A 229,327-nucleotide genomic window follows, 5' to 3' on the forward strand; every position below is an offset into this window, starting at 1 on the left:
GCGGTGTAGGGGATGGCAGAGTGGGGTGTGTGAGGGTTCGGGTGCTATGGTGTAGTCCGGGGGGTGGTACAGGGGTGCAGGAGATGAGGCATAGGAGGGTAGGGTAAGGAAGGGGGAGTGTGGGGGGGTTCGGGGTGCAGGGGGATGTCATGTAGGGGTGTAAGGGGTGGGGGATGTACGGGCGTTCGAGGGGCTATGGTACAGTCCGGGCGGTGGCACAGACTTGCTGGGAGTGTGTCGGGGGGCAAAGGAATCATCGTTTCTGCTCGGAGGGTGTTCCCGAGGGTCCCGGGCTGTACGGCCCGGCGGGCGGGCGGGCGGGCGGGCGGGCAGCAGGACAGGCCACACCCCCGTGAGGCAAAGCCCCTCCCCTTATCGCACAAGCTCCGCCCCTTGTGCACAAGCCCCGCCCCCGACGCGCACAGCCCGTTCCGTGAGGTGCCCAAGCCCCCGCCCACAGCGAGCAACCCCCCGCCCCTCATGTCCAAGCCCCGCCCCCAGCGCGCACAAGCCCGTCCGAGGGATGCTCAAGCCCCGCCCCCGGGGTGCCCAAGCCCCGCCCAAAGCAGCACAAACCCCGCCCCCGGCGGCTCGCGCGGCGCGGCTCGGCAACGTCAGCGCCTCGCGCGCGTCGCGCTCGTGTCGTCAGCGGCCCTGAGGGCGGCGGGAGGGGCCGGGCGGGACCGGGACCGGACCGGGACGAGGGCCGGTACAAGGGCCAGGAACGGACCGCGCCGGGGCGGCCCCGCGGGCACCGGCAGCGATGGCGCCGCGGCTGCAGCTGGAGAAGGCGGCGTGGCGCTGGACCGAGACGGTGCCGCCCGAGGCGGTGGCGCAGGAGCACATCGAGGCGGCCTATCGCGTCCGGCTGGAGCCCTGCCAGCGCGGAGCCTGCCGGTACCGCCGCACGGCCCCCTCCGCACCGCCCTCGGGGGGCTGGGGCATCCCGCGGGCACCCGGCACCCGCCTCCGACCGATCCCGGGGTTTGGGGGCTCCCCAGGGCTGCGGGACCCTCCTCTGCCCATCTTCAGGGTTTGGGGCTCCCTCAGGCACCGAAAATCCCCTCTGCTCATCCTCGGGGTTTGGGGGCTCCCCCTGGCACCGAACCTCCCCCCCCGCCCGCCACTAGGGTTTGGGGGCTCTCCAGGACTGTGGGACCGCCTCCTGTGCCCATCATCAGAGTTTGGGGCTCCCCTGGGCACCGAACACCCCCCTCTGCCCACCCCTGGGGTTTGGGGGCTCCCCCGGGCACTAAGTCCCTCCTCTGCATGTCTTCGGGGTTTGGGGCTCTCCTACTCCCCCAGGCTGGAGGCCCCCCTTGCTCCCTCCCCCCCGAGATGGGAGGGGCTCCCCGCCCTTTAGGGGTCCCTCGGGGTTGGTGGAGACCCCCCGTGTTTACTTGGGGGGAGGGACACCCCGTTCCCAGGGCCTGGGGGGCCCTCAGCCCTCCCTGTGCAGCTCCACGGATTTAGGGGATCCCTTGGATTGGGGGGAACCCCTTGTCCCTGCCTGGATATGGGGCCCTCACCCTTGAGTTGTGGGGAACCCTTTTGTTCCCTAGCTCCCCAGATACAGGGAATCGTCCTGGGGTTGTGAGGGACCCCTCTAACTGTTTGGCTGGTCAGATGTGGGGGACCCCTGTCCCTGCCTGGCTCCTCAAATTCAGGGCACCACCCTGGCATTGGGGGGGACCCCTCATTGCTCGGCCCTTCAGATAGAGGGGAACCCCCCTGATGGGGTTGCAGGGGACCCCTCTCCTTCCTTGTTCCCCTCCAGGTATAGGGGAACCCTGGGGATGTGGGGAACTCTGTAGGGTTGCCTGGCTGCTCATATATAGGGGACCCCCATGGGTTGTAGGGAACCCCTGTCCTTGCCCAGCTCCTGAGGTGGGCAATCCCTCCAATTGGGATTATGGGGAACCCCTCTCCCTGCCTGGCTCCCCAGAAATAGGGACACACCCCTGGATTGTGGGGACCCCTCTCCTTGCTTGTCCCTCCCCATACACAGGGGACCCCCATGGGTTGTAGGGAACCCCTCTCCTGGGTCCTCAGATATTGGGGGTCCCTCTCCCTCCTGACTCTCCAGATAGAGGGGACCTTCCTCCTGGGCTGGGGGGGACCCCTCTGGTTGCCTGGCTCCCTAGATGTAGGGGACACCCCCAAGGAGTTGTTGGGGACCCCTCTCCTACCCTGGCTCCTCAGATACTGGGGACCTCTCTCCCTGCCTGGCTTCTCAGATCTTGGGGATCCCTCTTGTTGCCTGACTCCCCCAATATAGGGGACCCACCCCCACATCCCATACTCTTCCTGGGTTCCCCCTTCCCCTCCCTCTGACCTTCTCCATCCCCTTTTTTTGTCCCTGACCACCATTTTTGGGGGGTGAGGTGGGTGTGACCCATATCCCACCACATTCCCTCCGTTCATCCTTATGGGGTCCCCCCTTGCCCTGTCACCTCCCCCCGCCCCCAGGGGACACGGGGGTGACACTTGGGGTCCGTTCTCCCAGGAGGAACTGCCGGGGGAACCCCAACTGCCTGGTGGGCATCGGGGAGCACGTGTGGCTGGGCGAGATCGACGAGAACAGCTTCCACAACATCGACGACCCCAACTGCGAGCGCCGCAAGAAGGTACCCCCCAGACCCCCCAAAAACTCACCCCCTGCCTTCCCCAGTGCCAGAGGACAAGGGGAGGCGACCCCTGACCCTTTGTATCCCCCCCCAGAACGCCTTTGTGGGCCTGACCAACCTGGGGGCCACGTGCTACGTGAACACCTTCCTGCAGATGTGGTTTCTGAACCTGGAGCTGCGCCAGGCGCTGTACCTGTGTCCCAGCGCCTGCAGCGACGGCGTCCCCAAGGACACAGGTGGGTGACACATTCTCCTGGGAGAGGGGCAGTCCCTCCTTTCCTCCCAAAACTGGGTGTTGGCTCTGAGATAAATTCATCAGGAGGATCTGTGGGTGAAGCATCAGATGATCATCCTGTCACCACAGCGTTGGTTTGGAGCCGTCACCTGGGTTTTGGGAGCACAGTGACCTTGATCCAACAGATTTCATGGATCAGGGGGGTCTGAGCTGGTTGAAAAGGCTGATTTGGGTTTGTTTTTTGCCTGGCTGGTTCCCAAAGCCCAGTGGTGGTGCAGGGGGTGGAACACATGGATTGGGGCTGATCTGGGCTCTCACAGAGCTGCACTTATCCCATAGGAGGGCAGAAATGGAGATTCCAGGTAGGATTAAGGCTCCCAACTGCTCCCAGTCCGTGTGGGTGCTGTCCCTGTGGGTCCTCTGGGTCAGTGCAGCCACCTCAGCTCTGTTCCTGTTCTGTGATGTTTCACCATTTTGGGTCAATCAGAAGCATATGCTGCTTAAACCCTCCACTCCCAGCTCGTGCTGGGCACTGTAGGATAGAATCATGGAATCACTGAGGTTGGAAAAGCCCTCTGAGATCATCAAGCCCAGCCATTCCCCCAGCACTGCCCTGTTCATCCCTAAACCATATCCCCAGATGCCACATCCACATGTTTTTGGAACACCTCCAGGGATGGGGACTCTACCACCTGCATGGGCAGCCTCTTCCAGTGCTTGACCACCCTTTCCATGAAGGAATTTTCCCTAATACCCAACCTAAACCTCCCCTGGTGTGGCTGTTTCCTCTCATCCTGTCCCTTGTTCCCTGGGAGCGGAGCCCAGCTCCCCCCCAGCTCCACCCTCCTGTCAGGGAGTTGCAGAGAGCAAATATTTACAGTTGGACTCCATGATCCCAAGGGTGTTTTCCAACCTAAATCATTCTCTGTTTTGCCTGTGCTGGGGTTTGCCCTCATCACCAACACGAACCCTTTCGGTTCTCTCGACAACTAAAACCAGCTTCTAAACCCCCCATTTCTAGTCATAAACTCACCCTGACGAAGCCAGACGGGGCAAAATCCCTGGATCAGTCCCTTCCTGCCCTGAATTCCTGGCTGTGCCTTGTGTTTCCCCCAGACTACGAGCCCCAGAGCATCTGTGAGCACCTGCAGTACCTGTTTGCGCTGCTGCAGAACAGCAAACGGCGCTACATCGACCCCTCGGGCTTCGTCAAGGCCCTGGGGCTGGACACGGCCCAGCAGCAGGTGCGTGGGGGCCTGGGCATTCCAGGGACCTGGAATTGCCCTGGGATGTTGGTTTGGCCCTTCCCAGCTGGGTCTTGCTGCCAGGGGCAAACACGAAGGGAGGAGTGTGGCTCTGGGCCCTTCTGGAGTGCAGCGGGGTCGAGAGGGGGCCAGGGAGTGATGGGATGAGCCAGGGAGTGAGGGATGGGGCCAGGGAGTGAGGGATGGGGCCAGGGAGTGAGGGATGGGGCCAGGGAGTGATGGGATGGAACCAGGGAGTGATGGGATAGGACCAGGGAGTGATGGGATGGGGACAGGGAGTGATAGGATGGGGACAGGGAGTGAGGGATGGGGACAGGGAGTGAGGGATGGGGACAGGGAGTGAGGGATGGGGCCAGGGAGTGATGGGATGGGGACAGGGAGTGATGGGATGAGCCAGGGAGTGAGGGATGGGACCAGGGAGTGATGGGATGGGACCAGGGAGTGATGGGATGGGGCCAGGGAGTGAGGGATGGGGCCAGGGAGTGAGGGATGGGGCCAGGGAGTGAGGGATGGGGCCAGGGAGTGATGGGATGGGGACAGGGAGTGATGGGATGAGCCAGGGAGTGAGGGATGGGGACAGGGAGTGATGGGATGGGGACAGGGAGTGATGGGATGGGGACAGGGAGTGATGGGATGGGGACAGGGAGTGATGGGATGGGGACAGGGAGTGATGGGATGGGGACAGGGAGTGATCGGATGGGGACAGGGAGTGATGGGATGAGCCAGGGAGTGAGGGATGGGGACAGGGAGTGATGGGATGGGACCAGGGAGTGATGGGATGAGCCAGGGAGTGAGGGAGGGGACCAGGGAGTGATGGGATGAGCCCAGGAGGAGCCCTGGGAGCAGTGGGCTGGGGACAGGGAATAATGGGATGGGGACAGGGAATAATGGGATGGGGACGGAGAGATCAGGAGGAGCCCAGGGAACAATGGTATGAGGAGAGGGAGCAATGGGATGAAGACAGGGAGATCAAGAGGAGGGCAGGGAGCAATGGGATGAGGACAAGGGAGATCAGGAGGAGCCTGGAGAGCAACGGGGTGGGAACAGGAAGTGATGGGATGAGGACAAGGACTAACGGGATGAGGAAAAGAGAGATTAGGATCAGGCCAGGGAGTGATGGGATCAGGACAGAGAGTGTTGGGATGAGGCATGGGAGATAGGAGGAGTGCAAAGAGTGATGGGATGAGGATAAGGAGCAGTGGGATGAGGACAGGAGAGGAGGAGCCAGGGAGTGATGGGATGGAGACAGGGAATGTTGTAGTGCCCGATGGCCCTGGCAGTGAGCCGGGGGGGGCAAAGCTGCTGTGAGGGTCCTCTTGCAGGTGTCCCACAGGCTGTTCCACCCCAGTGGGTGGTTGGGGAGGTTTTAGGGCCCTCTCAGGGTGAGGAGATCCTAATGGCATCACTGGGAGCCAGCCAGGGTGAGTGCTGTAGGATCCTGTGGGGCTGCAGCTGGAGAGAGCTTGGGAGAGGGGCTTGGGAATCCACTTGGAGAGGTAACGGAGGTGGTTGGAGGAAGGGCCTGAGCACCAGCAGGGAATTCCTTGGGAGGACTAAGAGGGGAAGGAAACAGTCCCTGCCAGCCAGGGACACTGAAAGGGCAGCTGGGAGAGGCCAAAACCTGTTTGTTTTTGGAAGAGCAGAGCCAGGGTGGGAGAGGAAAATCCTGAGCTGGGCGTGGGGAAGCTCGAGAGCCTGGCAGGGATCAACCTCAGGGCAGCCTCTTGTTTTTGGGGTGTTTTTATTGCCCTGCTCACCTCTGCTCGCAGCAGGGACAGCTGGCTCTGCGAGCCCAGCTTGGAAAATCAACACTCAAGGGGCCAGAAAGCTCCACAGGAGGGTTTTTATTCCTTCCAGAGCCCTGGGAAGAGCAGGGCAGGAGTCAAAGCCCCGGCAGGGCTGGCTGGGGGCCAGGGGAGCTCAGCCCTGCTCCCACACCGAGGGCCTCACGCTCCTTTTAGCCAAATTCCTCTTTTTTTCTTTAGTTCTCCCAACTAGTCTTCATTTTCCATTCAGTGCACAGAGCCTGGGTACAGCCTGTGCGTGGGGCTCGGGGTAATTAGCACTAAATTAGTGCCAGGGTTGTGACTGTGCTGTGGTGGGCTTGTTAATGAACTCGGGTTTCTCTCTTTTCAGGATGCCCAGGAGTTTTCCAAGCTGTTCATGTCCCTGCTGGAAGATACTTTATCCAAACAGAAGAACCCAGATGTCAGGAACATCGTGCAAAAGCAGTTCTGTGGAGAGTATGCCTATGTCACTGTGTGAGTATTGGCTTTGGGAAGAACCTCCTAGTAAATATTTGAGTTTTTAGAAGGATTTGAGAGGGGAAGATCCCTCCTACAATGGGACCAGGCAGGTGAGGTGCTGCAGAAACCTTTTCTGAGGGATTTTTAAGCTTGTAATGTCCTGTTTCTGTGCTTGTGTTGTTGCTGTCTCACTTCTCCAGCTGCTTTTAGTCCTTTAATGAAAATTCACCAGTTAAACCTGTGAGTGAGTTGATGGAATGGCAAATCCTGCAGCCAGGAAACAGCATCCTGGGCGTTGTGTTTTCATTTCTGCGTTCTCGGAGCTGTGGATTTCACCTTAAAAATGAGATAAAATGATGCAGATTTCACTTTAAAAATGACAAAATGATGGAGATTTCACCTTAAAAATGACACAAAATGATGCAGATTTCACCTTAAAAATGATACAGAATGATGCACGTGAGCTGTAACAGGTCTGGTAGCTGCTGTTGTGCTGGTTGCACCTTCTCGTGGAGTTTTTGTGGTGTGGATTTGTGAGCATCCTCAACTCTGACTCCACTTTTTTCTCCTGGTTTTATCCAAGGAATATCTTGCTTGTGGCTGGGACACAGGAACCATGACCTGTCTTCATATATTTTTATCTTCTTTTCAATCCCAGCTGCAACCAGTGTGGCAGAGAATCCAAACTGGTGTCCAAATTTTACGAGCTGGAGTTAAACATCCAAGGACACAAGCAGCTGACAGACTGTATAACAGAATTCCTCAAGGTAGGAGCTCGTTGGAATGCTGCTATTTTTAGCCAGGAGTTTAAATTCCTTCCTCTAATTCACAGCCTTTGAGGTCGGTGTTGGAGCAAGTTGGCTCAGTGAGATGCATCCAAGTGAAAATGTTTCTTTCTGTGGGACACAAAAAATGAGGATTGAGGCAGAGCCACTCCTTGCTCTTGTTATGGCTTTAAAAAGCACTCGGAAGTTGCATTTTTAGTTAAAATACTTTACCAGGAAAGTTGGGAATAAGTCCCTGCATGCTTTGTTGTGGATAGCACGGGGAAAAGGGGCTGGGGGTCGTGTTCTCTGTGTCAGTGCTCATCTGCACAGCAACAGGAGACATTCCCTGCTGGAAAATGTGCTCTCAGAAATGCTGGGGAGCGCCGGGAATAGCTTTGGGAACAGCTGCAAGTGCTCCTATTCAGCTTGAAAATTTGCCTGGATCCGAAGTTCAGCTCGGGCACGTTGAGGTGTGGATTCCACTCAGACTCTTTAGGACAGAACTGAGCTGAAGCCCCGGCCCTGAGCTCCCTGCCTGCTGCTGCTGTGCTCAGCAAACCGGTTGCTCTGCCTGTGGAAGGTCTGCTATGAAAAAAAACTGGTTTGGGTGCACAAATTAAACTCCTAAATTGGTGAACTTGATGTTTGTCTGCTCCTCCTTCACCCAAAACCACCCAATGACCTTGGCTGGGGGGGGTTGGAATTCTCCTCTGGACTAATCCTGCACTTGGGCCTACTTAGGCTCCCACAGTGACTCTTGCAGGGTGATTTTGGGTGGCTGAGCAGAGGGTTGGAGTTTCCAGGCTGAAATGTGGCTTTGCATTAACTTGGGCCACGTGAACTCATAAAAAGGGTGATTTAATTATTTTCTTTGATCTAAACCAACTCAGTGAAGCAAGGAGCAAACCTGCCAGTCTTGTGAGAGACCTGACAACTTGGAATGGGTCTAAAATTGGCCTTAAAGTGAGAGCAGCCTGCTCTGGCCACGCTGGAATGTGCAGTTTTAAAAGTGTGTCTTTTAACTGAGAGATTAATTAGGGAAGAGCAACCGGAAAGAGACTTAAACAGTTCAAATCACTTTGGTGCTTTCAGTCTCCTGCTCTCCAGTGGCTTGGTTGACTTTTCAGTGCTGAGCTGTTCTCCACACCTTTCCCTCTCCCTCTCTCCACACTCAGGAAGAAAAATTAGAAGGGGACAATCGTTATTTCTGTGAGACTTGTCAGAGCAAGCAGAATGCCACGAGGAAGATCCGCCTGCTCAGCCTGCCCTGCACCCTCAACCTGCAGCTCATGCGCTTTGTGTTCGACAGGTCAGTGGGAACACCCTGCGAGCTCTTTGGGAAGCACCTGCTTGGCTCTTCCTGCTTTAATTGAGGGGTCAGGGGGTGTCTGAGCTTGTCTGAGGGGTCAAGGGGTGTTATTTTGTGGGGGTGAGCTGTTATTGCTGTGCCCTGAGCCGAAGCTTTGCCCCTGCACAGGCAAACTGGTCACAAGAAGAAGCTGAACACCTACATCGGCTTCTCGGAGCTGCTGGACATGGAGCCTTTCATGGAGCAGAAAAGTGAGTTTGGGGAGGTTTTTTGTTGTCTTTACCCATGGTCTGTCAGCAGATGAGAGGTCTCTGGGATTCTGTTTAAGAAGAAATCCTTCCCTTGCAGCCAGGAATTTCCTTCTTTATCCATCCTGGGGAAATCTGTACACACCAGTCTGTCTGCAGTGCCAGTGACCTGTGTGGGGCTTGGAGTGCCTGTAGCTCAGGGGGTCAGGGTTAGATGGGATATTGGGAAGGAATTCCTGGCTGTGAGGGTGGTGGGGCCCTGGCACAGGTTGCCCAGAGCAGCTGTGGCTGCCCCTGAATCCCTGGAAGTGTCCAAGGCCGGGTCAGACAGGGCTGGTGGAAGGTGTCCCTGCCCATAGAACAAGATAGGCTTTAAAGTCTCTTCCAACTCAAGTCATTCCATGATTCCTCTGAATCCTCTTTCTGACGGGAAATGATGCCAAGAGCCGTTTGAAGCCTGTGTTTCAAACAACATCCTCGTTAAGTGGGTCGTGGAAGCCACAACCTACTCAGCGAGGTCCCGGGAAGCTCCGCGTTCGAGCGCAGCGTTTGCTGCCGGGTGCAGACCCGGAGCTTTGGGAGGGCAGGGGTTTGTGCTGCTGGCTCTGGAGCCGTGTGTGAGCGCTGCTGTGCCCCCACAGACGGGGTGTACGTGTACGAGCTGAGCGCTGTCCTCATCCACCGCGGCGTCAGCGCCTACTCCGGCCACTACATCGCCCACGTCAAGGACCCGCAGACGGGCGAGTGGTACAAGTTCAACGACGAGGACATCGAGAAGATGGAGGGCAAGAAGCTGCAGCTGGGCATCGAGGAAGATCTAGGTAAAACCTTTCAGTTGTCAATGCCCTTTTCAAGCAGCTCCTTTCCCCACAGCCACGGATCCTGCTGCTCCCTGTCGCGGCTCCGAGGAACGTGTGAAACGGCAATCCTGGGGATTGCAGCCAGATTCGCTTGGTTTCAGCCCTGCATGAGTGTTTACACCTCGTGATCAGCTCCTCTAGTATTTGTCTAGCTGCCACATGGCAGATAAGATGCTGATAACTCGAACAGCAGCTCCTATCAGGGTGCAACAGGCAAGTGCTGCTTCCTTGGCCGGTGTTGGAACAGATAACGGGAATACTTTCGGTTCCCTTAACTCGTTATGGTCCTATTTCCACTGAGCTGTTTGACTTAAGAGTCCATAAAAAAAAAATCTTGATCCAAATAACAAGTTGGAAGCTAAAACTGCCCTTTCACTCTGGTGGGTCCCTTTGGATCTCTGCAGAGGGGGTAAATCCTATAAATCACACACCTTATTCCCCCCAATAACAGCCCCAAACCTTTTCCAGCCCCACCCCCCAGCTCTAAAACACACTCTCCAAGCCACAAAACTTCAAGAATTAGCACTAATTCCTGCCTGGATCTGCATTTTCAGCCTGTTTCCTGAGCTATCTTGCTCTCCCTTTCCTCCTACCCCTGTGCCCAAAACAATAACTCGACAACAACCTCCTGTTGACTTCTCCTTGCTGCTTTTCTGTTTTACCATTACTGGCTCGTCCTGTGCTGCTCAAATCACCATGTTCCTGCACTGGATTTCCTGGGGATTTCTTGGAGAGCTTGGGCTGAGGCTGGACCTGCTGGTTTCTCACTCTGCAGCCAATAAATTAGTGTTTAGTTGGCATTTTGAGGGCTGGGCTGGGCAGTGGCTCAGTGTTCCATAGTGCAGGTGCTTCTTCGTGGTGGGGGAAATGAATGAGAAATTCCACTTGCAGTGCAAGGAATCCATTCCCAGGAGTGCTGGCTCACCAGGATGCTTTGCTTTGGTTGGAATTTATGGAATGTGGCCTTTCTTAAAAGCATCCCTAAGGGAAAGGTTTAAGTTTGGTGTAACCATGAACCTCCCTCTCCCATTTCCTTGCCCTCACCTGCACGAATGTGCCCAGAGATGGGCAATAGAGCTGGGGAAGGGTCTGGAGTACAAGGAAAAGGGTCTGGAGAACCTCTGGAAAGCAACTCAGGGAGCTGAGGGGGCTCAGCCTGGAGAAAAGGAGGCTCAGGGGGGACCTTCTGGCTCTGCAACTCCCTGACAGGAGGGGGGAGCCGGGAAGGGTTGGACTCTGCTCCCAGGGAACAAGGGACAGGAGGAGAGGGGAAAAAATTGTGCCAGGGGAGGTTTAGGTTGGATACTGGGGACAATTCCTTCATGGAAAGGATGGTCAGGCATTGGAAGGGGCTGCCCAGGGCAGTGATGGAGTCCCCATCCCTGGGAAGAGTTCCAGAGGTGTGTGGATGTGGCACCTGGGGACAGTGCTGGGTTAATGGTTGGACTGGGTGATCTTGAAGGGCTTTTCCAGCCCGAGTGATTCCGTGGTTCTGCCTGCCCCCAGCAGCTCTGTCCCGTTAATGTTTGACTCTCCCAGGCCAGGATGGAGCTGCCCAGACCTCTAGTGGTGTGAGGGAAAATTAAACCCTGAAAGGTTTGAGCAAAAGAGCTGCTCAGCCTTTGTTTTTAACCTCCCAAAATAAGTGGAGAGTGGCAAAATAAGATGCAAATAAACCACTGTGGTCTTGATTTTTATAAAGTTTTATGCTTAACCACAAGTCAGTATTCTTATTTCTTGTATTTCAATACAAGGCTGTTTGGAGAGTAGAATTAAAGGGTGTTTAGGAGCCTCTCTAGGGCTGGGAGCCCAATATTTTTATCAAGTTTTGATGTTATTTGTCTGTTCCGAGCAAAACTGAGGCTTTTCTTTGTTCCAAATCCATGTAACAGCAGGAGAAGGTCAGTAACATACAGTGAAGGTCTGTGGTGGGGGGAGAGCCCTGGCCACAGATGGGAACAATTTAGAAAATCCTTGGAGAAAATGCAAGTAAATAGAGTCTAGGAAGTCCTCTGGATGGTGGGAGGAGAGGCACATGAATTCTTCCACAATTTGGGAAGAACAGACACTTGCTCTTAATATTTCAGTGGTCCATTTAGACTTTGACCTATGGAACATTGTTCCTTTAATTTTTTTTCTTCATTAAAAATGGTCTGAGTTTTGAGGCTGCAGCTGTAGAGGAGTGTTTTCCTTGCCTGAGAATCCATCTGGAAACAGCAGCTCTTGCAACACAGCTTTACATCCCCCACTAGCTGCTCCAAAACAGCCCTTCCCGTGGCTGTTGGCTCCCTAAAAACTTTGCTGTGTGTGTTTTTTTCCCCTCCACGGTCACCTGTAAATACGAATTTCTTCCCTGAGGATTTGACTCTTTTCCTTTGGAGTCAGGACACCAGAACAGGAGGCGAGAAGAGAGAAAGGATGTTTTTCCAAGAGTTGCTGTTGGCTCAGAGAGGTTCCACTGGGGAGAGAAGAAAGGCTCTTGGAGAAGGGAGGTTCAGAACAGGCTCCTAAATTTAGTGCCTTTGATTTACCCAGAGAGGCTGGAGGGATTTGGGGCTTTCTTTGGGATGCAATTTTGAGCCATGCCAAGCCCAGTGCTTGGCACAGAGGCCTGGCAGAGGGAAGCTGGCTAGGGGGCAAACTCATCCCATGGAAGGAGGCTCAGGCTGCTGTGTTGCTGAGGTTTTTCCCTTCTGTCCCACAGCGGAGCCGTCGAAATCCCAGACTCGGAAGCCCAAGTGTGGGAAGGGCACCCACTGCTCCCGGAATGCCTACATGCTGGTGTACAGGCTGCAGGCCAGGGAGAAATCCCTCACTGTCGAGGTGCCAGGTGAGTGATTTGGGAATCTGTGCCAGCCTGGGATGCTCCAGGGGGGCCCCAACGTCAGGATTTTGCTCCAAGCGCCATTTTGGGGGCTGGAGCCCCTCTGCTCTGGAGCCAGGCTGGGAGAGCTGGGGGGGTTCACCTGGAGAAGAGAAGGTCCAGGGAGGCCTGAGAGCCCCTTCCAGGGCCTAAAGGGGCTCCAGGAGAGCTGGAGAGGGACTTGGGACAAGGGCCTGGAGAGACAGGACAAGGGGGAATGGTTTTAAACTAAAAGAGGGGAAATTTAGGTGGGATACTGGGGATAAATTCTTCCCTGTGAGGGTGGTGGGGCCCTGGCACAGGTTGCCCAGAGAAACTGTGGCTGCCCCTGGATCCCTGGAAGTATCCAAGGCCAGGTTGGACAGGGCTTGGAGCAACCTGGGCTGGTGGAAGGTGTCCCTGCCCCTGGCAGGGGGTGGGACTGGATTATCTTCAAGGTCCTTCCAACCCAAACCGTTCCATGATTCCATGATTTTTACCCACTCTCCATGTGCCATGTGGCCCCTCAGTGTCATGACCAGTGTTCCCCCTGGGCTTTCCCAGCACTTAATGAATATTAACCTGCCCATCCCTCCCCTGTGCCTGCTCAGACCTCTCTGCCTTAACCAGCTGGTCTGGATGGGAAGGGGTCAGGAGGAAATCATCCCGCTGGCATTTGCTGCAGGGATCCCACCGGGATTCCAGAGGCGAGGGAGAAGAGCGTGGTTAAATGTCAGGAGCAGTGCACACTGCGTGCTGGAGGTGAATAATCCTGACAGATGTCAGCTTCCCTCTGCAACTGCTTCATCTTTGCCACATCACGAATAAACGAGGTGAAAACAAGAGGCTCCGAGCCCTGAGCAGGAATTTGGGCCTTGCTTTGGGACTGTGGGGGTGGCAGAGCTCCCTGGGGGCTTGGCCTGGGGATTTAATGATGCTTGATTAGAAATATTCATTAGGCCCCTGGTGCTGAGGTGTGTTCCCCCTTCCTTTTCTGCAGAGGTGGTGGGTCCCTTTGGATCTCTGCAGAGGGGGTAAATCCTATAAATCACACACCTTATTCCCCCCAATAACAGCCCCAAACCTTTTCCAGCCCCACCCCCCAGCCCTAAAATCTGCCCCCCAAGCCACAAAACTTCAGGAATTAGCACTACTGATTCCTGCCTGGATCTGCATTTTCAGCCTGTTTCCTGAGCTGTCTTGCTCTCCCTTTCCTCCTACCCTGTGCCCAAAACAATAACTCGACAAGAGCCTCCCCACCCAGCTCCAAATTCCTGCGTTGCCTTTGTTTCCCGTGGAATCCCGCCAGGGAACAGGGAGCGAAGGGCAGCACTCTGAGCTCTGTGGTTGTGGGGAGGTTTCATGCAACTGTAAATTTGAGGCATTTTGCTTTGATGCTGTTAAAAAGCGGCTTTTCCAGCACAGTGGAGAGGCACAACTTGGCTCTGACCTCAAGGAGGTCAGGCTGGTTGGTTTTTAATGCTGGGTATTCTCCCAAGGAGGATATTTTTCGCTCAAGAATTAACCTTTCTGCAGATATTTTAGCTCTTCAAAATAATTCTAAATAGGAAAAGGCCTCAGATAAGCAGAGCTTCCCCCCCCCTCCTCACACCAGCCTTGGGATGGAAGTGGTTTATCTTCTTTTTTTTTTCCCTGCTGAGGTTTGGGTTTTGGGGTTTTTTTCCACCCATGACAGCAAAAATTCCCACTTCCCTCACGTTTCTGTTGGAGTGCTTATCTCCCATCTCCTGGGGGCTCTTTGCCCTTGGGTTTGCAGTGTGCTGGATCCCAGGGCGGGACAGGCCTCAGGTGTATCCAGCTCTTGTTCCCACCCTGGGAACAATGGATCCTTGGCAGGACAGAGGAGCTGCCCTTAACACAGCAACCAACGCCCAGTAAATTATTTTCTTGGGTGCAAAACGTTGCTTTTAATCATCTACAACCACCTATATTGGGCGAGAGCAATGTCCACACGCCTGGGAATGGAACGTGAGGGAACTTTGAGGTTTGTTATCCCCAGATAACCCACCATAATTAACATAGCTGGCATTTTCTCCTCACATTCCTGGCTTTTTTTTTTTTTTTTCCCTTTTTCTCTCCCACCAGCTTTCCTGCAGGAGCTGGTGGAGAGGGATAACTGCAAGTTTGAGGAGTGGTGCAACGAGATGGCCGAGATGCGCAAGCAGAGCGTGGCCAGGGGGAAGATCAAACACGAGGAGGTGAAGGAGCTCTACCAAAGGTTACCCGCCGAAGCTGGTCTGTAAGACATTGTGGAGGATTTCTCTAGTAGAGCTGTTAAGATTGGTGATGATTTGTGACTAACCTTGCCCTCCCTGGAAGGCATTCCCGCAGCCCTCTGGAAGAGGGAAGCTCCATGCATGCTCAGATTTGTTTTCCCTCGCTGCTTTTCCTGCCTTAACCTATTTTTTCTCCTTTTTTTTTTTTTTTTGGCCTCTGGCGTCGCTAATTCCCTCTTGCTCCTTCCCCATCAGTCAGCCTCATGCTTTGTGACTCTTTTCTTCTGCCTGCTGAGCAGCTCGTTAGGAGCAGCCAGGCAGAAGAACTGCCTGCTCCTGACTTGCCAGCTCAGGGCAGGTTTGGGAGCTGGTGATCCTGATTCAGCAGCAGGTAACTGGGAGAATGCCTGACCTCCAGCAGAAAATTAGTGGATCCATCCCTGCCAGTGCCTCAAAGCTCCATGGCTCAGCTTTGTAGTGACTGGGGTTAGTCCTTTCCTCCTGCTCCTTGTGTCTTGTCACCTCAGCACAAGGGGTTTTATTCCCCACCTTGTTTTTCCGTCCCATCTCCCTCAAAAGCATAGGGACACTTGCTCTGTCTGTCCAGCATGTGGAATTTCACTACGTGCATCTCCTAAAAACTCCAGGAAAATTATAACTGAAGACTTAAAAGTGGGTTTAATTGTGTGGCCTGCTGGAGAATTTGATGTTTTAGCTTTTATTGCCAGACACTCAGAGCCAGCACTGAGATTGAAGTAGCCCAAAGGAAACTCCTGCTCCTGTAAATCTGCCTCTCCAATTCAGGAATGCAGGTGTTTAACTCTGGAGCAGGAGCATGTCACAGCTCATCCTGAGTCCCCAGGAGCCTGAGCAGTGTTCAGATGTCACTGTGAGATCAGAGCTGTGCTGGAGGGATCAACCTGCCCTGACTCACCTGCCAAAAGGAGCAGCAGCACAATCCCACTGTGCCTTCCCTCAGCAGGAACAGAATAGTTTGCTCTCGGCATTTCTAACGTGACAGAGGAACAAATCTCCAGAAAGATGTTTTTTGCAAGTGCAGGTAAAGCTGTTGTGCCTCAATTTGGAGCTGCCAGGCCCCAAAGCAGTGCCCTGGGGCACCCACTGGGCACAGCCCGGGCACAGCACTCCCAGCACAGCTGGAGGCAGCGTCATTCCAGCGCCGCGCTGGGGCCTGGCCCTTGGAACTGGGGGCTGCCTCTGCAGCTGTGCAGACACGTTCCCTGCCAGCTTTGTGGAGTCTGCCCCAGAAAAACGTCCTTTCTGGGGGAGGCAGCTTTCATCCCAAACTAGCAAACCCGTTCTGACAGCGCCGGAATTCTCCGGAGGTCACGGCTGCGGAGGGCGTTGCGTAAGATGAAAACACCATGGGCTGAGGCTGTGGAGGAAAAGAGGCTTCACAGAGCTCCAGTGCAAGCTGGAGACACAGTGTTTTCCTGTCTTCTGTGTTTTCCTGTCGCTTCTCTGTTGCTCCTTCCCAGGAAACATCAAGGATTTGTGTTCAGTTGATAAATGTGACTCACAGCTGCCTTTCCCCGTGGTTTCAGAGCTGCCTTCGAGGCAGCAGAGAATGGGTTTAAAATTCTTGATTTCCTCCTAATTTCCCACTCATCCCCCAGAAGAGTTGTGGATCAATAGTGTGTCTCAGTATTGAGATACAGGGCTGTCACCCAAAACCATTTCCCTGCTCATACAGGCACTGACCTGCTCCTGAACCTTGGCTTTGTGCAGGTGCTTCTCCTTCAGCAAACAAGGGCGAACCCGCTGCTCTGCTTCAGCAAGAAATCTGAGCAAGTTTCCATTTGCACTGTAAATTTTAAAATATGGGACTGTTTCTCACCCAGAATTGTAAGAAAAACACTAGAATTTCAAGTGCTGAAAGGGTGGGGTGAACACCGACCTCGATTCTTTTGTGGTGTTGCTTTTAATTTTCAAATTAGCCCGATGAACTAGCTCTCTGTTGTAGAAAAAGCCTTTAATGTATGATCATAATTTAAATATTATATCAGTCCCTCGATGGATGATGGGAAAACCTTCCCCTTTCCTCGACTGCTCTCCAGTAATCCCCCAAAGGTTTGAAAGCACTCCCATTCCTCCTTGGAGCTGTTCCATATTGATTGCTGAATCCGAAATGACCTGAACATCTTAATATCTCATGTCTTCTAAATCTGTGACACCGAGATGAGAATGGGGGGGGAGAAGCTGGATCAGAAAACCTGTACCTCAGAGATGTAACCAACAGTGATTTCCTGTTAATTTTTAAGAGGAATTCTAAAGTACCACCTGGTGTTGGAGCTGACGCGTCCGGGCTTGTTCCTCTTTGTGGTTTCTCCCCTCCCAGGTTCCCCCTACGACTTCATCTCTCTGGAATGGCTGCAGAAATGGCTGGATGAGTCCACTCCTCCCAAACCCATCGACAACACGGCCTGCCTGTGCTCCCATGGCAAACTCCATCCCGATAAGATATCCCTGATGAAGAGGATTTCGGAATACGTGGCCGACTTCTTCTACCGGCGCTACGGGGGAGGGCCCCGGCTCAACGGTACCGTCCCCTGGGGTGTGCTGGGCGTGTCTTAGAGCCTTCTGCTGGTCCCAGCCCCATTTGGACTCCTCCTTGATCATCACAACTTCATTTCAGTATTTCAGTGCTGTGCTATTTCTGGGGATTTTTTTAATATCACCTAATTCTGTTAACATTCCCCAAACCCACTGAGTGGGATTGCAGGGCCTGCTGTGTCCAGGAAGGGCTGTGCCTGCAGGAAGGTTTGAAGGCAATTCTAGAAAATAAGACTTGCACAAGGAACCCCCCAAACTCTTGACAGCTCTTTGCTGTGCCTGCAGCACCCGCAGCTCCTACGTGGGCAGAGTCTCAGGGAGCATTCAGGCCAAAAAAATCCCTTCCTGTCTGTCACCTCATCCAAGGAAGCACAGACCTGTTGGCCTGCATTCTCCTGCTGAAGCATCCACCACACATCCAGCTTTTTGGGGTCAGCCCAGCCCCTCCAGGCTTTGGCCACCCCTTCCTCGAGCCCCAGGCTTCATTCCTTTGAGGAAGGAGCTCAGTAACTCCCACTGAGACCAAATTAGCTCAGCTCCTACCAGGAGCTTGTAGGGAAGGATTGCTGGTGACGCAGGCAGCCTTTGTGGGGAAAAACAGGGCAAGGTTTATTAGTCAAGTGGAAGATTTCCTGAAGGGTTGTGGGCTGAGTGTGGCTGGGAGGGAGGGATAAAAGGATGGATGGACACGCTGCTTCCCATCCCCTCTTGCTCCCAGATGAAAATACACACAATACATGCCCAGCTGTAGAATTTCCACTCCTTTGGTCCAGTGCAGCTTTGCAGGAGGGTGTTTTTTCTGGGTTTAACTGGTAAAATGCCATGATACAGGTGTTTTCCTGGCATATGCCTTTGCCTGTGTGCTGGGCTGACCTGGCTCTGAGTGCAAGTGGTGGATACCAGGACTCTGATAGAGCTGTGGAGGGAGTGAAGCAGATTTCACCTCATTTGCAGCATTTTGTGCTCCTTTAAGCTTCAAATGTGGCCTGCTAACCCCCAGGATCTCCTCATTTACACATGAAATCTCCCATCCTGAGGCCAGGATAGTTGGCACACTCCAGTCTGAGGGTGGTCGAACAGACAATAAGACACCTGTGCAAGAAATTGTGCAAGAAATAGTGTAATAAATTGTGGTTTTTCCCCCCCACCCCAGTCAAAGCACTTTGCAAGGACTGTGTGGTGGAAAGGTGTCGAATCCTGCGGCTCAAAAACCAGCTGAATGAAGACTACAAAGCTGTGACCAACCTGCTGAAGGTCACAGTCAAGGGGTATGTCAGTCCCAAGTGCTTTTTAGAAGTGCCTATATAGCTTTTTCCTAAAGATTTTACCGGTTGGGCTCTGAAGGAGAAGGGGGCTGTGATTTTGTGGTGATTTGCCTTGTTCTCTCCCTGCAGCAACGACGGGTTTTGGGTTGGAAAAGCATCTTTGAGGAGCTGGCGTCAGCTGGCTCTGGAGCAGCTGAATGAGCAAGATGAAGATGCAGAGCACAGTAATGGAAAAATGAATGGAAACGCACAAAACAAAGGTATTCCCTCCTGATTTCCTCCTAATTTCTGCTGTACTGACCCACCAGCTCTGCCTGGTCCCTCCTACAAAAGACACATCGGGTGTTTCTGTAGCTGTTTTGTTTCCCTTGTACGAGTAGGGAAGAGAGGATAATAAATCAAATAAACTCCCTTTTAAGGAGCTTTTTCTTTGCTAGGCTTGGAAACTGCGGGGTGATCTTCGTACCTGGAGAGGGAGATGAGGGGATAAGTGGTTTTACAAAGCTGTGTGAAATTACTCCCCCAGCCACACAATGTTTTCAACTGCTTTTCTCTGAGTGAGGGAACACAGGGGAGGAAGAAACATGAAAATTACCTTGGGGAAAGGGATGATGATGATGATGTTTGTTGTGAAGGCTGAGGGATGAAACAGCACAGGTGATGCAGCAGCGCTGGGAAAACAGCCTAGGAACAAAAATCATTAGTTGGACCCAATTCTGTGCCCATATCATGAGACTAACTGGGGGGTTATTTGCCTTCTGCTCTTTAAATCTTTGGAAGTTACGTGTCGTTGACCTTTTTTGAACTGAGAGCGAGAAGCTGGTTGGAATGAAAGTGGGGATGATGGCTCATGGCATTGATCTTGGGCTTGGAGGCTTGAGAACACCCCACCACCCCGAAAATGTCTGTGAGGTGGAGCACTCAGTGAGAAAAGGGCATTTCTGAGCTACCACTCACGTTTCCTCGGGGCTGCCTCTGATTTACAACAGGTTGCAACTCCCAGTAGTACAATTGAATTACTCACAAGCCAAGTTGCTCGTTAAGCAGCTCGTTAGAGGCTCTTACTGACACCTCATTGTCTTCCCGATGCTCCACTCAGCGGCCGAAGCTTCTGTGTGTGGAGTTATGGATTTTAACTGGAATTCAGACGTTGATTTGGGGCCTGTCAACCCCCTGCCGGCTTCCCTCTCGGTTTGTCAGGCAGCATCTGGTTTAGATCAGGAATTTTTGCCAGGAATTCTGCTGCCTTTGCTCTTACCTAGGCTTGTTTAGGTTAAACTCGGGAGATCCTTGGGAGCAGTGAACCCCCGCGGTGTTCCAGCCCTAACAAATGCATCCTTTGTAATCTCACAAAGGCTTGGCTTGTGCTCCACGCACTTCAAAGCCCTCCTACGTGGCCTGGAGGCTGTAATCCCGCCTGCCCAGAGGCCAAGACATCAGAGAACAACAAATTTCCTTCCAGATTTTCCCTTGGGTTGAGGGTTTTGCTGGAATTTGAAAGGCGGCCGAGTTCCTTTCCCCCCCACCCCGCCACAAGATTTTTCCTTGGGAAGAGGAACTCTGTGCAATCCTCTTGTCTTACTAATTTTTTTTTTCAATTAGATGAATCAAACGAAGAGAAGAGGGAGGAGGAAGAGGAGTTAAATTTTAATGAAGACATCGTTTGCCCACACGGTGAGTGTCTCCGGGGGCTGGAGCTGAATGTCTCCCTTGTGTCCCACTGCTCCACACATGAACCTCGTAGCCTTTGCTCCAACTGCAGCCAGCGTGAGGAGCCACTGCAGAAATGTGCTTAACTCTCATTTTCCTGGTGGTTCTTGCACTCAGAAGTTTTACTTGCAGGCAGATCCTGTAAGGGCTCAGCCAAGCTGAGCTTCTCCCCCTCTCACGGCATCCTGGGCAGCACCAAAGCTCTGCAGCCACTTGAAAGCTCTGAAAGCATTAAGAGAGAAAGAGGCGGTGTAAATCACTCCAGGTGGGAGCTCAGAGCGTCCATTTCATCCTGGTTTACATTAGAACAGGAGCACTCAGCCAACACCTGGGCTGGGACCTCCGGATATTGATCTCCCAACCTGCTGAGCTTTGGTGTCTGTTTACAGAAGGTTTTGACCCCGTGTGGGTTGTTTTCCAAGTGATGCCTCATTAGCTGCATCCTTGGCTACCCTGTTGTTTAAATCTCACTTTTTAAAGCTCCTATTCCCAGACATAACTCTGTTTTACTTAAGCTCCTCTTCGTAGGCACTGATTTCCCTACTGGGGAGGCTCCATCTTATCCCTAATAAGAAAGAAAAATGCCATAAATTAGCCACACTCCTCCTGTCATCAGGGCTAATCAAGAACCTGGAGTAAGGCTGGAGAAAGCTCATTTTCAAGGCGGGTGTTTAAGCACTTTGTCACGATTTTATCTGTTACTCAGAGCCTTGAACGCCGCGTTTCCCGTTGCCTCGAGGCTGCTGCTGTTCAATAAAAGCAGGGAGTGTGGGGATAGAACATTTATGTAGCCAGACACGATAAAAAATAGGCCAATAGGCCTTTGGAAAATATTATGGTGTTAAATTGCTGGTTGATCTGTGACTTTGGGTCAGAGCAGAATAAATAATACTGACTAAGGGGCTGCTGGCAGGGCAGGTTTTGTTGTCTTGAGCTAACCTTTGATTATTCGTGGAAAACAACCTTTCCACCTTGAAAAATTCTCTCTGGAGTGGATCAGCAAATCTGTAGTCTTGTTCCTACAGCCTCAATTTTGTGGTGGAGGAGGTTCCTGCCTCCGTGGGAGGCTCTGGAAAAGCCAGGGCTGGCTCTGTGAGGGCTGGCTGGCCTCCAGGAATGCCACCCGGGCGTTCCCTTCTCGACTCCCTGTGCATCCTTGCTGCAATTCCTCGCTCTCCAGTAGCTGCCTGATCCCAGTGAATAATTTTTTCCAGATACCAAGTTAAGCCTTCCTTTGATGTCCGTGCCCAAAACATGTCCCTGGATGGTGGGAGTGGGAAACAGGGTCAGCAGCGGTTGGGATCATCTTCCAGATGGCAAAACACTTGTTCCTGCACACCCTGAGCTGATTTTTCCTCCTCTTTTCCTCACCATATTAATCTGTTTTAATTAATCATGTGGTGTCAAGGCACTTATTTGTACAAGCTCCTCTTCTTCCCCATCGTTGGCTCTGGACAACATCCTGGTCCAACCTCCGGAGCCACTTGGCCGTGCTGGATGAGGCCCAAGTGGCCAAGTGCTGCATCGAGGCCTGACCTTTGTTTATTAGAAGAAAAGCAGGAGGGGATGGTTGCTATTTTTTCCTCTCCAGGGCTGGCTAAATTCCAGGCTGGGCTGGAGCAAATCCTGAGCCCGAGGAGCTGCTTGTCATGTTAAAGAGCTACCAGAGGGTGGGGAGGAAGGAGTTTCTCTCCCTCTCCTCTCTCTGCAGCTCTCCAGGCTATAGAAAAGCAGATAATAAGGTATTGTGCCCTTTGGACATGCAGTTGCTGTTTTCCTTCCCTCTTGCTGGTGCAATCCCACCGAGGCAGGAATATTCCCAAATCCGGTTTGCATCCCGGTGTCGCAACGGCTGCTCCTTGTGTTTCTCCCGGTGCCTGCTCATAGCACAGTGACTTCCAGCTGCTGTCTCAGAGGGGGATGTGCTTGTGTTTTCCCCTTGGATATCATCACCCCTGCAAGGGGCAGCTGCTCAGATCCTGGAGCCTTCTCCAGTTTTCCCAAGCCTTGTTTATCCGGACTGTGTGTTGTCATGTGTGCACGTGGTGTCCAAGAGCCTGGGTGTGTCTCCTGCTTCCATCTCTGAGATGGCAGGCACAAATGGCTCCTGATAAACCCTTCCTGGGCTTTTTGAGCTGCCTGAGCACCGGGATAAATAATCCTGAGAGCAGGATAAATAATCCTGATGGATAAATAAGTTGTCTGGGGGACAGCTGGTAAATCTTGCCCGGTGTCTTCACACCGAGGTGGTTCTCCAGAGCAGATTTAGGGTGCCAAATCTGCCCTTGCCACATTTTGAGGTGCTTGGATAGGGCATGTGAAGCCATCTGAGATTCTGCAGGGGGAATTTGGGGTTTCAAGGATGTGGAGAGTACCTGGCTTCTGTTCCGTGGGACACAGGGTTAGTCTGGGGCTTGGTGCATGGAGGCACCATGGGGATGTAGCTGTGGAGGAGGAACCAGTAGCCCTGTGCCCTCTTTGGCTTTTTCCCAGCATCCCTGCTTGTGTTTGATCAGCTTGGAAATCCAAAGGACATTTTTATGAATTAAAATTATTCTTATTATTATTACTGCTATTATTATTTTTCCCTGTCTAAGGGAAGCAAGGCAGGAGTTGAAGGTGACTTTGTCGGCCGGGCTGGTTTTTGCTGACGTGGTTTTGGCTGCTAAACGTGTGGATCTCTTCCCCCACCTTTATTCCCTGTAATCTCTTCAATCAAGGGCTGCAAAACATCCCTGAGCATGTTGTGATCAAAGCCCTTGCCTTGATTCTCTCCCTGCAGGTGACCTGTGCATCTCCGAGAACGAGCGCAGGGTGGTTTCCAGGGAAGCCTGGGAGAAACTCAAGCAATATTTCCCAAAAGCCCCCGAATTCCCAAATAACAAAGAGTGCTGTTCCCAGTGCAAGGTATTTGCCAAATATTCCCCTTTTTGTTGACTGTAAATACTGGTTGTGTTTCTGGTTTCCCTTTTGGAAGAGAATAATGTCACCTTTTAGTGCAGCTGGGATGGAATTCACTGTTTCCTGCAGATTTTGGAGCGTGAAGGAGAGGAAAATGAAGCTCTCCATAAGATGATGGCCAGTGAGCAGAAGACTTCTCTCCAGAACCTGTTCCATGATAAATGCAGGCCTTGCCTGGGCAGTTGGCCTCAGGTAGGGAAGGGGGGGAACCAGGGAACGCAGCTGGGCTTGGGGCAGGTTTTATTGGCTTTTATCCCTCCTTCCAAAGAAACTGTGGCTACCCCATCCCTGGAAGTGTTCCAGGCCAGGTTGGACAGGGCTTGGAGCAACCTGGGCTAGTGGAAGGTGTCCCTGCCCATGGCAGGGGAGTGGTATGAGATCCTTAGGGTCCCTTCCAACCCAACCCACTCCATAACTGTTCTCTCGGTCCATGCCAGCAGAGCTCACACGTGTGCTGTGCTGAGGTGTGATTTCCCTGGATTAGCTGTGCTGGCACAGAGCCCTAAAGAGCCACAGGAATGGCTCCTGTGCCAAGGGAGCTGTGGCTGGCCCGGAATCAGGCAGATAGCAGGGGCAGTATTGCTGCTGGGGTTGTATCCCTCCCTGGAAGGATGGAAACACCGCGGCCGCGCCGGTGGAAGTGACTTTTCTACCTCCTTCCATCAGCCTTCCCAGGTTGGAGAATGCTGGAACACACCTGAGTTCTGCCCACCACCAGCTTTGGCTGCTCCAGGTGTACTCCAGCATCCTCCTGCATCCCAGGAGCTCAGGAGGAGCTCCCCAAAATGCTGACACCCTGTAAAGAGCTGCGACGGCCATGCAAACCCTCTCCTGGCGGCTGCTCCGGGACTCTTTGGGGATTTAGGGTGGCCCAAAAGGAGTGGAACAAGCTCTTGGTTCAGTCCTTGGCTCCTGGGAGTCTCATGGTGCTGATTAATGGTTGGCTGTCCAATCCTGCCAAGGTGCTTTGGCAGGTCTCTGCCTCAGTCCCTCGCTGCTCCAGCTGGGAATAAATACTGAGCCAATATGGATCCATGGCTTGGAACCAAGGAAATCCAGAAGGGTTTAGAGGGAGTTTCCCTGAGCTGGAGAGCTCCAGGTTCTGCCAGGGGTGTTAAAGGCTTGTATCTGGCAGGATTTGCCTTTGGAGCTGGAGGAGGTGATGGAAAGCTGGAGCCTATCGCTGTTGGTCAGAAACAGGAGCCTCTGCACCACTGGGGCTGCATCCTCCTTTCCCTTTGGATTCTCCTTTCCCTTGGAATTTCCCAGGGGAGCCTGATAAAAGAGAGCTAAGGATTTTTCCCTCAAGCTTTTGGAGTTTTCCTGATCCAAAACAGTTGAGGGGTTTGGGGAGGGAAAACAAGCAGAGTGGTTTAATCTAGAGATTAAGGGAGATTATATATATATATACATATATATATATATATATATATATATATATATATATATATATATATATATATATTCCTCAGGTGTGCTGAGTCTTCCTGCAGAAAGATGGAGCAAGCCCTTAAATGCATGGTAGGGAAGATGGTGAGGATATAGATGATCATGGAAGTGATTTTGTCACCCAGCTCTTGGGATCTAGTTGGTTTTTTGTTCAGGAGCAAACAATTTAATGGTAAATTGGGACAAGAAGACAGGATTTATCCCAAAAACACTGCCTTGTTGGGTGCACAGCTGGGGTTTTTTGTTCCTGCTGCTGCCAGAAGGAAAAACCCGTGGATTTTGATATTGGAAGCAAGTGAGGGAGGTTGGGGTGGTCTCTGACCACGAGTACCCAGCGAGAGAAAACAGCGCTTGGCTGCTCCAGGGAAATGCCCCTTTCCCGCTGGGAATTAAAGGTAATTGGATTGAAAGCTTTACTAACTTTGTAATAAACATGAGATTAGTAAAGTCAGTGCTTAGTACTTGATCCCAAATTATTTTCCTTGCCTTTCCCAGCGTGCTTGGATGGAGTTGTCATGGTAAAACCGTGCCGAGGTCTGGGAGGGAGCGAGCGCTGCCGACAAACCTATTGCTGGGTTCATTAAAAAGATCCCTTTCCTTCTCTTTTCCCCCCAGGAGACAGATGAGCTGTATATTGTTTCGCAGTTCTTTGTAGAAGAATGGAGGAAATTTGTCAGGTAATTTTGGCTGGAGGGGTTTGGTGCTTTTTATCCCCACGTTTTGGGGGCTGTAGGTAACATTTTGCTTCCGAATGCCGGCACAGCGGGTTCATGGAAACAAGGAAGCCGATTTTTGCAGGACTTGTCTTGGTTGTACAACACTGAGTTTCCTTGTTTACCATGTGTTAACCAGATGGTCGGATTAGCTGGTAACCTGATTAGTTTTTTCATCTGTCTGGAGCTGTAGCCCAGAGGTCACCTCTCAGTCCTGTTTGCACAGGCTGGAGATGGAAATCTCCCCTGGACAGAATCATTTTGCAGCACAGAGGAACGTGGATCTGATTTCCTCATCACTTGTAGTTAATATTCCATGTTGGAATGCCTTCTGTAAATAATTCACCTGTGATTTCTTCTTGGCTGCCTGCAGGACTGGGGGGGTTTTGGTGGGATAAGCTGGTCCAGCTTTCCAAACCACCTTCCCTTTTGCAGGAGGCCGACACGCTGCAGCCCCGTGTCCTCCATAGCCAACAGTGTCCTGCTCTGCCCCCACGGGGGGCTCATGTTCACCTTCGCTTCCATGACCAAAGAAGACTCCAAACAGTGAGTTTTTTCCCTTCCCACGTTTTCCTTTCCCCAGGAGAACAGTCCAAAAGGAACGTTCTTGCTGCCGAGCCGCAGCGAGACGAGGAGCGAATCCTTTCCCTCAAACTAAATCAACACCTCGGCTTTCTCAGAGCCACCTCAGCCTTCCTGCAAGGCAAGACCTAAATTGTCCAAGGATGCTGGGTCAGGAAAAAAGAGCTTCCTTCAGCTTGGTTAGTTCCTGACAATAACCACCCTGGATCTGACCGGGGCACAGGAACATCCTTCTTCCTTACAATTTGCTCTCCGTGCGCGTTCCCCCCCGGAGCGCTGCACTTCGTGCTCCGTGGCGTTGTTTCTGCAGTGATGCAGCACTGAAAGTAGAAAATCTTCCCCTCCTTCCCTCCTCCATCTCTCCCTCCGGCACGGCAGGAGCACAGCAGCGTCACTAATCACAGCCTGCCGCCGTCGGGGTGTGCAGGCCCTCCCCTGCAGCTGATCTGGGGGGGATTTTGGTGCTTTTCTTTTGTTAAAATGCTGAAGAAGGAGGAGGGTTTTTTGGGGGGGAGCTTGGCTTTTCCATGTCATAAAGCACCTGCCTGTTCCTTTGCACAGTATAGCTCTGATATGGCCCAGCGAGTGGGAGAGGATCCAAAAGCTCTTCGTGGTGGATCACGTCATCAAGATCACCCGGGCACAGGGCCCCGAGGGCACTCGCTACACCTCGGAGCCCCGTGAGTCACTCTGCTCCCTGGGCTCTGGGAATGGCTCTGGTAGGATAAGAAATGAAGTCTGAGGTGGTAAATGTGGAGCTTGGCAGGTTCCCCACCTGGAGCACTGTGTCCAGCTGGGGGGTCCCCAGCACAGGAAGGACGTGGAGCTGCCGGAGCGAGTCCAGAGGAGACCACGGAGATGCTCCAGGGCTGGAGCCCCTCTCCTCTGGAGCCAGGCTGGGAGAGCTGGGGGGGTTCACCTGGAGAAGGGAAGGCTCCAGGGAGAGCTGAGAGCCCCTTCCAAGGCCTAAAGGGGCTCCAGGAGAGCTGGAGAGGGACTGGGGACGAGGGGTGGAGGGACAGGACAGGGGGGAATGGTTTTAAACTAAAAGAAGGGAAATTTAGATGGGATATTGAGATGGAAGTCTTCCCTGTGAGGGTGGTTTGACCCTGGCACAGGTTGCCCAGAGAAGCTGTGGCTGCCCCTGGATCCCTGGAAGTGTCCAAGGCCAGGTTGGACAGGGCTTGGAGCAAGTGGAAGGTGACCCTGCCCATGGCAGGGATGAGGTTTAAGGTCCTTCCCAACCCAAACCATTCAGGAATTCAATTGATCCACTCCAGGTTGGCAGTGAGAGGCACTGGGATGGAGTCTCCGAAGAGCTGAAGCAATTAAATATGTTTTTTTTTTCCTTGGAAATATGTTTATTTAACACATTAACACATTAACTATGTTTATTAACATATTCAATCTGCTTTTTCCCCAGAGCTGTGCCCGGAGTGCCGGGAAGGGCTCCTGTGCCAGCAGCAGCGGGACCTGCGCGAGTACACCCAGGCCACGGTGTACGTGCACAAGGTGGTGGATAACAAAAAGGTACCGACAGGCTCCCCCTCCACCCTGCTCAGGGAGCACCAGGAATGCCCTCAGGGGGGTCTCACAGCCCCCAGGGGCTGGGACCTGCTGCTGGGGTTCCTGGTGGTGGGGAGGGCAGAAATCCCCCGGCTCTGTGGCTCCAGCACATGGGAACGTCCTGGCTCTGAAAATTCAGTCTCCTTTTGCCAAACGGAATCCTTTGTGTTTTCAGGGATGCTCCCAGCTGTTTCTTCTGTCTCAGCTGTGTTCCCAGGCTCTACCTGCTCTCCTCCCCCTCCAATATTTGTCATTTCCTTTCTACTTGCTCAAGTGACATTTATCCCTGGATAGAAATAAGCTCTTCCCCTTGGTGCTGCTGAGAGGCTGAACTCCGAGATGGTTTTCAGGATCCCTGAAAGCTGCAAATTATGTTTTTGCTGATCTTAAGTGTCAGGATCAACTCCAGAATTGCTTTTCCAGGGACCCAAATCTGGCTCTGGTGGAACTTAGGGCTTTTTAGGAGGCAGCCAAGGCTGGTGGGCACTGGGATCAAGACATTCCCTGCACTTTTGCAGGGTGGGAGTGGGTTTGTTTTGGCCTTCCATTGATTTCCACCTCCCTGCCAATCCCAAGGAGGCGCTGGAGAACCACAGGGAGCCGGGGGCTGGATGGGTTCCTGCCTGGCTTGTGAGACGTGGAGCAGCAGCACGTCTGGAGCCATCAGCCTGAGTCCCGAGGCTGGATCCGCCTCGGCTCCGCCGCGGGAGAGCCTTGGGGGTTGTGTTTTTCTGGCACTGGCCAGGACTGTGCTCACACGTGGGGCTGGCAAAAAAACAGGGAGCTATTCTTTGTGGAGCAGCTGGAGCTGGAGAGAGGGGGCGAGAGAGTGCCCACGAGATTCCCTCAGTAACAGGGCAGGGATGGGAAGCAGCAGGAATGCCAGCCAGGATCACTGGGAGCCACTGTGTCCTTCCTGCTGGGCTTTGCACAGTCAGGGAGTGTTTCCCAGCCCCTCACCCCTTCTCCTCCCCCTGCTACCTCCTTGGGGTGCAAGAGGGAAGTCCCATTTGGATAAAATCGTTGTAGGATGGCACTGCTGGAATCCTGAGAGCTCTGGGGAACGTTTGGGAGCTGGGATTGCATCGATGATTTTAAATATATTGATGGAATTGTGAGCTCTCGGGCATCCAGGTCTCCTGAGCTCCTGCAACCCCAGCTCCAGCTCCATAGATGGGAATTCACATCCAGGCAGATCCGTGTCTCCTGGAGTGACTTCCACAGACCTGAACATCCCTTTTATTTATGTATTTGTGTAAATTGTTTAGGTTTCATTTACTTACACCCTGCAGCCCCATAAATAATGGTTCTGAGTCCCTCTGCAGGGAGGGACAAGTGTCTTAATTTACAGATAATATTCCTTTCTCCATGGTGAGGCTTTTGTAATGCAGTTGGATCAACCAGCTCCTGGGAAAGGAATCAGTCCAGGCCCCGGGAGACTTTCCCTTTGCCTGGAGAGAAGGGCAGGAAGCACCTGCAGCTCCATAGAGGGGGATTCCTGAGCCGAATCCCCCTGAGGTCCCACACAGCTGGGGAGGGTGGAGGAGCCTTTTCAGACCTCCTGGAGCAGCTCCCGGGGTTATTCCCAGGCTCTGTGGGTGGAGGTGGCACCAGGAAGGTGTCCAGGAGCTGATTCCGTGGTGGGACAGTCCGGGTGGGTGCTGTTGGTCACAGCAGAGTGGTTTTTGTGACTCCAGGTGATGAAGGACGCGGCTCCGGAGCTGAACGTGAGCAGCTCGGAGGCTGAAGAGGAAAGGGAGGAAAACAAGCCAGAGGGGGAGCAGGACCCTGATTTTAACCAGGTAGAGATGAAAAATCCCAGGAGGTTCCTTGATTTCCACATCATCCTCCAGAGTCAGCACGATGAGGTCACCTCCCTCCTCCTCTGGGTCCGACTGGTGGGGGACACGTGTCTCAAAGTGTCACTGGAATGGTCAGACCACCCCAGTGCTGGTTTTTGGAGAGGTTAAACCTGGACAAGGACTCGTCTGCCCGTGGAAATCTGCCCCACGCTGGCATTAGGACCAGGAACTGAGGCAAATCCTTTGGTCTTCTCCACACTTGCACGCTTCAGTTGGCTTTCCAAGGGATTTTCCATCGCTTCCCGCCTTCCCTCGCATGACCAACCCGCCCCAAACACCCTCTGGGATACGGGGAACTTGTGTTTATTCCCAAATAACTTGATCTCCATGGGGTTTGCCTCCTCTCCAGGCCAACGGCGGCGCAAAACGCCAGAAGCTCTCCCAGCAGAGCTACATCACCTACCAAAAACAGGGAATCAGGAGGAGCACCCGGCACAGGAAGGTCCGGGGGGAGAAGGCCCTGCTGGTGTCGGCCAACCAGACCCTGAAAGAGCTGAAAATACAGGTGGGGGGAGGAATGCCAGGAATGAGGGAAAACCATCCAACCAGGGCGTGGGGAGGGAGGGGAAGGGTCTGAAATCCCACATGGGGTCAGACTGGGGTGGGAATTAGGGGGGGGGTATGTTGGGTTGGGAATTAGGATGTGTTGGGGGGGTTGTGTTGGGGTGGGAATTGGGGGGTTGTGTTGGGGGGGGCTGTGTTGGGGGGGCTGTGTTGGGGTGAAAATCAGGGTGGGGTTGTGTTGGGGTGGAATTGGGGGTTGTGTTACGGTGGGAATTGGGGTGGGAAATTGGGCTGTGGGAGTTGGAGAGGGAGGGTTGTGTTGGGCTTGGTTGTGTTTGGGGTGGGAATTAGAGGAGGTTATGTCGGGGTTGGAATTGGGGTGAGTTGTCTTGGGGTGGGAATCGGGGTGGGTTGTGTTTAGGATGGGTTGTGTTGGGGTGGGAATTGGGATGGATTATGTTGGGGTGTGGGAGAGTTGTATTGGGGTGGGTTGTTTGGGGTGGGAATTAGAGGAGGTTGTGTTGATGATGGAATTGGGATGGGAATCAGGGTGGGTTGTGTTGTGTGGGAATTGGGATGTGTTGGGGGGGTTGTGTTGGGGTGGAATTGGGAGCTGTGTTAGGATGGGAATCGGGGTGGGTTGTGTTGGGTGGGAATCGGGGTGGGGTGGAGTAGGTTGGGAATTTGAGTGGGTTGTGTCAGGGTGGGAATGGGGGTGGGATCTGGGGGATCTGCAGTGCCCCATCCCTGCTCCAAGAAGCCGTGTCCCTGTCCCAGATCATGCACGCCTTCTCCGTGGCCCCCTTCGACCAGAACCTGTCCATCGACGGCAAGATCCTGAACGACGACACGGCCACGCTGGGCAGCCTGGGGGTCATCCCTGAGTCCGTCATCCTGCTCAAGGTATCGGGGGGATCCCACCCAAATCCATGGGGATCCCACCCAAATCCACGGGGATCCCACCCAAATCCACCGGGATCCCACCCAAATCCACAGGGATCCCACCCAAATCCACAGGGATCCCGCCCAAATCCACGGGGATCCCACCCAAATCCACGGGGATCCCACCCAAATCCACGGGGATCCCACCCAAATCCACGGGGATCCCACCCAAAGTCCACCGGGATCCCACCCAAAGTCCACCGGGATCCCACCCAAAATCCATGGGATCCCACCCAAAATCCATGGGATCCCACCCAAAATCCACAGGGATCCCACCCAAAATCCACAGGGATCCCACCCAAAATCCACAGGGATCCCACCCAAAATCCACAGGGATCCCGCCCAAATCCGCAGGGATCCCGCCTGAAATCCATAGGGATCCCACCCAAAATACATGGGGATCCTGCCCACAATCCAGGGGGACCCAGCCCAAACTCCACAGGGATCCAGCCCAAACTCCACAGAGATCCAGCCCAAACTCCACAGGGATCCAGCCCAAACTCCACAGGGATCCAGCCCAAACTCCAGGGGGATCTCACCCAAAATCCAGGGGGATCTCACCCAAAATCCAGCTGGGTTCGTGCAGTCAGAGGGAAAGGTGTCGTGGGGCCTGTGAAAATTGGGAAAAATTCAATGAGTTCCTCACGGAGCCCCTTCTTGGAGGAGGAAAATCCTGTTTGGTTTTGGTTTGGAGGAGGAAAATCCTTGTTTTCTTCTGTTTTGGAGGAGGAAAATCCTTATTTTTATTGGTTTTGGTTTGGAGGAAGATCTCTTTTTGCTTTTTTTTTTTTTTTGAGGAAGAAAAAACTTGTTTTTGAGGAGGAAAATCCTCAGGTTTTTGTTTTGGAAGAGAAAGATCCACATTTTTTTGTTTTGGAGGAGGAAAATCCTTATGGTTTTCTTTTGGAGGGGGAAAATCCTTATTTTTTTTCTTTTGGAGGGGGAAAATCCTTATTTTTTTCATTCTGGAGGAGGAATATCCGTTTTTTTGTTGTTTTGGAGGAGGCAAATCCTCATTTTTTTTATTTTGGAGGAAGAAAATCCTTATTGGTTTTGTTTCAGAGGAGGAATTCCTTTTTTTTTCATTTTGGAGGAGAAAAATCCTTATTTTTTTGCTTCGGAGGAGGACAATCCTTATTTTTTCTTCCCAAGGGCCTTTACTGGCTGGTTTTGCTGCTGAGCAGGGTGGGTACCAGCCCAAAATCCAGCTAAATTAGGGAATGAATCCTCCTGTCACGTTCCCAGGGTTTGGGCAGGAGCCCCATTCCCTGCTCCCCTCCGGAGGTGGCTCCAGGAGCTCCTCATCCCGGTATTCCCGTCTTTTTTCCAGGCTGATGAGCCCATCGCGGATTACGCAGCGATGGACGACGTTATGCAAGGTCAGAGGGGAGGGGGGAGGTTTGGGAGGGACAAGAATTTGGGTGGGAAAGGTGGAAAAAGGGAATTGTGACACTTCCTTGTCATCCTTGGGATCTCGATCCATCGGAACAACTTCTAACGCCTTCCTTTCCCTCCCATCCCAGTTTGTATGCCTGAGGAGGGATTTAAAGGTGAGTTTGGGGTGATTTCCCCCCCCTTTTGCCCAAATTCCACCCCCATCCCACCTCCCTCCTCACCTCCTGGTGATGTTTTATCCCCCCCAGGGACTGGTTTACTCGGCCACTGATGGTTTTCCAAGAGGAGCGACCCGAAGGGAAGAGGATTTGGAACGTGGTAGGGCATTAAAAGCATCCAAAAAAAAAGGTGGATATGGGACTCTGTGACTCTTCCAGAAGGCAGGAAAACCCCCGAGCGAGGCGTGTGCTCCCCAAAGCAAACCAAACCAATGCCTTATGTCAAAGCAGATTGCACTGAGGGACAGTCCTGCTCCAGGAGAACGTCCCGGGTTGGTTGAATAAAGAACAGGAAGGTTGGGAAGTTGAGCAGCAGTTGGTGTGTTCGGGGCGAGGGGGTGTCCCCGTGATCCCATAGATCCCAACCATCCTGCTCCATCCTCCTCTTTAGGACAACCCTGTCTTTGATCCACTGTCAGGCCAGCTTGGAAGTGCAGGAATTGGGACTGGGTGAGGAATGTCTGACAGACAAGGAATCTTTATTGATTTGACCCCAAATGGGAGCTGGGATCTGCTTCCCAAACGTCCCCCAGGGCCGCATCCCTCTCCACATCCCTCTGCCACTTCCACACCTTGGATGATCCAAGAACCACCTGGGCTCTGGGAACTGGGTTGGGGGTTTTTTTAGAAATTTGGGGTATTTTAGTGACTCTGGAGAACATTTTCTTCCAGGAGTGTTGGGACAGCCGGAGCCAGCGGGGGGTGCAGGTGGGAGGCGTTTCCCATGGGAAGAGGGGGTTTTTCCCCCTTTATCCTCGTTTTTCAGCAATGCACTAATTATGATTATTTTTAACATCTCCCAGCAAGGATTTCTCCCCATTAATATTTAGCAGGAACTATCCCACTTCCAGCCTGATCCACACCAGGCACTGCTGAGGGATCTCTGTCCTGAAATTCCAGGTTTCCTCTTCCTTTCCAGCCTTTTCCCTTGTTTCCCTGGAAAAACACGATGTGGAGATCACATCAGTTTCATTTTGTCAAGGTTTGCAGAAATTTGGGATTCAAGAAGAGGGGGGAGGGGCAGAAATCCCATCCCCCAAAACTCCACTAGATTTGATTTCCAAGGTTTGATTTCCAAGGTTTTATCCGAAGAATTCCAGCTGTTCTTTGCCAAACCCCCTCCTCCCTGTCCCTGCTGCGTTTGGGGGTGAAGCAGCAGCATTTGAGGGGCTCTAAAGCTCCTAAAAAGTGGGGGTTTTGGGGCATTTGGACCCAAGGATTCTTTCCCAAGGTACAGACATGAGGAATTCCATGTGCTGAAGCCACAAGAGGTTTTTTCTTCCCAGCCTGAAGCACTCGCTTGTGTACATATTCCTTGGAAATTCCATCTTTTCAAGTTGCTGTTCATTTTTTTTAATGTTATATATATATATATATATAAAAAAAAAACCAAAACACAAAAATCTCTTCCTTGAGCTTATCCTGTTGTTGTGGGAAGCGATCCGGGGGGCCCTGGGGGTGTTCCGGGGCCGCGGCGGTTCCGGCAGCGCCGGATCCTCCGGGGGACACAAGTCCCAGGTGTGATCCAGGGCCCCGTTCCTGTTTTGTCTGTTATTTGCAAATATTATCGGATTAAAGTTGTCATTGGAGCCATGGCAGCCTCGTTGCAGTGCAGACACGTGGGATGAGGGTGGTGGAGCAAAGGGGGGGGTATCCCATAAATCCCACTCTGAGCTGTCCCAAAAAGGGCTGCGGGGTGGGATGGGAGCGAGTGGGATCCTGCTGGAGTGGGAATCCCCCCACCCTTGGCACAGGGTTTATGGAGCCCTGGCCCTGACACATCCCAGCTGCTGTGTCCTCAGGGGGTTCCATGTCCCCCTGGCGTGCCAGCCCCCCTCTCCTTCTCCCCTGGAGCCGATGCCAGCCCCTCCTTGGGGGTCCCCGAGCTGGGGGGTCACTCATGGCCTGGGTGCTGGTGGGGGGGAGAGAGGGGCCTTGGGGGAATGGGGGAAATTAGGGTTGGGGGGGGTCAGGAATGGGGGGTTATGGGTGGATGGGGTGCCCTAAGTGCCAGGGAGGGAGGGATGGAGGGGGTGCCCTGGGTGCTGGGGGGAATTGGTTGAGGGGGGTCCCTGAGTGCCAGGGAGGGATGGAAAGGGTGCCCTGGGTACCAGGGGGTTATGGATGAGGGGGCTACCTGGGTTAGCAGGGATGGAGAGACTGGGGGTGGGAGAGGGCCTTGAGTACCAGGGATGGAAATGGGAGTTCCCTGAGTACCAGGAATGGGGGGAACAAAGGGTGGGGAGGTATGAGGGGGGGCTGCTCTGGGTCCCAGGGAGGGATGTGGGGGGAACCCCGCGAGCCAAACTGGGAGGGGGGTGTGGGTGATGGGCAGAGCGGTGCCCGGATACCAACCGCGGGCAGGGGGATGGAGACACTTCCCGGGGGACAGGGAAGGGTTGGGGACCTGTGCGCTGGGGAGGGAGGGGACACCCAGGGGGTGACATCAGGGATGGAGGAGGATCCCCGGTTCTGGATCCCGGTGCTCGGTTCCGGCGCCGTTTTGCCGGTGCCGGTGTCCGGCGGTGTGTCCGCGGTGCCGGTTCCCGGTGCGGTGCCTGGTTCATGGTGCCAGTGCCGGTTCCCGGTGCCGGTTCCCGGTGCCGGTTCCCGGTCCCGCCGCCCCCGGAGGGGCCGCCCCGCCCCGCCGCACGTGACGCTGCGCGGTGGCAGCGAGCGCCGGGGCCCCGCTCGGCTCCGCTCGGTACCGGCCCCGCTCCGGGACCGCCCCGGCCCCGCCGCCCCCGGTAAGTGCCGCCCCGAGGGGACCGGGCACGGGGGTCCCCGCAGAGAACCCCCCCCGGGGTGTCCCCCCAGCCCCGACGCGGCACCGGGGGGTCCGTCCGCCGGTGACCTTCAGTGCCGCCGGTACCGGGGGAGGGGATGGCGGGGGGATGCTCCGGGCCTGGGGGAGAAGGACGCGGGTTGGGGAGGGGGCGGGAGGGACGAGTCCCCCATTTACCCCCGTCCGTCCCCACAATATCTCCCCCACAGTTACACCCTGCATCCTGCCCCCCTCAAACCTACACCCCCCCCGGATACCCCAAAATCCACCTCCCCCCGTTCCTGCCCCACATCGTTTTCTCTCCCTACCCCAGTCTCCCCACTCTGTCTCCCATGTTCCCTCCCCTAAACCCAGCCTGTGCCCCCCAGCCTGGCGCCACATTTAGGGCACCCCCCCCCCCAGTGCTACCCCCCACCCTCCCCGGGACTGCCCCCCAGTTTGGGTGCTGGGAGGGGGGGTGAGCGATAACGGAGCCCCCCAAGGACCCGCCATCCCCGCGGGGTCACGCTGCGGCCCAGGGGTGCCACGGGTCGCGTTTGCAGAGGGTCGCGCTGGCGCGGGGACGGGTGGCGGTGTCGCATTGGCACCAGGGTCGCCTTGGCACGGGGACAGCGGGGTCGTGCCGGCTCGGGGCCGGGTCACGCGTGCCCCGGGGCTGTGCCGGGCTGCGGCTGTGTTTGCACAGGGCTGGGTCGCACCCGCACCGCGCCGGGTTTGCACCACGGCCGTGTTTGCTCAGGGACGGGGCTCGGCTGCACCTCCTTGGTGCGGGCACGGGGACAGCGGCGCGAGGGTCCCTTTGGCACCGGGGGCGTCATTGTGTTTGCACGGGACCGGGGCACGTTTGCACCAGGGCTGTGCTTGCACCAGTGTCGCGTTTGCACGGGGACGGTGGCGTTGGCACAGGGATGATCACACCAGCACGAGGAGGGTGGCATTTGCACGGGGACGGTGACATTTCCACAGGGCTGGTGACACTTGCATGGTGGCCCTGGGCCTGTCACATCCCGGCCCTGTCCCCACCCTGGCGTGTCCCCGGGGAGGTCCCTGCCAACCCCCCCCTCCACCGTGCCAGCCCTCCCTCCTCCCTGCCTGGAGCTTGTGCCCGTGGCACGGGGATGGCGGCACTTTGACTGCGTCGGTGACACTGGCATGGGGTTGGTGACACTGGCACGGGTATGGTCACATTGACACGGGGTCAGTGACACTTGCACGGGGATGGTGACGCTCGCACGGGGATGGTGACACTGGCATCAGGTCGATGACAGTGGCACGGGGATGGTCAAATTGGCGCGGGGTCGGTGACACTTTCGCGGGGTCGGTGACTCTCCCGGGGTCGGTGACAGTGGCCCGGGGCGGGTCCCGGTGCCCGGCGCTGTCCGTGGTGCTGCCCCCGCGCCGCCGCCTCCCGCCGGCAGAGGGAGCCCCTCGGGTTGGGGGGGTGGGTGCGATGAGTTGGGGGGGTCTCAGCGGCCGGACCCCCCCATGCAGTGACCCCGCACCCCCCGCTCCCGCCCCCCCCGGCCCGCAGCCGGGCGGCCCTGGCAGGGTGGCCCTTGCCCCGCTGCCATCCCTCAGTTCCAGGGGTGGCACCGCTGCCCGGGCGTCCCGGCGAGGGGTTGTGGGGGAGTTCTCCTCTCCCCCAGGAAGCGCCATGGGCCCCCCCGGACCCCTTCACACCACCTAGACGTGTCTCCAGCCAGCACCACCACCCCACCCCCAGGTAAGCCCCCATGGGGTGCTCCCCACCCAAGGGTGTCAGTCCCAGGGGGGTGACGGGCACCCACAGTCCCCGTCTCCCCAGGGCAGCAGGATGGCCCAGCAGCGCCACGCCGTCCCTCCGCCACTCAAGGTAGGTGTCACTGGGGTGGGGGGCACCCAACCAGCACCCAGAGGAGCCAGCATGGCCATCACCCGCTCCAGTAGCCACAGGTACCCCCATGGCCATCACTCGCCCCTTGTCTTGCAGACGGAGGAGGATTACATCCCCTACCCCAGCGTGCATGAGGTAGAGCACCCACCCCCTCCAGAGAGGGGTGCCAGGGCCGCTGGGTGGGTGTGGGGGGGGTGGGTGGGTGCCCAGAGCACCCACCATGGCACTGGGTGCAGGTGCTGGGTCGGGAGGGGCCGTTCCCCCTCATCCTCCTGCCACAATTTGGGGGTTACTGGATCGAGGGCACCAACCACCAGCTGAGCGGGACCCCCGACTCACCCCCCACCCCGGCCCCCGGCCCCCGGGCAAAGCTGGAGGGCAACCACACGGCCAAGATCTACCGCAAGCACTTCCTGGGCAAGGTGAGGCCTGAGGGGCTGCAGGCGTGGGGGCTGGGGGTGGGAGGATCACCCCATGGATGTGGGTGGGCATGGGTATGGTCACAGAGACCTCATGCACATGGGTGCTCGTGCATAGGGGTGCTCATGGCCATAGATGTGGGGACCCCATGGAACTGGGTGCTCATGGACATGGTACCCTAATCCATGGGTGCTCATGGGTGTGGGTGTGTGCTCCTATGGGTGCAGAAGCCCCGTGGGAATGGGTGCTCATGGGCCTGAGTGCTCATGGAGGTGGATGTCAGGTATCCATGGGCATGGGAGCCCCACGATATGGGTGTTCATGTACATGGGTGCCCCACGACAAGGGTGCTTGGGTGGGTGGGTTCCCCATGGGTATGGATGGGTATGGGCATGGAGACCTCATAAGCATGGATGCTCTTGCATGTGAGTGCTCCTGGACATGGGTGCCCCATGGATATAGGAGCCCTGTGGAACTGGGTGCTCATGGAGGTGGGTATTGGGTATCCATGGGCATGGGAGCCCCATGGGTGTGGGTGCTCAGGGACATGGGTGTTCATGGGTGTGTGTATTTATGGGCACGGGTGACCAATGGCCTGGGTGTCCCATGGACATGTGTGATTATGCATGTGGGTGCTCCAAGGGGATGGGTGCTCCAAGGGGATGGGTGCTCATGGATGTGGATGCTCAGGGACCTTGGTGCTCCATGGGTGGGTGAGTGTGGCTGTGGATGTCCATGGGCATAGGGAACCTACAAGTGTCCATAGGATGGGTGTCCCATGGACATGGGTGCTCATGGATGACAGTGCTTGAGGACATGGGTACCCCATGGGATGGGTGCTCATGGACACGGGTGCCCCGTGGGTGCCCCATGAGTGTGCACAGGCATGGGGTCTCCATAAGCATGGGTGCTCATGGGTGCTCATGGGTGCTCATGGGTGCTCATGGACACGAGCACCCTGTGGGGACAGATGCTCATGGACACGGGTGCCCCATGGATAAGGTGGCCCATGGGGATGGGCCCTCATGGATGATGGCGTCCATGGGTATGGGTGCTTGTGGATGATGGTGCTCATGGATACGGGTGCTCATGGACACAGGTGTCTCATGGACATGGGTGCTCATGCACGATGGTGCTCATGGATGTGGGTGCCCCATGGATGATTGTGCTCAAGGATATGGGTGCCCCATGGACATGGGTGCCCCATGGATGATTGTGCTCATGGACATGGGTGCCACATGGATATATATGGGTGCTCATGGATGACGATGCCCATGGATATGGGTGCCCCATGGACATGGGTGCTCATGGATGATGGTGCTCACGGACTGGGGTGTCCCCCATCCCGGGTGCCCCCCATGAGCCCCCGCTGGCCCGGCCACGGTACTTGGCCCCTCCCCACAGGAGCACTTCAACTACTACTCCCTGGACCCGGCCCTGGGCCACCTCGTCTTCTCCCTCAAGTACGACGAGCAGGAGCACCTCCACCTGCTGCTGCGGTGAGTGGGGTGCGGGGGCACCCACGGGCGCTGCCTGGGGGCGGGGGTGCCCCCTGACCCCCTCCTCGCCCCACAGCACCCGTGCCCGCACCCTGCACGACGTGGTGCCCATCTCCTGCCTGGCCGAGTTCCCCAATGTGGTGCAGATGGCCAAGGTGGGTGAGGCCCCCCATACCAACACCATGGGTGCCCCCCAAATGCCCTTGGCAGCACCCATGGGTGCCCCCCGACCCCCTTATGGCATCACCCCCCTTCCCACAGCTGGTGTGTGAGGACGTCAACGTGGATCGGTTCTACCCTGTGCTCTACCCCAAGGTAATGGGGTGTGGGGAGGGGGGCACATGGGCACCCATGGGTGCCCTCCACCCCCAACCTCTGCCTCCGCCCCACCCCGCAGGCCTCCCGCCTCATCCTCGCCTTCGACGAGCACGTGCTCAGCAACCACTTCAAATTTGGGGTCATCTACCAAAAACTGGGGCAGGTACAGGGTGGGGTGGAGTGGGGGGGGTCAGGGGGGTGTCCTGGGTGGGTGCTGCCACCCACCCCACTCCCCACAGACCTCAGAGGAGGAGCTTTTTGGCACCACGGAGGAGAGCCCAGCCTTCGCCGAGTTCCTCGACGTCCTGGGCCAGCGGGTGCAGCTGCGGGACTTCAAGGGGTGCGTGGGGGGTGCTGGGGGGGAGGGGGGCACCCGTGGGTGTTCAGGGTGCCTGTCTCACCCACCCACCCAGGTTCCGGGGGGGGCTGGACGTGACCCACGGGCAGACGGGCAGCGAGTCCGTCTACTGCCACTTCCGCGACAAGGAGATCATGTTCCACGTGTCCACCAAACTGCCCTACACCGAGGGGGACGCCCAGCAGGTGGGCACCCAGGGGTGCTGGGGGGGTCTGTGGGGGGCCACGGGGTCCTGGGACACCCAGGGGTGCTGAGGGGTAAACGGGGAGCAAGGGTTGGGGGAACACATGGGTGCTTGAGAGAGATGGGGGTGTAGGTGGTCCTGGGGCACCCCCATGGGTGGGAGGGCTGGTGGGGCATCAGTGGGTGCTGGGGGGGTATCTGCGGGATGCAGGAGACTCCTGGGGCCCCCATGGGTGCTGGGGGATTGTCTGTGGACTACAAAAGCTCTAGGAACACCCATGGGTGCTGAGGGACATCTATGGGATGCAGAGGGCTGGTAAGGCATCCATGAGTACCAGGGGAAAAATATGGGGTGCAAGGGGCTGGTGGAGCACCCATGGGTGCTGGGGGGTGTCTGTGGGATTCTGGGGTCTTCCATTCCCTTTGGCCCCATGGTGTGACCACCCTCTGTCCCTCATACCTTGCTGTGCCCCCCCTCCTCCCCACCCCCTGTTCCCCATGTCCCTCCGTGGCTCCCCGTCCCCACAGCTGCAGCGGAAGCGCCACATCGGGAACGACATCGTGGCCATCGTCTTCCAGGACGAGAACACGCCGTTCGTGCCCGACATGATCGCCTCCAACTTCCTCCACGCCTTCGTGGTGGTGCAGCTGGAGCAGGGGGGCACCCAGGGCACCCTCTACAAGGTACCCCCTGTGCCTCAGCGTCCCCATCCCCATGGGGGGCCCTTGGGGTGTCCCGTCACCCCTCCGCCTGCCGCAGGTCTCGGTCACCGCCCGTGACGACGTGCCCTTCTTCGGCCCTCCGCTGCCCGACCCCGCCGTCTTCAGGAAGGTGAGCGCCCGTGGGTGCCACTGGGGGGGCCCCGCTGGCACCCCCACCCACGCACCCACCCAGGGCCCCCTCGCCCCGCAGGGCCCTGAGTTCCAGGAGTTCCTGCTGACGAAGCTCATCAACGCTGAGTACGCCTGTTACCGGGCCGAGAAGTTTGCCAAGCTGGAGGTGCGGGCATGGGGTGGGGCTGGGGGGGCACCGGGGGGGTAGGGGGGCACCCGGGGGCAGTCTGGCTGGGAGGGGGCTGGGAGGGCCGTGGGGCACAACGTGGGGCACAACGTGGGGCTGTGGAAGCTGGACATGCCGTGGGGGTGCTCGTGGGTGGGCAGGGGGCAGGTGCAGTGCAGGGGTGGGCAGGGAGCGGGTGTTGTGGGTCCCCATGTGGGTGGGTGAGTGCGTGGACAGGGGTATTGTGGGTGGTCTCGTGGGTGCAGTGGTGTGGGGGGGCGGTGGGTGCCCAGGGTGGTCTCGCGTGGGCGGCAGCAGCGCAGTGCGGGGGGGGTGCAGAGTGCGGGGGAGGGGGGTGGTCCTGCGTGGGTGACAGATGTGGGGTGCGTGGGTGGGTGTCTCACGTAGGCGCAGCCGTGCGGGGGTGGGTGGGGGGTTGGTCCCGCGCGGGCTCAGCGGTGCGGGGGGTGGGTGCGGGGGGTGGGTGGTCCCGCCGGGCTCAGCCCCGCGGGGTCGGGGCAGGAGCGGACGCGGGCGGCGCTGCTGGAGACGCTGCACGAGGAGCTGCAGGCGCGCAGCCAGGCCATGCTGGGGCTCGGCCCCGATGACGAGCGCCCCGACAACGGCGCGGCCGCCCCGGGCTTCTTCGAGTCCTTCAAGGTGGGGGCGCGGGGGGGTCACGCACTCCCCGGACCCCCGCACCCAGCACTGTGGGGGCCGTGCCCCTCCCTGGAGGCCGGAGCCGGGACCCCCCATGTACCCCCTCACCCCCCGGACACCCCGATGTGTCCTCCCCCCGCCAGACCCCCCCGGGGTCGCCTGAGAAAGCCCCGCCTCGGACACGCCCCCTACGCTCTGGCCACGCCCACCGCCGATTTGTGAGTGCGGTTGAGGCCACGCCCTCGTCCTGAGACCACGCCCCCTCCTTAGGATGTCACGCCCGTTTATCATAAGCCACGCCCCCGAGGCGGCCCCGTGCCTTGCTCATCACCATAAACCACGCCCCGTTCTAAGCCACGCCCGTTCCATTGGCCCCGCCCATCTCCTGCCCCGCCCCCTCCCCGCAGCCCCGTTCATTACGCGGCCACGCCCCTCCCGCTGGCCCCGCCCCCGGTGTCCCCCCCACTGTCCATTGCCCCCCCGGTGCCCACTGTCCCCCTCGGTGTCCCCCCGGTGCCCACTGCCCCCCCGGTGCCCCCCGGTGCCCGCTGCCCCCCACGGTGTCCCCCCGGTGCCCACTGCCCCCCCGGTGTCCCCCCGGTGCCCATTGTCCCCCCGGTGTCCCCCCGGTGCCCACTGCCCCCCCGGTGCCCCCCGGTGTCCATTGCCCCCCCGGTGCCCCCCGGTGTCCATTGTCCCCCCGGTGTCCCCCCGGTGCCCACTGCCCTCCCACGGTGTCCCCCCGGTGCCCATTGTCCCCACGGTGTCCCCCCGGTGCCCACTGCCCCCCCGGTGCCCATTGCCCCCCCCCCGGTGTCCCCCCGGTGCCCACTGCCCCCCCGGTGCCCCCCGGTCGGTCGGTGACGCGGTGCCTCCCGCAGTCGCTGCTGGTTCCCGGGAGCCGCCGGGGTCGCCGCGGCAGCGCCATCGGGCTGGGCTCGGTGGAAGAGGTGGGTCCCCGCGGTGCGTGCCCCCTCCATTCCCTCCCCCCGTCCCCGGTGTCCCCCCGTTAACGGCGCCCCGCAGGCGCTGCTGGTGCCCGGGAAGAGCCCGTCCCGGCGGCGGCCCGGCCCGCTCGGCTCCCGCCGCTCCAGCGCCATCGGCATCGAGAGCATCCAGGAGGCGCCGGCCGGCAGGTGAGCGGTGTCCCCTCCCCGTGCCCCCTCGCGGGGTCCCCTCCCGCCGTCACCTCACTGCCACCGCCCCCCGCAGGGACGGCCCCGCCGCCCCCGAGGGCTCCGGCTCCACTCACAGCTCCCCCGAGAGCCGCCGGCACCACGACAGGTCCCCACCGGGACACGGGGGGCCCGGGGACGGGAGGGGCGGCACCGCGGGGGGAAGACACGGGGGCTGGAGGGCACTGGGGTGATGTGGCAAGGGGATGGGGTGGCACCGGGATGCGTGGCACCGAGGCGGGGTGAGATGGGGACGGGGCGATAACAGGGTGACACGGGGGCTGGAGGGCACTGGGATGGGGCAGCACAAGAACAGGGTGACACTGGGACATGGTGGCACTGGGGATGGCGTGGCACCGGGATGGGCTGACACAGGGACACGGGGATTGGCAGTGCACCCCTTGGAGGACACTGGGATGGGCAGTGCAAGGACAAGGGGCACTGGGATGGGGTGACATCAAGGTGACATGAGCACTGAAGGGCGCTGAGATGGTGCAGCTCAAGGACAGGGTGGCACTGGGATCGGATGGTACCAGGATGACACGGGCACTGGGATGGGGCAGCCCAAGGATGAGGTGGCACTGGGATGGGGTGACATCGGGGTGACACAGGGACAGGGTGACATGGGGACTGGAGAGCACTGGGAAGGGATAGCACAAGAGACACTGAGACATGGTGGCACTGGGGATGGCATGGCACTGGCATGGGGTGACATAGGGGCACAGGGATTGGCAGTGCACCCCCTGGAGGACACTGGGATGGGCAGTGCAAGGACAAGGGGCACTGGGATGGGATGACATGGGATGGAGTGGTACCAGGGTGACATGGGGACTGGAGGGTGCTGGGATGGTGCAGCACAGGAATGCGGTGGGCCAGGGTGACCTTGGGGTAGAGTGACACTGGGATGAGGTGGCACAGAGACAGGGTGACATGGGGACTGGAGGGCACTGGGATGGGGCACGTGGGATGGGATGGGATGGCACTGGGACAAGGTGGCACAGGATGGCACAGGAACCATGGGGACAGGACACCAGAGGGATGGGGTGTCACAGGGACAGGGTCACTCAGGAGCCGAGTGGCACAGGGCCTGTATGGCACAGGGACAAGGTGGCAGGGGGCTGTGGGATTCAGGTGGCACTTGGGTGTCTTGAGCGCAGGGTGGTACAGAGGGGTGGCACAGGGACACATGGCATGGGGACAGGTTGGTGTGATGACAAGGGATATAGGGGCAGGATTGCATGGGGCTGGGACATCCGAGGGATGGGATGGTGTGGGGACAGGGTGTCACAGGGATGGGACATCCCAGGCATGGGATGGCACAGGAATGCAGTGTCCTGGGATGGGGTGGCATGGGGACGGGGTGGCACGGGGACGGGACATGCCAGGGGTGGGATGGCATGGGAATGCAGTGTCCCAGGATGGGGTGCCACAGGGACGGGGTGTCCTGGGGCCAGCGCCGCATCACGGCGGGCCATGGCAGTGGCCACGGGGCGCGGTGCCAGCCTGTCCTGGCCTTGAGGACTGTCCCTGGCCACGGGCACTGTCCCTGGCAGGGCCGAGAAGCCGGAGCCGCCGGATTTCTCCCGCTCCTCCTCCAGCGCCAGCAGCTTCGGCAGCGCCGCTGAGGAGCCCGAGCCGGGCCGGGTATGGGGTGCCCAGGGGACAGGGGGGTGCTGGGGGGGCCGAGGGGGGGACAGCACCCCTGTGACCCCCCTGCCCCCTTAGGAGAGCCGCTCACCCTCGGGGACCCACCGCAACGCCTTCCCCGACACCCCCTGGCCGGATGACCCCCCTGGGACCCCCACAGGTACCCCCCGGGAGCCCCTGAACCCCCGGAGCCCCCCCAGTAGCCCCTCACCGGGGCGTCAGGGCCCCACGGGCTGGGGGTCCCCCCGGGGTGCTCATGGCCCCCCCTTTCCCCCAGGCCGCCGCCCCCCCGACTCCCCCTGCCCCGAGATCAAAATCCAGCTGGAGCAGCCCCCCCACAATCCGGTGAGGCTGTGCCCCCCCCAGCAGTGCACCCCAGTACGGGGGTGCCCACACTGGGGTGCCCCCACTGATGTCCCTCCCACAGGGCTCATAGTCACCCCCCCACCCGCGGGGGGGTCACCGCTTCGCCCCCCCATTCCCCCCGTGTGCCACCCCCATGCCAGGAGCTGAAGCCATCGTCCCCGGTGCAGGATTTGGGGGGACCCCCAAAAAATGGGAGTGTCCCCCCCCTCCAGACAATCTCTGTCACCCCAAATACCCCTCGGGGGAGGGGGGGTGATGCACCACAAAGGGCCCCCCCTCTGCCGTGACCCCAAAATGAGGAGCGGGTCCAACCCCAGCATCACCCCCTTCCTACAAAAGAAATGGGGGTCTCAAATCCAGGGTAACCCCAAAGTGGGGCTCCCCCTCCCCACCTTTATTTTAAGGGAGAAAAGCTCCGGAATGGGTCGGAGGCTGGAATTGGGGGGAGGGGAGGATTATTTTTTCACACCTCCCCAACTCGTGTTTGTGTTTCCCGTGAGTCCTGTATAAAATAAAGGTTTATTTATCGCTACAGCGGGTGGGCCCCAATATCTGGGTTGAGGGGGGTGTCCCCAAAACCCCAAACATCAGCGCGGGCTATAAAAACATCCCCAAATTCACCCATTCTGGGGGCCATTTAAGCCAAATTTTGAGATTTCCCAGCAGCCAGGCCAAGCAAAGCCTTTCTTTGATGCTCCCTATTTTTGGGAGGGGGCTGTGGGTACCCCAAAATACGGCAGGCAATGGCTTCACTGCCCCCCCAAACCCAGCCTCTGCTTGGCTCCCGTGGTCAGCCCGGCGTCGGGAGCGGCGTTTGGCCGCGGCCCCGGTGGCCGCCGGCGTCCTGCCAACCCCCCGGCCAAGAGAACGTGGTTCCCCCCCCCGAACCCCCAAAAACCACGCGGCACCCCGGGAGTGGTTAAACATAGCCCGGGGCTGCCGGAGTTCTGGGAAGTGCCGGCGGTGGGGCTGTGGTTGGGATCCGGCGACGCCGGCAATGCCGGGGGGGGAGCAAAGGGTGCCGGGCAAAGGGGGGTGTCAGAGCCCCCCCAAACCCAACCGACTCCCCCCCCCCATGAAGGGCCCTGGTTAATGAGGAACCACGTTTTTAATTATGAAATTGGTGAATGAATAAAAAAATAGGGGTGGGGTTTATTTAGGGGAGGGCTGGAGGGTCCGAGAGGGGTTCGGAGGTGCTCGGGGGGTTGTTGGCAGTGCCCAGCTCAGCTGGGGCGTGCAAGGGCTGCTTGTGGGGGGAATTGGCACGGGAACGTGGTGTTGGCTCAGCCAGGGCAGGGCTTGCAGGAGCACAGGGACCTCCCGTGCATCCCGTGGGGGGTCACACGGGCACGGGGAAATCTGCACGTGCAAGGAGTGTTTGGCACGAGCACAGTGACATTTCCACGTGCCGGGCACTGCACACACGTGGTGGCTTTCGCAGGTGCCCAGTGGCATTCCACACGTGCAGTGACACCTCTGTGGGCACCGGGGCGTGTCACACGGGCACCGGGACTCTCGCACGGGGACATCTGCACACACAAAACACCTCATGCACGGGCACAGCGACCTTTGCACGTGCACAGGGGGGTCTCAGACGTGCACGGTGACATTTGTGTGTGCAGGGAGCCATCTGCTCCTTGCAAGGAGCAAGGTCCTTCCTTGTGCAAGGTCCTTCAGGTCAGCGCACAGTGACCTTTGCACGTTGCACTGTGGCATTTTGCACGTGCAAGGAACCCTTTGCACAAGCACAGTGCTGTTGGCACGTGCGTGGTGAGTTCTGCATCTTCCCCGTGGCACTTTTGCACGTGCACAGTGACTTTTGCACAATCCCAGAACCACTTGCACGAGCCCAGCGACGTTCCCACGTGCCAGGCACCGCACACACGTGCAGAGTGGCTCTTGCACGTGTACCCGTGGCATTTTGCACGGCACCTGCTTGTGCAAGGAACCATTTCTAGTGCACAGGAACCCTTTGCACAAGCACAGTGACATTTCCACGTGCAGGGCACTGCGAGCCAGTGCACGGTGACCTTCACACGTCGCACTGTGGCATTTTGCACGTGCGAGGAACCCTCTGCACAAGCACAGTGCCACTGGCACGTGTGTGGAGAGTTCTGCATCTTCCCCGTGGCACTTTTTGCACGTGCAGAGCAACTTTTGCAGGAGCACGGTGGCATTTGCACATTGAAGGAATCCATTGTACGTGCACAGCGGTGTTTGCCTCTGCACAAGAACCCTTTGCACAAGCGCAGTGACACTTTCACGTGCCAGGCACTGCAAGCCAGCACATGGTGGCTTTCACAGGTGCCCAGTGGCATTTTTTTACGTGCACAGGGACATCTGCCCTTGCACAGGGACATTTGCACGTCCAAGGAGCGCTTTGCACAAGCACAGTGGCATCTGCACACGCACAGTGCTGCACGTACGTGCACGGTGACTTCTGCATGTGCACGGTGACATTTGCACAGTGACATCTGCACAAGCACAGTGACATTTGCACATGCAAGGCACCACTTGCACCTGGACAGTGGCTTTTGCACGTGCAAGGCACCCTTCACACAAGCACAGTAACAGTGTCACACGTACACAATGACTTCTGCACGTGTGTGGTGGCACTTGCACAAGCACAGTGACATCTGCACGTGCCAGGCACTGTGCCCAGTGGCATTTCACAAGTGCCCAGTGGCATTTGCACACCCCAGGCACCTCATGCTCAGCTCTGGCAGTGCTGGCACGTGCACAGTGGCGTCTGCACAGTGACATCTGCACGAGCACTGTGACATTTCAGTGACGTTCGCACACTCCCAGCAGCATTTGCACACCCAGTGCCCCTCTCCCAGTTCAATCCTCGCTCCCCCAGCACCCTGTGAGCTGCACAAGACCCCTCCCCTCGTGACCCCATCTCCTAATTGCCCCCTAATTACCTCGACCTAATGGAGGGGGCGTGTCCCAGCGTGTCCCACCCACTTTGCTGCCCTCGCCTTCCCCCCTCCCAACCTCCCCAAGATCCCTCCCGGGGCAGCAGATTGCCTCAACCCAAAGGATTTTTAAAGCAAAATAAATCACTGAGGACACAACAAAAACTAAGTTTAGGGACAAATTAACCTGTTGAGTTAATTTTTTTTCCCCATCTTGGCGTGGTTTCTGGCTCCCCACACATGTGACGAGCTGGGCAGCGGGGTCAGTCCTCAGCCAAGGGACATTTGGGAGGCATTTTGGGACCCAGCCCCATCGCGTTCCGCTCAAAGAGGGGGTTTTATCCACCGAGGCTCCAGCTGCCATCCCAAATCCCACAGTGGGTTTGGGACAGGGCAGGGAACGCTGCTAATTATAGGGAAGGAACCGTGTATTTACAGAGGCAGCTCCCAGCACCAAACCGCCGGCGGCTGCTTTTGCTCCGCTGAGTCTCTCTGTTCTCCTTCTCTCCTCTTTCCCGGGCGCTGCTCTCCACAAAAAAAACATAAAAAGGGGGGATGAATTAAAAATAAATCCCCCTCCAGGCGATCTGCAAGAGGCACTTTAGCAGAGGAGGACGAGGAGGGCGAGGAAGGGCAGGAGCAGGGGGGCGGCGAGGCGGGCGCCAGCGTTGCAGTGGCCGCGGTTGGAGCCGATGCAGGCGGCGTAGGCCATGGCGTGGGGGATGTAGTTCTGCTCGTGGACCCCGTGGAGCAGGTGGGCCATGGGGCCCTGGGCGAACACGGCCACGTCCTCGCCGCCGTGGGTCTCCTGCCGCAGCGGCACGGCCGACTGCGCCTGGTAGTCAGCGTGTGCTGGGGGAAGAGTTAGGATAATTAAACCAAAAATTAGAACGATTTAAAACAACAACAAAAAAAGAACAATATAGGCAAGCTGGGACAATTTTAAGGGGTTTTGGCCCAAGGCAGACTCACCAAAATCCACAGCGGAGACGTTTTCTCGCTCGCCCGCCACGATTTTGTAGCCGGGGCCGTTGCCGTAGAGGATGGAGGTGAAGGGCTTGCGGTCCACGTCGCTCTGCATAGGGGCCAGACCTGGCGGTGGGGGCACAGTCAGCGGGGTGGGACGTCCCCACGGTGTCCCCACGGTGTCCCCACGGTGTCCCCAGGTCCCGAGGTGCCCCCCCCAGGTGCCCCGGCCCCGTGCTCACCGAAGATGGGGTTCCCGCGGGGGGTGTAGCCGCCGAAGGTGAAGACGTGCGAGTGGTCGGCGGTGACGACGCTCAGGGTGTCCTGTGCCGACGTGAGGCGCGTGGCCAGGCCGATGGCCCGGTCCAGCTCCACGGCCTCGTGCAGCGCCTGCTTCGCCTTCCCCTCGTGGTGCCCGTGGTCGATGCGGCCGCCTGAGGGACCCGGCGCCGCTCGGCATCACCCCGGAGTTCCAGCCCCCGGAGTGTCCAGCCCCCGGCACGCTCCTCCTCCCAGCTCTGCACCCCCCTCACACCCGCTCTTGCACCCCCCAGTGCGTGTTTATTGCCCTTTGCACCCCAATCACCCCCTTTATCCTCCCCTTTTTACATTCCCCATCCTCCCCTTTTGCACCCCCATTCCCATTTCTCCTCCTTTTTTCATCCCCATTATCCCCTCGCTTTGCATTCCACGTCACCCCCATATCCCCCTTCCTACATTTCCCCATATCCCCTTTATCCCACCTTCATGCATCCCCCATCAACCCTTTATCCTCCATCCCTGTTCTCCCTCTTTGTTGCACCTCCATCTCCCCATTATCTCCACTTTTGGTACCCCATCACCTCCTTTGCCATCCTGTTGCCTTTTCTATTCCTCACTTTTTACACCTCCTCTTTACTCAATCCTCCTCTTTTGGCACCTCCCCTTTTGCACCCCATCACCCCCTTTATTCCCCCTCTTTGTACCTCTACCACCCCATTTACCCATCCCCCTCTTTTTGCATATCCCCTTTTGCACCCCCCATTATCCCCTTTAATCCCCCTTTTTGCACCCCCATCACCCCCTTATCCTCCTTTTGCACCCCCTTTTGTCCAGTCCTTCCCTATTTGCACCCCTCTTTTTGTGCCCCCCATAACCCCCTTTTACCCCCCGTTTTCTCACCCTCCATCATTCCCTTTTATCCCCCATTTTTGCACCCCCATCACCCCCCACCTTCAACCAGGAGGAAGAAGCCGCGGGGGTTTTTCTGGAGCATCCTGATGGCCACGGCCACCATCTCGCTGAGGGAAGGATCCGTCTCGTTGTTCCTGTCCAGCTCGTACACCATGTCCCCGGGCTCGAAGAGGCCTGGGGGCAGGGACAGTGCTGGGGACATCCTTCCCCCACCAAAACAAAAAGGGAGGCCAAATCCTGCTCCTCGTGCTGACTCAAGCATTTCACAGGCCACCGTGGGAGATTAGATAGGAACTGTGGGATAGCCCTGGCCCTTCCTTCCTCCGGCCCGGATGGATCCCACATCCCGGCCGGGCTGGGAGTTGCACCACTGGCAAAAAGCCTGCATTCCTAGGAGGCAGATGCATCCCAGGGTGGGGGTAGCAGCCTCCTTGGGGGTGTTACAGCATCTCTTTGGGGCACCAGCATCTTTGGGAGGAATACTGGAATCCCTAGGAAGGGGAGTAGCAGCATCCTCAGGGGTATAACACCATCCCTTTGGGGTCCCAGCATCCCCAGGGTGGGGAGCAGGATCCTGGGGGAGTACCAGCATCCCTAGGGTGGGGTCCAGCATCTTTGGGGAGGGGTACCAGGATTCCTGGGAGGTAGAAGTATCCCTAGGAGGGGGAGTAGCAGCATCCTTGGGGGCTTAACACCATCCCTTTGGGGCACCAGCATTCCTAGAGTGGGTATCAGTATCCTTGGGAGGGGGTGCAGCATCTTTAGGGGGTACCAACCAGCATTCCCAGGATGCAGAAGCATCCCTGGGGAGGGGGGAAGTAGCAGCATCCTTGAGGGCATAACAGCATCCCTTTGGGGCACCAGCATCCCCAGGAGGGGGAGTACCAGCATCCCCAGGGAAGTAGCAGCATCTTTAGGGGGATACCAGCATCCCTTGGAGGTACCAGCATCGCTGGGTGTGAGGTCCCAGTATCCCCAGGGTGGGATACCAGCATCCCTTGGAGCCAGCACCACCCTTGGGGGGATAACTGGCCACTCCAGCCACCCCAGCACAGCCCAGGGGTCCCCCCCAAAGCACCCAGTTGAGGTTGGAGCATCCCTGGGTGCTGGGACTCACCCAGGAGGAAGTCGACACGGCTGAGGTTGAGCGCCAGCAGCTCCCGCCGGTTCCACACGTACTTGGCAACCTGGGGACAGGCACTGTCACCTCCCCATCACCTCAGCCACCCCCAGGGCTGCTCCCTGGAGCACTCCAGCCCCCAGGAATGGCTCTGTAGGGTCACAGTGTCACCTTGCCAGGGGGTTTGGCCTCCTGCCACGCCTGGACGAGGTTCCTGCGGTCCAGGCGGGTGCCCCGGTGCTTCTCCTCGCGGGGATACTCCACGTCACTGGCGTTTTTGGGGAACATGTATTTCCTCCCTCCGCCCATGATCACCTGCAAAAGTGGGGAGAAAATGTATTTTAAAAATAATTTTTAACTATTTTCAATTTTTGAGGGGTTTAATGGGGGGGAAGACCCTGAGGAGGCGGAGCGGGATGTCCAGGAAAACCCCAGCGTTGAGGATGAAAACACCCGAGGAATTTCACCTCGCTCAAAATAACCCTGAATCTCTTCCTATTAATTAAAACCCAGGACAAAAATAACCATTTCCAGCAGGGAGTTTGGCTTTTTGGCTATTTTTTTTTCCCCCTTCTGCGGGAAGGATGCTCCACATCGGGATCCCCACATGAACCCGCCGGGATGGAGCCCCATCCCGTGGCTCTCCCTGTTTGCTTTGGAGCCTGATTTATTTGGTCTCTGTTATTTATAACCCAGCAGAGATTTTATGTTTTTTTTGTATTTCCCCCCCTTTCTCGGTGTGGAAGGTGAATTATAAAGCTGCAAAACACCAATGCCAAAATTATTAAGGCGAAAAAAAAAAGGGAAAAAAAATCTTTTCCCCACTATATAATTATTTCCAGCCTGGGACAGAGTTAAAATTATTTTAAAGGGAAAAAAAATAGCAAAAGAGGCTATTAAAGAGCTAAATAACAGGCTGGGATGTTTTGCTTTGGGGCTATTTTGAAGGACAGAAGAGGATTTATTTACGGGGCTGAATTTCTGCATAAATCCACAGCGAGGGGCAGATCTGGGGGGGGAAAGGGAGAGTTTTGGTCCTGGGAAGTATGGGAAGGGCAGGGGCTGCTGTGGAGGAGGGGGTCTGGGGCTCTGATTCTGTATGGGCTTGTGGTCCAAGACCTGTGTCTGATGGGGTTCCTGGTCTCATGTGCACACAACAGTCCTGGTACCCCACCCATGGGTGGTCTTGGTCCCACAGCTGCTGGGGGTTCTGGATGTGTCCCCATGGGTGGTCCTGGTCCAGTATCCACTGGGGATTCTGACTCTGCACCCATGGGTGGTCCTGGTCCCACAGCTGCTGGGGGTTCCCAACTCTGCACCCATGGGTGGTCCTGGTCCCACATCTGCTGGAAGTTCTGGATCTGCACCCATGGGTGGTCCTGGTCCCACAGATGCTGGGGATCCTGGCTTTGCACCCATGGGTGGTTCCAGTTCAGCATCTTATGTGGATCCCAACTCTGCACCCATTGGTGGTCCTGGCCCTGTATCTACCCACAGTCCTGGCCCTGCACCCATGGGTGGTCTCAGCCTCACATCTGCAGGGGTGGTCCATGCCCTGTACCCACTCACAGCCCTGGCCCTGCATCCCTTGGTGGTTCCAGCCCAACATCTCCTGGGAGTTCCAGCTCTTCAACCACTGGTGGTTCCAGCCCAACATCTCCAGGGGGTTCCAGCCCTTCAACCACTGGTGGTTCCAGCCCAACATCTCCTGGGAGTCCCAGCCCTTCAACCAGTGGTAGTCTTGGTCCCACAACTCCCCATGGCCCCGTTCCCATCCCCGGATGGTTCCAACCCCCACCCCAGGTGGTCCTGGTCCCGTCCCTGCTGGCTCCAGCCCACACTCCCGGTGGCCCCATCCCTACCTCGATGTCGGGAATGTTCTCCACCAGCTGCCGGGCGATGTCCTTGCAGCCGCCCTCCAGGGCGTCCGGGGGCATCTCCCCGTCCGAGTACCAGTCGCGGTTGGCAGAGTGGGCGTAGGCGGCGCTGGGCGTCGCGTGGGTCACGCGCGTGGTGGTGACGATGCCCACGGCCTTCCCTGCACCCCGAGCCCAGGGGACAGCAGTGAGAACAGCCCCAAAGCTGCCGCTTCACCCGCCCCCCCGAGCGCCCCCGGCCCCTCACCTGCGTCCTTGGCCCAGCGGAGGATGGAGGTCACCTCCTGGCCCTTGGTGGTGTTGCAGCGGTCGCGGGTGACGCCGGCGCTGACCCCCAGGGTGCCCTCGTTGGCTTTGACCCCGCACAGGTAGGCAGTGGCCGTGCCAGCGCTGTCGGGCACCTGGGCATTGGTGTTGTAGGTCTGGAGGGGTGGGAGGTGGAAAAACCACAACTGTTATCACCACCATCGTTATCACCATCGTTATCACCAATCCTTATCACCAGCGTTATCACCACCATCATCCCCACCCATCATCATTATCCCCACCCTGGAGCTCCCCTCCCTGGGCTGTTTTGCCTGCATGGGCCCCCATCCCACCTGTGCTCCCCATCTTTTGCCCCTAAGCCCCTGTTTTGCCCCTCAGCATGGTGGCACAGCCCCCCCCCCCCGCATTTTGCTACTTTTGGCCTTCTTTCAGCCCGTTTTTTGGCAGGGAGAGCGAAGCCCCTGCCACAGGCACCCTCAGGGGGCGAACAGGGATGGCCACGACTTCCAATTTAGTTATAAAACCCAGTGTTTTGTTCAGCAAAACGACCCCAGGCGAAGCGGGGGGGGGTCCCGTGGTGTCCCGCAGCCGCCGGGCTCCTTCTGCCCCCCCTCTCTGTTCCCATGGCCAGCCCTGGCACAGCCAGTGGGCACCGGACCAGCTCCCTGCGCCTGCCCCTGACCTAATTTCGGCTCGGTCGATGCCGCCCGCCCGTGACCTTGCGGTGGGTGCCGGGTCCCCGCGGGCGCCCCGGGGGGCTCACCTTGGCCAGGGCCACGTAGGGGAACTTCTCCATCTCCAGCAGGCTCTCCTCACCCTGCCCGTGCTGCAGCTGCCCCTTGAGGATGCGGGCGGCCGTGACCGTGGAGACGCCCATGCCTGGGGGACACGGGGCAGGGACAGCTGAGCACGGGCAGCACCAGACCCGTTCACACCAACCCCGTCTGTCCCAGCCCACTGCAAATCCATCTTACTGCAAGCCCAGTTTACCCCAGCACTCACTTTCCTGCCAGCCCAGTTTATTGCAGCACCCAGTTTATCCCAGCACCCAGCTTCTTGCAAATCCAGTTTATTGCAGCACTCGGTTTTCTGCAAGCCCAGTTTATTGTGCACCCAGTTTGCCACAGAACCCAGTTTATTGAAGCACCTAGTTTTCTGCAAACCCAGTTTATTGCAGCACCCAATGGTTTGCAAGCCCAGTTTATCGTGCACCCAGTTTACACCAGCCCCCAGTTTTCTGCAAGCACAATTTATTGAGCCTCAATTTTATCCTAGCACCCAGTTTTCTGCAAGCCCAGCTTACCGTGCACCCAGTTTATCCCAGTGCACAGTTTATTGAAGCACCCAATTTTCTGCAAGCCCAGTTTATTGTGCATCCAGTTTATCCCAGCACCCAGTTTATCCCAGCACCCAGTTTCACTGCAAACCCAGTTTATTGCAGAACTCAACTTATTGCAGCACCCAACTTTTTGCAAATCCAATTCATCCCAGCACAGTTTATCCCAGAACCCAGTTTCTCCCAGCACTCAATTTTTTGCAACCCTCATCTATTCCAGCACACAGTTTATTGCAATCCCAGTTTACCCCAGCACTCAATTTTTTGCAGTCCCAGTTTATCCCAGTACCCAGTCCATTGCAGTACCGAAATTCCTGCAAATCCAGTTTATCCAGCACCCAGTTTTTTTGCAAACCCATTAATCCCAGCACCCAGTTTATCACAATCCTAGTTCATTGCAGCACCCAGTTTATCCCAGGATCCAACTTATTGCAACCCAGTTTATCCCAGGATCCAACTTATTGCAACCCAGTTTACCCCAGCACCCAATTTCACTGCAAACCCAATTTATTGCAGCACCCAACTTACTGTAAATCCAGTTCATCCCAGCACCCAATTTAGCGCAAACCAAATTTACTGCAGCACCCAGATTTTGGTTTGCAAATCCAGTTTACCCCAGCACCCAGTTTATTGCAAATCCAAGTTACCATAGCACCCATTTTTTTGCAAGTCCAGTTCATTCCAGCACCCAGTTTATCCCAGCCTCCAGCTTCTTGCAAACTCAATTTATTGCAGCACCCAACTTCTTGCAAACTCAGTTCTATCCCAGCACATACCTTACTGCAAACCCAGTTTTATCCCAGCACCCAACTTCTTGCAAACCCAGTTTTATCCCAGCACCCACCTGCTTACAAACCCAGTTTACCTCAGCACACACACCTTACTGCAAACCCAGTTTACCCCAGCACATACCTTACTGCAAACCCAGTTTACCCCAGCACATACCTTACTGCAAACCCAGTTTACCCCAGCACATACCTTACTGCAAACCCAGTTACCCTAGCAAAACCTTACTGCAAACCCAATTTATCCCAGCACCCACCTGCTTACAAACCCAGTTTATCCCAGCACCCACCTGCTTACAAACCCAGTTTACCCCAGCACCCAACTTCTTACAAACCCACTTTACCCCAGCAAAACCTTACTGCAAACCCAGTTTACCCCAGCACCCACCTCACCTCAGCACCCCCTTTTCCACGACACCCAACATATCCCACTCCCAGTTCACCACAGCCCCCACTTTACTGCACCCAGTTCATGGCACCCCTGTCCCCCCCAGCGCCGCTCCCCCAGCCCAGGGTGGGTGCCCCCATCTCACCATCCCCCAGGAAGAGGATGAGGTTCTTGGCCACGTTCTGGTTGAGGCGCTGCAGCCTCAGCGCGTTCCGCAGGGTCTCCTGCGCCTGCCGCCGCCAGTACTCGGGGTCCTTTTCCCTCTCTGTGGGGAACCAGGGTCCATAGCACCCAACAGCACCCGCTGCCGGGGTGCCGCCCCCCAAACGTCACCTACCGGGGACCAGCGATGCCGAGCAGAGCTGGGCGAGGAGGAGGAGAAGAGCCTTCATCGTGCGGTGCTGAGCGGGTGCTGCACAGAGAGAGCCGCGGGTGGCACCCGCTCGTGCCTCAGTTTCCCCACCGAGACCTTCGCCCCGGGTCAGCCAAGCGGGGACAGAAGGAAACGCCCCTTCCCTGCGCAGTCACCGATGTGACCCCCTGGGGACACGCCGGCTTCATGGGACCTCACCTCACTGTCACCGACCCGGGCTGGGGGACGGTGGCGCGGCCCCCATGGCACAGCGGGGTCCCCGCTACGTGGCCAATGTCCCCACCATGGCTGAGTCCCCATTGCATGTTGGGGTCCCCACCACATGGCCATGTCCCCATCCCATATGTGTCCCCATCCCATGTCCGTGTCACTGCTGCACGTCTGCATCCCCATGGTACACCCCTGTCCCCACGGCGTGTCCCGTCCCCTGTGTGTGCCCGTGTCCCCAGTGCACCTCCATGTTCCCTTCACACACCCCTGTCCCCGTCCCCGGCCTGTGCCCCCATCGCATCCCCATCTCCGTTGCACACTTGTGTTCCTGTTGCACACCCATGTCCCATCACACACCCATGTCCTTGCTGCATGTCCGTGTCCCCATCTCGTGTCCGTGTCCCCACCAAATGCCCGTGGCCCCATCGCACACCCACGTCCCTGTGGCACCCCCGTGTCCCCATCCTGTCCATGTCCCCATCAGAGCCCCACGGCACCCCCGTGTCCCTGTTGCACATCCACGTCCCCATCACCCCCCGTGTCCCCATGGCACCTCCGCCTCCCATCACCCCCCGCATCCCCATCGCACCTCCCCTCCGCTGCTCCCCCCGCTCCCCGGCACCCCCCGCTCCCCCGGGGTGGCAGCGGTGGCCCGGAGGGTCCTTACCGGAGAGGGGAGGGGGTCGCACACGTACCCGCACAAACTTGGGTCCCGACACCCACGTCCCTCTGGGCGCCGTGAGGAGGCCGGGCCGGGGGGACCGCGGGCCCTTAAATCCCCCCGCACCCGGCCTTCGCCTCCTCCTCCTCCTCCCCTTCCTCCACCCTCCCCCCGCTGCCAGCAAGGGGCGGGCGGGGGGGTGACAAAAGGCCACAAACTGGGCTTACTGGTGCCCTCTGCCGGGTTATACTGGGAGGACTGGGAGGACTGGGGAGCAGCAAGCCTGGCTGTGGGAGTTGGGCAACCCTCCCCCGCCACCCCGGGAAACTGGGGTGAATTGTGGTGCCCCCCTGGGGGGTAGATGTGTGTTTTGCCGGATTTTGCATTATTTTCACCCAAGCCGTGCCAGCGACACCAGCGAGGGGCTGTGCTGGAGGTGATGGTCCCCCTGCCTCAGTTTCCCCACGCGGGCTCCTGCTGAGGTCCACAAATAATCCCTGCTGCGACCCCGCGGCGTTACTGTAGGTCCTACAGTAAACACGTGGTGACAATGGCGGGGGAGGTGGTATTGACCTCCTCCCCTGGCTCAGTTTCCCCATCGCGGGGGTCCGGGGGGCCCCGTGCCCCGCGGGGCCGTGGGTGGCCTCCCAGAAGGTGGCGGTCTCGGCCCAAAAATCCGCTCCCCGAGAGTGTCAGGGTGCGACCAAGAGCGCCCCAACGCCGCCCCGGCGCCACGGGATGGGCACATCCCCCTGCGGACCCCCCACATCCCTCCGGAACCCCTAAATCCCTCCAGCACCCCCTTCTTCCACCCCTCATCCTCCCTTCACCCCTTTCAAGCCCCCCCAAGCGCTTCCCCAGCCCAGCAAAGCCATTTGGGTGTGATGAGCGTGTCAGTGCTCAGTTTGTCGGTGCGGTGCGAGCGGGGGCGGGGGTTGTGGTGGCACCGCGTGTCCCCGTGCCTGTCCCGCTCCTGTCACCGCTCCTGTCACAGCCGTGGGTTGCGTGAGGGTGCGGAAAAGCTCCCTCTTGCACACTTAACACGCGTGCACAACTACGCTCCCGCACGCTTACAACGTGCTCGTGTGCTCCCACCCAGCGCAGGGCGCGGGCAGCACCCCCTGCGCCCTGGCACACTCATCACACCTCCACCAGTGCTCGGCTGCACGCGTGCCCGTGTGCTCCCACCCAGCGCAGGGTGCTGCCCTGGCACACTCGCACCCCCACCAGTGCTCGGCTGCACGCGTGCCCCTCGCACACGCGGTTCGCGACACCGTTTGTTTGCACACCCGCACACTCGTGTCCGTGCACGACCGGCGCTTGCACGAGCACACCGTGCTCGCAGGACCGGGCTCTCACCCCACAGCCCCACGTGCTTTCCCCCTGCACACGCGCGCACCGACGGGATCGCGCCTTGCGCTCCCCCCGCGGCCGGGAGAGCCGGGGGGCTCTCGGGGGGACGCTCCGGGGGAACACGCGGGGCTCCCCCCAAACGGGGTTCGGGCCCCCTCCCGAAAGAGTTAAGGGAGGCGCGCGGGAAGCCCGTCCCTCCGCGGCCCCATTGGTTTCCCATCCCAGGTACATCCCCTGCTCGCTCGTCCCCCCCGCCACCCTCGCTAGGCCGCGGCGGCAGCTCGGGCTGGGCCGGGCTCAGCGCCCCAGCGGGGCCGGGCCGGCGGAGCGGGGGCACAGCCATGGTGAGTGGGGGGCCCGGCGACACCCCCAGCGCCGAGGGGGGGCTGGCTGGGGGGTCCTTGGCCGGAGCGGGGCGCGGGGCGAGGCTTCTCCCGTGGGATGCTCGTTGTAACCTCGTGGGGCTCAACACCCCCCCCCCCCCAATTGCATCCCAATGGACGCCCCGGCACCCCCATGGGACCGCCTTTGCACCCCCGAGGGGCCCCCCCGAGGGACCCCTATTGCTGCCCTGAGGGATCGCTCATTGCACACTAAGGGACCCCCACTGCATCCCGAGGAACCCCCACTGCACCCCCGGGTGCCCCCCCAGACCCCCCCAGCCGCCTTTGCTTTGTAGCCAGTGGGTTCCCTGGCGTGGCGATCCCAAACCAGATGACCCCCTTAACCCCCCCGGGCCCCCCAAACCCACCCCTTGACCCAATCCCGCAGGGATTTGCACCACGTTTCCCTCTGCAAAGGGGGGTGTATGGGAGGACAGCCCCCCCCCGCCAGCAGCACCCACTTTTGAGGGGGGCTGTTTGCGAACCCCCCCAAACTGGGCTGTCTCCCCCCCTTATTTTTTTTTAAACTTTAACCCTTTTATTGCTTCTTTTTAAGCTTTTTTTTATTATTATTATTTATTAATTTATCTGCAGCCAGGGCTCCCTGCAAAACCGGGGAGCCCCCCAGCCCCCTCCCCAGCCCCCCTAATTACCGCCGGCACCCCTGATTACCGCCAGGGGTTGCTAATTACCGCCGGGCATCCTAATGAACAGGCTGAGCCTCGGTGGGCGCTGCGGAGGTGCGAGGGGTACCCAGGGATGCTGGGCGGGGGGGTTTAGGGGTGCGGGAGTGATTTGGGGGGCCGGGGGTGGGACTGGGGGGGTCGGAGGGGCCGGGGGGAGGTGAAGGACTCGCGGTCGCGGCGGCGGCGGCGGCTCCGAAATGGCGGCGGGCGGGGGTGGGGAGCGGGCGGCGGAGCTCGGGGTGCCCCCGAGGGGGTTGAGGGGCTCCCCGGGGCCGGGGCGACCTGGGGGCCCCCCCAAACCTCCCTCGGTGCCTGCGGGCTCGGAGCACGTGGGGCTTATTGTTTATAAGGCGAAGGAGGGGTTTGGGGGAAAACCAGGCGATTTAAGGTAATGCCGAGACTTTTATGAGTTGTAAAGAGAGTGGAAATGGCTCGGGTGGGGGGTTTAAAGTGTGGGTGCCTCCTCCCCGCCCTGTTGGAGCCGGGGAAATGCGTTTTTATTCGGATTGAAGCAAACAACAGAGCTGGGGGAGGGGGGGATGTCACAAAAATACATCCGAAACCACCGCTTTTTGTCCCTGCTTCAGGAGCAGGGCGGGGGGGGAGCACCCATGGGTGCTGCTATCCCCCCAAAATGTGGGGTGCGGGTGCTAAAACTACCTCCCGGACCCAATCTCCCCCAAATTAAGGATGCTGGGTGTTGATCCCGATGCCCCCCGGGGTGTTTCGGGGCTGGGGGGTTCAGCCTCAGATTCTCTGGTGGCTGACAGAGGGTTGAGCCACCACATCCCTTGCAAGAGGAAAAAAAAAAGAGGGTTTTTTTGTCTTTTTCCTGCTGTTTTGTGGCTGGGGTAGGCGGGGGGGGGTGTCGTTGAAAAAAAAAAAAAATCGCGTTTCCTCAGGAAATGGAGTGAAAGCTGGGATTCCAGGAATTTGGTGTTGCCGAGCCATAGGGGCTTCATGGATCCCCCCAGTGCGAGCGGGGATTTGTGCCCGGAGCTGCCAATTTCAGCCATGTGCGAAGTGCAAAAACAGGTGGAAAAAAGTGAAAGGGGACTGAAAAAAAAATAGGCTCTAAACGCAGATTTGCCCCGCGATAAAATCTTGCAGTTGAGGCTGTTTCCCCGCGCGGTTCACAGGCTCCAGGCGGGCGCCCAGGGGAGATTTTGGGGCTGGAAACGGAGATTTTGGGACTACCAAGGAGGGAAAACGCTTTGCTCTTTTAACCATTTTTCTTCCCCAGGTGGGTAGTGTGGTTAATTAAGCTGAGGCTGGGATTTGGGATCTGGGGAGGGAATGGGATCCAAGGAGAGGATGGAATTCGTGGTTAACTCTGCAAGGGGAGGTTTGGGAATGCTGCTGTTGGAAACGGGGCTGAGAACCGGCACTTTCATTGCATCTCCTTCTGCAGGGGAGCCCGAGGCACGGCTGTGCCGGGTTGGGATCATCTCATCCTTTGGGATTGATGGCAGCGGGATGGGGACATCCAGAGGGGTGCAAACCCCCACCCTGCACTGCTCGGGGGTGAAGGGACATGACTGGCACCGCTTGGCCCATCAGTGGTGGGGTCACGGTGGATTTTGGGGTGCCCAGCCCCTTGTGGCAGGGCCAGGGTGGATTTTGGGGTGCCCAGCCCCTCAGTAGTGGGCGGAGGGTTGTTTTCTCCATCGGGAGGCAGTCCAGCTGGGTGGCAGGGCTGTGCCAGGGGGAAGGAAACGGCGGCAGCACGATAAGGGCCGGCTGCCAACCCTCGAGGTTTTCCTTGTTTTTCTGCTGGGGGATGAGATAAGAGCCGGGCACTGGCACAAGGTAATGCCCGGGGGCACGGCGCCGGGAGGGAGCCCGTCTGCAGCTGAAATCCAGGGAGGTGTCGCTTTCGGGTGCTCGCTGGGACCTGGCCGGGTGTTCCACGGAGCACAGGGTTCACAGACAGGGTGTGGAGCAGGAGCGAGCTGGTAGTTTCGGGGTGAAAAGCCATTTTCCCTGCTCCCGGCCTTCCCCAGGTCCCCAGCACACCGGGGTTTCCTGGCAGGGCGCTGGGGGAGATCCCTCTGCCTGTTGAGGGGTGGAGGTGAATCCAGCTTTACTCCAGGCTGAAGAGGAGGTTGCACAACCCAGCCCCGGGGGAGAGCAAGGCGGGTTCGGGCTTTGCTCAGCTTTTGGCTCCAGCCCTCTTTGCTTTCCATAACCTTCCTCTGGCGGCTGTGTAGTGCTTTACTGCCCCGGAGCCATTCGGGATTTAGCTCCCCGGAGGAGGAGGTGGCTCTAGAGGGTGTGTAAACCTTCCTCATCCTCCTCTTCTTCCCTGACCCCGAGTCTCAGAGTGCTCCGTTTGCCAATCTCCCTGTGCAGATGTCGACCTACAAGCGGGCGACGCTGGACGACGAAGACCCCCTGGACTCCCTTGGTGACGGCGATGGATACCCCAACGGCTTCCAGGTAGGGCTTTGTGTGTCTTTTAGGGTGGGAAAAAAGTGGGATTTTAGGTCCTGGCAAGCGGCAGAAGGGGTGCAGAAGGGTTTTCCACCTAGGACCTGTCTCCACGGGGTAAAGTCTGGTGTGGGCAGAGTCCTCTTGGCTCCTGCTGCCGCTGCCCTTTGCTCCTGGCACGGGGAGCCAGCAGGGCCATATCCCAGTTTTCCAACTCCTAGTTTTTCAACTCCCAGTTTTTCTGCCGGCCAAGCCCCTTCTCAGAGTGTGGCTGGGGTGAGCAATTATCGTGGCACTGGCAGTTTTGTCCCGGCACAAAAGGGGATTAGTTTAATTCCTCCCCAGGCAGCAGGAAAGCGGCTTAAAGAGGGCCAAGGGTGGCAAGAAAACCCCCCCAGCTGCCAATGTGGGAAGGTTCGGGTCCAGAGTGATGTTCTCGGTGCTGGCCCCGCTCCCAGCCCCAGCACTTTCTAGAATGGTGGTTTCTGCCCCAAATGTGTTTTTACTTTTCCCGGCGGGGCTGTCTCCGCTCGCCAGCGTGTTGGGATGTTTCCTGGCGATGTTTTTCGGCTGAGTGGGAGTATCCTGTCAAGGCACTTCCCGACGCAGCCCCCACCCCGTCCCAGTGCCGGCAGTGGGGACAGGGACACCCGGGGGGTTACGCCGTGCTCGAGGAGGGGTTCGGGGTGGCACAGGGCAGCAGGTGAACCCGCCGAAGCGCTCGTCCCGCTCCCTTTCCTGCCATTGTGCCGCCCTTCCTGCCCGGTTTCTGGAAGGCAGCTGCTGCCTTTCCCAGCCCGATCCCTCGCCGGGGGCCGAATGAGTGCCGTGGGGTTGCAGGAAGCACCATGGGGGCTGTGTCGGTGGGTTTCTGCGCCGGCGGGGAGACGACGCTGCTGTTCCCGCAGGTGAACTTCCGCGGCTCGCGGGGCAGCCGCGGCTGCTGGGCCGAGCGGACACGCGCCGAGAGGCAGCTGCTGGTGCTGGTGGGGGTGCTGGCAGTGGTGCTGGTGGCATGTCTGCTGGGACTCATCTTCCAGTACAGAGCCAGTAAGTCCTCATGCTGCGCGGGGATCCTGCCCCTGTCGGCAGGGCGGGTTGCTGGGGGCGTTCCCAGGATGGGATCTTTGGAGCAGGGTGGGATGGTCACCTGCGTGCCAAGACCCCGGTCTTGGGAACCAGGCAGGATGTTCAGGTGTGGGGTGGGATCCTTGGGCTCATTACTGAATGGTCACCTGCATCCCTTGCCCCAGAGGAGATGCTCAGATGCAGGATAGGGTGCTCCCTTTATCCTGGATCTTGATGCTTGAGTGCAGGATGGAATATTTGCCCTCGTCCTTCACCCCAGGGTGGATGCTTGGGCACTGGGTGGGATCTTTGGGCATAGGATGAGATGCTTGCCCACATCCCTTGCCCTGGAATGGGATTATCAGGTAGGGTGCTCGGGCATGGACTGGGATGCTGGTCTATATTGCTTGGCCTGGAGCGGGATGTTAAGGTAGAAGGCGGGATGCTCGGGTACCAGGTGGGATATGTGCCCACATCCTTCAGCATGGGGCAGGATGCTCCGTGGGGCAGCTCATGGCGCTGTGGTGGAGGAGCTGAACCCCTCCCTGCCGCCCCCAGGGCCACCCGCCGTGTGCCTGTCGGAGTCCTGCATCTCCGTCACCAGCTCCATCCTCAGCTCGCTGGACCGGGCGGTGAATCCCTGCGAGGACTTTTTCAGCTACGCCTGCGGGGGCTGGATCAAGGCCAACCCCCTCCCCGATGGCCACTCGCGCTGGGGCACCTTCAACAACCTCTGGGAGCACAACCAGGCCATCATGAAGCACCTGCTGGGTGAGTGCAGGGGAGCAGTGGGACCCTGTTAGGTCCCGGGGAGGCCAAAAACATGTCCGTGGGGATATGGGGTTGGAATTGAACTCCAGCGTCAAACCAATCCGTGACACGCGTGTTGCGAGGACGTTGGGGAAAAGGCTGTGTTTGCTCTCCTGGATGCTCCTGGGATTTTTGACTGTGGTGTTGCTGCTCTTTGGTGCCGAGTAGGGAAAAGGTTCCTGGCCTCTGCTCTGCAGGCCTCACAGCAGCGTTCCCAGGAGCTCTGAAATTCAGGATTTGCACTCCAGAGCCTGCAATATCACCCAAAGGATATGGGGTTTTCCTGCTCCTATACCTTCCAGCCTTTGTGAGCAGCCTTTTTGGAGGTCTGGCTGCCAATACAGCCATTTTTTGGGGGGCCAAAGCTCCCCCAGCAAAGGGAGGATCCTGTGTTCAGCCTCTGCGTGCGAACAGCGAAGCGGAGCCGCTTATCCGAGCAACCGGCAGGGACGGTTTGTTCAGGCTTTGAGCAAACAACTGGCTCCTTATCAGCACTTTCCACTGCGCCAGGGCTGATTATCTGGAAAGAGAAGGTTTGGGAAGAGTGTTGTCTTTTGGGAGAAGGGGGGTGGCGCGGGAACGGCTTCGTCCCTGGCTCTTCCTGCAGAAATCTGGCGCTGGTTTTACCAGGAGAAGGGACTGGGCCTCCAGCCAAGTGGTCGCGTTCGGCATTTCCTTGAATTCCTTGGAGCTGAGGGACCTTTAGTTAATAAAACCACACAGCTGGGAAGCCAAAGGTGCAAGCTGTGTCATCAGGAAAATAAATAAAAAACCCAAAAAAAACTCTCAGGGGAGGCAGAATTTTAGCAGAGGGGGAGATAAAAGGTTGGTTTTGGAGGCAGAGAAGAATAATGGGTTTATTGTTCCTTTTTACAGGAGTAAATAATAAAGGGCTGGGGGGCAGCAGCACAGAGGCAAGGGCAGCACAGGGGGCTGGATGATGCTGGGAATATCAGAGCTGCTGGAAAAATGCTTTTTTGTTTTTTCTTTCTTTATCTTTCGTTCCCAAAGAGCTGGAGCAGTCTCTGCGGGTGGGAAAGGAGAGGGGGGCAGGAGGCCAGGAAGGGCTGGGGCCATGGGATGCTCTCAGGGGCACAGAGGGGCCTATTGGGGCAATCCTTGGCGCCGGTTTGGAGCCTGGCTTTGCTCAAAATGGGGCTGAATATTCCCATGGTGCAAGGGAGGGGGTGCTCCAGTGTAATCAGCAGCCCCCATGTGTGTGGGATGCCCATCCCTGGGGACCTCCTGTGATTCCCCCTGGGGACCGTCCACAGAAAACACCACGGCCAACGTGTCGAGCGAGGCGGAGCGCAAGGCCCAGCGCTATTACCAGGCCTGCATGAACGAGAGCAAGATTGAGGAGCTGCGTGCCACCCCGCTCGTGGAGCTCATCCAAAAGGTCCGTCCTGCTCCTCGTGGAAAAGCCATCTTCTGTCTGCAGAATGGGGGGAGAAGATCAAATAAGGGCAATTCCAGCACCCTCCAGACTCCATTCCCAGTGCTTCCTGGGGAACAGCAACCCCCAGGGCAGGCAGGCCAAGAGAGATTTATTAGGGATTTATAATCTTATAATTTATCAGATTTATAATCCTATAATGGGGCTTTTTAGCTCCCTCGCAAGATGTTTCCCCCCAGGATGGGTATTGGGGATATCGAAGGAATTCCAGGTGGGTGTTCCTTACCCAAAAGCTGGTTGCTGTCTGTCCCCAGCTGGGTGGCTGGAACATCACAGGAACCTGGGCCGGTGGCAACTTCAACGAGACGCTGCGGGAGGTGACGGCGCATTACCGCACCTCGCCCTTCTTCTCCGTCTACGTCAGCGCCGACTCCAAGAACTCCAACAGCAACGTCATCCAGGTGGATCAGTCGGGGCTGGGCCTGCCGTCGCGGGATTACTACCTGAACAAGACAGAGAATGAGAAGGTGGAGGTGTCGGGGGGATGTGGGTTGGCTGGGGAGGTGCTGTGGGTGGGTGGGTGGGTGGGTGGGTGGCACCTGCCCCGCTGATCCCACCCGATGCTGATCCCACCTGGCGCTGATCCCACCCAGGTGCTCGCCGGGTACCTGAACTACATGGTGCAGCTGGGGATGTTCCTGGGAGGCACCGATGAGGAGTCGACACGCCAGCAGATGCAGCAGATCCTGGACTTTGAGACAGCATTGGCCAACATCACCATCCCCCAGGAGAAGCACCGGGACGAGGAGCTCATCTACCATAAAATGACAGCTGGAGACCTAAAGGTAGAGATGGAGCTGGCAAGGCTCTCCGTTCTGCCATGGTTTGGGAAGCGGGATGCATGGGTGGAGGTGACACAGCTCCTCTGGGAAGCCTGACGCCAGGCAGCACCGCCTGGGAGGCTCTTGTGCAACAGCTTGGCCCATGTCCTCCTTGGGGAAATCCCACCCAGCCTCTGGACCACCCCCGGGGCCGGCGGCCGTCCCGCTGCGGCGCTTACGCCCGGCCGGCCCTGCTGCGCCTGGACGTCAGCCCGGTCACCTCCCCGCGGCCCCACAGGGGTTGTGTCAACAGTTCTGACACCCGCCCCACTTTCTTTTCCTTTGTGGGAGGAAATTGTTTACTACCCTCCGACCTTTCGAGGATGCTGCTGGCATGGGAACTGGCCTCTGCAAAATCAGCTGGGTCCATCAAATGGGGACTGATGCAGCCGATTCCAGCTTGGGAAGGAGCTGCCACCCCGCTCGATGGTGTTTGGGTCTGTAGCAGCAGTGTGGCTTTTGCAGGAGCTGGCACCGGCCGTGGACTGGATGCCTTTCCTCTCCACGGTCTTTTACCCCGTGGAGCTCAATGAGTCGGAGCCCGTCGTGGTCTATGCCAAGGAGTACCTGGAGCAGGTGTCTGACCTCATCCTGGCCACAGATAAGTGGTGAGAGCCCCCCGCCCGCACAGAGGGTGCCCAGGGTGGGCAGGCACGTCTCGCTGCACACTCACCACTTCTCGCCACAGTCTCCTCAACAACTATATGATCTGGAACCTGGTGCGGAAAACCAGCCCCTTCCTTGACCAGCGCTTCCAAGATGCCGAGGAAAAATTCATGGAAGTGATGTATGGGACGAAAAAGGTGAGGGTGGAGCCCCTAACAGCCCTGATTCACCATTAAAATGGTGATAGGTTTTTATGTCAAGCCCCCTTTCGTGTGGCACCCAGACAATAGAGATGTGGGGTGGGTTTTGGGTGGCAGGGGATGGGTGGAGACCTCCTTTCCTGGTGGGGTACGAGGGTGGGAAGGAGCGGGGCTTCGGCTCCTGAGTGACTGACCACCTCTTGTCCCACGCAGACCTGCCTCCCACGCTGGAAGTTTTGCATCAGTGACACGGACAACAACCTGGGCTTCGCCCTGGGGGCCATGTTCGTCAAGGCCACCTTTGCCGAGGACAGCAAGCAGGTGGTACGTCCCCAGTGCCGGGGAAGCCACCGCAGTGGTGGAGCCGTCCAGGCAGCCCATGTTTGTCTCCATGTGCCGGGTTTTTCACTGGCCCAAATGCTGTGTTGGCGGCCCAGCCTCTTCCTGCCCACTCGTGTGGAGGTCCTTGACCTCTCCGGAGTGGGAAGCTGGCTCTCCGGCCCAACGCTGTGCTGCCTTGTTTTGTCTAGGCAGAGGAAATGATTGCAGAGATTAAAACCGCCTTCGAGGAAAGCCTGGAGACCCTGCAGTGGATGGACGAGGAGACGAGGAAATCGGCCAAAGAGAAGGTGAGGTGCTGGCAGCAGCGCTGGGTGGGGGTGAGGATGGAGGGAGGTGGAGCTGGGTGAGCCTGTCCCTCCACCCTCGGCACTAAAAGCACTCTGGTCCTTGTCACCCCCCAGGCAGATGCCATCTACAACATGATTGGCTACCCCAAGTTCATCATGGACCCCAAGGAGCTGGATAAAGTCTTTAATGACGTGAGTTGGTTGGGTATGTCCCCTGGGTCTTCTGTAGGATGTACAGGACATGCTCATCACCGTGGCCTCTGGGCAGCCTTGAACCCCAGGTTTCCTCCAGAAGGGTCTCACTGATGTCCTTGGCCCTTCTCTGGGGACTTCCCAGAGAGCTGTGGGCCGGTCCTGGGGTGGGCTGGGACTCTCAGGATCCCTGCCTAGGAAAAGGAGGGGTCATTTTCCGTAACAGTGATTCATTGCCCTCCAGAGACTTTGCAGATGTTGGAGAGGAGGAGAACCAAGAGCAGCCGTAACTCAGGCGGCTCCGGAGGCTCAGACGTGACCGTGGAGGGAGGAGCGGGGCTGGGCAATCCCCACACACCACTCACGCCTTGTTCTTTTGCAGTACGAGGCCGTGTCTGACCTCTACTTCGAGAACGTCATGCAGTTTTACAACTTCTCGGCCAGGGTCACGGCCGACCAGCTCCGGAAGCCACCGAACCGGGACCAGTAAGTCCTCTGCTCCACTTCCCTGATGTGCTCAGCGGGGAATATCGGGATATCTGGAGCCACTGGGGTTTGGTGTCCACCAGCTGGTTTTGGGCAGTGAGACTTGGGGCAATGCAGCGTGGTGAGTGGGTGTTGTTGGAGCCGTGTTGGTGTCCCTGCAGGTGGAGCATGACACCTCCGACAGTCAATGCGTACTACTCTCCCACCAAGAACGAGATCGTCTTCCCCGCCGGCATCCTCCAGGCCCCCTTTTACACCCGTGCATCCCCCAAGTAAGAGCCCAGGGAAAACACAGAGGGCAGGATTCACAAATTTCCTCCTGTACCCAGATTTCATGGCTGTGGAGAGCAGTGGCTGCTCTCTAAGTCTCTACCCTTCTGCAGGTCCCTGAATTTTGGTGGAATCGGTGTGGTGGTGGGCCATGAGCTGACACATGCCTTTGATGACCAAGGTATGGCCAGGGCCAGGTGGGTGGGCAGCTGGAGGAGTGGCCAGTGTGGTGATGAAGGATCCTGCTGTGTTTTCGGCAGGCCGGGAGTACGACAAGGACGGCAACCTGCGTCCCTGGTGGAAGAACTCCTCGGTGGAGGCCTTCAAGCGTCAGACAGCGTGCATGGTGGAGCAGTACAGCAACTACACCGTCAACGGCGAGGCCGTCAACGGCAAGCACACCCTCGGGGAGAACATAGCCGACAACGGGGGCCTCAAGGCCGCCTACCGGGTAGGGCTGCAGGACTGGGGACGTGTGGTGGGGGACATGGCGTGGTGGGACCGATGTCCCCTGAGCCCGCTGTTCTCCCTGGCCTACAGGCATATCAAAACTGGCTGAGAAAGAACGGGGATGAGGAAACCCTCCCAACCCTCGGCCTCACCAACCACCAGCTCTTCTTTGTTGGCTTCGCGCAGGTGGGTCACGTGACGGGTGGGGAGGGTGGGCACACAGATTTTTGGGGGTGGTGTGTGCCCAGATGGGGGTGGGAAGGTGTGGTGGCAAAATTGAGGCCTCTGGAGATGTAGTGGATGGTGAACCAGATCGGGGCGGTGCTGGTTACAGAGCGAGACGAAGCTGGCGCTTGAGCCATGTTGGTGCCCGTCATGCGGGTGGGGAGGACACATTCGGGCCCCGTGGCGGTTGGGGGGTGTCAGCACTCAGGCCCCTCACCCTCGTTCACAGGTGTGGTGTTCAGTTCGCACGCCAGAGAGCTCTCACGAGGGGCTCATCACCGACCCCCACAGCCCCTCGCGCTTCCGCGTCATCGGCACCGTCTCCAACTCACGGGAGTTCGCGGAGCACTTCGGCTGCCCCGTGGGCTCCCCCATGAACCCCCCCAAGAAGTGCGAGGTCTGGTGAAGGGCGAGCGCCCCAGCGGGAGCCAGCGGCCGGTTGTTCCATCCTCTGCTGGATCTCCCCTGTCCTGTGAGGGTCAAACCACTTCTCTGCACCAGGGAGAGCCCGGCTCAGCCAGAGCTGCCCCGGTATTGTCCGAGGTTCGGTCCACTGTGAAAACTCCTCATCCCCTCGCTCGTTGGTGAAATGCTTTGGTTTGGGGGGGGTCTCTTCTTTCCCACCACGTCCATGGGCACTACCCTGAACCACCACCCCAGCAAAATCCCTCTTTTTTTGGAGGGTATAAAGGGAACCCCCGGCACGGGCAGGTTTGTCTGCGTGTCTTAGTACAGCCAACGTACCTTCCTCTCTCCAAAGATGCGCACACAAGGATGGGAAATATTTTAAGATGTATTTTTTGGGGGGAGGGGAAATATATATATTTTTTTCATGCATCGTGGAATACACTGGAAGATTTCAGGGAAAATGCATTTAAAAGCCGCCTTTTTAGTAAAAGATTAGTATATTTATTAATTTTTTTTACTTAGTGCAGCTGTAGATGCAGCACCCTGTGGTGACAGTCCCTTGGCCAGGGAAGCTGGGTGGGGCTGTGGATCTAACTTTCCAGCCTTGGATCCTGCTTCTCCAGGAAGGACTGTCCTCAGAGGATGCTTATGGGAAAATTGGGGACAGCAGGCCCAGGGACAGGGCTGGAGGATGCTGCAAGTCACAGAGGCTGTGCCGGGATGCTCCTGGGATTAGCTTTAATTTGGGAGTGCAAAGGGAAAAGTTGACATGCCAAAGATGTCACCAAGGTGGTGACGGTGTGGATGAAGCATCCGGTTCTCCCTCCTGTCCCCTCTGAAGCGAGGCCAGCCAGGATTTCCTGGCCCAAAAGCTTCCCCAGACAAGTGCAGGCAGTTCCTGCCGCTGCTCCGCTCGCCGCCGTGCCTGCACCCTCTGTGCCCGGGAATCTGCAAGCCCCCAAATCACCACAAACCCCAAAACTCCGTCCCTCCAGAGCTGGTTTGGCATCTGCATGAGATCCAACCGGGATGGGGGTGAGGGGCTGTTCAAGGGATGTTTTTAATACTCATTTTGAGAGGAAAGCACTGACAGGAGCTCAGGTGCTGCGTGTTGTCACCTTCTTGCTCTGGACAGAAAGCACAGAGGGATTTTTAATATTTATATGTAAAGGGAGGGATGGGAGGGGCTGTTTTTTGTAATTATTTTTTCACCCTATGCGTGGGGCTTATTGTAATTGAAATAATAAATACTTTTTACTGGATCTGGAGCTGCTCACAACTTGTTTTTCTGATACCAGGAGTGTTTGCATCCCTTTATCTGCGCTTTTCTCCCTGTCCACACCTCCAAGACTGTCCTGTGCTGACAAAACTGAGCCAAGGAGGCTTTTCCCAGCCTACTGCCTCTCTCGGAGGCTAAATCCAGGCCTTTGTGCCCAAAAACCCCACTCTCACTGCGTGTGGCTGTTTGCTTTCCCCTTCTATGGCCTGGCCCCACGCAGCTCCCCAGCAGGGAGGTCTTTCCTGGATGCTTTTCCTTCCTCCCAGGCGAGTTTTTGGCCGGCCGGGCTGTGCTGGGATCCAGTGGCACAGGTTGCTCTCCAAGCTCCCTTATTTATAGCTCGGTGATGCTGTGGGATGCTGCCAGCTCCAGAACCCAGGCCAGCATTCCTCCTGAGCGGATGCTCCACGGCTTTGCCAGGCTTGCCCAGAAAATGCAGGGCAGGACCTGGACCGCAGGGTCCCCACAAGCCTCAGCCCGGCACCTGGGAGGGCTGGTGGCCATAAAACAAGCCAAGTGCTGGGTGTTCCTTTGCTGCTGAGCCCTGGGATTCTTATCTGGGGCAAAACCAGGGGGCTACAGCCCATTGGCAGCAAACATTTGGGAATAAAGAGTGTATATGCTGCTGGGATGAGCAGGGCTGAGCCAGCAGCAGGCCAGGGACACGGGTGTTGTGTAAGTAAGATATTAAAATATCCTCCTGACTGTTTTTACCATGTTTCCTCACCCAGATAGAGTGGAAATGTAGCAATAGTGGTGACTCTCTGCTCCCAGGACTCGGTGTGAGGCCCTCGGTTTCCTGCAGAGCTGGAGCCCGGCCGTGGCTGTTGTTTTCCCTGGGATCTGCCTGGAAATGGCGCAAACCCGCAGAGGGCGGTGGAGCCGAGAAAATCGCTGCCTGCACGTTCCAGTGCTGGGCTGGCAGGAGTCAGCAAGGCTGCCATGTGGTCTGGATGTGGCCCCAGGTGTTTCAAATGTGGTGGAATACCTGCATTCCTAGGGAAAGAGAGGAGCAGCGTGGGTGTACAGCAAAGAGGAATGAAGTGAGGAGAGCGGGGCTGGGGTGAGAGGGTGTTTTCCCAGCTGCCAGCAGCAGGGAAGGGAGCACAGCCCATCGTGGGATGCTGTTAGAAGTGGTTTAACCACCCCAAAGGGAAATATTTTTGGCTCTCTGGGGCTTACTCACGGGGAGGGACCAAGTGGGTCATGTGTTGGGGACAGCCCCAGGATCAAGGCTCCCTGGGAGCCGGCAGTGGGATTTTGCCTCCCTGTGAGGCTGCCGGGTGTAGAGAGAGAGAGAGGGGGCAGGAGGTGAATCATCCCGTTCACGTGCAAGGGCCTGGCATGGGCTTGCCTGGTCCTGGTGGTATTTGATCTATTTTGTGTTCAGCCGTACACTGGAGGGCCAAGACTTTTGCTGAGGGCTGAGCCCGGGCAGGAGGAGGGATGGGGAGAGCTCCAAGCTGAGCCCGGGCAGGAGGAGGGATGGGGAGAGCTCCAAGCTGAGCCCGGGCAGGAGGAGGGATGGGGAGAGCTCCAAGCAGGACTCCTTTTTTTTTTTTTTTAATCTTGTCAGGAGGGTGTTGGAAGGAAATCAGTGGGGGAAAAGCAGGAGAAGCCCAAAGAGGAAGGCTCTGCTGCACCATGCTGGGTGAAAGCAGGAGCCTGGAGTGGGATGGAGGCCCCAGAATGAGCTGGAAATGGCAGCTCTCCATAGGTTTGGTGGGGCTGAGACAGCCTGCAAGGTTGTGTTCAGCCTCTCACAACCACCTGAACTGCTCTTTCCATTCCCAGTTTGTCCCCTCCAGGTTAGGATCTAACCCCTGACACACCACAACAGTGCTGAGGTCACCCACTGGGACCACGAGATTTTAGGGCCAAAAGCTCCCCTGAACAAGCCACACATTCCTGGAGGGAGGAGGACAGGGAGCGGGAGGTAGGGAGCAGGTTTCTAAATCCCAGTTTGGAGCTGCTCACGCCCATCCCTGGGGTGGTTTTCACTCAGAGCCAAGCAGGGACAAGGCTGTGTGTCCTCACTCACTCTCAGGACCACAGTTTTGTGCTTTTATGTTTTCCTCTTCACAAGGATTCCTGCAGGAAAACAGCCATTTTCCAGTGATACCCCAATCCTGTATTGTCCTAAGTTCACCAACAGCTCCAGTGTTCCTACTACACTTTGTGCTGCGAGGTTGTGTCTCTGCTGTGGCAGGTACATGAGGGACTGGTGGCACTGGGAAAGGGACTGGTGGGACTGGGAAAAGGACTGGTGGTGCTCCAAAACAGGAGCTCAGCACTGCAGACTCCAGCTGCCCACGGTGACACACCAGTTCCCAGGTGCTGATAAAGCTAGCAGGAAAAAGAGAAGGAAAAATGAAATGGAGAGGCAGGAGGAAGGGTGTGAATCCAGCTGGCACTCACTCCGGCTCACCAAATCTGCAGGGTTTGTTGGCCAAGTCGTCCTATGTGGGGTAGAAGAGAGACATGTCTGCCTTTTCTGCTCAGGGAAAAATTAAAAAGAAGGGAAAAATATGGTTGTGGAGAGACACTGACTGTGGAAGAGCTTTAAGGCAGAGCTGGGAGCCTGGCTCCTTCACGTGACCAGCAGGTTTTTGGAGCTTCAGCTTCAATTTTCCCCCTTCTAAGCAGGCAAAAAGTGTTCCATCCAAAGATCCTGGAGCTGAGGCTCTTTCACAGCTGTGTTTACAGGCAGCTATTTCTGCAGAACAGAGGGAGCCGGAGATGCCAATTTGCTTTTGGGATGAATTTCCTTCCGCATGAAGAGCTGTATCCAGAAAGGGGAGGTGGTCGAGGGAACAGAACCGGCCCCCCCAGACCACACAGATTTCACAGAATATTCTGGGTTGTGAGGGACCCACAGAGATCATTGGGTCCAGCTTTCAAGCAAATAGCTCATACAGGGACACACAGCTCTACTTGCACCCTCAAAATAATCACAGTCTTTAAGAGCTGTGGATGGAGAATTGTCCTCCCAGCAGCAGAGGTGGAGATCTACCAGCCCTTGGGCAAATCCTATACAATGAGAGAAGTTCCTCCTTTGTTATCTCAATTTTTGGGAGTGGAGGAGTACTTGGCCTTTCTTTGAAGTCATTCCTCTGTTCTCCAGTTTTCCTGCTGGGGAATCAGCTGAACTGGCTGAAGGCTGCAGAGAAAAACTGGCTCAGGAAAAAACACCCAGAGCCCCCTCTAAATATCTGTTCCTGGGTTCAGGTGGAAATATTCCTCATTTAGGACTTGTTTACAGGCTGGCAGGGCTTCGATGGGCTTTTTCCCCTCAAAGCAAGCTCATTGTTTCCTATTTTCTCCTATTTCCCACAGGCAGTGTGAGGTAGGTGTGAGCTCACCTCCTGTCAGGTATTTCCCTTACCCCAGATGGGAGAACAAAGAGTGGAACAAAGAGCCTAGAAAGGGACACTAAGCAGCACATTAGTCACCTTCCCCTGCCCCACTAATCCCCACTGGCATTTCACTGAGTGGCTGTACCCTGCAGGTTGCACCTGAGTCAGTAAGAAACTATTCCAGTCCCAGGGCTGATTTTACTGGAGACCAGCCTGGCAGCTCCCAGCTTTCCTTCTTCAATCACACCTTGTAAGACAGGAAAGCCTCTGGATACACAGCAACCCTCGTGTGTCCTAAATCTGACCTGCACAACCCAATAACTCAGAGTTATTGAACTCAGAGTCTGACTCCAAAGGGAAAAGGTATTCAAGACCCTCCTACTACTTTTTGCCCGTTGTGCTGAGTTTTGCTCTAGTGAACAACACCCAGTCCAGATTCTCCACTTTGGGATTTGTATTTAAAACTCAAATTTACTTTCCTGCTTACAACAGGACCCTTGTATAGACAGGGATAGATGTGTCTCCTTGGGTGGGTTTTCTTTAGTGCACAAGGCCTTTGTCTCTATTCTCCCAGCTTGCAGATGCAGCACTCTCCAAGTGCCTGAATACACCCCCACGGGAGCTGTTCACTTCAATAAAAGAAGCTTTTCACATTTAAGAGTTTATTTGTGATTGCTCTAAAATATTATCTTCCTCCTAAACTTGCAGCTGCCCAGAAAAGGCAGCCAACAGAATGCAAATAAACTCTGGAAAGCTTTCCTGGAGCAGCACCCCGGGTTGGGTGACTGGGACAGCAACGCCTGCGGGCACAGCAAAGGTGCTGGAAGTGCTTCTCCGGGACGTGCAGTGTGGCAGGAATGGTGGAAGGTGCCAGCGGGCTGGAATGAGCCCTCGGGAGCCAGCGGCAAGGCAGGACAAGTCAGGACAATCTGCTGGAATCTGCTCTGAGGTGCTTTTCCTCTCCCTGAGATGGCACAAACCACCTTGGCTGCCACCGGGCTCACGGGTGGCCGTGAGGAGGGTGCTGCAGCCCGGGTGTGAGATGGTGAAGGCAGTGGTGCTGTGGCAGCCCTCGGTGGGGTGATGGCTCGGTGTGACCACGGGGCGAGCCGGACACCTGTCCCCACAAGGGCGGGTCCGGAGGGTCCCCACTGACACAGGTGGGCTCCCTCAGGGGTCCCTCACAGCCACAGTCACCCTCAGGGCTGCTTGCCCTCGTCAGGGGCCGTGGTTCTGCCCCAGGAGCCGGGGCTTGGGGCTTCAGGGCTGGGAACGGAGCTGGGGGTGATGTTTTTGGGGTCGTCCCTTGTTAGGGCCCGCGGTGCGGTGGGTGCTGGAGGTCCCCCCACAGCCAAGATCCTGAACTTCCAAGTCACCCTCACGACGCCTCACGTGGGGCTGCGGTGCTGCCCCTTCCAGCCACCCCAGGAGCCGGGAACTGCGGCTGGGGGGTGAGGTTTTGGACAGGGGAAGCCCCTTCCCAGACCCTGTAGTGGGACGGGTGCTGCGGGACTCCCCGGCCTCCTTCCGACCCCGGGCCGGCCCCTCACAGCCGAACGCTGCCGAAGTGTCTCCGGGCCGAGCCGAGAGACTCCGAAGATCCCCGAGAAGCTCCGAAGAGCCCCGAGCGGGGCGGAGATCTTCCCTCCGAGCGCGCCCGAAGCTTCCCGAACCGCGCTACGCCCCCGCCCTCCGGAAACAGCCGAAGTTCGCCGAGCGCAGGGGTCACGGGAGGTGCCGGGGCTGATCGGAGGGGGGAGGGGAGGGGGAGCTCAGGGCGCGTGCGCCCGCGAAGCCCTTCCGGAAGGAGCCGAAGCTCTCCGAGCGCCGGCGGGGCCGAGCGGCTCCGGAAAGAGCCGAAGCTCTCCGAGCGCCGGCGGGGCCGAGCGGCTCCGGAAAGAGCCGAAGGTCGCCGATCGGCGCTGGGCCGAGCGGCTCCGGAGCGGCCCGAAGGCGCCCGAGCGCCCGCCCGGCCGGACAGCTGGAGGCGGCCGCAGCGCCATGTTTGATGCTCCGCTACTCCAGTGAGGAAAATCCGCCGGCATCGCCCCCGAGCCGCCGCCGCGAACGGCTCCGCTGCCCCCGGCGAGGGCGACCGCGACCCCCCGCCGCCGCCGGCTCATGAGCAGCGCGGCCTGAGCCGCCCCCCCTTCCCTTCCCTCCCTCCCCTCCCTCCCTCCCTCCCCGCCGGCCCCTCTCCCGAGCCCTCCGGGAGGCGCGTTGTCACGGAGACCGGCGCCGGTGCCGGCCCGCCGCGCTGCCCCGGCTCTCCCCCGGCCCGCTCCGCGGCTCCCCCCGGCCCCGCTCCCCGCCGCGGGGTGGTGGCTGCGCTTGGCCATGAGTTTACCGCAGAAGGCGGCTTTGAAACCCGGCGCGGCGGCGGCGGCGGCGGGGACCGGCCCCGGGAGCGGGGCGGCGGCGGGGCCGCCTCCCCCCCCGGCTCCCCCTCACCCGGCGCCGGCGCCTCACCCCAACATCAGGGCCTTGCCGCCCCAGCCGCCCCAACAGTATCCTTTGCCCCGGGGGGGCTCGGGGGTGACACCCCCTCCCCACGGCGAGCGGGGCCGGGGGGGGCGAGGGCTGCGGGGACCCCCCGGGCCTGCGGGGTGGGGGGTGAGGGGGCGCGGGGACCCCCGGAGCGGGGGGAGTTGAGGGCGCCGGGGCCCCCCCAGAGCCGGAGGTGGGTGAGGAGGGGGTTTTTGAGGGTTTCCCGGCTCCTTTTTGTGTGTCTGTTTGTGGGGGCCCCCCTGCAAAGGGGGGGCTGCACCTGCTGGGGTGGTGCGGGGAGAGGGGGGTGTCCCCCCCCCGCTCTGCTAATGGGCTGTTTGGGGGCTCAGCCTTTCCAGGGGGACCCCCTTCCCCCCCTTCCCCGAAGCAGCGATGACCCCAAGGGTAAACTTTTAATTATAAACCGCTCCTCAGTTTTTCCTCCGGTCCTGCCCAGGTAAGTGCTTTGGTTTTGTTGTTTTTTTCAGGCGAATTTAAACCCAGTTTGTTCTTTTTTTTTTTTTTTTTTTTTTTTTTTTTTCCCTCCTCTAGCCGGGGCCGATTTTCGTGTGATTTATTTTATTTTATTTAATTTTTCTTACTCGGCTGGTGGGGATAAATCTCAGGTGGAATGTCTTCAGCGAGCAGCTTTCCCTGCCAGGCCACGCGTGGTGGGGAGGAGGAGGAGGAGGCTCCCACTCCCCAAAATCCCCCCGCCAAAGCTGCTACAAAGAGAGGCCGGCGGGGGCTGCGAGTGTTTTTTAAAGGTCTTCGGTTCTGTGCTGCCAGTAGGCCCCGAGTCAGGAGGGAAATACTGCAGGGATCAGCAGGAAAGTGCTGCCGGCCTGAGGTTTTGTTTCCAGCGTCCGACAGCATCCCGTGGCAAAGTGGCTTTTCTCTTCCCCCCCTCCCTGGAGTTCTGGGGGAGCATGAAGTGAAAACCACACTTAGCGAGATAGCTCCGTGCCGGGTTACCCGGGAGTGGTGCAGGGACGGCCGGCAGTGTGTTTTCCTATAAATGTTGGCGGCGAATTGGATTTTAAGGTGGCAGTGCCAGGGTGGGTTTCCTGCCGAGGGCTGTTGGAGCTGTGCGGTGCTGCCTGTGCTCTCCTAACTGTGTTCCCTGAGTGTGAGCATTTTCTTGCTCTCACTTTCATTTTGGAGGTGAGAAAACCGAGCGCTTTTATAACCAGTTTAGGTCCATTGTTTTCTCGAGCTTCCGGCCGGAGTCACCCCTGCCATGACAACAAATTCATTGCTTAAATCATGGGACCGTTGACGTTACGGATTTGTTTGGGTCGAATGAAAACCCCTGAACGTTCTCTGTGCTGGGTGATTTGTGGCTGGTCTGTGCTATTCCATAATTCCAGCGGCTACTTTTGGCATAAAAGAAGTGGGAAGGTGCTGTCAGTACAGAGTCAGCGGGGTGGTGGTGAGTAAAACTGTTGCTCGGGGAAAATTTGCTCAGTTTTGAGGGGTGTGCCAAGTGTCGGAGTGGGAACACTGTGCCCAGTTTGATCTTTCCAGCAAGGTGCTGGTTTGCCTGGGAAGGGGCTTTTTTATCGGGGAATGTGACGCTTGGGTGCCTTGACAGTTGAAGGGCTGCAGTTTGCGTGGCTCTGGGGTTGTGCTGGGCTTTCCAAAGCACTTTATTGTCAAGTAATACTTGAAAGCACCGTGGAGGGACTGGAACAGGTCTCCGGTGTCGCTGAGTGGTGGTTCCAAGAGTGGCTGTGCCTTTGGAGCTGGGACAGGAGCACGCTGTTGCTTTTGGTGAGTGTTATCATCAAACACACGGAGGATGAAGTTTGGCTTTACCTCTGAGCACAGCCCTAAAAACAGCAGGGCTTGGAAAGACTGGAGAAGCTCCTGAAGGAGCTGGGGGTGGTGTGTCAGCCTGTCCCATGCAGGAACCCAACTGGACACCCAGAGCAGGAAGGACAGAGGGTGGGTATGACAAGTTGGTGTTACAAAAGTGAGTGATTTAAAATGACACAGTTCAATTTTTATTTCTAGCCACGTCTGTTTTGAAAACATTGTGTTTGACCCATATCACTCTAAACTCCTGATCTGTGCTTGGAATTTATACAAACACTTGATACCTTTTGTGTGAAGCTTATTCAGGTGTCCTGGCTGGTTTTATCCTCCACCAAAACCTGCTTCCAGGTATAAAGAAAAGCTGTCCCCTGCTCTCAGGCTGCTGCAGGAGTGAGGCTCGGGGAGCAGAGTTCATCCGTGATTTACTGGAGTGCAGGGGGTCATCTGAGTTCAGCCTTATTTTTAGCTCTTTGGTTTCTTTTTTTTCTCTCTGTTTTGATACAACTGTTGAGCCAGTGTTACCTCACAGCACATAAAATAGAGCTACAGGTTTCTCTGACTTGGGCTTTTTAAACCAAAACAGTTTCCGTGTGGTGAACTCTGTGTCTTTGGAAATACGTGTGGTTTTAGACTTAGCATATGATGAAATTAAACAATATCTGTGTTACTGGAAAAAAAAAAGAATTGCATGTGAGAGAAGTGTTCAACATGTGCAGGTAGAAAGGCATTAGGGAGGGAAAAGAAAAATACAGTGGGAAGAAGGGATTTTTTTTTTTTTTAAATAGTATTTTTTTTAAGAAAAGCGAAGCTGGAGGGTGATGGACATGAGAACAGAAATGTTTGGATGGAAGATTCATTCTGTTTCCTGCTGAATAGGAAGTTATTGAAGTTGCTGTAAGGACAAGACAGAGTTTTGAGGAGTTTCCTTCACATAGTGTCTTCAGGAAGTTAAGTTTTCTGTGTAAAAGTAAGTAGAGATAATTTGTGACTGTGGTAGTGGTGAGTATTCAGCCAAACCTGGTTTCAGGCATAAATTGTTCTCAAAATTGTCAGTATGGATAAATCCTTCATGTAGATTCTGACCCTTATTTGGGAAGGATGGACAGGGGAGGGTGAAATGACACACAGAGGGATATTACAAAAAATAAACCCCAATCTGCCCTCCTCAGCTTTGGCTTCCAGACTGTCTCTGAGGGAGGGGTTCAGATGAAGTCTGGAGTGAGACTTTGTCTGTAAAAATGTCCAATAATGAAGGTACCTCTGGGCTGCAGGTGCACTGTGGGCCTTTGTGGTGTTACCTGGATGGTGCTTCTGCCACCAGTTAAACTGCACCGTGTTCTTTACTCTGCACTTCGGTGTAATTTCTGTGTGTGTGTCACATTAAGCTGCTCCTTGAAAGCCCCCTGTACTGTGAATAAATCCTGTGGATCAATATAATCAGGTCACCAGTTTCTTCCCAGCAAACACTGCCCTGGAAAGGACAGGGAGGTGGGTTGATGGGACCTCAGGTGAGGGCTGCTGGCGTGGCAGGTTAATGTGACACTGCTCAGTGTGAGCCAAATCAGAGCATCCTCAGCTCTGGGCTGGGGTCAGTAGGGTTTTGGTTTAGGGTTTTGTTTTCTTTTCCCAACCTCCTCACATTTGGAGGCAGTTCAGCTTCCTGGTTGTTGCTGGTCTCTGTGCAGGTACCATAAGCTTGACCTCACTCTGTCCCCGTGGCTGTTTCCATGTGGGATGGGGCATCTCTGAAACACTGGGTGTTTCCCAGGTTATTGTGGGTCATGGCAGGCTCAGAGTGGCTTTCAATAGACCATTATTAATTTTTTTTCTCTTCTTCCCCCTTGTTAATTCTGTTTCTGAGAAGCAGAGAGGAAGGGTCAGTGTGTGAGGGGAATTCTGTGTGAATTCCATCATTGCTGTGCATGGAAACGTGTTTTTTGTTAACTAAAGTTTTAGTTTTTCCTGCATTACTCCATCTAACTGTGCTGTAGTCCCTTTCAGAAAGTGGTGTGCTGCTTGCTGCCCTGTTGGACAGCAGCTTCTGAATGTGAGTGGCTTCCCAAAAGCCCAGGAGAACAGCAAGAAATCCAGGATGGTGTTCAGGAATGTGTGAGGCTGTGTGAGAAGTCAGGGTGAGTTCCTGGCAACACTTCCCTGGTGTTGGGGGTGGAGGCTGGGCTGGAGTCAGCCTGTGCTGGAGATGTGGTTAAATCAAGTCTGTTCAGGAGGATTTGGGTGTGTGGGGTTCTCTGTCCTCTCAGAGTTGAGCTGGAGGGGAAAGTGCCCATGAATTTCTCAAGGAAATTCTCTCCTTTCAAGGAGAGCATCTGCAGGGTCAGGGTCTCTGGGTTGCTGTGATCCTCTCTGGAAGTCTGGAGCTAACACCATCCTCCCTCCCTGCTCACTTCCATTCCAGGTGGTGTTTTCCCAGTCCATGTGCTCCCAGGGGTTTATCTGTTGATGACTTTGAAGATGGGGACGAGGGATTCGGGAGTTGCTTGGGCACAAGAGTCAGCTTGAAGAGCGTGATTGTGGCTCCAGACTCCCAGGCAGCTTTGACATTGGACTGGAGCACAGTTGGAAGTCCTCTTCCAGATTCCAGTGGCAGCTGGATGTGAGGAAGGTGTCGGGAGCATTAAGATCCTGAAAGGGAAGGAGGGGAAGGAGCGGGCTGAGATCAGAGGTGTCCCTTGCTCTGCGGGTGTTTGAGTTCAGGAGGGAGCGTTCTGAGCTCTCGGCCGGATGAAGGGGAAGAAGGGGCAGAGGTGTTGCCTGGGAAGTGTTTCCATTTAGGAGTGCTGGAGCTGTGGAGATCAAACACCTTGGGACAGTCAGAGCAGCAGGAGAGGAGCTTGGAAAAGAGACTTTCCCTGCTGCTCTGTGGTAGTGGCTCATCTGCAGGTGAAGAACAGGCGCGGGATTGGGACTGTATTGCCAAAAAATTAAGTGCTTTTAGCCCTCCCTGCCACCTCCCCTGTTGATGTTCCCCAGCCTTGGCAGATCTGAGAGTTCTTTCAAGCAGAAATAGCTTTAATTTATTTAATGACAAAAGCTAATCATGTTAGAGCGCAGATATGTCACTTTACCAGCTTTGTAAGATTTTTGTGGTGAAATCTCTTGGAGAAAACCATTCCAAAAATGTGATTTCAAATGGCTTATTTTCTCCTCACATCCAGGGACATGACTGTGTATATTCTCTGGCAGAAGTCTGTGTGAGAAGGTTTGGCCATTTAAATGTGTGTGTATTTAATGTTCGGCTCTGATTTGGGAACAGAGTTTGTGTCTTTATCTGTGGTAAGAAGTTGGTGAGAGAGTAACAGGAGACTCGGATCAAATAACTTCCCTTTTAGATGTTGGGATGTAGAAGGATTTTCATCTGTGTGCGTATGGATTTTGTCCATCATTTTTAGGCTGAAAGGCTTTTCTGTGTCATTAGCAAACTTTGGGATGTGTGGAGTTGATGTATTTGCTCTGTCTTTGTTTGGTAGTAGGAGTTAGCAGGGAAGATCTCCCTTTAGAAGTCAGAGGTAACCTATATTTTCTTTTTCTCCCTAATCCAGCAATTTCAGGGCTAGTCAACTGTCAAGTTTAGTTGTGTGTAAATCCTCTAATATGATTAGAGTTGCTGGAATTTTTACTCTGGGGAATTATAGCTGGGTAATATCACTGTTCTACAGGCATTGCTTTGGTAGGAAACTTTATCTGTGACTTGAATGTGGCTGCTGGCAATTGCAAAAGCTTTTCTGGAATGAATGGGGAAGAGAAAACGAGTGTTTGTTCCGAGGCATGAACGTGTGGGGGGAGGAGTCGTGCACCCCATGCTCTGGAGGAACCAGGGGAACTGATCTTTCTTCTTGTTTTTGGAAGGGAATAGAGCTGCTGTGACTCTCAGAGTGCTGTGTTTTACACTTGCTGTGATTTCAAGCACTTCTCCCCTGTACAACTTTCCTCCCCAAACCGTGGACTTTGTTTAAATAGGAGCTGGTGATGTGGAACAGCTGGAAGAAGGGAATAGAATGGGTTCTTAAAAAAAGGAAAGGACCAAAGGGGGCAGAGCAAAATAAGCTTTTAGGCTACTGGAATTTTCTGATGCACGTTATTCCTGTGGTTTATTCCATAGGTCTGGAAGGTGTCCCAGAGTGCTCCCTCTTTTTGGAGTAGGTGATGGCACACTGTTGCCGGGACTTGAGTCAAATTGCTGCTGGGCATGTAACTGGGTTAATGAGACAGCAGGATTATTTTTTTCTCTCCTGAAAGGAAAATTACACACTCTGTATTCCAGTGGTACCCAAGGAGTTGTTTTTACTGTTGTTTGCTGAAGCTGAGGTGGAGAGAAAAGGACAAGTTTCCCCACATCGAGATTGTATCGGGTTTAAATCAGTTCTGCCACCAAAAATAACACGTTTCCGTTGTTGGTTATAACACCTTTGTGTTTCCTTTATCTGGACAAGGGTTAAAATATTTATAGAACTTTAGATACGCTTGAAAAAAAGACAGAGTGGCTTCTAAAATGTGTGTCTTGAAAGAAAAAACGTATCCCGGCCTCGACCATCCCGGGAACGCTCTCCGAATCCGCCGGAGAAGGGTTGAAATGGGTCAGGACTTGTCGAGTCGCAGTGAGCAGCTGCTCCTTTCCAAGTGCTTGAGTTCAGCAGGAAAGAGACTCCCATGCTCCAGAGTAAGAGTATCTGCACGGGAATAGCTGTAAAAGTTGGAAGCACAAAGACCATCCCTGCTTTTAGCAGGGGAGGGGCCTGCACGTGGTGGGAGAAGAAATCTCCCTGCCAGCCTCGGAGATTGCTCTTGGTGCTGTAAAAACACCGAGCAAGGAGGAGTTAATGCAGTTAAAGGTCTTAAATAACGCAGAGTTTGGAAAGTTTTCCCGAGTTTGGAAAGCTTTTGGGAGGTGAAAACTAATAAACATTGCAGGGCTGCTCTGTTTGGGGTTGCCAGATGATGCTGGTGTGTTTGGGTTTGGGTTTGATTTACACGTGAGGGTGACTGTGTGAGTTACTCAGTTACTCAGAGCAGTCAGAGAAGTCTGATTACAGTCTGTGGCACTGGTGGTGGTTGGAAATCCATCTGAGCCCATGCTGTGGCCGTGCTAATGGTGGTCTGAAAACAGATTTCCTTCTTTTATGTGTTATTAATAAGTTGTAGACGTTACTGTGCCTTGAAACCGTCATTTTTCTGGGCTTATTTTGTTCTCTTGCCTAAAAGCAAAAACGAGAGAAGTCTTTGGTCTTTCAGGCTTAGCAGGAGACTCTTCCTATGCACATCAAAGGGAAAGATTTTTTAGTGATACTACCTCCAGCTTTGGTTTTTTAGTCAGCTGCTGTTTTGGGAAGGTTCTTAAGCATCCCTGGAAAGGACCTGTCTGGAAAAAAAAGGTGCATTTCCACTGAGTGGTGAGACCAGCCCTGCTGTCCTGGGGCTGCCACGAGATCTCCCACAGAACCACCAGGTCTGACTGGGAATTGAGGCTGAAATCTGGCCTGAAAACTTCCTGTAAGTCTTGAATTCCTGTCTGTGGTGATGTACAGGCTTGACACTGGACCCTCTGCAGCTGGTTCGTTGGGCTGACTCAACAGATCGTATTGGAAAGGGAACTCAGCAGGGAGGTGCAGCTGAGGGTGGGTGACCTATGGCACTTATTTGGGAGGCAAGTCAAGAACTGAAACCAAAATATATTTAAAGCCTGTTTGTTGTGACTTTAATGTGATATTCGTGGTGCACCTCAAACGTTGGGGTGTGCTGGGAAGGGGATTTCAGCAGCTGGTCGTTCGTGCCCAGCTTTAGCACAGCAAGGCTCATGTGGATGTGCTATTTCTTGAGCTGCTGAGGCGTCTTCTGACTTCCACTCTCTGCAGAATATAAAACCAGCTTCAGTTTGTGTCACACTTTCTCACCAGTGCTCAGTACTTGTCACTGGGTGGTCTCTCTTCAATTGCTTTACTTTTCTGGGCTCTACGTTTCCTATTCTAGATTTGTGAGTGCAAATAATTCAGCTGTCAACCTGTTCAGCTTGAGTTTTATGTTTTCCTTCAGAATTGTGTTTTAAAGTTGATTTCAAAGTGCCTTTATGTCTGTCTCTTCACAAGGAAAAGAAGACCCAATTTTTGTTGATATGCAAATATCACAGAGTATAAGTTTCAATGAGTTTAAGCTGTTCAGCTTAATTGTACTGATTGAATTCCCAAAATGCTTTCTTAATTAAAAAAAAACAAGTTCACCTGCACAAATAAAGGAGTTTATGCTGAAGTATTTGGTTGTGAGGTTGCACACCAAGTTTAGCTTGAATGGATTCCCATTTCCCCCAAAACTTCACGTTCCGTTGCAGCGGCACCTGGAGTCGCCGGCGTTCACCGCAACAATTGGAATTGGCACAGCCCCACCACTGCTTGCTGCAGCCAAAGCACACTTTATCCACTCAGGCTGACATTAAGATCATTAAATAAATGAATGAATTGTACTGTCACCAAATTCCCATCCTGGCAGCAGAAGAACATGAGAATTTTATAGCCAGACCTCTCTCCGGAATGTCGCACTGAGTGGCCGGGGTGGCAGGAGGGGAACACTCAGCACAAAGCTTTCGAGTGAAATGCCTGAGCCTTGCTGAGAGTTACGGCGTGGGGCTGTGTGAAAGCCTCAATTACCAGACATCTGATCATCCAGGAGGAGTATTAATCAACCTGGGAAGGGCATGGAGAAAGGAGCTGGAGCACAGCAATAAAACAAGGGAGCGGGAGAGAGCCGGGGAGGGGGAGAGCAGCTTCTCCGTTGGCAGCACAAGTCTGTGTTGCTGTTTGAAAGCAGTTTTGGGGGGAAGAATGCAGCCAAGCTGGGAAGTGCTTAAAGCACTCCCTGTCGTGGAGTTTGATGTCTCGCTGGTTGAGCTAAAACCCTAGAAGGTCATTGATGGTTTGAAAGGTCTCAGAGAATTCTACTGAACTTCCCCCTCCGGGAGGAGAGGGTTGAAAATGCTCCCTGGAAGGAGAGTTCAATCTTCAGGCTTGGGTTGCTTTTTCTTGTGGTCTAGCTCCGTCCTTGTTTTTATTATGTTGTGTTTAAAATGGTGTTCTTGCTTAGAAATGGGAGACATAAAACTATGTATCTGCTACAGGAAACGTCTCTGGATTGTGGGAAAAAGGAAAAAGATGAAGTTTGTTTCAGTCAGACAGTTTGGTGAACCAAATTGCACTGCAGCTCCTGATAATGTCAGAGATAACCAGAAATGTTTCATCCAGTCCATTCCTGTTCTGAAGTGTCGCAAAACATCAGCATTTAAGGGAAGAACACTTTTCTTATTCTTCCCTTCCTCCCCTCTGCAGTGTTTGTCTTGATTATGGGTAATTTGATAAAAGGCTGCTAAAACAGCACTGGTCATCAGCACACTCCTTGGAGAATCCCTGGTCATGCTTTAGGTGGTGGTGATGAAATCCAGGTGGCAGGATAATGTTTGTAGGTGTCAAGTTCACAGTTTTAAAAGACCTGCTGTGAATGCAATGATATTGCAGCCTGAAATCAGCAGAATTGGGGTTTATGCTCATCAGAAGAGGAGCGCTGCTCCTGCTCGGTGCTCGGGGTGTCCTGTCAGTGCAGATAGTCCTGAGCAACCAGAAAGCAGGCACAGGTTCTGAAATTCCCATTTCTTTCCAGTCTGGGTTAGCACATCAGGTACATCTTCACTGACTCCTACCTGTGTGTTGGTTCAGCCCTGTGGCATCACTTCAGAGGCCACTTGGCAGCAGTTGCAGCCTTCCCTCCGTGTTTTAGCCCTGTGTCGGTGGCCTGAATTCATAGAATCATGGAATGGTTTGGATTGGGAGGGACCTTAAAGCTCAGCCAGTTCCACCCCCTGCCACGGGCAGCAACACCTTCCACTAGACAAAGTTGCTCCAAGCCCTGTCCAACCTGGCCTTGGATTCAACAGGCAGAGCTAATGGAAGTAAATCAGCATTTCTTTAAGTGGGAAACTTAATTTACTGCCCATCTTCAGACCCAGCCAGGATAAATATATCATTGGTGTTACTGTTTCTTGGATCCCCCTGCAGAGCTGTGTGTGAAATGTGCACCTGAGAGTCCTTGGGAGGGAAAATTAGAGGTGCAGAGGATTGAACTGAGGAGACCCAGAGCTCCCATCCAACCTGCATCCCCCTGTGAACTCTGTTTTTGTGCAGCAGTGTAAGATGTGTTGCACTGCCCTCCCTGGATGCCTGCTTTCCCAGGATTTCATTTTGTATAACATGGGATTTTAACTCAGGAGAAGTCATAAGCTCTGCATGTGGCAAGAAGGTACTTAGGATTTCCTTTCATTTTGATAAACTGCTGAAATAAAGATTATGGGGGGGGAAATCATGAGGCGTTACAGAACTGGGAGTGGAACTGAGCATTAACACTCTGGAGAGTCATCCTTCAGGAATTCCTTGCTCAGCTGACAGAAGGGCCATCACTCTGGGTGACAGCACTGCTGTCACCACGATGCTTCTGCCACAGTGACCAGCAGAGCATTGCACTTCCCCAAGAAGTCACAGCATGAAGGATCAGAGACACGGCAGGAAACGCAGCTGAGTGAATGAGACGGTAAAATACCAGGCTATTTGATATTCCTGCTTGTCCTACAGATGGAAAGCCTGGCTTGGAAATAGCTGGAAGGTGCTGCAGGGTCCTGAGCCCCCGGGGGACACAGGGAGCAGCGGTGCCTGTGGAGCAGAGGCGTGTGTGGGGTGTAGCCTGGTGAGCTGGAGTGGGTTATTTGTGATTTTAGGGCACAGTCTGAGGTGAGTGGGCCGGGCAGTTCTGTGGTAATGGCATGCACAAGGAGGGAAAACTGAGTACATTTTAGTCCATTACAGGAATTCAGACTCCTGGGTGAGAACTGCCCTGAAGGAGCTCTGTGGTGCTCGTGTTGTACTGGGAACGTTCTTTTCCAGCCAGGTAACACCGTGCCCCCAGCTGCAGTAACTGCTGGTGCTGAAGGGAATCCAGAGGCGTGAGGTTTTCCTTTGGGAATTCAGCACAAGTGAAGGTAGGCTGTGATGCCCACACAGAAGTTTATTCCAGGCTTTAAAGCTGAAATAAGGGCCTGGGCAAAAGCTTGGGAACATTTCTCTGTGACAAGAGGGGTTTCCTCTTGCTCTGCCTTCCTCTGGGTGCCTTTTTAGTTGTGTCATCTGGCCCTGTGTGCTTTGTGTTTGGGTGTTAATGCTCTGAACTGGTTCTGTGTGTGCGGGGCCAATGTAGAAATAACTCCCTGCTCTGAAGGAAACAAGCCCCAGACAATCCCAGTTCTCTCCTGCTGGTGAGGCTGGTGGGACTGGAGGACTGGCCCTGCCAGCCCAGCGTGTTGCTCAGTATAAGTTGTCCCTCCCCAGCACTTCCCAACCCAGACCCCAGGACATGTTTATCAGGTTACCTTGAGGTAGCACAGGGACGGGGGCTGAGCAGGTCAGAGCCTTTCCAGGCCAGAAATTGCTGTTTGAGCTGCTCATTAAGGGATAGATACACTGAACTTGGGGATCTTTGTTTCCTTTGAAGTGTGATTCAGTTTGTGTGAGATCCTGTGTAGTTTGGCTGTTGTGGTGTGAAGTGTTTTAAGCTCAATGATTGAAATACAGGAGTATTTGACAGTGACTGTTGGACCAGCAGTTGCATTATGGAATGGAAAAGGTGGAAGGTGGATGTGGCTTTAGTTCTGCTGGCTGGTCTGTGGCATTTTATTAAAAATATTCTGTTTTTCTGCTAAACTAGATGTGTGCAGGCCTCTGATGCAACCAAAGGTGCTGAGGACAGATGTATCTGTACCTCTGGAACAGACCAAAAGCCAAAGGAACTCCAACAAGGAGTGGGCTGTGTGTCACTGGCCACACAGGAGATAAAGCCTTGTTCTCCCTGGCTGTCTCCTCCCAGTCACTCCTGGTCCCTCCATCAGGTCAGTTTGCTCACAGCCTTTGGAAAGTTTTACAGCATTTACCAGGAGGTTTGCTCAGTCTTAGCCTTGTGTAGCTGCTGTTCAGTGTGAGACACTATTGTTAGGGTTCTTCCCCCCCTTCAAAATGTGATAAAGGAAATTACAGCCATCGTCACGAGTTCGGCTCTGACGTTGCCTTGTGTCAGATTTGCCTCTGTTCCCCCAGCTCTGCCTTGGCCACTGCTCAGGACATTTGTGGGTGCGAGATTTCTCTTGAAACACTTATCTCCTATTACAGATTCCTGTTTTCTCCCCTTTCCTTGAACCATGTAGTTCCTTCACTCTGAAGACTCCTCCTCGTTCACTGGGAGCGACGCTTCCGACACCTCGGAGCTGCCGCCCGTCTGGGATGAGCACCTTCCATCTTCACAGTCACAGAATGTTCTTCCCCAGGGATGGTTACAGTCACTTTGCTTGGTGGCTTTACTTTATGAAGTGACCCAGGAATTTCTCCCAGCACATCTCTTCTCCCAGCCCTTCTGCAATGGCCAGAGAAGCTGTGGCTGCCCCATCCCTGGAAGTGTCCAAGGCCAGGTTGGATGGGGCTTGGAGCAAACTGGGACAGTGGAAGGTGTCCCTGCCCATGGCACGGTGGTGGAATGGGATGAGCTTTAAGGTCCCTTCCTTAAAGGGAACATTCTGCAATTCTGTGATTCTATTCCCTTCCATATTTAACTGTTTCAAACAAGGATTATTTTACTGGCTCAGGAATTGGGTGGTTTGGAGCTGCCAGGCCCGGGGTGTGGTTGGCTTTGTTTATCAGCTGGGGCAGAAACGTCCTCAGCAAGCAGCAGCTGGAGCTGTTTTTGGCAGCCCCTTGGCATTCACCCTCTCTGGAGGGAGGTTTGCAGTGTGCGGAGGCTCCTCCATGTGCTCGGGGGGTCTGGGAGCTGCCATCCCGTTTCCCTGCTGAACTGTTCCATACAGAAATATGGTTTTTAACACTTACCAAATGCTGGGGAGCCAGAGGCTGCTCTAGCAGAACTTTGTGATGGAAAGCAGTGTTAAGATACCTCTCTCTTTCAGGTAATGGATTTATTTTCCCTTCTGTTGGAGTTAATCACAAAAATAAATGTGGTTAACAGTATCCAAAGGACTCTTTCTTTTTTTTTTTTTTTTTTGCTGCACCGTGCTGTGAGGTGCCTTCTTCAAGATGCTTTCTTCTCTCTGAGCTTGGATCATTTTTAGATGCTGAAGGGCATTTTTGAGACTTTGTTTTAACTCCGTTTTACATCGTGTTTATATGAAACAGACCAAAAAAAAAACCCAAAAACCACCCACCCCAGTGCTTTGCCAAATATTTTTGGAAAGAACATGCTTTGTGGATAATCATTTTCATGTTCTACCTGCTCCTTGGTGTGTTCGGGCTGTGGAAGAATCTTCTCTCCCCTGAAAAAAGGCTTTGAGAGATTAGACTGAAGGTAGTCACTTGAGGCAGGTTGATTAAGAAATAAACTGAACGTTAGATTTAATCAAGGTTTGAATAATGGAGTTAAAATTGACTGTCGCTCCTGGAATGCGGTTATTTTTAGGTGGGGATTGGGATGTGCCACTGCCCAAGCTGTCTGTACCATAGCTCTGAAGGAACACTGATCCAAATGCCATTGGACAGAGCGGATCTTCTGCAGTTTGGTACTTGCTGCTACATCCCATAGTGAACATGCTGTGCCAAAACTTAGCAATTAAGAGCAAAGGAATTCCTGTGCAGCTGGAACTGGGGGTTCCTGCCCAAAATACAGCTCAGATGGAGCAGTCAAAACATTGAGCTGGTGTTGGTGGAGGGACTTTAGCTCTTTTTGTGTTCAGATTCCTCCTGAGGGGCACCTCCAACCTCTGCTCTGGTGACAGTGACAGAACCTGAGGGAATGGCTGGAGCTGTATCAGGGAGGGTCAGGCTGGATCTCAGGACAAGGTCCTTCCCCCAGAGGCTGGTTGGGCACTGACCAGGCTTCCCAGGGCAGTGGGCACAGCACCAAGGCTGCCAGAGCTCCAGGAGGGTTTGGACAGTGCTCTGAGGGACAGGGTGGGGTTGTTGGGGTGTCTGTGCAGGGCCAGCAGTTGAACTGGATGATCCCTGTGGGTCCCCTCCATCTCAGGACGTTCCATGATTCTAAGGAACGTTTGGTGAGGCACTGAAGGTTTGAACACTTCCCAGCTGGGGCACTGCCCTTGTTGCCACCGGTGTCGTAGTGTGAGGTCCTGAGCTCTTTACCTGTGCTGGTTTCAGAGGGTGCCTTGAGGGCAACAGGGATTGTCCAAATCGAGACCTTGGCACTCCCCACAGAGCCCTGCAGAACCATCCTTTGCTGTCTTGCAGGGGACTTGTGTCACAGCTGAGGTTTGACTGGGTGTTTTCTCTTGCCTAAAGGTGAGAATAAAGCTGTTTCTTGACTGTAGGTTTCTATCTTCAGATCAGGAAATTAGGAAGTTTTATCTGGATTAAAGCCTGAGAGACAGCAAATGGGCCAGGAGTGGTTTGTGGAAGCAGAGCCCTGGTGGTGACACCTCTGCCCGTGGATGTCAAGGTGGTCTTTAAGGTCCCTCCCAACCCAAACCAGTCTGTGGTTCTGTGAAACAGCCGAGGCTGTTCCCTATTCCTTGCTGTTCCAGACAATCCAGGTTGCAAATGGATGAGTGGAATAAAGTGGGGTCACTAGTTTGGGAGGTGAATGAACCAGGATTATTTTAAAGGAGCTTCCTTACTTTGTTGACATGCCCTGGCTGCAGAGAGAATCAGAGCACCAGACTTGCTAAATTCCTATTTAAAACCAGCAGAATTGCAACAAAACAGTCTTTCCAGGGACTGAGAAGTAACGACCAGCAGCATGTGGCCTGGCAAGTGCTGCATGATACTGTCATTTTGGTTGTGTCTAGTAATAATATCGACTTCCCTTCCCAACCTTTGGTGTCAGCGTGGGCAGAAAAGGCCAGAGCTCGGCTGGGTCATCATGTGGTGCCCTTGAGCAGAGTTGTTCATCTGTCAGCTGGGATTGTGACTTCTCTGTGCAGTATTGCCAGGCAGGGCTTGTGTTTGCTGTGCCCAGGCTGTCCAGTCGTGGCTTTGGTTTCTGGGCAGCTGTGTCAGGGTGACCACAGGGTCACTGGTGGGCAGTGACCCACGAGAGCAGCCCACACCAGAGGCCTCACGGGCTGCACGCTGTGGGCTGGAGGAGCAGGTAGGATCAGAGGGCAGGCTCTCATTTCCATGGGAAAAACACAGTTTCTGGGGTCGCTTTGTGTGGTGCCAGGGGACAGGACAATATTTTAGGATGATCCCAGTCTCAGAGCTGACTTGGGCAGCTGCAAAATGGGATTGAAGTGAAAGGAGTGAACTGACCACAGTCTCTATACCCAAAATATGTGTTGTCCCCTTTGCAGTTTACAACTCTGTAAAAGCAAAGAACATGAACCCAGGAAACCTTTACTGACAGAACTTCCAAGTAACTAATTTTGGTTGTGTTGCTTGTCCCTTAAAGCCTGTTTGCATGTGGAATAACAAGGCCACAGTGAAACTGTGGCTTCCATACTGAAAGCAGCCAAGAGCCCAACGTGGGACTTAAACCTACCTGCTCTGTGGCAGCTGCACTTGGAGCTCTTTTGCTGGCCTTAATTACCTTAATGAGGTTTTTGTCTGGCTTTTCTTAGGCCTTAATTTTGTTCCACATGGATATTCAGGTATAAGCAGCATCTCACAACTCTCCTGTACCATGCAATAACATATGTGAGAACTGCCTTTTTTTTCCCCCTTAATTGTTTTATTGAGAAAATTTTATCAGGTTGATTTTAAATGCTGGCATTTCATAATTGCCTCTCAAAATGTGTGTTATCTGGACTGTGCAAAGCAGAATTAAGCAGAACAAATACATCTTGCTTTATCTGAAAACAGGGTGTGCTTAGCTGCAGATTATTGACATTCTCCTATCTATGGTGGAAACACTAAAGCTTTGGAGTAAGGAGTTGTTATTTAATGCTGAGTGGGGCATGCTGTGATCAGGAATATAAATAAATACAACTTATTCTGCTCAGGTTTGTTCTCAATCACCAGCACAGCAACCTCTACCTTAGAGTCAGGAAAGGGAATTTCCTATTGATGTCCCAACTCTGTCCCTCGTGCCAGAGTTGCCAAGGGCAGCCCAAGGCAGTGCCAATCAGAAATAGGTGTTTTATGGATTTTTTCTTTGTTTCTTCTCTATTTCCATGCTTCTTTAGGCTTTGGTTTCAAGTTGTGTATTGTAGCAGCTGCTGCCTTCACTGGAATTGTGAGTGCACAGAGAATTGCCTGACTTTATGCCAGATCACAGAATCATGGAATATCCTCTGTTGGAAGGGACTCACAAGGGTCATCAAGTCCAACTCCTGGCCCTGCACAAGAATCACTTTGTTTCATCCCCTAAGGATATTTTTCTTTTATTTCTCTTTCTGCTTCTTTATTCCTTCTCACCTTTGAGGATGTTCCAGCAGTTGGACCTGACAGTGCATGACCCCCGGCATTAAAAAAAAAAGGGGGGAAAACTAAAAGATGTGATGCAAGAGCAGCTGTAAATTCCCACTTCTGCAGCAGCCACAGATCCTTTGCTGTTTGCTGTGCAAAGGGGTTGGTTTTTTAAGTTCCTCTCCCCCTCTTTCCATGTCACCTTCCCCACCTGCAAGGGAAACAAAGGAGGCAAAAACTGTTTCTGCACTGGAGGAGGGGATAGTGGCAGGAATGTGTGTGTGTGTTTCAGATCCCTTTGTGCTGCCAGGGCTGTGTTCACAACTCCAGACTCGGTTCATCTGAGTGGATTCCCCCTCTGGATGCTTGGAGAACAGTGACTTTTTTGCACAGCTGGCTGTTTTTAATGAGACTTTCCATCATTTTCCAGTGAAGCAACAGATCAGCACGTCTAAAAAGATCTTTATCTCAACAGTGAAGAACAGGAGTCCTTTCTGTATTGAAAAACCCCAAAGGAAAGGGTGTCCTGGGTGAACAGTGGCTGTGTGCAACTCCTACTATGGGCTATCAACCACATTTAATTAAAACTCCAGTTACAGAGGGATTTTCCTCCTTTTTAGTTCAGCTGCAACAGAGAGAAAAAAGTTTTTATCTTTACAAGCTGTTCTTGCAAAGGTTGTTGCTGTGATTGCAACTGAGAAACCCTTGTTTTTTAGGCAAATAAATATTTGCTGCTTTGTGTAAAGAAATATCTTGCCCCTTGGCCAACTCCAAAAATAGATGGGGAGTTCCTGAAAGTGAAGTGTTTAAATGCAGCATATGGATTAGCTCATGGGGTGGTGCAAAACGACAGGATTTAGCCAACTTAGCCTTTCCTGTGGTTATCCAGTCAGGCTGCTGGAGGGAAATGGAGCCAGTTTCCCTGGAGCCAGTGTGAGTGTCCTGCGTGTGCGGGAGCCCCCTCGTCTGGAGCGGGTGCGTTGGGCGATGGCCGTGCTGTCCCCTGGCATCCTGTCAGGAGAAGGATAAATGTTCAAGGGGTGGAAACAGGCACTTTGTTGTTTCTTCTCACTCAAGTGTTTCCTCTGTATGGTTAGGAGCGAGACTCTCTGCAGGAACCTTTGCAGTGTCCCTGTTTGTGTGGAATCCTTGGCTCTCAGTGGTTCCGAAGCACGGAGGGTTCACACTTGGCTCCTTGGCCGTGGGCTCCCGTGTGCAACGAGAGCCCCGTTTGGGAGAGAGAAGAGGAGCAACCCAACGTGAATTCATCACTTTGGGATTTTACAGCAGAGCATTTCTGTTCCTTGGGACATGTGGGTCACAAGAAGGTACGTGACGGCCACGGCTTAAACCTTGTGGAGAATCCAGCCTGGACATGTAGGAGCACACTCCTGGTGCTTGGTGGCTGCGTGGCCAAGGCAAGGACCTTCTGTGTACCTGTGTTTCAACATCTGGGAGAAGACATATCGCCAGCGAGCATGAGACCCTTCGAGACAGTGCTCAGCTTCATCACTCTGCAGTCCAGACTGGTGGTCGTGTGTGTCCATGTTAAATGGGACACTGCTGCCAACTGGGACCCTCCTCTTTGACCATTCCTGGGTATTTTGGTTTGCTGTTGGGCTCAGCTGATAATGCAAAGAAAATGAGGAAGGTTTTGTTTGGTAAAGTCAAGGTTAGATGCGTTTTCTCTGGAACTCTGAAAGGCTTTGTGGCACGGTGGGAGCGATGCTGAAATGAGGAGCAGGTCTCTAAATGTAAAGGACCCGCAGAAGGAACACAAACATTTCCTTAGTCCCAGGAGAGGAACAATAGCTCATTGTTGGGAGGGAGGGATTGCAGAAAAGCCAGCGGGCTCAGAAATAGGGGGTTATTTTCTATAGCTTACTATTTATATTACACTCAGAGGCCCTTTGGGAACTGGATGTCCAGTCCCTGGAATGTGTGTCCCTGGGTCGAGGCAGGTTGGGAGCAGAGCGCGTCCTTTCAGCCGGGGTTTGTTCTGGACAGTGCCAGGGTTAGGGACGGGCCCTGTGCTCACGCAGTCCCCGCTCTGCCTCCCAGCCTGGCAGCTGAGGGGACGTCCCCTGAAGAGACAGGACTCTTCTTCCTCCCACCCTCACTTTCTCTCTGCTGTATATCGGCCCCTGAATGGGCCTGCATTGACCAGAGAGACAAAGGAGCCTTTCAGGCCGGCTTTGGGCACAGCCAGCGTGCTCTGGGCTTTTGTTAATGCTCTCAGTCCCCCTTTCTCCCCGGCAGCCTCACGCTCATTGTTAATACAGCTCCGCAGCAGCACTGATAGTTCTGAATTCATTTTGTTTGCTCAGTTCGCAGGAAAAGTTGCAGAAAAGCTGCGGGGAGAACGTGTTGCCTCCTCGATTCTTCCGCAGAGGATTTTCTTTCATGCCTTTAGCGGGGAAAAGTGGATCGTGTAAACAGATCCGGGCAAATCCTTCCCCGAGCGGAGCGTGCTGGGGGAGCCAAGGGCTCGTTCCAGTGCTTGGGAATACTAAATGGCTTTCCCCCGCCCCGGCTGGATTAGTCTCCATGTTGTCCTGTTTAATTTTGTTATTGCATTAGGGCAGCTAAAGATGTAAGTGCTTATTAAAACAGCTGCTCTGCCGAGTGGCAGCGGGGTCGGGGAGGGCTGTGCAACAGTTGGGAGCTCGCTTGGCATTGCCCCGACCTGACTTCGTGTTGTGATTTTTAAGGACTTGAAGATTCATAGTCTTAAATAAATTAAGCCAACTTCAGGTAGGTAAAGCAGCACAGGGGTGGGAGGAGGAGAAGCTCCCAGGTTAGCATTTCCTGCCAGTACGTAGAGATGACAAAAAGGAAAGCTGCTTTTCCAATTCCATGTTAATAAACCTGGGAGCTGCTGGTAGGTGCTCTCTAATCATTATGAAACATCACTATGGAATTAATTCCTGGAAACAAACTGCTAGGCAGCAGCTGATGGAGAGCACTGGTGTGTAGCAGGCATGCAAAAATAAATGTAAATGCTGCCAGGGGTGAGGATGGATGGGGGGAATAATGGATATTTCTTAGTGTGAAGGGCACAGTTTGGGGGGGTTGTGCCCCAAAATCAGGTGTTGGGTGAAACAAACTGGGAGAACAGGACAGGGATGAGTTTGATTATGCAAATGAGACAGTGTCAGCAACTGAGAGATGACCACAAAGACTGTCCCAGGCCTCAGAGCACCTCAGTGCAGCTGTTTGTTCTAGAAATAGTTGTTTTTTTCCGTACTCTAAACCAATTTTTAGCAGTTCGTGAAGCTGCATCGTCTTTGTTTGGCATCTTCCTGACTGGAACATGATTTGTGGAGCTGAGAGAAGTTTTAAAGGATAACAGAACATTGCATAGTGAATATGTGACAAAGAGGGAGAAAACCTGTGTTCAGAGGATCTCCCAGGTCAGCGTTTCTGTCCCCCCTCTGGAGGGGACATGGATCTGATTCCAGTGTATTCCATCATGGAGTCCATTCCCCATCCCTGGAGTGTCCAAGGCCAGGTTGGACACTTGGTCTAGTGGAAGGTGTCCCTGCTCATGGCAGGGGCTGGAATGAGATGAGCTTTAAGGTCCCTTCCAGCCCAGTCCATTCTGTGATTCTGTCACCAAAAAAGCCAATATTCCAATAATTACCCAGAAGGGGTTACTTTATCCATAAAAACCAGCACAACTGGTTGGCCACACGATGCAAACCCTCCTCACTCCTTGGGAAGCGTTGTCTTAATTCTGTTATTCTTGTCACAGGGTCTGCTTCTAGTTTTTGGGGGCTTTTTTAGGTTTGGAAGTCAACGCCTGGGGTAAAATCCCTGTGTGGTGGCGGAGCCCAATAGGGGGAGTCTGAACTTTAACTAGAGCCTTGTCTGAATTCCTTCCAATTTCCTGTACAAAGGATGAGCCTCGCCACGTGTCCAGAAGGCTAATAAATGTAAGGGGCTTGTGGATCAAAGGGGAAATGAATCTGAAGGCCTGGGGGCCTTTGCTTTGCTTAAAAAGTTTGGAATGTGTCTGTGAGACAACACTCAAATTGTCCTTTCTAATAATTTTTTTTTAATTTAGGCCCAAACTTACCCAACAAAGTAAGTTGTTTTCTCTGTGTTTTCAGTGAGTGAAACGCCTCTGCGTTCAGTGGTAGAGAGTTTAGCCCTTGGGATTGGAGCAAGAGAGCTGGATGTTGGCACATTTAGCCCTGACTGGAGCGAGGCATGATCTTCTAACCCCCTGTGCTCCTGAAGCCACCCAAACCACAGCATGTGGCAGCATCACCCGTGGCACAAATCCACCCCCTGGCTTCATTCCGGCCACTGAAATGCGGGTTCTCTGAGCTTGGTTGGCTTCCTCTTTTGGGCAAGTCTGCCACCTTCCTCTGCCAGCCTTTTGGGAAGGTTTGTGGCAATCAAAAGCTCGGGTTTAGCAGCCCTGGCGTTGGCTTTGACCTTGGGTGCCCTCTTTACTGCTCCTCTTTTCCTGTCTTTGATGTCTGGGCGCCGCATATTTGTGGTGGTTTCCACAGGCATGTGCTGTGCTCACACAGACGGGGCTGCGCTTCCGCACTCACAGCGAGGAGAGAGACTTTATAATGCACAACCATCAGCCTGCAACTCTTAAATCAGATCATTAGTTATACTGGGAGCATTGTGGGAGCTCTGGGATCATAGGAGGGGGATCGATGTAGCCAAGTGAGGAGGGGGCTTGACCAAACTTGTGTTGTGTCTGACCCTCTAAACTCTGCGAGGGACAGCTTCATCAGCCAAGGGAAGGCACAAATCTTGTTTTAGTCCCTTAAGCCTTTCCTATCCAAAAACATAAAATCCAATTGCACGCCTGCTAATACTGGCTTAGCTGAACTGGCAGAAGCACCCACGGAGGCCTCCTCAGCAGAGGAATCCGGAGCATTTAATGTCTGTGTTTGACTTCTGTGGTGTTGAAAACACCCCCAGCTGCTGGAGCTGGGGCAGTAGTTCCCTTCCTCTTAGGGCTGATCTTGGAGAAAGCTTTTCTGTTTCCCTGACATGGGAGCACAGAACACAGGAGATGAGTCAGAGAGTGACAACATGAGCTGCTCCTTTGTTTTATCTGGGGGCTTGTGCTGAGAGCGGCCGGATTTGCACCCAACTGCTGGGCTTTGGAGGAATTGGATCAATTCCTTTTTTTTCAGGTCCTTGCATCCTCTTCCTTAGCTTCCCCTCCCATCAGCGTGTGTTCAGCTCCAGCTCTTCTGCCAGGAAATAAATAGAAACTTGCTTTTTCACATCCTCTTACTAAATCTCACAGTACTTTTCATGCACAGTCTTCTGTTTCAGGTGTTTGTCCTCTCGAAGTCTGTTTACCTTTTTTTTTCCCCTTTGAAATTTTGAACCTGCTTGGAAATTTGTACATGGAGGTTTATTCTGAGGGGATACACATGGTTTGGCATGGCCTCATGCCAAAATCCATGCAAGGAGTGGGAGGGGGGACCACAATTCAGGTGCTTTAGGAATACCTGGCACTGCTGTTTGCTCCTGTTGCTAAGTAGCTGTTGGATTTCAAAACTTTGTGGGGGGATGAGAACCCAGAATTTCCTTTTTCCTCTTCCCAAATGCCATAAATACCCGTTTCTCATGCTCCACCATCACCCACATCTCTCCAAAGAAAGAGCAAGTCAGCTGTCCCTGCTCAAAGGAGGCATTGAGAGCCCGAGACCCGGAAGCCAGAGCCGGTTCATTCAGAGACTGGGGAGGCCCAAACCACAAGGGGAAGGGCAGGATCCCGGGCAGACGGATCCCCTGGCTCAGGGATGAGCAGGGATGTTGTTAACCCTGCTTGTTATTCACCATGGACGTGCTGGGCTCGGAGCTAATTCAGGCAGCAAGGCATCACCACACTCCATGGGCTGCTCCCAAATCCATGTACCTGCCTCGCCCTCAGAGGCTGGGCAGTGTTAAAGATTGCCAGGCTTGTGAAACAGGTGGAGTTATAGAGAATTCCAGAATGGTTTGCGTTGGAAAGGACCTTAAAGCTCATCTCATTCCACCCCCTGCCATGGGCAGGGACACCTTCCACTAGCCCAGGCTGCTCCAAGCTCTGTCCAGCCTGGCCTTGGACACTTCCAGGGATGGGGCAGCCACAGCTTCTCTGGGCAACCTGTGCCAGGGCCTCCCCACCCTCTCAGGGAGGAATTCCTTCCCAGTATCCCATCAAAGCCTGCCCTCTGGCCATGGGAAGCCATTCCCTTGTCCTGTCACTCCAGGCCCTCATCCAGATTTCATGAGGGCAGGATGTGAAGGCTGACTTGGGGATTCTCAACTCCAGTGTGGGGGCTGGAATGAGCTGGATGGAGCAGTGCCTTGCCCGGTGCTGCTTGACCCAGCTTGTGTCTCTTAGTTTGCAACAGAGGAGGAGAAAAGGCAGGAGCTGAAATTTAAAGGGAACAAAACTCTCGCTCAGCTTGGCTTTCAAACCTCTTGCTGTGCCAGTTTTGGGAAGTTCAGAAATGCCTTGTTCCTCCTGCTCCATCCCCAGGAGGTTACACAGGAGATGTGCTCCCAGCCCCACTGCGCTCCAGCAGGGTCAGGGGGACGCTGTTGGTCCCTGTGCTGTGGGGTCAGCTGGGAAGGGAGGGGCAGCTCCAGGGCTGTGTGGAAGCTCCAGGTGGGACCTGGGCTCCTGTGTGAATCATCTGGGGTGAGAGGCAGACACGTCACAGCTCTTACTCATGGACCTGTTCTGATGCTCTTAAAGACGTCACAAAACAGCAACTCTGTTCTGGAGTCAAGTGTTCTTCCCAAGACTTCTGCAGCCAAAGCATTAATGCCACTGAAGGAAAAAATGGGATTATTATTATTATTACTGTTTTTAATTTTTGCCAGTATCAGAGTCCCTGTCCTTCTGCAGCAAGAGTATGAGAGACCCAAGAGCAGGAAAAACATGCAAAAGCTGATGGTCCTTAAAATGTAGCAGATCAGGTAAAATAACAGGACATGAAAACAATCAAAAGGGGCAGTTGGTTGATCCATAATAAAATCAGTTCTTTACTCTCTCACAGGAGCTGCATGGTGAGATTCTAACTTTTTCTGCTTGGGCTCTGTTCTGTGCCTCAGTGTTCCTTTCCCCCCGTGGCTGCCGGCCCCGGCTCCGCGCCTGCCGTGCGGTGAACGGATCTCAGCCCATCAGATTCCTGGCGCCGCTCGGAGGGTCCTAAAAAGTGCTCAGATTTTTCCATCCCAGAGCCCCTGCCTCTCTGGGTGTCCCAGAGAGCTGTGCTGCCTCCTTTCCTCCGTGCACTGGGTGTTCCATTAAGAAAGCGGGAGAGGAGGGAGCCCTGTGGGGTGTGTTTGAGGGGGAAGAGGCTTCCTCAGGTGGAGGAGTTTTTAACCTTGGAGACAACAACAACAGTCAAAGCTTCACTACCTCAACCCTTTCAATTAGGAAGAGATTCCTGAAGGATTTTTCTTTTTCTCTGCCATAATAGGGAATTTATTTTCTAGTAAACAGCGAAAGTAACTCCCTGCTGTCTGTGGGATCATCCATGGATTGCCTTGGGATTTGCCATGGTGCATTCCAGCCAGTGTTTGTACCTGTTGGCTTTTCCTTAGGTGCCATGGCAGCACCTCACCCCACCTGGGACAGGTTCTGTGACCCCACCTGGGACACAGATGGTCCATGAAGTGACACGTGGGCTTTCCCCACTGCCCTGCGTGCTGTGATGCTCCTCCTGCTGCCACAGGGCTCTGTTCCTGCAAGGTGGGGATTAGTGTTGCATTGACCCACCTGGCTGAGCAACCACTGGGAAAACAGCCTTTTGTGTCCTTTACCTGTGCACAGATCCTCACTGGGCCTCCCAAAAGCTTTTTGATTTCTTATTTTTGCAAAAGGCCTCGTGTCCAGTCACCGTGATGCTTTGGAAGCATCTCAAGGCATGTTGGGTATAAGTCAACTCAAAGGGAACAGTCCAGTTAAACAAGGAGAAAAAGCCTTTTTATCTAGCCAAGGCCGAGTACTTCAGGCTATAGCAAGTTTGATTAAATGAATTGGAATTCAAGATCTGGAGCTCCTGATGGGGATTTCCAGTTGGGTTTCCCCTTCAAGAGGGCCGTTGGTTGTATTGGAATCTGGTGAAGATTCATAACCTGTGGGATGAAAGGAAAGAAAGGCAGTGTTAGATAAAAGTGGCTGATGAAATAGCTGACCTTGCTAAATACTTTCTCTTGGCTTTGGGCTCTTAAATATGGAGGACCACATTGCAGGATGTGGATAAAATCACTGATTATATTTAAAGTATGGAAGACACCGTGCTTAATATGTCACTTATTTAGAGAAGCAACTTCTCCAGCAAACTCTGACTCAGGGCCCTGAGAAACCTTGTACAAATCCACAGGGAGTGTGTGTGGTTTGGAAGCACTTGGACATGGACTTGATCAGGTGACTGTTGAAATCACATGTGTGTTCACTATAAATGGTTCTGTCCTTGTCTGTATTGTCAGTTAATCCATGCAGTGAACGTGTGTGAGGAGTTGGGAACGCTCAGCTTGACATGGACATTGCACACTTTAATTAGCCAGGTGGTCTCTGAAGAGCTTTGTGGGTGAGCTGGGCTTGGGTGCTTTGGAATTCTACACCATGTTTTCTCTTTTTCCTTCAGGGAAATGCAGCTATCTCCTCGGAATCTTAGATTTTGCAGACCCCTTGTCTAGAGGTCCTTAAAAATTCCTTTTTAAAGCAAACAGACTAAACTGAAGTGCTTCAGATTAAATGTAAATTTACCTGGATTTGAGGGAGGTGGATTTTTTGGTTGGTGGTTGTTGTTGTTGTTGGGGTATTTTTGCATTCTGATAATTTGTTGCTAAAAATGGGGTGATCTTTTGGGTTGGGGTGTTTGGGGGTGCAGGTCTGGCTGTGCCTGTCCTTGGCACCAATAGCAGGAAACATCAGCTGATGTTACATAACAGGTATGGGATTGCACAGCAATCCAAGGGTATGGTTAGTGAAACTTCTGGCAGAATTGGGACCCAGATGCTGCTGATATTTGTTATTTTTTTTAAGGAGCATTAGTTTTTAATCATAGGTGGAAAAGTCATAAAGCCATCCCTTTTATTAATTATAATTATAATTTCTTTATAATGGAAATACTTTGTCCAGATAATAGGACTTTGTCTAAACTTGGACGTTCCTGAATTGCTGCTCCTGTACAGCATTTAAGGAATATATTTCAGAAGTGTCTGGAGAAACGACAAGTTACTTTGCTGGCAGCAGCACTGGAAATGGGGGGGTGGTTTATGCTGCTTTCTGACTCAGGGAAGCTTTTCCTGCCCTGGAAAATCCGGGCTGTGCTGGTGCTGCCCAGGTGAGCGCTGACCTCGGGTACTCTTGGCTTACGTTAAAGCCACTCGGTTGCGTAAGTGGCTCTTGGAGCCCTCAGTTCTGGTGCCACCAAATGACATTATTTGCCCAGGAAAACCTCAGTGCATCGTAACCTTTTCACTTGCTGGGAAAATAGAGTAAAATCACTCAGGAGGAACGGGAAGGGTGGGATACTTTTCATCTTAGAGCATTTTGGAAGATTATGGAATGAGAGCTCTTTATGTGGATAACTGTTGGGAAAGCCACATGTGGTGCTTTGGGCATCCAGGAAAAATTGTTTTAAGTTCAATCTGCTTAAAAATCCACATTGCTGTATTTTTGCTGTGCAACATGGGGATGCTTTAATTGCTCCTGAATTAAAGAGGCTTTAATGTCTCCCCATAAAACAAGCATAAAACCTCTACCTCCAGCATGGAGGTTCATAACGATGATCTGAATATCAGTGTGTGTGTGACCTCTCTGGTGATGGATGTGGTTACTTGCTACAAGGAGGACAAATGCCCCAAAATTCCTCCTGGTGATCTGTGTCCCTGTTCCTTTCCCGAGGAAGCTCCTGGTGTAATCACCCCACGCTGTCCCAGGAGCCACACCGAGTTAGTGCTGGGGAGCTGCCCCTCGGGAGCATCCTGGGCCTCAAAACTGGTTCCCACCTCAGGGGACCCCTTGGCTAAGGAACACATGGCCCGGTATCCAAGATAACACCCCACAGTTGCATCAATTCAGAGCAGAGTGCAGCCCATTGCACAAGCTGCTGCTAAATTATTCCTTCTCAAGCTGTGCCAGATAACTCCTTGCACTGAAGTAACAGGAGCTGGAAACTCCTCCACTGCCAGCACAGCTTCCTCCTTTGAGCACTTTTATACGAAATTGTCACAAAAAAAGAGGAAGCTGGCTGGGGAGTAGGCTCCTGTCTCTGGTGTCATGGGGTATTTTAAAAAGTCTTGTGCCTTGGTCTCCTTATTATATCATTTTATTATGTCTGGGGTTATGTCAGTGATGAGCTTGGGAGCAGCCACAGGTTTGGTGCTGTTGATGTTCAGCAGCTTCTGGGCAAAATTCTCCTATGGAGAAAGGCTAAATGACAGTGATCCTGATTTCCCTCTGCAGGGGTCAGGGGGGACTTCATCCTTTTGTCTCCAGCTCTGTTAAGCTAAAACCTACAGGAATTTTTGTTAAAGAACTTTATAGTTAAGCACAAATGGTCACCTCCTCCCTTCCCTCTCCTTTGAAGTCCTTGGATGGCTGGAGGTAACTGCCTACATAGAGGCATGTGCCCTGTAGTTCCTTGTGCCAGTTGGGAATGCCTCATAAATTGAATTCTGAGGCCTTCATGCATAGATTTCAATGGCAGATTCCTTGATTTTCCTTTTTTTCCAGTGTTGACTGTTGTTTTTTGTTTGTCATGTCCATTAGAAAGGTTCCCTGTGTGTAAATTAGTGCTCAGTGCTCCACTTAGTGTCACTTTGTATAAAACTGTGCCCACCAGAGCACCAAGGGGTGGAGCTGTATTAATTCATCAGCACCAGGCTGAACCTTGGCCGTGATCTCTCCTCCCTCCCTGTCCCCAGTGCTGGCAGGCTCCTTTCCCAGAGTGCTTAATCCCTCAACCACAGAAAGGACAATTTAAAGCCCCTCGCCTGCAGCTTGGCAGATAATGTGGAATTGCAGCCTGACCTGTGGATAACCTTGTCTTCCCTTGGAGTTCTCCCTTCCAAACCCCCTCCTGCACATCCCTGCTTGGGCCTCACTGCACGTGGTGTTCGTGGACACGGCTGTGGAGGGTCAGATCCCAAAGGGACAGATCCCAGACATCCATCCAAGCCTTGGCTTGGCTGTAGCAGTTGGTTGTCGATGTTGAACAGTCCTGGGAACGTTTGTAGGGGTGTAATTGTATGATTTGCACCCCCTCCTTAGCAGGGGGTGGTTGTGCACCACCGGACATGGCTGGTGGTGAAGGGTGCCCTTCCCAAAGTGTGCTTCCAGAGGCAAGGCAAGAGCTGACACGTTCAAGGTGGTATGTAAAACATCTCCTGGAAGCTTCAGCATGCTAATGAACTAATGGCACTGAAATGAATTGCTAATTAAAGAATTAGAAGGCTTCAAATCAGGTAGTACCATAGAGAACAGATCTCAGTGTTGAAGGGAAAATCTGTTCTCAGATCAAGTGTTGCTTTTCCCATTATTTCCTAATTTTTTCTTTGGTAAATGCATAAGTTTTGTGTCCAGCCTCGGGTTTAGTGGCCCTTGTTGCCTTGAGGCTCTCGTGGTCCTTGTGGTGTCTGTGTTGGTTCTTGCCCATCTGCTCTGCAAAGGAGCCGTCACTGCTCTCCTTCACCTGCACAGCCTCCATCCCTCAGCAATGAGCCACATCTTACCAGGATTCACCTTCCTGCTGTCTCACACGAAGGACAGAAATAATCCTGGAGAATCACAGGGCTCCTTGTGACTCCAGCTGGTGTGAACATGCCCGTTGCTTTCCTTCCTTTCTCACAGCTTCAAACCCCACTTGGCCCCTCAGGCCGTTCTCCCGGCTCCACCAGGGCTGCAGTTTGGTGGAGGTGTGGAAGCAGGAGGAAGCAGGGAGGAGTGTGCTGTGGAGCTGAACCTTGTGCCATACCCAGCTCCTCTGCTGGAATGCAAAAGAGGCAAAGCCACGGAGCAGGACGGGGTGTTCTGCCCCGGCTGAGAAAGGCACCGGCTTCTGTTTCACAGGGTCGACTGTGGGGTGTTCAGGGGTGCTTTGGTGGATGTAGTTTTATGTTGGGATTAAAGATGTAGCTCTGAGCTGCAGATGGAAGGGTGGATCTGCCTTCACTGACCAGGCTGTGTCTTCACACCCTGGTCTCAAATGTGATGGTCGTGTGAGTGTTTGACGATGATTCAAATCGGCTCACGGAATCCATGGAAAACTTCACCCAGCCAAGAAAAAAAAGAGTTTTCTGTTGAATCACTGGGCTGAGCTGGGTCACCAAGGAGCCTTGTGATCCTTAGTCCTTCCCGAGGGAGGTGGCAGAAGTTCTGGGTGCCACCATTTAGCTGGGTTGGTTTGGATGCCCTGGAATCTGACCTGTGACAGCCCATCTGTGGCAGGGCAAGGGAAGCACTGGGCCCTCAGGGAACATGCCTTTGTTTTCTTCCCTTTCCCGGGGACAGTGGGGCTACTCCATGACCTGGAATTATTCCCCTTTGCCCCTTTAGTTAGCAGTGCTGCCAGAAGGTTTCTGAGTGACCTCCAGGGAGGTGGGGGGCAAGGGGAAAATCAGCTTTTAAACCTGCAACCTCCAGCACCTCGGAAGTCTCTGTTTCTTTCCCTACCTGGCCACCCAGGCATGGACTGATAGAGGAATTGCTGGATGTAGGACTTGGGCTTTTTCCCTGCTTCTGCTGATCCAGGATTGTCCCTTGTGCAATGGAAGTGTGAGATATGCATTGTAAGAGCCATGTAAAATAGCAGCAGCCATTAACTTCAGTCACTTGCACAATAAATTACTGTTATTATTGTTATTTATTAGTTTTATTTTGCTTGAACAGATATGAGGGTTTTTTATGTTGGGCTGCAAAGTGAGCTGTTGTTCTAAGGTAGGCATTCTGCTGGCTGACAGGTGGTTTTAGTTTTGTCAGGGCCACAAAAAAATAAATATTTTGGTGATAGGGGAACTTCAGAGCTTTGTCTCGTTTCAGGGAATATCAGGGATGTAATAGCTGCATAAAATCCTCTAATTAAAAGAAGCAGCTGAGCTGTTTAGGCTTGTGAACTGCCACTAAAATGCTAATTACTTCAGTGTGAGAATGTCTGGAAAAGCTTCACCAGGAGTCATGAGGGTTTCTCCTGTTTGAATCAAGTTCTTGGGTTATGTAGAATTCCAGAATGGTTTGGGTTGGAAGGGATCTCAAGGATCATCTCATTCCATCCCCTGCCATGGGGGGACACCTTCCTCTATCCCAGGTGGCTCCAAGCCCCGTCCAACCTGGCCTTGAGTGGTGTGTGGAGCAGCTAATCCATGAACTGCAGACCCTCCAGCATTTTTGGGTAGGAGTCCTGCTGCCTTTGGGAGAACATGCAGGTGTTTGGGTCATCTCAGAGCACAGAGGGTGATTCAGCAGCTGCTGCCAACGATGAGAATCATTTTGGGAGAAATATCTGAATTATTTTGGAAGAAAGATCACTGTTTCTGGTCAGCTAAAAGCCTGTTGCTTACCCAGTTTAGGTGATTTTTACATTTCTGTCTGTATTTGGAGCTGGCAGGTTGTTCATTGCTGGCTTGGGCAGGTCTGGTCAGCTCCAGGGGGATGACAACAGGGTGGCTTTTCTGTGATGAAAGGGAAAACTAAAAGCTGTGAGTTATTACCTTGATCTTACTGGGGTTCTCAGCCCTTATTCTTTAAGCTGAGCGAGCTGAGATTTTTGGAGTGGGTAGTGCTCCTAAAAAGATGCACATGGGCCTGGGGAACAGCATCTTCAAAAATCCTCTGGTGGCCTCAGGAGCATTGCTGATGGTGTGTATGTGGTTAGGGTACAGCACAGCAATGCTTCATCTCATTCCTTGGTGTGTGTACCTGCCCCTCCTTTCCCAGCCCCATCAAACCTCCATCCTTTGACTGAATCTTCCCAGACTTGCAGGATTTGTGGAGCTGGTGGCTGTTGTGCTGTGAATTCGGGCACTCTTACCATCTCTTCCAAGGAAATGATTTCTTAAGGGGGATCTGCTTGGTTCTCATTTGGGAGTGCAAAAAAAAAAACCGTCTGGAGAAGCATCTTGTGCAGCAGTTTGATGTTCCTGGAGAAAAGGAGGCTCAGGGGGAACCTTCTCACCCTCTGCAACTCCCTGACAGGAGGGGGGAGCCCGGGAGGGTCAGGCTCTGCTCCCAGGGAACAAGGGACAGGGTGAGAGGAAACAGCTTGAAGTTGTGCTGGGGGAAGTTTAGGTTGGGTATTAGAGGAAATTCTTTAATGGAAAGCGTGGTCAGGCACTGGAAGGGGCTGCCCAGGGCAGTGGTGGAGTCCCCATCCCTGGAGGTGTTCAAAAGGCCTGTGGATGTGGCACTTGGGATATTGGCCCCCCTTGGTCCTCTGTAACTTAGAGCAGACTCTGCAGAGCTTGGCTGCTTTTAGTGCTGCTCTCCAGGGCTCACCCTGGGGAGCCTTTCCCCCCACCTGAGTGTTTGGGGCTGTTGGGGAGGTGCCTGGACCCGGGCTGTGGCTCGAGGACAGTCAGGGATCACTCAGAGCAGCAGGGACTGTTGAAGACAAATGGGGCTGCTCCAGGTTCCTAAGTGGTGTCTGTTCCTGCAGCCTAATGGGAGTTTCAATTAACGTGGACAAGTGCAATCATAAATAACCCTCCTAAAATGAGATGGAATTTTAGGGCTACATCAGCATGTTCCCCGTGATGCCGTTGCCTCTCTGGAGAGGTAATGCCATGATTTCCAGCTGAAGGGAGCTGATGACATCTATTGACTTTTCCATCTCTTAGAAGAGTCCATTTATTGTGAGAATAAAATGTGAATTAGAAAAATATGGAATTGGCTGGTGTTTTATGGAGGAAAAGAGGACAAGTCAGCTGGTGAGAAGTTGCCTGTGGCTGAGCAAGGGATGCTCTCCTGGCATGTTGTTCACTTTGTGTTACCTGAGCTGGCACAGACATGATCCAAGGAGCCTCTGTGGCTTTTTTGTTAATTACTAATATTTCACACTTGGTTCAGACCTGGATTTAACCTTATCCAGGCTGTGCTTTAAAAACCCACTTCTGGGAGATGCTGCTGTTAAAAATAAAGATACACCAGAGTTCACAGTTCCAGAAATACTCTGTTTTGTGGCTTCCAGACCTGTCCTCCACCCACCAACACCCCCCTTCAGGGAAAATCCCAGCAGGATTAGCAGGATTTAGACAGGGTTTCTTCCACCCCAAACAACCTTTGCAGGTCTCAGCTGAAAATAGCCAGTTTGTCTCTGTGCTGGGGCTGCAGTTGAGGGAGACAGAGATGGAGTAACAAAATCAGGTTGCCCTTAGAGACACATTTGTATCGAGCAAAAGCATTGATTGGGTTTTTGGTTTGCCAGGATCTGGGTCCTGGTTCCCCCCGGGAACTCTCTCAGGGCTGGGGGAGACACAGGGGGGTGAGGTGAGGTCTGGGTGATTGATGAGCTCTGAGTGAGCTGTCGCCAGCGCTGGTTAATTTAGAGATTCAAAACTGAGCCTGGAAGTAATGAGCTCTCCCTAATTAGGTGCTTGTGTGCAGGTGGAACTATTGCAGCTGGTGCTCCCAATCCTGCTGGTTTGTGTTGGAAAGCATGACGGAGTGAGTGGGGTGCTGGGAATACAGTTCATTTGCAGCAGAGGGGTGGTTTTTTCCTGTTACCTTCCCCTCTAACTCCCGCCTTTCCTTCAGCATTCCCGCTTGGCTGTGAGAGGTATCTCATGTGGACCAAAACCTAAAAGGAAAGGGGCTTATAAAAAAGAGGGAAAGGGGATTTTTTATGTGGACAGATAGTGGCAGGATAAGGGGGAATGGTTTAAAATGCCAGAGGGCAGGCTTTGATGGGATATTGGGAAGGAATTCCTCCCTGAGAGAGTGGGGAGGCCCTGGCACAGAGTGCCCAGAGAAGCTGTGGCTGCCCCATCCCTGGAAGTGTCCAAGGCCAGGTTGGACGGGGCTTGGAGCATCCTGGGCTGGTGGAAGGTGTCCCTGCCCATGGCAGGGAGTGGGACTGGATGAGCTTTAAGGCCCCTCCCAACCCAAACCATTCTGGGATCCTGTGATATTTTGTGGAATGGATATTTAAAAAGGGTATAAGTTGGAGGATTTTAAGATGTGCTGGGGTGTAACCAGGACGTGCCCCTCGGCTGGGGCTGCTGCAGTGTGGCTGGAGCAGGTTTGCTCAGCCAGAAGGGCTGGGGCTGTGCCAGGGGGCTGTGCCCCCTGAACTCCAGCCACACAGTCATACATGCCAGCACCACCATCCAGAGATCCCAAACCCATCCCCAGAGATCCCAAACCCATCCACAGAGATCCCAACCCATCCACAGAGATCCCAAACCCATCCACAGAGATCCCAAACCCATCCACAGAGATCCCAACCCATCCCCAGAGATCCCAACCCATCCACAGAGATCCCAAACCCATCCCCAGAGATCCCAAACCCATCCACAGAGATCCCAAACCCATCCACAGAGATCCCAAACGTGTCGGGGCTCCGAGGGGAGGGGAGGAGGGATCTGTGTAGCTGGAGGAAGGAGAGGGACAGCATGCTGTTCAGTGAGCATTTGAAGGTCACAGTTCCCTTTCAAGCTGCAATTTTCAGCCTTGGAAAGCTTGTCTTCCGACAGGCATTGAGGTTCACTGGGATTTGTGTGCCCCTTTCCTTTGGAAAGCTCTGCCTGTTCCCATTCAGCTCCGTGCAAGCACAGCTCAGGGACCATTGTGTGGCAGACAGCAGGGAAGGGAAGTGTTTGGGGTTATTTGGAAGCTGGCACTGAGATCAGTGATACGTAATTAGGTAAAAAGCTCAAGATGAATTTCAAGAAAAGTTTTATTATGGGATGTTTATTATGAACGTTTGTTCAGAGGCATAAGCTGGGATAAGCAGGGAAAGCCTCCCTGTAACACTGGGATCTGGGCAGAGCTCAGGAGAGGATGATTTAATGAGGAGCACTTGGATGGCAGAGGGATGGACAAGCCCTATCACTTCCCGTGATCATCACACAGTTCAGCTGGGGACCAAGGCACCAGTCCTGTACTCTGGGATTTCCAACGAGGCCATAAAGGAGCCCTGAGACATCCACTATATTTATGTAGGTGAATTCCTGTTACAAAAGCAGAAGATAAATACCTTATTTAAAGTATTGTTCCAAGTATAAAACAGCCCATAAACAAGACTTGAAGAGAATTGGGTGTTACTGTTTAATACACAAAATACACGAAGGATTAAAGAGGTTGTTGCACAAACACTTCGTTGATCCACTTAAAATTTATATGTTTGATAAATGGCAGCTGGGCTGTGAACACTAACTACACATGTGGCACTGAAGAGCTTTATACTGGGCCATAAAATGTTGGAACAAGCTTGATAATGGCTTTTGCCATCGGATCCTTCTGGGGATAAGTCGTTAGGGAAGGTGGTGCATCCTGGAGGTTTCTGTTGGCAGGAATGATGCACTGCTCTGTTACAAACCTTGGTACTTTTAAACCATAAACCCCATTTTTGCCTATTTACAAACACCTTTTGTCACGTTCCTTTATTTTTAAAACCTTTGACTTGCCAGAAATACGTCTTTGGACCAGATTTAAGTATTAATTATTAAGGTGTAAAGCTGACAAGGTCTTTTAAGGAATTCCTCACCTGCAGCCCTTAACTGTGACCGTATCCCTGAGTGCTCATGCCAGCAAAAGAGTTGTATTTGTTTTTTCCCTGGTATAATAACAATAAACACCAAACACTGAAACAGCAGTGCCCCACTGGGGCTTGACCTGTGGAACAGTCAGGGCTCGGAATTGTGCTTCACTTTGACATCTCACCGTGTTGCTCAAGAGCAGTTGCATCTGGCTAAGAAAATGAAAATAAAAGCAATGTTTTCATACAGAGGCCACATCATTCTTGTGACAGTGGCCCCCTTATCAGGAATCCACTAGCAAAGAAAACCCTGAGCAGACAAAATAAACCCCAAACCCACCCTGAAGTGAAATGTGATCTCTGCAAGGATGGGAAATGGGATATGTCGTTGGGTGGAGGCTTTGGAAGGGTTAGAGAAGGTTGGCATTTCATTAGGTGGGTTTTAAGTCTTTAAATGTTTTCCAAAATCCTTGAATGATGTTGGTCTTGATTTTTGTAATATTAATTCTCTCTCATTTGTTATGAGCACACTCAGCTGTGGTCGGGGGTGCTCGAGTCCTGTAAGAGATGAAAACGTGGAGGTGACAAGGACATGGGGGAAACCAGCATGTGCCTGTAATTAAGGGCTGGATTCTGTGGATACACGGGGGGATTGAATTCTGGTCACCCAGGCAACATCAATCCTGCCTTTTCCTAAGTTTGGAGTTACTTGCTTTGTGACCTGACTTTTATTTTCCTTGGATGAAGTCGGTTTGGTTGTCACTTTTCAGCGTGGAGCAAGAGGATGACATTGGTTTTATCTTACACGTGATTTTTTTCCCAGGTGACTTTCACTTGGTGGTTGATTTGGGGTTTTCTTGTTGTTTTGATTTGTTTAAAGGCTGTAGTTTGCTTTACCAGCTTTCCTTCCCCGGGCTTCTGAAACATGGTCTGTCAAAAGAGGGATTGATTTTGAAGGGGGAGTTGATGGATGAAGTGGTTGCTAAGAGCAGGGGGTCGTGGTGCTGAGTTTGGGGGTAGTGACTGGAAAGCTGAGGCAAACAAGCTGCAAAATTTCCTGCTGAGGAGTTTGTGCTGCCATTTAATCCTCCCCAGCACTGGAACTTTCCGAGCTCCTCTTTCCTTGCCATGCAGCTTTCCAGACCACACTGTGCTTCAGGGGAGCTGATGTTTTTCCCTTATCCATTCCTTTATAAGCCTGGCTTGATTGTTATCCCATATAGACTTGCTAAGAGGAGCACGATGCTGCCTCCCATCCCTTCTGCGCCACGGGCACAGCGGAAAAATTGGGGAAGCAGAGGGATTTCAGCAGCCTGGATGCACTTGGGTACCAAACCCCAGCAGAAGGGCATCGCTGAGGCCCCCCTTGCGCTGCCTCTTTAAGAGCTCAGGCTCTGCCTGTGAGGGCGACAGCAGGAAGAGCTCCGGAGCCAGCCCGGCGTGGCACGGATGCGCCGGGGATGCGGCGGGGATGGGCTCCGCTCGGGGATGCGGGGAGAGGACCCGGCGCTGAGCTGGGATTTTCCTGCCGGAGCTCTCTGGGATCTCAGTGATGGAGCTCTCGGGGATCTCACTGCCAGGGCTGTCTGGATCTCGCTGATGGAGCGCTCCGGGGCTCGCTGACGGAGCTCTCAGGATCTCGCTGGGGGAGGTCTCTGGAGCTCGCTGTCAGATCTGTCTCTCCGAGATCTCACTGTTGGAGCTCTCCGGGATCTCGCTGACAGAGCTCTCCAGGATCTCGCTGCTGGACCTTTCTGGAGCTCGCTGCCAGAGCTGTCTGGAATCTCAGTGACAGAGCTCTCTGGGATCTCACTGTCAGATCTCTCCAAGATCTCACTGCTGGAGCTCTCTGGAGCTCACTGACAGGGCTCCAGGATCTCAGTGCTGGAGCTCCCTGGAGCTCACTGCCAGAGCTTCAGGATCTCACTGCTGGATCTCTCCAGGATCCCACTGCCAGGTCTCTCTGGGATCTCACTGCTGACCTGTCCGGGATCCCACTGCCGGAGCTCTCTGGGTCTCACTGCCAGGTAGGACCGAGCGTGCCGAACAAAGGCTTCGCCCCGCACAGAGGATGGTGGAGCTGCCAAGGATGGGGTGATGCCGGGGAAGTTCCAGCTGCTGTGACTGGCAGAGCCTCTCCCTTTGAACGTTTCCAGAGCCCGGGCGGTTTCCCAGCCGGCTCAATGGAGTGTTTCTGCTGTTGGGATTTCACCTCCTGCATTTTAATTGCGCGGTGAATAGAGGAGAGGCTGCAGAGGAGAAACACACTCTCCTAAAGCTCCCTGCCATCACAACCCTGCCTGCTCAGAGCAGTTTTGTAGATTCCCTGCTCAAAAAAAGCTGGAAGGAATGCTCGAATTTGATGTGGTTTCTTGCCCTCCTGTAATCTCGCTTGATGGTTTTATCTTGTGTTTTTTAATACACGGTTTCGGTACAAGCAGGGGCACGCGTGGGGATTATATAACCCTGGGCATGGCTGGTGGGAGACTCTGTTTCTGGGCAGGGATGAAAATGAGGAGTTCTGGAATGGTTTTGTGAAAGGCGCCCCTGGGGAGCGGGGATATTTTTATTCCTGTGAGAAGGTGCTTCCTTGGAGCTGGGAGGGGAGGGGAGGAGAGGCCAGCAGTGCCTGCTCAGGGGAAAATGGGTGGTAGTGGCTGAAATGAGCTTAGGTGAGAAGCACTATTCGAGGGAAAATGAATCCATTTTGGGAGGAAACATAATGGAGTTATTTCTTCCCCCCTCCAACCTCAGAGGCAGGACCAGAGCAGGAAAACCTGTACAAATTCCTGCTTAAGAGCTGATTTTGCTGCGTATTTCCAGGTCGTTCCTTGCTGGAGCAGCACACAGGAATCTCACAGAATTGCAGTTTTGTAGCATGATTGGAACAAGCAGAGAAATGTGATACAAGGAGGAGATTTCTGCAAGGAATTCCTCCTGACTGTCATTTCACTCAGCATTTGGCAGTGCCTCTGATTGCTCCAGCAGCTCTGGGCTGGATTTTTTTTCCTTAATTGCTTTACAGAGCAGTCTCATATTCCCCTCTCCTCAGAGTGTGGCTGTGGCTGTCTAATTAAGAAATTCTCCCCTTTTTAGGGAGATTTTTGGTTTCCAGAAAAATTCTGTTTGGTTTCCAGCCGGTGTTCCTTTTCCCACCGGGGCTGTAACAGCTCCCAAAATTCCCCAGCTTGTAATCCTGCTGCAGCCAAATGGGGACTGGGTGGAACTCCCATTGCATCTGTGCCTGCATTTATTAATGTGCCAGAAGTATCTCACTTAGGTGAGATTTTAAATATATATTTCATGAGTTAATGAGCCCTGAACAGCCACGAGGAGGATCCAGCGCCGGCGCTGCCCGTTGGCTGCCGTCCTTCTCCTGGACTCTGGCGTGCTGCTCATGGAGGAGGGAGAGCTGTAAGGAGCAAAACACAGGCTGCAGTTCCTCTTTACTGACCTGATGGTAGCAGAGGTGGTTTAAGAGATTCCCCTTGGATATAAGAGGTTCCCCTTGCTCCTGCTTTGTCACTCTCCTTGTCTTTTCTCCCTGCGGAAGGAGCTCTGAAAACGGTGTGAGGTTTGGGTTATCTTTGCTTTTCCACCCCTCCCTCTCCCTTCCCAGCCTCCTGGATCATTTTGGAGCATGGCTGCACAAGTCAGTGACGTGGGTGGCAAGGATATAGGGGAGGAGAAGGAAGAGGGAGGGCACAGGATGCTCCTGAATTGGATCTACCCATGCCAGAATAGTAACGTGAAAGAGCTGCCCGAGTTATTCAGCATATCCTAGTGTTCCTGCCTGTGGGGAATCCAGTGCTGCAGTGGAGCCAGACTGGTTGGACTTTAATTCCTGAACTTGTTTGTGTGTGCTGGGGCTGTGGGAGGGCAGCAGTCCCAGGGGTTGTGCTGCATTTTGGGCTGTGCAGCCCTTCATGGCACCAAAACCTCTGTGTGAGTGCCCTGGCATGGTTTGGGGTGGGATGGGATGATGCTGCTGGATGAGGTTCCACTTCCCACCTGCTTGCCCTGACCCGTTCACCTTCCATGGGGAGTCCCCGTGCTGTCACTTAACCCACTTCTAGGAAAGAGCCTCGTTAGCACGACTCTGATGAACTTTGCTGTCACCCTGGCTGGCTTCTCCCGCAGTGACAGCAGCTGTTAGCCCAGGATGGGCTCCTTTGGCAGGTGGACAGAGAGGGAAGGTGGGGATTTCCTCTGGGGAGCCAAAACGAGCTCCGGGGGGGTTGGAGGGAACCAGGGAACTTTCCACTAGCCCAGCTCCTTGAGGGGAAGCAGGAATCTCTCCACTGGCCCAGCTCCTTGAGGGGAAGCAGGAATCTCTCCACTGGCCCAGCTCCTTGAGAGGAAGCAGGAATCTCTCTCCACTAGCCCAGCTCCTTTCAGGGAAGCAGGAATTTCTCCACTAGCCCATCTCCTTGCAGAGAGTCAAAGTTGAGTGCTGGAAATATTCACTTTCCCCAACCATTATATCTCATTAAGGCTTAGTGGAATTTAAGGCATTTCGTCCCCCTCAGTCTTGTGTCCAGGTCAAATCCTTTGGCAAAAAGGACTTAAAAGGTTTCTTTTGATTTTAATTCTTCTGATGAGAATCATCCCATCCTGGGAGTGATCTCAAACACTGACCCCAAACTCTGCAGATCCCTTTGAACTGCTCCTTCCTCCAGGCAGCTCTTCCTGGGTGCAAAAAGAGCGGGTGCTCTGCTCAAAGAAGATTATTTCCTCCTGCCTTATATAAGTTCTAAAATAAGAAAATAAATCCCAACCTTGTCGAGGATGAAATCGTTTTTCCAAACTCAGGAACGATCCCTTTTGAAGCAGCGATTGCTTCCTTAAATTGTCAGGGCTGCCTGGAGATGGGAAATCTCTCAGTGACACAAGGGGGGCAGCTCCATCCCAGGCCTTGGGCTGTCATTCCTGTCACAGGGATGTTCTGGGGGTGAGGGAACAGTGCTACAGCAGGAAATACGAGTTTTAATTCTGCCTTACAGTGTGTTTCTAATCCTCCACTCCCAAATTTTGGCTTTCTGCTGCTGTTTTCTTGCAGAACTCAGGCACAGATCCTCGGGATGAAGGCTGGGAGTGGTGCCTTGGCTCCACTGAAGTCTGTGTCAAATCTTAGGGTTGTTTTGCTGAGTCAGCCCAAATCCCCTTTGGTTGTTAAAAACCTCTTTCCTTGTGAAATGGCACCTCTGGGGACTGAGCTGGCAGGGCTGGGGGGCGAGGATGAGCCTTGGACCCTGCCAGCAAATCCCTGCACTCCTTGAGAAGAGGCAGAAAGAGGTGGAGGGGGAGTGAGCCCATCCTGGGAACCAGTGGGGCTGCATCCTGTTCCTGGTTTCCCCAGCTTGGAGCTGTTCCTGGGCTGTGTCCTGTGTCTCACCTGCGGGATGGACAGGATGGGACTGACGTGCCAAGGTGTTGTGAAGGTCAGGGCCGGGCTCTTCCCAGCCTAATCCTATCAAGCCAGGTTTTTATCACGTCTGGTGCTCAAACACTGAATATGGAACAAATTTGGGAGGGTTTAGAGCAATTTCTGAGCCTGTTGGTGAGGGAGGAGCTTTCCAGTGATGTGTTCAGAGCCGAAATGGTGCGATATTGTACATTTAATCCCGTATATTTGTTTCTGATGCTGTAGATTTGCCCTAGTGCTGCTCAAAGAAGAGTTGATCCAGCTTGGGGGTGCTGGGAACAGTCAGCAGGGGCAGAGCAGGTTGTGTCTGAACAGTCCTGACATCAGCCTTAAAAACTGGTCCCATTTTAGGGGAAACAGGTTGGATTCTGTACCTCGGATCGCTCTTGAGTGTTGTCAGCACTGGTGGGGTCTGAGATTTTGGTCCCTGCAAAGCTTTGGGCAGCAGAATTAATTTGGAGATCAAACTTGTAGTGCAAAGATTCTCTTGAAAGACTCAAACTAATCTTCTGGGCTCAACATTTAACTTAGGAGTGTGTTTTTCCTTGTTTGAACAAAATCAAGAAGTGTTTTCATGACTATTTAAAATATCCCACCATGTTAACATGTGAGGTTTGTGTCTTGCCTTAATCAGGCTGTTCTCATTTTCCATGAGGTTTTGATGTATAAAATATAAACAGCAAAAAGGTGAAATCTGATTATGGCATTTAGGAAAATTTTTCAGTAAGTGACTTTTTCTTGACAGATACATGCTGGGCCTAAGGCCACAAGGTATTACCTAAGCCAGGCTTTTTTTTTTCTTTTAAATTCCTGCATCCCCTTGTTTTAGTCCACAAATAAACCAGATTCTAGCTTTTTTTCTTTTTGAGCATAAGGTCTTTTTCCCTTTTTTTTCCCAGTCTAAGCAACCTCTTGTGTTTTGCCTTTAAATCCCCCTGCAGCAGCTCCTGGAAACCTCCCATTTATCCCACAGCCCCTTTTTTTTTGGAGGGCAGAGGAGGAAAGGAGTCACTGGGTGAGGAGAGGCAAACAAGGAAACAATTCCAGTGGGATTCCTGCCTGCTTAGCAAAACAGGAGCTGCCATTGTCCCAGGGCCCTGCTGATCAGCAGGGTTTGTCCTGCTGAATGCAGGGGGGGCTTGTGGCTCCTGGGATTTTTCCCTTACTCTTCCAAATAAAACCAGGGCTGGGGGATGCTCTTGACGGGCCCAAGGTTTTGTGGATTGTTCAGGTTCCCTCGCTGTGTTTGTGGGAACGGCCTCTGGAGCCACACTCTGCTCCTCTCTGGGGGAACCTGTGGGATTGGAGCTGCCAGGGCGGGGTGGCTGTGAGTCCTGGGGGTGGGAGTGTGTCCTCTTTGGGGGAACCTGTGGGATTGGGGCTGCCAGGGTGGGGTGGCTGTGAGTCCTGGGGGTGGGAGTGTGTCCTCTTTGGGAGAACCTGAGGGGCTGGAGCTGCCTTGGAGTGCTGGGGTGGGGGGTGTCCCCCGGGGGTGTCCCCACATCCCAGCCCTGCCTTCCAGGCTGCTTTCCTTGACTTGCTGTGTTGCAGAATCCCCCGAGGTCCTGTCCAGCAGCCCCTCGAGGATCGGATCTTCACTCCGACCGTCTCCGCTGTGTACAGCACTGTGAGTATCTGCCCAGGCCCCCTCCCTGGGGTGTGGGGAAGCACTTCATGTGTCATGTCATGGTCTATTTTATGTCAACTGTATTGTCATGGAGTTATTAAAAAAACCCAGTGCAATTAGGAACCATACAACTAAAAAACATACGTTTAAAAAGATGCAACTTCTCTTTGCCTCCTGAAATAAGTGGTGCTGGATAAAGATCCTTTTTGTTGCATGTGAGCAGGGAAGGGAGGGGGCTCAGGAGGGGGGAACCAGGTGGGGGTCAGGCTCTGCTCCCAGGGAACAAGGGACAGGACAGTGGGAAATGGCCTTAAGTTGTGCCAGGGAATGTTTAGATTGGATATTGGGAAAATTCCTTCATGGAAAGGGTGGTCAAGCACTGGAAGGGGCTGCCCAGGGCAGTGGTGGAGTCCCTACCCCTGGAAGTGTTCAAAAAAAGTTTGAATGTGGCACCTGGGGACGTGATTTGCTGGAAATGGGGATAGTGGCCAAAGGTTGGGCTTGATGATCTTGCAGGTCTTTTCCAACCTTAATAACTCTGTGATTTTATGAAGACCCTTTTTTGTTGCACATGAGCAGGAAAGGAAGAAATCTTGGGAGGACTTGTGGGTCCATTCCTATTTCTAAGTGTCTCTAGTTTTATTTAGCAGATGGGAGAGTGGGTTTTCCCAGCAGTTTCACTGCAGTGACAATGTTTGGGCCATATATTCCCTCTGTGGCTCCATCTCCTTCCTTCCCCCTGCATCTCAAAGACTGACTTGGAGTGTGTTAGTGGCTTCACATTTCCAATGCCTTCAGAGCATCAGAGAAATAATCAAGGAGGATTTGTTTCCATGTGAAAGCATTCCATTACACACAGGAAGAAATTTGTTAATAGTAGATTGAATATCTATAGGTGCCTTTGGCTCACTGTCCTACATGTTTGTTAATGTATAATATTGATTATTGTGGAATTTTAGCTTAGAAACACAGTGATGTTCATTTGTGAACACATGACAGTGTTTTCCTTTTATTCATTTCTTTTTTTCCAATGGCAATAGCTGGAAGCCCAGGGTTATTTATAAGCTTTGCCTAATCAGCACAGCCCTGGGAAAGTTATATTTTGCTTTTCTGGTTGGGATAGTGCAAATATTTTTAATGCCAAAGCAAAAAAATGCTTTTAAGCTGCTCTTTTAATTATTTGGAAATCAGGAAGAAAAGCTGTAGATGGGATAAATTCACTGTATTTTATGCAGTAACATAAGCTGCTTATAGAAGACATAAGCTGCTGGGTGAGGTTTTCTCCTCCTCTGTTTGCAGGAGTGACAGGGAATGGGGTTGTCAGCTCTGGTTCCATGTGGGGGGTCCTGGGCTGGAACATCTTTAGCCCAGGGAAGCTGTGGCTGCCCCAGCCCTGGGAGTGTCCAAGGCCAGGTTGGAGGGGGCTTGGAGCAGCCTGGACAGTGGGAGGTGTCCCTGCCCTGGAATGACATGAGCTTTAAGGTCCTGTCCAACCCCAACCATTCCATGATGATAATCTTTGGTCCCTTCCCTTTTTGGGTGCTAGAGATGCCTCTTCTACCAGAGCAGCTGCTGTCAGGAGGTGCCAGGCTGAGCTTTGGGCAGGGTCAGGGTGCCAGTGCTGCCAGTGCCCCTTGGTCCAGGCAGAGACTCAGGGGACACTTTGGGGAGCAGAAGGACTCGGGCTTGGCCATGGGTGGTCTGGTGGGCAGCCAGCCCTGGGTTTCCATCCAGGGGAGCTGGAAAGGTTGGGATACAACTCTGGCAAGGGTTTAGGATTTAGAGGTTTGTTGTTGACAGCAGTGAATAACAAACCCAAGCTGCAGGTGGGGTTTGATTTTCTTTGCTCTCTCTGTCCTCAGTATCCAATACACAGATGTATGTATGGGAAAAACAACACCAAAGGAACAAATTAGGAAGAAATTCTTCCCTGGGAGGGTGGGGAGGCCCTGGCACAGGTTGCCCAGAGAAGCTGTGGCTGCCCCAGCCCTGGGAGTGTCCAAGGCCAGGTTGGACGGGGCTTGGAGCAACCTGGGCTGGTGGAAGGTGTCCCTGCCCATGGAACAAGATGATCTGTGAGGTCCCTTCCAGCCCAAACCATTCTGGGACTCTGTGAACATAAATGTACAAACAGTTGTAATAAATAATTCAGTTTTTATTGTCCTTTATGTACCCCATACAGCACTTAAAAACCACTTTAAAAATATCTGAATTCCTTTTAAAGAGGGTTATTTTTTTCAACTCTCTCCTCCCAAGATATAATGCAGATGCCTGTGGGGAAAATATGACTGTAAAAATTTAAATTAATGTAAAATAGAAAAGTAACTGTGAAGAATGACCTAAAATAGCTTTTCAGTGTGGAAAAATATCATTCCTTGCTGTGTTACAGGAATAGAAGCCAGGGCTGGGAGCCTCTCAGTTCCAGGCTGTAAGAAAGCACAAGTTTGAGAGAAAATATCATGTTTTGGGGAAAGGAGAGAAATTTCTCAGCTGGATTCCTTTTGGGCTTCCATTTGAAGCCCCAGGCAGTTGGCAGATTTAGAGAAGTCCAGAGAAAAATGAATTGGGATGGAAAAAGCACATGATGGGAGAGCCTTGACAAATTCATTCATGAAAGGTCTTTGTTACACAAGTAAGAGCACCGGGGATTTAAGGTCTGGGTTTGCAACAGATAAATAACTTTTTAGTTGACGATTTTTATATATAGCTTGCCTAGATTTTACAAAAAAACCTAATTGAAGGTGTGGAAGGTCACAATGGAATCACAGAATCATTAAAGTTGGAGGAAAGACCTCCAAGATCATCCAAGTCCATCCTCAGCACCCAGGGCTGCTTCTCACCTTCCACGGTTTGTTTGCTTGGGCCTGCTGGGTGGGATCTCACAAGGATTATGGATCAGCATTTTCAAAGATGGGTATTTGGAGAGGGTGGTTGGTTTGGGAAGAGCTTTGGGGTCTGAAAGCACCCCATGGTGACTCCGAGCTGCCTCGGTGTCCCCTGTGTGTCGTGCTTGGGATGGGAGGACAAACCATTGGAGGCAGCGGCAACCCACAGGTGAAACCGCAATTTTTAGTTAGATAAAGATGAAAACTAATTCAGTTCTCCTTCCCATGCCTTTCCACATGCCTTATCAGGAACTTGGTTGCACATTCCAGAGCTGTTTTTTTCCAGAGCTACAAAAATGGGAATGGAAAATCAAGTGGCTTCCAGAATGAGCCCCAGTAATAAAACTAAAGCAGAGGAACAAGTCTTCCTGTAGGGCAGGGACAGGAGCTGAGGAGGAGGCCAAGTGGGATGCAGTTTGAGAACTTGGAGATGCTCAAAATTCCCAACAGAACTTTGGTAGAAACTCTTTCTCAAGTAAATCATAATGGTCTTAAAACCAAACCCACCTAAATTCATCATGTGTCGTCTTTGTTTATTTAATGGTGTCCTGTAGAAAATACTGATATTAAGGAAGTTGTTGGATTGGGGGTTTTTTAAGTAAATCAATCTAGGGTAGAATTATTTTAAAGCAAATCACAGTTGGAAATAATTATTTCAATGAACTAATCTTGTAATAATTTCCCCTCATCAATAATGGGGACACTCTATCAAAAGAGCTAGATTTGGACATAAGGATTTGGGGTTTGCCCTTTAAGCAGCTTCTTGCCTGGTGTTTCCTAATTCTTTATATTGCAAGAAATTAAGATGGTTACTCGTGTGTCTGCTGTAAGATGCCAGAACTATAGAGTTTAGACGGGGAATAAAAATGAAGTTTTGTTTCTGTTGTAAGTTATTTCAAAGAAATATATTCAAGAGAGTTTTTTGGGTTGGAGTTTTTTGGGAGGATGTTGACCTCTAACAGCAGGGGAACTGCACCCACGGTACCATAAATCCCACAGGCCACCCCTGTGCCCAGAGAAATGGAGCTGATTCCGTTGAAATGAGATTCATGGGAGCAAATGACCGGGAGCAGACGCTCCTCAAATCCAGCCTGAGTTGGGAATTGGATGAGAGGAATAACTGTGGAAATGGACATCCAGTTTTTGCACAAATCCCCTTTTTGGGCAGGTTGTGGTGGAGGTTCCCAGCTCCCTCAGTAACATGCTGTGGTCTCAAGTGCTGAAAGTCGGACCAGAAATCCTTTGGGATAAGCTGAGGAGCCCCACTGGGACCCTGAGCAGCCTGGGCCAGTGGAAGGTGTCCCTGCCCCGGGATGGGATCAGCTTTAAGGTCCTTCCAACCCAAACCATTCTGGGCTTCTCTGGTTGACTCCTGGGTGTGAACTGGTTAGAAATGAGTGTTAATGAGAGGTGCCTGTGTGGGGAGGAGGGTTTGTCACCTGGTCAGGGGCAGCCTTGAGCAGAGTCCCTGAGCCTGGCTGGGCCCAGCGCTCCGTGATTCGCCTTCGTGTCCTTTAAGGGGATCTTCCTGCAGTGAAGAGAATCCTGTAGGGAGGAGATTAGGGAGGATTAGCTGCTCCAGCCACCCTGTGCTTAAAGGAAGGATCTGGGTCAGGAGGCCGGCGCGGTCCCTGCCTGGCTGCAGAGTGTGCAGGAGGGATGCTCAGTTCCTCACCCCATCCCACCCCTGCCACGGCCAGGGACACCTTCCACTAGCCCCCATTGCTCCAAATCCCATCCAACCTGGCCTTGGACACCTCCAGGGATGGGGCAGCTTCTGAAGTACCTGAAATCAGGTACTTGGTGGGGGGAAGAATAGTCCCAAACTTGTAAATGGTGCTAAACCCAAAAGATTTAATCTCAAAAAGAAAATCAAGAATTCCAGACTGAGTTTTTATGTCATCTCTCATTCATTACTTCCTTTAAAACACAGGATTAATAAGGCTTCTGGAAAACTAAAGTGAGCCTCTTGGTACTCAGGGAAAACAGAAAGTGATGCCCTAGCAAATTAATATGTCATTTTGTGGATCTGTTTTTAGAACAATTTAATCTATAGATTTAAGGGGGATATTTACTTCCATAGTAATCTCAGACCATTTAATAAAGGGCAAACCACACCCCAGGGTGTGGTGATGGGAACAGGCATCCCAGAAGGGATGAGCTTGGATAGGCTTTCCCTCATGGATTTGTTAACAGTTATCAAATGGACACACAAATGCAGCAAGTTTGTTTTCCTTTATCACCTGTTGTCATTAAAATCAGTTTCATTTTATTTGTAAGTAATTTGTGGTAGGAAGAGGAAGGTGTAGAGACACCTCCTTTGCTGGTGCTGCTGAGAAAGGTTCTCTCTGCTTTTCCTTCTGCTGGAAGGACCACCTGATCTTAGGAGGTCGTGGAAGGTCAGTGGTGGGTTCCCATGGGATGCTGTCCAAGTGTGGTGTTGTTGGTAAGATTTTATAATTGTTCTGCTGCCTTAATTAGGCTTTCAGGCAAATTTTAGTGGTTCCAGACCTGTGCCCATCCTGTATCTGCTGCTTCTCTGCTGCACTGCACGGGGGCATCTCGGGCACCATCATTCCAAGCAGCTGCACAGTTTTCCTCTCAGTTCAGCTTCCAGATTCCAGACCCAATCAGAACAGCATTCCTTGCTGTCTTTAATTAACCTCCATCTTAGGTTATTTTCCCTATGGAAGTGGTGGAGTCCCCATCCCTGGAAACGTTCAAAAGGTTTGTGGATGTGGCACTTGGGGACATGGGTCAGTGGTGGACCTGGCAGTGCTGGTGGAATCACTGGATTTGGTGATCTTGGAGGACTTTTCCAACCTAAATGATTCTAATATTCTAGTCAGTGATTGTGTGTTGTAATTCCCAAAGAGGACTGTTGATTGCTCACACTGACCTGGGGGGTTATTAGTGCCCCTGTCCCCTCGTCACAGCTCCGTGTGGACACGGGGGCTGTTGGAGCTGAGGATTTTTGGTTGTGGATCAGTGAGCACTGGGGGGTGTAGGGAGGGAAGAGCTGGCAGTGGTCCAAGTCCCACAGCTATTGCAAAATAACCTCTGTTTTACCTCAAGAAGTGACATTCAGGGAGACATGCTGGTGCTGAGCATGGACACAACCTGCTGATGGGGCTGTTGATAGGAATGATTTCCTTGTATTTTGTGTTTCCTTTGCTTCCTTCTCCCCCTGAACTGCATTATTTGATACCCATCATTCACAGTTGCTGCTGAGCCCAGACTGCTGCACAATTGACATGACAAGTCTCTCAGGGTTGTCACAGGAGTCAGGGAAGAGACTTTGATTTTCTCAGGGTTGGGCTGTGGAAAGTTTCTGATGGTCTGTCAGGCTGGCTCTGGTTCTGTGTGCTCACACCTGCCAGCAGAGATCAGCCCAAAGGGAGAGATGATTCATCCCTGGCCAGGGGCAGGATCCCGTTGGGGACAGAGGTTGAGCTGCTCTGCCTGACCCACCCTTTCCTCTGGTGAGCACAGGGCTGCTGTAAATCTTCCCTCAGGGAAGGATCCTGGCCCGTTCCCAAGCCCAGAGCCAGTTGCAGGTTGTGGTTCTTGCTGCTGGCGCAGCCCTTGAAGTGGTTCAGGGACTGGAACGACGGACATCGATACTTGGAGTGCAATAAAATGGCTCGGGAAAGGCAATTAGTGCTGCACTCTGGGACTTCTGCTCTCCTGCTTTGCTCTCTTGGAGCTTGGAGTGAATAGTCCTTTAGAGGAGCCAGGAATTTCCTTCTTTCTCTGGGCTGGGGAAATCTGTGCACACCCGTGTGTCTGCAGTGCCGGGGACCTGCGTGGGGCCTGGAGTGCCTGTAGCTCAGGGGGCAGGGTTAGGTGGGATACTGGGGAGAGATTCTTCCCTATGAGGGTGGGGAGGCCCTGGCACAGGTTGCCCAGAGAAACTGTGGCTGCCCCATCCCTGGGAGTGTCCAAGGCCAGGCTGGACGGGGCTTGGAGCAGCCTGGGCTGGTGGAAGGTGTCCCTGCCCATGGCAGGGGGTGGGATGGGATGGTCCTTAAAGTCCCTCCCAATCCAAACCATTCCATGGTTAAGTGGTGCTTTTCAGCAGGCAAAATACATGAGGAAAGGTCAGTGAGAAGCAAGTGCTGCATTTCTGTGAGTTTTAACCAAATCTGCCAGAATTTAGTTGTGTTGAACTGCTGGGAGGTGCTACCCGATAGTTATGGGATTCTTTTTTTCCTTTGATTCTCCTTTTTTTACTAAAGCAACTCTATAAAATATATTTAAAATAGTTCCATCACAAAGACAGTCCAGGGGAGTGAGTATGTGTGCTGTGAACATATTTTATAATATTTTACTTCATGTAATGTTTTGATGAGTATTTTTTATGGAAGCTGAGAAAGGAGATAAACACACATGCAAGAATTGGCTTTGGTATTTCAGTCTTTCCTCCTGCAGATACCAGGGTCCTGTGCAGTCCTTTCTTTTTTCCTTTTTGGAGGAGAATGTGCAAATCTCCCCCTTACTCTGTGTTTTGGGTCACTGGTAGTGTGTGTCCCTTTGCAAATCCCAAGATTTTCAATATGGCTTCTAATGGAGGGACCAGAAGGTCCCAGGCCTGAAGGCAAAGGGATATTGCAAAGCAATATCCACAGCAGGAAAAATCCAGTTCCTACAATGTTCCCACCAGTGACTCCAACTGGTGCCCTTATTTTTTGATCCTTCCCCATTTTCCTGAAAATATAATAACTTTGCAGCCTTTCCCTTAAGAGATATGTAGAGATAAAAAAATATATATATATTTATGAAGGTGCTGCTCGCTGCTTTCTTATGAAGATTTCAGTGTCTCTGCAGACCTGGTTACTAATGTTCTGTTTTACTAACAGTTTATCTCCACACAGGTAACACAAGTAGCAAGACAACCGGGTCCTCCTGCCCCATCCCCTTACACTGCACATGAAATAAATAAGGGACACCCAAATCTTGCTGCAACGCCACCGGGACATGCCTCGTCCCCTGGGCTCTCACAGGTAAGACCTGGCGTTGGAGCAGAGCATTCCCAGCCTCCCTCTTCTCCTCTTGTCCCATTCTCAGCTTCTCTGCTCAAAAAATTGAGTTGTGTTGTCCGTGACCAGTGTGGAAATTAAGTGAAGAAAGGGTGTGCACTCAGACAGCACTTAGATTAGCACACTAATACCATAAATCAGTAATTAAATACAAGTTTATCAGACATCAGTTCCTCGTTGAGTTTGTAACAGAAACTAAAAGCAACTTGGAAAATGATAGGAAGTACTCATTGATGGGGAATGTGCTTTGCTGCTGGATCAGGCACGGCCTGACTTCCAGGTTAAACTGCCCCATGGCCTCTGTCAGGGATTTTCCATGGTGAGTGTTTTGTTCAGGATGCTGCAGTTCTGTAATTCTAAGAAATGGGTCAGGAAAATGAGTTGGACAAATGAATGCTCATGAAAGAGATGAGATAAAGGGCTGGTTACAGAAAAAGTCCAGAGGAGATAAATGGGAGTTATAATAAGAATGGAGAAATAGAGGTTAGTGAGATATGTGGAATGAATTGGTCTCTTTGTAGTCTTTATTAGATAAATATTCTGCAGGGCTGGAGTGAGAGTGGAGAAGCTTATCTGAAAAAGGAGGGGGCAAAGGAGGCAGGGAATGGGGCGAGAAGGGGGGCTGACAAAAGATACTGGGATCAGGGAGTAGGGTGTATAAAGAATGAGGTGTGAGATGGAGGAAAGCCTGGTGTTCCCTGTGCTCCTGGGGAATTTATACCTGTTGGAGTCAAGTAGGAAGATGTGAGTGGGTCTGCTGTGAGGGGACTGGGTTTGTTCTGAGCAGGGGGAGACAGGATGGCACCGAGGGGAGGGCTGGGAATGGGGAGGTGGTGGGAGAGCCCCGAGCTGGGAGAAGGGAAGCTCCTGAGTCCTACCAGCCTCTTCAATCCCTCTAGACCAGGAGATTCCTGAAAACAAATAAGGTCCTGGAAGGAACACTTCACCTGAGTGCTGCTCATCCTGGATAAAAAGTGGTGGGAAAAGTGGAAACTTGTGATTGTGTTTGGGACTGCTCATCCTTTGTGGGGTGGAGAATCTGAGGCTGAAGTATCTCCTCAGGATCATACGTAGCTTGCAGGCATTAGTCAGCAGTGCTGGAGCTGTTCCTTGCACTCTTCCTGCATGGTTTTGGAAGTAAAGGCTCTGGATTGAGCACTAGGCCTCACGGAGCAGGGAGGACACAGAGCAAACCCTTAGGTGGTGCCTGGCTTGTGTCATGGATCAAGACATTCCTCCTGGTAAACTTCAGCCACACAGGGAAGCTCATCATGCGGGAGATAAGAGGGGAAGAAAGAGAACATTTCAGGCAGCCTCTTTAAAAACTGTTCTAATCAAGGGGTTTCTTTTCTTCCCTGAATATTTTCCCGTTGAGTCAGTGCTTACACAGAGAGTGGGCTCGGTGCCAAACCCACTCCAGCCCCGGGAAGACGCTCCTTTCCTGTTCTGCTGCCTCTTGCTGTCTTGGGAGTGAGTGTCAGATTGTGTCACTGCCGTGCTGCTTGGAGGGACCTGGGACCCTCCAGGGCTCCAGGAGGATGTTTGTGCTCCCAGTGTTTGGGAACAGCCTTCACGTGCTTGGGGAGAGGGAGGAAAAGCAAGAGCCAGGGTTATAAGCCAGGTGAGCATTGGGCATTGTGCCCCTGGGGGCCAGAGGGCACTGAGGTCTGGGGAGCTTTTCCCCAGGTGATTCCTACAAAGGTGAGACTCAATAGCAAAGCAGCCAAAATGATGGTTCCTGTTCATTCCCAGCACTTGTGAGCAGGTGTTGGCACCTCAGGTGACCCTCTCCCTTGGAGCTGGAGGTGGTGGTGAAGGTTGGATGATGATGCCAGGCTGCACGGGGCATGGAGCAGCCTGATCTGATGGAAGGTGTCCCTGCCCATGGCAGGGGGTGGAACAAGATGACCTTTGAGGTCCCTTCCATGAAGAACCAAAATGGAAGTGCTTACACTTGGGATGCTCCCACCAGAAAGGCTTGAAAGGGCATCAAGCCTCTCAACATGAGCACTTCCAGGATAACCTGTCCCCAGGGAGGGTTTTCTCTACCCCTGAACTATTAGAGGTTTAGCTGAACCTGAATTTTGAATATTCTTACGTGTATCTCACTTTGCCCCCTGTCAGGGACTGGGTTTCCATGTTGTGTAAGAAATCCCCCAGTTTGTGGAGGTTTGGATGAAAGTTTCACCTGTTCATTGCATCGTGATTTGTCTCCTGTGGGTTTCAGGGAATGCCCTTGTGCTTGTGTTAAAAAAGGTGGTGAGTGGAAGTTTCCTTTTTCCAGACCACTTGTAGTTTTGTAAACTTTCATCATGATTTCATTTATTTGCTTTCTTTTAGATAAACAATCAAAATCCTTTAAATCTCTCATCACTTGGAAGTTTTTCTGTGCTGTAATTGTTCTTTTTGTCTGATTGTTGGACCCCTTAAATCCTGCTGTTTCCCTTTCGAGATAGAGATCCAAGCTGACATGGGATTTGGATGAATGTACTGTTATTAATTCCTTTAACAGCAATAAACCACTTCACAAATAACTGTATTTTACCCACCCACGCTGCGTGGATGGTTGAGCACTGAACAAAGGTCCAGTCCTGCCTAATGTAGGAGTGTTTGTGCATAAAAGATAAGGGCAAGACCACTTCATTTGAATTAGAGTCTGATTAAGGGTCATTGATTTCTCCATCAGACCCCTGAGTTAATAAATACTCATGAAAGTGAGTCTTTCCGAGGCAGGGACTGCTCTGGAGGCAGTAGGAAATGAAAATATTGATGGATGATTTTAGGCTTTGGATATCATTTGGTACTAAAACTAATTTTGCCATAGAATTTGTGTCACTTGGCTGTGTGGTCACAGATGACTGTGAGTGCTGAGCTCAGTCTGGGCTCAGCTCAGAGGTCAGTCCTTGCTGTCCCCTGGTCAGGATCTCACCATCTCCTGGGGCTCAGTTTCTTGAAGTGGGGATCTCACAGAATCATGGAATATCCTGAGCTGGAAGGGACCCACAAGGAGCATCCAGTACAACCCCTGGCTCTGCACAGACATCCCAACAATCCCACCCTGTCCCTCAGAGCGTTGTCCAAACCCTCCTGGAGCTCTGGCAGCCTTGGGGCTGTGCCCACTGCCCTGGGGAGCCTGGGCAGTGCCAACCACCCTCTGGGGGAAGAACCTTTTCCTGAGATCCAACCTGACCCTGCCCTGGCACAGCTCCAGCCGTTCCCTGGGTCCTGTCCCTGGGCACAGCAGACATCAGGGCTGCCCCTCATGAGGAAGCTGTGAGGTCCCCCCTCAGGCTCCTTTTCTCCAGGCTGAACAAGCCAAGTGCCCTCAGCTCCTTGAATGGCCCTGAGAGGGCCCTTTCCCCTCCCCCTGTGCAGAATCCATGCTCTGAAGGAGCACAGAGGGTCAACAAGTGCTGCAGTTCCACAAGTGCCCCCTCTCTGCCCTGGCTGCTCCAGAGCTGCCTATCCCACACTCTGGGTGATGGAGGTGAGGTGACAGCTTAAATTCTAGGAAGTGATAAAAGGAACTGCTGTCCCTCAGCAGAGCTCCGGGAGCTGGAGCCCTTTGTGGCTCTGCAGGGTCACGTGTGATGAGACAACGACACTGTGCTCTGTAAGGGAGAATTTGGAACCATGGATCAGGGATGTAAGGCAGATTTAGTCCCTCCTGTGGGAAGTCAGGTGCAGGTGTATGTTGTACCTGTGTTGTCTTTCCTTCAGCTTTATTTAAATGAGCAGAAGCAGCTGTTCTGCAGTGCTGTGGTTTGGTGACTCTCTCACTTGCTCCTCTGCCTTTTCCATGTGATGGAGCCAAAACAAGAGCAAGGCTCGCTGTCCCACTTCCTCCCAGGGCTTTCCTGACAACCAGCCTCTGGCACTTTGCTGCCCTTCAGAATTGGTTTGTGCAGCACAACGAGGAGAGCTGGGCAGTGATGTGGAACAGTCCCACACCCCCGGCGCCGCAGCAAGAGACAGCCTTTGCTTCCCAAATTCCAGGGCCTTGAAATCATCGTGCAGCTCTCAGGAATGTGCTGAACTGCGCAGGGGAATGCGCAGCACATGCTGCTGCAGTGATGTTATGGCCAGATGTGGCCCCAAGTACATAAAATTCTGTATTCCTGTTGGGTTTTGTGTGAATATTCCAACAGGGAGAGGAGGAACACGGCCCCTCTGCCTCCTCTCCTGGCTTGAGGCTGCACAAGGGGATGGTTGGACGCAATTTGCTTTCTCAGTGTGCAGAGGAAAGGAGAAGCTGTTGAAAAAGGAGCTGAGAAGTTCCTCCTCGGGTATGGCTCCCGGAGCAGGTTCTCCAGAGCTCAGGTAGGGCCTGGATTGGCAGCCTGCCGGGCACCACTTGCCTGAGCTCTCTCATCCCATGATGGGTGTGGGAGAGTCCAGAGCAGGCAGAGAACATTCCCAGAGCCACTAACACAGAGCAGCTGAAATGCTGTCAATCTGCCCCTCTCTGGCTGTACCTCCCAGTAAATGATGGGGCAGCTGTGGTGGGATGGGAATAACAGGAAAACCCTTCCAGAGCAGCCAGGCTGGGGCTTGGAAGGAGCAGCAGGACAGAGTTTCCCTCTGTCCATGGAGTGATCAGAGGAGGAGAGGGCTCCTTCAGCTGTGCCATGAACAGAGGCAACATGTGGAGCTTAGGGCACGAGGAGAAGACAATTTGAGCCTGGGAATGTTGTGAAGGATCCCGAGGAACAAGTGCAGTGGGTTCTGGCGCACGAGGGGAATGGTTTGGAAAAGACTCTTGGCTTTCTCTGCCTCGGCTTAAAAACTGCGGCTCTGACGTGTGTGCGGAGGGATTCTCTTAGTCCAGGCCCATGGTTTGGAAGCACCAACCGACCAGGCTTGGAACAAATTGCCAGGAATTTCCTCAGTAATCAGGGAAAGCTGCAGCTCTCGTTAGGAACACGCTGTGCACTGAGCAGAGCTCAGCCTGCCCACGGCTGGGCTGGAATGTGGAGCACCAGGGAGCAGAGGACCTTTGGCATCTGTAGAGACCTTCTGAAGCTGTTGGAGTTATGGACGTCCCTCATCCACTCCTAAAAATGTCGAGATACACCCGAGCAAACAAAAGGGCAGGAGGGCTGAACCCGCTGGATCTCGGTGTTCGGAGACCTTGAATTTTAGGTGGCTGATTTAAATCCAGAACAGATTGTACCAGCTGAAACTCGTTACCATCTGGTTCTGTGCCTGAAGTGAAGAGAGTTTTGTGGTCTCATTCTGGTCCTCAGAAATGTCACCATCGTTAAATTAGCGTTTGTAATGGCAGGGAGACATTCCTTAGTACCTTAAGGTCTGGGAATGTGTGCCAGGAGCATGTCTGCCTGCCATCTGTGGCATGTTTATAGGCAATCCCCAAGCCCCCCTTTTATTATCTTGGATCCTTTCTATGGGAGCTGGAATAATCCTGTTATAACCATGGTGTTTATTCAATGCCTCCATCACCCGTGGTCCCAATGTGAGATGCTTTTAATAAAGTGACGTTTATTAAGGGATTGGAGTGGAAGGAGGGATGTAATTTAATTGTAACCTCGCCCCTTGTGCCCTGTGGAAAGTCAGGTGTCCTGGGAAGTGTGAGTGTTACTCCTGGTTCTCTCCTCATGTTGGAGGCAGCTGCCTTTGGGGTCTGATTGCTACACATTACACTCATCTTCCCCCAAATTCTGGGGACCAGTGACAGCACCTAAGGGAGTGGCTGGAGCTGTTACAGAGGAGATTTAGTCTGGATATTAGGAAAAGGTCTTTCCCTCAGAGGGTGGTTGGCACTGACCAGGCTCCCCAGGGCAGTGGGTACAGCCCCAAGGCTGCCAGAGCTCCAGGAGGGTTTGGACAATAGGGTGGGATTGTTGGGATGTCTGTGCAGGGCCAGGAGTGGGACTTGATGATTTTTGTGGGTCGCTCCAACTCAAGGTATTCCATGATTCCCCATTATTTGGTCCACACATGCTTTGCTAGGAAGAAGAAATCTGGAGCACAAGGGACTCCTGATTTTACCATCTCACTCCTGCAAACACCCTGTCCATCATTTCTGTGTCCAAGAGTGTCCTTGTGCACACCTTGGTCGGAGTCAGTCTCTAAACTTTTCAGGGAACTCTTCCCCCGTGGAGCTTCTCCACCCAGGAAGCTCCTTGTTTTGGGGACAGTGCCATTAGAGCAGATTTCCTGCCACTTTAAACCACCTGGAGTCCTGTGACTTGTGGGCTTGTCAGGCAGGATGCTTGTTAGTGATGTGGACACAGAACAAAAGGTGAAACTCTCCTTGGATAAATGGAGAAGTTGGTGCTGGACCAGCCATGTGAGAAAGTTGCCTGTTCTGCTCCTCCAAACAGCACATTCCAGTTCTTTGGGTCTTCTGTCCATTCTAGATAATGAGGATAAAGAAAATCTAAGCAACTCAATTATTGATAGTGCTTTGAGGGCAAGAGACCTGCCTAAAAAACCAGATTAATATGCACTAATGGATTTTTTCTGAGCAGTCAAGAGTTTGACCTCTTGTCCTTCCCACTTTGTTCCCTGCGCTTCCTTCTGCACATCCAGGTCAGGCTTCATCCCAGCACATTTCCAATACATTTTGCTAATTCTGAGCTTGCAGGATCTGTGACTGCAGGTGGAGATTTGAAACTGTGAGTTATTTAATAGCTGATAAATCCAGAAGTGTAATCTGCTTTTGGCCTTTGTGTTCGAGACCTGCTGGAAGTGCAGCTGAACCCTCTGGTTTGTAATAGGATTAGGAGGGGTTTGATTGGGTTAATAATGCTGGGAATATTTCCTCCTAGAATGTATTTCATTATTTTTGATTCATTACTGTGCTTTTTACCTCATTAGGTTAAAGCTGGGCTGGAAATGTTGAGCATGTCTGTGTCTTGGTGCCTTCAGGGTGCTTTTGTGTAGGGATGCTTGGCTTGGTGGGTGTCTTCTAGTCTGGGGGAGCAGCTGGGTGTAAGAGCTGCAGGAGGAGAGAGTGGGGAAGGCATAATGTGGCTTCAAATGCCAATTAACACTATTAATTTTAATAATTATCTAACCCTGGAAGCAGTTAGATTTCATAAGGCACAAGGTAGGAGAGGTGAATGAATTAGTTTTAATATTTGTGCACTTAAGAAGGACTAGAAACAGCCTTCAAGTCTTTTTTTTTTCCAACAAGAAAAGGAAAGAATAAAAAATCCATTCCAATTTTATCAGGTACACGTGCAAAGGGAAGATTGCAGCACAAATCCTGAGTGTAGTCAGGACTAGGTCTGCCTTTAGAGCCACCCCTCATGCTGCTGGTTTGCAGGGGATTCACAGAATCATCTCATGGAATCCCAGGATGGTTTGGGTTGGGAGGGACCTTAAAGCCCATCCAGTGCCACCCCGTGCCATGGGCAGGGACACCTTCCACCCTCCCAGGTTGCTCCAACCTGGCCTTGGACACTCCCAGGGATGGGGCAGCCACAGCTTCTCTGGGCACCCTGTGCCAGGGCCTCCCCACCCTCCCAGGGAGGGATTTCTTCCCAATATCCCATCCAACCCTGCCCTCTGGCAGTGGGAAGCCATTCCCCTTGTCCTGCCACTCCAGGCCCTTGTAGGAAATTCCTGCTCTGAGAGGTGTGTTTGATCCTTCTCCAAGTGCTCTGCTGTGCCCAGTGGGCAGAGATGTGTTTTTCTGCAGCTGCTTGAGCTTTTCCTCCCAGGAGTGACTGTGGCCTGGCTCAGAGTGTTCCCTGGCCCCTCCACCCTGGTGCAAATGGAGGGATTTGGAATGGGAAAGCTCCCTGTGGGTGTCTTGGCCACACAGCCCATCCTGGCCGAGTGCGAGCGGGAACGGCTTTGTTTGGCTTGTGAGATTGTTGTGAATCAAAAGCAGTTTTAAACTTGCCAGTAGCTTTTCTTCAGGGGAGGGAGTGAAATACCTTTTTTAATAGAAAATCAAATTTCTCTGTAGCTGTTTTAAAATTCCGCAGATCCCTCCCTTCAGGACTTTTCCAGGTGTGTTTTCTGTTCTCGCAGCCACGTGCTCTGGGCTTTATTTTGTTGCTTTTCAGACTTTGCCACTTGTTGAACCACAGTTTTATTCATAATATAAGAAAACAAAACAATACGAGGCAACTTGCCATTTTCTTACATTTAATAATTCCAGTTCTGGAATCCCTTCTGTAATAATACCTTCTGTTCCCTGCGATTTAATGGCTGTTTTCTTGCATGCTCCAGAAAACAGGCAGTTTTTTAAACAAACACCATGTGTTCCATAAAGCACCAGAGTCAGCACAAAAGTCAGGGCTTTACTCAGCCTGCATTTTGTAAACACAGAGGGCATAAAATATACCCAGCAGCCAGATAAAGTGGGGAGATGGAGCCCTGGAATTACTGGATTCCATCCTGACCTGTTGTGTCAGGCTGGGAACTGAGGAATAACCTCTGGAGCCATTTCTACCTGTAGGAGAAAGGGCCACATTCCAGAGGTGAGGCTTTGAATCCATAACCAGCCTGGTTCTCCTGCCAGCTGAGCTCTCACTGTGCTGCTTTCCATGGAAACAACAAAGATTCTGGAGCAGTAATTCCAATTTTGGCTCCCCATAGCTTGGAAGGGCTGTGCCCATGATCTCCACAGACCCCCCTTTACAGAGCTGTTAGAAACCAATAATTTATTCAGTTGCTTTAAATTTGTGCAAATTCAGACACTTTATACACAGGGTATTTCTGGGTTTCAGTGTAATTTGATAAATCTTGAATATTTTATCTGATTGCTTCCCTGGACTCAGACAGGTGAAGGTTGGAAGAGACCTGGAGATCAGGTCCAAGTCAGGGTCAGCTGGAGCAGGGAACTCTGGGCCACATCCCCATGGGTTCTGAATATGGAAACATCCTCAGAGATAGAAGATGGCAAATTTTTGGAGCTTTTCATTGTGTTTTGGGGAAAAATAGGAGGAAAACTGCCAACCTGCTGATGCTCTGGAGGAGGGTCTGGGCTGACTGAGCTGGTGTTCCTGAGCACAAGTGATTGTCCTCAAAGTTCATGCTTTTGTTAAAATGGGACAGAATTTTATAGGACAAGCAAAAGGTGCTCTGTGAACTGCAGGGTGTCCCTGCTGACGTTCCCAGCAGTGGAGGTGTTGGAATTCTGCCCCCAGCACACACAGGCACACGTACACGCCTTCCTTTTGAGTATCTTTATTGTAGAAAATACCAATTTCCCTAATTACGTGGTGGTCATTAGCAGCCCAGCCCAGGCTGTGAGCCAGGTGCTGCAGCCAGGCAGGGCCTGGCAGTTCAGCTCGGAAAGGAGCCAAATAACCCCCCGGCAGCAGTTCCAGATGTTATGGGGTCATTTACAGGGACCTTCCCCGTGGCCTCGCGCCTTCGTCAGCACCAGTTCCAAACCCAGGCAGGTTCTGTGCTGATGGATTTAATAAAGAGGTGGCTCTGGGAGGGCAGAGCCACTGGCAGGACATGTCCACCCCCATGGCTCAAAATGCCACTGGTTTCAGTATTCCAGTCTGGATCCTCCGCTGACCACGTCGCTGGGGCTGGAGCTGGGTGTGGGCTGATCAGCTGGAGCGACTGACCCGGGAAGCAGGAGGGTTGTTCTTTCCTCCCCAGGCTGGGTGTCCTGTTTGCCTTTGCTCTGTGGTGAGGGGTGGACACATCCAGGATTGCTGCTGAGAAAAGCACACCATCGTGGAATGGTTTGGGTTGGAGAGACCTTAAAGCTCATCCACCCTGAGTGTAGTCAGGACTAGGGCTGCCTTTAGAGCCACCCCTCATGCTGCTGGTTTGCAGGGGATTCACAGAATCAAATAATGGAATCCCAGGGTGGTTTGGATTGGGAGGGACCTTAAAGCCCATCCAGTGCCACCCCCTGCCATGGGCAGGGACACCCTCCACCCTCCCAGGTTGCTCCAAGCCCCATCCAACCTGGCCTTGGACACTCCCAGGGATGGGACATCCTCTGGGAAATCCATTCCAGGGCCTCCCCACCCTCACAAGGAAGGATTTCTTCCCAATATCCCATCTCTCCCTGCCCTCTGGCAGTGGGAAGCCATTCCCCTTGTCCTGTCCCTCCATCCCTTGTCCGCAGTCCCTCTCCAGCTCTTCTGGAGCCCCTTTAAGCACTGGAAGGGGCTCTCAGGTCTCCCTGGAGCCTTCTCTTCTCCAGGTGAAGCCCCCCAGCTCTCCCAGCCTGGCTCCAGAGCAGAGGGGCTCCAGCCCTGGAGCATCTCCGTGGTCTCCTCTGGACTCTCTCCAGCAGGTCAGGAACGGGCATCTCGTGTCTGTTGCACAGACTGTCCAGGGAGGAGCAGACCAGCTTTCCTTCACAACCTGCCCTTGGTGACAGTCTGATTATCCATGTTAAAGAAGGAAAAATACCTGTAGCTCTGTGGTTGTTCCTTGGGACTCTGTTTCCCTGTTCTTTCTGTTCTGCCTGCTCAGATGGGTGACATTAAATCACACAAAGCCATAAAAAAGGTTGTTACCACTTTCTCAGGGCAGGTAATGACACAGGTGATGTACCCCAGGACAAACTGCTGCAGAGGATGAAGGGCAGAGAGAAGTAATTTCTCCTGGGTCAGGATATTTGTATCCTTTTAAAGGCTGAGTTTAATCACAGAATCCCAGAATGGTTTGGGTTGGGAGGGGCCTTAAAGCTCATCTTGTGGCAGGAGCACCTGCCACTGAAATGTTCATATTTACCAACACAAGGAGTTCTCCTGAAGGCTGAGCTTATGGAAAAAGAGGGAATTAAACCAGTGTCCTTGTGAGAAGAAGGGCAGTGGTGATGCCAGCTGCTTCTTCTCTGCTTGTTTTACTTGTCTTCAATTTGGTGAATCTCAAAAATCAGACAAGACACCTGGAGCTGACCTGGCATTTGAAAAGAATAGCTTTAGAAAAAACCCTACATATTTAAATAAACTCACTGAACAATCACAGTTCCTGTTTACTCTTTGCTTCCACCCAAACCTGGGAGTTTCCCAGTAAATCCCACGTGCAGAGACTTTGTCCCATGTCCCACCCTGGTCTCGTCCCAGCCCCTCCATCAGGACACCACAGGTGTTTGGAACTGTGTTAAAGTGAAAACTCTACATCTGCACGACCTGTCCAGTGTCAGAGAAGAGCTCTGGTCCTTTCATCACTGATTTTAATGAGACTTGGAATATTCCAAGTACTATATAAAATGTTTCCCCCGTCCTGACGCACCTCCAGGGGAGCAGCACTGGCCTAGAGAGGCAAAAAAGTAAAAAACCCAGATATTTTAATTTTACAGTGGTGAAGACAAGCTGATTTCAGTGATTCTGGATAATTTGCTAATGAGCTGCTTCAAAAATTCAGCATTTCTGCTGTGGTGTGCCCCAAACCCCTGTGTGTTGTACACATAGCTGTTGATGAGGACTGTGTTTGAGCAGAGTGACCCGAGGGGGTGTGTGATGATCTGCAGGTCAAGTGGCGTTGTAATAAAGAAACATTTAGAGGGGAATTGTCCCTGTTTAGTGGTTTAATCGTTGTTGTGCTATTTTTAAAGCTGAGATAATTCACAGGAGTAGTGGGAAATTATGCTTTATGCATTATTTGAGAGGCTGCTGTGTAGGAAAGGCTGAAATGAATAAATTTAACAATTTAGGTTTCTCCATTGTCATTTCTAATATTTGCAGATGAGCTGGAGTTACATGTTACAGATACTCTGGATTTTTTCCTGCCATACACAAATTTTCACATCATACCCATTGCAGCTTCCAGGCCTGTTTTGCTGCCTGCAGAGCACCCCAGGGAGGACAAAAAGAGATTGATTTGAATTATGGGGTCACCAAAATAACAATAAAATACAAATATGTCCTAAAGAAATGCAGGTGCTGAGTGATGCCCTGTCTGTGGTCAGGTGCAGGTGAGGGGGCTGATCCTGGGCATCTCCAGAGCTCTGGGAGTCACAAAGGGGTTTATTTTGTCCATTGCCAACATATTGATTTAGGTCAAAAGCTGCTTCACCTCCTCCACTGCAGCCCCTGGGAGGGTGGTAAAGCCAGGGGGAGCAGGACCCTGCTCATCCCTTTCCCTTGATGTTCCTAAGGCAGCACCAGGATGGAAAATGAGCCTTTCATTGCCCACGTGTCTGTGGGCTGTGGAGATTCTGGGCTGTTCTGGGATGCTCTGGCTGCGGCTGTTATCTCTGCCTTGCAATAACACAGCTTTTCATATCAGATCAAAAACAGAATCTTGCTGTAACATTGAGTCTTTGGAAGTTTGAACCATTTTCCCTGGAAGGCAGTGCAGGAACAGGAGCAGCTGCCTTTGGGGAGGCTGGAAAAGCTGCTTCTCCCAACACTGAGTTAGTGCTGATACACCTTCATTAAAATCCAGGCCAGTCAGAAACCAAAGCTGGAGGGGAAATAAAGGAGCTGGGTGTGAGGAGGGGCAACCTGAGGAGCTGCTGCTCCGGCCTGCCTGAGTTCATTAGGGAGAAATGAAGATACAGGGTTTAAATTATAATCCTCTTTACTTTCTAAGAGCTGAATGCTGAGATTTCACTCGTTGGGTCCTGGAGGGCTGCAGTCGTTTGGGTTCCAGTGATTGAGTTATCACAGGGATTGGATTGGAGGCTGTGGGAGGGCAGAGCCAGCCCAGCTCAACAGAGAAATGAGGATTCAGAACTAAAAGCCACTGTCCTTGCTGTCACCATCATTCCACACGTGTCAGGGATGGGTTGTGCTGCTGTGGCGATTCCTTCACCTGCATCTGAGGCCCAATTCCTGCTGCCCAGGCCATTGACCCAGGGAAGAGTCTCCAAGAGCAGCCTCAAGGGCTGGTGCAGCAGCACAGCCCGTCCCACGTTCCCTTTGTGGTTTTACTGGAGGAAAATAGTTCAGCAGCTGGAATGAAAACAGAGTCTGGTTGTTAAAAACAGGGACACAAAGGGAACACCCGGGCAGGGATCCTCCTCTCCTGTGCCTCCCCCCAGGGGCAGCTGCCTTTGGTCTCAGGGGCTCGTGTGAGGAAGAATTTATAAATTTAGGGATAGGATCCCTTAGTAGAAGAACACTGAGTGTTCCTCTGAGTGCCCAGCTAGGGGGTTTGGATCAATATTTAGCATTTAACTGGGTCAGGGAATGGCTTGGGAAAAGACCAGTGCTGTGCAGAGGTACCTGTTCAGCAGGAGAAATGGGGGTGAGGGGGGTGGGTCTTTTGAGGAAAAAACTGGATCTCACAACAGCTTTTTCCTATTTCCAGCCTGTGCATTTTTTTTGTATTTTATTTCTCAACATAAAAGAGTAAAAAGGTATTTTTTAAAGTACGTGTGGTGCCCTTGTGGTGGGTTTTTAGCTGCGTTTTTTTCCATTTGTTAGTGCAGTGATATATGAGATATAATGACATACAAACCACTTGGGCAAGATACCATAAAAATATGGTATTATTTCTTTGCAAGCTTCACACTGGGCAAGAAAAAAGCCCTTTGGGACTCCCTGGGACATGCAAGGGCTACCTGTGACCCCAGCACACCCCTCATGTTGTTCTGAAGTGTTTTCCTTGCTGTCCCGTTCCTCCCCAGGGATTAAAGCTTTGTGCTGATGTGCAGTGGTGCTGGAGTTCTCCCCACCCAGGAGCCCAGTGGCTGTGCTGGTGTTACTGGGAAGTGACTGGGAGTGTGAAGGTTCCCCCCAAGGTCACACGGGAGCAGCAGCAGAGCTCCTGAGTCACGGTCATGTGTCAGAGCTGCAGGTCCAGTTCTCCTCCTCGTGTGTAACTCCATAAATATAGACCCAGCCAGCCTCTTCCCTGAGTCAGGAGAGGGCTCAGCAATCGGGATTAACCCCTTCCCACACCACCCCAGCCTCAGGAGGGGACACTGTTCTGCCTGGAGGTGGAAGAGTTTTGTTCCCAAAAAAATTTTCCAGAGGCAGAGCTGCGTGACTCAGCTTTTGTGAGCCTGGTGTGTGTACTTTGCCTGTTTATTCCCAGGACAGGCAGTCCCGAGGGAGTCATGTTACGCAGCAGGCTCAGTGTTTATTAACCAGCTCGGGGACTGAGCTAAGAATAACTTTTTTACAGTTGTTTTGTTGATAGTGATTATTTTTTCTTGCTTAGCGCAGCAGCACCCGAGGTGGAAACAGCCCAGAGAGAGGGTTTTCCTGGCAAGTTGTGGGAATATTAAACTCTCAGCTATTATCACCTTCCTCCCCCCGCCACCAGCCACAGCTGAAATACAAAATCAGGGAAGGGAGAGCTTGAAGGGAAGCAAATAGCTGTGTGTCCAAGGGGAGCAGCTCAGCAGCACTTCTGTGAACTCCAGGGATTCAGTCCAGCCTTTAGATGCTTCAGAACCAACACTTACCTGCAGAGTGGTGCTTCCTTCCCTGCCTTCCCCTCCCCAGGGGTTTATTTAGGGGATTTTGGAGCGTTTCCTTGCTGATCTCTTCATCCCCTCACTCCATCCTCAGCATTCCAGCCCTGGAGCCCTGTGTTGCCACGTGACTGCACGTGACCACCTTACTTTCTGTTCCTATTTAGCTGCTTGGCACAGAAGAAGTCCCTTGGACAGATGAATAGATGCAATGCTTTAATCAGCTGACGGGGCTGAAAAGCCGCAGAAGGCTGTGATTTATTCTCTTGGATCTTTGATAATTTATTTAGGCTCCCACAGTCTTATATGTGAAGTTAATACCTGCAGAAATTTATAAACCACTTTTCCCCTCCCTTTTATTCCCCCCTGTTACATTTCTAACACAAACACCAGTGAAGGCAAAACCTCGCTATGGTTTGAAACGTGCTGGGCAGAAGTGTTTGTTGTTGTGCAATAGTTGTAAAACATGTTTATTTAGGTGGTGTTTGTGGTCTGCAGTGGAGTTTGTGTTGCACTTGTTCCCTAGGGCAGAGCTGTGACCTCGCACCCACAGCGGTCACTTGTCCACAGCCACTTTGTTTGGTGACACCTTAATAGCAGAAACCCTTCAGTGGCCACAACTTAAGCCTTTATGTGGCTTTTTTCTTTATTTTTAACTTAATGCTCTGTTTATTCTGGGGGAGTTTAAACACTAGGGGAAGTGTAACACCGGGCTGTGTCATCCTGTCAGCCCCCAGTGTCAGAAGTGACGTGTCTCCAGTGAGGGGGTGCCTTTGGCACTGTGTCCAAATGCCTGGTTTATGGCCTTGCTGCTGAAACTCAAAGCTTTTTAGGCTCAGTGATAGCTGTGCTTCCTTTCTTTCACAATTCCTTTGGCTTGGGTGATTAAAAAAAACCTGGGGCTGTTTTGGAGGTGGGATTTTGGGCCAGCATTAATACTTGAGTTAGGCTTTGGGAGTTAGATGACTTAGGCTTTGCTCTGTCACATGCAATTTAAGCCTGAAGAAAACATGTTGTCATGACCCTGAAGGCAGGGGAGAACAGTAGATATTCCCTTCTCTTGTTGCTGAGGTGCTGTGGGAGCAGCAGTTTGGGATGAGGTCTCACCTCTTGACACCCACAGCTGGAGGCACAAGGAGCTCCCATTCAGCTGATCCATTTATTGATATTATCTATTCATAACATTTCCTGTCACCCACCTTGTGTGCTCACTGCTGCTGGTGGAAGAGATACCAGAGGGAGTGGCTTTAAACTGTGAGAGGGCAGGATTAGGTTGGATATTAGGAAGAAATCCCTCCCTGTGAGGGTGGTTTGGCCCTGGCACAGGTTGCCCAGAGAAGCTGTGGCTGCCCCATCCCTGGAAGTGTCCAAGGCCAGGTTGGATGGGGCTTGGAGCAGCCTGGGCTAGTGGAAGGTGTCCCTGCCCATGGCAGGGGGTGGGATGAGTTGGGCTTTAAGGCCCCTCCCAACCCAACCCATTTTAGGATTCTGTGACACAAAGAGCAGCATCAGGACCCTGTGCAAGGTGTGTGGACTGACAGCAATCCACTGATCCTCCAAGGGGAGAGGCCCTTATCTCACATTGGGCAGAGATCCCAGATGCACAAAGTCAGCAGCAGGATCCTACAAATGCAGGACAACTTCTGCAGGCTGTGGATGAAAAGCCACTGGAGCTCCCTGTGCCTTGTTCTGCACCACTGAGAGCTCTGGTACATCCACTGTAGGCATCGACACCTCCAGCTCCAGCACAGTCAAACCCGGCAAATAAAAGGGGGAAATAGTTGATGTTGCATCTGACATCTCGAAAATAAGAAGCATTAGAAGACTTCTTTCAAAGTAGTTGTTAGCATGAATTAGTTTTTGGCAGTGGTAAGGACGGAGGGAAGGGCTGGCTGGAGAGGATCCGATCAGCTGAGCTCCTGGAGAGGAGGGACAGGGAAAACCTACCCTGCTCACCTGTCAGAGGCTGGGCAGGGGCTGATCAAAGCTTTTAATTGCTCCTGAGCCAGAGTCTGTGCCGCTGTGTTGGCATAAACCACTGCAGAACAACATTCTCCAGGTAAATCCCCTGCCCAGTGTGTTTGGTGTCCTCACAGCACAGATCTGGTGGTGTACTTGGAGACTTGCATTTTTATCTTCATTTTGACCCACAAAGCAATCAGGGAATCAGGTAGAAAACAACAGAAGGTCCTGCTTGGTTAGTTTGGGTGGTAGTAACAGTGTCCTCACATCTCTGTGGAGTTGTGTGTAAGTTTTACTCTTTAAAAAGCAGTTTGAGTGCGGTCCCAAAGCAGGAATAGGAGGTGTTGCAGCAGCTGGTGTTTAGGATGGGATCTTCTTGGACTGCACCCAGTCCCCTCATCCCCTCTGCCACATTTTTTGTTTATTTGTTTTTGTTTTATTTTTCCTTCTTTTTTTTCCCGAGGCTGGGAAATTCCTGGTCAGATTGTTTCTAAACTGTATTTTCATTTACTTTGTGTTACATTTTGATCGTTGGGGATTAGTTGGGGGTTTTATGTCTAGGGATGGAAAAGAAGGAAAAAAAGACTTAACACAGATTGTCCCCTGTGCTGGGCATGGCCGGGGCACCTTCAGCCCCGGGGGCACCGCTGGGACCCTCCGGACAAGGAGGACCCGGAGGGGCTGGAGCGTGTGCAGGGAAGGGAACGGAGCTGGGAAGGGGCTGGAGCAGCAGGAGCAGCTGAGGGAGCTGGGGGGGCTCAGCCTGGAGAAAAGGAGGCTCAGGGGGGACCTTCTGGCTCTGCAACTCCCTGACAGGAGGGGGGAGCCGGGTTGGGGTCGGGCTCTGCTCCCAGGGAACAAGGGACAGGAGGAGAGGGAACGGCCTTGAGTTCAGATTGGATATTAGGGAAGATTCCTTCATGGAAAGGGTGGTCAGGCACTGGCACAGGTTGCCCAGGGCAGTGGTGGAGTCCCCATCCCTGGAGGTGTTAAATAGGTGTGGATGTGGCCTTTGGGGACATGGTTTAGTGGTGGCCTTGGCAGTGCTGGGGAAGGGTTGGACTCTTGAAGGGCTTTTCCAACCTTAACGATTCTGTGATTCTTGAAAGCAAAGACTGTCTCAGGCTGCTGGCTGGGTGTTGTGCCACTACAATAATAACTGTTTAAAAAAATAATATAGTAAGTTCTAATGTTTTTGTTCAAAAAGAAAGAGGAAAAAGGCGCTCTGAAAAGTTATTTCTAAATGTCTCATTAGAATGCGTCATCAGCAGAACTCCACAGCCCCAGTTTATTGTTACTCTGGGCAAACAACACTGGGGAGACCATCTGGTGGCATAAATTGTTATAGCCCATGGAAATGGGTGGAACTAGGAAAAATTTGCAGAGCCCATGGTGTGCCTGTAGCCATGGCCTGCCTTCCATCTGGGATGATTTCGGGCCCTTCACTGCACTGGAGATGCTTTAATGGCTCCTGGTGAACCCACTCGAGGTTGTTTCTCGCTTTTGCCTGATTTTGGAGGATTTATTGGCCCTCTCTGCAGTTCATGCTTTCCCTGACAGCCAGCTCAGAGGAGGATTTTGGCAATCCTCTGTGTGTGGCCAGGGGTTTGGACACGCAGGGTTTAGTGTTGGGTTGATGTTTCCCTTTGCTTGTTTTTTGCTGCGGCGCTTGGGGAGCTCACTTAATAAATGGTAGTAGACTCTGACTGACATAGTAATGAGTAAGTAACTGGTACTTCCTTAGCAGTAGTAAGCTACTACTGTGAGAGATAGCATTGAAAACTTAGTTGGGTCCTTGTTGAAGGTTTTTCCATTTCGATCTTGTCGTCTCTATCTCCACATCAGTCACTCCGTGTGATAACATGTTCCATTCTTATCTTTGGGGATGAATCATTGAATACACTCATTTTATATTGATTTTTCTTGTTCCCTGGCAGGCTCCTTACCCCTCAGGACAGAATGCAGCTCCAACCACGTTGGTGTACCCTCAAGCCCCTCAAACAATGAACACCCAGCCTCAGACCCGCTCGCCGGTAAGGAGCCCACGGCAGCGTTTCCTCCTGTTCTTTCTTCCTCGTTGGTGTGTTTCTCTGTCTGTGTGTGTCTGTAGCACATGGCTGGTTCTCTGAAAAGCCCATTTTACTGACCTGGAAGCACATTCCGAATGGCAAACCTTGCCTGAGTTTTTCAGACACTGTCCTGGTAGAGTATTTTTCCTTCTAAAGTGGCTAAAGAAGCAATGGAGGGATTCTCATCTACTTCAAATAACATAATTTATTTTTAGCCTAGTTGCTTTCAGGTTCACTTCCTTGTAGAGTTCAGGTTCATTCCCAGAATCTTTCTCTTTTCTTCTTTTTTTTTTTTCTTTTTATTTTTTCTTTAGGGAAGTGTTTTGTGCAGGGATAGACCAGAGATCAAACACCAGCGGTTCTCTGCAGCAGCACTCAGTGTCCAGTGGCTCTGGGCATTGCTCCCAAATCAGTGCTACTGATCAGGTCTAACCCTGGAGGTTCTCACATGTGACCTAGAGCTTCTGTGTACTCAGATCTTTTTGTGCTGAGCCCCTTTTTCATCCAACTTTAGGTCTGATTGTCCTCCACAGTCTATTTTTTTGAGGTGTGTGTTTATTGTGATACCGCTCTGCTGTTGTAGGACTTTGGTTCCCCAAGCCAGGCTCTTTTTGGGGAATCTCTGCTCATAGTACAGCTCCACATAATGTTAGGAGACCCTCCTAGGGCAGCAGAGGCTTAGCCCAGCTTCTAGAGGCGTGGTGGCTTCCCATCACCACGTCCCGAGCCCCCGGCAGCGGAGGGAGCACAATCCCGTGTCCTGTGTCGTGACACCTTCGGGTCACTGCCCCCTGTTCCCTCCCCAGCATTCTTCTCTTCCTAGAGTAAGGCAAATGCTGCTGAAGCAAAGTGAAAGCCTCCAAGACAGAGTAGTTTGTCCACAAAACAGGTATAAATAGTTGTACACGGGGCAGGAACCCCTGGTGTGCAGGGTGTGCAGCCACACCAATGTGCTGGCCCCGCTCCTGGAGGTTCCCCTCCAGGACAGTCAGTCCAGGAGGGTTTGTTCTGAGGCCCATGAACCTCTGTGCTGATAAATGAGCCAATTAACACCAATTTTAGAGTTCTGTGGTGTGGACAGCTGGGAATTTGTCCTTAGTGCCCCATTCTGATCAGTAATGCAGGACACAGCTGGTAAAATCTCTTTCCTCAGTAAGTGTAATCACCTTTTTCCTTTAATTGTTGCAAAGCACAGCTAAATTGGTGTGGTTAGAACTGGAGCAAAAACCTGACTGAAGAGCTGCATCTCTAAACCAGTTTTTTTGACAGCCCAGCAGAACAGTGCCAATACATTGCACAGACAACTGGAAGAGGAGGAAGGTTTTGGAACAGAGTCCGGTTTACAGGTCCCTGGCTGGAAGAGGCTGGATAAAATACTGCATTGTAAGCAATATAACAAACTGTACTCCTTCTTGCAGGCAATTGTGCCCATGGCACCGTTTTTATTTCTTCCTTTCTTTCTTTATTTTTATTTTTTACCACATCTTTTTGTTGGCTACAGAAATGCACTGATTTTGCTTCTTTGCTGAGAGCACGAGCTGCCTCTGCCAGGTGAGGTGGTGACAAAGGTCCCAAGGTGACACAAGGGCCCAAACTGAGTTACAGCTGGGGGGGTCTTACCTGAGGTAGGACAGAGAGCAGGGCCCCTGGGGGTTTGTAACTCCACAGAGAGCACCTGGAGGAAATTCGGCCAGAAAACACCAAATTGTAGGGGTTTGGCCCCATTCCTGAGCAGATCTCGAGGAAGGATTTTTGTCTGCAGCCATCAGGCATTTTTTTCTATTTTTTTGAGCTCTCCTGTGTGCAGGTTTTGCCATCTGCTCTGCTGTGACCATCTCCACCTCATGACTAAAAGCTGCTCCCACCCATCACATCTCATTCCACCTCCCACCCCAAAGCAAATGCAAGACTGGCCCAGGCCTGAGCTACTCCTGCATTTTGTTCTAGGCTTGATTTATTTGTGGTTTTTTTTTTTTAATTTAATTATTATTATATTTTTATTTCTTTTTTAACCATCCTTTTTGGTGGTGAGGGCAGGGTGAGGAGGGGACGAGGAGGGTGGTTTTGCCGTCCCTGGGCTCCCACAGCACAGCCCCGTGTGGGGCAGGATTGATCCCAGCCCCACTTCCTGGAGGGACTGGAGCTCCCTCCAGCCCGTCCTGCATCTGAGGGCCGTTGGAACTGCAGAGCTCAGGCTTTGCTGCTCCTCCCAGGACAGCAGCCTTTGCAATCCAACTGGCTTCATGTTTGCTCCCCGCTCACATCGCTCCCAGTAGCGGGAATGGCAAAGTGCAGCTCCAGCTGGGGAAGGAAAAGGAAATCCAGGTCCTTCAGCACTGCTGAAAGTTATCCATGCTCTCCTGGCCATTCCAGCCCTGAGCACCAGGGGATGTAAACACAAACTGTCCAGTTCTAGGAGTTCTGCCCAAAACAAGACGTGCTGGAGAGGGTGTTGGAGCGATCCAGGAGGGGTGTGAGGTGTGGGCCTGCACCCCCAGGGAGAGAACATTCCCTGTGCCCACAGAGGACTGTAGGGAATGAGGGTGCAGGAAGGTTGGACCCAGGATTTATAAAGTTTTCCTGTCTACTGTCTTCATCAAACAGAGAAAAAACGACCCCAAGTGTGAATTTTAATCGGAGCCAGCAGTGACTACAGTTTGTTCTGTTGCTTACAGCTACTAATAGGAATAATTCCTATCAACCTGAATTATTTAAATAAAAAATCAAGAGCCAGTGGTGACCAGTGCAAAATAGATGAGGCATTTTTCACTAACTTGGAGCTTTTATTTAATTTCTTTATTTTTTTCTTATAACACATTACTTTCCACCACAGAGTATATTCCAGCTTCTTCATATATAAACTTCCAGCTCCTGCCTTAAGCACAGTGAGAACAAATCTTCTCTGTGGAACAGGGATGGGAGAGGTGCTTTGGCCCTGAAGCGAAGCAGCACAAGATTTTTGCACCCCATCATTCTCTTTTTGGGTAGTTTTTTTTCACTGGTGTGTAGCACAGAGTGTGTCACCCCATGGAAAGGCTCACCCCTTCCAGGGGTCCTGGAGTCCCTTGTCCCAAGACATTTGAGCTGGTCTGGGGGAGTTCTTCAGGGAAATAGGGACTTGAAGTGCTTTTACCTCCCGAGACTCATCCAGGTGCCTGTTTCTCATCCACAGAGCCACTGTCCTCTTCCCACCTGGAGCCTCAGGAGGATTCAGGGAGGCTCTGAGTCCTTCTCTTTTATTAAAATTAAAATTTAGCTTTTTAGTCTTACAAACTGATCAGGCTTTGCTTTTTTATTCTTTAATCTAAAGCTTAGTGAAAATTTTCCAGGGTGAAAAAACTATTTGGTGAACCAGTGCAGGTCATTCTTTATAAACCCTCGTGCCAGAAACGTGTGTGTGAATTCGCTCCTTTCTGAAGGGTTTTATGACTCCACCCAAGAGTCACTGTGAGGTGAAGGCAGAAGGAATATATAAACACCAGTATAGCAGTTCTTGGAAATCTTAGATCTAGGCAATTAAAGTGTTTATAAAGGAAAAAAATCAGCTGGGCCAGTGGATATTTATACTTTGCTTCATGTTTGATGGCATTAAAATAGATGGAAGGGCTGCATGTGAACCCTGGCCCACTTTTCCTTACAGAAAAACCCTCTTATTAAGAAAACCAATAATTAGTAGCCAGTTTTGATCACTGTTCCCAGGCAGAAATGAAACCACAGTGAGTCCCTGAATGAGCAGAGATGGGCTGTACCATGTGTCTTAAGTCACTGAGCCATCACAGTAGAGGCACGTGGTGGGGAAAATCCACTCTGGATCACTAGTTTTGATTGTTCCAGTAATTATTGGAGCTCTTATCAATAGGTTTTCCTGCTCTCATCATGCTCATTGCACTGAGAATTAAAGGTTTCAACACCTAACTCAGCTCTGGAAGAAGACACCTTGTCATCTTTATTTATATTTTCCATTTCTTGCATTCATTTTTATTTCTATTTTAACAATCAGTTCCTTATTGGGAAATGCTTTGAATGTTGACTGAGCATGTTCAACTGGGATTATTTTCCTCCGTGTTTAACCCAAGTGAGTGGGAAGTGACTCAGTAGCCTGAGCTCAGGGCTGGGAACCAGGACCTCCTGTTCTCCATCCAGGCTCCACTGCTGATGTCCTTCAGTGGGGACACCATGGGATAACCTGGTCCTTGTCTTTCAGAGGGGGTGACAAATCCCACTCGTTAAGGAGGGGGTTGTTGTGATCCTGATGGAGAAAAACAAGCTGGAAATGAAGGAAAAGGGGGTGTATGTGCAAGGAATCCTGCTCTTTGCCCTGCAGGGATGTCCCACAGCCCCTGGCTGGCAGGTCACTACCTGTGCCTGGCTCTTCCCTGCCCTCCAGCCATGAGTGTCCATCCTCAATCCCACAAATACCCGGAACAGCCGAGTCCAGCTGCTTTAACCATTTCCCTCCCCTTTAAGCAGTTTCCAAACCTCCACTGCTGCTTGTTTTAAGTTGTTTTTTTTGGTTTGGTGTTCTTTTCTCAGGCAGGGTAAGGAATGCCTGCATCCCTCCTCTAGAGTGCCTGTAGGATCCCAGGAGCTGCTCCCCCCAGCTCCCAGCAGTGCCCATGTCCATCTGACACCTCAGCCCCTGTCTGTCGCTGTCCTGCAGCAAAGCTTTGAGTGTGTCGTTGTTATTTTATTTTCTGTGGGTTTATTTTGCATAGACTGTGACATTTTGGTTCGTTGTGGTGTTTCTGACTCTTTGTGCCTTTCCTTTTGTGTTTGTTTCTCCCGCCTTTCCTCAGTTTGCAGCGGGGCCTCGACCTGCCCATCACCAGGTACAGTACCTGCCCCTTCGTTATCACCCTGCACTAATTGCCTGGGGGGTTTGGGGGTGGAGGTGACTCACCTACTAACTCAGAGTGGAGGAAACCACCCCTTAGTAGCTACTAGCACCTGCATAACCCTCTAACGAGCTGCCTGCAACGCTGAGTAACACAACTCACAAGTGGGGTCACTGCTCCCATGAACCACCCCCTTCTACAGGGAAGGAGAACCTGTAGGGATCCTTGCCAGCTATTGGGGAGATTTTTTTCCCCTTTTCACATCACTAGAAACTTTTTCTGGATATTCCCCAAACTGATCAGTGGATTAAGTTGCCTGAAGATGTCAACTGAGAAAGTCCTGCTTTTCCAACTGGGAGCAAAGCAAACGACTTCCCAGTTGCCACGTTTGCTGTGTGATGCACCTGGTTATCTGTTACCATTGCACTGCTTAATGTCGTTATTACTTGGCCCATGAAAGCCAGACATGTAGGAACTTTTAGTATTCCTGTTGCATGACTTGGACTTTGTAAAGAACCACTCCATTAATAAGAGTAAGGATTGGGAATAGCTCTGGCACCTGAAGCTCAGGGGTGGCAGAATTACCCTGTGGACCTCTCTGGTGTCAGGACAGACACACAGGTCCCTCTGTCCTAGTCAGGGTGTCTAAAATTATCTTTTCTATCAGCTCCCCTGCTCATCTTTGCCAAAACTCTTTCCCCTGGGAAGTGATGTTGCTGCTTCTTGTAGCTTTGGAGGGGACAGAGGTGGTACTGTTGGGTGGGAAAGAGGAACAGAAGTGTGACAAGAGCAGGAAAGCTCTCCCAGATTGGGTTGTTTCCATGACATTCTTGGCTTGGAAGGAGCAGGTTGTTTCCACCGAGTTAATAGGAAAAAAAAAATCCCGTTAACTCCAGTGGTGTCAGGGCAGGGGCTCGAGCCAAGGAAGGTTTGTTCCAGGAGGGTCATTTTGTTCTTACTTTGCTCCTGTTACTGAGCAGGCAAATGTAGGGATGAGCTCTGTGGGGATAGTTGTGTCTCAGGCGAGCAGGTAAGTGTTAGGTGGGCACTGACACCCGACAAACATCCTCATCCTTGTCCTTCCACCTCAGGGAGCAGCGTGGGGGCCGAGGGAGCCATCCAGAGCAGGGCAAAGAAGGGCTGAAAGAGTAAAATGGGACATTTGCACTTGTTTGCTCACAGGCAAAGCTCATGGGAGAGAGAAAGGAGTGATTTCTGTGCGTGGCTGGGATGGCTTGGCCAGGAGTGCTGGAGGAATGTTTGCAGGACAGCTGGGACACGAGGGGAATGCCGGGATTAGGGTCTTGTTTAGATACTTCTGTTCTTGATCTTAGCTTCAGGTCTGTGTTTACTGAAAATCATCACTGCTCTGAAACTCCTTGGTTCTTTCATAGGTCATTACTAAGGCACTGGATATATTCAGTGTGAGCCAGTTAATATTCCCCTAAAATGTCCTGAGCTCACTGAGAGCAGGTTTTGGCCCAGGAGTCTGGAGGCAGCACAGCCTTGGACAAAATACTTCAGCAGCTGGTGGCTTTACTGGTGGGACTCTGCCACCAGTCTGTCAGAATTTGATCTAAAACTTGCCTTTGAACCCCGTTCTGACTCTGCCTGCAGGTTAAAACTTGTAATTTCCGAGTGTTTTCCCAATTTTATCACAGATTTTTGACTCTGTTACATTTGAATCTGCTTATAATTATCTCCGAGAAGCTGTCACCACTGGAAACACATTCCAGGCTTTATTCCCAGTTGCATCTGTCATGTGCTGGATCAGGATAGGCACAGAGAAACCCAAGCTCTGGATGTTTATTTCTTTTAATCCAAAACTCTCCACCCCTGGTGTAGATTGGGGGTGGACAGAGGGATTTTGGTCACCACCAGTGCAGGAGGGTCATGGCTTCGTCCCAAACCCAACACTCAGAGGATGCTGAAGACCAATATTTAGCCACGTTTAAACTGTGTAACATAAGCAGAGGGGTCCAGACTGAAATTTGTAACCTAAAATGTGCTCAGTAAGTAAATTGGCTGTAGCAGGGTTAATATTTGTTGCAACAACTCAAAATGCCCTTTGAAGGCAGAGGCAGCACCATCGTTGCAATTCCTCATGTCCATCCCAGTGGGATTTTATTAACATGTGCCTCCTATTGATTCTGGGTCTCTTTCAGGCAAATAATGGATTGTTCTTTAATGTTATTGCCTGAAATTATTAGCTCTTAAAGTACTCAAATTAGCATGATTTAAGCACCTGAAGTTGAATGGCAGCTTTATAGGCAGGTTTTTTTCCAGATGGGAATTCCTGTCCTGTGTTGGATAGTTATAGTTGGTGGAGCCAGTTGATGCTGGAGAAAGCATGATCACATTCTGTACAAGAGAAAATATTAGAGATTTAGGGTGTTACAGTAAAAGTGGATGAAGTGAAATGAAATAGCAGCAGGAGTTGTGATTAAAAGTTGAACGTGTATCAGTAATCCTTGATTCCCAGATTACACACTGAGGATCTGCTGGAAAACTTCACTTTATAGGAGAAAAAAAACAGACCCTGCAAAGTGTTTTGGGCAGTATTTCTAATACACTGTCAGCTTGTGTTCTTCCTGGAATGGCCTCAGCTCCTCCCTGCCTGAGGTTGCTGCTCCATTTCCCACTTCGTGCATGGAGCTTTCCTGGTTTTAATTCCTAACTGAGGCTCTGCAGGCACTTTGTTGCTTCTGATCCTCAGGAAGTTGAAAATAGCAGTTTTCTTCTAATCTGAGCTCCAAAATGCAGGTTTTTGTTACATTTGACTCTGCTTATAAAACCTTACATTTAAGAAGCGACTTGGGGAGCATCTGGGTGACTTTAAAACTGGGTGCCAAGGTAATTAAAAACAGAAATCAGAAGTATAAACTCAAATGTCATCATTTGCTTTTTGACTTTTAACTGTATTTGAGCTGAGTTTGCTGCTCATGGCAGACTCATTTCACTTGGGGTTGCTGGTGGAGTTGGCTCCAGTTTTAGCTCAGGGTTACTTGAGTTCCTTTGGGTGGAACTTGTACAACAGAGAATGGGCTGGGCTGGGTGAAAAGGCTCTGGGATTTGGAGAGGTTGGGAATTCACTCCCTGAACTGACTCCACTGGCCATTTTGTAGCTTCTTGGAGTATTTTGAGTCAGAGGGTGATGGGAAGTGGCTGCCACAATCCCTTCCCCGTCTGCATCCAGCACGTGGAGGAGCTGCCAGTTGTAAATCCCCCAAAAAGGGCTTTTCCTCTCAGATTCATAATTTAATAAATAATAAAGCTGGGAGAGTCTGAGGGGGGCAGACAAGGCTTGCCTTGTGCCCAGAGGGCTGCACTGAGGTGCTAGTGGCCATTGGGGAATGTGGACCTGGGGATCTGTGCTGCAGCTCCTGCTGCTGGCACAGGTAACAAGTGATGGGACAAGAGGAAACGGCCTCAAGATGTGCCAGGGGAGGTTCAGATTGGATGTTATGGAAAATTTCTTTATGGAAAGGATGGTCAGGCATTGGAACAGGCTGCCCAAGGCAGTGGTGGAGTCACCACCCCTGGAGGGATTTAAAAGCCACGTGGATGTGGCACTTGGGCACATGTTCAGTCGTGAACATGGCAGTGCTGGGGGAATGGTTGGACTTTATGGTCTTGGAGGGCTTTTCCAACCCAAACAATTCCATGATTGTGTGATCTTGATGTCTCCAGGCTGCAGCTCCTCAGCTGAGCCCAGGGCCTGTGCTGAAGTTTGAAAGGTCAAATCCAGCATCCATCCACAGGCAGAGGGTTCCTGCTGCACTGCCTGTGCAGGCACGTCCTCCTGCCCCTCCCAGCCAGGCTCAGGTTATCCCACCAGCCCTCCTGGTGGCACCAGAAAGACTAAAACTGAGTAACAGGGGTATGAGAAGCTTAACTGAAGTGCAGAGCTTGATGACAACTTGTTGAACTCTCCTTTCTCTTCCTTTCTCCGTGACCTTCCGCGGGGCTCCGTGGACCCATCACAACATCCAGCCTTGGTCCAAACTAGGAAAAAAAATAGCTGGAAAAAAAATTCCCTGGGCTGAGCTTGGCGTAGGTTTGTTTTCAGTGCTCTTACCCCAAGTTTCTAGCTCAGTGCAGTTTTTGGGGTCTGGAGGGAGCACTCACAGGCACTGGAAATACAGAGTGAATGGCAAATCATTAAAAAGGCAGTGGTGGGTGATCCCAGGGACTGGGCTCTGTTTGATCATTGATTTTTCTACTTGACAACCTCTCATCTGGGTGCCTTCAGCAGCCTCTGGACACGTGGGAAGAAAATGAAGAAGGTGGTGATTAATAAACAGATATTGGGGTGTGTGTATTTAAGCAGTGACTGCAGGGAATGGCAGGGAATTGTGCAGGGGTGGGCAGGAGGTTAGAAAGGGATTTCCTTAAAATTAATGTTAATTCCTGTGGCACGAACAGCAGATGTGTGTCTGCAGCAGTACAAAGGTGGAAAACCTGGTCAGCACGAGGATGCTGTGCATGGAACAGGTGACATCCAGCATGGCACATAGTGCCAAGGAGAAGGGTTATTCCATAAGGTGGGAGCTCATTGGCTGAAACCACGTCAGCAGTGCAGCCTCCAGATACACCACTGAAGTTATTTCCAGTTAAGGAGTTTTGGGAAGCACTGCAGAAACCCTGTCTGGAGCCTGTGTGCAGTTCTGCTTTTGGATTTGTCAGAGCTTCCTTGAGCAGGGAGGTGAAGGATGTGCTGGGCTGATGAGAGCTCATTAAACGAGCAGGCTGGAGGAGCCAGTGAAGGCAGAGTCAGAGGGGTTTGCTTCTGCTCCTCTGTGAGGGATCAGGGCAGCAACCCTGGGGGAAGTTAAAGACAGCATTGCCCAGTAGTAATGACTCCAGGGTGATCCAAGAACTCCCTCCCTCTCTGACTTGGACAGGTAAGGGATGGGACATGACTCGAGGACACAACCCAGGTCTGCAGTGGTTGCTGAACAACCATAATTTGACCATCATTAGACGTAGCAGGGCTTTGTTTTTGAAGGCAGGAGTCAAGGAAGGGCTGGTGTAACACAGAGTTTCTCTCAGAAGCCTTGCTGTGGTTCACCCTGGTCCTGAGGGGGTCCTGTGTGTGCTCCACTCCAAATCCTGCACTTCCTAGAAGAAATAGAGTCTAGATCTGTCAGATTTTCATGTCCTGGTGTTCTCCTCTGCGGATCGTTAGCGTTACCTGGAGGTGTCTGTGCAGGGCACTTTGACCGTGCAAGGTGGATTTTTTGGCAGATCAAGTCAGAATAGCAAAACATTTCTAAGCATGAATATTGCTGGCTGAGCTCTGGAGGGACAGGGACGAGGATGGAGCATAAACCAGTTTGCCAGCCAGGTGATAGTGGTTTAGAACAGTCAACCCCCCCCCACGGCTCAGGTGCTCAGTGCTCCAGTACCCCATTTCCTTGAGAATCCTGGTTTTATACTGGAAGTGGAGTAGCTACAAGTCATTAAACTTTGTCAGACAGGTCTCAGCTTTGGTGCTTCCAAAAGCTTCTAATGGTCTTGTTTGGAATAACAGATCTGCTGTTCCTCTTGCTGGTCTGCCAGGAATGGAATTCTCCTTTTTTCTCTGGAGCCGAGCTGGCTCTGTGCTGGTCTGGGCTGTGTAGGGGGCTCCTGAGAGGGTTTTTAACACAGTTTCCTTGTCAGAGATCCTCCTGCTGCTGTGGAACAGCCCAGCACTGCCCTGGGGGTGTTCAGTGCTCGTGGGAGAGCAGGGCTGTGCCTCACACCCCCATTTCAGAGCACAGGTCCCATCCCTTCTGCTCCAGTGGGGAACAGACCCAGCTCATGTCCCGTGAGATGAAGCTTCCAGTGTGTCCCCCCAGCAGGACTCCCCTCGTGAGCCTTTAGGGACCAGTTGCCAGTGATGGAAACGAGCAGCTTTCCATCCCCAGGGCGTTCCTGGTGCTGGGAGTTTTCCCTCAGGTTTCCGTTCGGTGGGAGCAGGTTCCGTAGGCACAGCAGGAACTTGAGGAGCAGGTTTAGGCTCCTGTCTGGCTGGCACTGGTGGAGTCTCCCCATGGCTTTTCTTGTGCTGCCCTGTGGATGGAGCTGCTGTTGACATGTCTTGCTTCAGCCTCCAGCCCATTTTCACTCTGCAGAAACACAGCCCTGTGGGGGCTGTGGAATTTCCCACCACCTTGGTGAGACTTCTGCTGCCAACAGGTTGTGAATAATCATCAGTCAGCGATTTGCAGTGGAATGAGAAAGACTTTTGCACATTTTTTGTGGTTTTGGATATTAAAAAATTGCAGCCTCTGGTGATTCTCACCATAAATTCAGCACCTGCCCCTGGTTCCTGTGGCACTTGGGTAGTTTCCCCCCATCTCACCCCAGCGTGGCTGGAGCAGGACCGTGGCAGGGTGATGCTCTTCTGGTTTTCTTTCTGCACCTTCATTCCAAACTTCTCTCCCCAAACAGTTGCCTTCTCCTGGTTCAGGTCACAGTGTGCTTGGGACAGTTCTCCATCCTGATTAACAGGGCTGGACATAAAATCATTGAGCTCCTCTTAACAGTGTCTGGATTTCTGAGATGGAGTCATCCATGGCTTTCCTGGAGAAATCATTTGCTGTGGGGAACAGCTCAACTGTTATAAAGTCTTCAGCAGCACCAGAATGACCACTTTAAGCTCATTGCCATGGCAAAGATAGAGGCATCACAGCTTCCTTCCATGCTCCCTCATCCTTCCCAAACCCAAGGTGGATAATCCCAGCTCATTCCCTCATTCCTCAGTGGTCACCCCTCTCTTCTCTTCTCACCCCTCCTCACACAGTTGCTCCCAGACTGTTCCCATCACTGCACAGCAGCCAGCAGGGTTTGGTGTGACGTGTGCTGGCCTAATTATTATCGTTATTTTTTTTCTAAGCAGTTAAAATATGTGGCATTTCTTACCCTTCCAATCTTGGTGCAGAAATGGAGAGAAATCCACACTTGGAGCCAGGATTTCTGCTTTATCTGCTCCCTCTGTATCACTGGAAGAGACCAGACAGGAGAAATATTTGATGTTTTAGGAACAGAGTAAACACAAAGTCTTTCTGTAGTGTCAGGTCTCCTGCAGTCAGTCATGGTTTGCTTGGTTTTTTCCTTTTGTTTTTTAAACTTTTCCGGACAAGTTTTGTGTGGAGGTGTAAAAGTTTCTGACCTTGTGGGATCCTGAGAGTCCTCGGTACCACTTTTCCTGGCAGTTGGTGCGAGGGGTGAGAGCAGGGCAGGAGGTGACTGGAATTGTGTGCATTAGGGTGCATGTTGATCCTGTTCCTTCCTGTTGATCTGTAAGCTGTTCCATTGGCTTTCTTTCTGTTTCCTGCTGCTTTCTTGCTTCGTTATTGAAGGGAGGATTCAGACCTATACAGGTAACTCCAACTCCTGGTTCTGCATGGCATAAGTGTCTCACCTGTACCATTCCTCCGTCAGTGAATGCATTTCTTACCTCCTGACTGCCGAGATTCCAAAGCCTCTCCAGAGCCAGGTGTTCCAGCCCCGCCAATGCTCCGTCCCGGGGTTCCGGTGCCTCTCCCGCGCGAGGGCCGAGGCCGGAGCGTGTGCCAGGGGCTCGCTTGGTTCCCTGGACCTGGTCCATCCACCTGGGGCATCACTTCATCCCAACGTGGTAGAAGAGTTTGGTGCCACCCTGGGACGAGTTGCCACCCTTTGGAAAACAGGGCAGGACGAGTCGCCTGGATCAATGAGTGTAAAGGAAAGGCATGAGGTGCCTCTGTCCACTGTGAAATTCCAGCCTTTTAGCTCTCCTGGAGGTACATTGGAATAGTTACCTTGATCTTTTATTTCCCTGGAGTATTTACAAAGGTGGGTTTTTTAGCAGCCAACCCACCTTTTAAAAACAAAGGAGACAAACTCCTTTTTCCAACATTCGCTCTGAAAGTTGAGCTGTAAAATTTGATAGCTACAAAGTAATAATTATTAGTTTGTAACATTTCTTGCCTTTTTTTACCTTGTAAAATAGAAAACCCTGCTGTTCACAGATAAACCCAGACTGTCCTGCAGCTTTCTGAAGGCATGGCAACCCTTGGAAACTAGTCTTATAATTATAATATTGTATTTCTAATCCTTTCCCAGAAAGTCTGACCGGTTCTTTGTTTTCTCTCCTCTCTCCCTTCCCTATCCTAGTTTTTTCAGAGGCCTCAGATCCAGCCTCCAAGAGCCACCATCCAGAACAGCAGCCCCTCCATCCGTCCCGGAGCACAGACCCCGACTGCCGTGTACCAAACCAACCAGCACATCATGATGGTGAACCACCTGCCAATGCCCTACCCGATGCCTCAGGGCCCCCAGTACTGTATCCCACAGGTAAATCCATCAGCCAGGCACCTGAGGAGCTGCAGAGCCACCTCTGCTCCATCTGGGCTGGCTGAGGACATGCCAGGAGTTGGTGGGATGTGTCTGTGGAACCAAGCTGGTAGTCCTGTATTTGGCCTCATGTGCCAAGGGGGGGTCTAGATTAGATATTAGGAAAAATTCCTTCATGGAAAGGGTGGGCAGGCACTGGAACAGGCTGTCCTGGGCAGTGGAGTCACTGTCCCTGGAGGTGTTCAAGAAACATGTGGATGTGGCACTTGAGGACATGGTTTAGTGGTGGCCCTGGCAGTACTGGGGGAATGTTGGACTTGGTGGTTTAGAGGCCTTTTCCAGCCTTAGTGGTTCCATGGTTCTGTGATTCTGTGGTTCAGCCTCTGTCCTTTCTCTGGATGAAGTATTTGTTCTGTGCATGGAAACTGTAGGAGTCAAAAACAATGGGAAACCAAGCTCTTGGAAAATATTTGTGCTTTAAATGTATCTAATTTGACTTAATAGATCTACAGTCACTCTAAAACCTTGGGCCTCATTAAACAGTGTTAGTGAAATCAGGGAGGTGACTCTGTTCTGCCTCAGCTCTCGAGTCCTCCCTGCCTTGTCTTTGCCTTAGCTCTGATTACTTTTCTGATGGTAGCATTTGGGGAGGTTTACATTGGATATTGGGGAAAATTCCTTCATGGAAAGGGTGGTCAGGCATTGGAATGGGCTGCCCAGGGCAGTGGTGGAGTCACCAACCCTGGAAGTGTTCAGAAGGTGTGTGGATGTGGCACCTGGGGACATGTTCAGGGGTGAATGTGGTGGGGAGGGAATGGTTGGACTCGATGATCGTGGAGGGCTTTTCCAGCCTTAATGATTGCATTTCTCTGTAATTACCTGGTTTGACAATCAGATCCCTGGTGGTTTGGGGGGCTCCATTACAGGTTCTGTGTGGTCCTGTGTGAACTGATGGTGGTTTTTGTCCCCCCAGTATCGTCACAGTGGCCCCCCGTACGTCGGGCCCCCCCAGCAATACCCTGTGCAGCCGCCGGGACCGGGACCCTTTTATCCAGGCCCAGGTCCTGGAGAATTCCCCAATGCCTATGGTAAGTTCTGCTTGGAGACTTCTTACAGAATCTTCCCTGGGTGTGTTTTTCTGTTGTCAAGCTGCAGATTTATAATAACAAGCTGGATTAGCATTTGTTTGAACTTCAAATAGATGCTAAATTTGGTGGTGTCACAGCCCTGATTATTCACTCCTGAAAAATCCCCACTCCCAGAGCATTGTTTGTGTGAGTGCCTCAGAAAAGGCTGCCCAGGATCACATGGGACCAGGAATGGTGGCTGTTTCTTAGTCCCTGCTCAATCATTGTTATTTATTAAGGTATTGTGGGTACATCTGGCAGCCCTGGTTTCCACTGAGCCGTGCCCTGGGTCTGCTCCCAGGAATACAGCAACTGACTTTCTTATCCCTGTGTTCCTTGTTCGGTGTTTAGTGAGGGATGAGAGCAAGCCATGGGGTTTGTTCCCTGGTTTTATGCTGCAAAGATGAATTTAGTGCAGTGGAAGAGTCTGTAACTCCTGCACAGGCTGAAATTTGGCCCTTTCGGGGGCGACTCCTGGTGTTGCCTTTTCCAGAGCAAAAAGGTTGGGAGATTGTCATAGATATGATCATCATATGTACAAGTGTTCAGGGTGTTTGACTGGATTGAAGCTGTGTCAGGGAGGGTCAGGTTGGATCTCAGGAAAAGGTTCTTCCCCCAGAGGGTGGTTGGCACTGACCAGGCTCCCCAGGGCAGTGGGCACAGCCCCAAGGCTGCCAGAGCTCCAGGAGGGTTTGGATGATCCTCTGGGACACAGGGGAGGATTGTTGGGGTGTCTGTGCAGGGCCAGGAGTTGGACTAGATGATCCTTGGGGGTGCCTTCCAGCTCAGGATATTCCATGATTCTGTGACTGTCCCAGGTCCTGAGGTTCAAAGCTTCAATTAAACATTCCAGGGCTGCATGTCCAGGGCTGGGGATCCTTTCTGTCCATGTCTCCTGGTCCTTGAGTCCTCCAGGGCCTCCCAGCTCCTCTCCCCTGGGTCCCAGTTTGCAAACCCAGTGGGTGACTGTCCTTCCCCACCTCTTCTCTTGGCAATCACCTCTTACAGAAAAGCAGTGAGGTCTTTTCTTACCAATTCCCAGCGTGTTGCTGTGTACAGTCCCTGTCCTCCTGACATCACAGCCCCCTGGGAGGCTTTCCATGGGATCTGGGTTTGGATGGGTCAGTCAGACCAGCTCCTGCAAGCTGTGTTTGAGATGCAGAATTTGGAATCTTGCACTCATGTCCATCAGTTCTTCCCTTGCTCATTTATGGCACATCTGAAAGGCCCCCAGGATGGTTGCATTCATCACCCCTTCGTGTGGGTTGATTTTTGAAGGGTTTTCACCTCTCAATATCAATTTTGAGGCATTTTGTTCTCTCATTGCTACCTGCCCATCACACTCTGTGACCTGTTGGGGGCAGAGGTACTGTCAGCTTCCCATGGGCTGTAGTGTTGGAATTCCAGAGCCTTGGGATGACTCATTCCCTTCCAGGCTGAACAGTGACAGCCCTGCACCCTTGGCAGAGCTGCAGGTTTGCTCTTCACACACACAGATGCCTTTGGAAGGGGAGCAAAGCCCCACTTGCTTCCCTGTGTATCATTTGGAAATCTTTTTTAGTATTTTCCTTCTTTCTGTTCTTTATTTGGTGTGTGTGGAGCTCATGGGACTATGCTGAGAGGTTGCCCTGAACCCTTCAAACGTGGTTCTGCAATTTCAGAGTAGAAGGAGGGAGGGTAATTACGAGGCAGCTGCTTCCTGGTTGTTTATCCTAGAAAAAAACCAGAAGGAACATTGCAATGGTTCTTCAAACCTGATCCCTTAAATGAGGAAATTGCCCAGTATTCCTCATTTTTTCTGCTGTTACAGCTCTGCTTTCCTACTTCCTGCTTAGACTTGCTTAGTCTTCACTCTTGTAATTAGGAAAAGGTTCCTTTCTGGCTGCTTTCCTCTCCTGGAAGCGCCTGTTTTCTTGCACAGAAACTTGGAATCTTTCAGTCCCAGCTTGTTTTTAGGTTGCTGTGTCTGTGGAGCATCAGTGGGTGAAGCTGGAGCTCTCCATCCTGCAGAGTTTTCCAGGCAGGGAAGGTTTAGCTGAGGAAGGGGATGATGCAGCTTTGCCTGTGCTCATCCATCTTTCCCTCCTGTTCCTTCCTTGCTATTTGGAGGGACTGGGAATGCTCAGTCTCTCAGCAGGTGCTGCCAGGCTTGGGGAACAACTAAATCTACAATCCAGGCGTGGATAAAGCTGCTGGCAGTGCCTTTTCCCATAAACCACAGGATTTGTAGCCAGTGTGGCTGCTGGATATCAAAATCATGGCAGGACCCGAAGAAGGTGATGAAAGCAAAACTTGTGAGGATGGACAGTGCATTTTTATAGCTCAGTTTTGCAATTTATCATTCTCTGATATCAGGGAGTTTCCTACAGCGTTGGGAAAGACCTTGAAATGATCAGTGGGAAGGAGGGAAAATAAAACTTCGGTGCTGTAGAACTGGAAGTGATGAAAAGGCAGGAGAGCAGAGAGTGTGGCACTGACACAGGCACTTGACTTGTTGCAGTAGAAGCTGTTTCCTCCCAGAAGTTCACTCTTGCTTTGCAGGATTTGGGTTTTTTAAGTATTTTTCATAAAGGAAGAGTCCTTCCCTGAGGAGCTGCCTCTCTGTCAGGGATCACATTACAGCTGTTAATTACAGGGGGTCTGTAGAAATGAAGGTAATTCCCACATTCCAGGGCTCCCAGGCTGCCTCCTGTCCCCTCACCTGACCCCCTCTGCTTGGACACTGGGCAGCTCCACCAGAGTGTTACTGGGAAGAGTTTGAGGTTCATCACTGTTTTTAAGGAGAGATAGAGGAGAGTTCATAGAATCCCAGAATGGTTTGGGTTGGGAGGGACCTTAAAGCTCATCCCATTCCACCCCCTGCCACAGACATCTTCTGTAGCCCAGGCTGCTCCAAGCCCCATCCATCCTGGCCTTGGACACTCCCAGGGCTGGGGCAGCCACAGCTTCTCTGGGCAGCAGTTCTCAATTCCCAGGCTGGAGAGGTGCTGGTGGACACTTCTGTACCCTGAGGCCTGATCTGAGCTCCTGCTGCCCGACCCTGACACTCAAAATGAGGTGTCTTTTGAGTCACTGAGCCCAGCCCAGACTGAACACTTGGAGCACCTTGTACCACCCAGGGCTCTGTGCTGGCAGGACAACGCTCCCCCTGGGAGGCTGCAGGCAGGGAGCCTGCCCAGAGCTGGTGCTTTCAGCTCTCAGCTGGGGGAATCCATCCTCTGAAGTCTCAAATCAGACTGGACAGGGCTGAGCTCTTTCTTGGGTTTCACCCTTTGCCTGAGATCGCAGTGACCCCTGGTTGGGTTACAGGCACAATCCAGGTTTCATTCCCATTTAAAGGTTAGTTCAGCTGAAGAATGATCAGATATGAATAAATCAGATTGCTCCAGGGGCAAGTGCAAGCAGTCAGTCCATCCAGTATCCACGCCTAGAAGGGAAAAAAACCCAGCAGCACCTCACACATTCCCCTGACACCGTGGGCAGAAGGCAGCTCTGCTCTGCCACCCTGATGTCTGGCACGTTTTTGAAGCACTCAGTTATTGAGCCAACATCATTCCATAAAGGAAACCACAATGAACCATATTGGCTGTTCCAGTGTGAGCAGCACCACAGTGAAATTCTGCACTAATCACCATGGTCGTGCTTCTCGTGAGCTGCAGCATGAGAAGAACATTGTTTGTAATTATATTTTCTGATTATGCTTCGAAACAGGCTGCAGTTGACCTTGCAAATTGTTTGTGTTGGTCTGACTGAATTCCTCTACGAAGGCAAAAAAAAATGATAAAGCAGCAACAAACTCACCTGTTTGTCAGTCAGGGGAGTCCAAGGATGGTCTTTTAGTGCCTTGGTGGTGTCCACAGGCCCTCGGGAATGGATGCACATGGCCACCTTTTTGCCATGGAAATTAAAAATTCTATAGTGAAATAATTAAATAAATAAATTTAATTAATTAATTGGTTGAGGTTTAATAATTAAATAATTTTTAATAATTAAATAATTTTAATAATTAAATAAAAATTAATCTCTTGCCTTGATGAAGGAGCAGCTTCTGTTGAGTGAAGTGAGGAAGAGCAAACCCAGGTCGTTGTTAGAAGTTCTGGGGTTTGGAGGAAGGGAGGAGCCCATGGCCAGTTTTACCTCTCGTGCTTGGTTTTAGTTCCTTAACAACCAAACTGAGCTTCTCCCTCCTGTTCCATCCTTGTTTGTCCCCAGGAACACCGTTCTACCCCAGCCAGCCCGTGTACCAGTCCGCGCCCATCATTGTGCCTACGCAGCAGCAGCAGCCACCACCCGCCAAGAGGGAGAAGAAAACGGTGAGTGATGGCCCTGATGGACACATTCCTTGGGGGATTGGAAGGTGGAAGCAAATTAATACCCTTCTTAAGCTTAAAACTGAGCTTTATCTTAGCTGGAGGCCCTGGCACAGGTTGCCTGGAGAAGCTGTGGCTGCCCCATCCCTGCAAGTGTCCAAGGCTTGGGGCAGCCTGGGGTAGTAGAAGGTGTCCCTGCCCATGGAACAAGGTGAGCTTTAAGGTCTCTTCCAGCCCAAGCCATTCCAGGATACTACGATTCCCAGAGAGGTTACACCTTACCTGTCACAGCCAAGTGTCATCAGACATTGCACAGTGCTGAACTTGGGCCTTATTTTCCATTTTTCCACGGGGACCCTCTGCTCTGAGTTTGGGACATCTCAGCCAGTCAGAAAGGAAAAGATTTTTGCTGGTTTTGAAATAAACATCAGTGAAAGCAGCAGCATCTCCCTCAAAGCTTGGGATCCTCTCCTGCCTGTGCTGCTGCTGAGGGTATTCCCAAAGAGTCAGGTGGGAATGAGCAAACTCAGCTCAGCTTGGGAGAATGTTGGGAATTGGTTCAAAATGACAGAAAAAAACATTATTGAATATTATGCCTTGGAAAAGGTAGAAAACCAGTGAGTTGTGGATGTATTTGCAGGCTCGGAAGAACCTGAGCACATTATGGAAGGGGTTTGGAGAGCACATTCCCACTCTTTCTAATTCACTGGTGGGAATTGGAGAGAGACAGATTAATGGAATTTAAACCCATCTGCAGGTGGATGGTGGGGAACAGTAAAGGTACATAGGGAGAATGTAAGGTTTAAACAGAAGATGAGGGTGGACTTGAACTGGTGAATGAATAATTTGTGAAGATTGAAAGGGAAATTACACCAGTCTGTGTGAGAGTGGTTTGGAAATGTTAAAAGAACTCTTTCCTGGAGGGGGGGAGGAAATATAAAAAGGGACATGGGCATGTCTCAAAATGCAGAATATTTGTATCTTTGGAGTTTTGAAGGTGATCTGAGGTGATTTGGGAGACTGGGAGAGCTGAGCTGGGCTCCCAGGAAAGGCCTTTTTTGGGGCTGCCCTCAGCACAGGGGCTGCAGCTCTTTAGTCACCTCTTCAGTCCCCAGGAGTCTCTTTTCAGCATCCCAAACACGACATGCCCAGATCCCTGATGTATTTAAATGCAGAGCTGATCAGACACGCTCAGCTGGGATTAAGGCAGTTCCGTGCCAGCAAAGCTGAGTTCTTTGAGGCAGAAAAGGGATTTTAAATGCCCGAGATGCTTCTCTCTGAATGCACTATTTCAGTTTGCTAATTGGTGTTGCAACTGAAGAAATGAGGGAAATTAAAGAAAAATTAAATGTATTGGTGTACCCACCCCCACATCCACCATTAGGTGAGTATTTAAGTAACTTCCAGGCAGGGAAAGCTTGTTTTAGTGGCATTGACTCCATACTGGGGGAGGAGAGGGCAGGAATTTATGCCAGCTCTCAAGTCCTTGTTGCTGTGGTTAATTAAATGTTTTAGCAGGAAAACCTCATCAAAAATAAGAGAAGCCCAACATCCTGAGTGCCATGTGTGCATTTGTGTCTTCCTAACCCAGAGTGGAGCAGCCACCCCACAGTACTGAATGTGATGAACCACAAAACCCTTCTGCAGTTTGGTTTTATATCACGGAATCCCAGAAGGGTTTGGGCTGAAAGGGACCTTGAAACCCATCCAGTTCCAACCCCTGCCATGGGGGGATTATGAGGAGCATGGTGGTTTCCAGAGGGAAGGGTTCTGGTGTCTCTTGGTTTGCTTGGAGTTGTTTGCTTGGATTTCTGCATGGAATTACTGAGAGTTCAGCCAAGAGCTGTGGAGAAGGTGGGTGGACACAGCAGCTCTGGCTTCAGGTTTATCAGACTCTCCAATTCTTATGGAAGGTGGAAAGCTCTGTTTCACATTATCCCAGACAGTTTGGCTCTTCCCCGTGTCCAGGGATGTGGATTGGCTCAAGTGTCATTGAGGGTTCAGTGAGTGTGTTCTGGAGTGGTTTATTTTGGAAAATATCTTTTCTTCCCATTTTGGGGCTGTGAAGAGACTCACAAAAACCCACTTGTTTCCTAAATGCTGCTGAGTTTTACAGGACTTTAGTTTGTTCTTGCAGTTTCCCTTTCCTCCTCTCAGTGTTTTTGTTTGATTCCCTCTGTTTTGGTGCAATGATTGATTTGTTTTCCCCCTTTCCCAGCAGCTGGGTTGGCAAAATCACAGAGTTTCACATTAGGGTAAAACACAGCCTTTTTTTTATTCTTGCCCTTTTCACTGCCTGGCAAGTTCAGCTCAGTACCTGAACTGTCCCCCAAATCCTCTAAGTTGGAGGAAACTCCCGTCCCAGCAGAGACCAGACTTGAATTACAAGGGGCACGTGTTTTAGCCCGACCTGCTGGGGTTGATGATTAAATTAGGTTTTGATTAAATGAGGTTTGGAGATGAAGGATGACCCACCATGCATTTCAAGTTATGGGAACAAACCCCATCCCAGTGCTCCTGCTGAGCCCCAGCTCAGCCCAGCGCCGGGGGCTCGGGGTGTGCTGGGAGCGTGTCCTGCCCACGCTGCTCTCCAAGGGTCTTGTTTGAATCATTTCTGTGTTCAATCCCGCAGATCCGAATCCGGGATCCAAACCAGGGAGGCAAAGACATAACAGAAGAAATCATGTCTGGAGGGGGCAGCAGGAACCCCACCCCCCCCATCGTCAGACCCACCTCCACCCCGACTCCGCCTCAGGTAGCGAAGGTTCCTCCTCCCGGGGCCTCTGCTCTGCTTTGCTGTGTCAATCCCAATTCCTTGAGCTTCCAGCACCTGCATTCTCCTAAACTATCCATGTTCTTCAAGGATTGTCGTTTTTTCCCAAATTTGGTCGTTTTTACCACCCGCAGCTCGTCGGTGTGGAGCTGCAGTGCTGCTGCAATCCCCCCCCCTTTGGGTCAGCAGCAGATTTCAGAGCTTGCGAAGAGTTTCAGTGTTAAAGGAGGAGCCAGAATATCTGTGAGAAATGAGATGTTTTTCTATTAGTCCTGGGCACCTGGGGAAAGTCCATGTCACACATGTGATTGATTATACACCCTCAGTGGCATCTCTGTCCAAACTAAAGACTTTCTGCCTTAGTGGTGCTGGTTTAGAGTCACCAGAAGGAGCAGGACTGGGGAATTTTCTCAAAGAGCTGTGATAAATCTGTCACGTTTGGCCTCTCTGTGTTCAAACTTAAAAACTCATTTTTCTGATATGGGAAAAATCATAAATATCCCAAGCTGACGTTCTCCATAGCTCCTAAATCCCTTCTTGTCACACACCTTTGAGTCTGACCCCTTCAAGTCTCTGCCTGGGGGCCTGAGCAGAAGCCATGAAGGTTCTCCAGGTGATGGGGGGGCTGTGGGTCAGAGCCTGGCTGGAGCTGGGGGGTGATTTCTTCTTCTTCCATGTTCTTCCCTGTTGGATGTCACCAGGTTTTGCCAGCTTTTTAGGTGAAACAGCCTATTTTGAGCTGAAACCTTCCTTTCCCCTCCACGTGTGAGTGGTTTCCTGCTGACTGTGCTGAGGCAGAAGCACGACCTTGCCTGGAGGTTGTGCTGGAGTGGGAGCTTGAGATTCCAGGAAGGTGTAACTGGGACCACTGAGGTGCAGCAAGAGCCTGGCCTGCAGATCTCCCCTCATGAGGCCAGTGGGATAGTTATGGATTTCAGTCATTCCCAGGCTCAGTCAAATCCTTTTGTCACCTGAAGGCACCAACTTGTGCTTTGTCACCTGCTTTCTCCTCCCCCATCGTGGGCAGCACCCGTTAAACTTCCTTCCATAAGAGGAGACACTGTAGGTGTCAAACATTGGAATCCCAGGAAGATCTTCTTCCCATTCCTTCCTGCTAAATGACTTTCCCCATTGGAAGTGGGCAGAGCTGGAGCCAGCCAGGCTTCCCATGGTGTTCCTGCCCCGTGCAGCGAATCCAGGCACTTCTCACATTCTGAAATCTATTTTAAGACACTACAATTAAGTCAACCAGAAGGAAATAAATGTGTTTCAAGAGGAGGTTAACAAGCCTGAATTTTGATGGGCTGTAATTTGTATGCAGAGCACAGCAGTGATGTCCAATCACCTCCTCCAAGGTATGCAAATACTCCTTTGTTTAACATCCAGCCTTCCTTCTGATGAGGTGCTTGGAACCACTCTTGGTAATCACAGAAGAGCTCTGAAATTGGGCTCCCTAGAAAAAGTTCATTAGTGTAACATAACTGAAAATTTAAGCCCACTTAAGCCAGGAAAATTCCAAGTTATTGTCCCAACAGCTTCTCTAAATCAAGTCTTGGGAGCACGTTTAATATCTTGGATGAAATTAAATAGAGCCTTAATAACTGTGCTCAGGGGCTGAATTGCAGCAGTGTGGGTGTTCCTGTTTTGAACAGGAACTCAGCCATAACTATAGAGATGCTCATGGTTTATGGGCAGCTCCTGGAAGAGCTGCTGTGGTTTGTTCCACCCCCTGCTCCTGAGGGGCTTGGTGGGATTTCAGCTGGGTGAACCCTCAGGATGTGAATGTACAACCTCAGGGCTTGGCAAGGCATCCCCTCCTCATCTAATCAGCGTGACTCCCAGTCCAGTGAGATTTTAGAATGACACTACATTCTAATAAAGCTTCTTTATGTGATCCTGGAATCACATTCCTATTTAAATGTTCCAAGCACAGGGGAAGAAACTTCCTCAAGAAGCGCAGGAAGGCACTGCTGTAGACCACTCCCTGTCCCCTGTATTTGTAAAAGAAACGCTTTTATAATAAAAACAGGTTTCCAAATGTTCCATATTCCATTTAAAGTCAAATTATTTTTTGATTTTTTACACTCAAAACTCTTTTTTTTTTGACTTCAATAAAACCTGAAGCTTCACTAACACAAGCCTGAAGCACCTTCTTCTCTCAATAGATTAAGTGCTGAATAGCAAAAAATTCTTGGAATTGTCCAGAAAATGAGCTTTGCTGCCAAGATGAGCCCTGTGCTTTGAGCCATTTCTGTGCTTTTTGCAGCTCCTGCTCCGTGTTCAGCATCACTGACTGAGAAGTGCTTTAGATGGAGTTTCCCAGTGCTCCAACAGTGGGTTTTAATTACTTTTTAGCAATGAAAGTGCTTTAAAGTTCCTTCAAAAGAAGCTGGAGGGCCGTGGAGATATTATCTGTCCATTTTTAGCAGAACACTTACTTTCCACACTGTGTTTTTTGCTGGGAAAGTGAAGAAAACCCAGGACCAGGATCTGATTATAGTGTTTCCTCAGCACTGACTTCCACAGAAAATCACTTTTTAAAGAGTAAATGCTCTTACTTTCCTGGCAAACCTCTCCCAGGTCTCAATGAGTTTGTGAGACCTTGTGTTTGCTGGGTCTCTGGTGGGGTGGAAGAACCCAGAGCCAACCCTTGGAGCCTCATAAATCACGGAGGGATTTTCAATGGGACTTTTTCCTAGAAAGTCTCTAAATGCTCCATTTTGCAGCTGCAAGGCTCAGTGCAGAAGCACCACTTATTCATTTGCACGACCATTCCCCCAAAATAGATGAGTGTTTCCCACATTTCTTAAGGAAATACAGTTCCTGCCCCACAAAGTTTCTGGGCTCACAGTTTCTTCTTCACTGCTCTGCTTTCATTCTTGGGGTTCTTGTCACCTTTTCCTTTTCCCCATGGATTTCATCCATACATTTCCTGTAAAATGAAAGTCCTGATCTGCTGAGGGCAAGGGGAAAAATGTTCTTTGAACCTGCTCATTTGTAAAGCTGGGTTTTCCTTGGCCTCTTTCCTTCAGCTGGAGGTTGGGCTGCAGTTCTTCATCCATTCTCCAGCTGACCGATCAGGCTCCTTCCTGGAAGAGGAGCAATCCCAAAGAAAACTCCAACCCTTCACCCCTATTGAGATTTTGGTTCTTATTTTTCCAGATGTGCTTTTTCCCAATCCCCCTGAAATGGCAAAAATCAGTGTCTTGAAGATAATTCCATTGTTACCCTGCTCTGTGGAGATGAAACAGCTGGAAAAGCTGGAAATGGGAGGGAAAAAGAAGAGGAGCAGGTTGACAGAGAGTTTCTTTGCATAGGGAAATAAGTTTTCCTTGGATTTCTGAGAGCCTTTGTGAAAGCAGGAATTAGACACCCGTGTCTTGAGCATTCTGATGGGTTTGGATTGTTTAAAAATCCCTTTTCCTGTCGATGTTAGAGGAGTTTTTGGGTGCGGAGCTGGGTGAGAGTTGACACCTGCAGGAGCTGCCTGGCTTTCCACCTGGGATTAAGAAATTGAGATTTAGCCCCATTTTCTTCTTTTCCTGGTCCCTGGTGTGTAATTAAGGGGATTTTGTAGCTACCTTGCCCCGTCTGTGTTCACTCAAACAAGTGTCTCACCTTTGAAGTTGAGGGAGTTGGGGCAGTTACTTAATCTTCCTTAAATTCTGAGATTAAATACAAAGGATTTTACCAAACCTTCATGAACACAAGTGAAGTGTTTGCCCATTAATGATGGGAGTTAATTAAAATATGTGTTCTCTGCCACAGGCTGGGGCTTCTTCAGTCTTTCTTCATACTTTGCTGGTCCTGCAGTTTTGTTCTTCCACACAGACAATCTCAGGCTCTCTCCATGTTGTTTGGGAATCAGCTCCTCCTGCTCTGCCTTAAATTGCTGCCCAGTTGGTTTTATTGTCATGTTGCCCTGCAGGTCCCACCCCCAAGGCTGGTTGTGGGTGATTTTTTCATACAACCACCCCAAAACTGGGCGATTTTCCTGCTGATGAGTGATGTGTGTGCAGGGAGAGACATCTGTCCACTGTTCATACACTCCTACACACATCACCAGTGGATAAATACAGAGAAAAGGGAATAAATAGACATGAAATCTCTGAGGTGCTTGAAATAAATGATCAGTTGAGGAAGGAGTCAAGTCCCAAAAGGGAACGTAAAAACATGGAGGAACATTCCTGCTGCCCCTGGAAACTTAAATCACAGGGATCCAGGAGCCTTGGTGTGTGTCCTACATGGAGGAACATTCCTGCTGCCCCTGGAAACTTAAATCACAGGGATCCAGGAGCCCTGGTGTGTGTCCTACAGGGAGGAACATTCCTGCTGCCCCTGGAAGAAACGTTGGGAGAACCAAGTGTGTCGACAACTGTGCTGTGCTGTCTCTTCCTTGCTGTTCTTTTTTCCCTCTCCCTTCTGCCCTTCCTTCCCCTTCCCATGTACTTTTTGAACGTATCCAACCAACCTGTGCATCTTTCCTCTTTATTTTCGCTGCCTTTGCTTTTTCCTCTTTATCCCCCCCATCCCACCTCCCCACTTGCCTGTTGCTCCATGTTCTCCTGTTCCCAGGCTCGTTCTCACCCCTTTGTCCTTCCCCCCCAGCAGGTGCCCAGCCAGGTCCCCGAGCCCAGCCCTGCAGGATTTGGGGCCGTGGAGACCCCCCACCTCTCTGCCAGCACCCCCAGCTCTGCGGCCACCGCCCCCAAGCAAGGTTGGTTCCGGGAGGTTTCCTCCCTGATTATTTTTAGTCGCTTCTTTTTCCCCTCCTTTCTTGTTTTAGTTTGAAGGTTTCTGGCAGGGAGACAAGCAGGGAGCAGAAATAGGAGGGGAGGGACTTCTCTCTCTCTCCAGTGGAACATCTGAAGTGTGTTGCTAAGGGGATTAATTGGAATTTGCTAATGTGAAACTGGTTAAAAATAATTGTCTTCAAGCTTCTGTGTCCTAAACGTTGTTTTAAAGTACGTAGAAGGGTGAAACTCCTCTCACCCCTGTGCCATCCTCCAGAAAACACTGTGTTTTCAGTGAAATGCTTTAGCCAGAGAGGCTTTGGATCACTTGGATAATCAGCCATAGCAATGGCACAGAACCAGAGGATCAAGTGGCTCCCCCAGAGCCGCTCGTGTGTCTGTCCTGAAGGAGTGGGCAATTTTAATTAAAAAAAAAAATAAAAATTAATGTGCAAAGTGGCTCATAAAGCCCAGAGCAGATTTTGCTGACTTTGGTAAAAATGGCCCAGATGGAAAAAGTTTCTTAGAAAGCATCCCTTGGCCAGTGCTCTCAGGAACAGGGTGGGATTTTGGGATGTCTTGTGCAGGGCCAGTAGGACCTGGTGACCCTGGTGGGTCCCTTCCAGCCCAGGATATTCTGGGATATACATTGGAAGGGAGATATTTTTAAACTGTTCAGAGGAGTGTCCCAGGAGAGCCAATGGACATTCCAGGGCTCTTCCCACACTGGAATTTTGTAGCCATTCAAAGCTTAATTCCTGATGTGTGTCCAGCTTCCTGTCAATGGGCTGGGTGTTGGGATATGGAGCTGTCACCACTCCTTGCTTCCTGGTTATCCAGGGTGCCACAGCCTCCAAGGGTTCCACCTGCAGCCACCTGTGCAGGGAAGTTGGGAAGTTCCATCTTCTCCTCCTGAGTGTTGCCTTTAAACTTTGAGCCTGCTGAGACCTTTTATTTCAGAGTATTTAGAATCATGGAATCATTTAGGTTGGAAAAGTCCTCCAAGATCATCAAATCCAACCATTCCCTGCCATGTTCATCCCTAACCCACGTCCCCAAGTACCACATCCACAAGGTTTTTGAACACCTCCAGGGATGGTGATTCTGCTCTGGGCAGCCCCTTCCAGTGCCTGACCACCCTTTCCATGAAGGAATTTCCCCTGATATCCAATGCAAACCTCCCCTGGCACATCTTGAGGCCATTTCCTCTGGTCCTATCACTCGTCACCTGGGAGAGAAGAACTAAGCCCCACAGCAGCACAGCTCTAGGAAAAAAAGGGAGGAAGCCAAGCTCTGTGATGCCCCTCGATCCCAACTGCAGCAGGTCACTGCTGGGGGGCCAAGGGCAGCATCCCTGGGGCTGATGTGGCTGAGAATCTGACTGCAGATGTTGCTCCTTTATGGCCCCAGTGAGACATCTCTGAACTGCTGCAGCATCTAGAAATGGGTTGGAAAAAGCTGAGAAAGGACCTTTGGGAGATGGTCTGGTCCCATCTCCACTGGAAGTGGGGCTGTGGCTCTGTCTGGATCTTGGTGCAAACCTTCAATGTCCCTGTCACCTGAGGGGGGGTGGGTGGGTTTGGTGTCCCTCAGATCCACTGTGGCTGTGCTGGCTCAGCTCACAGGCTGCTGCTGCTGCCCAGCTCTGGCACAGCTGCTCTTCCCGGCCCACGTCCCCTCTGCCGACATTCCCAAGTCCCTCTGGCTGCCAGGGACATCCTCTGAGCGCTCCACGGTGCTGGTGGCACTGCTGAACACGGTGCAGGCACTGAAATGCCCTCTGGAGAGAACTGATGCTGAGCTGTAAAGCCACAGAATTCCAGAACATCCCCAGCTGGAGGGACCCGTAAGGATCCTCAAGTCCAACTCCCTGCTCCTCACAGGACCACCTACTACTAAACCAGGACCAGGAGCTCCTTGAACTCTTTATCTCTGAAAATCCAGCACTTTCCATCACAGTATTTCACCTCTGTGTTAGAAAACATGGATCTCCAGGAACAAACAAGTCTTCTCCCTCTTCTCTCTCTTTAACTTAATCCCTTCTTAGGCAAGAGCTGGACTCGATGATCCTTGTAGGTCCCTTCCAACTCGGAATATTCTGTGATTCTGTGGACTGTGAGCAACCTGGAACTAAGTGTTTATTTAGTTACAGAGCTCTGACAGTGCTGGTTTAAATATAGATCAGGACTTGACTGGGGTTTAACACTGCCAAGCTTTCCTGTGTTTATCTCTGTTCCATCCCAGAAAGAGTCAAACATTTGTTCCAGTCCAAAAATTGCTAAAGAGCACATTTATGTAAGCACTGCAGGGAGAGCCCTGGAATAACACCCAGAGCATTGGGCCAGGGCCTGGGGGGGCAGAGCAGTGCTGGGTTGGTGTCAGTCATAGACATTAATTAATAGACACCATTAATATTATTTGAACTGAGCTGGTGACTTGAGGGCAGCACAGCTGTCCAGAAACACATGCCAAGGTATCAAAATGATTTTTCACTTTGATGTTGAGCTGGTTTTGCTTCCCAAGTCTAACCAGTGATAGATGGATAGGTGCGTGACTGAAGTGTTTATTAAAACCAGCACTGTTGTTTCCCTGAAGTCCCCTCTGCTGTGGATCAGATTCCCCCCTGTGCCCTTCACCTCCTGCACTCCTTCACCTCCACTGGAGTTTGGTGTCAAGGTTCCACTCTGATTTTGTGGTACCCTGTGGTGGTTGTGCCCTTGTTGGTAACTGGGAGCAGCATTTGGCCCCTTCCCACGGGCTCGTACCGGGAGTGGAGCCACGTCCTGTGCGGGCAGCCCCGGCCTCTGCCACCCCTCACTGCCAGGATCTGCTGAAGTCATTCCCAAGGCTGGATTTGGCATTGCATTGCATTTTTCTTTAAAAGACAAGCATTTGGCATTTCACAGGATCCCAGAATGGTTTGGGTTGGAGGGACTTAAAGTTCATCCCGTTCCAGCTCGCTTCCATGAGCAGGGACACGTTCCACTGGACCAGGTATAGGAATTGCTGCTATAATACCTTGAAAAATCACATTATTTAGGGGCAAACTGTTCCTATAGATGCCCCTGGTGTGGATATACCAGCCAGGCTGCTGGAGGCAGGGATACTGCTGGAGAATCCAGGTCAAGCCAAAGGCTGAGCATGTGGAACCTGGCTGCAGGCCAGGCTGTGCAGGAATTGCAGTGGGATAGAACTGCATGGGATCAGAGCTGCCCACTTTTACTGCACTTGCACAGTTTCGGGGGATGTTTGGAGTATTATCCTCGTTTTAAACCTCTTTCCAAACCCTGCAATGTATCAGATGTGGAGAATGTACAACAGGGTTTGTGGAAAACAGACTAATGTCACATCCCGGAGTTTGGGAAGCTCCAAAGCCTCCCTGCTGACACTGGTGCTGCCTCGTGTTTGCATCGGGACAAAGGATGGAAAAATGGCAGCGAGCCCAGCAGTTATTGTCAGATCAACACCACAGAGCAGAGAGGAATCCCTATATCCAGTAAAATCTTCCTCATCCCCAGCTCTGGGCAGCCTGTGCCACCAGGACCAGCCAGCAGCCCAGTCCTGGCTTTTCCAGGGGGAAGGCAGCAGGGTCTGTCTGCTGAGTGTGTGAAAGGACCCTCAAGGAATAATTCTGCAAAATTTATATTAATGTGGAGATTTTAAAAAAATATCTCTTGATCTTTCCTCCTGCACAGCCTGGAGCTCCCATAAATACTGTCTAAGTATAACATGAGGAAGGATCTCAGCATATTTAGGAAGAGGGATCTGATCCAGCCGGGATGAATCGCGTTGATTTGTGTTTTCCCTCCCCAGTTGTGTCACTTCACGTGACTCTGTCACACTTGGCAGGGATGGGTGATCCTTTTCCAGCACTTGGAAGTTTGTTCTCCAGGATGGGGGTTCAAGTTCAGATTTGCTTCTCATTAGCCAAATCTGTTCCTTTGTTCTCTGAAATCCCCCCTCCTCAAATCACTTTTCTGATGGAGTGTTGCACACACAGCCTGGAGCTGTGGCCAGACAAGGTGTGGTTTGAAGGCAGTGAGTTAAACCACTGGTGTCAAACCCAGCTGTGCATTTTTGCCGAGTTTTATCTCTCAGAATGTTTTTCTAGACACTTCAAACGCTTTGTTTTTTGGAGCATTCTCATTTGACTCGGGGAGAGAATATCCAGGCAGTTGTTAATAGCAAGCTGTGAATGCCAGGAATGCTCCCTGAGTTCCTGCAAAGGACCTTGCAGAAAGCAGAGGTGACAAGTTTTCTTTTCTCAACCAGTTCCTGGGTCCTTTTTCTTCTGTGGAGCCTCCAGAACCAAACTCAGCTGTTGGGACACTCTCTCCCATGTCTTTCCTCCTCCCAAGCCCTCTCCCTGGGTGCCTCATTAAATTGCTAAACTACTGCTTTGGCCCTGGTCCTCTGTAGTGCTGCTGACAGCTGGAAGAAGAGCTTGTTATTGCTCCAGCTATTCCTAAAGGTGGGACTCGATGCTCCAGGCAGTTTCAGATGGGTTCTCCTTCAAAAACCCTTTGGTTCTTCTTCAAAAATCCTTTTGTTCGCCTGCAAAAACCCTTTCCCTGCAGCTGAGTTGTTGAATAAGCCCCAAAGGGAAATCCAGCAGAGCTGAAGAGCCCAAGAAAAGCCAAACCTCTTCAGTTCTGCCTGAATTTGGATGATTTAGGGTCAGTTGTGGCCTTTGATTTCCTAATCTGAAGAGCAGGGTTTGTGCCTCTGGCTTTTCCAGAATTATTTTTGCTGGTGTGACAGTGGCCTGAAGGAGTTTAGTGTTCCTGCAGGATCCTAAAGATTTGTGGCAAAGGAGTGGGAAGCAGCCCAGAGCTGCAGCAGAGCTGTGGGAGCTGCGTGATGGGCATGGCAGGGCCGGTGTCGCCGCTCTGATCACAGCGTCAGGTCAGGGTTTGGTGTTATTCTCTGGGCACAATATTTTGGGGTTTGCTTTGATACATTTCTTCCTAACCTCTCATGTAATCAGTTTAACCCATTCCCCTTTGTCCTGCCACTCTCTGTCCCTGTAAAAAGTCGCTCTCCCTCTCTTTTATAAGCCCCCTTTAGGCACGGGAAGGCCACAATGAGTCTCCCCAGATTCTTCTCAGGATAGCAGGGGTTGTGTTTTCAGCTTTTCTGTCTGGACTTTTCCTTTAGATGCCAGATGAGCTGCAGGTGCCTCTGGTGTCTCCTGGAGCTTCCTGGCAGAGAGCAGGAATGGGAACCGAGTGGGTTCAGACACCGAGCTGGAACGTGGGGTTGCCTTGCTCTTTGTAACATTGCCTTTTTATTCTCCTTTCCCAGAAGAGAAGCCAAAACCAGATCCAGTATTAAAACCACCTTCTCCAGTCCTCAGACCAGAGCCTGCTGGGGAGAAGAAAGATCAAGCTGGCCAGACCACAGAGGCCTCTGCCCCCGTGGAGACCCCCCCAGAACTTCCTCCTGCTCCATCTCCTCTCCCGGCCGCTCCGGCCGCTCCCGTGGCAGCTGCTCCTGCAGCTGCTGCCGCTCCTGCTGTCACCGTGTCCAGCAAAGCCCCAGCTGAGCCGGAGGAGAAATGCGAGCTGGCTTCCCCGCAGGAGGAGGCGATGCCCGCGATGCCCGCGATGCCCGTGATGCCCGCGATGCCCGCGATGCCCGCGATGCCCGTGCCCAGTGCCACGCCCTGCCCGGCCCCGGCGGAGCCCGTGCCCGCGGAGGAGCCGAGCGCCGAGGGGAGTGTGGGGGGTGTGGAGCCCAGCAGCGGAGCAAGTAGCGATTCCCCAGGGCCCGGCGGCGCGGAGCTAATTAACGAGCTGATTAACGAGGCCAGCGGCGTTAATGAGGCGGGGGCTGCTGCCCAGGGCGGGGCAGAGGGAGCCCAGCCCGAAGCTGTGCCGTTGACTGTGGAGCCGGAGCCCCCCGAGGCCCCCCCGGCAGAAGGGGACAGCGTGCCATCATCTCCCGGTGCTCTTCCCGCAGCTCCCTCTCCTCCTCCCACCCCACCTCCCACCCCGCCGCCCCCCTCTCCTCCGGTCGCCGTTGCTGCTGTTCCCACTACAACTCCTTCTCCACCTCCTCTCCCGTCTCCGAGTGCCCTCCCTGTTGTCCAGGGGGATTTAGAAGGAGAGGAGAGCACAAGAACTACTCTTAGCGAAGAGGTGAAAGATGCTGAAAAGAAGGAGGAGCCGGAAGCCGATGGGCAGCTGGAGGAGAGCGCGGAGGCTCCGAGTGTCAACTCGAGCAAGAGTCCTGTCCCAGGTAAGCCTTGGCACCGTGGGCTGGTGTGGAGGATGAAGGAAAGGGACCTCTGGGGTTCTTCTTCCAACAGGTGTTTCTATTGGAAAAATTCCTGCTGTGCTGCGTAACTGTTGTGGTTGCAAAGTGCTGATCTTGGTTTGCAGGGATAAAACACCCTCGAAGTTGTTCCTAAAGGAGGCCCCTGGCTTGGATGTGTGTCCTGGGGTGGGATGGGTTTGTGTGAGCCAGAAGGGTTTGGCTTTCACGGTGACCCAGGGCTGTTGGAGGGGGAATTCAGAGGACACTGCTTTGCATGGAATCATGGAATGGTTTGGGTTGGAAGGGACCCTAAAGCTCATCTCGTTCCACCACCTTCCACTATCCCGGGTTGCTCCAAGCCCTTTCCAACCTGACCTTGGACACTTCCAGGGATGGGGCAGCCACAAACACTGTTCTCCCCCCAGTGAGTTGCTGGTTCAAGGACCTGTGGCTCTGGATTTATGAGCCTGATAAACACTTGGGCCCTGAAGCCCTTGGGATGAACATCCTGGGCCAGGGATTTCCCAAAACCCCTGGAATGGGGCTTTTTCCAGCTATAAAAATGTGGCACAGTGTTACCACACGTGGGGAAATGCAGAGGACCATCAAAGCTCTCCCAGACAAAGGACAGCCGGTGTCACACACCACTGTTCCAGACCAGTGTCACACACCTCCACCTGCCCAACCTTGGTTAGTGAGGCTTTTGCTTTTCCTCTGCAAAAGGAACATCTAAGCAAACTCTACAGTTTACAAATTTACAATTTTAAACTTAAATTTTATGATTTACAGTTTGAAATTCACTAGAAATTGCAGTTTCTGTAGCTGCCTTTTAAAACCCAGCCTGTTTCTCCAGGTCATTACCTTTGGTTTGAGCCCTGTGACATCCCTGGTGTGGCATTTCATGGATTGGCACAGACCACGCTTGTCTTCTTGGCTGTGTTTTCTATGGAAAACTGCTTTTTTTTCAGGAATTCCTGGAGGTGAAACTATGGAAAAGAAGTTAAATCAATCAGTTCCTTATATTTGCTGCTGGAGGGTGTAATGGTGGCTGTTCTGCACCCCAGAGGTGTTAAAGCATTTCATGTGTCACATCTTCTATACCGTGTTCTGGGGTTACTTAAATTCCTTGGAATTCGGTAAAGTTTAGACAAAAAGGGACAAAAAGCCAGTTGTGATTTGGGTCTTGTTGTTGGTTATGGTTGGTTGATTTTTTTTCAAGTAGCATTTAAAACAGGGATTGTTCTGGTTGTTTGGTTGGGGCTTTTTTAAGTAACATTTAAAACAGGGTTTTTTTAGTTTATTCTTTTGTAGATGGGGAGTGGCCTCAGCACATCTCAGGCCAGGCTCTGCTCTGGATTAAATGAAATGTAAAGCTGAGGTTGGCCCTGTTCCATGTTTGTGTGAGGCTGCTGTAGGTCAATATGCTGATCTTAAATAAAATCCAATATCTAGAGGAGATCAGAAAGATCCCTTCACTACACCAGCCACAGGGGTTTTTTCCTGTTAATTTTCTTCTATTTTTATTTTACTCGGGTCATTTCACTGCTCTGGCACTTGTTGTTCTTTCAATCTGAGCCACTTCATAACCCAAATTAATTTCCTTACAAAGGAGAGAAAAGGGACTCCGTAAATAAGGTTTTGCTCAGGCAGGTTCCAGCTTGTGCTGTTATTGCTGTCTTTGTAATGGCCTGGAGTTTAAATTAAAAAAAAATTAACTTACAGTGTTTGGGGCTTTTAATTATGCACAAGATTAATTTTAATGCTCTAATGTCATTAGGTTCCACAGCACACATTAACCAAGCCATTGGCTTTGGCAACAGGGAGAGAAATAGTTCTCAAGTCATGTAAAAGATGACTTGAAACTCAGATTTCTATTAAAAGCTCAGGGCTTCAAGGAAAGCAAAAAGCTCTCCAAGTGGCGTTTTGTGCTTTACCCCTGATTTAATGATCTCGAACTATTGCATTTCTCTGCCAGCCCTCTTTTGAGCAATAATTTCCCAGTTCTTTCTTGGAGAGAGGAAGAGGGATTGAAATAACATCATCTGAAGCTGCTTGTTAATGCAGGAACAAGGAACTGTCTGCCATATACATTGGAAAATCCAGCTGCTGAACTTCAGGAGCAGGGAGAAAGAGTTACCGTGGTGTGTTTTCCTTGGACTGAAGGCCAAGAGTCTTTTTCATGATCTCTGGAGTTGGGATAGAAACTGGGATAAGGGAAACCTCTCGAGCACGTGCTGCAGCCCTGAGCTCTGTGACTTGGAGCAATATTGCTTTGGGGTTTTCAGCAGAATTGTGTTTTTATTTCAGAGCAGCCACAAATCATCATCCCACTGCTTTGCCTTTGAAGGGAGCTGAGCTGGGCTGACTGGGACAGGATTGTGACCTCGGAATAATCTCAGTGCTGCAGCAGTTCCTCCTGCCTGTCCTCTCCATAGTTATAACCTGCCTGCCTAATTTTGGGAATGAGACCTTCATCCCCCTCCCCCCAGACCTGGCAGGGCAGTCCTGCTAAGACTCAGGTGTATCCCATATTTCGGGATGCAGGCAACAGCTTTTCAGGGATGAATGGAGTGATTTGCCTGTTCCTCAAGTGCTTTCCAGAACACACCTTCTGTCCAGCGGTCAGGGAAACAAGACTGTGATTTTTTTGCTCCATCAAACTCTGGAGAGAAAGAGAGAGAGAGAAAATACTCTTAAACATCTTCATCCTCCAGCAGTTTTCTCACAGCTCAACAGAACAACTTTGTCAGTGTTTGCAGGGAGAGGCTGGAGCTGAGCCTCGGGGATCTGGGGAACCTCTGCTCTTTCTTTTCCACTGGCGTCAGGTCTCCACCAGATTTCCAAGGTCAGAGGATTCCACAGGAGCACTTCTGTTGTATTTTACCCACTCTGAATGCCTTCAGTTGTCTTGGCCTGCACAGTGAAGTTTTAGTGGTTCAGTCTCAATGTCTGCCAGTCACCGGATCATCATTCCCTGCTCATTGGCATCACTGGTCTTGCTTCCCTGTGGGAATGGGGAAGATTTGATGGGTTTTGGAGCACTAAACCATGGAGAACTGCAGGCCCTTGTACCAGGTGGGTGGTTGCTTGCTGCTGACCAAGTTCCTGGGCTGAGCATTCCCCAGGTGTGGGGTTAGACGGGACATGTTCACCGTGTCCGAGGGCACAGGGCATGTTCCCGTCTCCTCAGGAATGATTTTCTGGAGTGGGCAGAGCTGTTACCTGCAAAGAGCACAAGCATGTGGCTTTTAAAGTAATTAATCCCTACTCATCTTCACTGCAAGCAGAAAAATACAGATATTATTATTATCAAGAGAGGAACTGGGTGCTCTGCCTGCGATCCGTACCCAAAACATCTCTCCGGCTAAAAGTCATCAAGGACTTGATTTTGTTATTAAATTCTGGCTTTTCTGCAGCTGCAGTGAGGGACCAGCACTTTTCAAAGAGGAAAAATGTTGTTGGTGGAGTGGAATTTCTGCAGACAAGGTGCTACCAGAGCCTTGAGGCCTTTGATGTCACTGTTGTGTCCCGGCTATTACGAGGAGCAAAAGGGGAAATAAGAGACAAGTGTCTGTCCCAGGCAGAACTCCTTGGAACACAGGAAGCCAAAAGAGCTTGTTAACCCTTGGAATTCAAAGGGCTGTTTCTTGCAGAGCTCGTTTATGAGACATATTTCAATATAAAGGAGCCCAGCTGCCAGCGAGTCCTGGTGTGCCTGAGCTGTGGGGGCTGTAACGAGCAACTTGGGGCAGTAATTGGAAATATCTTGGAGAAACATTTCCAGCACCCAAACCCAGAGAGGCAGAAACATAAATCAGGTGTAGCCTTTTTCTTGATTTGCTGCCGTAGCCACTGGATTATGTTTTCTTTCCCATGAGCTGGAAGGCAGTGGTGGGTCCTTGCTTTGGTTTTTCATGGCATGTTGGATAAAAAAGTGAAAATACAAGAGCTGGTATTAATTTAGGCTTCACAGTTGGCACCACATCAGAGAGGAGAGGCCTCCTGTCCCACTGGATGGGCTGTGGACTGGCTGGTGGGGAGCTCCTGTGGGAAGATGTTCCACGCAGGAACGTGATGCAGCTGGAGAAATGGGCTGAGGTAGCTCTGGGCCTGCTGAGCAGATTCCTCCAGTGGTGCTGTTAGCACTGGGAGTGGTGTCTGGGATGGGCTGGAAACAAGGGTTTGTTCCTCATTCCAGTCCTAAAGTGTATCCATGTTGTCACTCCTTATCTCCCTTGTGTTTGTAAGCAGAGATAACAAAGAGCTCAGAGTGTTGCTTGGGTTTGCTGGTGTCTCTTCTCCAAGGGAATGGAATGATCTAATGGGCCAAAAACAAGCTCTGGAAGTGTAAATGCTTCAGAAATGGAGCTGCATTTGGGCAGGAATTAAACTATGTGTGCATGTGATGGTGCTCAACTTTGGAGACAGGAAAACTGAGAGGAAGTGTCTGGAGATCTCCCTTGCCAAGAGCCAAGCTGGACACAGAACTTTGCATCTCCCTATGGCTTTTGGAGTGAAACTCAGAGCTGAAACTCCACTCAGATGGACAATGCTGTTGTCCTGATGGATTTTGGGTTTGGGAGGGTTGGCACCTAAACTCACCTTGATTTCTAAGGGGATCAGCATAAATTCTCCTTTAAATTCATTCCTGCAGCAGAAAGGAGAACTCAACAGCAGAAAAGAAACCTGCTGTCTGCTATTTTAAGAGGGGAAAAGTTGAGCAACATCTCCAGAGATCTCTGGAGATCCACCCTGGGCAGCTCCACCACACAGGCGAGTGTTGCTGCGGCTGCGGAACCACCGGGTGATGGGAGTCCTGGGATTTAAGGCAAGACTTATTGACAGGGTCTCAGCCTCTGTAAAGGTTTCTTTTGCCAAAAAAAGGTGGAAAAAGTGTATTCTTGAGCAGCAATAATGTTAAATGTCTTGCCAGCTGAGGAAGGAAACACCCCAGCCCCAAATCCATGACCCCGGAGTTTAGTTTTCCATGGTTGGAGCTTGAGAGGAGTGAAATTCTGTCAGGTGAAAAGCTGTGGGGGTTAATCAGTTAAATTGCTTGGCAGTGGCAGTGCTGAGGTTGTTACTGTGCAGACGTGACCCCTCCTTGGAGAAATCCCCTGGAAGTGTGGAAGTGGCATCACCAAACAAGAAGCCGTCAACGTCCAGCCTGAAAACAGTGGGTTGGCTTTTGAAAAACACTCCTTTTTCACTGAATTATAGCAGATTTTTGTGACAGAGGGAACTGTGGAGCCTTACTTAGATCTATGCTTTGGTAAATCCCAGGAATCACCACCTGGTTGTTCCCCAGCCTGGTTTCAGCCCAGGATGGTGGGAATAGCTCAGCTGTCCTTGCCGAGGTGCCGGAGCTGCCGTGAGCAGCAAAAGGCTGATCCTGATTGTGTAAGGCAAAGCCCTGTTGCAATCCATGCAATCCATGCCTGCTTGACCCTTCTCCCCTCCTCTGAGCCCCAGGAAATTCGGGACTCATGCTGGGGCTCTGCCCTGCTTGTAGAGCCTCCCCATGGGGAGCTGCAATGGATGGGACGTGCAGGACTCAGAGCTTGGGAGACCCAGGTTTTTCCAGCTCCTCATGAACCATCAGCTCTCTGAACAACCAGATGATCTTTGAAGATTTAAATAAGACTTTTTTTTTTAATTAACCTTCACTTTTGGAGTGTTCAGCATGAAGGTGAAAATCCTTTATTGATGGCAATGTTGCACTTTGGGTTGGGGTGGCTGTGCTGGCTGTGGTGATTCCCATGGGAATTCACGGGGAGTCTGCAGATCCACGGTCACCCACCAAACAGGGAAACACCCCGGAGAAGCCACCAAGGCTCATCTGTATCTTTTAGGATAGTGGGAACACAACAAATCCTGTTTCCTCCTTGCCCTTTGGAAGTTGACTGTTACTCATTTTTCTTACTTATCCGTAGTGAAGAGCCTTTCAAAACTGTATTGTATTGTGATAAAGGAAGTGCACGCTGGGTTTTTCCAGAGTATCTGCTGGAAACCAAAGGCTGGAGCTGGAAATCTGTTTGCAGTAAACTTCAGTCACGAAATCAATCCCATTTACACCCTGTTAACTGGGCGTGTGTGTGCCTGGGATCCGAATCTGGGCTGGGAGCACTTGCTGCAAATTAGGAGCAGATTGGATTAATGGGTTTGTCTCCTTAATATATTGTGTGGTTTCTTTTCCCTTTGGGGGGAAAAATGATTGGAGTAAATCACTGCTGATTTTGGGAATATTCTGTGGTGTTTTCTTTGACTCAGTCAGGCAGAGAGATAATTAATGGTGGAGTTGTGAAGCTGCTTATAAATTGAAATATAAATCCAGCTCAGAGCAGGGATGCAGGATTGGAGGAGTTGTCCTTTTGGATGAGATACTGGAAATTTGAGCCTGTTTATGGTTGATATTATAATGATGTTATAATTCTTATAATAATTCTTGAGAAAAATATGTTGAGAACAACCTCCCCTCCCTGCCAGTACCTGATCTTTCAAAAAACTTGACTTTCTGAAGGTTCTTTTTTGCCCTGCGTGATCTTTATGCTGTTGGCAATGACCTCCTTGCTACTCCAAGTGCCAGTTTGAGCTTGAATGAGCAACTTGGAAAACAATTCCTGTGTTTTAATGCCATTCTGATGATTGTTGTTACTGCATTGAAACCAAAAGTGGTTAAGCCAGGCTGAATCCTGCGGCTGCTTCGTTTTCCTGCACCTCAGACCAGCCCACGAGAGGGAAGAACATCCCACAGGGCCAGTGTAGCTCTGTGTAATTTAGTGTTGTGACAGATACACAATTCCATTGCAGCCCAAACAGCTGTAACTGCACCAAAGACCTGGAAGAAACCAAAAGACCGGACCCAAGCCACTGAGGAGGTGACGGAGGCAGAGACAGAGGTAAGAGGGGCCCGTGATCCTGCTTTCCCCAGATTTAATGGGGATGTTGTTCTCTTGGAACTGTGTTCTAGAGATGTTGCTTCCTCGTTGTCTCACAGGATCCAGGGCAGAGTTTTGGGGAGGAACTGGAATATTCCTCAGCATCCTTTAGATAACAGGGTTTAGTCTGTTCCCTGTTAAAGCTCTTCAGTTTTCTTTGGCTTTGCCTAATTTAGTGACTCAGAGAATTATGGAATCCCAGAGTGGTTTGGGTTGGAAGGGACCTTAAAGACATGGGCAGGGACACCTTCCACTAGGAGGTTCCAGTAGGCTTCCAGCAGCCTCCCAGTGTTCGGGATCACTGCTGTCCTTCAGTGAAGGGTGGGTTTGAATCCCTCAGCACTGCCCCGTTTGGGTCCCAGGCCACCGTCCTGACACAGGGCAGGTTCTACTGCACAGGGATGTCATGGCCAAAGGTTGGTTTTCCTGATGACCAGCTGATGGAGAAGCTGAGAAAGGAAAATGTTGAAGTTCTCGGGCAAAACCACCTCAAGAGTAATTTAGATGAGTAAAGAGAATCCCCCTCGGTGCCGTTGCAGTGGGGATGTCTCAGGAAGGAGCTCTTTCCTTAATATCCTGGGTCAAACTGGGGTTAGAATCAATCAGAGAGGGAGGAAGAGAGTAAAAATGTGAAAGTTCAGACTGCCCAGTCCATGGGTAAAAACTGATGTTGGCCTGATACGATGCAGAGGAGAGCAAAGGGCATCCCTGGGGCTGCACCAACAGGTTCATCTCCTGTGCTTTCCTCATCCTTCATTGCAGGAGTCATGTCTCCTGCCCCACCCAGGAATTCCACCAGTGCAGATTTTTCAGAGAATTCCCTTTAAAAATCTGCAAAAAGCATGGTAGGATGTGGTGCCCTCAGGTGGGGAGGGGGAAGGATCGGGAGCCTCCTCAGTGAGGTTTTTCCTTTGTTCAGTGCTTGGATGTGCTGGGATTTCTCCCAGGGGAAACGCGTTCCGACGCCTCCTCCGTCTGAGTGCACAATCAGGCTGTGTCCTTGGAGAGCTCTAAAATTAACAGCCAGGGATACTATTGCTGTTTTTCCTGGAACCGAGATGCTGGAATTGTGGCTGTACCTTCCTCAGTGGGATCTGCTCCAGTTAACAACAGGCATATAAAGGAAGGATCCCCCGAAAGAACCCCTTTACCATCCCTTTACCATGGATGGTAGGAGAGGAGGAAAGCAGGGTTGTCTTTCCAGGCTGTGATTTCTCATGGCTTAACAGTTCCTCCCATCCAATCCCTTGGGAATTTCATGGGCAACGCTGAGTCTTTCCAGTTGCAGTGTTAGTTTTCGGGGGGTTATCCATGGGAATGAGCTGATAAATCACCTGGTGGCTCTTGTGGTGTTCCTCATCCCTGTGTGAGATGCATCTGTGTTCCTGCTGCACCCAGAAATGCCGTGTGGATTGGCCAAGAGCCGTTTCGCATGTGTTGGGTTTGTCGGGGTGTTTTCAGCAAACCTCTGCCTCTGTCTGTGCTCCAGCCTAAAGAAGAGGAGGAACCTTCAGGAGACAAAGTACTTGAATCTGACCAGGAGAAAATGAGCCATGGGCCTCAACTGGAGAGGGAGCCCTCGGAGCTGAAGGCAGCGAAGGCCGTGGAGGAGAACGGGGAGCAGGAGGCGGAGCCCGTGCGGAACGGGGCCGAGAGCGTCTCCGAGGGCGAGGGCACCGAGCCACACTCCGGCTGCACAGAGACCCCCAGCGAGGGGCCCGTGTACCAGTACAAACCAGGTAAGTCCTGCTTCCCTCCTGGCCTTTCTGCCTCCCTCCTTTGAGGGCTGGTGACACCCCGTGTGTCGTCCCCACAGATGGGTGGAAGGGGGTTCAGTGTTCGCCGTGTCCAGCTCTGCCAGGATGCACTAACCAACAGGCCCTGAGGGACCTTCTGGGGCAGCACAAGGGGAAAATTGATTTTTCTCTTGCTGTTCGTGAAGAGGAAAAGAGAAAATCCCCAGTTCCTTGAATTTATTGTGGGTGTTGGCTGCAGCACCGTGGAAATGGCAGTGAGTTGGTTCCTGTGATCGACGGCTGAGAACCACCCAAGGAATTCCATATAAATTCCATAAATAATTCCATTATTTCAGATGTACCTCTGAAATCAGACATGTGAAAGTGCTCGCTGGGTCCTAAATATGAATATGTGTGTTCATAGAGATTTCACTTCCTGGCTGAACAGTTGCAAGGATCTTCAGATTTCCAGAAGAGTAAGGAAAAGAAACAGTTTATGGTTTTCAATCCAGGTTCTGTCCAGCTCTATCCCACCAATTAGGATATAGTGTATCTAAGGGGTGTTTTGTTATTTATGAAGATAATTTATAGACCTGAACCTCAGTTAATTCACCTCATTAAGAGAGACCTTGACACTCAGTTGCTGCCCATTTTTAAGCCGTTTCTTATTCAGATGAAGCTCCTTCCAAATAAATTACTTATTTTTTAGAAGCCCAGAAATTAAAGAGTATAATAACAATAAGGAAGGACCTGGAGAGCCTGGTGGACCAGGCACTGGACAAGGAGCAGCACCATTAAGGGATTACACCAAGGTGGTTATTTCTGCACCACTTTGTTCTGACAAAGACCTTGATTGCTTTGGTTTTATTAATTCAGGACGATCATATCGTTGGGAGGAAACACAGAGGCCTCCTGGTAGTTCAACACACGCTGAGGGTACCTGAGCAGTTCATTAGCCAAGCACTTGCTGGAGTTAATCCATAATTCATCAGCTGTCTCTCCCCAACACTTGATGCAGTCAGAACAATCCCAGTTGGATCTGGATGTCCTTTCACTCAGCTGGAGGAGTTGGAAAAGCAACACACGTTGGACTTGTGTAATAATCTTCAATTTCAGCCCTGCTCTTTCTAAAAAGGGGAATTTTTGCCCTTTGAAGGAATTGTGCGTTTGATCCTGGTCTCTCCTGCGTTGGAGATCCTTCCTGTGACACTGCCCAGCTGGTCTTCACATTGAAACAGCTCATTGAGAACTTTACAGGAGAAGGAAACTACACATAAACTGTTTGTTGTTGCTGTCAGAGCTTTTCCACGATAAATGGGCAGTGTGGCACAGTGGACAGGCCAGGAATTCCAGCTGGGATGCAGCTGCCCAGGCAAACCACTCCTGCCCCCCTTTATCCCAAAGCTCTGCAGAAATAAAACTACACAAAGAGCCAAAATTTGTAATTCCTTCTCTATATTTTCATTCCCAGTTGTTAAAACCCATCATTGGAATAAGTCCCTGTTTGTGGCCTCTGCAAGGATGTGCATGGTGAGATCCCAGAGACCCAAAGCCAATGGACAGGGAGTGAAATAAGGAAATAATAAGTATTTGAAGGGCTGGGTAATGCTAAGCCCTCTGGCATCAATGAGATCCAAAGGCAGCACCTCCTACAGATGTTTTCCTTCAGATAAAACATGTTTTCTTCCCTAATTTCAAACAGTGTGGCCAGTGCTGAAAACCCCATCTCTAGGCCACCAGGTGCTGATTTGCCATGTAAGTTTTAAGATTTAGGATTCTCCACACCCAGAAAGCCCTCCAGAAAATGGGTGGAAGGTTGGAATTCTGGGATTATGGCCTGTGGTTGTGTTTTCTTGTTTGCCCCGTTATCTCCAGCCTGGGTTGTTCACAGCTCCGTGTTTTCACGTTTTCAAAGGATATTTTTGTTCCATGCAGTGCTCTCCTTGACTGTATGTGTATCACTCCCTTTTACACTGCTTTAACTTCTACATTTTCACCCAAAATCTGGGAATTGTCCCTGTTTCATCATATCCCGCAGGAGAGTGAGGACTGGAATTAATGGGTTAGGACTGGAATTAGTGCCCAGACCGTGTGTGGTTGCTCTGGACCTGGCTCTCCACTCCCCATTGTTTATGTCCCTTTAATGCCGTGTATTCCCCTCCTCACACTGGAAATAAATCACAATTTCCCAGGCAGCTGTACGACCTCTTCCCTTTGGATTTACCGGAGCCACGCCTGGGTTTGTCTCCTGGGAATCTCAGGGCCTTTCTCTCCCTATAGAGCAGTGGAAGCCCCTGGACCCAGAGGGGAAGAAGCAGTACGACCGGGAATTCCTGCTGGATATCCAGTTCATGCCGGCCTGTATCCAGAAGCCGGAGGGGCTCCCTCCCATCAGCGACGTGGTGCTCGACAAGGTGAGAGGAGAGCCCATAAAACAGGTACGTGCAGGGCTTGATAGAAATAAAGATCCCTAATGCATGGATCCCTTGTGCTTGGACCCTTTCCATGCAGGCTTTTGGTGGGAAAGGCAAATCGTTGGTCACACCACACGGTTCTTCAGACAGAGGTGTTGGTGCCTAATGAGTGTGCACAGCTGATCAAAAACCAACGTGCTTTTAATGGGCTTTGTCTGAGTTAAGTTATACCAGGCTGTTATTAAAATTTAAAATGATGCAGCCACGAAGAGCTATGGATCCAAACAAGGCCAGTGGCTCGTATCAGATCAGTTCGATGGTTAAAAAGCAGAGAGAAGCTTTTGGGTGAACTCTTTTTTTGATCTGAAGCAGTTGTGTCACTGTTTATGAGCTGATCTAATAAAAGATCTTTAAGACCTCGATTCCCAGGCAGTTTTGTGACTTCCATGCAGCCTCGTTCCAGAGCTGATTGTCTCTGCTGTAGGTCTGGGCTTGGGATTTCGGTGCTGACACCAAGGCCTTCTGCTTTCATTAGAGCTGGGGAGTTCATTGGTTTTGATGTACCACTAAATTTGCTCTTGAGATTCCAGGATACAGGTGATCCTCCTGTGCAGAAACATTTCCACTCTGAGTTTCATACCCAGGAAAATTGTAAAACACAGCTTTGTTCCCAGAATTGTTTCATCCACCTCCTAGTTCCCTGTGATTGCTTCTCACTGCCCTGCCTGTGTTTGAGTCCTTGGCTCGGTTGCCCATTTGCCTTTTTAGCCCAAAAGCCACTGGTTTGAGGAAAGGTGGCAGCTTTGTCATCCTGAACCAAGGCAGGCCCATGTTCTTGCCTCTTATCTTCCATAATTCCTGCTCAACCTTGAAACGTTTCTGAACTCCAGCTCTTCCCTCACTAGTCCCTCTGCATATAGAAGATGTATTTGAAATTCAGTGCTCATTTTTAGTGTTAAGTGTGGATGCATAAAATTTCCACAGTTTTAAGCTTTAATTTGGATATTAAATATGCCTGTTATGGTTTCTCAGAGGTGGGCTGTAGGTGACAGGACCTTTGGTAGCTCAGCACCCTGAGCAGCCCTGTCTGTGCTCTGTCCACGGTGCAGGTCAACCAGCCGAAATTGCCGCTGCGAACGCTGGACCCCCGGATCCTGCCACGAGGCCCAGACTTCACCCCAGCCTTTGCTGACTTTGGGAGGCAAGCCCCCGGGGGAAGAAACGTGTCTGGAAGTGTGAGTTTACCCCAACTTGCTCCTTTAAAAACTGGCGTTAACACCGATGAAGTCCATCCTCAGGCTCTCGGGCCTCTCCCGCTGCGCCGGTGGCTCTGGTTTTGGCAGGATGAATGCAGGGGTGAGGTTTGCTTGGCTGACTAAGTTTAGGCACATTAGAGACCGTTGTGGATGTTTGTCACTGGTACGTATTGGCTTGGTCTCCTTCCCTTTTCCCCGTGTGAGGGGTGGAGGTGTTTCCAGCCCAGGACCCGTCGGTCGCGGGTGCGGTCGTGCCGTCGTCGTACAACAACCCGGCCTCTGCGTGTCCTTGGGGGAGGCTGTGCCACAAAACACACCAACAGAGCGAACAGATTTTACTAACACAAAAAATGCACACGGTGCCTGTGTGTTCTTGCTTTCTTTGTGCTTCCGTGTGTTGCTGCAGTCACTTCATTCCTTGTTTTCTTGCCTTTTCTTTCGTTTTTTCTTCTTTTCCCTGTGTCTGGCTGTGCCCACATCCTGAAATCCCTCTCTGAATTCGTCACTCTTGCCTTTGCCATCTCTTTTCTTGGGGCACAGGTGCCCCCAGCATGTGCCACCCCGGAGGACAGACACCGACTCCACTGGGGGCAATCATTGGTTTTCATCTCTTAAGATACATCCAGTGTATCCATCCAGATGTGTCTAATGACACAGCCATCCTTGGTCTTTCAAACCTGCTGGTTTCAGAAGAGTTCTCTGAATCACCCTGACTTCCAAGTGTGCAGGTTTCCAGGAGTCAAACCTGGTGATTACTCAGTGTAACATCTCTGGTTCGGGAGCAGTGTCATGGCTGGTGCCTCGTTCCGGGGTGTCTTGGAGTAGCTTCAGTGCTGTGGTTTCTCTTGAGCACCATCTGGTCTACAAAACCCCCTGAGGTCGACAGTGGTTCCCACATTTAGGACTTGCAGGTTGTCCTGAGGTGCCTTCTCTGCCGTCCCGTGCTGAGTGTCCCGAGCCGCTCGGTGTCGTGGTAACGTCGCTGTCGCTCTTTCTCTCTCCGCAGGCCTGCAAAGTGCAGAGCAACCCTGGATTGCCCTCCCTGGCTCGGTGCGGGCCCCCAGCATGCCCTCTCTTGGTCTCGCCTCACCCACCATTGAGGAACCTGCCGATAGGGGTAAGCCAAATCCCCCCCTCCCCCCCAGCCTTTGCACCTTTTTGTAGAGTTGCCTTTTTCCCCCCAACGCCCACTGTTGATAAAGAACGACTGGCAGAAAACTTTACAAAAAGGTGCAACCTTGTTTAAAAAAAAACCGAAACCAGACTTGCATTGTACCCCTCTAGGCAGTCTTCAGTGGTGGGTGGGACATCACCAGCTGAGGGCATGCTGGGACGTTGGCCTGAGCGGGATCCGCGAGGGTCTGCACTTTGCAGACCTGTGGAAAGGGGGAGAAAAGGTAAGTCCCGCTTACCCCGTTCATTTGGAGCATTCAGCACATAACATACATCTCACATTTGCGCCTTTGCAGAGCAGAGCCTCTCCTTGCCTTGTTCTGGAGGAGGGCTGGAAGGTGACCTTGTTCAGCCAGCCTGTCCTATGACGCCGGCGGTTGTAGGATCAGAGGGTTCGCAGCCCCCAGCAATCCCAGACGTTTCCCTGGCATGGCAAACCCTGCGTGTGCTGCCTGTCCCTGGCCATCCCACCTCTGCAAGGCCATGCCCATGATCCATCCAATCCACTGCCTCTTCCTTGCCCCGAAATAACGTGGAGCAGCTCGGCGCTAACCAGCTTCCGGCACGTTGAGAATCTTTTGTGTTGCTTCCTTGGCTTTTGTCTTTATTTCCTTCTTTTCGCTTCAACGTGTTGTGTGAGTGTTTTTGGCACTAACAAATGTCGCATCAGGTGGCACAGGGGGTGTAATTGCACAGAAGCAGAATCCAGCTGGAAGGGCTTTATGGTGTAGGCAAGACGTTGGGTGAGGAGATGCAAACAGATAAATTGGAGAGGAGAGGACAGGTCAGTCCTCGTGCCTGTGGCAGGATGAGTCTGCTTTGGCCGTCCTGAGAGGTGATGGAAACTTGAGTCACCTCAATTCTTGTGCTTCTTGGAAGGCAGAGCCTCTCCCAGCATTGAAGCTCAATTTTATCTTCTCCCTCAAAGCTTCTTGTGGAGGGAGAAGTGATTCTTTAATTCCTTGGATGTTTTAAAGCATTTCCGTGACTTGTGGCCTGAGTGGGAGCTCCAGGTCGGGCTGTGCTGCTCTGAGTCTTTGGCTCCTCTGCAGGAGTCTTGTCCCTTTTCTTTCTGCTTTCCTTTCCCCTCTCTTCATCCAAAGACAAGTAATGGAGTTTAACGCAGGAACACTTGGTAACTGCTCCGTGCCATTGGTGGGAAAGATTATCCCAGTGCAAGTGCCCCAGAACCATCTTTATTTACATGGCCTGGGGTACAGAAGGCCAGGCCTGAGCCCAGGCACCTCTTGAACTTGCTGCCGTGTAAATCTGGAACCAAAACCCCAGATTTTTTCTCTTAAAGGTTTGATCCATTTTATTACACATTCAAAGGAAGCTGCTGTTCACTGATTCAAAACCTAATTGAACAGTTTGAACCGAGTTTATTCACAGATATTGAAAACATAGAACCTCAAGGAAAGTCCTGGTTCTGTTGATGCACTGAAAGGTCTGGTCTTGAAGGCAGTTGGATGTGAGGAGGTTGTGACACGTGGCAGGCTGGTACTCAGGAGGTGCACAGGTGCTCCATGCATCCCTCAGTTTTTCCACACTCACCTCCTTCAGGGAGGGCTGTTTGCTCTAAAAGGGACCATTTGCATGGACCCTTCCCCGAGGAAGCTCCGGCCTCTGCAGCTCCGTCCCCGCGCGTTACACCCCGACACGCTCGGGAGGTCCTTCAGCCCAGAGCTGCCTCTGTGCTGGACATGGGGTGGCTGCAGGTCACCTCTCCTTGGCTTTGCCCCTGTCCCTGGGGGCAGTAAGCCCAAAGGTTTGGATTTGCAGGGCACACTCCCAGCCTGGCTCTGGTTTCTGGGCTGCCTGCCTGGCAGGAGGTGTGTGATGAGCTGCTGCTGCGTTACCGTCTGGGTTTTCAGCTGGAGGGAAGTTTCTTCTCTCCACGTTTGTGGCGTGGTCAGAACCTGGGCAGCAGAACTGTGCAAACAGGTGCAGCAGCAGAGGGGGGTTGGGAAGGTGGGGCTGTGCTCAGGCTTTGCTGCGCCCTACCAGTGCCGACCAAGGGCTCGGGGCGGGAGCCGACGGGGGCCGTAGGGAGGGATCGGTGGCTGCTTCAGGAACATGCCCCACACACAAAAGCTGGGGAAGGCTCCCTGTTCTCCCTGTCTTGTTCCGCTGTTGATTTCTCAGGAGCAATCAACTGGTGTGGTTGCCTTCCAAGCAGTTGAGGGTTGGATTTGATGACCTTGGAGGTCTTTTCCAGCCTTAATGATGCTGTGAACTATGGCCATGCCCAAAGGAGCTTGAATGTTCTGCTGGGTTATTTGTGTGTGTGCCAGGGGATCTGAACAGGGCTCTTCCTGGGTGGTGGGGCAGCAGGGTGACACACTGCTCCACGTAGCCCTGTCCCAGGCATTGCCTTGGCATACAGAGCATGTCATGGCATGAGGGTGTTGTCTTCTGACATCTTCCTCTGTTGCTGTTCTCCCACAAGGAAGCCCAGACAAGAGCTCCAGCAGTGCCAGTGACCGTGTTCATTCGCACACACTTACCTTGTGAAAGGCAAGTGGTTCAACTCCCACATCCCACTCCTACCATGAAGGAGGATTTTGCTTTTTAATAACACAAACCCAGGTTTGGGGCTGATCTATGACATAAGAGGCACCAGCCAAGAGCCTTTTCCTCCTCTTCAGTGAAGCTCTTGGAATAACCAGGATGCTTTGGCCTCTCTGGTGCTCGTTGAATGCCTTTGTTGAGCAGAGCAGTGTTTGAAATGGCCCATCTTCCACGAGGGGCTGCCTGCTGCCCTCTGAGGAGACGAATTACCGCCGTGGGAAGTACCGGGTTTGATAACGGAGTTTTGTTGTGGTGTTAATTTGTACCTTGAGGTTGGACATCTCTGATAAATGAGCTCAGAAATCTGAAGGAATGTGGGGGGAAGAACACTGTCCTGCCAGCACCTTGTACCTTTAGTCCTTAATGAGAAGCCCTCCGATGATGAAGAGGGGGTTTGGGGGCACCTTGGGCTCTACCACTTGTACAACTGGTGAAAAACTCCCCAGTTTTGGCAGTTGTTGTGCCTGGTTTGTCCGGGAGGAGCGTCACTTTCCACAGGACTGCAGAGGCACTTGGGGCGGTTTCAAAGCACTGTGCTCCCCACCCTTCTGTGAAACCTCACAGAGTTTGTCCTACATCTGTTAGGATCCATATTTAGACAAGGCAGGAGCTGCGCTGGTGCTCCTCCAGAGTGTTTTATGTAATTCCCATCTCAGAATGGCTCCGTTGGAAGCAGTCGCCAGTAAAACTCAACGTTTCTGGCAGAGAATACAGAAATGCTGATTTATCGTAGTCTGATTGCCTGGGATGGCACATTTGAAATACACCTGTGAGGACTTAGTCCTTACACACACTTTGCTGTGGTGTCTCAGTTCTGCAGTTCCTGGTTTCCCAGAGGCCGTGTTGGCCCGTTGGGTTCAGTCCTGTCCCGCTGTAGCAGCGTCCGGAGCGTCGCTGAGTGAGGTGGGCAGCGTCATCCCATATCTGCTTTGGGAAAAGCTGCCCGAGAGAAGCGTGTTTGGTGTCTCCATGTTCCTCTGACCACCCTGGAGCAGTGTGTTGGGTTTGAGGGACTCCTCAGAGTCCCGGAGGAGGTGCTGGTGGTCGGTGGTGCCATCGGAGGGTGTTGACGTGAGCCCAGAGTGTGTTATCCAGGAGTGAGTTTAAAAGGGGATATAACAAGGAATGTTTTTGTCCTAGTTGTTGAATGTTGGACCGAGGAGATCTCAGCCGGGCCAGAGGAGGGAGCCCAGGAAGATCATCACTGTGTGTGTGAAGGAGGATGTCCACCTGAAGAAGGCGGAGAACGCCTGGAAGCCGAGCCTGAAGAGGGAAAACCAAACCGAGGACCCAGAAAATGTCAAAACCCAGGTGAGAGCTTTGGTGGGCACATCTGAGGGTACAGCACCCTTCCCCAGGGCGAGGGGGGTAACCTGCCTTCAGCCTTGTCTCACACACTGCAAAAGGGCAAGGAATTCCAACTGGAATCCCAGCTGTCCCCTCCCTTGATGGTATTTTTCATGTGTTTATCCTTGACCTGGAGTTTAAATGCCAGTCCTGTATGTTAAACTGGGAACACCAGACAACCTACTACCTCTCTTCCAGGACTGCTTTTCTGTTGCTGTTTTACTGGAATATTTCTGTCCCCATCCTAAAGCAAACAGCCTCACACTTCCAGCACAGAACTTACTTTTCATCCCCTTTTAGACCATGTTTCTTCTCTGAACTTCACCAAGACTGAGGTTCCTCTGTAAAATCCCTCAGTTGGTCCTGCCCAGCCCAGCAAGCACCATCTGAAGCTCCCTCTGTCCTTCTCCCCCTCCTCTCCTCTGAGGGACAGTCACTCTGGGTAGAAGTGTTTGTCTGGTGGTCAGGCTTGTAATTTGTAGGATAAGTTGGGATGGTCTGGAAGGACACTGGAATTCTATTCTTGGAGCTAATGGTAGCATTGTCCTAATTATCATCCTGGAAAGGAAAAAACAAAATGCCTTAACCTGAGTATAGGAGAAGTGGTTGAAGGAGTCAGAGGCTGCTCCCTGTTTATTTCTGTCTCATGGATTAAATTGATATCAAGAAGAACATTTCTGACAGGAAGGGCTTTGTGCCTCTGTTGCACTTGAAAAAAGCATTTGGGAGTTTCCAAAAATCCTTCCCCACAGCCGTGGCCTTTGGTAGCCGAGTGAGAACTGGGGCTGGGCTGTGCAGAAGTGTGTGGTGTGTAACTCAGCTTCCCGGGCATCCCTGTGGGACACCTCCATCCATTCCCCTGGGATCTGCATCCTGGCTCGTTCCTGGAAGCCCCTGGCCCCCTTTGTGCCTGACCTGGCAGTTCTCGTGTCGTGCAGGAGCTGTTCCGCAAGGTACGAAGCATCTTGAACAAGCTGACACCCCAGATGTTCAACCAGCTCATGAAGCAGGTGACAGACCTGACGGTGGACACGGAGGAGAGGCTGAAAGGAGTCATTGACCTGGTCTTTGAGAAGGCCATCGACGAGCCCAGCTTCTCCGTGGCCTACGCCAACATGTGCCGGTGCCTGGTGACGGTAAGAGCCGCCCCATCCAGCGGGAAATGCCTCTGCGTGGTGAACCCCTGGAGCTGCTGGGCAGGGACAGGAATGTGGGGAGAGACTCAGTGTCTGAGTGTGAAGGAGATGAACTAATGCTGCATTTCTGGTTGTTGGCCGTGCCTGGGGCAGAGGGGGGATGTGTTTGGAGCTGAGGACTCCGCTCTGCCTGGTTGTGAGATGTGATGAGTCACGTTGGGGAGGTTCAGGGAATCATGGAATGGTTCATCATGGCTCATCCAGTCCCACCTGTGCTTTTTACCCCACATTAGGTTAATCCTGGGCTGAAAACACCAACTATGTCTGTCTCTGTGCTTTTGGGGGTTCAGGGTGCTTTCGTGTAGGATGCTCAGCTTGGTGAGTGTCTTCTAGTTTGGGGGAGCAGCTGGGTGTAAGAGCTGCAGGAGGAGAGAGTGGGGAAGGCATAATGTGGCTTCCAATGCCAATTAACACTATTAATTTTAATAATTATCTAACCCTGGAAGCAGTTAGATTTCATAAGGCACAAGGTAGGAGAGATGAATGAATTAGTTTTAATATTTGTGCACTTAAGAAGGACTAGAAACAGCCTTCAAGTCTTTTTTTTTTCCAACAAGAAAAGGAAAGAATAAAAAATCCATTCCAATTTTATCAGGTACACGTGCAAAGGGAAGATTGCAGCACAAATCCTGAGTGTAGTCAGGACTAGGTCTGCCTTTAGAGCCACCCCTCATGCTGCTGGTTTGCAGGGGATTCACAGAATCATCTCATGGAATCCCAGGATGGTTTGGGTTGGGAAGAACCTTAAAGCCCATCCAGTGCCACCCCGTGCCATGGGCAGGGACACCTTCCACCCTCCCAGGTTGCTCCAACCTGGCCTTGGACACTCCCAGGGATGGGGCAGCCACAGCTTCTCTGGGCAACCTGTGCCAGGGCCTCCCCCCTTCAGTGGGGGGGCACCCCAAGGTGCCAAGCCAGGCTGTCGCCATTCCCAGATGGTGAATTTGGGACAAAATAACCCTTTTTCTTGCAGCGAAGGCTCGAGTCTTCAGCACATAACAGAAGTGTTTTTTAAGCAGTGGGTGTTTCTGAGGGATCCTGTGGATGGAAATGTAATCCATCCCCGGGCGGAGGTGGTGTCAGCCAAGTTTGGAGTGTGACTTTACATCTGCAGTGTAAAACTCTGCTGGAAATCATGACGTGAGGCTTCACTTCCGCAGCCTCGTGGAGCGCTGGGGCTCAGGATGAAGAGCATAATAAAATGTTATGGGTGGCTTACAGGAACTTCACTCCTCTGTGGAGTTTATCCCAATTTCTGCTGATGTTTTTCTTCCTTCCCCTGCAGCTGAAGGTGCCCATGGCAGACAAACCCGGGAGCACAGTAAATTTCCGCAAGTTGCTGTTAAATCGCTGCCAGAAGGAATTTGAAAAGGACAAGGCTGACGACGACGTCTTTGAAAAGAAGCAGAAAGAACTCGAAGCTGCCACCACTGTAAGTGGTATTTTTCCCCATAAATCTCAGAGCTCACTCAGAAAATTACTTCCTTTTGAGACAGCCGTCGATTTGGGGGGAATTGTGGGGTGGATGGAGAGTTTGTTTCTGTCATTGTGACTGAGGATAATAAAAAATATTTGCCTTGATAGCGGGTTTTTACCGGCATCCTTCAGGGCTTTAGGAGAAAAAGAGTAAGCAGCGACTCTGAACTGGATCTTGTGCTCTGGGAGCGTGGTTTTACAGGGCTGTTCTGCTGGTTTGCAGCCAGAGGAGAAGACGCGGCTTCACGACGAGCTGGAAGAGGCCAAGGACAAAGCCCGGCGGAGATCCATCGGGAATATCAAGTTCATTGGGGAGCTGTTCAAGCTGAAGATGCTGACAGAGGCCATCATGCACGACTGTGTGGTGAAGCTGCTCAAGAACCACGACGAGGAGTCCCTCGAGTGCCTTTGCCGCCTGCTCACGACCATCGGCAAGGACCTGGACTTCGAGAAGGCAAAGGTGGGGCAGGAGCAGGAGCAAGGGATGAGGCTCCCTGGGCAGGGCTGGAAAGATGGGTGTGGAGTGTTTTTGTTTGAGGATTTGGTTTTCCTTCAGGAATTTCCAGGCAGCGTGAGGAATTCATCCGCTCTGCTGTGGCTGTTTCATCATGACCTGGCCTCGCTCCCTGCTCTGTAATAGATTCTGTGTCGTTTCCAACAGTGCTCTCCAGTTGTTGTTTCCAAAGATTTCATCCAAACACAAAGTCCAGAAGTGCTCAACACTTATATTTTCCAAATTGGATGTGCCTCTTTACTTGTAGTTCCCAAAACATTAATACTTAAGAGTTGTCTCTGCATCACTGAAAGTTTATGTTACCTACAAAATCCGCCATTTAATTGTGTTGGTCAGTTTAAATCTAAAAAACCCTCATTAACTGGTCCAAACCCCGACCTGAGCCTTGGGGGTGCCTTTATTTTGTGTCATCCTTGTCTCCAGCTGGGCTGGGCTGGGGCAGCTGCTCTGTAACAGCAGCACTCCCATGTCCTCCTCCCCATTTTCCAGCACATGTGTCTGGAGCACGGAAGATTACACACTCCGTGAGCTTCTCTTGGCACAGTCTGCTTCTCCTTTGCAAAAACCAGGCTTGGGATGAAAACCTCGAGGGTTTTGCCAGAAATCAGTGGGACTCAGCTCTGGAAACAAACGGAGCTAATTGTGTTCAGCTGCCCCGGGCTGGGAGTTCCTCTTCACGTGCTGGATCTCAGGGATCATGGTGGGTCAATCCTGAGCCTTAAGGGGAAGCACTTCCCCAAAGTGTTCTTTGAGCTCTGACCAAAACAGTGAAGTTTGTCAGCAGTCCCAGGCTGACCCCCTGTGCTGTGAACACAGCACTGTTACTGACACCGGTGTGACAGTGCCAGAAACAGGGATTGAATTCCCATCTGCTTTGGGAACAAAACAGGGGCTGACTTGTAAGCTGAGGTCAGGCTGGATGAGGCCTGGATGCTGTTCTGGTCTTTTTGAGTACTGTAAAAGGCAACATTTTGGGGCTCTATCAGATCCTGGACTCTCGAGCTGTGGCACAGTGGAGCAGGGGAGTTATTCTAGATGCTGTGTCCTGTCTTTGGGATCTCTTATTTCTATCAAGACTGAGTGAGAATCCTTGTTAATGGGGTAGACATTTTATTACGTGTTTTTATTGAACCTGAAGTGTTATTCATTGCTTTAATTAAAACTTCTGAACAAAGGCCACTGGAAATATTTCCCCATCATTCCCAGCTTTGGAAACATTTGCTCTCAGAGCTGGAACTTTCCAAAGCAAGGCCAGAACCAAATTTTAATGAGGTTTTTCTTGTTTGTTTAACTACAAGGGCAAGGTTTTTAGTGAAGGGAATGGGAAACACTTCAGAAAACTGCCCTGAAAGTCTTTATTTAAAACAGCCCAAGCCCTCATTAGGGAAAAAAGCTTTTTGGAGCCTGACGAGCCAAATTTAGACCTGACAGAGGCTTCTCTAATGATACAGTTTCATGGCTTAGTATGAACTGATTGGGATTCCATCACATCATGATTTTTTGGATGAAAAGTGGTTGTGGGATTTTATCCTTCAGTGCAGCCCGTTAAACTGCTCTTGCTGGGATTTGTGGTGCTGCTGCTCAGCCTGGCCCAGCTCAGACAGCTGGGGACTGAACCATGGAATGGTGTGACCAGGGTTAGTTTTGTACCCATTTAGTTCCCTGAGCCACTTTTTCTTGGGCTGGGGTGAGCACAGGGAGGAACTGAGATATATTTTTAATGGATGTAATGTTTACTGTGCACATGCAGAGGGTGTTGATTGTTTGGGTAATTAAAACCACAGGGAAGGTGTGTGCCCACACACTTGGGCCTCACTGCCTGCACATCCCACCTGGAAGGGGTGTACAAGAGCCAGCAGTCACCTCTCTGGAGAGCAGCTCCATGTCCCCAGGAATGCTGGAATGCAGGACCCACTGACTCCCCCCGAAGGAGTATTTTCATTTTCCTCCACAACACACTGATGCTGATGTTTTTCTTGTCCAGCCCCGCATGGACCAGTATTTTAATCAGATGGAGAAGATTGTGAAAGAGAGGAAAACCTCCTCAAGGATTCGGTTCATGCTCCAGGATGTGATAGACCTAAGGCTGGTAGGTGCCAACTGCATTGAATCATGGAATCCCAGGATGGTTTGGGTTGGAGGGACCTTAAAGCCCATCCAGTCCCACCTCCAACCTGGCCTTGGACACTTCCAGGGCTGGGGCAGCCACAGCTTCTCTGGGCACCCTGTGCCAGGGCCTCCTCACCCTCCCAGCCAACATTTCCTTCCCAATATCCCATCTAACCCTGCCCTCTGGCAGTGGGAAGCCATTCCCTGTGTCCTGTCCCTCTATCCCTTGTCCCCAGTCCCTCTCCAGCTCTCCTGGAGCCCCTTTAGGCCCTGGAAGGGGCTCTCAGGTCTCCCTGGAGCCCTCTCTTCTCCAGGTGAACTTCCCCAGCTTTCCCAGCCTGTCATGTTCCCTTGCATGTCTGGGCTGGAAGAGCTCTCATCCAAGAGCAGGGATTTACAGCACAAGTGGGATGTTAGGGGGAGGTCTGTGCTCCTTCTCCCAAAAATCTGACTGTTCAAGGACAGGAAATCTCTCCTTTGCCCTGAGGGTGCCTGTGGTCAGCACAAGTGCAGTGCAGGGTGAAGATGTGACCATGTGTGGTACAAACCTTCCCAGCACCATTCATTTCCCCTCAGAGGAAGAGAAATCCTGTGTCAGCTCAGATTTGGCCAGCAGGCAGCCTGACCAAAGGCCTGAGAGGGTCTTGCTCAGAGCCCAAACAGCTGTTTTGGAGCTGGTTTGGGTTTTTTAAAGGCTGCAGTCACTGCTTTGGCTGCAGGGCCCATAATTACCCCCAGAGCTGTGCTGAGACTGTAGCAGGATAAACCCAGTCTGGTTATTCCAGGCCTGGAAGGGTCTGGGCAGTGCATGGCTGAATGGGCACATCAGCAGGGGAAATGTTCTGTGCAGAGGCAGCTGCACCTCTCTCTGCAGGATTCCTGTCTCAGCCATCACCATCCCTGGATTGGCAAAGTACCAGCTCCACATAAAATCAGTCACTTCTTGCTTTTTTATTTTCAGGGTTTCATTTTTTCCCTCAAGCTCGGAGGAAAGGCTCCAATAACTGTGTCAGTCATCATAAACAGAGAGTGACAGCAGCCTCCCTCTAGTCCTCCTCTCTCCTCTGAACCTAGAAAGAGTGGGAAGCTGGGAATGTGCAGCTGCTGGGGGTTCACATGGCTTGAATTCAGTCAGGTCTTCACTGCAGCCTCCATTCTCCAGCACAAGCTCTGTACCAGAGTACATCACTTTGGCCTCTGGTGCTGGAATAAGCATGTCCCCAACGTGTCCCAGCTCCACAGAATTTCCCCAGCCCTCTCAGACATGACAAGGGTGGGAGGATTAGGCCTTCTTTGTGATATTTGAATTCCCTGGAAGTTTCCTTGAGCACGTGTTTGCCTCTTCCCCAGTGCAACTGGGTGTCCAGGAGAGCAGACCAGGGCCCCAAGACCATCGAGCAGATCCATAAAGAAGCCAAGATTGAAGAGCAGGAAGAACAGAGGAAGGTACAACAACTCATGACCAAAGACAAGAGGAGACCAGGTAAAGTAAAAGCCACGTTGGCTGCTCATTTCACATCCAGTGGCCATAGAGGGAACCCCACAGAAAAGAGAACAATCTCTTTTTGCTTTATTCCTGAATGTAGAGAGCAAAGAGAATTGAGGCCTGATTATGGCAGAGGCTGGAGAGGGAACAGACTTGCCTTGGATTGGCTGTGGGGATTTTTCAGGGGCAAATCCCGTGGGTGAAAAGAACCAAGCACAAGCCAACAGTGCTGAAGTTTTCCATTCTTGCACCCCCTGTTTGGTTTGTGACAGGCTGCCAGGAATCTGGGAAACAAGTTATTACATAGAAGTCAGATTTGCCATCCATTCTCGTGCACCACAGTCTCATTTCAGGGGAATAGCACTTAATTTGGAGAGTAACCATGTTGTCTTCAGCTGTTAAACTTGTGAGGTGCTGACTGTGCATGAAGGACTGTCTTGACATTACCTTAAACTGCTCCTGGCCCTTGGGCCTGGCGCTGCCTGAAGATGAACTTGGAGTGACTGGGAAAATGAGCCCTGACACAGAGCAGGGCAAGGAGAAAGTCACCTTTGGGATTCTTCAGTACTGAGGATTGTCAAGTGAAAGTGCTGTGAAAACAGAGCATAAAGAAAATACATGTAGATTTTGTTTTAATTATCCTAAAAGTGGTGTCAGGAGAAGGTGAGGAGCCTGGGAGTGCCTGAGGGGTTCTTTGTCAGACCAAGCACTGCTGAAATGTGTGGAACAAGTGTGGTCAGGGAAGGCATTTCACCTGCTCCTCCCATGAGCTGTGAACACACAACATCCACAGCTGTGTCCAGAGCTCTGTGTCCAGAGCACAGGGAGATCCAACCAGGAACAGTCCCTACCAAAACCAGCCCTTAAAGTACTGAGAGCTTTTATGTCAAGGCTGTTTTGTAAGAATAAAGTCAGGCAGGCTGGTTGTGTCATCTTAGTGTGAAGAAAGGCTGCAAAAGACGTTCCTCAGCCCAGATGTGCCAGGTTGGTCCCTCTCCTTGGAGCCTGGAGCAGTGGGACGAGCTGAGGGTGGTTGTGTTTGTTGCCTGCAGGTGTCCCACGGGTGGATGAAGGCGGTTGGAACACTGTGCAGGGGGCAAAGAACAGCAGAGTGCTGGACCCCACCAAGTTCCTTAAAATCACCAAGGTAGGTGCCAGCACTGGGCTCCTTCGGAGCAGTAAAAATGCCAAGGTCTTGCCTTGCTGGATGTGCCCTCCAGGAGAGACTGGGACAGTGTGTACAGGGCAGAACTTGGGGCTGGGATGTTTTGAATCCCCAGAGTTAATACTGTGCATAAATAAAGCACAAGGGAAGGCTCTGTTATCTTCTGGATGTTCCTGTTCTGTTTGTTCTGAGGGAGAGGAGCGTGCAGACATTCTTCCTCAGGTTCACAGTGTCCTTCTTGTGGTTGGAAAATCTGCATTTCATTCAGTCGTGAGAACGTGAGTCAGGGTGTCGTGGGAGGTGGGGATGCAGCACATCCCTGGCTGTTACTGAGGGGTCTCAACCACCTGTCTGATGGAATTCCTTGGCTGCCTCAAGTTCTCGAGCCCCTGTTCTGACACTGCTCCTCAATAAAAGGAGGAGGCCGCGTCCAATATGACGTGTCACAGATGGCAGGATCGAAAGGATCAGGGAGAATGGGAAGAGCTGTGTCTCCTTTCAGAGTGTTTATGGACCTCTGTGGCCTGGTTACATCCCCCAGTATGTGATAAACTTTGAGAGCTATCTTCCAGAGGAGCATCTTCCTGTTATTTCACCATCAGAGTGGTGGGTTTGGGACATTTTGTCAGGCTGAAGGTTTAGGGAAGTTGGAGATTTCTCCTTTTTTAATCTTCAGAACAGGTCTGGGTTTTCTCACCAAGGAGAACTCTGGCCTTCACATAAATCAGGTGTCTCCTAAAAGTTCCCTTGTCCCACTTAATGTCACTCTCCCTGAATTTTACACTCAGTGCCTGAATTCCTGCAAAGCTGTAAACCAGGACCTGGACAGACTACAGCCCTTCTGCAAATTCAATCACTTTGTTCCTTCTGGAAGTCATAAAACAGACTCCAGATCTTCATTAGCAGGAGGGATTCAGCCTGTTCTGCCTGGGCTTTTCACCTGGGAAAAGCCCTTCTCCTCCGTTCCATGCAAATGGAGCTGGTTCCACAGCAGCTGCTTTGTTGGAAGGAGAGAGGAGCTCACCAGAGATCTGTGGGGTCACAACCTCCTGGTCAATAAATTCACCCACTGAGCACTGTAAAATCCATGTTCTGTCCTTGTCAGACACCACTTACCTCCAAGTTCTGCGACCTGTTGTCATCCTTCACCCTCTGGATTCTGTTTGTTGCCCTTCAGATCCCCCCAAAAGCCGTGACTGGAGGGTTGAATGGACAGTGGAACTGGTTTGCACATCACAAACAAACTGAACGTCTTCCAGTTTCTGATATACTGAGCTTTTCCACCTTACTGAGCTTCAGAACTCCCAGGAAAAAAGCAGCTCCTGATCACTTGAATGTCAGAGTGTTTTTCACTGACCTTTGGAAGAGGCTCTTTGTGATGCCCTTCGTTGTTGATGTCCTCTGTCTTTGGCCAGGGTTTGGTCTTCCAAAAATGTGTTAAAGTGTGTTTTGGTGTTCACAGAACAGGGATTGTTGCCAAAAAATACCCCATTTTTAATGAAACTGTACGATTTGCCCTTGTCATGGACTGTCATGGTGTGTTTTACAGCCCACAATAGATGAGAAGATTCAGCTCGTGCCTAAAGCCCAGTTGGGCAGCTGGGGGAAGGGCAGCAGTGGTGGAGCCAAGGCAAGCGAGATGGGTAAGTTGGGATGGATCCTCACCCTGGGCTTTGCTGCCAGAGAGCAGGTCTGGGTGGGTTCACAGAACCACAGAACCATGGAATAGCCTGAGCTGGAAGGGACCCACAGGGATCATCCAAGTCCAACTCCTGGCCCTGCACAAAACACCCCAATTTCCCAGCCTATGGCCAGGACACTGCTTGCCCTCCTCTGCACCCCAGGGTTGCAGCTAAACCTCTTGAAGTAGCAGACAGGGCTGTTTCTGTCCATAAGTCACAGAATCCCAGAATGGTTTGGGTGGGGAGGGACCTTAAAGCTCATCTCATTCCATGCCCTGCCATGGCCAGGGACACCTTCTGGTGTGGGGAAGGTCCAGGGGATCCTGTTCCACTTAGGGATCAGCTGTCCACGTACAGCTCCTCAGCCCACACCCCCAGCCACGTGTCCACAGAACCACAGAATATCCTGAGCTGGAAGGGACCCACAAGGAGCATCCAGTCCAGCCTCTGGCCCTGCACAGACACCCCAACAATCCCACCCTGTCCCTGAGAGCTTTGTCCAAACCCTCCTGGAGCTCTGGCAGCCTTGGTGCTGTGCCCACTGCCCTGGGGAGCCTGTTCAGTGCCAACCACCCTCTAGGGAGAGGAGCAATCACCCCTTTTCCTGATATCCAACCTAACCCTCCCTGGCACAGCTCCAGCCGTTCCCTGGGTCCTGTCACTGGGCACAGAGAGCAGAGGTCAGAGCTGCCCCTCGGGAGGAAGCTGCAGACCCCCAAGAGTCTCCTCCCCTCCCTGGGTGCCCTCCTGACAGTCAGTCAGGCTAAAGCAGGGCAGGACCAGCCTTTTCCCTTAGTTCTCTCCCCATCACTCCAGCCCCAGCTGCTGTGTCACTTTGTGATGCTGAGGTGTCACCACTCCTGACCTCGTTCCTCTGCTCTGTTCTTTGCAATCCCCAGACTCCTTGCGACCAAGTGCCACAAGTCTGAACAGGTTTTCTGCCCTGCAGCCTCCAGTCTCCCCCGTTTCTGCCTCATCCGCATCTTCCGAACTCGAATCCCGCAGGGCCTTAACGAGGTGAGTGCTGCTCTTGGCTGCCTCTGCATCTGCACTTCACACCTGCTGCTCTGCCTGCCAGCACTCAGAAAGAATTCCTTGCCTTTCCAGGAATGGCTGTGTCTGTTTTCCCCTCTGAGTTAACTTTAAACACGTGTGTATTTTAAAATATCGTGGGAGAGACGGGTGGAATTAATTTTTAAAGACGTTTCGATGAATGTTTTAGTTTCCACTTCACCCTTCAGCTAAGGGTGGTTGTTTATAACAGATTAAAAGCTCTTCAGATAAAATGTGGTAGTAAATAGGTTGGATTTAATGGCTGTGAATTCAGCCAGGTCAGCAGGTTTATTTATACAGAAAAACAGACCTAAAACCTTGCAGAAATGTGCTTAAAGCACCGTGTGTGACCCTTCCCATCAGGTGTGACTGACCTGGCCGTGCTCCCACATCCCACAAAAGGCTGCACAGCCTCTCTCACACCCTGATTCCATCAGGGCTGCAGCCACTCCAGCTTGTAGCATGAAACATGTATTAACCCTCAATAATTTATTAGCTCTAGACATGGTTTATAAATGTACAGTTCATTTAAAATGCCACTGGTTCTTCCTTCCAGTACACATGAGCTGCTGTAGTGTTTTCCCGGGTTGTGCCTCTAATCTTTTCCCTCCTATTTCACCTAAAACTTGGGCTTAACTGGAAATTGTTCTATTTTGGAATTGGTTTGCCCATCTTATTCATTAACACAATAATTAATAGGGCAGGTCCCTGTCACCTGTTGCTGGGAGCCTTCACTGTTTGGAAGGTATTTTTGAGTAAATGGCTAAAAAATAGAAGTCTCATGGAATCACAGAATGGTTCGTGTGGGAGGGACCTTAAAGACCATCCTGTTCCACCCCTGCCATGGGCAGGGACACCTTCCACTAGCCCAGGTTGCTCCAAGCCCCGTCCAACGTGGCCTTGGACACTTCCAGGGATCCAGGGGCAGCCACAGCTTCTCTGGGCAACCTGTGCCAGGGCCTCCCCACCCTCACAGCCAGGAATTCCTTCCCAATATCCAATCTAAATATCTCATCCCATTTCTCAGTAGAACAGAGCCTTTACTCATAAACTCCACTGTTTCATGTGTCAGACAGGTGCTGTAGGGGCATCATTGCTTTTCCATGTGTTCTCTAGGAAGCGTTGGCTCTGCCTGTCCACTCTGAATGTTTGTGTTTGTGTGTCTCTGAGACTGAGTTAATTTTCATTATATTCTGTGTAGCTACAACTGTAAAAATTGAGTGAGGTTTGGGTCGTGGAGTTGTTTTTCCCTGCAGTTACTCTAAAGCCATGGAGTGCCTTTCCTAGCAGGGGTTGCTTGAGCCACATCCCCTGAGTGTGTTTCTGTCCCGCAGTCGCGGGAGCACGGGCAGGGAGAAGAACGACAAACCTCTGCCCCCTTCCCTGTCCCGCCCCAACACCTTCCTGCGGGGCAGCAGCAGCAAAGAGCTGCTCCTGGACAATCAGGCGCAGGAGGAGCAGCGCAGGGAGATGCTGGAGACGGTGAAGCAGCTGACGGGCGGGATGGAGATGGACAGGAACAGCACCGAGGCGGAGAGGAGCAAAGCCAAGGAACCCGGTGAGCGGCTCCTCCACGCTCGGGGGGTCTGGAGGTGGGAAAACCTGCCAGGAGCAGGGACAGGTTTCTGTGCAGGGGTGGGAAGTGTTGTCAGGCGGGGGGCACAGCTGAGTCAGGCAGGCCTGGGCCTCATCCCTCTCACCAGCTCCTCTGTAGGATCCGTGGACCTGAAAGGCTGCAGGAACTGACACAGCACCCCCCCACCATCCTGTCACTGTCCCACTGGTTTGTGGGCTCAAATCAGTGTCAGTTCTTCAGAAATGCTTCTTCAGTGCCCAGTAAAGCCTTGTCTGCCCTTTCCAAACATTCCCCAGGGGCAGGGCAGGGATTTGGGTCTGGAACAGGGGGTTCACAGCAGCTTTTTGGTGCCGTGTTGTTGCCAGCCCTCCTCCCAAGCCAGCCTTGGTGCAGCAGGGGGGGTGGCACCCACTGGGGTGACTCGTCTGTCACCTTGTCGGTGCTGCAGCTCCTGCTTTTCCCTCCTGTCAGCTGGAGCTGATTTGTTCGTGAGAAAATGCTGAGGACACTTAGGGTGATGTTCCCTGGGGACAGAACCTTTATGATAAGTCCAGTGTTCCGCTCCTTCCCTGGGAAACATCTCCACTGCCACGGACGGCACACGCTCCTTGTGGAGCTTTGGGATGTTGTAGAGGACTCCATGGGACCAGGGTTCTGGGCTGTGATCGGGACATTGCCTTGGGCTGCTGCCCGTTGCAGTCAGTGTTTTAACTTTGCCATGTCCTGCACCAGCTCCCAGTTAATTATTTGGTGTTGATGGAGAGCTTTGAAGGTGCTCCACCTGTGCCATTGCCAGCTGTGCTCCTGCAAGACCAAGTTACAGGAATACTGGGAGTTCATAGAGGGGATGGAGCTGGGAAAGAATCCCAGAATGGTTTGGGTTCGAAGGGACCTTAAAGCCCATCTCATTCCACCCCCTGCCATGGGCAGGGACACCTTCCACTAGCCCAGGTTGCTCCAAGCCCCGTCCAAGAAGTGCCCCGTGCCTGAGGATGGGACAGGGAACACACCTGCTCCAGTGGCTTCTGTTTTCAGAATGTCATCTCTAAAATGATGCTGGTTTTCCTTTCCCAAACACGTTTTTTTTTGTTGTGTTTCCACCAGCCAAGCCAGAAGCTCCTCCAGCTCCAGTGCAAGAAAAGCCTTCATTGTCAGAAGAGGAAATAGAGAGAAAATGCAAATCTATCATTGATGAGTTCTTGCATATTAATGATTTTAAGGTAAGCAAGATGAAAGCCTCACTTAGCAGAAGGCTCTGCAGGGCTGGAGTGCTTTCTCTGCAGGAACTGTGTGAGCACCCAGCCCACACAGAGGCAACAGAACTGGTGGGAACAGACAAAATCTGGGCAGCAGCAGCAGCTCTGTGAACATTTTTAGGACACTTGTCTTCCAAACTCATTTTCTGCCCTGCTGGTAATAGGAAAAATAGCCCAGGCTGTGTGTTTTAAGTAGCAAGATGTATGTGATCTGTCATGAATCACTGAGCAGCTCCATAATAACAGCAATTTTGGAAGCAGAAAAACTAGTGAGAAAATAAACAGAGGTTTTCATTTAGTTATCAAAGCATGTGCTGTTCTGATCTGGAGGCAGATAAAGCAATACTAAATATTGAACAAACCACTCCAGAGGATTTTTAATAAACATTGGAAATTACTGAGCAGCTGTCATCACTTCCTAGTTAAAAGGTTGAAATTTTGTTTCCCTTGTAAAAGGGTTTTTTAGCTCACCCAGGGAGTTTGCAAGAAGTGTTACATTGGCTGCAAAGCTGCTTCGTTTGATCTTTCACAGAAAGAAATTTTAAAACCTGCCAAGTTTGAAATGGCAGCACTTGGGAGTTGCTGGTTTGGCACCCTAAAAGCAGAGTTGCTGCTTCCATTTCATAAGGCTTCCAATTAATAATCGGAAAGAGGAATATTCTCGTGATGGAGTGTTTGGAGTTCACATCTAGTTATTAGGATAAATTATTAAATACTGGTTTGGAGAGGAAGAACCCTGCTTTGGTTGGCAGTGTGCTGCAGAGGGCTGGCCTGGGGCAGGGGGCTGCCGAGCCAAGGAGCCTCCACTCCTTTTCCTTCTTAGGATGGACTCCAGAGGTTCCCTCTGGATGTTTGGGGTGAAGGAGCTTCTTTGGTTTTCTGTTTGCAAATACAGGGATGAATTTCTGTGGCAGGGTGGAAATGGAGCTGAATTGCACTAGACAGGGCAGGGCTGGTTAAAATCCATGGGATCAGGCTGTTTGTTTGCACCAGGGGTTACTGGATAGTGGGGAATTCTTGGTGCTCTTCAGGTGCAGCGAAGCTTAAACTCAGTTTAAACTCGTGTTCCTGCAGCTGCCCCTGAGGGAGTCACCGGGGTGCAGGTGATGTGAACATTGTGTCACTCCTGCCTTTCACAGGAGTATGATCTTCTGAGTGTGACCTGCCTGTGGATTCAAACTGCTGAGCTGGAGCTGTGCACCAGTGTGTGGTGACAGCAGGGTCAGCCAACAGCATTCCCTGTGTGTCCTGGGACACTGGGATCCATTGGGCACTGGCTGGGACCACCAGGCTTCTGACCTGTGTAAAGAAGCCATTCAGAACCTGTGGAAATGTGTGTGGGGTGTCAGGGGTGGATCCCTCAAGGCACAGCCTGGTCACAGAGCAGGGGGCTGTGCTCAGGAAGCCCCTGAGCTCTGTGGGCTGGACCCAGAAGGTCCTGGTGATGGCAGTGGGGATTTTTGATGTGTGGCACTGAGTGCTGCTCTGAGAGTCTCTACTGAAGTGTTTTCTTTGCTTGGGATACAAAGTGCTCAGCCCAGAAAGGAGGAGCTTTAGAAAGGGGAGATTTGCCTCCAAACGCTCCTCAGCTGTTTTCTGCCTCTTGATGTGATGTGGGTTTGTAACACTGGCATTTGTGCCGGGTCAGATCAGTGACAGATCTAACCTGGTGCCCTCTTTTTGACTTGGCTTGATGTTTAATGCAATGAGAGGCGTTTTGAGGGCATCCAGAAGACAATTCTCTCCTTTCACTGAGCAGCCAAATGGCTGGAATGCGATTGTGTGCTTTAAAAATTGTTACCTGGGTGGTATAAATTCCATTATTATTCTATTATTCCATTATTCTTCTATTATTCCATTATTAATATTACTGTTGTTGTTATTACTCAGTTGCCACCTCAGTGGCGATTCACGATGAGGTTCCTGGTTCAGCATTGGCCTGGCAGCCTCACTAAAAGCTCATTTCCCCCAGATTCCCCTCTGTTCCAGCAGCAGGTGCTGCTGTGCCCGTTGCTGGTGTCCCCAGCTCAGGGTGCCCGTGTTGTCCCGCAGGAAGCGATGCAGTGCGTGGAGGAGCTCAGCACCCAGAACCTGCTGCCCGTGTTCGTGCGCGTGGGAGTGGAGTCGACGCTGGAGCGGAGTCAGATCACCAGGGATCACATGGGCCAGTTGTTGCATCAGCTGGTGCAGTCGGGGAAGCTGAGCAAGCAGGATTTCTTCAAGGGGTTGGTATTCTGCATCCGTGGGACGGGTTCTTTTCCTCAGGGTTCCCTGCGAGTGGACGCTGTGCTGGAGGGGAAGGATTGCCCACCTTGCTTTGGTGTCCTGCCCTCTCCACACATTCCTTTTGAAGGAGTATTTTCACCTTGGTCTATTTATAATACAATTATTGTAATCTATTTTAAGTATTTCAGATGGTTGTAGTGAATGTAAATGCATTCATATTTATATCAGTATTTATTTCTAAGCAGATCTGGAGGTGTCTGTTTAATTGTGTGTGTTTAGATCTCTGTTCTGTCACACATTTGTCCATGTTTGTTTTGGCAAATCACTGGATATGACTGAAAGAGGAAGAATTCAGAAACCTTCATGTGACATTAATACCTGGAGGCTCCTCAGCCTGAAGTCCTGTTCATCCACAGAGCTGCTCTCCCACTGGGAAAAAGGCTTTACCCACGTGATGCTGTTTCTCAGGACACCTCACCCTGGAGTGGACGAGCCCTCAAGGGGCTGAGGAGGAGAACGTGCACCAGATGGGTTAAACCTGCCCCAGGAGACCCAGTTTTGGCTGCTGGCTCATTTCAGCTCTCTGGGTTTTGTGTTCCCAGCCTGGTGTCCCATCCTGAAAGGATCCATGTTCCCAGGGAGGTCCCTGGCACCGCTCATAGAGCAGGGTGGGTAAAACAGGGATGACCACAAGCACAGCCAGTGAACAAGCAGAAGAAATAACACTTCAGGCACCAAGTTTCTGAGGAGTTGGCTCTGGTGGTTGCTGCTTTTGTTTGAATCCTGTGCCATCGTGGTATCGCTCCGACGGGGATCTCCCTGTGCCTGTGGCTGTCCCTGGATTTCACCGGAACCACAGGAAAAGTTCAGGCAGCCTGAGCTCCAAACCATATGGACCAGCAGGAGAAGTGTATCTCCACAGGGAGTACACTCGTGTCCACACAGCACTGGTGGTCAGAAGGGCTTGATTGAAGGGATGAATTTCCATAATGGATTGTGATTGAAGCTGTTCCGGTGTTCCCTGGAGTGTGGATAAGTGGTTGGGATGGCAAATAAGTAGGATCATGATGAAACAGTGGGATGTGGGGTCTGAATGTGGCAAAAACAACAGGAAATGGCTCCTGAAGATGATGGAAGGGCAAGTGGGTCTCAATGGGTGCATGAGGAGAACACCAAAACCCACTTCACTTACGCAGGAGAAATTACCACGGAATGAGGGGTGTGGGATGAGACCTGGTCCCAACCACGTCTGGGGAGATGCACAACAGTTTCTGGCAGAAAGGTTTGGACAGACCTGGGCTGAAGGAGCAGCAGAGGATGCAAAGAACAAAGCAAAGGAGGTGGTTTCTGAGTTTGAAACACGAGGGAAAATGTTCATTTACAGTCACTAAACTAGACCCCAGAATTTTCAAGGTTTTCGAGGAGAAAAGAACCATGACAACAACTGGAAGGAGAGCAGAAAAAGGATGATCTTGTACCAGGCTCCTGCAAGGGTTTTGTGGGAAAGAAGAGTTTTGAGCCATTCTGGAAACTCTGTCATTGGGGAGCAGTTCTGTAATTCCTGCTGCGGATGGAAACCCCCTCTGCTGAGCTGAACTCCTCCGTGCTGTGTGATGTACTCACAGACATTCCACTGCTTCCCTCACATTTGGAATTCCATTATGATCAACCCCCTTCTCTAAACATTTGGATATTTTTAAGAAAGTTGCATTTACCTGATGGTTCATATTTATAGGCAGAAATGCTTTATAGGTGTTACGAGTCAGCAAATGATGTGGTACTGGGATGTAGGAATTATTGTTTCTTGCTTTCTTGGCTATATCTGCTGGTTGTACAAAAGGTGATGCTTTTTCCACATATTCTCCATGTTACTGCATGGAGAAATTCACTCCTGGCAGTTTGGAAGCACGGAAAGCATAAAGTGGCAATAGTTTTATTACTTTTTGATTCTCCTCACTCCTCTCTCTCTTTACTCCTCTCTACTGTAACAAAAGGTTCTTAAAGTGCAGATTTGCTTTGCAGGAAAAGTTTCCAGTTAAATATTATTTAACATTTGATATTTTTCCTTCTCCTTTCAAAGCTTTTCAGAGACCTTGGAGATGGCAGACGACATGGCCATAGATATACCCCATATCTGGTTGTACCTGGCTGAGTTGGTGACCCCCATGTTAAAAGAAGGAGGAATCTCTATGAGAGAACTTATACAGTAAGTGATGCTTTTCCAGTTATTCTGTAGTATTTTCATGGCAGTAGGTAAAGGATGAGCAGTGCCAGAGGCTCAGCTTCCCATGGGAGTTGATGAAAAGCTTGTTGAACATCAGTCGGGATCGGCACTGGACTGAGAGCTGTGCTGGGAAGGGACTGTGGTGCTTTCACTCTTGGAGAAGGGTTTTATCCATAAATCTACTTCAACCCTGTTTGCTTCAACTGAGCTTAAAAATACCCAAGTGTTGTACAGTGGAGTCATTTGGGAGCACAGAGGTTCTGGGAATTAGACTTGAAGAGAGCAAAGCATCACACAGGAGTCTGTGTGGCTCAGGGGAGGAACTGAAGGAGGGCAGGGATAAATGGGATATTGGGAAGGAATTCTTCCCTGTGAGGGTGGGGAGGCCCTGGCACAGGGTGCCCAGAGAAGCTGTGGCTTGGAGCAACCTGGGCTGGTGGAAAGTGTCCCTGTCCGTGGCAGGGGGTGGGATGAGATGGGTTTAAGGTCCCTCCCAAAACCATTCATGGCATTCTGTGATTCTTACTACTAACTGTCTTAATCTGGCAAAAAACCTGCCTGTAAGATTGGAAACAATTTCCAGGACCAAAGTTCCTGTGTTTTGTACACGTCCTTATGTATTTGGGGATAAGCAGAAGCCAGTTGAATGGTTCCCTTTCCCTGTAACCAGCATATTAAGAAAATAACAGCCTTTTCCCTAAAAAAGGTCTCACTATCCAAATGCAGAATCCCACAAAAATGAGTGGATTTGGCATTACATATAATTTATAACTCTTTTTGATGTGAAATTAAAGGCTTTGTAATTAGCCCTGTTGTGACAAGGTCACTGCATCACTGAGTGTTTTACCAGCTGCTCTGATCAGATCTTTCCTCCCTGGCAGAAGGCAGAGGTGATTTCCTGCCTCAGTTTGATCACTACCCTTTGCCTTGGATTCAAAATACGAATTACAAAGAATAAATACTTGATTTTCTTTCATTGCAGAGAATTTAGCAAACCCTTGCTTCCTGTGGGAAGAGCCGGCGTCTTGCTTGCTGAAATCTTGCACCTTCTATGCAAACAAATGGTGAGTGCCCAGGAGCCCCTGGTGGGAGCTGGATGCAGCCTGTTCGTGTCCGTGCATGAATCCTACACAGTTCCCACGTGGAGACGTTTAGGGATGGGCCAGCCAGTCCAGATAACTTAGCAAACCTGCCTCTGCACCCCCAGATCCCAACCGAGCCTTTCCAGGTTCCAAAAAGTCGAGTTAACGTTTTGTTTTCTCCCGACTTTTCCCTTTTGCAGGTACCTTTGCACCTGGCTTCTCCCAGAAGCTCAGAGTGCCTGAAATGCTGCAAGAGGGACATGCTCAAGGGATTTCTGGGCTGACCAGGAGCAGCAAGTGCCGGGAATCTGGCGAGAGAGCTGTTCTTGCAGACCGAGAGGTTCCCAGGGCTCGGATAAGCTTCCGATGGCCTCAGACTCCTGGGTGCTTATCCAAACTAAACCTGCCGACTCCTGAGGTTCACCCACCACTAGGGGTAGTGACACCTCCTCACCCTGCTGCTCCAAGAGCTCACACACACCTCACAGTTGTGTGTCCAACCAGTTTGGTGGTTTCCCTATAATTCTTGCCTCCTTTTTTGTCTTTTGTTTTTTTTTTCAATCCAACAAAATCCTGCACTTTGGAGCGTGTCTGTTTTCAACCCTGTAAAATCCCTCACTTGCCTTTTTTTATTTTTTCAAGCATGCATTCAAGTAAGGTTGAATGTTCCAGAAGCATTTCAGTCTAATAGTGCAAAGAGTGACTTTTTATTTATCTTATTTTAGTCTTGTTTGGAAGTCAACTTCCACTTATTTTTTTCTTATTCTGTGAAAGAAAAGCTGCTGTGCTCCAGGGGTGGAAGCACAGCCTTGGGTTTCTGTTTCTGCCACAGTTTCTCATCTGACCTCGTCCAGGCCAAGACTTGGACTCGGGGATTTCAGTGTAATATCAGTCATGTAATCCAGATCCTGATGGATCAGAGCAGGAACTATGCACAGTTGGCTCTTAACAACCTGCACTGGGAACTGAAAATTGTAATCTGCTTTGTAAACTAAAAATCAGGCTGAGCTCATCGGTGCGTGGCTCAGGCTACACAGTGATCTCCTGTGTGCAGGTGCTGGAAGGTCAAATTTTGGCAAAGCATTTGGGTGGAAAGAGCTGGTTGTTCTCAGCATTTTCATTCCTGTCAGAATTCTGTGTGTGCCCTCCGAGGCAGGGACTGTGGGGTCAGTGTGACACCAGGGGCTGTGCAAGGCTGAGCTGTCTGTGCTCCAGGGCATTTCTCAAAGGTTGCATAAATTCTAGGAATTGAGAGAATTTGGGATTTTGTACCTGAATTTGAGGCTTGGGAAACAGCCATGTAAATCCAGGAATTTTCTCAAAGGAGCTGATTTGCTGGTGCCTTAATGTCAAGGCAGGGGGGGTGAGTCACAGAGTAAGTCAGGAGGAGGATCCAAGCCATCCAAGTGCCAGCTCCGTGTCAGGGCCGTGGGAACCTGCCCTTCCCGTGCTCCTGGGGAGCTCGGGAGTCGTTGTGAACCCCCCGTGTCACTTCTGCCTTGTTTACTCCCCGTCACGAGGCGTTTCCCACCTGCCAAGATGTGCATTCCCGGGGGGGATTGCACATGTGATTCCTCCTGCACGGGCTCTCCGGACGCTCCGGGATTTCTCCTGGCACAGCTGCACCACTCCAGCCCATGTGAGCTCTGGGCATCCCTCGGGTGTGTAAAATGAACAAACTGTTTGTGTTTCAGAGCCATAAGAAAGTGGGAGCCTTATGGAGAGAGTCTGGCCTCAGTTGGAAGGACTACTTGCCCGAAGGGGAGGATGTACATACCTTTCTCATGGAACAAGTGAGTTCAGATCTTGGTTTTGGTCCCATGTTTCTTCCTCTCCCATCCCATTTTTGTGTGTAGCTGGGACATGGGGTGAAGTGTCCTCAGGCTGGGGTAGATGATTTCAGCACCTCCTTCTGGAGCACAGGGAGGTTGGGCCTGTCCCCTCTGCTCCAGGCACACATCTCCCATCACCCAGCTTCCTCTGGGAGATCCTTCTCCAGCTGGGAAAAAAAACCCTCAGGAGTGAGTTTTGCAGCAAGGCCAGAAAATCTACAGGAGGACCACAATAAATGGTAGCAGTTAATTCACTCATCCCACCTCAGATTATGAACCTGGGGGAGCCAGGACTGATGGAGGCACCTCAGCTCTTATTGGTGCTGCTCCTCAGGAACGTGCCAGAGGTCTTGTCTCCCTTTGGAGCTCTGAGTGATCCACTGCCCTGTTTTAGCCTTAGGAAGTGCTGTGCTGCAGGAAGGGGAATGGATCACCATGGCCTGGGGAACCCCTGGGCCTTGCTGAGGGGAATGTGGCTCCTCTGTCCCAGTTTGCAGGGAACTGGGGTGTTCTTTGAGCCGGTGCCAGCTCTGGTCGTTGCATTCCAGCTCCACATGCACTTGATTTTGTGTGTGTGCTCCAACAGTGAGGGGCTGGAGCTGACTGAGGTGCCTGGTTGTCTTTGCTGGATAATGTAGCCCCCACGTGTTTGTGAAATGCTTCCTAACCCTTGGAACAGAGAAAGTTTATATCCTTGTAACGATAACTGAGCAGCTGAGAGATGCCAGGAAGCAGAATGAAGTGCAGTTTGCTGCTCAGTCTGGTGTAATTCTGCCTTAGGAAAGGACATTTCCCTGATTCTCATCCTCACTTGTCGTGTTGCAGAAGTTGGAGTTCACAGAGTCCGACTGTTCCAGTTCCTCAGAAGCACTTTCAGAGAAAGAACTCTCTGCAGAAGAGCTGAACAAGCAGCTGGAAAAACTCATTGTTGAGGACAAGGCGAATGATGAACAAATCTTTGACTGGGTAGAGGTACAAAGACAATTTTCACCCTCCCTGCACACTATTCATTAACTGCTTTTATAGTTATTTTCTGGTCTGAAGGAGCATTTCTGTGGGCTCCCCTTGGGGTATAGGACACTGAGATGATTTGGTCTGTGCAATGAACACTTCCAAAGAATGAAAATCTAAAATATAATCAGCTATTTATGAGTCAGCTTTAGGAGGGAAGAATTTTAGCCATATTAACTGTCTGACTGCCTTTTAAATACTGTAGACTTTCTGTCACTGAGTACCCTGCTTCTGCCATTGGTACATTTTAGACCATACCCTGCTACATTCTTTCTTCCCAAAACAGGGGAGAAAAGCTTCTCCTTGTTTTTTTCCAACATGACCTCTTCAAATTTCCCCCTGCAAAAACATCCTGGGCAGTCAGTGAGAGCACCTGTACCTTTCCTAGTGCATCAGGCCAGGCACTGGAAGAGAAAACAAAGAAAAATATAAAAAGAGGGGAGGAAAAGGGCCTGTCAACCCACTGATCTTTGCCCTCTGTCTCTGGCTGCATCCTTTAAGCCAGGTATTTAGTGTTTGTAATTAGACCCAGCCTGATGCATTTAGATCTGTGCTTACCCTACGTCTTGGTCAGCTGCAGTTCAGTGTTTCTCTGGCAGAGCAGTGTGTTAGAAATGTCATTTTTCCACTGCTGTTCGAGGAGTCGAGAGTGGAACGAAAGCAGCACTGGGATCACTGGGATCTGGGATCACCCACAGGCTCTTTGGAGCCTTGGACAAGTTCCACAGCCATTCTCTTGAGTTTCTGCTACAAACAGATCTCCACCCAAGGAACAGGCCCTGAAGTTTGTTGGAAAAGCCCAAACCCCTCTGAAAGTGTGTAAGGGCACTGTGAGCCCAGCACTGCCCCTTTGGCTCCTCGTGGGAGGTGTTAAACGGTGCATTGATCCCAGGAGAACTGCTGGGGCCTGCTGACGTCCCTGAGGGAGTTTCAAGGAGTGAGTGGGAAAGCTGAATGTTTGCAGGGATGAACTGGGTTTGTGCTGCAGCAGCTGCTGCTGAGCTTGGACCTGCTGCCAGATTCAGCAGCAGGGTCTGGAAGCGGTGGCTCTGCTGCAGCAGTGTGTTTTTAACTGGTCCATTTGCTCTTGATTCTGGGCTAATCCATCTACTCTCGATTTCAGGCTAATCTAGATGAAAGCCAGATGAGTTCACCTACATTCCTTAGAGCTTTAATGACAGCAGTTTGTAAAGCAGCTATTATAGGTGAGTTACTTGCAGTGTAAAAAGAATTACTTGGGTTTTTTCAGGTTTATATCACATTTCCTTCCCCAGGGCTGTGTTTTATCACACACTAAGGATTCTGCTCAGAGCAGGGTGTCCCTTCCCCAGGGCATGTTGCCAGTTAAGGTGTTCCCAAGCCCTGGTGTGTCCAGGTGACCTTGTGTGAGCAGGTGTTTCAGACAACTCTGAGTAATTCCGGGTTGTTCATTGATTTTCCTAGTGAAGGTGGAAATGACTGAGCCATTATTAAGGTAATTAGCATTTCCACTCCTGTGTCAGCACTTACAGCTGCCACGTGCCAGGGGCAGCGTGGTCTGCAGGAAGGAGCCAACCTGCAGCTCGGTCCTGTAAGAGTTTGATGTCCAAAGTTTCAGGTTTGGAAAGGTGGTTTATGTGGATTGTTAAATGTGCTGCAGTCGGCTGGAGATGCAGGAAAGGGAGGTTGGAACCTCAGACCCTCGGGGGGTTTGAGTGGAGTGCTGCAGGCAGAAACATCTGCTCAGTTCACTTGGTTTTCTTTAACTTTACTGTTGGCACCTGGCAAAGCAAAAAATGGTGCTTGGAAAGTGCCTGGTTCTGCTCTGAGCTGGCAGAGTTTGGGGAGAGAATGGGCTGGACTCCACCGTGTGAGGGAGGGGAGGGACAGCCCAGCTCCCTCCTCTGCCTGAGAACAGAACCTGCTCGTGCCACCTAGTGTTAGCAGGGACAGGGGATTTCATTGCCAGTGGCTAAGAGTTCCCTGATGTGTGTCAGGAACATCATCCTCTGGTTTAAATTTTGGCCTTACTCCTAACTTGAGTTTTTATTCTTTTGTTTTCAAAATATCACTTCATTGTGTTGCATGATCTTCTTCAGAACCACAGAGTATTCCAAGTTGGAAGGGACCCACAAGATTATCGAGCTGCTGAGTAATTTACCCATGTTGCTGATGGATTTCTAATGCATATTTTGTGTATATTCCTGATTCCTTTGTCCTGTGCAGCTTATGATTCTTTTTCTGCCTTGGTATTTTTAGAAAAAAAAATAGAATTTTCTAAAAACCTTCTAAACTTCTAAACCCAGTTGCCTGTGGAAACACAATTGGCACTGCAGAGTAAGGTTGTGATTCTTGTGTGTTTAGGGCCGGGGTCCCTGCAGATACTGGAATTTGGGGGGCTGGAAGGACCAAGACTTCCAGAAAAAGCCATCGATCAGAAATACTTCCTGCTGTTTCTCATCCTCCTTTTCTCTCCACCTGTGTTTGTGATTTCTGTTTGAATGAATGAAGGGCAGGGAAGACCTGTCCCTGCTGTCCCTCCAAGGCTGACCCTGTTTTCCTCTCCTCCCTCAGCGGACTCTTCCAGCTTCCGTGTGGACACTGCTGTTATCAAGCAGAGAGTGCCCATCTTACTCAAGTACCTGGACTCAGACACAGAGAAGGAACTACAAGCACTTTATGCACTACAAGCATCAATAGTAAAACTTGATCAACCTCCTAGTAAGTGTTGCCTCTGTGCTGAGGATTTGAGCTCTGGCAGCATAAGGAAAGGGGGTTTCTGTGGGAGCAGAGGCTGGAAGAGGATGTGCTTTTCCTTACCTTATGTAGCAGATAGGAAAAAATAGCATGGGGGGGTTCAGGTTGTGCAGATTCCAGCTTTTAGAGCAGTGCAGGTTCCTAAATGCTTGGCTGGAGGCCAGCTCTTCTCTTGGCAGCTCCTGTAAGCAGCTGTACAGAAAGAAGGACAAACCCGTGGCGAGGTAAAAAAGAGCAATAGAAAGTAACCTGAGGAGTTCACAGCACCTGAACATTGTAATTGCATTGCTGCTCCACAGGTGTCTGTGGCCTTGGAGGGAATAAAATCAGTCGGACAACTGATGAGTCTTGTCCCAGAGATGCTGCAGAAAACTCCTGTGGGACAAGAGGCGAGGGATGTGCCAAAGAAACAGGGATTCCCAGGGAACGTGCAGCACGAAATCAGAGTGCCCCAAAACACCCAACAGGATCGTCCTTAGTGCCCTTTATGGTGTTAGTTGGGTGTTATCCCTCCTGCTGAGCCACAAAAATCCGGGGTTGGAGGGGAGCCAGGCCGTGTGGTCCAGAGGAGATGTGCTGCTGTGGCTGCTGCTGGGGGCTGTTTCCCCCTCCCCTGAGCAGCCAGGAGGCAATACCTGAGTGACAGCCCCTCCTTTCCCTTGTCTCCCCATCTCCTGTGCCGGGAGTTTGTCCCCTCCCCGTCCCCTCTCCGCGCTCACGGCCGCTCTCCCCCGTTTTTCCGCCTGCAGATCTGTTGCGGATGTTTTTCGATTGCCTGTATGACGAGGAGGTCATTTCGGAGGATGCCTTCTACAAGTGGGAGAGCAGCAAGGACCCGGCGGAGCAGAACGGCAAGGGAGTGGCGCTCAAATCCGTCACGGCGTTCTTCACGTGGCTACGGGAGGCCGAAGAGGAGTCGGAGGATAATTAAAACTTAAAATACAGATTTAAAACATTAAAAAAAAAAAAAAAAAAAAAAAAAAGAAACAATTTAAGTATTTTTTTAAAGAGTTTCACGTCTTCGCCAATCACAGTGCAGCAAGGCCAATTCTCTCTCTCGCAGACCCCCCTTGCCCCACACACGCACGAGTGGGAGAGGTAAAAACCCGATAAACACCGAGGTGATGATCATGGAGGCAAAAAGGTACTTGAAAAAAAAAAAAACAAAAAAACAACAAAACAAAAACCACAAAAGTAAACTTCAAACCTGAGGGCGGGAGCACCAAACCAAAATACCTGTATTATTTATAGAAAATATTTTCTGTTTTAATCTTTTTCTTTTCTTTTTAAACAAGGACTCATACTTAGGAAAAAACACACAGCGAAACAAATCTGTTTAGCAAAAAAAAGAAAAAAAAAAGGTTGGAAACTTTTAATTTATTATTTTAAGGACTGCAAATGCCAGTGTAATTTTTAAATTTGCAGTTTCTGTAAACAAATTGTATAATAGAACAAAAGCAGAGAAATAAATTTCCCTCCCCTTCATACGCACCTCAGTTTTGTTTCAAAGCATGATAAATAGACAAAACTTTCAAGGGGGTTGGGGTGAGCTAGATGAGGACGAGATCAATTTTTTTTTTTTTTTTGAATTGTCATCAGATTTTTCTGCCTGCCTCTCAGCTTGCTTCAGAAATTTAAAAAGAAAATAGTAATCAAACCGTACATAACCTTGGATCGGAAGGAAATGCATTTGAGAAAACTGCTGCGGACCAGAGTGCTCCGAAAAATAACTCATTGAAAACAGTGCTACCCCGGGGAAAAAAAAGTACTAGTGATACTTTGAGAAACTTTAGAGCAACTTTAAGGCTTGTAAATACATAGAACAAATATTTAAAAAAAAAAAAAAAAAAAGAAAAAAAGAAATTGACTCAATACTATTTCTTTTCACTTTCAAAATATAAAGAACAAAATAAAGACAAACATTGCAAGTTTAAAAGAAAGTAAAACGACTTCTCCTTTGACAGCTGCTGAATGTGTGCACCATCCTGAGCGGTGCTTCCTTGGCGTGCCGTAGGTCCTCGGGCCCAAATTGTGTACATACAGTGTGTGTCTGTCTGTGTGACTACCAAAAATGAGGGGTGAGAGCAATTGTTGTTTAAAAAAAAAAAAAAAGAAAAAAGGCAAAAAAAACAAAAAGGGGGTTGCTGCCTGGGAGACCTTTTGTGCCGAGAGACCTCCTGGCCGGGAGCAGGGGGGTTTGGTGCCCCAGGCTGGGAGGTGCCTCGGGCCGGTCGGTGCCCCATCCTGGCTGCTCCAGCTGTGGTGCCCTGTCCCTCGTGTGACTTGGATCGGTGGCTTCGTCCGGGGACTGGGGATATCCTGGGAGCTCTGGAGGTCTCAGCTGTGAGCAGGGACCGACAGCCCTTCGCCGTGTCTGCGGCCGCCCCGCGGCACCGCCCTTCGCCTCCTGTGCCTGCGGAACCAGGGACCTGGACCGGGAGCCGAGGAGGAGGTGGAGGAGTGATGTGCCCACCCCGTGTCGGTGCCCACCCCGTGTCGGTGTCCACGCTCCAAGCACAGCTGGTCACGGATCCACAGCGGTGTCACTTCGCAAGCGCCGTGGGAGCACATTCCACGCGGCCCCGACTGCTCCAGACTGAGCTGCCGAGCACGGAGGTCTCTCGTGTCTCTCTTCAACCACCAAAGATGACCTGCTGGCTCTCACTGTGAAAGAAGCACCATCAAACACTCTGCAAACGCTGGTGAAGCCCTGAAATGTGGTCTGTGAACTGTGGTCCGTGGACCACGTGTAACCTGTGGAGCATTTGCTGGGGATCTGTGCAGCGCTGGCTGCTCGTGTGATGCTGACTTTTTCTTTCCAGCTGCTAAATCACTTCTTTTTTAAAAAAAAAAAAAAAAAAAAGAAAAAAACAGGAAAAAAACAAGGAAAAAATAGGCTACAAATACATTAATTACTTTCCTAATCTTACTTTTACATGTAAACAACTGCTGTACTTGCCTGAGGATGTGATTTGATCACCACGGGGAAGGGAGGAGGTGCCTGGTTGTGGCTGGAGGGGAGATGTCCACGAGACACTTTCCCTGTTAACGTGTTCCATGCCATGAATCTGAGCTAGAGAATCCATGGCCTAAAACACTAGAGCATTGTTTGGTTATTTTTTTTTAGTAACAATAAAACACTTTTCTCTGATGTTTTGTTAAAAAAAAAAAAAATATTCTCACATACATGTATCTGTGTGTACCACATCCAGTGTCCTCTCTGGCCTCACAGCTGGGCCCAGAGGTTTGGATGGGCCCTCAGGGTCTCCAAAAGGCTCATCCCCATGGAACCCCCACCCAGCGGGGCTCTGGGTGTGCCTGTTAAACCTCCACAGAAGGTCATCTGGGTGATCTTCTTCCAAAAGGCATTTTTTGAGCCATACATGGTGGTTTGTAGCAGTTAAATAGTTGAGTTAAATGGATGAGAGTTTGTATGTAAAGGAGGCCAAATCTTTGCTGAGTTGGTGTGGGCACCTGCTGGAATTCCTGTTAGGATGGGCAGAGCCTGCTGGGAATGAGTGGTGGCAGCAGAGCCGTGCAAGGACTGTGGTTTGCCTGTCAATTCCCATGGATTGGAAGGGAAGAACTTGCTGTGGAGCCTTTGAACAGCTCTGTGAATCCAGGTGTGTCAGGGCAGGGAAATCTGTCTGGGGAGCTTGAACCTTCTGGCTGAAAGCATTGGAAAACCACTGGATGGAGGGAATGGGAATGGTGAGCAGGTGGGTGGAGGTGAGGTGAGACAGTCTCTCCCCTCCTTGTTGGAGCCTTTAATGTGTGATGTTCTTGGGTGAGAACTTCCTCTTAGTGTCCTGCAAAGGCCAGGAAGGGACTTTGCAGGTGTTTTTTTTTCCAGGATTACCCAAAGGTGGGTTTCCACCATGGCAAGTTTTGGGTTCTCTGAAGTTGCACGTGGGGTGCTGGGAGCAGCTCATGCACCAGCCCTTCAGGTCTCCAGCTGTGAGTGTGTCACCTTGAGCTTCAGCTTCCCACAGCTGTCACTGCGAGGAGCAGAACTCCTGACTCCTTCCTCTGCTCCCCTCGTGCTCTTTGCCACGGGCCACATGCTTCCCTGCACCAGCACCAAGGTGTGGGTGCTTTCCAGTTTCCTTCTAGATCAGCACAGGTTGGCAGGTGGTTGTGGCTCCTCGGGATGCAGCCCATGGTCCTGGAAGATCTTCATAATCTGCTTTCTCTGAAGGGTATTAAAATACAAAAAACCTGTAAGATACATGAAATAGAAAAGGGAATTGCCAATTAAAAAAGGTTCCCTTGGAAATGTGATTTGCAGGAGCCTCATTTTGGGTAAGTGAGGAGGGGTGAGCTGTGGATACTCTGACCTACCTTACAGCAAAGCCTCAGCAGGGAGGAGAGATTTCCCCCAAGATTACTGCAGGTTTGGAGTGGGTTGGGTTTTTTCTCCTAATCTTGATTCTGTTTAAACACATCTTGTGTGCAGGCTCCTGAACATGGCCGGGAGCTAATGCAGCCTGTCAGGGAAGAGCAGCATCAGAACCATTCCCACTGCTGGGAGCCCTTGTGCCGAGGCTGGGACACTGTCAGAGGAGGAGCAGATGCATCACTTACATCCCTGTTTATTGCTGAAAGTGTCCTCAAATCTGAAGCAGCCAAACAGCACATTTGCAGCTGTCTGCCTAAGGCTGGCTTCTTTCTAGGAAAGTGTTTGGAGAAAGGGTTGAGCCATTTCTGCAGACGAGGTCAGGGAAGGCACCGACACCAGACACTGCTCTGTCTGCTTGTGCCAACGTGTTCAGCCTTCTTCTGAGAAAGCCTCGGGTCCAGGAGCAGACCTTGGTGGGTGGAAAAGTCTTTTCATAGAACCATAAAATCACAGAATATGCTGAGTTGAAGGGACCCATCAGGATCACCGAGTCCAACTCCTGGGGTGTTTTTTGCCTGGGATCAGCCCTCCCTGGTGCAGGAGCTGGTAACCAAAGAGCCCACGTGGCAGGAGAGGCTCAGGAGAAGGGATTCCTCTGCAGAGATGGTTTTTAGTGTGCACAAGGCAAGTTTAAGCCAGTAGTAACTTAAAGCAGTCGTTGATGCAACCCAGAGAGCTTTTTGTTCCAACCCTATAGACTGTTTTTACTGATAAAGGAAATACACGGCCTCTAAAAAGTCCCCTCAGCTCGCTGAGCATCATGAAAACATTTAAAGCCAATTACAGATGTGGCATCTTGTTGCCAAAGCATGGCTCTGATCGTTCCTACTGCATTTCATTCCAGCATGAGTTGTTTGTGCAGAGGGACCTGAAGCTGGGTGCTTTGTCAGGAGCAGAGCAGAGAAGCTGTTAGCCCAGCCTGCAGGCTTGGCTTGTTTCACAGCTGCCAGAGTTTAACTTTGGGGTCGGAAGCTCAGAATCAGACCCCCCCAAATGCTTTTGTGCCCTTAGATCCAACACCTCTGGTCCTGAGACACTGAACCACCTTGAGGAGAGCTGGTGGTCCGTCCCTGATGGTGGTGAGATGCTGCGAGGTTGGAGTGGGGTCAGGAATGCCGGGCTCTACGTGGGAGGTGTTACAGCTGGCAAGAGCTCCGAGTTCCCACCTCTCCCTGTGGGGCTGGTGGGGAGAGCTCGGCCTTCCTGCTCTTTGGGAGGTGTTGGCCTGGAAGGTGCTCCCTGGGCCCAGGCCAGCTGAGCAGCATCTGCAGCGTCAGCAGGAGCGGGAGCTCTTCGCACGCCACTGGCTTTTCATGAGGTGCCAACCCGGAGTTGTGTGCACAAGATCCCGCACGCCGAGAGAAACTCCAGCGGCTCCCGGGGCCTGGGGGCCACGTGCAAGCTGCAACAGCACGGGATGGAGCCTGGGGAAGAGGAGCCTTCAGCCCAAAGGATTCTGCTTGACTGTGCACAGATAACCTGCAAGGAGCTGCTGCAGGAGAACCAGTGATGGGCAAAGGACCCACAGCAAGAGACCGATGAACCCACTGGGCTTCCAGCAGTGTGACTAAACCCCAACAGCCAAGGACATTTAGTTGTCTACCCTCATATGTTCCAAGGGGCTCCACTTGCCACCTGTGGTAACCATCGTGGACCTGTGGTTTGCTGAACAAACTCCCCTTATTTGAATGCTGCCGTAGGGATGCTGACTGTGGAGAGCTTTGTCATGTGGCACCAGCTTCCCTTCCTCGCTTCCAGCTGCTAAATTGCGCTGAAACTGCAGCAGAAATAAAACCAGCTCCCACTCCATTCAGTCCTTTCCAAAGGGAATTGGTCCAAGTTGCTGGCCCAGCTACAGGGGTGGTTGTGCTGTGACTGCAAATGGGAAAGGGAGAGGGGGTGTGGGGAAGGCAATGGATGCTGTTAGTTGGGAGATCTTTGTGTAACTGAGCGAGTGGAGAGAACGGTGAAGCTCTGGGCTGTCCCCTTGCAGCCCCCTGCAAAGGTTAATGGCAGATCTTCTCACTGAGCTCCTGAGGTGCAGACCATTAGAGAAGGTGGAGCAGAGCAGGGGGTTTATCACAGCTTTTTGGAGGACAGCTGGAAGGGGCTGCAAAGATCATCTCGGCCGATGTCGCTGGTACCTTCAGGTCTCACCTCTGAAGGGAAATGGGTCATTTCAGCATTGCAGGGTGAGCTGTTCTGAAATAACACCTGGTGTGAATGCTCTGTACTGTTAGAGATGGCATAAAGGGAAAAATCCATTGCTGCAGGCCACCTCCCACTCATGTGTGAGTGCAGGGAAACAGCCAGCTTCCCCAGAAGTGCTGGTCTGCGAAGGGAGCGGGCACTCAGCCCCCGGAGCTCCACAGGGATGTGGAGCTGTGTGAATTCATGGAGAGAGACACAGCACACAGCTCTGCTCTCCTGCCTCACAGCCCTGACTGGGGTGTTCTCACACACCGGGGGAGAAAAGCAGGGAATTTCACACATTGCCACAAAAGGGGAGTCGAGTGTTCTTCCCGCCCTCCAAGGAAACGCGTCGGACTCTCCAGGCCTCCTCCAGCGCCCCGAGGTGGATGTTCTGAGCAGGAGCCTGAGCTGCAGGGGACACATCTCAAAGGAAAACCAATTAAGACTTCCCAGAGCAACAAGTGGTCCAGCTCTAGAGCTGACCATACCCTTCCAGCAAGAGCAGGCACCAAAAAGCTTTCCCTTCCCGCTCAGCCCGCAGGGTTTCTCTCCTCCCAGCACAGCTCCCTGGCAGGCGCTGCTCTCACACAGCCAGGCCAGAGCCCAGCCAGGCTGCCGATGGCGGGGCACCTGCGGCAGCCAAAAGTGAGCTTTTGTGGCTGCAAAACCATCCCAGCTGGGAGGTCTGACAGCAAATTGTTACCTGCCCGGGTGAGGGGAGTGGCCCCTGTGTGCTGCTCACCAGTTTTAGTCTGAAACAGGGTTTGGCTCAGAGTGAAGGAAATTCCCACTGCCAGATGTGTAACTGCGGGGACACGTGGCTTTGGGAGAGGTCCCTGTGGGAAGGTTTGGTGGTCTCCAGCTTCTCCTTGCTTAGTGGAGCTGTCACTTCACATGCCTGCTTTGAGTAAAGTAAATAACTACTGTAATCCCAAAATGGTGTTAAAAAAAGAATCATAACTTCCAGCTCCTGCTCTCCCAGTGATGACAGCACCCTCCTCGTCAGCACCAAGGAGCTATTTCAGGTTAGGGTGTCTCTAGAAAAGCAGTGGAGGCTGCTCAGTCCATGACATTTTCCTGCTCCAAATTCCTGTTGGTCCAGTGGAGTTTTTATTTTACATTTGCTCCAGAGTGGAGCAAACTTTGGTGTATTTAAGTGTATTTTTATTCACTTGCTAGGAACTGATATAAAAATGCAGCTGTAGGTTTGAAAGTGTAGAACAGGATACCCCTTGGAAAAGGGGAAATGTTTGAGAAGATGAACCCTAACGGGGTTAGCCTTAAGAGTAGGTGTGAGAGGGACAACAAGGGACATCAGCTGGGAGCTGGTGTAGGGTGACACTGGCAAAAGTACAGAGAACAATTAGGAAGATAATTAAAAATAAAGAGATTAAAGGTGATGTCTAGAAGGCCACAAAGTGCATTTTCAAGCTGAAAGCAGAAAAGGAGTGATTTTTGCATAGAAACACCAGAGCTACAGGGCTGACTAAGACTCTGCTGCTGAAAAAAGACTAAGGATGAATTAGAAGAGAACTGTGAGTGGTTCTGGTGGTCATTAGAGGTGCCTTTGGTGAAGTGAACCGGCAACAAAGTGGAAAATTGCAGTTAAAGGACTCTAAGTCCCTGTCTCTACTGGAGAAGTTAAAAGGGAAAAATCCAGAAGTACAAAAGCAACTCAAGCATAAAGATGAGAAGGAGCTTCCCAGCCTGGTGGTGATTAGACATGGGATGGAAAAAGGCTCAAATTCTCCCTGAGCCAGGTGGGCTGCAAGTCAGAAAGGGATAAAAGGCTTCCTAAAATAAATGCAAAGCTGGGGTAACAATGGAAAAGCAAAAAAATCACCAAAAACCTTGGGGTGACAACACCAGAAGCAAGGCCTGACTACAATAGGAGCTGAAATTTGGAGCTGCAGGTCAGTGCCGAAACAGAATTTGGCAACAAAGATGCAGCGGGATCCAGAATGTGCTGGGAGAAGCTGATTTCAGCAGGTGCACAGTGGGACACAGTAATTACAAAGGGTAATGATCTTGTGGTTTGCACAGTATGTGGCAGGTAGATGTTAAGCCATGCTTATTAAATCAGAAAGTGTTCACTTTAAATAAAAAATGGGGCCAAATGGGGCAAATCTGAGTTGGTGTAGGGTAAGAAGGTCAACAAGGGAGCCTGTGGAATGGAGTTTCTGCAGGCAGACTGAAAACGTAATTTAAAACAGTGTTTCAAACAGAAACACAACAGGTTCCATGTTTTCAGGAGAAGCACAGAACATGTGGGATTGCTCTGGATATTGGCTGGAAACAGAAAATCCCTTGACAGGGAAATTTTGCAGGGACTCCTTGGGAACAAAAGCAACATGTCTGAATGATCTGTTTAGACTGAGTGGCCCAGCCCAAGCCCAAAGCTGTGGGCAGGTTTGGGAAAGCTCTAGGGACAGCAAGATGTAATCAGATGGAGTGATTTTTCAGGAAAAAAAACCCAGTTGGGATCCTAGTAGTGAGTGGCACCTGAGAGGGCAGGAAAGGTATTGAAAAGGCTTAGTACTCATTAAAAGTGCTTAGTACTTATTAGAAGTGTTTAATACTTATTAGCAGTATTTTCTGATGACAGTAGAGCTCTACACCATCACAAATGACTCTGGCAGCAGCTCCCTGCTCCAGTCTGACTCCCTGGCCGTGGATTTCACAGAAGAATCACAGGATATTCTGAGTTGGAAAGGATCATCAAGTCCAGCTCTTAACAGAATGGCCCGTTCAGCTCTCCCTGTTCCTCCCCCTGTGCTGGGTCACAGGTTGCCCCAGCTTCACTCCTGTCACTGTCACACACTGTGTGGCACCGGGGGAACAGGGAAGGGGACACAAATGGCACAACCCTGCACAAAAGGTGGGGCAGGGGGGATGGAGCAGTGGGCTGTGATCCTATAATGTGGCTGTAAGGAGTGTGCAGGGCCTGCCGCTCCCCTCTGGGGTGGATTTTGAGGTAAAAAGCAGAGAAGGAGACAACCAAAGCTTTCCCCCTCCTCTGCTCGTAGCTCTGTGGCTCAGCCAACACAGGCATTGGGGTCGTTGGGGTTTTACACAAGCCTTGCAGTGAGGCTGCTGGGATGATTTCATCTTTTCTTTCCGGGTGTCTTAAAAGCTGGCAGTAAAGGAGCACATTCCCTCTCCCTCCCCTCTTCTCCACCTTCCTTCCCCTCCTGCCAGAGAGGCACCGCAGGGGGAAAAAGGCCAAAGAAACACATTTTTGTGCAGTTGCAGAGGCCTTGTTTCACACTCACAGGCAAGACAGGAATGTTCAGCAAAGCAGAGCCATCTGGTTCAGATGATTCCAGGGCTGTTCGGCCCAGGAGACAAAGGGAAGCGTCACAGGGATAATCTGGAATGGAGAAGGGGCTGAGCAGGGCCAGGCTTTGGCCACAAGGCTTTACCAGGTGACATTCTCGGGTGTAGTACACTTACAGCTGTCACCTGAGGGGGGAAAAAGTTGGAAAAAGCTTAGACAAGAAACAGTCAAAGCATTTTTGCAGAAATAAGACACCTCTGCAGTGCTTTGAATGGTTTAAATGCTTCTAAATGTGCTCACGGAGGGGCTTCCCATCACAAGAGGGATAAAAGTGCCTAAATAAATGGGTGAGTGCCAGTACTGGTCTTCAAATGGTAAAAACACAGATGCAGAGGGAGGTTGGCAGCAGATGAGTAAAGATTATGTGCAGAAAACAAAGATGAGAAACTGTCTGGGTAAGAGACTGCCCATGAAAAGTGCTGTGGTGTATTTGGAGCCAGGTTGGATCAGTCTCTTCTCCCAGGTAACAAGCGACAGGACAAGAGGAGATGGCCTCCAGTTGTGACAGGAGAGGTTTAGATTGGATATTAGGAAAAATTTCTTCATGGAAAGGGTGGTCAGGGATTGTAAGGGGCTGCCCCAGGAGGAGGTGGAGTCCCCATCCCTGGAGGTGTTCGGAAGGCACGTGGATGTGGCACTTGGGGACGTGGTTTAATGATGAACAGGGCAGTGCTGAGTTAGTGGTTGGACTTGATCTCGGAGGGCTTTTCCAGCCTTAGTGATTCCATGATTCCAAGCATGCTTATGGCAGAAAAGAGAATAATCATAGTTGGGAAAGGCAATTGAGGAGTTGTACCTTAAAGTCAAGGTTAGTTAGAAGGGAAAAAAAGAACACCCACGGGTCTGGCTAAAAAAATAAACTTGGAGCAAAAGCACAGCAGGAGGTCCACAGAAAGAACTTCTGTTTATTACCCCTGAAACAACTATGATGGGGAAAATATGAGTGTGGGTCGCACCTCAGTTCTGCCTTGCCATGATAATCCTCACACCGGGCCGCTGATAAAAACTGCCTGAAACAGAGCAAAGGACCATCAGAAAAGGGATCCTTCCCATGTGTGAGAACTTGTGAGCGTGTTGTGACAGTGAATCCCCAGCTTTCAGCCAGCCCTCAGCGCTGGGACCGGTGTGATTGCTGCAGGCACTAATTACACAGTAATGAGCGATGGGGTGAAAGGCTGAGGCCAAGGGAAGGCACCGCCCAGGGCAGGAGGACGAAGCAAGAGGCCAGAGCTGAGATACAGCCTGGAGCGCTCCGGGTGGGAATTCGTGGGTACACGCGGAATCAGAGCAGTTGGGGTTGGAAGGGACCTCTGGAGATCCCCCAGTCCGACCCCACTGCCAAGGCAAGGTCACCTGGGGCAGGTGACACAGGAACGCACCCGCAGGGCTCTGACAGGGCTGAGGAGGCGGCAGCGCGGCC

General features: G+C 51.8%; 5 protein-coding genes and 1 long non-coding RNA gene across 40 annotated transcripts; 4 read left to right on the top strand and 2 right to left on the bottom strand.

The window, feature by feature from the left end:
• The first annotated feature begins 655 nt into the window (after nt 1–655).
• On the top strand, nt 656–32,681 carry USP48 (ubiquitin specific peptidase 48). Of its 4 annotated transcripts, XM_064678737.1 has the most exons (27): nt 658–897; nt 2,507–2,627; nt 2,722–2,863; nt 3,979–4,106; nt 6,264–6,388; nt 7,032–7,140; nt 8,316–8,449; nt 8,618–8,700; nt 9,339–9,518; nt 12,262–12,387; nt 14,506–14,655; nt 16,996–17,196; nt 18,364–18,478; nt 18,605–18,735; nt 20,078–20,149; nt 22,968–23,092; nt 23,216–23,338; nt 25,211–25,272; nt 25,744–25,854; nt 26,452–26,570; nt 27,314–27,420; nt 29,154–29,258; nt 29,668–29,823; nt 30,600–30,725; nt 32,095–32,143; nt 32,288–32,314; nt 32,408–32,681. In XM_064678737.1, the coding sequence occupies exons 1-27, from the start codon at nt 764–766 to the stop codon at nt 32,428–32,430; spliced, it is 3,084 nt and encodes a 1,027-aa protein (XP_064534807.1). In that variant the 5' UTR covers nt 658–763; the 3' UTR covers nt 32,431–32,681. The 4 variants fall into 4 exon arrangements, with proteins under 4 accessions (XP_064534810.1, XP_064534808.1, XP_064534809.1 ...); XM_064678738.1 differs by lacking the exon at nt 29,154–29,258 and having other exon boundaries at nt 657–897; XM_064678740.1 differs by lacking the exons at nt 29,154–29,258; nt 30,600–30,725; nt 32,095–32,143; nt 32,288–32,314; nt 32,408–32,681 and having other exon boundaries at nt 656–897; nt 26,457–26,570; nt 29,668–29,799.
• Nucleotides 32,682–35,023: 2,342 nt separating this feature from the next.
• On the top strand, nt 35,024–44,823 carry RAP1GAP (RAP1 GTPase activating protein). 6 transcript variants are annotated; one of them, XM_064678743.1, is made up of 22 exons: nt 35,024–35,124; nt 36,694–36,885; nt 36,972–37,014; nt 37,132–37,170; nt 37,272–37,457; nt 38,860–38,954; nt 39,031–39,109; nt 39,216–39,269; nt 39,352–39,435; nt 39,512–39,612; nt 39,686–39,815; nt 40,342–40,497; nt 40,574–40,645; nt 40,727–40,813; nt 41,336–41,473; nt 42,355–42,423; nt 42,500–42,609; nt 42,686–42,757; nt 44,202–44,292; nt 44,374–44,455; nt 44,573–44,640; nt 44,723–44,823. In XM_064678743.1, the coding sequence occupies exons 3-22, from the start codon at nt 36,976–36,978 to the stop codon at nt 44,729–44,731; spliced, it is 1,761 nt and encodes a 586-aa protein (XP_064534813.1). In that variant the 5' UTR covers nt 35,024–35,124; nt 36,694–36,885; nt 36,972–36,975; the 3' UTR covers nt 44,732–44,823. The 6 variants fall into 6 exon arrangements, with proteins under 6 accessions (XP_064534813.1, XP_064534816.1, XP_064534817.1 ...); XM_064678746.1 differs by having other exon boundaries at nt 35,039–35,124; nt 36,809–36,885; nt 36,967–37,014; XM_064678747.1 differs by having other exon boundaries at nt 35,045–35,124; nt 36,809–36,885.
• A 2,922-nt stretch (nt 44,824–47,745) lies between these two features.
• ALPL (alkaline phosphatase, biomineralization associated) lies at nt 47,746–56,899 on the bottom strand. Of its 6 annotated transcripts, none has more exons than XM_064678778.1 (12): nt 56,770–56,899; nt 55,829–55,903; nt 55,637–55,756; nt 53,746–53,861; nt 52,963–53,137; nt 52,701–52,876; nt 51,010–51,153; nt 50,836–50,905; nt 49,758–49,892; nt 48,788–48,979; nt 48,552–48,671; nt 47,746–48,431 (listed from the first exon to the last, which is right to left on the bottom strand). In XM_064678778.1, exons 2-12 carry the CDS (start codon nt 55,881–55,883, stop codon nt 48,181–48,183), a joined length of 1,554 nt encoding a protein of 517 aa, XP_064534848.1. In that variant the 5' UTR covers nt 55,884–55,903; nt 56,770–56,899; the 3' UTR covers nt 47,746–48,180. The 6 variants fall into 6 exon arrangements, with proteins under 6 accessions (XP_064534848.1, XP_064534846.1, XP_064534845.1 ...); XM_064678776.1 differs by having other exon boundaries at nt 55,829–55,917; nt 56,770–56,887; XM_064678775.1 differs by having other exon boundaries at nt 55,829–56,007; nt 56,770–56,886.
• Nucleotides 56,900–58,328: 1,429 nt separating this feature from the next.
• ECE1 (endothelin converting enzyme 1) lies at nt 58,329–70,470 on the top strand. 5 transcript variants are annotated; one of them, XM_064678767.1, is made up of 18 exons: nt 58,329–58,432; nt 61,510–61,596; nt 62,496–62,637; nt 63,214–63,426; nt 64,740–64,864; nt 65,176–65,388; nt 65,515–65,706; nt 66,208–66,350; nt 66,431–66,545; nt 66,762–66,872; nt 67,079–67,177; nt 67,292–67,369; nt 67,752–67,855; nt 68,017–68,127; nt 68,239–68,306; nt 68,386–68,576; nt 68,666–68,761; nt 69,030–70,470. In XM_064678767.1, the coding sequence occupies exons 1-18, from the start codon at nt 58,430–58,432 to the stop codon at nt 69,204–69,206; spliced, it is 2,268 nt and encodes a 755-aa protein (XP_064534837.1). In that variant the 5' UTR covers nt 58,329–58,429; the 3' UTR covers nt 69,207–70,470. The 5 variants fall into 5 exon arrangements, with proteins under 5 accessions (XP_064534837.1, XP_064534840.1, XP_064534841.1 ...); XM_064678770.1 differs by lacking the exon at nt 58,329–58,432 and adding an exon at nt 58,906–59,211; XM_064678771.1 differs by lacking the exon at nt 58,329–58,432 and adding an exon at nt 60,066–60,400.
• Nucleotides 63,321–65,236, bottom strand: LOC135425944 (uncharacterized). Its single transcript, XR_010435800.1, has 2 exons — nt 65,148–65,236; nt 63,321–64,900 (listed from the first exon to the last, which is right to left on the bottom strand). It is a non-coding gene; the product is annotated as an uncharacterized LOC135425944 (long non-coding RNA).
• Nucleotides 70,471–76,052: 5,582 nt separating the features above from the next.
• On the top strand, nt 76,053–219,367 carry EIF4G3 (eukaryotic translation initiation factor 4 gamma 3). Of its 18 annotated transcripts, none has more exons than XM_064678748.1 (37): nt 76,053–76,350; nt 117,205–117,280; nt 125,025–125,168; nt 143,427–143,522; nt 144,828–144,941; nt 148,355–148,387; nt 155,743–155,763; nt 156,539–156,718; nt 157,692–157,806; nt 162,058–162,158; nt 164,788–164,910; nt 169,537–169,645; nt 174,966–175,901; nt 182,730–182,818; nt 184,347–184,596; nt 186,874–187,031; nt 188,117–188,242; nt 189,270–189,380; nt 193,148–193,318; nt 194,293–194,490; nt 195,836–195,982; nt 196,250–196,486; nt 198,525–198,629; nt 200,000–200,132; nt 201,188–201,282; nt 202,850–202,943; nt 203,882–203,999; nt 205,370–205,593; nt 206,716–206,831; nt 208,920–209,092; nt 211,174–211,299; nt 212,300–212,381; nt 214,094–214,192; nt 215,057–215,203; nt 216,366–216,447; nt 217,796–217,942; nt 218,728–219,367. In XM_064678748.1, exons 1-37 carry the CDS (start codon nt 76,181–76,183, stop codon nt 218,907–218,909), a joined length of 5,628 nt encoding a protein of 1,875 aa, XP_064534818.1. In that variant the 5' UTR covers nt 76,053–76,180; the 3' UTR covers nt 218,910–219,367. The 18 variants fall into 18 exon arrangements, with proteins under 18 accessions (XP_064534818.1, XP_064534819.1, XP_064534820.1 ...); XM_064678749.1 differs by having other exon boundaries at nt 169,540–169,645; XM_064678750.1 differs by having other exon boundaries at nt 125,040–125,168.
• Nucleotides 219,368–229,327: the final 9,960 nt, after the last annotated feature.

The sequence above is a fragment of the Pseudopipra pipra genome, chromosome 22 (assembly GCF_036250125.1).
Source record: "Pseudopipra pipra isolate bDixPip1 chromosome 22, bDixPip1.hap1, whole genome shotgun sequence".
Classification (NCBI taxonomy): Eukaryota; Metazoa; Chordata; class Aves; order Passeriformes; family Pipridae; genus Pseudopipra; species Pseudopipra pipra.

Bases quoted from the DNA above. Each gene is read 5' to 3' on its own strand.
- ALPL (XM_064678778.1), bottom strand. From the start codon at position 55,883: ATGAAGGCTCTTCTCCTCCTCCTCGCCCAGCTCTGCTCGGCATCGCTG. The intron at 52,877-52,962 runs GTGAGGGGCCGG...CTCGGGGTGCAG, and splicing joins CCGCTGGGCCAAGGACGCAG to GGAAGGCCGTGGGCATCGTC. The intron at 48,980-49,757 runs GTGGGGGGTGAT...CGGGTCCCTCAG, and splicing joins CTTCTTCCTCCTGGTTGAAG to GCGGCCGCATCGACCACGGG.
- EIF4G3 (XM_064678748.1), top strand. From the start codon at position 76,181: ATGAGTTTACCGCAGAAGGCGGCTTTGAAACCCGGCGCGGCGGCGGCG. The intron at 148,388-155,742 runs GTACAGTACCTG...TCGTTATTGAAG, and splicing joins CTCGACCTGCCCATCACCAG to GGAGGATTCAGACCTATACA. The intron at 188,243-189,269 runs GTGAGTTTACCC...CTCTCTCCGCAG, and splicing joins GAAGAAACGTGTCTGGAAGT to GCCTGCAAAGTGCAGAGCAA.
- RAP1GAP (XM_064678743.1), top strand. From the start codon at position 36,976: ATGGCCCAGCAGCGCCACGCCGTCCCTCCGCCACTCAAG. The intron at 37,171-37,271 runs GTAGAGCACCCA...CACTGGGTGCAG, and splicing joins CCTACCCCAGCGTGCATGAG to GTGCTGGGTCGGGAGGGGCC. The intron at 39,436-39,511 runs GTACAGGGTGGG...CACTCCCCACAG, and splicing joins TCTACCAAAAACTGGGGCAG to ACCTCAGAGGAGGAGCTTTT.
- USP48 (XM_064678737.1), top strand. From the start codon at position 764: ATGGCGCCGCGGCTGCAGCTGGAGAAGGCGGCGTGGCGCTGGACCGAG. The intron at 7,141-8,315 runs GTAGGAGCTCGT...CTCCACACTCAG, and splicing joins GTATAACAGAATTCCTCAAG to GAAGAAAAATTAGAAGGGGA. The intron at 27,421-29,153 runs GTACCGACAGGC...TTGTGACTCCAG, and splicing joins AGGTGGTGGATAACAAAAAG to GTGATGAAGGACGCGGCTCC.
- ECE1 (XM_064678767.1), top strand. The intron at 61,597-62,495 runs GTAGGGCTTTGT...CTGTTCCCGCAG, and splicing joins GATACCCCAACGGCTTCCAG to GTGAACTTCCGCGGCTCGCG. The intron at 67,370-67,751 runs GTGAGTTGGTTG...GTTCTTTTGCAG, and splicing joins TGGATAAAGTCTTTAATGAC to TACGAGGCCGTGTCTGACCT.